This window comes from Falco peregrinus, chromosome 7, assembly GCF_023634155.1.
Source record: "Falco peregrinus isolate bFalPer1 chromosome 7, bFalPer1.pri, whole genome shotgun sequence".
NCBI classification, from domain to species: Eukaryota; Metazoa; Chordata; class Aves; order Falconiformes; family Falconidae; genus Falco; species Falco peregrinus.
In genome coordinates this window covers 10,288,643-10,577,000 of record NC_073727.1, presented here as the reverse complement: position 1 = coordinate 10,577,000, position 288,358 = coordinate 10,288,643, and the positions used below count along the sequence as shown (strand labels likewise).

The window sequence follows — 288,358 nt, the reverse complement described above, 5'->3', positions numbered from 1 at the left end:
ATTTGTTCCTGAGAAATCCATGCTGGCTATTACTCATTTCCTTGTTAACTTCTAAGTACTTACAGGATGTTTATGTGATTATTTGTTACAGCATTTTTCCTCTTGGATTTCAAAAGGAAAACAGTCAGGCACCATGCAGGTAATCAGTAGTAAGGACAGCCTGTCCAGAAGACAAATGATGAGTAAGGGAACACAACATACCTCAGTGGCTTATGTCTATAAGCAACCAAAACTCTTAATAGATCAAAGTGCAGTTGAATAAAAAAAAAAAAAAGAAAAAAAAAAAAAGAAAATAAGAAAAAAAAAAAGAAAAGAAAGGCTTTAAAGTGAGACAAGAAATCCTTTATATTTCTTACTCATCTTTACTCACTGTCAAGGTAGACCCACCAGAACACACTGAAACTTAATAATGATAGCATTAAGCCAGAGCAGCATGATCAGTTATTCAAATCCCTGAACAACTTTGCCTTAACGGGATAACCTAACTTTTACAAAACTACACTAACGAGGCAAGTGGTTCGAGATGCTCTAAAGAGAAGTATTTACATGAGTCAGAATAGAAGCTGCATTTCCATTAAGGAGAAATTGCATTTCTGTGTAGGCTGGAAATGTTACGGTATAGATTTCTCACCATCAGTTCTTAGGAAGAACTTTCCTTCCAGGTATAATGAGGAAGATGACTATCATCATCTGTGAAGCATCAGGCACTGGCTCTTGCTGGCAACTGGAAAACCCAAATGAGAAAGAAATTTAAATGCTTGTGGGGACATAGTAATTGGGCTACGTCAAAAATAACAAACTAAGCAGGGCCAGAGCACAGACCTATGCCCTGGTAAATGAACAACCATGCTGTTTAACAGCCTGCACCTCACCAGCTGGGCTTTAGTTCCACCCAGCAGCCCTGTCCCACATGTACAGGCTTGGTTTTGGGGATCACATGGGCTGGAGGGCAGCTCCCAGGAAGCTGATCAGATAAGACCATCCTTATCTAGAAGAAAAAAGAATGTGATGATACTGAAATGATTACTGCTCTGCCACTTGGCGTTGGCCTGCTGTATTTACTATTATACATGTAGCCTTGGAGACCAGCCTGGAAACAGAAAAAGCTGTGTAAAGAACCTTGCTGAGAATCGGTGACAAACTCAGAGCATGTCTCTACCCGGTCCCTCAGCGCCATCTTGTTGTATTTTTGGCTTAACCTGGAAGCATCTTGCTCCCTGCTCACCATACCAAAAGGTCAGGCTAGGCATCCAATGGTTCATATGGAGAGGGCAGGGAAAAGGACCCAAATCCCTACAAGCCTTGCCCATGGATCCTAGTGCATGTCTGGGCAGAGGAGCACAGCTCCCTTTTTTCCCCATCCAAGAACTGCATCTCTCTCTTCAGCTTATGGCAGATCCCAGTCTGCAATCCAGCAGAGAGAGGTATAAGCCCCTTTTCCCTAAGGAAGGGCATAATGTCAAAGTGATCTTTTCCCCCAAATGACAGGGCTTCTCCAAATCCCAGCTTTTGTGGTAGAGTCTTTAATGTAGGAAGGGCAGAGATATTGCAGGTCTTCACATAAACTTCTAAAATAAAGCAGAAGGTGAAGCCAAAGTGTGCTTTTATGCCTCCACATCCCACTATCTCCAATCTTTACCTCCTGTTTGGACCTGAGACCTCCAGAACTTCTCTTCACTCTACGCAGTAGAACCCATTTACTTAATCATTGCTTTAATCCTCCCTCCACTATTCCCTTCCATTCATGTATCTATCGCTTGAGTACATTTTACATTCCTACCAACATTTAAGCATCCTCTTTTCAAATTGGCGTAAGCTTCTTCTGAATTTTCACAGCTGGACTCAGATTGTATTTCCCCCAAATAAAAAGCTGCAGCATCCTTTCCTCCTTTAATTTTTAATACTGTTTAGATTCAAGGCTGCACTGAGTCACACACTTCATGCGAAAGACAGAAGCTTTGCACAGCTTGTGAGTTTTCCATTCATTTATTTTGACCATTCAGTCAGCACTTTCCTAATAAGTTTTTTTTTTTAAGAAAACGTATTTTCAGTATATTGTTATCTGACAAACTCTTGTGTATTGAGCACCAGTAAGAATAAAGCTGAGTGACAGACAACTTGATCAAAGGCAAAAGTTAAGCTTCATGTCCCAGCAAACACTGCTGGAATCTATAAAATCTAAAGGAAGATTCTCTGGACTGCAAAGAGAGAGTATTTCAAGAATTTTTTTTTTTTACATAATCCCAAATTTAAACAATAATATCATTAGGAAAAGCATATGGCATATCACAGATAGATCAACACTTGCATTTCAGTAAAGGAAGAGAGAAACATAACTGGAGAACAGCTTTAAAAGTTATGAACGTTAAAACCAGGAGCAGAATTTGCAAAGCCAGAACAGAGCTCCAGCATGCCTTCCTTCATTGCTTATGCATGACTCCAGTTTTAGTGTACTTAATAAATCATTCTGAACCTTGTGTTCATACTGGATTTTTAAAAAGATTTATCAAACAGATAGTTCTTCTGTATTTAGAGTTAATTTTGCTCCACAACCAAATGTATTTCAAATACTTAAATCACACTTAAACATGTAATTATCAGATTAGGAACTGCTATTTTTAATATTTAATTTTCCCCACAACCATATTAGTCCATTCACATATTTCACAAGGGAAAAAGACAGTACCACCCATAAACGTACTTTGCATTTTCTGATTCAGTCTGATTTCACTGTTCATGGATAACCATTAGATGTGATACAAGAGCTTAATATCTTAACACTTTCCCTATAGAAAGCTATTCCCCAGCTACTGGGGTAGCACAGAATACATTTGTGTGTTATGCTGTTTTTTGCATGGTCCACGATAGGAAATTGACTTTTGACTCTCAACTTAGTTTCTGTTCTCAAAAGGATGAAATACAGTGAAATAATCTGAAGTGGATTTGCTCAGGTGGTTTGGGATTTCAGTAAAAATTGCTTTAAGCATGGATAAGGGACTTTTAATACAGTTCCTGTTACATTATTCAAGCTTGAATCTATTAGCGAAAAAGTGAATTTGTAACTTGTAAGTAAAAAAGAAAAAAATTCTTTACTAAGTCATATTTCCCAAGAGATTAGACTGGAGGCTTCTTGGCAACAGCAAGCACTTTGCCTTCTGTGTTACTCTTCCTTAGGCAAAAGAGATGAGTTGCATGCTTTTACAGTGTGGAGGTGTATTCATTTGATGTTGATTTTAGCTGGAACCTATCAGATTTAACAATGGAGACAACTTTGAATTCCACAAGTAAAGCCTTACTTAGTGCAAGCAAGGAGGGATGGAGGTACAGATCTCAGCATTACAGATTGGCAACAACATGGAAAATCTGTCATCTTACTATATACATTTAATAAGCATATTTTGAGTCATCTATTCTTAGATTAATTTTCTTTGGATGCACCACATTTAAAGGTGCTAGCCCTCAGAACATAAAAAATCAAGAGTATGAAGCTGTAAATTATGGAACAGATCTCCCTTCAACAGAAGGCAAGCTGGAGAAATTATCACAGAGCCAGGGGACAATAAAGCCCTGTCTTTCAAAGATATGCTGAAAAAAACTTCCCGTTGGGAACTAACCGCTTAGTTAAATAATGATATGCCAAGTTGCCAAGTTTTAGAAGCTGTTCTGTCTACTGTCTAGGACTTTGCAGAGTGGCTGTACTGGGTATAACAAAAGGTCCAGCAGAAAGTATAAGAAAAGGGCACATGTCCAGTAGCCCTTCCTCACTGTATTTCCAGCCTTTGCTGGATGCACTGTCCCAGCAATGCATCTTTGACAACATGCTGGTGATCCCTGCAGTGCTGAAGTAATCATTTCAACCAGCTGCATCCCAGACACCCTTGCTCCATCCTTTTATCCTGTGGGAAAGCACACATGGGACTCTCAGATGCTGATCTGCCTTCCTTTATTTTCTAAGGGCCTATGGCAGAAACATAGCCATTCCTCCAGAGGAGAGATGGAAAACCAAAGGATGATTCACAACCTAGTTACATTTTCAGAAAATAAATCAGATCAGGCTAACTAGATTTGTAACACTGGAGATACTTTTAGTCTGATGTGATGATCAAGATATCTGAGATCAGCTAATAAAGATTATCAATTAAAATCAGGTTCTTTCAAACGATAGTTATTGTTATCAGCAATCTACATATACTGCTAGTCTTTTATTTCCAGTGGCACTGCAGTGAACTTTGGAGCTTGATACCAGCATATGGATGAATGCTGGATGAACACAGTGATAGATTGGAAGCCTGTAAGTAGCATCTCTTTCTGCACTCTTGGCTGATCAAGAACAGCACTCTGTCTCTGGTGTGCCAAAAGCATTTGGTACAGAGTTAGTGTTATTTTTCTAAAAGAGTGATTCTTTTCTTAGGTCCCTGCACTGGCACTGGCAATGATGTACAAGGCAAAAAGGACAGTTGCTTCTCCACAAGCTCCACTGAACGCGCTCTCTTGAAAGCAAGAGGATCTCATTTTATATGTATGAGCCAAGCAAATGAAGAGCTGGAGTCAGTGACAGCATGCTGGAAGAGCTCTGGTTTTAGAACGGCTGCAGGTAACAGGAAGGCTCAGTGATCAGCAGTCTCCATCTCTAGGTACCCACAACGCCCCAACCTACCTGTGAAAGGCTGTGAAATGTTGCAAGACTAACTGAAGGGGAAAACAGATCACTAGGCCTTTGAAATGGTTTCATTTTTCTCTGTCATTTAGCACCGGTTCTACAAATAGGCAGAATATATAGTCTTACCAGGCCCTTCTAGCCCCCTGAGAGTCCCTCAGGCATAAAAAGGAAGACATTTATTTTTCCCTTAGATACCTCAGATTGCAGAAACAATACAGGTTATTCATCAGTGTCAAGTGGTGAGCTTCTTACTCTTCACAATAGGTTTTCAAATAATAAATATTCATTTATTGACCTAGAAAAATCTGACTTCTTTGCAGCCTTTCTCACTCATGGCAACAAAATTAAATACCACATTTTCATTTGGATATTCTCCACCCTCAAATACCCATCCTCCTTTAAAAACACTACAGGTAGCAATATCGATAATACAAAAGTAGTCCCTAAAATAATCCAAACCCTTGTGTAACATCCAATAAATCAAGGCAGAAGGGTTATTGTGGGAAAGGAATTAGACCATGAGGGACCAAAAACAGGGTGATGGGAAAAAATGCCTTTGGGCAAATGCCCCACCTAGTTAATAAGTCACAAGGGTTTCATACTTAATCATAAATTATATATGGAAACCCACAAAGCTTCATAGAGAATGTAGATAAGCAGAATAGACAGAAACCAGACACTTTAATAACTTCTATTCAAATCCAACCCAGCCAAGTAGCAGAGATCAGCTTCAGCCTAACTCCCTTAAGTGTCCTCCAGTTCCCTCAGGACATGGAAATAAATAGCCTAAGATCTACAGAAACATTCACTAACCCTCCAGTCCAGTGGCCCATCGCTCTGCCTTCACTCAAAGCAGTGACTTCTTCCCTGGGCCTTGAATGTCACAACAGGGACAAGCCAGGACGTGGGCTTAGCTCAATAACACAACAGAGAGCTAGAGACCAGCACTGCTGCAGTGTCACTAGAGCAGGGACCGACAGCCCCAAGGGCTGAAACTGGGGCCATGGGCAGGGTGGTCCCAAGTAAGGCTTATTACAGCCGTTAAGGCCTGTGGGTGCCTCCAGGGCCATGACTTCCAAATACCTTTATCCAGTGCAACATAATAGAACCACTGCAGACACAGCTGGTATCAAATTCAGAGCCAAACTTTGGTGTGGGTCTTCCAAAGACCCGCTGCCTTTCAAGATAAGATTGCCAAGGGGGTCTCAGGGCTGTATCCCCATCCACACAGCTCCTCCCAGCATGAGATGCTCTCAGGCATGTGATGAGGAGCAGCTGCGGGTCCTTCTTCCCCATCCAAACCCACCTGTGGCTGCATTCACTCCCGGCCTTTCTGTGCCTGCTCGGGAGAACAGAACCAGCACACAAATCCCCCTTTACTTCTCCCCTGGAGCCCAGGCTGGGGTTTGATGTGGCACACCAACCGCAGGCACTTGTAAACGTACAACAGTGCTGACCCTTGTAATACCTGTCTGCAGATTAACCCTCTCCGGTTTGTCACCACCGCATTTGGCATACTTTATTCAGCACTTACTTTTTCCTTAGCTTCCCACAAACCCCAAGCAGAGGAACAGCAGTGACAGAAGCCATTTGCCATCTAATGGCACAGGGGGGTTTCCTGCAAATAACAGTTTACCTAAATGCCATCTGCTCTCCCATGCAGTCAGGAATGTTTTTCTTGTGTAAGGAGTTATCGTGAATCTAGTTTATGTAACCCTCTGAGGCACGTTAAGCCCAAAGCCTAATTGTTTTCAAGAAGAAGACATATTGTTTAGACAATCGGGGTCTAAAATTATGTATCCTGAAATCTCGTTGTGGTTAATTACCAAAAAAGAAAAAGGACTAAAAAATTCTTTTCTCCTGCCTTCACTTCTGTCCAAACTCCCCCAGTTTGTTTGTGCTAGCTCTCTTGTTTATGGCCAAAGTGGGTCTCACACAGGGTTGTCCCAAGATGCATTAATAATCTCAAAGTACTCTGTTCTTCTGTGTATTCCTCACCCTTGCTACCAGAGCATTATTAATCACATAACAATCCCATATGTCTCCAAACTGAAAAGCCTATCACTCCCTCCAGAAGCATCTTCCCAAAGCCTCACAGATGAGCCTGCCTGTTCTCCCTGCATCTTCCTCCGCTGACCCCACAGTATGTACAAATTGTGCTGACTTTTTAGAAGAAATGACTGCAGGTGCCTAGCTCTTTGTTTATTCTGGCAAGGCTGAAAATAGCAACTGCTAACAAATATTTTGCCCTTCACGAGGCTTCTCACAGGGATGCAGCTGTTATCTCATCTCGTAAAAGTGCCAGCCCTAAGGGGAAAACAGACACTTAATTAGGTTAGGATAAGCTTTAAAAAGGTGACTATCTAAAATTAATACCCATAATGCTGTGTGGGCTCAGATCCTTAAACTGCATCGTCACTTGTTCAGTAGGGAGCAATTATTTCAAGCTTTTTGTTTCCCATACTTGTCTCTCATGGATTGATGGCTCTGTTTAATCATCAAAAGCAGCATGTAAGAGGAAAAAATATGGCTCTGTTGAGGTGGACAGACCCCTGAGCCATAATGTTAAGCTTCTGGAGTATATATCACCCTCTGGATTCCTGAAATTACAAACCTGCCAAGGCGAAGTGCATCCATGGAGAGTCCACTGCAGGTTTTACAGTGAGACCAACATGTTATGCAGAACTTTGGGATCTCTGTTTGCACTCTGTGAAAATCCCCACAACAAACGGTGGAACCTGAGACACCTTTCCCCAGTAAACTTTAGTACCCTGCATGAGAAGCTTCCTGTAATTAGGGATGCAGCAGTTAGTGCCAAATTTGCAAGGAACAAATCCAGGTCAGATTCAATTATTGATACACATTTTCCAAAATATAGTGGGCTTTGGACAAATAGCTTCCAAAGTGAGATAAGAAATTTTGTATTCTGAGCCTGTACCATCCATACCAAAAGGAAAAGTTGTCCAAGCACATTGCCACTTCCATGAAATAGCACTTAAATTAATACTAATACAGAACACAATTTGTTTTGGAAATGGAGCCACATATGAGAGCCTCACCAAGGAATTTCTATCTCACAGACCACTGCAACAGTGCGTACAGGAAAAGCTCTAACAGAGAGACTAAGCAAAAGGTCATACTAGAACATTTATAATGGCTTAGTTTGAAGGACCACAAAGCTCCAGGTACAGTCCATTAATCCATTTTTGCAACACCCCATCATCTCTTTTTATAGATATTCAAGAAAAGAGATATAAATCATGGGCATTCTGACTTCTTTTTTACATTATATCAGCTCTGAAGGCTTGAAGGCTTGCCTCAAAAGTTTATGAGGACAACCAGGGCGGTCTGTCAAGACTATGTTTCCCTACTCACATATCTGAAACTATTTTTGAAATTATGGGGTACTACAGTCTGGTTAAGAGTCAAAAGGGATTAAGCCTGATTTAAAACACTTGAGGCTAAACAGTGTTTGATATTTACACAGAAATACCTTCCTGGGATTTCATATGGGGCATGTCAGTTACATCTATAGTTTCACATAAGCACATAAACACACACTCAATAACTTACTGCAATTAAAAATAAATACGCCGAGTCCTTCCATCAATCCTTGAAAAAGGATGTAAAGGATACTGCAACCAAGAAGTTCTGGGTTGGTAAGATACTATTTTTAACAGTTTACTATTAATGCATAAGTAGAGAGATCAGAAAGCCAAGAACCTGCGTCAAATAAGGAAAGACACCTCAAGGTTCAGCTGCCAGTTTTGACTGTCCTCCTGTTTATCTTCACACTTGCAGACTTCTGTGCCCCACTGTTCCTCAGGCAAATGCTTATTTTAATAAAGATGGAAATATTCCCTTGCTAATGCCCCACACAGTCTAAGGAAGTAAAAGAAACTGCCTTCTTTTCTCTGGATAGATTTCATTTTCTATACTTTTTGATAGTTAAACAGCAATAAACATTCAGATCTATCAATAAAATCGATTGTTAAAATCCCACAGTTTTTCCTCTCTCACCAGGGGAAGAAAAACAGTCTGAAAATAGTCATTGTTATTGAAGATCCCAGGGTAGGATAGGAGCTTCTCATCCAGAGCGTTTTTTGTATGTCCCCCAGGCCATGGCTCTGCATCTTCCACAAAGAGCATGCAATAGAAAATGCATGGATAAGCAACCAGGATCTAGGGCCATGTATTACGGAAGGGTAATGTGCATCACAGCTATCACTTTTGGAACACTACAGCTTAGTCGTCAGCAAGGAAGGCTGGAAGAAGCTGTGGCTCAGAGCCCCCTCAGGCCAAAAGCAACACCTGTGGGCTGCTCTACAAACAGCTTATGCCGGATGATAGCTCATGGATAGGAGCTGTTTAGCCCACCTTCTATTGCTGTTGCAAATGGCAGCCCACAAGTGTTTCAGTTGCTCCAGCTTACTCTCTTTATTTCACTTCACAATGCTGCCATTCATGACTGGATAGTATCCACAGCTCCTACTTGTAAGGCAGTACAAAACAACAAGCAAATCCTGACTGGACTGGCTGCCAGGCACATTGAGCCCACACTAACAATTCCGTTTAAGAGCAACAACAAAACTCCAAGCATGGTCCATGCTGAGCATGCAAGGGAAAATAACCCCACTGCTTCATGAAACTCATACAGCTGCAAAAGGCTTCTGTGCCCAAGGACAGACAGGTCCTGATCTTGTAACTCCTCAGACAGCTAGGCAGGACACGTCTGTTTCAGTTTTCAAGGACAGACCTTGAAGAAGTCATCATGTCACGGAATTTGAGAAATTCAATAGCAAATAATAAGTCAAAAGTACTTATATTTACTTCTGCCAAGGGAGGTGGGAGTGGAAAATAAGTAAAAGGAGAGCCTTAAAATGTTATGCAAAAAAGTAATCACTGCTAGATCTTGTCTGTAAAATATACATTGCTGAGGTCAACTGACAACCTCAGTCACAAACCTTACTGAGCTTTTTCCCAAAGCCGTATCAAATTTCAGAATTCACAGTCAGACCAGCTAAACTCTGCCTGATTTCTAGTTTTTGGCACAACTGTTGGACAGCTTTAGTTATCAGATGCCAAATAATTATTCCTTCAAGATAAGAGGTAACATGGATCATAATCATTCATGTTGCAAAAGTACAGAAGTGGCTGGAGTTACACTGGGGAGCCGTCTGACCCATCGTCTTCCAGCCTTAAATTAATTGCATGAGGAAATCTACCATTTTTATATTTTACTTTTATAGGTCATTAAATACCAATGTAATTGCTGCACTGTTTCATTTCTAGAACATGAATTCTAATTAATAGCATTGCAGTAAGTTAATTTAATATGGTAATAGCTTCAGAATAGCTTAATTGTTGTCATTATAGAGCACCTGCAGATGTTCAGCCAATCAGCTTATTCATTATCTGACCATTCTTGTGTATCCATACATAGAGAAAACTTTGCCTGCAGGAAGGGTAATGAAATGTTTCCAGTGGAAAAAGCTTTACCTTTTCTAAGGCCAAAAGGTCTAAGGGGAAGAAGGTGGTTGTAGCTATATAAGAGAATTCTTTTTGACATCACTGGCATTTTAGGAAATGGGACTATCTCTCAATGTCCGCAGCCAGAATGTGCTGTCCTATACTGCCTTCCACCTGCATGGCTATTGTAATTGTTTAAATTCAGCCTCATGTTGCAAATGCCCACAAGTTCTGTATAAGTCAACACTGGGCTGTTTCTACATCAGTTCAAGCAAATTCTCACATGGACATGGCTGGGAATGGCCACATGGCACTATTCTTGCTCCACTTAATGATCCTTACCTAGATGAAAAAATGAGGTTGTTTCTGGAGACCTCTGGAAGGGGGGGGGCGGGAATTAACAAATATATTTTATCATTTTAATCCCTATCATCAAGAAACACTTTTTTTAAAGTGTTACAGCAGTGTCAGAATATTTGAACTACTGGCCTGCAATTTTTTTAGTCTTTACCTTCCTAAAGACTGGCATTTTCTTTATGACTTGTATACTTCCAAGGGCACCCTTGGAACTAAAAATGGACAATAAAAATGGACAATAAAAATGAAGAACATAAGTTTCATGGAAGTAAAATACTATTTACAATATGAAGGTAGTGCAGTGACTTTCCACAGTCACTTTAGTTAAGAAACAACGTACGTAACAACCTGGAATCTAATCTAACACCCCACTCCCTGCAGTGACACCTTCAAAGTGATAGCAGGTTGCTTAGGGACTTGTCCAGTCAAACTCTGTTTGATATATATATCTCCAGGGGTGATATGTAATACCTCCAGGGGTGGAGACCCTCCTCCTTCCCTGGGCAGTGTGCCCCCGTGCTGCATCCCTCTGGTTGTAATATTTTTGTCCCTGTACAGAGCTGGTGTTTGTCTCATCGCAGTGCGTGACTGATGCCACTGTGTGCCTGTCACTGTGTACCTCTGGGAAGAGCCTGGCTCCATCTCCTCAGCCCCCCTAGCCGGAGGCAGCAATCACATCTCCCTGAGTTTCCTCCAGGCTGAACAGACTTAAGTCCCTCCATCTCACCATGCACTGAAATTGTTTCCATTCAGAAGCGAGTGTGCTTTTATTCTTGGCTAGAGATACACAGATTTGCCTGCCCTTGTTTTCACGTCAGGGCTGGTAGCTTTTCAGGACTGGCATGCAAGACTGTACTTTGCGTTCCTAAATTAGAGACTCCGCGTGCTGGTAGGAAGCCAACAGGAGATGCTTCCTCTTCAGCGAGTAAGACAGTGCCAATCAGCCTAGGAGTAGTACTGGCCCCCTGTGTGAACGACCGGCTCCTAGCAATAGGTCCCAGGGCTCCTCTCATTCCCAAATGCTCTTTCCCAAAATGCTGGAGGACCCAACTCTTTTCTCTGCTTGGAAATCTGCCTGCAGTTAGTGCTGCCTGAGCTGTCTCGGTTATAATGACTCAAATAGATGTAACCTTGTTTCCAAAGCATGCAGCAGTTATGTAAAGCATCAAAGGGCTGTTATCTTATGAAAGGAAATGGGAGTTCTTTACAATTTATTCAGGTTCTCAGTCTGCAGGTTAAAACTTACAATATTAGTAGAGCTCTACCCTGACAGCCTTTAAAAAAGAAGGACAGATGACCTTTGTGGCATGTGCTGTTAAGTTTCTGTAGCAAAAGAAACATTATAGCATCATTTTTAGGACAGAAGAGACAAATTTCTGGCAAAGGAGCAAGACTGAGTAAAACAAACTGAATTTGCCTTGCAACATTCTCTCCTCAGCAGCAGAAATCTGATTTTTCTCATAGATTTGTTCAAATCACTAAAGAAACAGCAGAATTTAGCAAAGGATAGACCCTTAATTCACAGCTAGGTAAATGTGCCCTTTATTCTGCTTCAGTACAGATCATCCTTATCTATGTATTTGACATCCAGGTTCACTAAGTTCAGGGACCATTGTGCTGCAGAACTATAAAAGAACTTTCATTCTGATTTAGTTTTGTAATTAATCTGAGGTCCTTGGATCTAATTCAAGGCCATCTCAGTCTCTAAGCTTTTAGAAGAGTTGTTCCTATTTTATGCCAGCATGTGTTAAAGAAAACATTGGCCTATTTTCCTGGAGCTGGACTTGTGCAATGCTTACATGTAAAAATAATCCCACTGAGACCCCCATAGCTGCTTTGATTGCAAAAAGCCAAATGTTCCTATCTACTACACAGCGAGGAAAGGAGCAAAGGGCTCTGCAAACTGGAAGAAAGGACAAGACAAAAGCACAGATGAGAAGGGAGAGAGCTTTGCCCCATATTCCTGGTGAGTTTGCAGAATCTCTTCCATATTAACATTGCAAAGTTTGGTACCTGCAAAGTTCAGAGGAGCCAGGGAGCAGTCCCTGGAAAGGGCATAACCCTTAATGACCAGCATGTTTTTCATCAAAATAAATGCTGCTTGCAGCAACGTTAGCAGCACCTCAGCACAGCTGCAACTGCCCACTACAGCAGAGAGCAGCAGCAAAGCAGCTCTGGCAGGAGGGATCTCTAAGGGCAGGGTTACTGCATCTTGGGCTGGTGAGCAACAGCAAACCAGTGCCACTGCCACCATGGAAATACCACCCTACTGAGTCTAGCTGGAACAGGGCCCTCGAGCCAAGGACAGCCTGTGCCAGGTGACATGGCTGTGGGGAGGTGAAAGTGAAGTCTCCTGGGCAGTTGCAGTGCACACTGCATACCCCAGCCTTTCATTTCTTGCTGCAGGGAAGTCTCAGATTTGCAGCGTGCACAGGCTATTTGTGGAAGGCTCTCTGTATCTCTCACACTATCACAAACCTCTTCCCTCTCCTGGAAAGTGCTTTGGGTTTATGTCAGTTTGCAGAGCGTTTCAGATAGTTTCTTCTTTCTACCAAAGCAGAAAGGTGGGAGGCATTTCACCAGGATGAGCAGGAACTAGCATAGAAATGGAGAAATGACTCCTCACAGTTTCACAGGTGCTAAAGTCTGACCAGCTTTTGGCTGACAACTAGGAAAAAAAAACCAAACCAAAACAAAAAAACCCAAAACACCAGAGATGTGCTTTCTTTGCCTCCTTTTCCTTTCAGGAAAGATCTTGAAAGATCTAACTTCAATGAGACTGGGACGTTGAAGAAAACAGACAAGGGAGGTAGAAAAAAGATGACCCCAAACTGACTGTTCACTCTTTCCTCTGTGATTTGTTCCAACTCACCCACCTGACCTGCAGACAACCCCTTCCAGGAAGGGGAAAAATATCCCTTTAAGGGACATTTTTCTCTGAATAGAGAATGCTCAGTCACCTACATTTTCCTCCCTCACTGTGTGAGATATTGCAGTCCAGAATGGGAACAGGAGGCCTGTCGTGGCAGGGATGGTGAATAGGCCAAGTATCTGGTACTGAAACCAACAGTGTCTCAAAGTGAAGAAGAAAAAGAAACACACACACACACACACAAAAGGAGAATCTCCCAGATCAGGCATGAACACAAGAGTCATTACTTCTCTGAGAGAAGTTATTTGTGTTCTGTCTGCTATCTCAGTGATGCCTGAACTGTCTCAAAGGGAAAGGAATGTTAGCATACAAACAAGAAAGAGTAAGAACAAAATGGTGAAGCTTTGTGCAACAGAAAGTGGAAACTCAGAGACTTTTGTACCAACACAGAGTAGTGACAGTCCTTTGCGATTGCCCTGTTTGACATCAGTCCCTAGGTGTGGTTTGTCCTGTGTACATTCCGACTAGCTAGCTGGCCATGAAAGGTGTCAGTCTGACAGCCAGAAAGACGTACCTCTGCTGTAGTGGCCTTTGAGGAGGTGGCTGCAGCTGGAAGGAAATGGATGGAAGTGGAACTGATTCTCCTTTTACTTCATACAAAAAAACCTGCCAAAAAACCCGGAGGTGTTTCCCTTCCTCTGCCTTCCCTAGATCTGGAAGGAGAGAAAATTAAAACAAAATCTGGTTCAAAAGGATAACAAATGTTCAGCTCCAGTGAATTATCACTATTATGAATATCATTATTTTTACTTAATGATGCATCTCAAAAAAACTACTAAGTGTGCACATTACTTTGTTATTGCACAGTAGTGCACGTTAGAAAGTAGAAAATAATCTAACCAGTCTTCCTTAAATTTAGAAGTTTTGTATTTAGAAAGCCTTGCAATACTCAGAGCTTAAACATGCAAGCTATAACATTTATTGTACCATACTGTATTTTGCTCCATCGTAACACAGTTCTGCAAAGGTCAGCAAAGAGCCTATTCAGAGATCTTCCCAGTTACAAATTTTCCAAAGGAAATCCATTTTCCAGCGTCATTTTAAAAACATATTATATTCCAAGCTGTTAGAGGACTTTTTTTCTTTGAACTGATTTCACTTTTTGTTCTCCAGCACACAGCCCACTTGCAAAGAGTATTTCCAAGACTCGTTACTCACATGTGAGATCCCAGCAACACTGCAGAACCCACCACTAAAGATGTGTGATACTGAATCAGTTCCCCAGCAGACTGACCTAACCTCTATAAATGTGTCATTAAAGGTAACTACTTCCATCCCCCACCTAGCAATCTGCACATAGAGGGAACATTAATCTTGAAGGCTCTCCATTTTAATCTCCAGGAATATTTCAGCAATTCATTTGCAGCAACATTTAAGTGACTATGGAAAGATGTGAACATAGCTTAAGTAACCACTCAAGTGCTGAGACTACTTTTTTCTCTTTCTGCAGCCAATTCTCAGACCCCTTTAGCTGACGAAAATAAAGTTGTCCTTTGAGATTTAGAATTATACCACATGCTGCAGATTCAGCTAAAAACGCCTTAGCTGCTGGACTACAGTGTCATACAAAGCACATGCCAATAGCCTGAACCACTGTGCAACCCTCAGACAGGCCATTTCTTTTTCTAACCGTGACAACTGACTGTGGGTAGTGAGTGATTCAAGTGGAGAGTAGCAAACACTGTCATGACAGCGAGAAAAGCTAAATCTGTTCATCCCATGGCTGAATTTGTCCCTTTCTGCTATCAGCCAAGGGTGACAGATGCAACATTGTGTTAACCTGATGTAATTAAAAGATAGACCTGGGGGGAAACAGTACAAGTGACAGCTGTCAAAACATAGTTCAGGCACAATATTTAAGCATTTCTTATCAGTGTTTGTTCATTCAGCAGTTGTACTAATAGAGAAGAGCTTGTGTACAGCTGCACATGCATGTCCGTACTTTGGACAAGCAGCCCTTGCAGGCTTCTCGCAGAGCTGTGCAACACTTTAATGCTGATTGTTAGCACACCAGCTCAGTACTTTTTATCTAAGCCTGCTTCTAGACAGTGTTTTATGTTTGCAGTGCTATGCGTCACAGAAGTGGATCTCAGACTTTCCTTGTTCAGTGGTCCTGTTTCTCCATCCCACTGATAGCCAATGGGTTTAAATTGTCCCTTTGGATACCTTCAGCTTAGACAACTTCTGGCTTGACAGTGCTGCCTTTGTGGTTAAAGATAAGTACCACAAATGAAGAATGTTTTGCTAGATTTTACTCTCTGTAGCAGGGATGGTCAAGGAAAATGCTGTCCTGTCTTACAATGGAAGCTTGGCTGATTCCTTGCAGCTTTCAATTGGCAGGATTCATCCCAGTTTCTTCGAGCACAGTTTCTTAAGGAGTACTGCAGGATTCGATCCAAACCGAAAACGAGTCTTCCACACTTCAGTCTGAAGAAAGAAGTTCTAGTGTCTGAGCCATTTGTCTGGCTGTAGTCACAGGGAATGCTTCCAGGCACCCTGTACAGCCAGATACAGGGAAGCTCTACATGATCCACTGCAAACTGCATGGGCTCAGCAACCACAGGTTTGCTATTCCTGTTACAGTACTACTCTGTCACAAAAAAAGCCAGAGGTCATACTTGGATGAAGCTAAATGTCATACTAAGCTGTATAAATAGATTAAAAGAAAGCTGTAAAACTTCTGCTCCGTGAAGTGCTGGTAGGCATGGTCTGGATTACTGCATCCAATTTTGGTAGCCCACTTCAGGGAAGAGATCTAGAGAAAGTGTGCAGCAGGGTATGATCAAAGGGATGGGAGAGATTTAATCTGGAGAAGACAAGGCGGAGGGGAAACTACTGTGAGCTTCATGTCCAGAGAACGCTACTGCAGTGCAGGGAACTGATTCTTCCCAATGCCTGTTGCAATAGGACAGAATTAATGGCTTTGATTGCACAAGGGAGATGCAAATTTGACATTATGAAGGCTTTCTACTGGGAAGGTTAGTTTAGCACTCAAAGATGCCTGGGGAGGATGTGGAATCTCTATCAGTGGAGGTTTTTAGGAGATTAAACAATCATCTGGTCAGAACAGTTAGGGAGAGTGGATTCAAGGAGCTCTCATAGTCTCTTCCGATCCTATTTATACAGTCCTAGATAAGATTTTTTTCATTTGGTTTAGCTGCAACTGTCTCTTCAGATTCCTGCTGGCAAGGATGACATTTGAGAAAACTGGTGGGTAAAACACCTCGAAGTGGATGTTTCTACATTTGCTTTGCACACTACTGTGATCACTGAAACTCCCCAAACTTTAATGTGTTAATCCATCAAAATAGTGCTTTTTTTTTTATTTCAAAACCTGTGAGTCTGTAGTGGAAGAACGGATGGATGTTAGACATAATGAAACCTTAATCCTAGAAGCTTCTGAGTAATTTCCCTTTGATTCTGTGATCACAATAAGGTTTAGATAGACACGCATACACACAAGAATGATACAGAAAGAATTAATGATATACTTTTATAGCACAAAAAGTTCATTTGAGCATGGTTTTCCTCACAAATATCTCAGTTCCATAAGTCTCGCTCATGCAGGTAATCCCCTTAAAACTGAAGGTACAGAACCCATAATGGAAATAGCACAGCTCATCAGAACAGGAGCTAGGACTACAAGATTTTCAAGGCCAAGGCACCATTTCATACCAGTAAGCTACTACTCTTGCATGACATCCTTGTAACTACTGACAGCTGGAAAAAAGATGATGTTGTCTGGAATGAAAATCAGAGATTAGGCAAAATTTATTTTCTTGCTGCCAATGAAAACACCAACACAGGAGGCCAGATTTTTTTTTAAAAAAACATGTGTCAATATGCGGATATGCATGTGTTATCTTTTAACACTGGGTGTTCCCCGCTGCTGTATGTAATTTAAAGATCTGTTGCCATGAATAACTTATGTATCCAGTCTTGCTTGCTCACCATTGTTACATGTTACTATTCCTATTTTCAAGGACAATTTAACATCTTGAATCATATTTTTTTAAGGGAAGCCCCTGCTGTACTTTTCCTGTAGTGTTTTATTTTCTCCTGAACTTTTGACCTAACTATAAACAGCTTTTAGGTTACCATATTTAATGCAACTATCAAGACGAACTCTCATCTGAGCCTTCTTCATCACTGCTTTCCCACACCTCTTCCTCTACACTTCACATTAGATTTCAGGATTTAATTTTTTGTATATGGCAACACAAAGTGAGTCAGTCATTGGAAACTCTTCCTGCAGTGGTATAGGATTTTTAGTGGTAGTGCGATGTGCCTGCACAAAGCATGGACCAGGGGAATCTGGTTTATGATCCCCATTTGCTTGTGCAGCACACATTTCAGTACACATTGAATGCTGAGCAAGGGAACCTCTGAAGTCTTAAAGTATAATTCCCACTTATAGCTGTGGGCATTAAATGAAATTAGTAGATGGCAAGAAGTTCAAAGCAAATGAGAGATTCTTGATGATACAATACATGGTTAAGCTGCAAAACATCTTAGCACATGTAAAAATGCATGTATGTCCAAAAAAGGACAAATTCACAATGAAAAATCTGTTAAGATCTGTTGAATACAAAGATACCACCACTGTCTTAGGGACTCCCTGAGCCAACAATCCCTGGGTCTTGGGAGAGTATTCTAGGGAGGGATAGCTACAGGCTTACTCTGGTCTTACACTCCTCTCCAGGATTCCCCTTTGGGCTACCACTGGCAACAGGATAGTGATTAGGCGAAGAGTCCCATACTTTCTACTTTCACACTGGCAGATGACTCTTAGCTACAAAGTTGACAATATCATGCAGATCCCAGCAAATCTCAGGTACCGAGCACAAGACCTACTCTTTGCTCAGAGCACAGCTTCTCACGTGCTTGCAGCACAGAGCTGCATCTTGCTTGAAGGCGCCCACAGTGCAGCCAGCTAGCCTCAAGGGCAGTGGTAGCGCCGAGTGGCTCCATCTGGCATGGGGGTCCTGGAGCAGCAGGGACACCAGGATGCTGCATTGTAGGATGGGAGGTATCTTGGCAGGGGACACCGCTCAGGAAAGGCACACAGCGGTCAAAGGCACACTCCCAGGTGCAGCCTAGCACATGTCCCCACCTTATCATATAATCCAGTGTGATCATTCTAGTATCCTGAGGTCCAGAATCTGTGCCTCAGTTCCTCCTGAAAGTAATGTAGACACAAATAATCAGTGATATCACCTCTCCAGCTTGATATACTTTCAAAGACACTCAAGAAAACAAACAAAACCCCCTTGTCATAGCAACTACCCTCTTGCTAACCCAAAGCTAAGGCTGCTGAAATCTGTGACCCTGGGTATTTTGCCCTAGTTCTAGAAATGCTGTGATTCATACTGATACCAACAACATCCCTTCATTCAAAGTCATGCACAGACCAAGCATGGTGGGCAGAAAGAACCAACAGTTCTCTGCTAAGGAAACCAACAAACCGTTCCCTCAGTAAGCTGCAATGGGCCTGCCTCACATAGTGTTAACTGCAGACAGACAGACAGTTCTCTCCAGGCCTGTTTAAAACAGTGCAGAGAAAAATCTAGTCCTCTTAATTAGACAGCTGCCTACCCTGCTGGTGCTTGTTTTTTGCTCTCCTGCCTTCTCCTCTCTCTTACACAATGAACACTGTGGAACAAAAAGTGGAGCCAAAGCAAACAACTTAGACCAAGAGTTTCACACAGGAAAGTTGAGACTCCCAAGTTCACAAGCAAACACCTACCAGATTTTCAAAAGTTTGGATGCGTGCTGCCTCAGCCTATAAAAAAGGAACAATCACACACCGTCAGAGTTACAAGCCCAGCCTTGAGATAAGGAACCTCGTCCCCATCATTGGGATACACTACATCACTTCCTCAGGAGACCAGCAGTGGAGAGTAGGCACCCACCTCTTGAGCATCCGTTGGCTCTTCCTAGAGAATATATATGAGCCCCAAATTGTTAACTCCAGAGACGAAAATCAGTGAGAACACTTAATGCAATCCTCTGTTCCGAAGTCTGAGACATAAGTTGCCTTTATCATGTTAGGGGAATTTATTAGTCATAATATTCTGGGGATACTGTGCCAGGCTATGTTCAGTCTTGGAGCCCTCAGCCCTAGTTGAATTATGCTATTTGTAAAAGCCAATTTCAAACCATTTCCTAAAAACCAAACTCTTATTTGTGCATATTTGCCCAAACAGACTTAAAATGAATTCCCAAGTCTTTGCAGACTTCACACAATTCATCAATTTCTCATGATCAGTCTGGGGAGGCGCAGAGGAAGGCTCATGGTACTTTCATGTTTTCTCATTAAAAAACACCCATTGGTACATTAATAAGACAAGAGCATCTCAGCAGGACCTATAGCTATGTGACATTTCAAGGCTTTTGAAGAAAATGCACAAAAAGGAAGTGAACCCCCGCAGCTACAGCCAGCAAGAAAACAAGTAAATGAGCTTTTGGTGTGGAGAACAAAGAGGCAGGGAGCCAGGAATGGATAAAGAAAGTGGAGATATAACAGAAAAGGGGAGATCATTCTGCCTGGGAGCCTCATTAGTATCAACACACTTGAGGAATGAAAGACTTCAGAGGTCAAACTGTTCTGATGTGTCCACCTCACTTAGGCTAAGATAAAGGACACCAAAAAAACACTGTCCCGTTCTTTCCAGTGTATCACACCCTGTACTGAGCCCCATTCTGAAAGGGCTAAACAAACTGGTTACATTTATTGAGTGTATGTATTATACCCTGTTTATTTTTTAAGTTTTTCCTTCAGAGTAACCCTGCAGAGCAGGTCAAAGATGGAGGAAACCATGTCTCATGATAGGACTCTCTGAAGCAGTATGCCTAGATTCAGTTACAGTAGAGCCAGCCTATCTCAGTTTTTTTGCAGACATGCCTCTCTATTTGGGCCTATCCATCTTCCTGTGATTATCCTTTCCTTCTTTCAAACAAACTTCATCTGAGACCATGCACACCATGCATGCCTTCACGGCTATCAGCGGTAAATCCCCTGCTTTGATGCTACTGCCACGTTGATGAGCACTTCTCCACTGGGAGCAGCCGTTAAGCCCTACCAGACTGAGGGAGTGAAAAGCATCTGCAAATACTGGCTACAAGTCTAAACACTGACTCCCCTGCTCTGGAGCATATGCAGCTGCTGGCAGCAAATAAATGTGTGCTTTCCAGAACTATTTACTAGTAGTGAAAAACTGTTTTTAAAAAGTAGAATCAACTGTTCAAGATTGCCTTTCCATGAACATCCATAGTTTGAGGAATACAAGTTTACTGTGTACCTGACCTAATGGATTCCCCACCACAGTGAACATGCTTCACCCCTATTAGAAGGGTATCTCCCTCTACCAGGAGGAAAGCATAAGCCTTTTATTACTCCAGCAGTTTTCACTTATTCCTGTGTGCTTGACAGCCATCCTTCCAAGGGCCTCCATACTTTGTTAACGTACTGAGTGTATTAATCCAATTTTGCAGCTTGCTGAACTCTCTCTATTACTTCACTTTGACCAAGCAACTCAACTTTTATTGTCACAGGTAAAGAAACATCTTAAAATCTTATATTTTCCATCATACGTCCCCAGGCCTTTTAGATATATTTGCATATTCTTTGGCATATAACTTTTTGGGGGAGTTCCCATAAAACACATATTGCTTTTTTTTTTTAACCTTGGGGTTTTTTTTACCATGTAGGAATAAAATACTCTCACAGAGATGCCACGCAGCATAATTAAATCTTCCAATTTATTGTACTGTTTTGGAAATTTTCAGTCAGCAAACCAGACAGTATCTGCTATAGCTGTCCTAGAAATACTGAAGTTTATAAATTTCCAAAACAGTTTCCTCCTGATCTAAAAATGTCCACATTTAGTCTCCAACAAGGGATTGAGTATTTTACTTTCACAACTTGGTCAAATTTCCTTCAGTTTTTTAAAAAATGTTAAGAAAAAAAGCTTCAGTTAAAGGTAAAATGTTAAAAAAAAGCTTCAGTGCTATAACCTTACACAACATACCTCAATAAACAAACTTCAAGATATATGGATACATTTTTTCATATAAAGGAAATAGAAACTGAAGTTGCTTGAACCCACCATATAAAAACAACAACAAAAAAATTAAAGAAACTACCTTAGTAAAAGGTAAAATACAGAACTTTTAATTAAAAGATCTGTTTTTCCCCTTAAAGAAAATCCCTACATAGTTTTGGGACTTGTGACCTTATAGGGTTGTTTGATTTTCATAAAAATCAAGCATTTTCATTTATCAAAATCTTTTCATGATGAAAGTAAGCAATTCCCTGACCAGTTCTTTGAAGCAACTTGGATTATCTATCCATATTTGGCATGTACAAGAAAAGAATAAAAAATATCCCACAGGTGGCTTCTTCCAAACTGACTGTAATATTAGCAGGCAGATGCAAATAATTAATTTATGAGCTGATATTTATTGTCATTTCAAGGTGATTAGTAATGTGTGTGTGAAGTAATGGAACTTAATAGCCTTAAGGAACTGTTTGGCACACCCAATCCAAAGCACAGCACTCTCATCTAGAAATCCCAGAGACAACTAGCATAAAAAAATACCGTGAACGGGAGGCATTCTTAGATTGTATCCCTGTATCTAAGTTAAGTTGAAGGAAAATAAATACTGGCTTTTATTCCTGTATCACATGAAGAAACAAAAGGGGATTTTATTACTAAATAGTTCAAGTTGACCCTTTGGTATTAAACTGCAAACAAACTTTTAAGAACTCCCACAAATCCAGTATTATGTTTGGAACAGAACTGCTGACAGTCATCGGAGCAACAGTTTACAGTTTAGGCTGGTAGACCAGAACTACAGATAGTAAAGTAATCATCTTTCCAGCACAACTATAATCTGTAAAAAGAAGTGTTTAGGTAATATCTAAGCTTGCTTTCCTCAGATGTACAATCAGAAAATACTATTACCTGACCCAGCTTTTAGAGAAAAAGTATTCACATTTTTCTTCCTCAAAGTTATGCTAATAAGAGGATGTTATTATTGATAATGTTCTTCTAACAGGACTTGGATTTGCTGGATTGTCACCAGAAATTGTCTATAGATACCAAACGTGCCACTGGTTTTGATGAATAACCAAACTAAAAAGTTCACAAATTTATTTTCTTTCCATGAAAACAGAAGTGACTTTCATGATAGTTTACGGAAGCTGACAGTCTGTTCCTACCCAACAGGTACAACATGAACAGCCTCCACACCGCCGGTTAGTGGCGATAACCCTGGGAAGTGCTTCTGTTCCTAAGCAGAGAGACTGAATGAAGAAATTGTCTACGAAGGTGCCAGGCTGGGGAGGAACTTCTGGTAGTTTGGACATTTGAGCTTACGCTTCCAAATTGTTTCCCATCTAGCACTAAATAGCATTATTTGGGTAAGAGATTGGAATCCAACCCATACCTATTGTCCTTCCAGTGGTTTGAGCTTTTTTAAATGTCTTGCTTCAGATAACTGAAAGCAGCCATTGCTTCCTGTGAGAAGCCACACCAAATACCCGTTATTCGGTTACCCTTGATTTTCCCTTGTGGCAATTTGAAATGGCTGCAGAAAAAGTCCAGAGCAGAGATATAACGAAGTTGGTTAAAAACAAGGCAGGCAAACACTGCACAATACCACACAACCTGCTCTAGAGAGCAGCACCTCTGGGAGGAACTCCATTATGTCGATGCTACGAGCTGAAGTAAAGTGTATGGTGCTGTCCCAGAGATAACACATCAAACAGCAAGAAGAAAAATTGGGCACAAAAAATATATTGGTCTCAAATGCTGTTTGCTGAGAGTGCTGCCTCCCACTAAACAGCATTTTTCTGAAGAAATGTTTTATGGTTATTTCCCTATCTTTGTTGTTCTTTATTTTTTAACTGTTGACACACAGGAAGTTTGCACTATCCACTGCCAGTTTCAAGAGCCATGTAGTTTATATTTTGAGTCAGGCTTTCTATGTGTTTCTGTTTGTCCTCCACATATCCTTTCAGTGCCTTGGACAATTTAAACAAAATTTGACAGAGATGCTGATAAACAAAAGAAAACAGGCCACTGGGTAAGAGAAGACGACCACCAAGAGTGCAACAACTGAGGGAAAGGAGGAGGGGGGATCTCACGTTAATGGACACCAAGGAAGGCATATGGGAAAGTGAGACATTCCTAGTGCTTCAACCATGGGAAAGTCTTCACTGCTGCGATCACAGTTCAATCACAAGAAACAAATCTAAGGGGCTCCTTTTGGAACCAGACCTCAGTTTATGATCACCGGATCGTCACTGTGCCACGTGTAGAGACTTCAAAGCCATAGAAACACTCTTGCTGGGTCTCCTGATCTCTGCTTGAAGCCTGAAGACAATCTGCCAGTAGGACCAGCAGAAAGTGAGAGCACAAGGTTATGCTGTTATCCCATCCTCCCTGCTTCTGTGCTTTCCCCCTCCCTCCTCCTTATGACATTCCCTGGGAGTCCTTGGGAGGGTCTGTGCTGCCCAAGTTTTAAAACATCCAAAGTCCCTTCTTCTCCCAGGTGTGCTGTTCCACAGTTGCACTACAGTTATACGTAAATGAATATACAATATTTTTTAAGTAATTTTTCATATTAATATTAAATACTAAATATCTGGTCAGTCAGACCCCTTGCAGGCAAAGATTTTAGTACATAGTATTGGGTGTTGCTTCACAGTTCTCTGCTGTCCTACTGAGCTCACGAGTCTGTCAAGGTGGCAAATCCCTGTTAATGAGGGGACCCACAATGGAAAACTGGATGGTCCCATCAGAGAAGAGGAACAGAGGAGCAATTTCACATCCTCTGAGTATGTGAGATGAAAAATGAAAACATCAGATGGGTCCTGTAGTCCCAAAATGAATAGAAATGCTTTTCTTCATTCTCAGAACCTCCATTAAAGGATATTACTGCAATTGTCTCAATATAAAGAAGCAGTACCATGGGCAGCAAAGCTAATCAAACCTATTTTACTATGAGCTGTGTTTTGTAGTTTTTGCTAATATTTAATCAGATGGCAGAGCTGCTTATATAATCTTTTGCCATTAGGGCATTATATTGTTTTTCTTCTATGTGTACTCTCTGGTGTCTAAAATGACACAAATCTGTATGCTTGGTTTTGTTTTTTTTTTTTCTTGTGGAGACACTAATAAGGGTTCTCTCTCCCCTCCTCCTTGGCTTCCTCCTGAAGCTCATAGGATTAATAACACCTCTGAGATCAATGCTGACCTGCCAATCTGCCTGAACCTGTTGGTCCACCTCAAAAGTTGTTCATGGGGCGGGTGGGCATGATCCCCAAAACCTTCTTGACTTACAAAAATGCTGTAAGAAGACAAGATAACTGTGTTTATTTTTGCAGCTTCATTGAGAGGTAGAAGATGGTTTTGTACCTCGTCGCAGTGCACTGAAAGAGATGTACAAAAATCCTTCAGCTCCCTTCACTGAACTTTCTCCTAAATGAAGAGAAGGGAGGAAGTATATGAAAAAGGTACACAGCAGCAGAAACATTTTAAAAACTCATTCTGAGAAAACAGCGTGGCACAGCATTCGTGTTCCCAGATGAGAAAACTCACTGTGGATTTTTCTACAGCCACACCATCAGTGGGATTGTAGTTGTGTTTTGTGGCTGCTGAAATAGGAAGGAGCCAGAACTGGCAAACCAGCTCCATCAACTCAAAAAACCTCACACCCTCCACCATCCCCACTGAAACCACTAGACTTTTACAGCAGGATTGAATTGTTATTTCTCGATTAACTGAACAGGACTTGCAATTTCTGTGATTTGTCTGACTTTTTCCTTGCTATCTACAGGCACCCATCTGTGCTTTTACTTAAACAGTTCCTTCCCTGGCTGAAGAGACAGGAAACATTTCTTTGTAATCTACATCACCCTCTTTTTCAAAAGCTTGCTAGTGTAATAAAAATTGAACTCTAAACAGCCAGTATTGAATGGATTGGAAGAAGGTCTCTATAGTACAGTATAGTAAATCAATATTTACTGTGTGACAGATGCCTCAGAATTGTGGAAAACTCAAAAAGTATTGTATGAACTTTCTGACAGCTGTATGTATAGCCAAGGACTTTTTGTCTACTAAGGTAGAAAAGCAAGCTAAAAATCCACTTCTTTCACAGACTTCAGACAGTGAGAACCAGCTAATGCAAAACCTGTATACCAAAATAGGGAAGATAACAAGTCTTTTTGAAGTTCTACATCCTCACCTCGTAAGAAATAGTGTGGAATATTTTGACTACATTCATAAGCCCATGTTGATAACGCCTACTGGTTTGAGGACAATCAATCTCTTAACGTAAATGATCTCCCAACCAAGCAGAGCTGGCCGTGGGCAGTGTTCTGTGGTGTTGGCCTTTGAAGAGCTTTGGTGAAAGGCTGTTAAACTATGTGTGCTTAAAAGAACAGGGGGTTACTCCTAAACATTTATGTTCTGAAGAGCTAATGATTTGGTTTATGAGTCCTGACAGGTCATGACCAATACTGTTGCTTTAACTTGTGGCTTCTATGACAAAATCAGACCTTTCAAGATAGTCAGGGCACGTGCCCACAATGCACACTGGGAGCAGAGGGCAGAGATGCTGGAGAGAGAGCAGAGACCTCACATGCTCTGTATCCAGATGCAGTGCAAGCACCTCAGCACTGCAAGATACCTTTCTGCCACTTAAAGCCTTGTTGCAATACAAGACTGTGCTGCTTCTCCCTTCCAGAGCTATAACCTGCACACGGACAAGCACAGAGCAGATAATGCTAACGCAGGTCATTTACAGCTTTGGCATCTCCATGCCATACACCATTGCAGTTGTAGAGATGTGTCCTCTGAGAACTGCAGACAGGCTCAGCCTGGCCTTGCACAGCAGGGAGAGAACAGCAGGACTATCCAGCAAGGGAGACATCCTCCTTAGGTTGCAGCTGGGACCACTGAGAAGCCAGAGATGCAAGTAACCTAGAAACTACAACATATATGACTACACCCATGAAAGCGAATGGATGATTTAGTCCTCTCCTGTGTGATTGCTTCAGTCCTGAAACATGATTAAAATATGAACTGAACACTGAAGAGGACTGAATTTAAAAAAAAAAAAAAAGGGAAGAGTCTCTTTGAGACCCTTTCTCTGAACCCACTCATTCAAATGTTCAAAGAGAAAAGGTGGCCTCTTTTGGTTTGTGGGTGGGGTTTTTTTGTTTGTTTGGGTTCTGGTGTGGTTTTTTAAACTGTACCGGTCTCTTGTGGGATTGTGAGCAGCCTGGGGAAGCTATCTTAAACAGTTTTGAGAACTAAGGCATTTCCCTGTGTTGGGGACTTTACCACAAACAATTTCCTCCAAGCCAAACTGACTGAAAAAGCACTGGTTTTATAACACCCAGATAAACAAAAACCTTGCTGTGATGAACCACCAGAAGTTAGTCCAGAAACCACAATATTAAAAAATTTATGATACTATAGTCACTCATAAAAGTAGGAGAGATTACTCTGACAGGAAATAAAGCAGTTAGCTGAAATTGCAGCTAATAAAAATCTTTCCCTTCACAGATAGTTTCATGTGAGATGGAACATATGCAGCTAAACCTGATACAATAATGGATGCTTTGGTATCTTTAGATGAGCGGTTCAGCCAAGATCAGGTTCAGACTGCTTCTGCATCCTACCAGGTCTTCTTCTGTGCCCAGTGAATTGACGGGGTTTTCTTGTGGGTGGCATCTCTTCAGCACAGCAGGCAGAACTGACACAGGCGGGGGGTGGACAAAACTGTAGGCACTATGAGACACATTCCCTCTTGCAAAATTAGAGTTTTTATTTTCCTGGAGCTCCCTCTTGCACTGTTGAGGTATGAGGCAGGTCACTCCTATAAAACACAAGCTATGGGAAGGACACCACAGGATACATTATACTCTTGCACCAGTACAATCCCATGCAAGTAACAAAGGTATCATAAAGCTGAATGTGTCCCACAGACATCTGTCTCTTTTGGGATGACAGGTAATATCATTACTTCCCCTCACCACTGCAAATTATGTGTGCTGAAGTAACTGTACCACTTGTCTTCAGTTTGTTAGAGCCAGCTTCAAAAGAAACATATTTTTACAGTATAGAACAGGAGTGGATTGAAAGCTACAGTCACAGAAGATGGAGTTGAACAACCTCTCCTGAATTAGCAGCACCCTATCCCTCCACAGTTGTACATACAATTTAAGAGGTTTGGATTTGATTTCCCATTCTGTCCCACCAAAAGTACCACGGCAGCATTCAGTGGAATTTACAGGACTCTCCACTAGGGCTAAGCCGTCTAACAGTGCAGGGAACAACCCACTTCGTTAAGTGCTGCTAAAAAATAGTAACAAGAACATAGGGATCCACCGGGTCTCACTGGAGATCCAGTGAGGACATAGGTGATCAGGATGAGCAGAGATCACACTGAAAAAAACTAGTGCTGCCTAAGAGAAAAAACACGGTGAGGGAGAGCATTTCCATTCCTGCTAAGAAAAGTTCCAGTGACCTGTGATTTTAAAGGCAGTTTGTACTTTCAGTGAAATTGAACCTTGAAACCTTCTGCAGACCAAGACTGTACATCAACTACAAGTAAGTTTAAAACAGAAGACACTCATCTAGCCAGAGCAGACACCCTCACCCAGCAGTTCCTGAGTCACTTTAATGAGCTGCAGTCAAAACTAATTGTATGGAGAAGTGCCCAATCAGATTTAAGGTCTTGGAAGTGATGGAAAATCCATCATGATTGCTATGTCCCAGGAGCTAATTACCATCCCATTAGAAAATTTGGCACTCCATTTCCAATATGAGTTGGTCCAATTCCCCTTTTAGACCTCATTAAAACTGCCCTACTACAAATCTTCCTGTTTATATTAAGAACGATTAAGTCACCTCAAGTCACCTGAATGGGTGATTTTGAGAGCCTAATTTTTATTCTGGGAGACTTAATGAGTTTTCTACACGGCTGTTCTCACATCTCTCCCTTCCTAAGAGTATTAACACCAGCACAGGACAAAGCTCAGTAACAGGCGCACTAATGCTGCATAATGGCAGAACGTGCTTCTCCATCCCTGCTCTGGATTCCCTCTGCTACGCTGCCAAGGACTGTGCTAGCTACTCAGCCTCAGCATACAACCAGGAGCAATGTTCAACCAATCACCCCTCGACCCCTGGCCCTTCCCCATCCGTTCTGAAGCTTTCTTTCTCAAGACACAGCCCCCACTGGGCAAGTGGGATCTACATCTTTTTGCTTCCAAAACATGCAGCCTTTCACTTGTCATGCGTAAATGCACCTAGTTCATAACCAGCTGCTCTTCTTAAATGCCCTACCTTGCTCATTTTTTTCATTCCACCAATGTTTACCATCTGCAAACTTCCATGCAATGGCCTTGTATTTTCTTCATGCCACAGATGAAAACTAATTCTCTAGATGATGCATTAATACTTTTTTAGCCTCAAAAAACTGCAAGCAAGACATGTACTTTTCCTGTACAAAAGATGGCCAGCAGTGTAAAGGAAAGCAGTGTTTCTATTGACACAGATGTGTCACAGTTCCACTAAGGTATCAAACACAGTACAAAAGGCTGTTCCTCCATTCACCCTTCATAGCTTGTTTGAAAATATTTTTTTTAAAGAAACAACTCTAGCCTCACAGTTCTTCCTTTGACCAAGGACACAAGTGATGTCTGATGGCTGCAGCCTGCAATAAGCATACAAAATTCACAGCTGATTTTAAGTAAAAAGAGTTTAAGTTTTGGAGCTATGCATTCTCTGGTATTTACTACGACCATAAGATATCTAGGAAACAGGTGAGGGGAGAAAAATTACTATCTCTTTTTTTATGGACTTTGTCCTGAAAAAGCTTTTCTGTAAGTACAGACTTTTCAAAATCACATGACCTTATAAAAAAGGATTGTAACTATTTCTGTTGTGGTTTTGTTGTTACTGGCTTTTGTTTGTTTGTTTTAACATACACTTAGCAAATCCTTTTGGCAGAAAGTTCCACAGAAAAGTCAAAGTTGGTCTTCTACAATCTGTATTTTTATGGTAGGAAAATACAAACAGGTGTATAGAATTTATTGTCTGTCTGGCATTATTTTAAGTGTATCTTGCCACCAGTTGTCTTCTTCAAACTACGTTCCATGACACATGAAAAAGACTGGAGGAGTAGATTGAAATAGACTGATTATCCTTACAAAAAGTTTCACTGATTTGCATTCCCCTCAATTTGTATGTTTCAAGCAAATGATTTTTCTAAGGTAAGGTTTTCTCCAGATAATTATTTCCCTTACTTCACTCTTAAATAACTCTTCTCCAGCGTTAAGGACACGACTCTCTTTTCTAGACAGTTCTAGACATTTTGTTAGCAACTCAGCCACTGTTTTATGGTTCTTCCAGAATCAGACCAATACTGTAGTTTATGGTGACTCGTTGCTTTTTAGTTCTCCTGTGCACTCTAGTATTTATTCTTGTTCAACATATTCATACACTGGTGCAGCTTCAACGAAGAGCAGGAGGCAGCACAACAGTTCAGATGCCCCCTACGGCATGACCCTAAGTGCCCATTGTGTCATACTGGTAATGGCAAGGAGAGACAGAAGTTGGGGTACAACTTGTAGGTCCTCTGCCTGCCAAAACCTGTCCCTCCTTCTCACAGGACAAAGTATACAGAAGAGAGGTTCTTCCAGTTCTCATGAATAAAAGGCAGGGAAGAGAAGAGGATGTTCTGCCATCCTGTCAGAACATGACCCAAACTTTCTGCTCAGTTGCACTCCAGAGGCCACGTTCTGCCTCTTATTTGTCTTTAGTGAGGCTGTAAAGTGCATAGGCTACAACCAGGCATAAAAGAAGGAAACAATTTTTAATCTGACTCTGTGTGAAAGGAAGAAAAATTACACAAACACAAGCGCTTAGGTGTTTTTATAGACCAGAACCCCTGAAGACCTACTCCAGCAGAAGATTAAGGAGCAGAAACAAGGCTGAAAAGGAAATCTGGCACAAAAATAGTTTGTGTGGTTGTTTTCATTTCAGAGTGCATCACTACAAAGACAGAGAGAAGTCAAAGAAACCAACTTTTCACACATCCCATATCTTTGGGGATTCCATATACATCCAGTGCACTGTAAACTGTAATTACTGAATAAATGATAATTCATTGGTTTGTTCATTTCTAAGCACAGGAAATTCTCTCCACTTGTACCCTCTCCCTTGCCTTGCTCCTGCTGTTGGCTGGAACATGTAGTGGAGAAGCAATCGAACACATGAAGCATCAAAGGAATAAGGAATCAGAGTTCAGTGTCTCCTACAAGATAATCAGTGTATCACACTTGCTAGAGACTAAGATCAGAGAATAAAAAAACCCCAAACCCATAGCTTTGAAGTAATAAGTAGTCCAGCAAAAGCTACTCTGTGGAGACTGAAAGCCATTTGGAAAATCATCCTCCTATGAGTCTTACTGCATGTGTTTGGGTTCAGCATCTTACTGAGAATCCTTAATAAGAAGTCAATACCTACAACAAACAGTAAGATACATCTAAAACTTCAGCTACAAAATTAAAGACTGCACTTTCCAGTAAGGAAAATACAGCATTCCAGTAATTTTTTACAGTGCAAGGGGTGAAAGTCTCTTTACATTGAGTGACATTGAGCTGGTGCACAGTTTTTAATCTCTTTAACTGTTTATGTGGAATACTTAGGGATCTATCCTGACAAAACAACAAAAGCCTCAGTAACACCTACAGGTTTTTTTTTTAATTCTTCTTGATGTCCATAAATCTAAATTGAATAGTGAGCGTTGTTGACCACTCTGTGATCTGTACTGGATTCAGACCAATTTATATGTCATCGTGAATTACTGACACATTGTAACACTAATTTTCTGTGTATGATAAAGATAAAACACAGCATGTAATTTTCTGACTCATTCTCAAAAATTGAGTAATCTTCTTAACTACCGTCTGCTTTGGAGAAAAGGTGGTGGAGGGAAGAGAATGTACATCATAATGAGTTTATTAATGCCACCTTTATGAAAAAATGTGGTCAAAATATATTGTCTAACGCACACATCTGCATGAAGGTAGACATGCAGCTATGAAAGTTGACAGGCTAGAGACACCATCACAGGGTTAAAAATTTCTGTAAGTTCAGGGAAATCATCTAGAATCTGCATTGCTGGCTCAATCCTGACATGCAGACCACAGACTGTACACTGAGTGTCTTGGCTGAAAACAAAACTCTTCATTAGAAAATGAACTTTCTTAATACTGACCTGGACAACCAAGAAAGGTTTAAAGGAATTTCTTATCCCAACAGGAAAAAGGAACTGAATTTAATGCCACTTCAGAGAGGTGAGACAAATGGAAGAGTGGTCTATGGGCTTTGCATGCAGTTTGTTCATTGCTTTGAGGATGGGCACCTACATTGTTAACACTAGGAAGTGGGGTAGATGTAAGATGATGCAAGATCTACAGGCCGAGGATTGCTAGCAATATGATATATGGAGTGGAGAGCATTGAAGTAATTTCCATTTTATTTCACCTGATTGTATGATATGACTGTTTGTATTCTTCCCCTTAAACATTCTTTTTCCAGTTCAGCAAAACCCTCCAGCATTCTGAACTGTAATACTCCTAAGCAGATGATTATATTCAGCAAATTATGAAAATTTTCTCCTACTGACAAGATAATCCTCATCAAATCAAGCTGTCCTTATGGATTCCACAAGCCAACTCAGATGTCATATTTAAGTCAGGCTTCTTAAGGGAACAGAAACTTTTCAATCTACCAACACTTCCATCATGCATCATCATAGCAAAGCAATTTGAGCCACACACTGTAAACAAGAATTAAATTAATTTAGGAATTTACTTAAACTGGTAAAGAATATTATTTTAACTGTAAACAGACATCTGTTGTGATACTGACAACCATTCATTAGCCCTGGTGTTTGCCAACATAGTGCAGCAGATGTTATTTTCTTGTTGTGTATTTTCATAAGATGCGGTCATTGTTTAAACTACATTCTAACAAGGACTCAAAATTAAATGGAACCACTTAAATTAAAAATGGAATGTTGTTCTCCAGTGTGAATTAATTACAATGACACACTGAAGTGAGAAGAAATAATTCATGTTCTGTAAATAGCTGAAAATTTGTTGTAATGTTAACATTGGGCTGATTTGTATGCACAAGTGGAAATAAAAGTATACTGGAAATGCTTGTTACTGTGTCTCTGAGCCTTCTTTTATAACACAGATGTGTGCATAAATAACATATATTTGACAGAAGCACATGTATACGTGCACATATAACACAGTCAGGTATTTAAATTCTGAATTTTTGTCCAAGCCAATGTATTTAGTGGGAAATGACAAAATAACTTTAATAAACAGGAAATCTCTCTCTTTTCTCAGTCTCTCGAAACTGAAATGCAGCCCAGTGTGTTAAAGAAACCTCCCAAAGTTCAGGTACTTTACATCCCATTTCTCTTCTGATACAAAGAACAGTGAGATGTAATGATGAAGGTTGTCTTCACACTATTTCAGTTTAACACCAAATGATGGTAAACCTATGCAAGATCACCCTGTATTTGAGTGGTTCATATATGTATCTGGTAACAATCGGAAGTGTTGGATGCTCATTTGGACTGAATTTTAAATCCCTGAAGGTTCATTCATCACCAGCCTGCAGTCTGCAGGAACAAGAATGCTATTTATATTTTGTTTTTCTTATCTTTCTCTTTTTCTGACTTTACTACTTGTGAAAGGACCAAAATTACTGTAACTGGAGACTAGACTGGATAAAAAGATGTTCTCTTCATCACCAGAAAAACTGCCCTACCTTGTCCTCTCAACAAAACTTAAGTCTGAAACTTAAAACCAGCTGCCAGATTCTGACTACTAATGTGTCTTTCATCATTGTGCATTTAATAGAAGCTTTATGGCTCAGTTTGAAACTCCCTGTTCAGCATTCAAGGAACACAGAATACGTAAAGAGTTCTACAGCTAAGGACAAGACAAAGCTTGTAGGTCAATGTAACTTCTTTTTTTAGATGGACAGTTATAGCTTTCAGAAAAACTTGAATAAGCTTTTGGACATGCGATCCCTTCCTGGGGTATGAAACATGTAATAGAAGCAGCCTACTTAAGAACTATGTAACAGAGAAGACTGAGAACCATAACAATTACAACAAAACACAAGACCACTGAAGACACTAAATTTTGCTATTTGAGATTGAGACTACACAAGATAAAGGCAGCAGCCGAGTTAAACATGACATCTCTTTCCTGAGAGATCAGAGACCCTGCGATTAGCCCTACAGTTAAAAGCACATGACTAAAAGCCTGTTCATGTCCCGGGCTGTGTGACTATGCTATTCTGTTACTAGCTGTAAAACTGTAGTATCAGCTTCCTACCTGTTCCACCAGAGCAGGCTCACACCAATTACATTAATCTGTGTAAATTGCATATGGGACTTCAAAGGAAAGAACTGTAAAGTACAAAGAATCATGTAATGAATAATACTTGAAAGAAATGCACAAAGAACATGCAGTGTTAAGCCCAAAATATCCACAATTACCCGACCTTCAGGTTTTGCCTCCAGCTAAAGTTCTGAACAAAACCTTGCAAGGAAACAGTGGAAGCAGAAATCAGGGATGACATAACAGGAATGGACCTGAAGACCATTTCATTTATTGAGATCGGTGGGTCTTGCTGAAAGTATAAGATCTGAGTCAGTGCAGGTGAGAAGGGGAGAGAGCACAGTGGTCTAAGAGCCCCTTCCCTCCCAAGGTCAGCAAGCATATCAGGCTATTTGGAGGACGCAGGGGCTGCTGTCTCTCACACTGATGGGATGTAACTGCAATCACCCTGAGTTTCCAGCCCTTGAGGCAGGCAGCTTGAGCCTGAGATGAAGCCCATCTTTTGTTTTGATTCCAGTTGCCAGAAACGAATGAGTTTCCAGCAGTTTTAGTTACAAGGCAGGAAGCAACAAACCAAAACAACAAAAATTAAAAAAAAAATCAGAAAAGTGCAATAGGAGTGAAGAGACAACATAACAAGCTACTAGAAGGACAATATGCAGGATATATATGTATGTGTATATCTGTGCCCGTGCTGTACTGGTGCTTCCCCTATATGCCAGAACTTGGCTTGCTGTTGATCATGTTAATCTGAGACACCAGTGACTGGTATTCTCAGAAGAGGACATTTAGTATCATTGCTTGCTAGGCATGATGCCTAAATATCATTCCACCCCTTGAGGAATTACACGCCAAACTTAAGTACTTTAAATAGTGGCATATTCTTTGGATGTGGCTTTGACTGATACAGGTTTTATAACAGCTAATAGCACCTACTGGAAAGGCTCTGGGACCTCCTTGAGCAGGAAAAGCACAGAAGAACTAGCACTACCAGCAAGGAAAGAGTGTCAGAAGCATATTTAAGACTCTCCAAGCAGCATTCAGGTTTTTGTAACAGTCTTGATAATGATCTTACACTTACAGAGCATCTTTCATCCAGAAGGACTCATTTATGGGCTGTATGCATACCATGGGAATAACTGTCGTCCCTTCTGCCAGCTTACACAGTGAAATGCTGTTTACACCTCTGGAGGAAAATGTGCTGTGTGAATTGCTACATCACAACCCAAATGGATTAGGACAGGCAGTGCCAAGTGCTACAACAGTCAAATACAAAACATAGTAGGGAATTTGAATGAAACAGAACATAAATAATCAAACCCACATTCTGGTCAGGACACTGAGATTAACAGAGAAACTTCAGAAATTTATCATGGTATTAGTCATCATACTTTTTGCTTTTAAATCATTGGACCTTTTGGCTCTCACTTAGGTTCTCTCAGTGTACATTCATACAGGCTGCTCTCTGAAATGTTAGCAACCAGCCAGCTGAGCCTGACAGAGCTGTTCCCAAAACTTTAAATAGTTATGTTACATATAATATATGGTAATTACTGGCATTTTAATTGTACCCAATGTAAAATAAGAAGGATTTTAAATCAAATTACATGAACGAAAAGCACTTATAGAATAACATTTATATTTTAAATGCATTAGGATAATTCTCAGTAGGTCCAACTACCCTCTTTGATTCAATTTGTTTCTGACTTAGTTCCATCATCCTTACTTACATAAGCTGTTTTTTCTAATAAGGGTTGGAACTGCCCATGGAGATAACGGGAGCAAACTTAGGACTCCTGGAACAGACGAAAGATACCATGAAATTGGTATTGACTGCAACATTGTAATTAAGGCTGGAGTAAATTTGCTCTTGTCAGGGTGCAGTGAGGCTGTGTGGGAATGGATATGGGATGAGGCCAGGGCCTTGAGAGTACATAAAGCAGAGACTGAACTCACTTTGTCACGGGACAACTAACTTCATGCTACAATAAGAAGGAGGCAAAAAGCCCAAACCTGGTCTGAGCTCCTTTAATTCAGTTTCCAGGGGGGAAAGTGTTCCACTTTCACTCAAAAATGGGGAAGCAAAGCCACAACAAGGCTTTTCTGGCCTTGGGTCCAAGCAACTCGGGGTTATATCCTTCCAACCAACCTATCTACCTATAAAAGCTCTGCCCTTAGGTTAGGAAGTCAGAACAAGCACAGAAAGAACCATTCTTGCTATTCTTTCACCACAACACTAGTCTAGAGCACAATCCAGGTAAATAACAACCATTGATGTTTTCATTTAACGGTGTGGGTCAGGAGACTTATGACTGAGGGAAAAGAGAGCATCTCCTGAGCCTTAGCTGTTCCCCTCCACCCCCATGTTTTTTTCCTTTCATGGTTTCCCTAATTAAGAAAGGACTTTTATCACATCACCTCCCACTAGCTTAACAAGTCAGAGCAGTCAGCTCTCTTTATGAAACCAGATTGCTCAGGTGATTTTTAGATGCTATTTTCCAAAAGGTTCTTTCCAACAGTTAAACTTAATTCCAGGTTAACACAGATTTAGACTTTTCCCTCTATGGAACAGGAATAATACTAAATGGGGAAGAGTTTCCTAGTGCAAAAGCAGGTATTTCGAAAGAAACTGGAAGGAAGAAGCCTTCCACCACCCCTAGGAACAGGCCATGACATTGCTGGCCTGTGGACCTATTGTGACAATAACAATGGTAAGACTTAATACAATCCTAAGTGTTTTCAGGGTGATGGCCAATCTCCGACACAAGGTCATAAGGCAGGGATCCATCTTTTATTAAATTTTAAATGTTAAATGTATTGCCTTGCCATGATATTTCTACCCACTTGGTGTTGATCCACTTGCTTCACTCATGAAGGATTTTTACTTGAAAAACACCTAAACTACAAATGGATCCAAATATCAGTCATGCAGACAAAGCACGTATTATGAACAAGTAAATAACAAGCTTTTCTTCTGGGAAGAAAACAAATCCTCAATTCCTGGCAAGGAGGCAAACCACTGTTCCTAGCAACCAAGACTTCAGAACAACAATCTAAACTGATGAATCAGAATTTGTAATGATAGAAACAGAATTATACACAGCCCTCTACAAGGGTTTATAGGAGAAATTAAACATAACTACATTACCAGTAACATGACAAATGTAGCTAAGCTAGAAAACACATGACAAAACCCAGTAACTAAAGCAAATGGTAACCATGAAGATGGTTTTATCATTTAAAAAATGAATTTCATCCATCTGATAGCTCAATTTACTTTTTTTTCCCCAGTAATATTGAGCTGAATTGGCTATTCAGCAATTTCATTACCATTAACTGCTAATGCTGAAATAGGTTTTGTTTTTCACATCAGGCAAAAAATGATTGACAGCCATGCCAGAGTTTGTATAGATTTTAGCACAGGAGAGACTGTTTACTCTCTGTGACTTTCCTCATGGTGGCTGGGCAAAACCACAGGTGGCACTAAGAGGAATTTATTTAGCAGGCAGAATTTCTTTCCTTTGTCCTTTTCTTGGTAGAAAAAGAAGGAATAGAAAAGTAACTACCAGTGACTGAATTTTCTTGGGAAAATGTGTTTGTTCTTATAACAAGAGCATGGGTACAGAATCTCCCTTAAAGTAAAAACTAGGGTGAGGGGGAAGATGTTACAAGAGAAATGCACAGACATTTCTTTGATATTGACACCAATGTAAACACACATCGCATCGGATTAGTAGAACAGCATCCAGTTTCTGTAATTAAACAGACACAGACAGAACAAGATTCACTGGATGAAAACCAAAGCTAAAATAAACTGTACAGGAAAAAACCCACAAATTTTAAATGTAGGTAATTAACTACTGGAATATTTTATTGAAATCTGTTGGTAGATTCCTCAGCATCCCACTTGGATATCTTTCCAAAAGATAAACTCTCAAACAACCATAATGTATTAGGCTTCACACAGACTAAGTGAGTAATATTTCATGGCATGTTATAGCACAGATATGAGTAGATGTGCATAATGGTCTCTGCTGACCCTGAATGATCAGAAGCTTTAACCCAAACAGAATAAACAAAAGAACAAGAAAACAATTTATAGATCCTTCTGCCAACTTCACTTATGCTGATTAGTATCTTACTGGATAATAAAATCTAACTGAAATAATTTCAAGGTATCACTATTGTGAGTAAGGCTGGAAAAATCGGAAACTTTCTGTTTTATGGAAATTTGTAGTTATGCTGTCTCTCCGTTTCTTCAGACTTAATACCTTTTGAAACTAATAACTAATTTAAAAAATAAATGGGACACTAAGTGTCTGAGAAATTAAATTCTTGAAGCTGAGGGGCCAGTTGCATAATTTTCTTTTCCTCTTTGCCAGCAAGAATCAACCTATTGACATACCCATGTCTGCAAACTCGCTGCAAGAATGTGGTGTCTGGTCCTGGCAAGAATCCAGTCATGTTTCACAGAACTCCTGGATTTTGTTGGAGCACATGGAAATAGACAATCCAAATGACAAAGTCCATTTGAGTTTCCAAAATGGGTCTTTGAAAAGGCCATTCACCTAAGGTTTTTGAAGAGCCAAACTGCCTTGGAGTAATCTTATTGTGAATAAATAATGGTATAAAATACAAGAAAGAAAATGTAGGGGTAAATGGATGTTTTTCACAATGATGAAGTTCACTGGATCTACACTAGGGGCTATTTTATTCAACTTCATCACAAATTACATAGAGGAGAGTGTACAGTAAAGTGACAAGGCTTGCTGCTGATGCTAAATTGTTCAGGGTAGAAGAAAACAAAAGCTGAATGTCAAGATTTACAGAAGTACTTCATGATACAGAATGGCTAGCAATAAAATAATAGATGTGGGGGGAAAAACAATGCAATTCACAGCAAACCAGGCTTGGTATAGATTTGCAACCAAACCTGAATGACAGGCAGTGAAGAATCGTACTACCTACAGATCTAGGCAGTGGGGCAGGACATTGAATCCTTTTTCCCATTTATGAAAGATAAAAGTAATTTCACCCAGCAAAAGGTGGGACGGACTGTATTGCCTCCTGAAATGCTTTGTGAGGGCAGAAAACAAGCTTGTCTGCTCACCTCATCGGTTTGGTTGTGATTAAAGGCTTGTCTCCACGCACACCAAGGAGCACAGAGGCACAGTGCCAAACGGGGAATCTGAATAACCTCATCAGAGGCACTTGCTTCAGCTTCTCCAGAGCCAGCACAGGAGGGGGTTAAGCCCACAGCCAGGGTGCAGAGCCCCTCAAGATAAGTCAATGGAAAACCACTCCAGAACACCTTACAGACTGAAGGGAGTTTACTGCCTACAGAGGTATGGGACCCACCATTGGGACTGCACCAGACTTAGGGGATGTTCAGGGGATGAAGCAAAGGTGAGGAAAAGGAGTGGTCAAGGTGGTTTGGGGAAGAACAAGCATGGAAAAATAAGAGGGATAAAAGGAGCTGATTTTATATGAACAGGTTGCTGGTCATCGCTCTTTATCTGTCCGTGCCCTGCACTTGATCAGCACAGTCTTCCCATCTTCTTGCTCACTCCATTTTAAGCTACTTTCTCGGGTGCAGGAACCCTTTATTCTGTATGCCACTGTGTGTCTAATGTCTAAGTGCCAGCAACTGGAGTCAGACCACAGATCATAGAAGCAACTGTAGAGACTGGAAGCAGTGAGGGGTCTAAATGCTAGCATCTGGAGTCATACCATGAATCATAAGGGCCATTGTGTCTGGGATGCCAGCAATAGGATAAATTGGAGCATATTAAGGTGTAATTGCCAGCAACTGGAGTAAGAACCACAGGTCATAGTGACACCTGTGTCTAGGGTGCCAGCAACCACAGAGACCAGAGTATATACATATTTTGTGGGTGCACATGTCAGTGTACAATCATTAGCTGAAGCTGGATTACCAAGCAAGTAGGATAAAGAGGCTTGGGAACTGAGTATCAAAGCAGCCACAAGTCTGGGTCAGATACTGGAAAGACCAGAGGGTCTGAAAATCAGCTACTGGAGCAATCTGGTAGTCCAAACCAGCTCCTGGATACTGTTTGCATTTATGTGTCTGTGCACAAGGCAAACGGAGACAAGAGAGTCCAGGGCCAGCTGCTGGATAGGCTGAATGCCTACAGCCAGTTCCTGGAGGATCCATAGTGTGCCTGTTTATGAGTGAGCACATGTGTGCCTGCATCTGTGTGTGTATACACAAGAGGGTCTGAGTAACAGCAAGTGGAGTGGAGCCACAAGCCTCAGGGGCTTGTACATCCAGCTGCCAGCAACTGGGGAGAGTAAGAAATCCAGGAGCCAGCTACTGGATAGACTGAGTATCTACGGTCAGCTTCTGGACAGAACCTTACTGTATGTATGTGTGTGTGTATATATACGTGTAGATTTTCTATTAAAGGGCTTTCACCCTGATCAGCCAGAGAGAGGAACAGGATGAATCCATTGCTACTGTTTATGCTGTGTTTTCTGTTGATGTTGATCTGCACGGCCAATCACTTATGTATGTATATAGGTACACTGTGTGTGGGCGTGTGTCTATTGGAAATACAATACGTGCTCAGTCTCACTACTGGTTGAATGGGGGAACAAGGAGCAGGAGCAGCCTTTCCTCCCACCAGCTACCAGATTCAGCAACTCCTAACAATTTGCATGATCTCTCTGCATTTGCGCTCTTCTGTGTGAGTGCCAAAGAGACATTAAGGCCTTCCTGGAACACCTTTACACTTGTCCACCAGTATAACGGAGGGCTTATTACTGCATCCCTTATGCATAAAAGCCATTAATCAAAAAAGAAGCATCTCTGAGGAAAATAAATTTGAAAACTATATTCTTTTAAATACATATATATCTACAGCTTGTCAGACTGGCTTAGCTTTTCTTTGTATTCTCTTAACTATTCATGCCTGTTAACTTCAGATTTTTTTTACTGCATTTAAGGAGATTAGGCCCCAGTGGGAGACAATTTGCTTCACTTCCCTGGGATTTTTGTATTCATCCTATAGTTTCTCTGACTGAACTGTCTTACAAGAATTACTGCTTGATGCACTTGTTCCAGTATAGCAGCTTGTACCAAGCACTCAAAATAGTATAGACATTCATTTATGTTCCTGCCTGTGGAAACCAACCATCAAAAGAATGACATTTTCTGGACAAAATTGTTACACCTTAAACAGCAACTGAAAAACTTAGCAATACAATCAAATCTATTCTCTGTTGCAGTTAAGTTCTTCCTCAATTACAGTTTATCCCATTGACTCTAATATAGAGCAGAATTCCGTTGAAATCTGAAATATGCAGGAAAGTATCTATATCAAAATAACAGATTAACAAAATAACAGCAAATTTATTTTTATCATGCCATAACAAACCAAGCTGGATTTTTTTTTTCAGAGTGAATTCTTCTTGTTATTTCTACCAAATATATAAGAACACCATATAAAATGTCATGCAATTTCAAGGAGACTATTTTCTTTTTGAAAAAGTAGGAGGTGGGAGATTACTGAAAAGAGCAAGCAAGCAAGCTGTTTCATGGAGAACAGAAACAATGAAACCTGGTTTCCTACGGATTTATGCTATGGGTTGAGCTCTATGTGGCTTCTCTTCTGCCTAATAAGGATTCTGTTTATGCTTTATAATTCCCCTCAGACTGTTTAAAAGGTCCTCCTCTTATATCCCTCATATCCAGGTGTGTGTTTAAAAAAATGTATAGCAATTTATTAGATTTTTTTACTTCTTTCTTTCTGCCAAACTGGCTGCAATTGCCCAGGAGGTGCAACCATGCTATGCTGGTAGAGAGAGAGGACTACATTCTTTGAAGGTTCGTTGGTCCCTGTTTACAATAGAAAATCCAATTTCACAAATATTCTCCAACTTCCATATAGAGGCTGATATAATTTATTTCTTAAGTGTCTGTTTTCAGGAAATGCTTTCAGGAATTTCCTTCGTTCTGGAGAACACAACCATTGATGGAACATACAGGATTTCTACTGCACACGCCACACAGAAAAGTTCCATAGATAAATCAATGACAGAGGGTGTACCACAGTTTTCATCTAGAGGAGGCCCTGCATGTCACTAATGGCTTATCTCTCTGGGAAGTTTAAAGACTGGCAGGCTGTAGATGCTCAATGTTTAATCTCAGACACCTGCTGTCACCATGATTACTCCACGGGCAAAACAAAGTCAAGTCAGAAATACCATCACTGGTATCATTAGATGGCCAGTGGTATACAGCTAGGAATACAGCTAGGCCCACTATCTGTGAGCAGGAGCATTCTCTGCAAGTGAGAAGATGGACAAAATAAAGAACTCTTTAAAATGAAATCTCTTAAAAACAAAGTGTACTTCCCTACCCTGATGTAAGCAAAACGCTGTACAAACTTGAGGTACCAGGAACCAAAAAGCCATGTTCTGTTGGAGAGCAACTCTCTCCTATGAGGGGGGAACCCCCCCAAAACCTAACACCAAACAAACCAAGGGCTAAAACTGTAACAATGTACTAAGCCTTCCTTGAGGCAGAGTGCTGGAATGTAAACTACTGCCCAATTGAGGGTGCATGTCAGAGGTGGTAGATGACGCTCATTCCTTCCAGCTTCTACTCTAGGGAATACCATAAATATCACAAATGACCTCTTTTCTTAGCCACTGGTCTGGAAACTTGCAGTTAATTAATTTTACCCCATTCAACATAAGTCTAGGACTCTATCCAAGTTTTTTTTAGTGAACATCCAGCAATACATGTAGGCTCCCCCAGGCTTAGCTAACAGTTCGTAACGATGATTGGCAGCTCCTCCCAAGGTGTCTACAGGTCACCCAGAATCACAACCTGTCCTTGGTACTTGAGAGTGGGTCTTTTCCAGGCACCAGACTTTTGTAAACACTTATTTCATGGCCTTGCCTGACCATACAGTTCAATTCAGCTTGACTTGAATTTAACTGACCCTCACCTAACAAAAACACAGTCTAGGTAGTTGGACAGGAAAATATTTTGAGCTGGCAACCTTCTAGGAATAAATGACTACCTATTAAGCTACCCATACTTGAAGGGGAAAAGCTGTGTTTTTCTCCTCTCATCCTAAAAGGAGTAAAACCCATGTTGTGTATTTTCTTTTAGTTAGCTACGCTGCTAGGATATGTCCTGTTTCTACTTACTTCAGCTAAACATATCCAGCCATGAATGCAAAAATCCCATGACCAAGAGAGCACACAGGCAGACTCCAGACTACTGGTTACAGCGTACAGCTACAGCGAAAGCAACTTGCACACTGCACCTCACGCTTCTTGAACAACCTGCATGTTCTATGCAGTCACCAGATTATAGAATAAATATATCAAAGAGAACAACCTTAAATAGTAAACCTTTAACAAAACATACATAAAACTTCCAATTCATTTAGCAAACATAAGGTCTTCTTAACAGCAAAACTACAAAAGCACAACTGGCATAACTACTGCCTGGTTTTGGTGCATTTGAATGACTTCAACCTAGGCAGAGCATCCAGAAGGAGAGAACATTTTATGGTACAAATTACAATGGAAATCAAAGTGGAATGCTAACTAATTTAAGCCCTGAGGCTGCAACTACTTTACTCACACATTTGTTTGCAAGATCAAGATCTTAGCCACACAGCAAAATAACTGTCAGAGTCCTGTATCTAAGAACAGGGTGAAATAGTTCTTAGAATATCGTACTAGAAATCAGAGTTCTGTCAAACTGTAGTGCTAGCCCTAAAATTCTCCAAACACACTTCTGAAAATGAAAGGTTGATTTATAAAACCTAGTAAAACTCTGTATCGAACAAAACAACCTTGTCTGCGTCTCCTTTATGTGGCCTGCCTGGGCGACCAGCCAATAGACTGGAATAGTTTAATATTATATAGAAAACCTACCTGTAAAATCAATCACAGTAAGCTCTGCACAGGAAGTTCAGGGCAAGGGTGAAGTAGCCAGTTATTAAGTGCTGTTCTTGTGTTAATAGTCTAGTAAATATGCAGTTCTTCTCTGTGGTTCTTGCTTTAGATTAAAGATGCCTGGCAAGCGCCCGCAGGAAGCTGTAAGTTAACATCACAATTTCATTGCTCCTGAAAAAAAACACAAAACAAAGTCTGGAATGTAAACTATGAAAATGAAATTTTCATTTTAGATGACATGGGAAGCTTTGTTACCTCTCTACCCTCCTACCCCCCAAGACACATGCCAGAGTTGTTAAGTTTTTTTAATTAAGTATGTAAGCATGAAACATGTTCTACACTACTCCTGTGAAATGAGGAATAAAAGTCATTATGTTTACAAGAAAGATAAATCAACTAAATCTGGTCATTGGTGAAAGCAGAGAAGAGGCAAACAAGAAGTTGGAGTTACGATCTCCCCTCTGAAATGACCTCTGGCCAGATCCAGCAAAGTAGTTAGGCCAAAGAAAGGTACAGATATTCTAAACTATGATACATACAATCCTTGGTCTACTTGGAAGTTAACACTTAAATTTTGCTTCTGATGACTCCCCAAATTTTACATAAAACTGAAGTTGTATATCCAGTGAATAGTAGTATATCCAGTGAGTTGACCATATGTAATATATCCAGTGACTGTACAGCGCTGTTGAGAGCAGAAACTAGGTCTTTCCTCCTCTACATTAACATCTTAACTGTGCTCTGTCTGGCCCAATCAGCTTGAATTTGTGGCTGTACCATGTCTCAGCCTTAATATGAAAAGCCTGTGAATTTGGTTATAGGGGTACTCTCCTGGCAAATGGACAATACAGATTTCAACTCCCTTGAGGCTGCAGTTGAAAAGGATATGTTTCCTACTACCAGAGTAAACGCTAGCCTATTACGTAAAAGAGAAGTGCTTCATCTGCAATTACAGAGCAGCTGTAAAAGGTTCTGGTTTATAAATCCCAGCTAAAGAGAAATATTCTTCTACCATCCTGAACCGCTGTACCAGATTTAGGGGTAGGGAGTGTTTCTAAGCATCCTCCCCACTTTTCCTACTGGCAAGGTTCCTTTCCCTCTGTACTGTCTTGGGGCCCTAGGGATCAGCTCTGGTACTGCATACCACCCAAGGGAACAAATGTGTAATTTATCATCCCCATCCCTTTGTTGCAGTTTCTCCTTCTAAAAGTGGTGATGGCAATTTCTACCTCACAAGAGTGCTGATGAGGAGTGTACCTGGAGCCTGAGAGAGACTTTTCCTTTCCTCAGAAGCCAGAAGTGTGGTGGTAAAAGGTACTCATTATGCAGTGCAATAGCTGATTGCATCCTTCACACTTTTAGATGACCCACCATTCTACACAAATCCTGATCCTAGCTGACCTGAAAGTACTGTGCATACTTTAAGGGTGCAGTATCACTAAACAGAGGGTTGCTCTTCACCCTGCTAAGAATATAAAACCATACAAGAGTGGCCGTATGTGATGTCTGTTGTGATGTACACTCTACCTGCTGACCTACACATCATCTGGCTGACAAGGATACCCATTATCTTTGTGAAAATGATGAATAAGCTGTAAATGCTTGGTAAATTACTGAAACTGAAAGCCAGAGAAAGACGTGCTGAACCTGAAGAGATCCATTCTAGGTGAAGCAATCAACAACAAAGATGTATCCCTTTCATAGCTCGGTATTTCTGGGTAAACATTTTGGTGCTTGTGGCTGGGCAGGGATCAGTATGCCTTGGTAGCAGGGCATCGCCTCAGTCAGATTTCTGCCTGCGCACCGCAGCCCTCCACACAAAAATCTGCCGTTTTACAGCTCCCCATCACCACTGTCTAAACAAATAAGCCACAAAGAAGGAAGCCACATGCATACGGCTTTTAGGGATGCAGACAGATGTCTGTCAGCATCTCTGTTAAACCTGCCAAACCTTTTCACTTGTGACCCAATTTGCCCAGCTCTGTAACAACCCCCTAGCTGTTTATTAACCCCCTGGTTACATCAGTTGTCTGCATCGACATATTAGACAACCCATTTGTCATTTAACTGCCTGGTTTGCTGCATGGTTGGAGGACGTTGTTTACTGAGACGGGTAAAAAGCTCTTGGGAGAGCCTTCTTTACATATTCAGACATTAAACAGATCAAGCTGACTGGATAAAGAAAATGCTGATCCACACTTTGGAAGTCAATCGTATTTTCCCCTCTGCCCTAACCTTTAAATATCGTCCGTCTTCTGGGAAATGCCACGGCAGCGACTCACCCCCGGGCCGCGCCCCCGGGGCCGCCTCAGCCCGGGAAGGGCAGGGCCCGCCGCCCCTCGGCGCCCGAGCCCCCCGGCCCGCACCACCCGCCCGGGCCGGCTTCGCCGCCACCGCCGCCCGGGGGCTCCAGGGCAGCGCCCAGGCTCCCTCAGCAGCTGCCGCGGCTGGCGCGCAACCCCCCGCCAGGCCGCTGGAACCGGCAGATTAAAACCGCGCGTCGGGCGCTGCGAGGCAAAGCGGCCACAGCCGCCACGTCAGGCACCGCCGGCACGGGGCCGGGGGGCGGGCACCGCCCGGGGCGCCGCTATGGAAGGGGGGGACGCGGGGCTCCGCGTAACTGCAGCGCGGCCGCCAGCAAAGCACCGAGCGGCATTTCCCCGCGGGGAGCAGGCGGCGGCGGGGCTGGGCCCGGGGCGGAGCGGAGCGGGGGCGGTGCAGGGCGGTGCTCCCGCCCGCTGGGCCGCGCCGTGCTGGGGAGAGGGCGGAGCGCGGCCTGCGGCCCTCGCCATGGCCAAGCACGTTTTTCTCACCGGACCCCCAGGTAACGGGGGCAGGAGGAGCCTGGGGAGCGGGGCCCGGGGAGGCGGCGCGGGCTGCTGGGGGCTGCCCTGGGGCCCGGCCTGGCGCCCGGCCTGGCCAGCCGCCCTGCGCGGGGCTATGGAGCGCTCAGAGCCAGGGGAAAGCGCCTGCGGCCGGGCCCCCGCCCCGGGTGGTGATGAGCCCCGGGAGCGCCTCCCGCTGCAGCCGGGCCCGGCGGCTGCCTGCGGGGTAACCTGGCCGGGTAGCCCCGGCTGCAGGCCTCTACCTGCCCTCCTCCCCGGCTGCCGCCTGTTGAGGTCAGAGCTGCCGCATTCATTAACTTGTTCCTAATGAAAGTCCACTCTAGCCTCTGCTTTGTCCTTGGTTCCTGCCCTGCAGTTCAATGTTGGGAAAAAAACACCGCTGGACAACTATTCCTGCTTTAACTAAACTGCTGCCTTTAATAATTTCTGAGCACTCGTTTTTTCTGTAACTTAGTTGTAGTGATTTAGCTCTTACAACTTAAGTAATATTCAGTTATAGGTAATAATTGGTATCCCAGGTGGGCAGGCCTTGACTGAAGCGATGGGGTAGTTCATCATGGTGGGGGAATCTGATTATTGAGTGTTAAACTATAAGGTTGATAAATAAACCAGTTACAATGCAGAGCTTTCTTTTGTGGTCTGGAAGTAAAGCAGCAGGCCTCATTCTCCTTCTTTTGAACCTTTTGCAGATGACTGTCTTCTCTGGAATTAATTTAAAATGCTACTGCTAGGCTGAGGAAGCAATACATCCCACCCGCTTCATTCTGTCTGTCTGCTTGAATAAAGGCGGCCCTCTGGGAAATGTGGGGGTTAGGCCTCGCTTAGGCCTTGTCTCTGTTCATGTGACTGAAATTGTATTGTTTTGATTAGCTAAATGTATAACTGTAAGTTTTCTTAAACTTTCGGGTTTGCTTTCCTTGGCAACTTACTGAATGAAGGTAAACAAATTGGAGATAGCGAATCTTAGTCAAATGAGTATAAATTCCCTGATAGAGACAAGGCCTTGGAGAGATGGTAGATACCAACAGTGCCACATTTGTCATTTTATTGTTTAAATGCCAACAATCCCTTTGTCTTCAATTTTGAAAAATTCGCCTAATAGTCTGACTAGGTGTCCTTGCAGCCACAGAATATTTTGCCAATGATACTGACTGTTAAGAAAGTAGTTCCTAAATCTGCTTAAAATCTGAGGGAGGAATTTGGTATGTGCCTGTTGAAATAATTTCTGTTGGTGTCTTTAGGCACCTCACAGTTTGGTCTATGTTCCTTGTCTCTAGGAATTTGGAGGTTTATTCTGAAGGATATTTTTTATCTTTTGATTTTATTTATTTTTTTACGGCAGTGATTAAAAATGAAGTGGTAACACTAAAATTTGTGAGATGCAATAAAGTTGAGTTTAAAAGGAGACTGTCAAGGGATGTACTTGTACAATGGCGAAGAAGAAGAAATAACTCCTTTGTGGGAACTGAGAGGATATCTGGAATGTGGCCAGTGTTCATGGCACAGAAGGTACATCGAACTGTGCTAGGAGAGATCAGGTGGCAAGGGTTTTAAGGATCTGTGTTAGGGTAAGAAAATGGATTATAGGACCACAGGATAAATCAAGTGAGAAGGGACTTTAGGAGGTGTAAAGGAGGGTCAGCTGTGAGACCAGACCAGGTTGCTCAAGGCTTTATCCAGTCAGGTCTTGAGAACCTCAAAGGGTGCGTTAAGACTGCGTGGCCTCTCTGGGCAACTTGTTCCAGGGCTTGATTGTCCCCATGATAAAAAAGCTTTTCCCTGTATCTAGTCAAAACCCCTCTTGCTTCAATTACCTTAGGAAGTGTGTTTCTGTTGTCAGGTCCCACATGGCAAACGAAATTTCCAACGTCTCGGGGCACTGAGTTCTTCCAGTTTCTAGGACATCAACAGCAGTGTGTCCTTTATACCAGTTAGGCTGCTGGTAATAATAGTCAGCTTTGACCTTATGATCTAAAAGGGGCATGAACTCAGCTCTGTTTTTAAAAAGTAGTAAATAGTGGTAGAAAGAGAGATTCATCAGTCAGTCTTGCAGCTGGCTTGGCTATCAGTTGTGTAGCAGTGTGGCTCTCACATATTTAGTTACCTGCCTTGGGGCAGGCTTTGTGGCCTGCCTGTGCACTATCTAAGCTAACAAGTTCAGTGTTAGCCTGGGATGTTTGTACCGTTCTGCTGTAACTTCACTGTAGACATACTTCTTCAAGGCTAATAAAACATTACAGTGTCAGTACAGGATGAACTTTAAAAGGTGCTTCTGTTCTTTCCTTTCCTAGCATCTAAAAAAAAACAATTTGCCAACTTCAAAAGTAATCAGTGTTCCTGCTGAACTGAATCATTATTGTGGTGTTTAGAAATGGGCTTTTAGCATAGAAGATTAATCCTGTGTGCTTTTTGTTTCTTTTTTATTTTTAGGTGTTGGAAAAACTACTTTGATACAGAAAGTCACTCAGGCTCTAAAATCCTCGGGCATTCCCATTGATGGATTTTACACAGAGGAAGTTAGAGAAGGTGGCAGGAGAACAGGATTTGATGTTGTCACTTTATCTGGAAAACGAGGACCTTTATCTAGAGTCAGGTACTGAGGTTTTAATGACTGTAAGTGGCTTACTGTTTCATGCTTCTGCTCCAGTCTGTAGGCATGTTAAATGCTCATCCAGAACGTGATTTCCAGCACACGTATGGCTTTCATAGTCAGGCTCTTTGTTTAGTTCTTGTGTCCTGGCTGATACCTGTATTGTGTGTGGAGACAGTGTCTCTTGCGTAGTGAGCTGTGGAAAATGTGCTTACAGAGGGGTGTCGTCTCTTACTGCCTATTTTACACTAGATAGAGAGGAAGCACTGCTGAGCCTTTTATGGTGAGGCCAAGTTTCTTTGGGATACAGCAAGTAGCTTATTGTAGGCAGGCAGGAAGACTTTTTGTTTCCACCAAATAATTTATGGAGGTGGAAGTGGAAAACAAAAGGGAAATTGCATATAAAGTTGTTTTAAAGAGCCACTGACTGGCCCTCAAAACCCACATGTGAATTTTAAGAAAAAGAGGGTTTCAGAGCCCCACTAAGACGGGGACTTCTGAAGTGCAGAGTGGTTCACAGTCTCTCCTGATTCACTAGACGTAGCTTTTCACACAGTGGAAAACTTAGTGTAGGTCCAGGTACATTCAGACATAGATGATCTGACTAAATAATTTGAATACTGCTGATAAAGGAGATTCACCTAGGATAGTGCAATGCAGCAAATGCAAACTGAGTATTTTTCCAAGATTGTTTAAGGGTTTTGCAGCCCATACTGAGATCTGGGCTACTGCTGTGATGCTGTCTGTAGTGTTGTATTACCAAATTCAAAGATCTGAACTGCAGGCATGTATGTTGATTTCAGTGTAAATATACCTGCTGACTTTTAGATCCCATTGGCTTCTGTACACTGCTCAAATTTGAGTTTACATACTTAGGAAGGTAGCTTATGGTATATTTATTACCTGAGAGTATGTTGTCTGCAGTACGACTTAATGGATGGTTTACGGTGTTTCTTTCATTTTCATGGAAGAATTAAGGGGATTTGACTTGCTACGATAACTTCGCATAAATCCATTTGAAATGACTGCAGTAAATTCTCATTAAGCTCACTACTTGGAATTGTTTCTCTCTCTCTTTTTTTTTTTTTTTTTTTTTTCTCCTCCAAATTCAGTTCTGATTCTTCTACTTCAAGACGTGAATATCGGGTTGGACAGTATGTTGTAGACCTTGTTTCATTTGAGCATTTGGTTCTACCTGTGCTGAGAAATGTGAGTATTCTATGAAAGCTGCTGAAATATGGATGCTTTAGGATAATCAGTTTTATTGAAAGGCCCTTCTAGAGCACTGGTTTTGATATTAATAAATAGCCTGTTTCTTGGGTATCACTGATCCTGATTGACTTCAGGATCAGGAAGCTGGAGGGGCAAATCTGGCTTGTTCTTTTGTGCTTATTGTGGTGGTGGAGAGATTGCAGTTCCCTCTCATTCTTGATCTGACATTGTCCTGTGGGCAGGATCTCCCTGGCCTGAGAGACAGCTAACAGGAAATTTCTTCCTGTGTTGCTGTCTTGCGTATTGGAAAGCAAACAAAATGTACGAGTGGCTTACTACCCAGAACTGTGTAGAGTCAGTGGGTCCAAGAAAAAGGCTTTTGCTGCTGCTGTTCTTTACAGCCTTTTTTTTCCCCTCTTGTTCTGATTCCCATCTTCTTCCAGTTTCTTGAATCCAGTGGTTATTTTTGATTACCACTGTACGAGTACCTGCAGACTGGTAGGTTTTAACTGATAAAGGCAGCCTCATAATTTCAGATTTAGCTTGCTGCACAAGTTATCTGACTGTGACAACTTTCCACAATTTTTCCTATCCTTCTGTTACTGCCTTTTTCCTTCTCCTTCCTCTCACTCCAACCTTTCCCCTTTCCAAAATTAAACAAGAGCAGCTCTGATTTTGGCAGTAACGTATCACAAACAGTGTGCAGCAGCTGCTGAACTGTACTGCTGAAAGAATCCTGTTGTGATTTTTCTACACTGGCAGAGCTCAAGGGGCCAAGGAAGAAGGGACTTAACAAACTTTCAAAGAACAAAAAAACCAAAGCGGTGCAAGGAGCTAAAATGAGATTGAGGATCTGATTCTTCTTTTTGTTAAGGAACATTAAAGTCTGAGAGTACAGAAGCAAGGATGTTGGGGGCAAGGGAGAAAGGAAATGAGTAAAATGGGACAATTTTAAAGTAACTTGATTTACTATGTTAGTAAATAGAAGGATAGTTTAATAAAAAAGTCTTCGTTAAGCCAACAGTGTACTCTGGATCCTTTACTGCTGCATTAATGTGAAGTCCAGAAGACATCTTGCTGGAAGGATGTTAGCAGTGTTGAATTTTTCGGGTGGTTATATAGCTTTCTACAAGTACAAGAGAGTGAAGAGAAGAAGAAAAGGGGCCAGCAGGGTCAGACAGTGCATGACCCTGTTCTCCTTGAAAGCATTCTTAATCAGTTTTGTGGGAATGTGGTCATGCATGTAGGTGACACAAAACGGAAGAGGAGGGAGAGTGAGGAAGATCATAGAACTGAAACAAGAAGAGACGAATGAATGAGGGCAGAAGAGTCACAGATATGGTCTGGTTTGATCAGAGAGCAGAATGGGCCTGTGCCCATTTGGTTTTGAGGACTGTTTCAGCTCTTAAGGCTTGGATCTCTTTCAGTCCAGTGAGAACAGGGGTAGATCCTACAATGGATGATCTCTTTGGCTCTGGAAACTTTACCAGGCAGGACTGAGGATTTTTTCAAAGCACAATGCTCTGTTTCTCAGTGTGTGACCTAGTGACTGGTATTGGCTTTTTAGCTCACTGATCTATGAAAGGGTTTTAGATAAAAACAGCTACTCATCAGGGACTCTAGCCTGAAAAGATTTTAGGATGCATGTGTACGGTTCTTCCACTTTTCCAGAAGCAAATCCTTTGCCTTGACAAGGCAAAACATTTCAATATTTTCTTTTCTTAAGGTTCAGTATAACATGGCTGCTATTGTTATATATTCATGGATCTACAGTGATGTTTTGACTTGGGTTGATTTCCTCCTTACTTCTATAAATAATGGAGTACAGTTCTCAGTTACTTTTACCGAAAGGGTAGGCAGTGCACTTTCTGTTGAATAGTTCATCCATTCTTCCAAAACAGATAATTTTACGAGTTGCCCTTCCCGCAATGACAATCACCCATGTTCCCTCCTGGACTTCCCTGCTGCTCACACCACTCTGCAGCATGGTGCTGTTTGGCAAAGTAGTCACTTCATGAAAAAAAGCAAACAAACCACAAATGTGGTTAATTGTTAGTATGGTGCCTATCCTACAATCCAGGAGGATGGCTAGGGCTATAGAATAAACTGCATCTTGACAAAGAAATGGAAGGTGATTGTTCTGATTTGAGACAGGCTTGGAAATGGCTTGTTTGTTGCCCAGGTAGCTTTGAAGAAAGCTAGTTGTTCTGAAAGAAATGCCAGTTTTGACCCTCCTTTGACCCAACTACAAGAGGAGAAAATTCCAAATCTAGATTTATTGCAAATCTTTTTTTTAATGCTTGTGTTCATATATTCTAAATGCATAATCTGTTGGGAAGAGTGAAGTTTTGAAAAATTGATGTCCCTCAGATTGATTGAGAGCTGCTAGAAAGCAAAGTGCAGTTCTTAATTGTCAAGTAACTCATATGGGACCATTGTGAGAATTCTGCTTTGAAGGAAGACTGATATTATGGCTATTTCCTATTGTAGTTGGTATTTATACTGTATATATATTTTCATCTTTCCAAAAAGCTGTGCCGAAATAGAAATGATAGATTTACAAGTCTGTTATATAAGCAGTTTTGACTCTTTCTTTTTCCCCAGTATTACAATGGAATTTATTTCTTTCAGAGATATTTATTAGCATTAGAAATTATTTCTGCTGCTTGTTCTAAGTTCTGTGTTCTTTACAGTCTCTTGATGTGCTTTTCCACAGGTAAGCCATGGCAGTGATGCAGAGAAAAAAATTTGTGTCATAGATGAGATTGGTAAAATGGAACTCTTCAGCCAGGCTTTTATTCAAGCTGTTCGTCAAATGCTGGCTGGCTCAGGGACCATGGTGCTTGGAACTATTCCAATACCTAAGGGAAAGCCATTGGATCTTGTTGAAGAAATAAGAAGTAGGAAAGATGTGAAAGTGTTCAATGTGAGTAATATTTAATATCCTTAAAAGCCTTCTGTTCTAGGCTGCTGGTTTGTATTTGGCTCTGTTTAAAATCTAATTGTTACTACCAATTGATAGCTGTGGGTAGCACATATGAAATTTTTTATTTTCCATTTTATTCTTAATGGGCAGGTGTTCACCCTATTAAAAAAAAAAATCACATTTGGCATGTACCATAGCAGTCTCACACAGCTGGCTTTGCTTGTGAGAGGCTGTAGAAGTAAAGATATAGTTGTTTTAAAAGGTTTTCTTGCTGTAGTATTATTGCCATATAAGTATTCATTATTCCTAAGAGTTAAATCTTTTAAAGTACAGATTTTCAAACCTTTTTTTTTTTTCCCCAGACTGGCTTGCGGAAGTATTACCAGTAATCATATTCAAGAAAAAAAAAAGGAAACAAAAAAACCCAGCAGTAGTGGAGCTTGCAGAAACGCTTTCTAGGAGAAAGACACTTGTAAATGGAGCGTACTTTCTCTGCAGTCAGTGAACCAATTTTGGGATTCATTATATTATCTTTACAGCCATAATTTTCAGAATACTAGGGCCTCAGAGTGCATTTCTGATCAGATGCGGGGAGATTCTCAAAAACTTAGCACAACAAAACAGCCTGTTCACAGGAATACGTGTAAGTTTTCCTTAACATCTAGGTGTCCTGGATGCTTCGCAAAACCAAGCTAAACACAGCCCCCACTCCTTTGATTTACTTCTCTGCTTGGTGTGTACTACTTGTAGTAGAGAATAAAGTTTTATATTCATCTCTACATCTCTATAAATTTTAAATTCAGTTAAGTGGGACTTACACATCCTGGCTTACTAACAGAGGTGATGTACTGTAAAGCAGTTTACTGTTGCAGCCTGTTCTTTATCAGATGCACATCACAGAGAGAATACTTACTTTGTTTTCATCCAAGTGAATGAGGAAGGAAAAAACATTATTTCAACAACTTTATACTGAACGACCTTAATTACTGCAGGGAAAGCAAAGCCTCCATCTTCTTTTTTCCTCTCAAAGTGAGATTAATAAAACTGCAGTGCTCAGAAAAGTTCTGCAGCTTTCTTTTAGCTGATGGTCCCCATCATCATCTTCAATTTCTGTTTTTTAAATTAAATGTCTGTTTAATGAAGTGCTGAAGCAGTCCTAGGAGCAAAGATGAGAGAAGATTCCTTTCCTTACATAAGCATTCAACTTCTGTTCCTTTCAGAGGTGAAACCTCAGGTTTCACACTGACAAGCTGATGTGTGTTGGTTGTCAGGGTACTGAACAGGGGCGCACATGAATGTGTATTTTCTATGACTTGCTTTACAGTGGTAGGACTGGGGCAGAGGGAATGGAGAATTGCCTCCCCGAAAGTAACAGTAGTTTGGTGCTTAGGCTGCAGTCATTTCAAGACAAGCTTCTGCTGACTTGTTTTTATCAGGTGATGTTCTACGGGCATGTGCCACTTGGCCCTGTGTTGTTAGCTGTATCGGTCTGCTGATAGCTCTTTTTCTTAAGCAGTGACAACAGCCAGCAAAGTCTTCCTGTAAATTTCAGTGGAGCAGTGTTTTTTCTAGCTACAAAAAAACCCCAAAAACCAACAAACAAGAAATGAGCCATCCTGTTTATCCTGCAGAGGTTAGGATGTGCAAGTTTCTTTGTTTAAATAGAGTTATCTGGTGAATCCATTAGCCAAAAGCGTGGGTATGAAATGGTGTGACAGACTGCAATAGCTCCCAGGTGGCAGAGACCTGCTATGCTAAAGTTTTGTGCAGGAGAGCATCTGTCTCACTTGCTCCAGTGACATGCTACATGCTCTTTCCCACCTAGTTAAAACGTGTGCATGAGCAGGAACAGAACCTGCCCCTGGGGAGTCAGAGGTGTTACTAGCTGAAGTAAATACTGGATCACCAGCTGTGTTCTTCAGGGGCTTTGGCATGGGGAGAACCTGGAGTGCCCAAATAGCTTGTGGTCAGTAATTTCTTACTAACTTTTATGGTGCCTGGGAAGTGCAGAAGTAGGTGGCAACCCTCCAAAAAAGTTCTGCCTGCTTTGTCACTTAATATGGGGTTTGGCTGCATTCAAGTACCTCGCAGAGATTTCTCATTCTTCTGTTAGTGTCACAAGGACATTTCTGATGTTTGACGCTAAATGCATTAGAGACAGCTGTTTGGGATTGTACAATCCCTTCTGTCTTGAAAGCGTATTTGTTTGGTGTAAGTGGGCCCAGATGCCCTAAAAGCAATTGAGAGTTTGGTCCCAAATGTTTAATTTATTATGTTTAGAGCACTTAACGATAGGAGCTCTGTTATTTAACACATTTCTTTCCATTGTTGCCCAATTCCATTTTGCTGAGAACTAAACTTTCCAGAGAAACTACAGAGGCTCTTTCTGCACTGCCCAGGTCTGTGTAGTTTTGCAGACAGTGTCATAAATGGATCAGATTATCCTTAGCAGCTGGCACATAATTTTTTTTTTCTCATTTTCCCATCTATTAATTTTGCTTCCATGAAGCCCATTGGTGAAGTTTGGTTGTATATGCCTTTTAAGAAGGAAAAGAAAGAGTTAAATGGATCAGAAGAAGAAAAGGCTCCATTTGACTGTACAAGAGGTGTTTCCTTGACGGTACTTTTAAGGGTTAGGAGGAGAAAACTTTTGTCCTTTACTATTGCCTGCTTGGAGTCTAGGTGGTATTAGGAGTCTAGGTGCAAATTACCTAAATTACTTCGTATAAACAGCATCTAATTTTCAAGTCCCTATCTAAAAATGTATCCATCTGTTTGAACACTCAGTACAGATACTGGGAGATTTGTTCTGTCTGGGAAAGCTGCCTGCACAGAATGTCTCCAGATCTTAAGAGGAGACTTGTATCTATCTAGCAGCCTTTGTAAAACAGTTGTGAAAATTTCCCAACACTTGGCACATTCTCTCTCCTGCTCTCACTGGACTTCTGGCATGTAGGTATGGAAGAGGGATAGATAAAATGTACTATTGTTTTTGTTGGCTGTGAGACAGTGGGAAGAGCTATTAAATGTTCAGAAGGTCCTTTGAAAGTCAGAATATCGGGACACTTGCTGTGAGATTTAGAGTTTGGCTGATCTATGCTCTGTGCCTTGTTTACCTTGGGGTCTCTCAATAGTCTTACTGAAGAGCAATTCCATTCTTTGTTGTCTTGCTCTCTTTGTTATTGTGGGATTTTCTGTTTATATTATAACGGGCTTGGAATTATACTCAATAAAAACAGCAACATTTTCAGGCAGATCATCTCTTTCATTCCCTTTTTTATTTCTTTTATTTTTTTAATGTCACTTTTTCATCTGTCCCATGTTGATCTGCTTTCTTAAATTCAAGTGGTGCAGGTGAGGCCACCATCTCTAGGTTTCACAGTGTTGGTTTTCAGCATTTGGATAGGATGTCTGGGACTCTAAATAGCAGTAGGCTCCCAGAGCCAAATTCTTCAGGTAAGGCTGTCACCTATTTAAAAATAACAACGATAATAATAATACTTTCTCCTGTTCAGTATTGACTGTAGTACTGGAAGGAGTACAACCCCTTGTGCTTATATCTTAAATGCAGCTGCAGGGAATGCAGTGAAACCTTGCTGGTAGAGAGTTTTATGCCATGCACAGTGTGGTGTCTCACCTTCCTCATCAAAGAGCGTTTCTCAAACTTTGTTAAAAATATGAACGCCCTTACTTTTTTTTGGTTCATCTGTCTTTGATTTCTTCCTGCCCTCTCTGCAGGGATCTAAACAGTGGGGAAAATTTCTTAGGCATTTTAAAATGAGGCTTTTACTGACACTTCACAATTGCTTGTTAACCCTTTTACCACCCCAGCTATCTCCCCAGATTTTGCTTGAGTTAGTAGTGCATGGCACTGTGGGACACTGGGCTCTGTATCAGGACCCAGTCTATGAAGAAGGGGTAATTTACACTCCCTCTCCTTCTGACCCCCCACCCCCCACCTCTGTGTTCTGTTGTTGCTGCACCTGGGAGCTGAGCTGACAAGCAATGCTAGCATATGCTTGGCCGTTCACAGTAATTTGCATGTGCTGCGATGCAGATGGGCCCAGCAAAAGACAGGACGCTGGGTTGTATGGATTTTTCACATGTACTGGTCATAAAGCCCAACATTTTCATGGGCTGGCCAACCAAAGGTGTACCTCAGTGTGCTACAAAAGACCCCTGGCTTTCTCAAGTAGTCTTGTTTCAAGGTATTTCTATCCTGCAGTGCTAAGGTTTCTCAGAATAGAGAGTTGTGCTGCTAAGCCTGTTGTAATTTTTTCTCATTGCAGATGTTTTTGACTAGATCTGTCATCCTAATAAATACAACCCTTTAAAGTGCTGAAGACATAAGAACTCCACTTTATAGTCATAAAATTATATTTGGTAATTGGAAAGGATTTCTAGTAATGACGAAAGTACATGCTGGTTCCTCGAGTGATTCCTGTTAGTTATTCAAGCCCTGAATAATACTGCGAAATACCATGGGTAATTAAATCAAATAGATCACTGAATATTCAATTACATATGCAGGTTTGTGAGTTTAGCTTATTGTGTTCTCAGTAGCAGAAGGCGGCAGGTGTTTGACACTCAACATTCCTCCACTGAGAAAGATGCATTTGAATTTCTGCTTTGTTTGTTTTTGAAGTAAACACTGATACAGAGGTTATTCATCAAATTACATCAGTTTTAATTTCTCTTTCTCTAGGTTAGTAAGGAAAACAGAAACAGCATTTTGCAAGACATCTTGGCAGCTGTGGAATCCTGCAGAAAATGAAGACCTTTTCTTGCCTGTAAACGCTAAAGCCTTTATTTCAACAAAACATTACGACATTTTGCGGACGTTTTAGAGTCTGTCCTTCCTCCTTTAGCCCCTGGAGGCTTTACTGGAGCCTTCAGGGTAAGCAAGGTAAAGCTGGTAATACTCGAACATGTGAAAATGAGATAGCAGTATTCTTGTTTATTCAGTTCACAAGGCAATCCATTCAAAAGATTGAACAGATGCATATTTAACATCCAGTTCTAATCTGGGTATTTGGAAGTTAGGTGGCCTGACTCCGATCCTAGTTGCACCATGTAAAAGCAATTAACTGTCAGAACTGTTTGAGATCTTCGTCCTTTCACTGTGCTGAGGACTGTTCTGCCTAAAGAGCAATTCAATATCTGGAACGTAGCCCTGGTGTAACAGAACAGAACCCTGCCCAAAATGTGCTCAGCCTGCTTCATGTAGAAGTATCTTTGCTGTTGGTGACCCAGCTTAGGTGCGTCCAGGTGTGTTTCGCCATGGGTGTTGACAATTCACATGGTACAAGGAATAAGCAGATGCTCTCCCCCTACCCCCAGATACCCCTTCCTCCAGTTGCAGTACAAGAAGGGTTATCTAGAATTTAAAGGAAATTTCTTGTAGTGCCAAGTGACATTTACAGAACTCTGCTTCAGGAGAAAAAAATAACCAACTCTCCTAAGTGGCCCTGACAGTAGTTGGTAAGAGGGCTGCATTCTGGGATTATTTTTAAGTTTCTTATGGCAATCCCGCCTCGCACCCCCTTAAAAAAAATTATATATAAATCTTCAAATCCATAAAGTTCAGTCAAATCTTGAGTTGTGTATTAATTCAGGATCAACTTCATGCTGCATTCGTCTATATGGGTTTTACAGTCCATTATGTTTATTGATACTTTGGTTGGTTGGTTTTTTGTCTTATTCAGTTCTGTACATGGTTAATGGTGAAATAAGTGTTTGAGAGTGTTAGACAATGTGTTTCCCTATGACGTGTGCAAACATGTTCAGGAAAAGTGCTACCACTTAATCAGTTTTGCATGTTGTGAAAACAGAATTCCCTCCCAGGTGCACACTTGTTCATTGTACGATTTATAGTCATCTCTGGCTGTAAAAAGTTATTAAGAATTTGGTCATTTCTTAAGATTTTTTTCTGTGCAGTTCAACAACTGTTAAAATGAGCAAGCTATATAAAAGCATTTTCAAATATGACTTGTATTTATTTCTGTAAAACTGACACCCAAAATTGTAGGAGACTGGATGGGGACAGGCATTTTTACAGGTGCCCTGGGAATTGCTGGGACCATGGAGGGAATGTCATTTTTCTTTCCTGTATTGAGAACGAAGGCCTGGGACAAACATCACCCTAGATGGTAGGAGGTACATGCTATATTAAAGAATGCCATGGCCTTGTTCCCAGATTGGCCTGTTACGCTACTGTTCTGCCCAAATCCGTTTGGATGGCAGTATCATCTTCATCATATTTAGAAAAAAAAGAATTCCTTCTAGGGTCCTGCTCCTTTGACAGTGTACAGCTCCTGGCTGCATTTTGTGCAGTAAGATTGTTTCCTGAATCACTAATCCCTTAATTATTTCAGGCATCTTACTTAGACAAGACAACTTGTTAGAGGGACTTGGGATCAAAGTAAACTTTTTCAGGGCTATGTGCCATAGACATTCAAACAGAAGCCTCTCTGCACTTAAGCGTTGGATGTCCTGCTCTTTCAGCATTGTCTCTGAAGCTGTGAAATATGCTGCAAAAGAATAGTTCTTGCAATTATGAAATAATTACCCAAAGTCTAGCAAGGTTTTAATGGGACTGCAGTTGAGTCTTAAATGAAGACTGACCTTTAAAGCTAAATCAAATGGAGATATTTGACACTTCTCCATAGAGGCTGGACAGGGGAGTTCCTTCAGGAATGATGGCAGAGTTCAATTTTTCAAATTCCAGATGCCTACTGTAGTCCCATCATCTAGCAGACTGGAAAAAAAGAATCAGAACAACAAGTTTGGGGAACTTGGCCAGTGTGCTTATAGTACTGTTAAAGCATTTTAAAACAAAGCAGGGAAGACCTTTTGTAGTGAGGGTAGGTGGTCAACAGGAAAAACTTCCAAAACGGAAGTGGATTTTTCCTTCACTGGAACTGTGAAGTGTCAGATCTTTTAAATCAAAGGGTATTTTTGCTACTAATATTGTCTTCTGTTACCTATGTCAAGATTGGTGAGAGTCTTTAATTTGTTGTCATTTTTTAAGCCCAGCTCTCTGAGATAGAGTTTTTCAAGAGAAATAATGAGAAATGTTGTGGTCTTGTGTTCAGCAGATCCTAGATGACCTTAACAGTCATGTCTGGCCTTTGAATCTGAGACAGTCCTGAAAAAGTGATTTGCCTGTTTCAAATATACATGGAGTGGGTGAGAAAAGTAGTATTTCCAACTAAACTTAGTTTCTATGACACCCTGTGTTTACTTTAGAGGTAAAAATTTATTGTCTGGTCTTGCACTAGTAAAGCATTTGGAAGGCCTTGAGAGCATTGTAACAACAAACAGCATTCACAACTCCCCTGATGGGCTGATTTCACTAAAAGCACACATTTGGTGAAAATAACCTCTGATGTACCAGCAAGATTCCAGATGACAATGTTAGTGCGCCTGCAGGTTTTAATTGGTGCAAAAAAGGGGAGAATATGAGGTACCAATTATTCTCTCGAAGCCTGAGAATCAAGGAGATTTTTGGCAAGGAGGCTTGTAATTCCAACATAAAATTGCACACAGCATGGAATAAATGGGGCCTGCATTATTTATCATGCATTAGGCAATTTTTGACTTGTAAAACTGAGAAGGATGAAAGTGAGAGGTGAATCTTTAACACTGGACCTACTGCAAAGTTAATTACAAGTAATATGTCTGTGTTGCAGATTTAAGGATGTACAAGCACTACTGAAACATTGTGATTAAATACCAGCTCGCAATCCAGGGAGTAAATCTAAATATGGCAATAATTGGGTAGTTAAAAAATATGCATTGATGAGAAGATGATTATTACATGCTAGAGAGTTTCACTGGTAATTCTAATCTTCTAAAATGAGCTGCACAAAATTCATCTAATCTTTAAGTTAAAATTCCCCGGCAAAAGAGCAGTCAGCTGGTGAGTCGGAGCCAAATGCAGGTGACATTTTTTGCTTTATTCTAATAAATAGCTTTTAAAAAAAGCTGCAAATGACATCACAGAGAGTCCTAAGAACATAATGGTTTCAGAATATGATTCATAGATATTGAGAGTATCTGGCCATCTTGTTGAGGGAAAACAACTCGCACTGTTAAGTCCTTTTTGTTAACAGTTGTCTTAAATGCAATGAATGCCAAGACTTTTTGTCTATGGGAATGAGGTGAGACTTTGCAATGAGAACTCCAGTGCCTCACGGGGAAGAAGTTTGTATGACATTTCACAGTGGAGGGAACAGTAGGACCTCCAGCATTTGTATTTTTGGATGAATGGAAGCAGACTTTATACGTTGCACCCATCACTGTTTCCTGCTTGCTTGCTGTGGTGGGAAACAGCTGAGCTGAAGGCCAGGCTGGGGGCTTGTCGGCTTACCTGGTGGATGTGAGCAGTTCAGCAGCTTGTGGTTGGCTTCGGTGAAGTGTTACTAGAAGTCTTTTTACCAGATTTTTGGCCGTGTTTTACCTGTAGGGAACATAGCACCTGGCTTTTACTGTATGATGTAAAGAAGAGCCTATTAGTAAAAGGAAAGTTTAGGAAAACAATGGGAGGGGGTGCGTATACCACATGTAATGCTGAAGTACTGTGTTTGTCCTTGTTTTACCATATACTGGTTATCCTCCCTCCTTTAGCCTGCTGTACTTTCTGTTCCTCTCTGCTCTCTGGTTTCGAGGGACTGCTGAGGGAAAATCACTCCTGATGTTTCTTTTCAGCAGCGGTGATGTTATCTGGGGTTGAGCTGGGGCCAGGGGCAGATAGGGCCTCCATCTGTTCAGCCCTTCTGATGTTTCTGTGAAAGAATCGCATGTACCAAATGCTCTTGTGGATTCAGCACTTGATTTCCTCAAAGGATGCATTCAGCTTGCTAAGCGAGGCTGGAGTGTCGCTGCTTTCAGGTTGTAGAAACAAGAAGGTTCTGGGCTGGCTGAATGAGCATCAGGCAGGCTTCTGCCTTCAGCCCCTGCTGAGTAAGTGGCCTCTGCAGCTCTGGAAAAATTCAAGCATAGCACTTGAATCTTGAAAACTGACCCAAAATGGAACTGCCTATAAAAGATACTTAGGTGGTGGTGGTGGCAGCCACCCTTCCTGCATCACAGCTGTGGTAAGAGATCAGGCATGTAATGTGGGCAAACTGTTCAGCCTGAGCAACTTCAGTGCCAAGTTTTAGCAACAGTGTTAGGCACTTTGAAACCTATCAATCATTAGTGCTGTGGCTGATGTAAAAGCAGTGAAAGTTGCCTTTGTTTTTAATTCAGAGCCCAAAACTGCCCCAAAAGTGGGGTTCCTGAGGTGTCATGGGTACCTCCATGTTGCAGTTCTGAGGCACCTCGTGTGTGAGGTTAGGTATCAAGCTGCTTAGGTCTTGCAGGACTGAAAGTATGGCTTATAGCCTTTGTGTATCTGTAGGTACTGGTGCTGAGAATACCATTCCTATGGGCTCAGGTGCCTTTTGGTGCTATGTGGAGCTTTTCCGAGCAGGTTGCTGTTGAAATTAGGCCTTGTGCAAAGGTTAGGTACCCATTTGTTAGCTTTGTGTGTCTCACAGCCTTAAATGCGTCTTCTGTCACATACAGAGTAATCGGGTCTCTCTACCTCATGCAGACGTGGGGGGAGGTCTAAGATACGCTTAATCAGTACAACCTCGTAGGTAGTTCCAGGTTTTTATTTCTAACCGTCCTGTCTGATTATTCTGTAGGATTGGCACATATTTAAAAACACTGCATATAGTAGTAGTCTTAATAACAGCAGACTATTTCCAAAACTGTGGAGATATATAACCTGGGAGACTTTGTTCTGTCATCTTCTATTTTTTTTGTCTTTGTTACTGTTAGTGGTTGTTCTTGGGAGTTTTTCAACCCACTGTGCTAAAGTAACAGCTTCAAGGCAAAATGAAAACTGTAAGACATGGCTACGAAAAGGAACTGATTTTTGAATCTATCTTTGACTCCTGCTGTGCCCTGCTTGTGCACTGTGCCTCAACAAAAGAGTTAGCACGTGCCTTTTCTGGCAGCCACCCTGTGCAGAGGCTGAGCTGCAGGGCACACTGCTGTCCCCAGGGAGTTTACGCTCCAGGGGCCAGTGGCTTGAACTAAGGCAGGAACTGTGAGGCAGCTGCGTTAACTTAGGGCGAGGACCAGAGGCTGTGGAGACAGCTTTACAGCGTAAGACTTGTAGAGTCTCTTACAAAAGATGTAGTGCTGGGCCTCGGGGCTGCGCTAAGCAGATACAGCAGCTTGCCACTGGAAGGATTTGTGCAGCTGTTTCCCAGTCTGGTTTAGTATGCTTGCGTTGGGTATATAGAATAATTTATGTTAATTGGGACTAGTGGAGTTACTTATTTTTCATGGAAATCAATTCAAGCTAAAGTTAAAGATGTGAAAATTAGAGGCCTAAGTGAGGATAACTGAGTATGGTAAAGTTTTCAGTGTTTTCCAGTCACCTGTTTGCCCTGCCTTCAAGCAAGGCAGGGCTTAGGAGAACAAAGTAGTGATGGTTTGTCTTAGACTGCCATGCAAAAGCCCCCAAGAAAGAAATGGGGCTGGTGGCTGTTAGGAAGAACCTTCCACCTACCTGTATAATCTCCATCCTTTATTTGTAATGAAGCACTTCATGAGGAGGGTGGCGAGAGGAGAGGTACGAAACTAGAAATGATCAGAAGGGAGCTGGATTCAATTTCCTCTTCCACATCACACCTGGGTGCTGGAGGAGACATTAGTAGGACCTAAACTGCACTGATGACCATGTGTCCCAGGGGGCTGTACATGAATATTCTGCTTTTGCCTGTGCAAACGTGAGCAGAATTTTGTTTAGATTGTGCCGAGCTTTACAAATAACCAATTCATCAAGATCTGAAGTGGAAGAAAACCAATAGATTTCTCAATTTCATGAGGCAGAAAGCAAGTGAAAACAATTCAAAATAAAAAAGAAAACCCAAAAACTGCTGCCACACAAAACATACTTGGATCATTTTATTTCCACTAGGTGTTATTTAGTTCTACTACTCAGATCTTAAGTGTGGCACAGTAGGAAGCTCAGAATGCAACTGTGTATTGCCTAGCAGTAATGAGACTTAGCTACAGTATCTCTTGTTAAATCTTTCTTGTTAATTGGGACAAGACAGCCTGGCTGCACATAATCGTGTTGAGAATTAGAAACAATCTATGGTAGTTACAGTAAAGAGGAACAGCAAGACACTGATAGCTGCAATTTTTTTAATTAAAAAAAAAAAAAGCATGTGTGTTAGACAGTAGAGTAGAGAAAGGATTTGTAGCTTTTTGACTTCCAAAGTAGTCATGCATTCCTGTAAATCAGTGTTTTTTCAAACTTTGTGAAAGCATGGCCTCCCTTTTTGCATCATCTGTCTTTATGCAACTATTAAATTGGCAGCAGCTCAGTTTCTCTGGGGGAGGGAGATCAGAATGATCTGTAATTACTGGCCACAGGTGTTTATGGACACTGAGCTGTGTCCAGCAATTAAAGGCATCTACCTGTTCCCTTCCTAATGCAAACACCTTCACGCAATAATTACAGCCTGCTTTGCACTTTCCTGTCCTTGAGGAGCATTCCTCTGGGCCCTTTTGCAGCTCCTAAGGGGCTGTTGCCTGGAATTTGAGAAACACTACTGTAGACCAAACAGGAGCATGAGATAATACCTAAGAGCAGCTGTTTATGCAAAGCTGCTTTCTTTGCAAGTAAGGTGCACCATATGCTTTGAAGGCTTTCCATGCACTGAATACTTTCCTCACACTTGACTTTTGTTAGTCTGTGTAGCATGGCTTGTTCACACAATATTTCAATATGGCTGCATGCAGTATATCAATCTGTGATGCTATGTTGCTATTCAGAATTACCACCTGCATAAACATGTTAAAAGAAAAATATTTGCTGTTGGGAAAAAAAATAAGTCAGATTTAGCTCTAATGTTACGGTACATGTTGTACTATCTTTTTATGTATTCATTGCTTCTGTTCAAAGTTGCCTTTGCTGTATGTTATGTCTCAAATGCCAATTAGTTTGCATGCAATCAGCTGTTTAGTTATGGCAGGAAAGAGATATCTTGTGTGCTTTTCACTGAGTTGTATTAGTATTTCCCACTGTATTCATTTGTGATTCCAACCGTTCCAGGGGAAGGAACGTTAAAACAGGTTGTATTCATTGTTCTTGGATTTACATGAACCTGAGTTGAAGTGGCACCACTGTGTGTCTTTCAGGACATCTTTCAACCCTACTCATGGCAAGGCCTTTAGCTGAAGAACATCTGCCCCATAGTATTCTTGTGTAGAAGTTAGAAAAATAAACATCAGGAGGTTGCTTGTTACATTTGAAAGAACTGAAATCCTCGTGCAGCTCCCTCACCTAACGCTGTCTTTATTAAATTCTAAGAAGCGTGTGGCCCTTGCGCTAGGAATACTCTTTACTGCTCCTCAGACAGGCTTTGCTGAGAAGCAGTGTCTTCCAGGGCCATATCTTCTTGGCTGGCCCTTCTGCACTCCAGGTTCTGACTCATGAATATGGCATGGGCTGGACCTGCCTCTCGCCGTGGTCTGCGTTCTGTAGCATTATCGGTTGCTTCACAGGTCTCGGTGAGTTGCTGGAAAGAAAGAAAAAAAGTCAACTAGTTTAGGAAATTGCCAAGTAACACTTCAGCTATTTTTTTGAAGTGATAGGTGAAAAAAGTTAAGAAATTATTTAAGAGTGTTGTTTGGTGAAACTGCATGAGATTCATAACGTACATTATTCACAAGGGACTTCTGAAGAGAGGTACTTGTCACTCTGTGTAACACACAAATTTGGAGAGAAAACCAGACCAGGAGCAAGAGGTTCAATACCAAAGATGTACATGTATGGAGAGCTGTAAAATAATTTGGACTGAGAAGGACTTCTGGAGGTCATCCAGTCCAAAGCGCTGCTCCAAGTAGGGCGGACTTCTAAGAAGTAAATTGGGTTGCTCTGGGGCTTGCTTTATACACCAGATTTTAAATCCAACTTACAAAGAAACCTTTTCATCCAAACTGGAAAGCAGTTATCAGCCTGAAAATGTCATGCACAGTGTCACCCCATTGTGAGGAGTCCATTAGTATAAAAGCTTTCCAGAACTGTGCTGTGTTAACATTTAAATAAAACATTTTCTCCTTACCACTTTCAATCGAATAGGCACCTGGACTCTGAGCAGTTACTTTGGCCACGGCTTGGCCTCATCTAAATTTAACCATGTAGTCTTAGTGTATCCTCTAAGCTGTCAGTGGCTGACAGAGAGCTATGAGCGTCCCAGGGGAAGATTTCTTCCTGACAGCTATAAGGATGAAGTGGATTGTCCTCTCCCCTGAATACAGAGGCCACACCAACAATCGACTGAGGCTTCACGCCCAGATTTTAGATGGCTTAAAGTTAGGCAAGGTGAATCCTACCGTTAGTGCTCAGTGTTGCAGGCTGGCTGAGTTCTTGCAAATTAGGCTATAAACTGTTGAGAATTGGAATTATGCCTTGTCGTTTGATAGGTTCAGCTGTACATGTAGAAACATTATTAATGCTCATTAGAGTAATAAAGCAGGATTGGACCCCGATGAGTAACGTTCAGTCACTTTCTGTTGAAGTTCATGGCAGAACTCCAGGGAACTGTACCATACATGGTATTTTTGGGTTGAGAGCAAAATACACAGGCTGAGGAGCTCGAACTTTGGAGAATTCTTTCAAAACTAGGGAAGTTATACACAGTTCAGAATGCTAGCAGCAGAAAAGTGTTCTGGACTTTCCATATCCACAGCCTTCCCCTGTTGCCAATTTAGTTTCCACTTTGATAGGCCAAATGTGAAAGTCTGTCTTAATTATGTTGTCAGTCAGCCTCTAATTGCAGTCACCCTTTATCGCCCGTCCATCTTCTCACATTACTGTTCTGTAGTGCTGAGGTGCAAGTTTCAAAATGCAGGACAGCAACTGATGGCAACCCAAGTTAAATAAATATACTTAAGTAGACAGTAAAACAATAACGCTATTATGTGCATTGAATTGTTCAGGGAAGATGGGAATAGAACTGGGAGCCTACTGGGAAGAGGGCTGGAAGTTCTTTGTGTGTACTGTTTTGCTGTTAGAAAATGCTGAATCACAGGGCATGCAGGTTTCCTTTGGGAAGTATTTCCTGCAGACCTCCTTTGACTAGCCCTTTCAGCAACAAGATTTCAGGTCCTGGATTGAATTTCTGGTCAGAGAGAGGGACAGAACAAGTGCGCTGTTCAGTGGGAACCATTCCTCTTTGTACAAATAATTAAGTCCTGTGTAAGCAAGCAAGGAAGGAGCTATTTAGTCTGCTTATGATGGTACTCATCACCTGGGCTGCAAAAGGTGGAGATTTAAGTCCCTTGTCTAAGTGAAGGGAAGAGGGACTTTGCCCCAGTTTGCAGTTTCAGGTGTGTGCTTAACAGCCAACTTGTGTATTACTTACAAATACGTCACTCATCTACACACTATATTTCATTGTGTGTCTTATTTCATTGTGATGCAGCAAAATTCAAAACAGATACCAAACTCTTGCCATTGTTTTGGAAAAGACTATTGCCTGACCAGCGAGAAGGAAGAAACCGAACAGTGGTGAGGACAGTTCAGGAACTGATAGGAAAGCAGGACAGCAGCTCACGCTTAGTACTGCTATTTTGGCTTCATCCTTACCCGAGCTGCTTGACTTGCTGCTCTAGCAGATGGACCCATGGCAATATTCATACTGCTGGACGACTGGGTGTCACTGGTGTTACCTCCATCTGCAGCAGAGAGCCCAGAAATCACCAAAGCACTTGAAAAACTTCTCTTGCCGAACAGCAGGCTGAGAGTTGAGCTGGTGGAAGAGGCCAGACTGGACCTGAGCATTGCTGCAGCTCGGTCCTGCACAGTCAGCTGGCCAGCAACAGGAACAGCAGGGGACTGGGAAAACACAGACGTTGCTGAGTTGTGGAATGACAGCTGACTACTAGAAAGCCTTTGGGCGATTTCATGGGCAGATGTAGATGTTTGGATGAAAGGCTGGCGGCTTTCTACAATTGGTCCAGAGTGACTTGAAGCAGGGGGCCTTTGGTTTGAAGCAGTGTGCGCGTGGACGGACTGACTCCTGGCTTTTCTCCTACCTTTAAAAGAAAGATAAATATATTTAAGTAAGTGGCATCCTGATGAAATACATGCTGTTGACAGTGTCCCATGAGTACATATTACTATTGGCATATTACTACTGGTTTTAGCAGCATAGGAATCCCAAGAATAACAGAAATTACAGATTGCTAAACCTATGAACCTTTTCTGTGTTTTCCACTGCAGGGGTTCTAGCTTTTGGTCACGATAGTTCCAGCGGTTCTGCACTGAGTCAAAAGAGAGGAAAATGAGAAGATACCTCAAGGAAAGTACTATAATCAGAGGCTCACACCTATTCTGCCCCATACATTTTAACCAGCCCAGTGAATGCCTGAGCATAGTGTTGCTGTAACTTTACTGCCCTTTGACAACCACACTAAAGTAGGGGATGTTGAATACCCACCTGAAACTGCTTGGTATAATTAAATGTAAAAGGAAAACCAAAAAACTGATAGTTAAAATGGCACATTAAAAAGAATTATTCCTGCGTGTGGGGAAAGAGAATGAGAATTCAGTCCAGTGGAAGACTACAGCATTCAAGGCACAAGATAGTTTTTAAGACTGATTTTAAACTATATCTGAGTTCCAGGAGTGATATTTACAGTATGCCACAGACTGAAAAGACGTGAACACTTCTAGTTCAGGTAGTCTGTTGCAGGTCTGAAGGAGACCCACGTAGTGCTCTTGCCCCGTTCTGTGAAGCATCTCAATGCAGCCATTGTTGGATACAGAGAACAGATTAGATAAGTAATTCTGACATGCCTAGACAACTTCTGTTTTCCTGTACCTATACACCCCCATTTATAAAATTTATATCAACACCTCATGTTGTTCAAACTAATAATTTCTGTATTTGTTTTGCTTGCATATTTAAATAGGCATAGAATGAAAAATCTGTCACCTTATTGCCCAGTGAACCTACCAGATACCTGCTTGCACCCAGGCACTCCGCAGGTAGCATGCAGCGGGCTGGCATGCGCCACAGGTCCCAAAAGAATTGGCTGTTTCTGCACATAGGCTCTAACCCAGGCTTACGCAACAAATACCCACTCATGCGAGTGCCTCCTTGGCTTTTTTGCTTTCCAGGGAACTCCAAACACTAACACAAGCTGGCATTTTGGTTTTCTCGCTGTAGCTGTGGGGTAGGGCATTGATGCCAGAAAATCTGTTGAGAGCTATCAACACAGAAACAAGTTTTTCTGGCAGGCATGTCCAGGTTGTTGGTAATTTTTTTTTTTTGCTTTGTTTTTTCCCAATACCCAAACTATGCAGGGGAGGGAAGTACTGAAACTCCTCCAGATAATGAAATTTTGCAGGCATAGAGGAATATAAATCTCACACTGTCTTCTAGAAATGCTGACTGCTGAATTCATGAGGGTTCCAGTAACGCAGAATTTCATATCCAAATTTTTTACATTATAGAGCTGAAACATGCTGGTTTATATCCACAGACCTGCTTTCCAGAGGCTGGTATCATTAGCTCCATTTTTGAGATGCCGAAGCAGAAAGCCTTTAGGTAACTTGGCACGGAGTCAGATGGCAGAGCTGGGCCACAACCTGACTGGAGCTCTTTAGTTGGACTAAAACAGAGTTGGTTTGGCAAGCACTAGACACTTTCACACGCCACTTACAATGTTTCTTTAGTTCTACTTTTACACTCCAAACAATAAAAAAAAATAATTTCCTAAGACGGAATGCAAAGCAGCGTTCTTTGTAATAAGAGCCCAAGATCTCTGCTTGAGAGCAATGGGACAGATGCATATGGCTTCTGTGTGCCACGTTGCGAGTGTCTTCTGCACTTCAGACGTGATCAGTGGGGAGGGCACACACTGTGATGGGGGTTCAAGCCTGGCTGTCACCTCGGCACACGTCTGGCCTCCTGGGGATTCAGGTTCTTCAAACTCTGGAGTTTTACTGAAGTGCTTTGGTTTCCGCATCTGATGGTTATTTTAATATGTTACCCTTTTAAAATAAAATGAACGGACTGGAATTAAGAACAGAGGGGCTGTGGTGTGTTAGTTTGTGCAGGGGCTAATGTGGCCAAACATCTGTTTGTGATTTGAATTGCCAAGCTGACCTCTGTCCAAAAGTATTCTATATTCATCCCAAATGCAGTGGGTTAGAGCATTGGACAGGAGACCACCCGCATTTACACATAAATAACTGTCTCTGAAAACACTTAGGAAACAAAAGGTGGTCTATAAACTGCATCATGAAATAAGGACACTTTGGGGGAGAACCCCAGGCATTTCCAATGGTTCTGATTTTGGTCGCACTTTTATATAGGGCTTTAACTGCATTTTGCAGGCTCAGTGACACCAGGCTGCAAAATGAAATACAAAAACATGAAATGCACTTGATTCACAGATTCTGAGTCTAGAAGGGATTGCTGTCATCATCTTAGTCAGCCGTGCTATGTAGCATGGGCCATGGAACTTCCTGGAATTAATTCCTGTATAGTGTTATTAATTACTACTGTGATTTTTAAAAAATGTCTCCACTATCTCCATTCACAGAGAATCCATCAACACTTAGTCACTTGTTTCACTGTTTATTTACTCCTAGTGTGAAAAATGTGTTCTTGATTCCAAATCTGAATTTGTTTAGCTTTGTTATATCCAAGTCTGCTTGAATCAATGGTCTTTGGTCACTATTTGTTGCCTAGGTAAGTACTTACAGACTATGATCAAAGCACCTCTTACAATATAAATTGTTTGAAAGCTCTTAATCTTTCACTACAGGATGTATTTCCCAGATCTTTGATCATTTTTTGGCTCTTCTTTGAACTCCTTCTAAATTAAAAATGTCCTTCTTAAATTAGGGCCCTAGGTCTCTGTGTGGTAGGCCAGCAGCATCCTAAGCCAAAGTCAGATTGACAGACATGCATTACCTAGGTCACCCTATTCATTCTGGTTTTTTAACCACAGACATAGCATAGGTTCTTCCTCAGTCCTCTGGTATTGCCTTAGTGTCCTGATACTGAAGATCAGAGTTCGCTTTTTAACCAGCTTTCTTAAAAACCTTCTTGAATGAGAGTCATTTGGATTTGCTCAATTAAGCATATAGCTTTGATAGCCACTCTTGTATGTTCTTTGTAGCTGTCAGGATGGAAGGAACAGCTTCATGGTCAGATCACAGAAAGAGATCATCTGCATTTTTCCCCAATACAAACCAGACATTTCTTTTTGCTTTTCTACATATTGGCAACTCCGCCCTTCTGTACAGTGATGGATCAAGACCACTGTTAGGGTTTCTTCTGCTTCTAATACTCTTTAAAAATAAACAGCCACAAACCCGCTTTCATCTTTTTGTCCCTAGTGGCACTAGCCAGAAACAACTTCTTTCATTCTCTTTCTCTTATCAGTGGTCTCTTAGGTCTCAATACTGATTTGCATTTGCTGTTTTCCACTTCCTTGCATGTGTTTTGCATTTCTTCATTTTACCTCAAAGCCAGGTTGCTTTTCTTAACCAAGTGTGACCTGTGACCTTTTGTCTTGACTGTGGTTTTCTGGGCACCCAAGATGCTCTTTTAAACAACTCACAATTAACTTTCATTATTCTGTGGCATGCTCAGAATCATTATTTTACAATTAAGCTTGCCATTCTGATTACTGCAATGTCAAGTTAGGAGTATGCACATGGGGATTCTTCTAACGCTAGGCTCAATTAAAAACAGACGTTATTTTATTCTTGCCACATGATTTATATTCAGGGCAAGATTCTCTCCAGTCCTGTCCATTACCTTTAATGATAGGTCAAAATGATGTAACAGGAAACAAACCAGTGTCATACCCCTCTAGTTCTCTGCTTTAATTTATACAGTAATGCCACAACTTGTTCAAAGGTTGAGGTGATTGGCTTTATATTACAAGTCCTGATCCCACAGCGACAGGTCTCACAGTGGCCCACTGCCAAACTTAACATACATTTCAAATATGAAGGCCAGTAGTTCTACCTCGTGAATACGTCTGAAGTACTTTTGAATCCACAGTTTAATATGAGAAGGGCTCAGCTGTTAGTTGACAGAATGATTGGCAACATTTAATTTTCTCTTGGTAACCGCTGTATAGACATGAGAAGTTATCTCCTATTTCTTTGTTCTCCACATGCACTGATGAACAGCCAAACCAATTCCTCAAATAAATCATCATAGTCCTTCCAAGATAATTAAGATTTCTGCATACTTTCACTTCTGCTGTTCCCAGCCAACAATAAGCAGAGGTCCACTGTGGTACGGGCTCCCTGCATCACACATGTAGACTCCCTCCCATCTGCTTTTCTCATTTTGGCATTGTTAGTGGCACCTCCTAGTCCACAAATTACACATAAAGGAGTTTGACAGTGGAACCGCTGGTGAATCACATTTGTCTAATAGGCCTCCTGGTAAATACCTGGCACGGTATCAGCAAGCCATCTCTTGTATGTGCTTGGTCATTAGGAAAGACAAAGCGCTCTCTTATTTTAGAAAGTTATCACTGGATATGAGCACGCCTGAAAAGCATCTGCGTACGCAGCCCCTTCAGAGAAGACTACAGAAAAAGCCAAGTAAATTGTGCGAATACCTGCACGCTGGTGGACCTCTTGAGATGAAGCTTGCAACTGAGGGGTTCCATCTCTGGTAGGCTGCGAGCTGCTGCTCTGGCTTGAATTGCCTGCAGAATTGCTGCTAGAGGAGGATCCCCCTCCACTATCCACCTCTTCAACATTACCCCTCTCATGGTGAGCTGCGTGGCAGTCCTTCCGCATTCTGTTGGCAGGAACACATGCACGGTCAGCCATTTACTGTGCATGAAAATCCGTGCCACCAACATTAGGAACCCCCAAAATGTGTAATTGTACTCTCATACTGCTGCAGGTCTTCTAATGTTTTATGAGACAACAAAGATGATGATGTGGTAAGCTTATTTGGAGTACAACTGTATGTGACACAACCCAAATCTTTCCTTGTCTAAGTGGCTCTGGAGCCCTGCAGGACCTTAGGATTCTTTAGTATCACAGCGATCTCTAAATATCAACTTCTGCATGAGGCAACCAAGTAGCAAACAGGAGGAGCAGGCTGGAGGGAGCTCAGTGGCATTTTATCATGGGGCTAAGCATGCAAGCTGGCTCCCATAGTCTCTCCGTGGTCGCCTGCCTCTCTTCAGCCAAGTGGTGATAGGGCAGGTGGAATGAGACAAGAGTGAGTTATTGCTATATGAAAAAGTGCATGTAGGAATGAGAGATGGAATGTGTCACATACTGATCGTGCATACCTAGGGGAAGTCAGGCAGCTTTGATGGATAGTAAGTACATTTTCAGATATGTTTTGGTCAAGAACAATGACTTGGGAATGGTCATTTATACTGCCAAAGCTTTGGAGCATAACCCACCGACACACTTCTTCATGTTCTGACATGTCACCGAGTTACAGAAAAGATACCCTTATTTACAAGGCATAAGCAGTAAAATTCCCTCAAATAAGGGAAATGTCTGTGTGCTAAATGATTTGATAATGAATCTTGTTGAACATGGAGGAAGCTTTGCTTAAAAGGCGTGAACAAGTTAATGAATTTGCTTTCTGCTGTATCTGTAGGGCCATTTTATGTTATATTTGAGTTATTTGCAATTGATTTTTTACTCATAGATAACAGTACGGAATTACTCTAACAGAAAACACAGTGGAAGTGAGACAGCAAGGACTCTAGCTGCATAGACAAAATTTAACCACCTACCTTAACCATTTGGATCTGAACCACTTTTTAATGTTGTCCAAACTGACAGGTCCCCCCCAAATGTTCCTCAGTTGGCTGTGTGTCCCAAGGTACGAGGTGGTTAAAGGGGAAACGTACATTGGATATCCCAGTGGCTGATCACACGAAGAATTAATTAAGTTCCGCAAGACCTGTTTATTGTTCTGGATGCTTCCTCTCTCCGGGTTACGATTGCGTAAGAAAATAAGCTCCTGCTGCTGCCCAGCCCAAAGCCCTCTGACGCACTCCTTGTTGACCTACAGGTAGGTTAAAAATGCAGATGATGTGAAAACGTTCGCTACTTAAGCTGCAGAACTACACAATTTAGGTAGAATGGCCATAGCTGTGCGGGCAAACGCCTCATGTCTTCGCACCAGCAGGTTTTAGGAACTTTTGCAGCTACTCCCTAGTAAAGTCTGGAATGGCAGTTCAGATACACAAACATATAGGTGCAAAATGGAAGTCAACTGAAGACAGCTCGTTTAGCCTCCAGTCCCTACTCTGTTAAACTCCTTTTGGCCAAATTACCCAGAAATAATATTAGTTACCGCAGCCCTAAATTCCTGCAATATTAGAAAGATGGCGTATGTACCTTGATAACCTTGAAGCTCAGGTAGCTTTTGTGGAGCATGATAACTTTATATTCATCTGCTCCTTCATCTACCACGTGTCTCAGGGTTAGCAGCTCCTCTCTGTTGGAGAGTACAGCGCTGCGCCAGGCCGGGTCCCCTTCGTGACAAATCACCACCTTTTCTTCAAAAGACTGTATTGCTTCATACAAAACTGCTGGGTCCTCGTACTCATCTGGGCAGGTGAACTGGTCCTGGTAGTACAGGAAAAATTATTGAAAATGTCAGGTCTATTTATGAAAACACAAAAACTATTAACAGTAAACAAAATCCTGGTTTTCAAACAGTTGCCAGCTTGCCCGCCCCCCAGGTGACTTGCTATTTGATACAGAGTGTCTTTGTGGAAGTAGAAGAATTAATTTAACAGTCATACAGAAAGGTAACGTTTTTGTCTTACTGTAACCTGTTCTGATCTCATGTTTCCACTGGACAAAGGCACCTAGAGAATGCCAGCTTACCCACTTTCTTTTTGTAAAGTGGGAAGCCACAGGAGGCAGAGCTTTCGGGTTAGCCATGGGAGATCGGAATCACGTGAGGCATTCCACAGTTCTTGTGGAAAACTTTATTTTTATTCACAAAAAACCACCAACAAAAGCACAGACTGGGAATCCATCAGCAGATATCACAATATTGTGTTACTGCTTTAGCTGTCACAGAGCAACATGGCCAGTGATAACATTCATTAAGTTATTGTGTCGAATTCTCAGATATTAATACACAGCAGTTCCACTTCAGTTACATTCAGAGCTATTATAAATAGCATGCATAACAAAAGCGTATTATACTAAATCATAACGTGCCAGAGCAAGAACAAAATCAACTCCAAGCTATACAAGGGTTGACCTGAAGAAATTGGAGCAACTTCAGTGGAGGTGTGCCAGATTTTTACAACTGGAAACAATGGGGTCAGAAACAGCCTGACATCATCAAACAAACAGCTGTGACACTAACCCTTCAAACCCCTCTCCTCTCAGCTGTGTCTTTTAACATATGGAACCATTACATATGTAATTGCCATTCACGAAAGGATTAATAAATTAGCAATGAGATCAGTCTAATCAATGTATTTCTTTTCGATCTAAAAACCATCTTTATAGTGTCCACACAAGTAAAGCATGCCATGACTGTCAGTTTTGTTTTGATGAAAAATGCGGGGTCCCGTTCTGCAATACGAATGCTTTCAAATGGGCAGGAAGGGGGCACAGAAAAGAAGATCAAGTGAATGCATAATAAATAAATGCCAAGTTTTTCCATTTTGGTTAAGGAAATTTCTCACAATAAGGCAACAAATACTCCCATTTCCCTTTCTTTTTTCCTTTGGACAGTTTCTAAGGTTTCCTGTGTTTCCCTAAGAAAACAGATATAATAAACAAGTTAAAAATTAAAAAATGACCCTACCTGGTGTAGTTTCAGAGACATTCGGATTGCCGGGGCAACAACCTTATGCAATAGATCCATGTCTGCGAAGACCCACTCATCTTTTGCTGCTATCCGAAAGTCTCCTTTAAACAATGCATGGAGCCCATAAAGAAAAGAGTCCAAGCTGTAAGAGGAAGGCAGCAGTCACTCGCAGAAATCATCCCCATCTCACCAAGCCAGACCCCTGCCAGCCGCCGACCACGTGCTGAGCCGCAGTGACTGGTGGCCCGCCGGCACAGGGTGAGCTCCTCCCGTGGGTAGAAAACAGAGGGCACGTCGCCTATTTCTAATGGAAAAACATTCCTCGGGGTAGGTTGCTTTCCTTCTGCTTGCGCTGGAAATGACTGGCCGCAAAATGAGTGTGGCACCTGGAATGGAGGATGTCCTAAGGATGGGCGGCTGGGTCAGGGCACGCCTCAGGGCGCTGCTTCTCTGCAGCTGTGCCACAGAGACCAGGTCAAAGAGTGCCAGCTGCTCTGCAATCCCTGCGCAGGTGGCAGCAACTGCCCCCTCGTTTGAAAGTTTATTGTTGGGCCTGTTAGCAGTTCTCCTTGTAAGGTAAAAATTAAAAAAAAACAACCAAAAAACAGCCAACCAAACAAAAAAACCCACAAAAAAACCCCAACAAAAACTGACACCAAAAAAAACCCCACCCAAACCGAAACAAAAAACAGCTGTAACAAATATTTTCAGCAACTCTGAGACTTTTGCCATGAAACTCAAACCCAGACATGAACATTAAAACAGATGGACTGGAAAAAAAACCAAGTTATGTTTCAGGAACTGTTCAGCAAGGCAGGTGAGAACACGAATCACAAGACAGGCATCGCACACTGAAACCATGAGCCCTAAACCAAACGTGATCTGGGTGTCTTCTGTCTAATACAAGAAACTCCATACAACCACTTCTGCCTGACCTTGGATGACAGTTTGCCTGGACCTGAGACTTAAGCAAGAGGTAACAGGTACAAAATCAAGTAGTAGTTAGAAATTAGAAAAAACGGAGGGTTTGTGAAGGGAAACACCCAGCCCTCAGCTCCATCCTGCACCCTGAACCACAAGCTTCCCACAGCACCACAGCCACCTCTATAATGCTTGTAGCCTTATACATTCAGGATGTATATCTGTTATATATCCTATCCATTACAGGACTGCCGTCCTAATGCTGCTCTGAAAAAGCCATCTCAAAATTAAGGCAAACGGGCAGCTCCTGCAAACCTACAGGACATGGTTTCATCTACCTGCCAAGATCCTACTCAGAACAGTTGATTTTTCAGATGGTAAAGGCTCTGAGGAGAAGCTGCATTAAGATGTCAGCGGTCTTCATTACCGCCCAGGCTTTCTCTAGAGAACACACAATCTTTTCACGTAATTGAGCTTTCTTAATTATTTAGGGGGGGAAAAAAAAAAGTTTTATTTTTTTTTTCTCTTCTCCAAAAGAGGGAGAAGAGAAATTGGGAGACTTCCCAGCCTATCTTCATTTCAAACGCATTCTTAGTTTTGCCCTTAGTGGGTAGCACGTTTTAGAAATTAAAAGGGAAAGATATATATGTTGTTACCAGAAAAACAGCTGGATACCGATTTTCTCTGCGAAAGCACGGTGTTAATACAAATCGACTAATCAGTGGGACCAAGGCCAGTCAGGAAGACGGGGCCACTGTCCCTGCTGGGAATGAAGAGTACAGGGACGCGTTTGTGAATTCATAACCGATTTGCACCTATTAGTACTAAGTTACCTATTAATACATGCCTGTGTGAGACAGGCACTTACACTCCGATCTTCAAAACGTGCAGGCACTGATTTCAATGGGAGTTATTATGTGTCTTCAAGAAGCGGGTCCTGATCCCCACTGACATTCAATCAATCGTCTCCACAATTTGGAAAATGATAATATATCCCAATCCTGCTTAATAGCTAGGAAAGCCCTAGAATAAACCAGCTAGGGGAAAAAGAAAGGTGGGTGCAGCCAGTGTGGTGAAATACGTGACTATCATTTCCTTTGAAAAGGCTGGAAACCAGGAAGGGTCCTTTCAACTCGCCCACCCAATAGAAAAAATCCAGCTGAATCCTTGCCTGAAAAATTCCCACTTCGGTATCTAAATATTCTTCCCAGGATGAAACTGAAAAATCTACCCTGAATTCTGCACCTAATGATGATGTGTAGTATAGTTTTTCCCCACATAACACCCCCTGTATTTGCTCTGCAAAGTTGGCTGGGATGATAGGAGAAGTAGGCAGGAGAGCAAGCTGTTTTCTACATCATTAGAGGCTCTCGGAGCCAAATCTGAATACCAGAGCAGACAAAGAGTTTGCGTTCACATCCAAGTGTCTTATAGGCATCAGCACATGCGAAACAGGCTGCTGCAAACAGCAATGTCTGCTGGAAGCAAGGCCAGGACGAGGACAGCTCTGCACGCCACAGCTGAGCATCCGCAGAGGGAACAGGGGGAAGCACCTACAGCTCTCGCTGCACTCACTTAGGGAAGAGTCCTCCACTTCTCATCCCTCTGCGTAATAAGTTCTCTCACCAGCATTTTTAAGAACAGGTATGACTGCTACAAGGAGTAAAGCAACGGTGGCAGTAGCTGGGAGAGGCTGAGAGTCAATTATTTTATAGATCGCGTTTTCCAACAGAGAGGTCTGGAGGAGATCGCTGTATTCACAACACCGTGGACATCTTTTATTCTCCTGCCAATTGTTATGAGGCTTTTGGGGACAGACATTCTGCCTATAATGTGACACTATCTCAAGCCAGTACTGTAACATGCAGCCCTTAATCCACCGAAGATACAGCTGTTGTTATTCTTCCCATTGTTAATGCTCTCTCCTGAAGACTCTAATGAGATTATAAGGAAGCTGTAAAGCCAACAGCTTTGATCTCGGGCCTCACTCAAGGTTGTTGCTGCTTTCTTGGCCCAGTTTTAACATACCTCAGTTAGTAATCTGCTGTAGTTACAGGCTCATTCAATATATTTTAAAAAGTAGTTAAGGTAAATTCACATGCCAAAGAAATGACATTAACCAGGAAGAGATGTAACTACTATTTCTGGCAATGTTTCTAACCCTCTGGGCTAAGATCCCGAAAAGCTGCTGTCACAACTGCGAGCTATTTTAGAACAAGACTAGTAGGTGTGTGGGAACCGTCGGCCCCTTGAATGTGCAGAAAGGAGAGGATTAAGTAGCACCACAAATACCAGAGGGAGGGTAACACAGCCAAAGCAAATACTCCCTCGTCCTGCACTCCTTAACGTTGCTCCAACAGCTGAAACGAAAAGCATTTGATGCAAGCCTGAAAACAGCACGGATGGAGACTAATGAGCTGGCGAATTTTGCACACCAAAACCCATCCCCTGTCCGCAGTTCACAGACCTTTCCCAATATTAACTCTAGATTTATTTAAGGAATAAAGAAACATACGTGCCTGTGAGCTGGTAATGACCTGAATGTCATAGCTCACCTGCATGAAATATTTTCAGTGGTTGCCCTTGTGAATTTGATATTTTAGACCGCAGTGGTTATGAGCTAAGAGTCAAACATTTCTCCCCTGCTTCTGCCCTGCTTGGCTCTGGCAAACATAAAGCTGCCCGGTCTGCCTGAGCTCCCACTAGCAGTGCAGCATCACCAGCAGCACTGTGTCCTGTGCCCTCCACCTCTTTCCCCTCCGACGCTGGGCAATGCAATGTGGTGCCCAGGAGGGAAGGGGCGGGTGGGACCAGCTGCTTCCCTGGGCTTCAGCATGAGCAGCAGTTCCTCCAGGCAGAGGCGTTCCTTGGGAGTGACCCTCTGTCCACACCGAGTGATGACACCCAGAGGGAGCGCAGGGGACCTGAACATCCAGGCTTGGTAGCATTGGAAGTACCTGATAAGAGAAGCTTTATGAAGAGATTTTTATATTTTTCCAAACGCAAAACTTATACTAAACACTTATTTACTAGTAAGTCTAGTGGCTGAATAGGATTATTAAGTATTTTTTTTACAAATACTAAACATATCACTCCTATTTGAATAAATGAATGGTAATGTCATGTCATTCTTCAAATTGCATTTTGTGCAGGATGCCTCCTAATGACAGTTTAAAAGAGCAAGTGATTTGCATAGCAATGTTCTGCCTTCTTAATGAATGCATTTATTGTGTAATCTAGTGTTAATGCTGGGTTTCTACTGACATTTACATGAACAGGTACACTGAATAATTATTTACATACATTATATAAGAGCATTTAAAATCTTGGTTTACAGTGACATTTACTGATTAATAGATTAGACAGAATCATGCGTAAATGAGTGCAAATTGGTAGTTTACATACACAATGTAAACTTGAATCTCAATTCTGTAGTGCGCGGCTCAGTGTAACATTAACTTTGCGTTACTATTTCTGCGCAGCAGTCGGATGGCTGCCTCCTCCCAAGACACAGCAAGGACTAAACTTAATCCAGGAAAGTTCCCTACTGCCTGTGCAGTTACCCCTGAGAACAAAACACGGACTGCAGAGCACAGACTCCTGGCTAGTTTGCTCACGTTGGATGTCTCTGAAACACTTCATAAGAAATAAGTGTGAGGGGGAAGAGGAGGAGGAGGAGACTACAATGCCTATCTGGCCATTACATCTCAAACTTACCACAAAACCTCTAGCGATGTTGTACACAAGATGCTCCATAGCTAGAACTAACAGAAAGTCCTGAGATGAAGTTCAAGGTCATTTCTCAGTGCCTACCAGAGTAACCTAAATAACCTAAACTTTCGCAGTCCAGCATTCAAGTGTGTGAGCACGTTAGGAGCCCCGACCTCTTAGAGTGAGCCAGCTCCCAACAGCCGTATGTGCCGTGCATCCCCCTTACGCACACAGCTGGCTGTGGGGTTGCCTGTTCTGACGCCGCCTCTGCAGAAAACTAAAACACTCTCCAGCAGCAGCAGGTGGTTCCAAAAGGTCCCCAAAATACCATGACATCTTTTCAAGGAAAAGGACTGTGAAGCGTCACCTAAGGAATGATTCCTCCAGCTACTAAGGACCTTAGCTCCTTCTCCCCCACCTGACTGACCTGCACCAGCCTGAAAGCGAGGACCAGCAATAATGCTCTAAACCACCCTCCGTAAAAGCTGCTGTATCTCCATCAAACACAGGGAGAGGGGAGGGAGACCTGCCTTTAGTGCCCATCGTTAATCCTTGGGAACGTCTCCTTCTGGCCTCAGCAGCGTTGCATGTGCTGGACAAAGTCTCCTTCCCCCTGGCATGCCGTGGGATTGTATTCCTGTCGGCGTCTTGCTGCCTGACTCCTTCTTTATGTTTAAATAAGTTGTGAAGATCTGGGTGATGCAGTAAACACCCTAAGCACGGTAAGAACTGCCCTCTGTGCTGACGTGAATGTATTTGGGGGATTTTTGATAAAGGTCTTGATGTCACAGGGTAGCGTACCCACCTTGCTCTTTAGTTAATTTCTACTGAATTGTTTTTGTCAATTAAAATAAATATATAAATTCTCTAAGGCAAGAATAAATGTATTCACCAAGCCAAAGCCATGTTTTGTAGCTGCAGCAATTTATAACTTGAATTGTGCTACTCAGATTCCTTTTTTTCCCCAAAATCTTTCTGACACTTCAAATGTATTAAAGATAATTTAACCAGGTAGGTAAGTGACACAGTTTTTCCATGGTGAAACTTTTATAGGGAAAGCTTTTGTGAAGTAACACTGAAAAAGATAGTGACAGAAGCTTCCACTTAATCCCTTTTATGCCACAAAATATATTTTAAAAATACAATGATTCAATACTGCCCTGGAGCACTTGCTTAATAAAAAGAAAACCAGGGCTGACTTAAAGATACAGGATTATATAGAACAGATTCAGGAAAACAGGGATGGAGCTGTGCACTGCATAGGACTACTGCATTTTTTGCCTTTCTGCAGATCTTTTCTCCCCAAAAACCATATTTTTAAGTATGGAATGTCCAGTCACCAGAAGAAAGGAACTAATCTGCGTCACTGGTAATATTCCAGATTTTAAAAAGACATGGTATAGCTGACTCTTGCAATTATTCTTAAAATCTTTGGTGAAGACTTTGCAAATAATTATCCTTGACCTTCATACTTTCCATGTTAAGCTTTAGAAAGTCTCTGGTAATATTATCTCTTTACATTAGCTACTAACCATGTAAGCCAATACAAATAAGTGACATTGTTATTGTATCTGTACTAGTGCCAAAACACTGTAATGAGGATTTTAAGATCCGGTGGAAAGTACATGCAACGTGATGGCATGTTTAGGAAGCTTTTGTGGTATTTTTAGATGCATTTCTAATATTGCTGTGACATATCTGTTGCAGGCCGAGATCAAAAATCACTTTAATCTTTTCTCAAAAAAAAAAAAATAAATCATAAATGCATATCAACTTTTCTATCACGTCCCCAAACTCTAAAATTTGGATCATCCAAAAAATGGGGTAATTTTAGAAATATCAATTACTTACTAAACATCACACCTGTTTGAGTGCATAGAAATGGAGAGGGAACTCAACCCAACAGAAAAGTACTACAGGAAGGGAATGTGCAAAGACTGGTAGAAATGAGATGACAAAAGCCACTTTAAAAAGCAGAAAGAAGCAATACACCAAGAAATAAGCCATGTGGGCCACAAACATTTTGCACGACTGAAAGAAAAAGACATAACTCAAATGTTACAAGAGTCTCAACCGAGAACAAAGCTAGAATGAATATTTAAAAGATAGTGTTCTATCTTGTAACACAAAATGCATTCAAAATCACATGCGCTGTCTTTGTTTGCTTGTTAGCAAGACAAATCCTCTCTAAGGAGCGCGCTGATGGAGGGCTTGCTAGCTTCCTCCCAGTTTTGTGCCACTGCAGCAAGGTCACTTAGAAACTGTATTGACTCAACTTCCCTACTTTTACTAAACTCCTGTGGAACACAGGGAGTTAAGATACTTCTAATAAAAATCTAAAATGTAGGCGAGTAGTTATACTTTATTACAATAAAAAATATTTCATTAATAAAATGCCTTATTTATAGAACGGTGTAAATGGTAACTTCTAAAACCCAAAAAACTCAGAACTCCCAGTGAAAATGGAAGATTCACTAATGAAAATGTAGGATGAAGAGCATATTCATAAACAATCTTAACCAACCATATTTTAATTAACCAGGCTTTCTAGGAAGAAGTATTCTGAAAGAATGAGTAAGGTAGAGTGAAAACAGACAGAGCCTTGGTCTCAAGAGATGTGAAGTTCTCCCTTCCTCATGCTCCAGAATGTAGCGGCACAATGAACAGCAATACAGCCCTGAGAAATAAAGATTCTTTATCGATTTATTATTATTTAGCTAACTAGATGTTGGATGACTTAGCAGTTTCTTCAGCATTCCAGTAGCCAGGCAGGGTATGAGGGAACGTGGGCAATAACCACAGGTACCCATTCTTTCAACGCAAACTTCTGCTTTGCCCCACGAAATACAGGCTGGTATTAGTTATTTAGCCAACTACCAAAGTAAAAGATGTCCAGGAATGGCAGAAAACAAATTACTTTATGGAGGAAAGAGACTTCACCTTGATCTAATCTTCTGTTAAGATTCCACATTAAAAGACAGGCAGGTCTTTGCTTTTAAGATGAGGAAAAAGGATTCCTAAAAATTACCTGATGGCCATATTGTGAGCTGCAGTTCCCAAAGCTCTTCGACCCAGTATGCACAAAGCAAAGGAAAGCGTCACTAGAGGAGAATCCTCATCGCTGTCCAGGTGCTACAAAGTTTTAAGAGCACATGTTATTCTACATGCAAATACCATCTGTAAAAGCACTGTAATGCTATAAATGGTTAACATTCATAAAATTGCATGTAGCTGGAACTACAAGCAAAAACATTCTTTGCAATTAAACAGAAGAAGAAGGAAGATCATAGACATGAGAGGCTTTCTCAAAATGCAAGCTTATTTTGCCCACTGACTAGAAACAGAACGTTTTAATCTCGGGCAGCAAGATCCCAAGGGAGGGGAGCTTTGTTTGTGGTGGCTTGTTTGGTTTTTTTCAGTTGGGTGTTTTGTGGTGGGTTTTTTTTTTTTTTTTTCCCCCCAGATCTGACATTCTAAAACAGAGCAGATTACTTATTGCTGAGAGACACTGCAACTGGAGGCAGCCAAACCCCTTTTCATGGGACACAGTGCCTACGAAACCTCAGCCACGGATTCCAGAAGAACAATCTATGTGGAAAAGTTTGGAAGAACACACACCTCTAGTGAATAACAATACATATCTGAATTGTATACCATTGATGACACTGACCACACATTTTAACAAGCAGCCAAAACATTTCATTTACTAGCTCAGGAGAGTCTCTTTACTGAAATTTTTGCAATAAAAACTTCGCTATCAAGCTGGAGGAAAAAACCTGAAACAACCCCTCATTAATGTGAACCTTCAGGAGGATACAGACTAATATTTCAGTCCATGCAGCGATTTCTTAGAGCTTCCTTTGACTTTGAAAGTGGAGCCAGTTACAACTGAGAATGTAGCTCCTTCTATAAAATACAACAATTTTCAGGATGATGTATACAGTGAAGGTTTTTTTACATCTTATCTCCTACATGAACTTTACCTCTATATAGTCTGTGATTTACAAAAACAGAGGTCAAAGAAAACGACATAAAAAATAGAAATGTATGTGTCTGTGAACACTAGTGCACGTGTGCGTTTGCCCTTTTAAGCCTTAACTGTTAAGTTCCAAGTCTGTTGGGCGTCCCTGAATCTTACTCTGTTTGAAAGCCTCAGCCACGTAAGAAGTGAAAAAGCATCATTTGACAGCGGCTTTCCCCGCACCACGCAATTCTTGAGGTCAGAACTTGGGAGCTGAGACATGGGAAGAGCTGAGATGGGAAAGAAAAGAGATGAAATATTCCCAGTAGGAGGAGGTGGCGGGGAAGGCTCGCAGGATAATTCAGTGAAAACAGTATCAATGTAATGATAACTGGTGGGGTGGCATTCAGGGTCAGAGACATGAGAAAGAACAGAAGTGGAGAAGAAACACTAAGATGCAGTGATGTTACGCCAGCCACGTTCAGTGGTAGCAAATGGGATGTACACTCAGTGATCCCGAATGAAAAACGCACAAATGCAAGTGCATGGTGGCCAGGAAAGAGACACTTCTCATTTTTTGCCCTTATCAGCAATAATTAAAAAATGAAATCAAGGGAATATGCTGGTGTGAAACTGTATTCTCCCTCTGGGCTATTTTGAGTATTCCGTGGAAATACAGTAACAGTAAGTACTGCATTTCCGACAAATGACTGCTGACCATGAGTAATCTTAGTGCCTCAAAGCACGTAATCGCATAGTTGTAAACCTGCCCTTGACCTTCTAGAGCTGCAAGGTAATTTCACACGATTTTGTGGCATGGTTCACATTCAAATTATGAGCCCTCAGAGGTGACCTATCCTAGCAGTGACTTTGTTACGCACTTCCCTACCATTTGAAGACTGTACCCAGATACAGGCAAATTTGTGGGAAGGATACACAAACCTCACAAATGTTTGGCAAATGTACCCAAACACTGGCAACACTGAAGGAACAGGAATGTTTTTATCCATGCTTTCTAGAGCTGATGAAATTAATGGTGTTGGAAGCGTGGACAATAAGGAATTGGTTCTGTATTTAAAGACTAGCGTTCCTTAAAACTCTAGTTTTGCACAAGAGTAGTGTCCAAAACATGGTTTTTTCCATTCCACAAAACACGTATTTTCCTTTTATGTTAAATCTGACAGCTTAAATGAAATAAATTTTACTGTATTAATCCTGAGCAAGTAAAAGAGTAACCATGAATCATTTAACTCCTATCCCAAGAATTAAAATGACTACTACTGAAAAAAACCCAACAAACAAACAAACAAAAGCAAGCTTACCTCCACCCTTTTTCTAGCACAGAACTGAATCCAGTCCAGATAAACACTGCAGAAACTAGCTCTTGTTATTCCTTGGAGACACGGAACATAATCTTCATCTATGTTAATGTTAAACATTGCAAGGTCACGTTCAATATAATGCCACTTTGCATAAGGCTGCAGTATCTTTTGTATGGATTCATCTTTTATCCAGTCAAGGATTTTGGGAGAACTTGCTGTAAAGTATATTATACTCTGTTGACAAAATGTGCAAACGTTAGTCACTCTATCTCTGATTAAAGCAGATGTATTTTACACAGAAGAGAATAAATCAAATAGGACCACATTAAGTACCCACAATGGTACGTGGTTTTCCTGTTTTTTACTGCTTGGCATCATTGCTTCACAAAACTGTTCAAGTCAGAATGGTAGTAATTGATATCTAAATAGCAGAAAACAGAAAAAGAAGTCATATTTTTAATACACTTCTGCCTTACAGGAAAATTAATTTAAAAAATATACTCTGATAAGAATAAAGATTTCAGCATTTAAATGTTAATTACTATGTATTAGTGGGATTCTAGAGTCTATCACCAAGAAGGTGGTATGGATAAAAATCTAGGCATATTTTGAAAAAAAAAAACCCCAAACCAGCAGTAGAAGCTGACATGCTCAAAACAGGACCCTCTTTCCTCCATGGACTTGCCGTTTCCTGGGGATGAAGCTTTCCTAATCCTTTAACAGAAACAGTTCCACCACAATAAAACCACAAAGGTGAGATCTGACAGATGTGTACAACGTAAGTCTGGAAATCCCTGATTTAAATGCTGTTTTCTTTCAGCATTTAGTAGCATCACTATTTTTGTTATTTGTCAGAGGCCAGTAAAGAACAATGTATTTTTTCTTACATGTTGGGTCAAGAAGCTGATAGCTCATGTAACTGAGTTTGCTTTTAAAGCACTGCAGGAGGAGCAGCATTCAGCAGGAGCTCTTTTACCAAATGCAGAAATACTAGAAAGCAGCAACACTCACATCTCCTGTCTGTGCCTGTTTCTAAGTTTGTGTCTGAAGCCATTACAATAATAATAAATAAAATAAAAGAATAATTAAAAAAAATCTAAACCAAATCTAAAGCATATTTTCAAAGGAACATGAAACTTAAGAAGTTCTATTGCTGCAAAGGAAAGCGGCATCAGCTGGAAAGGCCCATTATAATCTTTTGTGATTACAATATTAATATATCAATTTAGAACTGGATACCAAAGCAAATGAGGGGCAAGTGAACATGACTGAAAATGAGGTAGTTCTACTTTACCCATGCGATGGAAATATTATTAAGCAAATAAATGTATAAAATGAAAATACGATGGATTAGAAAGGGCAGAAGCACTAGCAGCACTTTTAAAAATCCCAGATGCCCTCCACAGTTTATCTTTCAAATTGTACAAAAATACACAAGAGGAAAGTTAAGCTCCAGAGGAAAAGACAAGTCGGACAGATACAGACTGAGGATGGACCCTTAATTTCTTGGCATGTGGAGAACAATACACTCTTTAAAAAAGATTAATGCAGAAGCAATAGGAGCTGAAAACAGCACTTGCTGAATGCAGACTTCTTGAATACTAAAAGACGCTTAGATAAGAATATATTGAGAAGAGATGGAGGAGGCACAAGGGAAAAATATCACAGTAGCTGCGCAGGAAATGATTTCAAAATATATGCAGAAGGACTACAGGAGCTGACCCACTTTATTTGTGGAGAATAGAATTCCTTTCGATAAGAAGAAATGGGCCTTTCTAGGCTGTCGATGAAACTGCAAATGAAATAAATACATTAGGAATAGGACACTTGGTGCAACTCATTGTGTAAAAGGCCAATATGTAATTATTCTTGAAGGATAGGAGAACTGAAACAAAGCATACATTTTCTTTGTCGATCTTCAAGGTAGAATTTACTTTTTTTATTATTCTCACCTGTGTTTACAAAGAAGCAGGTTCAGGTGGGAAACAAATCAGACTCGCAACCAGACACAGAAACAGCAAAAACTTCTGCCACCTAATTAAATTCTGCTCTTAGTAGATCTTCCTAAATATGTTTTGTGAACGAGTACATCCTCAGCTATCTGGCAATTCAGAAATAATACAGTAAATGCTTACAACATTGTAAGCTACAAAGAATAAACTAGAAGCAGTCCGAATGCTCGGTGCAACGGAAGCGCAGTTGCTGCAGAAACTCCAGCTTCAATGTTTGCGGAGTTTGTGATTTATGTGACCTGAATGCGGCACTAACTGGAGTCCTTCTTACAATGTTTCCTATGCCTTTAAAAAGAAAGCATCACGGCTTGAAAATGTTCACAGTGAAGTTGCGAAGGGTCTTTACAGCTCATGATTCCCCCCGTAAGAGTGAGCTGGGGAAGAAATGAATTCTCACCTCTGTTTCTGGTATTGTTTATCTGGAGGTAAGTACTATATGAACAGGATGAAAGCTGCTCTGATACATACGATAATCTTCTCACCTTCCGAGGCTGTACTAAGGATTTTACCCAATCTTAGCAAGGCTGCCTTTTCTGGACGAAACTAATAACTTGAAGAAATACTCCATATAGCGCTGTTTTGGGATGTGTCATTCTAAAGAAGGGATCTTCTGAGCACACTCCCGTGAGCCCCTGCCCAGGCTAATACTGAAGCTGCCAACGGGTTATCATTATCTTCTGTTCATCCTCCCCTGAGAAGGGAAGGAGATGAAAGGACTGACACCTTTCTCAGAACAAAGATCTGTCAGTGCAGTGTTACAGTACTGGCTCAACTACCTCCAACCAAGAGATGCGCTTTTCATGCCTTCAAAGACACAGGTGGTGGACAGGACAAGATCTGCACACAGTGGAGATGGAGCAGCAGCAAGGCAGAGATTGTTTAAGCCACCACCTCAGATCAATTAACCACACCTGTATCATAAGGGATGAAAGTTTGTCTAAGCCATCTTATCTATGTCACCTGCTTCCCAGCTATCTCCAGAACCAGGAGCCCTAACCTACCTTTCAGTGAAGCTTTACTTCCCATGGGATGAGCCCTCCACGAGTCCTCTACACATTAGTTCAATTAAAGGCACTAGAAAAGTTCCAGTTTACAAGCAAGTTCTTCACTGCTTTAAACTAATAAGCTGCTGATTTGATAGCAGCTTAGACTGGGATTTTTTTCCTGTCTCATTCACCATCAAAAGCTGACTCATGTATCAGCTTGCATCAGTTTATGTTCAGGTTATTCAAGTTACCTTGTCGAGGTACAGCAAAGCAGCTGTAGTGACATATTCATTGCAGTTTACAGGTGGTTTTTTGTTTGGTTGGTTGGTTTTTTATTCCATTTAGATAAAATGCTTAAAAGCCATTTCACTTATACCCCAAAATGCACTTCTAAAACGAAAAAATCATGCTCAAACACAATTTTGTTTGTAATTAGTTAATTAAACAAAGCAGGTTCGTTACCAGGCCCTACAGCCTGTAAAATTATTTATGAAATCTCAGTCTGCATTTTACAAAGCAATTGAGTGCATGATCAAAGCAGCTTTGCGAGGCAATGATCTTGTGTTTACTGCATTGGTTCGCTTGCAAAAAAAGGTGATTAATTTATTTACAACAGGTTTCTCTCTAAGGCTGACAGGATATTTTCAATTGCAGAGATGCAAGGAGGAAGGAGATGTCAGGGATGGTTGGGAGCTTTAGTGACTGGCTTCACAGCAGTACCAGTGACACAGGAGGCAGCATTTGGCTCTTGTTGTTTCAGTAGAAGAGGATAAAGCTCAGAGATTTCTTCATTTGCTGGACTGGAAACCATTTGGCAGAAGATGAAGTTGCCTTGATAGACCATAACGTTCAATTATTTTGACGACTTAATAGCTGTGTGGTCATTGTGATCTTAGTGCAAATACAGAAGCAGTGTAAATGAATTGCTGTTTAATCAATGGAATAAAACAATTCGAATACGTTGTTGTATATATGTAAAATGACAGGTAAGAAGGGGAACTGCACCACTAAGAAAGTACATTTGAGAAACAGCTCTTCAGTGCTTTCCCAAGAAGTTTATGCTTGTTAATTTTTTTTCCCCTCCCCCAAGAAAAAGGCCAAGTCAAGAAGAAATAACAAACTGTCAGTGAAGTTTTGCTTTGTAAGAATGCACCCTCTGACTTTATCACTGGAGGATGTTAACTCACCTTCTTGAGTTCTGCCTAAGTGTGCCGGTGCTTTTCTGTACTAACTGTAAATATAAGTGATCGGAATCAAATGTAGCAAAGGGAGCGATGAATTAATTATCTCCATCTAACATCAAGTCAGTCTGACTGCTGGCAGTGCAAATGGATAAATACAGAACCAAAAACTTTGAACTGTCTTTCTTCTATAGACAGCCCCCGTTCTTTTGGTTTGACAAACCTGCCTAGGAATAAAGGACACTTGACCAAAGAGTTTACCTTTATATAGTATCTGATAAGTATCCTCCGGAGGTCAAACACTTGCAGCATCGTTGCAGCGTTGTTATCAATGATGCTATATCCTTCCAGGATGTACTGGGTTCGCGTTATTTCCCATGTCAGCCATCGGAGGTTAAAGGCTGCATTACATGATAACAAGTGAGGCAAGTGCCCAGGCTTGCAGCAGCAGCAGCCTTCATTGTCTTCATCTCCTTCTGTTATAGCTTCCACTTCTCTCTGCTGGCAATATGTCCCTTGGCAGTGAGAAAAAGAGAGTACGCTGCCAGTTATTGGGGGAGGAGGAAACAAAGGACTTCTTCCAAGCCAAAAAGAAGTATGATTGAAGGCTTTATGCACTTAGCAAAAATCTAACAGAAAGAGCTACGACAACAAATCAGATGTGCCAACTGATCCATGCGCAGCAGCAAATAAAGAGCTGTACGTTATTTATTTACTATCACCTATAAAAGCCAAAGGGGCCTGATCTAATGTTCTAGGCGTTCGGTTCTGAGCTGAGTGAAACTACAGACCACAGCTTCTGCCTTAATAAAAACTCCCCAGGAAGCAACACTAAAGAGTCTTGCTCCATCAGGCACATTAAGCAAATTGATCCAAGTCTCAGTCCGCTTCTTCAAAAAACGCACAGGATGCAAACAAAGGTTTTACAGTGTGCCAGAGCACTTGTAAAATCTGGGGTTTAGCAAACTGTACTAGAACGCATGTTCCAAAAATAACATCCACTGGGTTGTTCTTTCTCCCACTGGAGCAAGAGCTACTCTGGATCAAGTATCTCTTAATGAATACTACTAGTGGCAGTATATCTTCAGGACAGAACAGCTTGCTAATTAGCCTGTTACACAGGCTTTAGATCAAAACAGAGTAAATCTTCCTGAAAAAGAGATGTTAAGGCAAAAAGAAGGCATGAGGCAGATGCAGAAACAATAATGTATCTGCTCTGCAGACTGCATTTCTAGCCTATGCTGTTGTGGACACTGGATGGCCAAGCTGAGCCTTCCAGGATTTGAAATGTATGAATGTGGTTTCTAAACCACGTAGCGCACTACAAACGAAAACCCAGGTGGACACCTCAAAATACACAAGTTCTCCAAATGCGCGAGCTCAGTTCCTGATGTATGGATCTTTTTAAAATGTACTCTCTGTGGGCTGTTGCAAAACTTAACTCTCCACTGAATTTGTACATAAACCATCTTTCAAGGCCACCTCCTGCGATGCAAGTTACACGTACGTCTGGCATGGGCCTTCTGCCCAAGGTTCAGTAGCACCCCAGGAGAGAGCCGGCTCCTTCAGCTTCCCAACGGCTTCAACAGGAGCGGAAGGTGCAAGACACCGTGCTGCAGTTCAGCAGCTGTGACCCCCCCTGCCAGGACCGACAGGCCTGTTCCGTTGTGTCACTGGCAATGGGAGAAGAATTTGGCGATGTTCATCATCTGAATGTTGGACCTGGAAAGAATAGTGTCAGCTCCAGTCCCCCAGTGTTTGCCAGCACCTGGAAAGCGAGCCTGGAGCAAGGCAGCGCCCAAAGGCCTTTCTGCGCAGCACCAGGACAGTGTCTATCCCAGCCCCATCCCAACTGCCTGGTCAACAACCTGTGGACTTCAGTTTGTACCGACAGAAGTAGCACCCAAAATATTCCTTTCTCTGCACTAAGAAAAACCTTTCAAAATATAACAAAATATGTGAAAGCATTGGTTATCACCTCTTTTTTTTTTTGCCTGGACACCTCCTAAAATGTATCGAGCATGCAAAAACATCCAAGAAAAAGAAGAACAGAAAGATCAGAAGGAAACGTGTGAGAAATAAAACAGGATTGTAGCCCTACGAGATGGGGGGCAAAAAAGATCACGTATATCCCAGTGTTCTCTGTTCAGTTTTCTGTAAGTAAAAATTTACACGGTGTAGCCAGTGTTGCTCACACACTGATATATGTATTCCTCCCTGGACTACAGAGATACGCAGTACGACAAATTATTAAATGTCTTCAAGCCTCCCAAATATAAACACCTTTCCTCTCAACACTGCCACAGAGTACAAAACATGACCTATTAGCTGACATTTCCAGTTGGACTAGACATGAACTGGACTGCTTCTGCTTCATATTTCACAGATTTCTACATGAATTAACACTTACTGCTCAACAGCAAAAAAAAAGCAACAACCGCTCTGGGCCAGTGGATGCTTTTCCGAAGTCAAGTCACAAGGCATCATACTCAAACTCAAGCAGGGAGGCATATTCCTTTGTACATAGCTCCAAAAGAGTGAAGTAACTACCCCATGCTGGTGCTGTTACTAACGCTGTGATGTTTATTTTTGAAAGTTTAAAGGTCTCTCAGTATTAAACTGAATTAAAGAGAAGATACACCTTCATCCCAGGTGCTAAATTAAGTATTACCAAATGTTTATAACTGATGAATTACACAAGCCTAATCAACAGCTGCCAGGGATCCCCTTACAACTAAGGGACCTAAAGATGGCTTTGCTCAGTCTGTGTAAGTCTGTTCTTAAATATTTTCATTTTTTCTTTTGGTATGGAAAGATCACATTTCATTCCTATGGAACGCTGGCTGTTTCTATGTGATCCCTGTATTATTACTATTAATAAATACCAAATATTATTACCATAGATTTTGTAATTACTACTTTTCTTAAGCCATTTATTTTGTAAAATACAGGGCCTAATGAGGCTGGCAATGCAAATAACAGGCGAATTTCAGAGACCCTCGGTGTCTGAGGGAAGCTGTCACCACGTGCATAACCAACAGAAGATGCCAGAACAAGTATTTGCGTTCTCAGCTAATTCAACAGGTAAAAATGTCTCCGAGTCATCATTGCTCGGTAATTTTAACCAGTTAAAAGTTAAAATTACACTACAGTGGGTGCAATTAATGTTGAACTTGGGGAGTGAGAGACATTCTAACTGAGACTATGTTATTCCAGATGCTCTGGGAACCAACCAGAAGAGCTTACATGGTCATTTGGCAGATTTATTCCAAATAATGAAATCAGGGCTGTGCTCTTCAACATCTGGCAAACGTGCACTTGCTTAACGAAAGCTGTTTGATGGATGTGGGTACTACCACCTTGGGGATTTGTGTCCGGACTGCTCGCGGAGCCACTGGGGTATCCCTGTTAAGTTTAAAGGTGTAACCTGAGCCATGGCCAGCGCTCTGAGACAACACCAAAACCTATTCCTACCATCATGCTGCTGGTCAGTATTTCCAAAAGACGCCTAGCAAAAGGACTCAAGCCTGCAAAGACAAAATGCAGGCTTGATGTCCAAGTACATGGTTCCCTCCCAATTCTTGCAGTCAGTTCTAGAAAGACTGCCAGTAATTTTCTCTCATCTTCAATTGAGCCTTACTTTAATCCATGATGCACTGGCTGGACTTCAATGCCACAGATTTGCACGTTACTGAGAAATTTCATTTTACCAGTGCGTATATCAATCCTTTTTGGTTCATTACTCTAGACACCGGTACTGCAGAGACTAAGAGCACGTGCTCAGCTTTATGCATTGAGCCAAAAGGGACAAGTCACGGCAAATGAAGTTAAGTATTTGTGTACATCTTTTACAGAAGGGTGGCCCTAAACTTTCCTGTGTATGTTAGAAGCTGATGATTTCAATGACAGCTTTTATATTGCTTCTCAAAAAATTACCGAGTTCAAGCAACTCTGAGAGAATTATTCATAAAACCAAAGAGCAGGGAGCAGAACGTGCACTTCAGTTCTGCAATATAATTAAGTGTAGTACCATTAAATATTAAAATACAGGAAAATGTTTTCACTGGTAATTAGTCATTTTAAAATCTGAGGGAAAACATTTTTTTCACATTTCTTTCTGCACTAGGAAGAAAATAAGCTCTCATGCTTCACTCAAGCTTCATCATTCACTGTGACCCTTGCTAGTACAGATGAGACTGATTCATTTGTATGATATCTAACACTGGATGGTTGCCAAAAATCCATCAATGCAAAAACATGCGCCAGCTGAACAAAGCAAGGTCAATCTATGTGAGCTCAGGAGAAAATCAGGGTGGGAACTTGGAGCTCTTTCTTATTTTCCTGACACATCAGGATTTGAGGACTGACTTGTGCTCTGCCAGAATGATCTGACCTAAATGGATATGAGAAAATTGAAACTGAAGACTGTAATCTCGCTTCAAGAGGATACATAAAATACACCTACATTAATGACCACCCAGCCTTCCAGAATTTAAGGGTGAAATCAAAGTGTGCTTTTGAACTCAATTTTGAAAACTCAAGTGAAAAGAACAGTATTTTTCGGTTCTGAAGGGCCAGAAAGACAATCCTGTAACACAATCACATGCTTCCAGAAGCAGTTTGAGTTTCTATAAAGCACTGCAGTTCAACAACACATCTAGAATGAGGACTAATTATTGCAGCTGAAGGAGGCGATAGCTCGAGCACTGGGCACTGCTGACATACAATAAGCAACTAGGGTGCAAATGTATGTAGAAAGGGCTCATAGGGCTCATGCAATAATCCCACCCCACAAACGTTAAGATGATCATAAGTCACTCTCTTACACTAGGCACTTCAAGCTTTAAACTCTGCGACCCCAACAACCAGTTTTGGACTAGGGGATTTAACTAGGTGTTAAGTCTGAGAGATGGAGCTGGATATAGAGATGGCAGCCGTGAAGGTGGACTGAAGCCCAGGGTAACTCCTTCCGTAGGCCATGCAGAGGTGTCTTCACCGATGGATGACTCCACAAAGATGCCTGGCTGCTCACCAGTTCGGCAAAATCATGCACATGATAAATGCATTACAGTGGAAGTCTCTGACTCTACTCCACCCTGCTCTGCAGCAAACCTGAGTATTCACCAAATCTGATGGATAAGGCTCCTTCTCAGGGAACACTTCTCTTCTGCTCAGGATAGCAGCTTAAGAAGCAGCACTTATCACCCAGTAGCTGCACAAAGAGCATAATTACAGCCATTGAAAGGCCATCCTCTCCCAAAACAAACCTCAGATACAGCTCCAGAAACACAGAAAAACAAACACTTCAAAAAGGAGTGAACTGAGCTCCCAAATGGAAACTCATGAACCCCAGAACTGGACACATTCTGGAAACCAGCAACAGTTTTGGCTCTTCCTTGTGGAATTTGGATCAAGAACAGTAATTTATAGGCTCTGATGGTCTCAGGTTGTTTCAAAGAAGTATCTCAAGACTTAAAAACCAATATTAATTATTCAAGCATCAAAGCTGTCAGTTATGAAACTGTGGTTTGGTTTTCAGGTGCTTCAGGTGCTTGCATGCCTGAAAAATAGCCTGGCTTTCAAGCCAGATCAGTTGCTCTGATAGCAGGCATACCATCTCTTCGGAAACCTTTCCTCTTCTTGGTCCACAGAGACACATTACAGAAGGCCAGGTGGAAGAAAGCATTCACTAAAGATGCCGGTTGTTAAACCTGCAGCTGCCAAATACCACAAAAACCTATCATGTCACCTCTTTTGGAGCACAATGCAAGGTGCCACATTTTGTTTCTGGCAAAGCTATTTTCTCAATAAAAAGGTTGCAGTGCATCCAATGACATTTTCCTTCCTTCCAGAAGTCTTCTCCAGTGCACCCACATACACATATAAAGTTGTGGAAGGGAGGAAAGGGAAAAAGGACATCAACTATTCATTCTGGTCTGTGTCACAGAAACTATTCTAAGCCTATTTGAAAATCATAGATGGCTTCCACTGTCGGAGCACTGCTGTACACCTAGAAGGGTTGTACATCATAGATTTCCTGCATTCAACATAAGGCAGGATCTTTAAAAATCCCAACTAAATCACCAAGGTTAAAGAAAGTCCTTTGCATCCTCTCTGTCCATGCCTCTAGTATTTCTGAGCACTGTCTCTGTCAGCCTCTGTTCTTTCCCACAAACAACATACTTTTGGTTTTTAACCTTCTGCCCAAAAAGATGTGTTAAAAATAGCTGCTTTTCTCTGAACTTGTAATCTATCAATACCTTTTGATGGTCTGGTGCATACACTGAACATACCTCAAGTGTGGTCTCAGGAAAGACATGAAGGTGGGCACTTTAATTTCCCAGCAGCAAGAGGTGATTTGTAAAAGTGAAAGTTGCAACCACCCTTTAAACAAAGAATGATTCTTGCTAGCGCTACGGAGCCTTCAGACAGAGAAATCAAACACAAATAAATATTCCTTACACTGGTAATGTACTTGCTGCTGTAATAAAACTATACAGTGTACACATGCACTGCAGAAATTAGTATCTTTTCTTATTTCTTAGACATCGTTACTATGCTTAAGGTGTACACCCTAAACTGGCCGCATTCATACACCATTTTGCGTGGGAAATAAGCTAGCTAACACAGAGAAAGCCCCACAGGCGATCCCATCCTGCTGTCACAGCTGCCTTCCACTACGTACAGTCACATCTGTGTCTGCTCTGCGCTTCCTCCCTTGATTCATCTAATGAAGTTCCAAGCGAAGCATGAATATTGAACATGCAACATGCAGTAACCAAAAAATCATAGCAGAGGTTTAGAAGTCAATTACATGATTGAAGAATCCCAGGCATGGGTTAGAAAATAGCTCCTCAAGATTTCAGCATCACCCTCCATAAGTTATTTCTGCACACGTAACGCCTAACTGGATGTTCTCCAAAAGACACTTTGTAGAGGCACAGACTAAACAGGAAAATATTTTAAGTCTTCCTTATTCTACAGGGAAGTTGCAGGAGCTAGGTATTTTGACATTCATCCTGCTTGTTCCCTGATTGTGGTTTTCCCCTGCCTCTTCCTTTCAAATTAAATGATACATTATGTATTTCCTCTGGCAGGCTGCTTTTAGCATACAGCTCTGGTCTAACACCGACAGCAGAGCTAAGTTAACGAAGGGCTTGATTCCCCAATACCAGTGGGGTCCACCAGTGCAGCTACCTCCAAGTTTTCACCTAGCCTGAGCTCATTACTACCCTCTCTTCGATTTTGGTAAAGGAGGAGTTGGGCATCTCCTCTGAATGCCTGGAGGTATCGAGCCTCCCCCTCCCTTTACACACAGGATCGATGACAGGGAGGCACATCCCCTCTGTCTGTAGAAAGGAAGAGTGAAGGACTAATTCATACAAGGTGCTTAATTTGAACAGGACTAATCCCCGCTTTGATGACTCTCTTCTTTCAGTCTGCTCAGTCTGTAACTTCTTACCCTGCCTGCAGGGGTTTGGTGGTTGGGGTTTTGCGGGTTTTTGTTTTCATTTAAAAGCTGGGCCAAATGCTTCTATTATATACAGTTAGAAGGGCATCTGGATCAGTCATCATTTATAATGGCAACTCTCCATTAGGTTGGACTGCAGACCGGGGGGGCAGTACCTCCTGCCCTCCATACACCTAAGTTCAGAAGACTCGGTGACCCCTTCTTTGGGCACTGCTGTGGCAGTATCGCCAGCACAGCTTTTCAGCTACCACAACAAGAAACACCCATAGGAAAATCCAGAGCTCCGCAACGCAAACATTGCTTTTAGTTTACTCATAAACAGAAAACAGTCACAGACACAGAGAACACTGTTGTCATTCATTCATTTCCAAAGCAAACATCGACTTCTTATTTAAGGAACAGCAGATTTTTAGGGCCCTCAATTAAAATTACTTGTTTGAAATTGAAGTCAAGCAGCCAAAGCTCGGAAATTACAGATTACAAGTTCCTCCTCTGGCCCTTTTTTTCCTCCTTGCGGGAAACCATTCTGTACAATGAAAGGAATCGGGGTCCTATGTGCAAAACAGTGCATGACCAGACAACTAAAAATAGGAATGTAAGATGCCGAAAGCAGAGGAAATGAGCCTAGTGCTTAACAACTGCCTCTTGACTTTGCAAACCACCATGTTCTTCCAGGGCAGCTGCATACACTCTTCCCACTTACGCAGAAAAAAATTCCTACCGTATTCAGTTGTACCCCACAACAGTCATTTGCAAGATTTGAAATGGTGAAGGACATGCTTAGTCTGCAGAAGAGATGGCTCTCGGTGCTGCCTGGGGACAGCTCTGACCTCCTGCCCCTGCAGGCAGTGATCCCGCTCAAAGGAAGCAGCAAAGAAAACCTTCCAAGGAGGAGTTGCAGCTCAGTCCCAGCTTTCACAGAGCTTCCTTGGGATAGCCCTTGGCCCAGCCCCTACAGTTCCTGCCTTCAGGTCAGCCCTTCTGGCTCCTTTTACTCAGACTCAGCGCCCCGGGGTCTGGGCACCCTTGTGTAACCCCTATGGCCCCAGCAGAACAGCCTGGCACCTTGTTGACACAAGGACAAAAACTGTTAGAGAGAGGGCATGGTACCGCAGCACAGCTTACCTGGGGCACAAGCCACCCCCTGGTGTCAGCACACCACCTCAGCGAGTCTCTGCTGGCCACGCAGCAGACTATCTGCCCACGCTTTGGAATTCGTGAAGCTTTTATTAGTGTCTCTGTTGGGCAGATCCATCCTATCTGGCTTGTGCCTGGTTCCCCTCTGTTCCTCCTACTCCGTCCTTAAGGAGGCTTGTAATTCATGTGGTTTCCCTGGCACCCATTCTGCACGGCCCAGTGGGGTTCGACTCTCACAGGGCATGTCAAATGCTACATGTTTGAGCTGTTCTCCCCTCAGGTATGTTCCTTTATTGAATCCTACATGGCTTCTCTGTTCCAAGCCAAACAACATCATAACAACACTCGCACACTCTAGTGTCTCTTCCCATAACACCTTCTCTACCCGGAGAAAATATTCCAAAAGCCGGAGAAACCTTCCTTACACACCATGTCTGCGAGGACACAAACTAACTACACGTTTTCTCTTATTCTTGGAATAGCATCATCCAGTGGGTTCAGAGAAGAGTACGGGGGGAATCCATCTCCCTCCCATTTCCATCCTTTCCCTCTCCTTCTAGTATTGGGTGCTCTCTTCCCCCAGTGACACTCCGAGGGTGAGGAGGAATAGGGGACTGGATCTGTACTGCAGATGAGATAACCTAGGTGAGATTCCCATTCCTGTTTTCCCACTGCTCTCTTCCTCCTCCAGCAACCTGCCTGTGCTTTCCCAGTTCACAGTTCGCTGCTGCTCTGTCTGCCCAGCTCTTTTGAACACCCAGCTAAGGGTGCTGTTTGCAGGCTGCCAGCCTCCTCCTGAGGAGCGTGAGAGAGACTGGGAAAGGGGATATTCTCAATGGGAACTCAGCTGGCTCTAACTGGAAACCCATGAAACACAGGGGAGGCTGCAGGGCTCAGCCCCCGCTGAATGTAAAGACCTGTTGAGCCAGCAGATGTGCTGGATCTACTCACAAAGTGAACCAGGTGCAGTACTAACACTGAACAGCGTTAGGCAATCTGCATGAAAAGGTCAATTTTCAGACGCATTTAGTTACTTAAACTATGATTTTAGGGAATACTGCAGTGCCTTGACAGATAGCACACTGCAATTTTTGAGCTTTGCTTGCTGATCCAAATGCCTGGTAATGAACCATCCTGGCTCAAAGTCAAAGTCTTCCCAAATCGCAATGCAACAAAACTACCCAGTTGTTCACCATTCAACTTCCAGTTCATTAAGCCCATCTGCTAGACCCCTGATCTTTTTATCCAGCTAGCAAATGGTTTGAGGATCCTTTCATATTTTTTTAATCTCTGTTTCCAAGGTTTACTTTTTTTGAACTGAACTGCCCAGGGATGGTGATGATGGAGAGGGACCCAGCAACAGGTGGCAACTGCATAAGGGAAAAAAAACCCACTTGCAAAACTCATGTAATTTAAGCATGAAACTGAGATTTCTTTCTTCTGTTTGCTTCAAATCCTACAGTGAACTATTTTAACACAAAAGGATGATCAGCAAAGATAATTTTCTGAAACTAGAATGCAAGTTAATGGAAACATACATAGTCCTGCTTACTGAAAACCCCAACAAATCTGAACAAAATGTCACCATTGTCCATGATCTATCACTTTAACATATATAAATACCTCCTGGAAGTCACTATTCAGATCTGCAGAAATTGATGAACTATTTTTTTCCTTTACAGAGTTTCCAGAAAGAATTATAACTGTGAGCAATCAAAATGATAGGCTGACTTAAAAAACGACAAAAAACCAATTATCTCAGAGATTTACCAGCCTGTGAAACCAGTGGTACTGTAACGAAAAGATCTGAACTGCCACAGTATTTAACTGTTCTTGCAGAACAACAGAAATCTGCATTTTTCTGGCCTGGATTTGAAAGAAGTAATAGCAAATTCCAAATCCACCCAAAAAACACTTTCCACCTGTGGACTCTATAGGGTGCTTAATGTCAGTACCTATCCCTGACACAGCAGCACCACTGCTTACCTTGGGGGCACACAAGGAGGATGTAATACTCGCACAGATGTCTTTGTAGTTGAAGAAAGCCACACAGCCAAACATACATCAGCATCATGAACAACAAGAAATCACAAGGCTGATAAACAAATTATTTATCTTCTTTCCCAGTTTCTTTTTCTTACAATCACCTTTGTACTGAACAGGTAGCTCTTCAGGTACTACCATACCGAGCTGTTTCAAGTATTTACTGTTTTCTACGTAACTTTTCTTAAGATACAGGAGGGTTATCTTCATCCCCACCACACAGGAGGGGAAGCGAACATCAATCATTTACCACAACCTGTTCACCAGCCTACAGGGCATCTGTCACAGGGCCAAGGCTGGAGCCCACACGTTATTTCCTAGTCTAATCCTCCCACAATGCATTCAAAGAGCCAGTCTGTCTCCTGTTTTCTCATACTCAACCTTGTTGAAAAGTCACCTCGATTATACACTCCTGTTGCCCGTTAGATGCTCAGCCCTTGAGCCCCAGAAGCTGTTTATTGGACCTCCAAAACTCACATCACCTGTAATTGCAAAGTGGTATCTTTGAAAGGTTACAAACCCAAGCAAGTAACCCAGACAGCCAACATGTGTAGCATGAACAAAATTTAAAAGCTGTTTAAAGTTTAGTGGGTTTAATTTCCATTTTTCTTCCTACTTTAGGGACAATGATAGACAAAAGGACAGGAGTGTGACACTACAAGCAACTGGCCTCACAAAAGCGATACCATTGAGGAAGGGGATGCAATTATCATTCCCTGAAGAGGAGTGTCCTGACAAAGGAATATACTGAACAGGCAGAAAGTGAGGTCCCTTCTGCAGCTGGAACCAGCCCTTCCTAAATAAGAGAAATATGAAGCCCTGGTCGACTTGCTTCTCCCTCTGCTGTTCTGCTGTGACAGGGACCACCCAGCTCAGCCCACGATCTGACACAGAGCGTTTTCCTGTGGGAGGAATCTGATCATATTTGTGTTTTTTTTTTCAAAGACAAGTTTTGGGGGTTGAACAATTCTAAGAACAACTTTGGGTGTTCTAAGAACTTTTTGTGGTTATGGAGGGAAAGAAATGCTGAAAACGCAACTAAGCATAAGCTAAAAGAACTGTGAACCAAGCAAGTAACTCAACATGCCTTCTTTCTGAAAGTTTTGTGATACTGTAAACACAACTCCCAATTTCTTACCATCTAAGTTTCAAAACACTGTCATTCAAATAATCACACAAAGAAGTACAGCGATTTTAGACAGACAAATAGCTGTAAAAAGAGACAGAGAAAGGTCCTTAAACTCTATGTCCTGCTATAGAGCTGTGATAGATTAAGAAGCCAAACAGGGTTTGTTGCTGTTTTTGTTGTTATTTAAATCATCAGGGTTCCTTACCTCGAAATTCCAGCCCTCTGAGCTGAAAGGTGACAAGGCCATTTCCAATTTCGATCAAGTGCACAAAGGCATTTAAATAATCCGATGCCAGAATAAAACAGTCTCCTGTGTTGTAGTTTCCCCAGCGGCCCAAAATCAAATCTCCACAAAGAGACTCCTGCAGAGATCTTGTCAAATGCTCATAAAAAATGGAGTTGAGATTATTGTCATCGTTTCCTACAACCAGAGCAGCACACATTCGTAAAGAATAGAATTTATAACACACTAAGCCATTCTGCATAAAATCCCATATTCTTTTTCATTCCTGCATAAAGATTCTTCCCCTCGCTGGATGATATCTTCCTGATACTTTATACAATCTACATTTCCTAGGTGGTTTTTAGCCCTTCAGAGAATCACACCTGAAAATTCTGCTTAATACAACCAATATTGTAAACAGAACATCAAATTAATAATTACACATATTTCAGACTGAATCAAATCATCTCTGTGTTTTACAACAGCAAGAATTTTTTGGCTAACTGAACGTCTCTGCAATGCAAATATCTACATATCGTTCTTAATTTTAGGAAACCAGAAATCATTATTTCAGTACATAAGCTTAAATCTGAATATTGTTTCTGAGATTTTTAAGGAATTAGTTCACACAGCTTCCAATAATTCTGTTGAGATTGTTTTCTTGCAGTCTTCCAGGAATTTGTCAAGGCTTTGTCCATGACTTATCTCTTGGTACTTAAGATGAGGATACATATTTTTAAAGAGGTCTATTAGTATCTTGAGAAACAATGAAACTGCTACCACTTCTTTTAAAATAGTAGCTGTCCAATTACACATTGCTTGGACCAATTGTCCAGGTGAAAAACACCCCATCACAGTCTAGAAGTGTCATCTCATAAAGGTCTATGGCATTTGACTGGATTGAAAGCAGCACTTTATGATGGTGATCTGTGAAAGGGAATGAACCTTTCACAAATGCTAACACAGTGCCACATAATCCAATGTGCTGTTGTCTTGTGTTGTACACTTTTACACAACATATGCCTGACATGAGAACCGCTTTTCTTGCCTATAATGCATCAGCATCTCACCTTCAATACTTCTATGATGCTGGTACATGAATAGACACACATGTACAAACCAGCATCTTGTAGGTGTATTTGTATACAAGAGAGTGTATGTGGATATATATGTACAGGTAGACATGCATATTTATATATGTGCATATTTAGAAGCAGATCTAAAGATCTAACATGGAGAAAAAAAACCCCAGAAGATGACAGGCTGTAGCTTCCCCCACAAATTGTTCCTCCATACAAGAGGAGGAGTGGGCACGTTACTATGCTGCCCGTCATCACCATGCCCATTATGCATCCAGCCCTGGTGTGTATGTACACGCAGGTGTGTATTCATATCCAGACACACTCAGCTATACACCTTCTGAAATTTTTTTGTTCAAAATCTGAGCAAGTCATAAAATGAATCTTTTAAGCACACACACAAAAGGAATGTTTTGCTTGAGCTATGGGGTTTAAATCATAATTAACTTATTAGCATATATAATAATGCTAAAGGTTATTGCTATCAGATGACAGAATGGCTTTGGGAAACATCTTATCCTCCTGCCTTGAAACGATAAATAATGAACGAGCACTATATATGCCCCAAACTGCTAATACCTCCCTCGCCTTCTTAGACACTCTGGATTACAACCATTTCTGCTTAAAGATGTGTATTTAATCGCACTACTGATGTAATGGATAAGGATTTAAAAATTGTGTGTGTGTATGACAGAAATATAATGCAATGATTACAACGTAAACTTAGACCTCCACAATACAAGCCCCTGACACCTCAGTGGCAAAATAAAATCGGCCACAGAAGGCTAAAGTGGAAGGAACCCATATATGAAACCCTGATCTCTGTCAGTGGGACTGGGAATTGGCATGAAACGCTGGTACCGGTTTCCCCTGGGAACGGCTCTGTCCTGCCAGGTGCTGAAGGGCATCAGCCGAGGTACCACACACTCCCTGCATCCACCCACCTGCCCAAAAATGCTCTCACTTTCCAGCCTCACAGGACCAAGAGGTGCTGTAACTGCCATGGACTGGAGCTCATTTAATGCACCGATACCCAGCGGAGAGGCCCACCATCTTTCCTACCGCTTTCTTTTACTTCCTCCTGCAAAATTTCCATGACCCCTTTCTCCCCCTTCTCCAAAAAGGTTTCTCTTTAGCGAAGAGGAGATACCTGTAAGCCCAAACTGCCCAGCAGCAGGGCACTGTTAACCTGCTGCTTTTTCCCAAAACCTTCCCCTGCCCACGGCTGACCTTTGAGTCTAGCCAGGGTGCCTGCTGCGTGCTCCGCACGAACGGCAATCTTACTGGTAACCGAGCGACTCAGCCCAGCAGCCGCCTGCAGCTACACGCAGCTGAAGAGTGAAATTACTTATCAAGTCACAGAATCACAGAATGGTTGGGGTTGGAAGGGGCCTCTGGAGATCACCTAGTCCAACCCCCTGCTAAAGCAGGTTCTCCCAGAGCAGGTTGCACAGAATCACGTCCAGGTGGATTCTGAATGTCTCCAGAGAAGGAGACTCCACAGCCTCTGGGCAGCCTGTGCCAGCACTCTGTCACCCTCAAGGAAAAGAAGTTCTTCCTCATATTTGGAAGGAACTTCTTATGTTTCAGCTCATGCCCATTGCCCCTTGTCCTGTCGTTGGGGTCCACTGAAAGGAGCCTGGGGCCATCCTCGACACCCACCCTCAAGAGATCTTTGTAGACATTGGTAAGATCCCCCTCAGCCTTCTCCTCTCCAGGCTGAACAGGCCCAGCTCCCTCAGCCTCTCCTCATGAGGCAGACGCTCCAGTCCCCTCATCACCTCCGTAGCCCTCCGCCGGACCCTGCCCAGCAGTTCCCAGTCTCCCTTGACCTGGGGAGCCCAGCCCTGGACACAGTTAACTCACACGACTCAAACCAGTGCTCTGCTACATCAGCTTCCCAAGCAAATCCTCAACGGTGCAAATACATCAAATTTTGCAAATCAAGCAAAACACCCAAACTCCCAGGCCATACCTGCATCCTTTTCGATCTGAATTGCCAGTCTGGTGTTGGAATGGTCCGATCTTTTGGTGCTGGAAATAAAGACATGTTGTACAGCCAAACCTTTTTTAAAAAAATAAGATTCTCCCCCAAACACAGTTTTATATTCTTTTTAATATATCTTCTTATTCTGTGTTTCTACCATTACGCTGTTCACACTCTAATCCACTCACCAGTTTACTCCAAGTAGGCACATAAAGTTATTTCAGTTCAGTACTGCCATTGATATCATAGTTTATCACCACACAAAAGTGTCTGTGTCCCCTCCTCTTTCCCCTCCAATTCTTTCTTGCCCATTTTCCTTCTTGTGGGGCACAGTCTGTTCAGAATTTGGCATCTGTGATAATACACAACACTATGTACTTAAATAATTGAACTGGCTCCAGAGGCACATCAGCCAGGTGCCACTGAAACGGCGAATAGAAAGAATATTAAATCAGTCTTTCTTCCCTTCAAAGCCTTAAGGGAAACAGCTGGACGCAAGGGGTTTTCTTTGCGTAAAAATATTTCTGTGGGTGTATTAACATCTACAGAAAAACAACAAAAAAAAAATCACTTAAGTTTCATATTTAGCTAGGCAGCTATGAGAGAGTCCCTGCTCATTCTTGTAACTTGAAAAAGAGAAAAACACAGGGTCTTAGTCCAGACAGACAGTATCCCTGTCTCTGTTATGGATGACACTTTCCCTACTCAGTATTTTCAGTAGGAGTGGAATAGAAATACTGCAGGAAAAATGGTCACAAAACAGAAAGTGACTAAAAAGTAGATTGGATTGAGCTTTTATTCCTACCCCTACCAAAAGACACTAACAAGGTCTGAAAAGAAGGGATGAGCAAATCACTACGGGCAAGCTTGTGTCCAACAGAAGGGAGTGATCATTGTGGTGGCCAGAAATATTCCACACCAGCAGTCCAGAGCATCTCCCAAGCATCCACCTCCCAAGCCTTCAGGGTACAAGTAAAAGCCTGGTTTACAGAAATGCTACAGTAAATTTAGATTTCCCTGAAATACTGCTCTGGCAGTGGTACTTTAGGATTTCAGGACACTTCATTAAGAATACTGCCTTGAAAGTTTTGCCCTCAATCACTAGCTTTAGCAGAAGATCTATCAATCAGATACGTAAATATTATCATTTTGGAAAACGGAGTTAAAGCAGAAAATGGGAAAAGACAAAGCCATTTTCCCTGAATAACACTCAGCATAAGGTTACCTGCGACAACGGTGAGAGTCTCGTCTGTTCAACAGCCAACAAATGCAAAGGAAAAGTGCCTAGGTGCCACCTCTCCCAGCACAGGAACCAAGGGAGACACCCAGGCATGGTCCTCATCGCGTCCCTGGCTGCACTGTGATGAGGGCAGCGTGGCCAGGTGGGACTGGCTAGGGTCTGACTCACTGGGGTGGGGGGCACAGGGCACAGTGAGGACCTTGAAAGGGCTGATGGCTGGCCAGCCAACTTACAAAGCCCGAATTTAGCTACTCACTACGAGAACTTAGCCATGCCCTGAGGAAGACTGTGCCAAAGAGGGTGTAAGTTATATGGGAGGCTTTCAAACAGCTTAAGTGACGCTGAAAAAGGATGGTGTAAACCCTGTAAACCCAAGGTAACGTTGTCTTTGAAGCACAGCAGAGTCTCTCTGGGAGTCTGTCCTCATCTCAGCAGTGACTCCCAGGATTTTGTGTCTCAGTATACCAGTTCTTTAAAAGGCTGGAAGTTTCTGAGCTGAAGCTATCAGCTCATGCTGAAGCCAGCGGGGAGGAGGATGCTGTTGATGCCCCTAATGTTAGAAAGCCTTTTCATCCACGCTCTGCAGCCTCCCGCAAAAAGCTGTGGAAAACTGACCAACAGAAAAATTGCACAGGCTTCCACGGAGTAGACAGAAGAGGAACAAAATTGCTTGACTGTCTCTCCCTACCAGCAACTGATTTTTGCTTTAAAAAGGCACGTTCTTTACTTACAAGAAATACAGTTGGAGAGAATATGAGTCTTAATTAGAATTATTTGTAATTAATATTACTACATTATCTACATAGATTAACATTTTATTTGATGTATTATTTATCTTCTTGCCTCTGGTTGGCTCAGCTTACTGTAACTGCAGTTTTCATTTCCTATGCAACAGAAAATGTCAAGGGGGGAAAGGGCCTTCTGAGCAGTTCAGAATATAAAGAATGATTTTGCTTCAAAAAGATCATCAGAATTCTTCTACCCTGATATACACCCACCTGCAATTGCAGCATATGCCAAAGTAATCAAAAAGATTAGATTATGGAATTCGATCGATTTTCTGTTCTCAGCAGAGAAACACTGCTGATTTCCAAATGTATGTCTTACGATTATGAGATTCCTTATTAACTTTTAGTCCCTCTGAAATCAGCATGGCAGTACAAAGTACAAGTCAATACTATTCTTTACTCCAATCTTCTATGAACCTGTAAAGCATTTCTGTTCTTGAGGCACATTGAGACCCTTACAAATCAAGCAGTACTTCAGAAAATTCTGATCGCTAACAAGCAGGAATCCTTTTGCCCAGAATGCAGCTCTGGCTCCAATTCTCCCCTCCCCCCCATCCTTTTTTTTTTTTTTTTTTTTTTTTCCTTTGAGAGAAAAATGCATGCAACAATCAGTGAAAATCACAAGTGCTGCAAGACACTCAGAGACAGATAATGCAGCCTGATGGGAAGAAAGGATGGAAACAGAACAGCTCTCACAAACAAAACAAAACCAGGCTCCATTGGGGCTTTACCCTCCATTCCAAGCACAGTAACAGTTTAAGCAGCTAAAACGTGGGCCTCAGGACATGAGACAAGAAAGGATTTGCCTTTTCAGACACTACCAGAAAAACGCAAATCTTTATGCAGATACTTGCAAGCAGAATTTTTCATTTTTTCCAAGACTGAGGGTAACATAGTTTGTAAAGCAAACTTCAATCCTGAAATTCAGTTTGGTTGAATACATTTCAGTCAGATAACCCATTTTGGACTTTAAAAACCTTCCACAATTACTAGTAACCAAAGCTATTGGGTTCGTACCTTCTTGAAGGCAACGGGAATGTGCACTGCATGGGACTGTAATAGACTGCGCCTAATGACCGAACCGGTGGCACCTCCACTCCTGGGCTTTCTGCTCTCAACTAGGACCTCTCCAAGTGAACTTTTGGGACCAGTGGGTGATTTGGGCTTTCCTCCAGTGGCCTCTTGCTTAAAATGTGGTTGTTACCACTCATCCAAGATGATAATTAGCTCAGTAATTGGATTTCTTCCTGAATCGCATTATTCTACGCAAACTGAGTGCAGGTCCTTCGGTGCTTGCCCTAGAGAGCAAGTGATTGTGTTTGAACATCTTCAGCAATTTTAAAGTCAACATCCTGCTTAGTTCCTGAAATATCTCTCTCATGCTCTTTTAATCCAGCATTTACACGGGCATGGAGATAATCCACGGGTTTGCATAGCACCGTTCGTGACATTATGACTATCGCTTCCCTTTGAAAAGGATGAAGTCACTTCCTATACTTCCCTTGTCCAAAAATACTGCCTCGTTTTTCAACCTGCAAGGACGTTCTTCTCCCACTTTACTCTCCTGATTTCCTTAGAAAAGTGAAAAAAAGACTTGAGGGGGATTCAGGCAGCCTGGGGAACGTACAGCAGATGGTGAGAATCAGGCAAATTGGGGGGGGGGGGGGGGGGGGGGGGCGGGGAGGGAATCATTGCTGTGTTTATTTCCAGAAGATGAAAATAAAATTGCAGCTGTTCTAGCTGCCTTGCTGTTGCTGGGTTTTGGCCCGTAACAGAAATTCAAGATTTCCAGGATCCCTGCTGCGACAGAGGGGATCTCTGCTCTCAAAGAGAACAAAACAAAGAAAAGCAGTTTCCCCGTGGGGGATGCAAGAGCTGCCTTTCTAGGGTAGATCCAAAGTTTTTCTTTGTCTGTGTCCAATGAATTTTAATCTGCCGTTCCATGACATCTAACAGGCAAATCTAACAGAGAGAAACTTTACCATGCTGCAGCCCTATGATTATTCATGGGAGTCTGGGAAAAAAAAAAATTCCTCATTTCTGTGTAAATGTCTTACGCTGCTGGCACTATAAACGGGAGGCTTAGCATTAAAAACAGTAGTAGTGGTAGGCTACAACTGTGAGGCAGGAGGGAGAATCAGGAGATAGCAGAATAAGCAGGCATCCATGAATATTTGAAGGACACCAGAGGCAAAAACGATGGTACTAATTGGAAGTGTGAGGATGCCCAAACAGTTTTAAATCAATTTCATCTAAAAGGCAGAATGATTTCACTGTGATTATAACAGCAAAGACTGACATTCTCTTAGTGCATAACCATGCTCGGGTTTTCTGGGCAGCTGCATGGAAGATATGCCTTCAGTTTAACTCACGTTAATAAAGAAAGATCTCTTACAAATGAAAGCAACTTCTCCTTCCTGTCCACTCACTCTGGTTTTTATTTTTCATGTTTGCTTCCTCCCCTCCTTCTCTGACTGCTCCAGTGTTTCATCTAACAATAATAAAAAGTGGCTTTGATTGCACAGTGGAAAACTGGGGGAGGGCTAAGGCATAAGAAGTTCCAGTTGTTAAAGACGGGGCTGTCGAAGAATCCTTTTAAAACATAGGAAAATCTTTCCTATCAATCACGTTTCCAGTTCCTAGGGTTTCTTTCTTAAAAATGTTTTTATAATTAATTCTGAGAGCTTCCTGTGTTTGTTTTTGAGTTTTTTTGTGGTTTGTTTGCTGGGTTGTTTTTTTGGGAGAGGTGTGTGTGTGTTTGGTGGTTTTTTTTTTTTTAAGTAGGTGTAAAAATCAGCATTGTGGTCATCTGCTGAGATACCAGTGAGGATGTATGTTTGGCATATTCTGAACCCTTTCCTGAAGATGATATTTCTCTGCTCCTCCAGCAATAGGGATGTAAATGAGAAGTGTGAATCTGAGATCAAAAGCTGAGTGCCCAACATCCATTAAACAACCCAACTAAGTGTTCTGACATTCGAAGATTTAGCCAGGGAATTTACCTCTAATTTGTAAGCCAGGTCATTTAAGCATCTGTGTACTTTTAAATACACTAATACTTTACCAAAATGTCATCGATATCCCTGCTTTTGTCTGCCTTGCTACTTAACTTCTTTCCCCTTGTCTGAGTATGCTTTTTCTTTCGTAAGGCATTCAATCACTAGCTTCAGATATATTATCCTAAGCAATACAAGAAGCTATATAAGTGGAAGGATTATGCCAACTGCACAGAGATGGTTGTGTTCCCTCCTGTGTCAGTGAAGAAAGGCTGGGACCCTGACATCCCTGTCAGGATGGGGCTTAGCACAGGACCCTGCATCACAGCTACACCTCACTGTCACCAATTCATAGAAGTACTCTTCACTTAAAAGCACATGTGTTAATTACACACAAACCCATGCATCTGAAATACTGCGGGTGAGCCAAGGCAAACTACAGGAAAGGTACCGCGCTGTGCCCAGCTCTGGGCGAAGAGCTCTGCAGGACCCATTCGCTTGGGCTCTGCACTGGCTGGTGGGCCCACGAATGAAGTGGCAAAAGCCTGAGAAACTGTAAGGACCTGGAGAGCAGAAAGGGGGTAATGAGAAATGGCCAGGTGAAGTTTTCACCAGGAAAAGAGAACGAGATCAAACAGCAACAAAACATTACCAAAATGTTGGGAGCTGCTTCAGCAAATGAGGACAAGATGTTTACCTCCTTTACTCCACACAGAGAGATGCAAGTTGTTTAAACATCATAAAAAGATGAAAGGACAGCAAGGCATCTCATAATTAATTCTTAATATTCTTTACTGCTAATAACAAAGTACTCTTGTGCTTTTTTGGGTTGCGATATTAAAATAACATATCCTTATGATATTTTAATTGTCCCTTTTAGACTCAAGGTGACTGCTTAACAATAGAATTAGGAGGTAGAGATGGCAACAAAGTATGAGGAGGTACAAGAATAGGACTAAGACTGGTGACTGGTGCCTTACGACGAAAGCCTACATCAGAAGTATTAGTTTAGCTCACTGTAGGGTTTTCCATATACATATTTCTCACCAAAAGATGCAGGGAGGCAAACCAGAAGCTAACCAAGCCATTCCAATACCATAAACCTGAGTGCAGCATGAGTGGCAATACACTAAAGAAGAAGAAAAAAACCCTTATTGCTACCGTGCAGTTGTACAAAATTGAATCTAAACCAACGATAACTTCTAATATATCTGTTTTTTCTTTGCAAAGACTGCTGAGAGTGTTAATCATTTACAGCAGTCACTACGGTAGTCTCTACAGTACTCTTCAGACTGAAAAAATGTCTAGTATTTTAAGAGCGAATGCTGCTAGTCAAAGGATTTAAAAGAAGAAATAAAATCCCTCTAGCATTCATCCAGTATTTACCTAGTCCCAACTTGCACAAAGCTTCAGAGACAATTCTCAGTGGCGATGCTGACATAATTCCGCATTTTGCATTACCTCAGAAAAAGCGAGAGATATTTTACATTTTGCTCTTACAAGTCCTGAGTAAATCTGGCTCCAGTACATACTCTGGTACATCAAGAGACAACGAGGACTTGAGCATGCTGTAGCATGAATTATTCCCTGCTGCTAGCTGTACACAATTTACGTATCACCCCAGTTAGAACAGTTAGACTTGCTGAACATTTCCTCTGTGATCTCAGCTTTTACCATCTTCACGCAAGTTGCTTGGGGAGGCATCTTGTTGAATGGAAGTTTTAAGTTTAGTGCTCCGAACCTCAGCTTGTCCCTGAATATTTGATTCAGTAAAATCTAAAACAGGAGGTGATCTTCATTATCCAAGTGAATGGGATGAACGCTTGCCGAGAACTCTTATTCTTATGAAAATTCAATCCATTTCAACAGGTTTTCAATACTTCACATGACAGAAATTGCATGAGTTTACTTGATCTCATTAGATTTACATAATTTGTATTAGCATTAGATGAACAGCTTATAAAATTTTAGTGTCACTGTGTATCCATGAAAGCCCTTAAAATATTACATGCTTTCTATTTCTGATTTATGAGTCCATTCTCATCTTTCTCTTACGTCCTGTTGCTGCCTTCCTTTCCAAGTATCTGTAAAAGTCCTCATCTATCATGCTTATCATTTCTTTCCCTCTATAGGTCTGCGCTCCTGCTTATCAATGTCTGTTGCATTATCCTCTTAGATTTTTCACTGCATGCCTTTTCCTTTTTTGCCCATCCCTTTCCCTTTTCATTTATCCTGCTTGTGGTTTTGATCTCTGCTTGTGTTCCTGCCTGGCCTCAGCATGCGTTCCCTCTCTGATGCCTCCCTTCTGTCTTTATTCTGTCCTCTTAGAATGATTCAGTGAATTGGAGTTGTGAACGCATCTTTAACTCGGCAGGGAACTGCAGAGCACTGAATCAGAATGCACTCCCAATTAATTATCACACATATGGCTCCTATTCAATTAGCCTCAATTTGTTTTATTGACTGCCAGGGGCAAAATTTAAGAAGAGGAGATGTTACCAGTTAAAGAGATACTACCAAACAGTTAAAATACAACTCTGAATTTTGTATAGTGTCCCTTGAGTGTGAAACTCTTAGCAACCCAGAAAACACTTACTTTAATACCAGATCTATTTGATTAAAGGTGCCTGGTTTTCCTGGCCCATCCTTCCCCAGACAGCCCTCACATTTTCCCAGGTCAGTGTGACTCCACACACGGAGTCAAGTGATGAGGTGAGGGCTGGGTTGGAGAGGAGATGTGCATACCTCCGTGCTACAGCAAGTGGCCAAAGGGACACACGTGCACACAGGGTCACTTACTCCATGGGCGGGTAACAGGTCAAGACACTGAGGGGAACATAATTTCTAGTAGGGTTTCTTTTAGCCTGGGGCTTCACCTGAAGCAACACCTCCCACACCTGAATGTTGTGGCTTTGTCACTCCTCAAAGCCCTACACAGCTGCTGAAAGGGATCGAAGACTCCCAAACCAGGCAAGTGCTGCAGGTACCAGTCCATGGGAAATCCTGGTGGTTTGCAATGTGAAGATGTATGGCAGGTGGGCACTACAGCTGGAAGGAGAGACAGGGAAGGGTCTCGAGAAAACAGTCAGATGAGTAAAGTCTAATGAATAACATGTAACTTCAGAGGGCTCATGAAGAACTAAGGCTGAAGTACGGACAAAGATGTTCTGTTCTTCAAATGTTTTTGGTTTTCTCTATTTTCTGCCCCAATGCCAGAAACATGGCCACACATGTGCCTGGAGAATGGGGCGCAACTTCCCAAAGACTAGTTTATATTCAGCGTTTCAATGGAGGAACATTTTTTCCTGAAAAGAATCATCTTTATTGGGAAATCTACCAGTTATAAGAGAAGAGTAATGATGGAAAAATAGCAGCAACTTGCTAACATTGCAGCATTTGCAACACTGCCAGCGAGGGAGTGCCACCACAGTCAGCAGGAATGCTATGCCCAAGGGCACCCAAGCCAGGCCTAAGCATCTCTCAGTACCAGCCTAGGCTAGATGCTCAAGGATCTAAAGCCCTTTGAAGTCTCCAGAAAGACCCTCACCAAATTCCACGTGCTTTGTGAACAAGACCAGGCAGCCATTCTGATCTGAACACACCAAAAATTCAGACTAAAACCCACTCATTCACTGGTCCTATTTGTTCTAAGTCTCAGGCACCAACAAGCACCCATTTTGGTTTTACCTACGCACTGATAGTTATTTACAGTATTTTGCTGAGTTCTAAATTAACTTAACACTCAATGAAAGCCTGGAGGACCCCTGAGGCCAGCTCAGTGAAGACCTCTCCTAAAGAGCCATCATCATCAGAGGGGCTAGCATTTGTAAAACTGAGTAAAAGCCGATAACAAAGGAACTAGAACCTCAGCACACTCTAAAGTCAAGTCATGCAACTGGAATACTGTGCTTCTTTCTGGTCCGTTCATAAAAACAGTATAGAAATAGAAGCAGCCAGAGAGAAACACAAAAAGTAGCAGAGAAACTGTTCAGAAGAAACTAAACCGATTACAACGAACGGTAAAACTTATGGCTGCAACGCTTCTTTCACGCCAGGTGGCTGGAAGTACTCAGAAAAGTTTGAATCCTAAGCAATTCCAAGAGAGAACAGACAGCGATGGTAGTCAGAACGTCACATTTCTGAAGAGATATTTGAGGAAATAAGGCAAACACTAACTCCTGTCTATTAGGGGGCAAAAGGGTCTCCTGTGCTTAGGTTATGCTGTAATTGTTGACTTCAGAGGTTAATGTACCATTCTTTAAAGTATCCTTTATAAAATCAGTTTCCAAGGAATTACTGAACTATAAACATTTGCTGCAGTTGTTCCTCTGTAAACATCGCCACTATGGAGGTCTAAGAAAATGTGAAAAATCAAACAACATAGCAAGAAAAGACTAAAAAAACAGAAACCCAGCCCCAAGAAGGAGAACTTGAAAGGTCTGAATATGCAGCTCCCAAAGAAGGCCCACGGACAGTTATGGGCGAGTGATGTTTTGTGTTTGGAGCAGGGGTTTAGCAGCTGTAACAGATGAGCAGGCTCACAGGGAAAACAGATGCAGCAAGGGTATGCTAGAAATAAGCATTTGGAAGTGGAAGACCTGTTATTTCACGGGGAAAAAGCAGGGAGCAGACAGGTACTTTTCACAACTCCTTTTCCCACGCACGTGCATGATGTGGGTCAACCCAAATTCTGCCCACATTGGGAAAAGTCTTCCCACTCCACCTGCAGGCTGTCCATGGTGGGCAGGTTAAGTGAGCTGGTAGGAAAAAAGAAAATGCCAGAGCTGAGGCAGGGCAGGTTGTGCTCACCGTCTGTTCCTGGCTTTATTAACCTTACAGGCAGCTATTTTCCAGACCACAATGACTGGAACAATAACATAGTGATAAGCTTCTTAAAAAGATGGAGAAAAGAGAAGCCTGCTCACATATCCTCAAACAAAGAGAGGCGTCCTGTAATGCCGTTCTGAGACAACTGTCATTTTAATCATAACCTCTTTAAAGACCCCTAGCTAATTCAGTTACACCACACTGTAATTCACTCAAGACCCTTCAAAGCAAATGCAAGCTGTGTCTTACCCAAAAATAGGCACCAAACCAGATGAGCGAGAAAGAAAAGCAACGGGAAGGAGCAGGAGAGATGAGCGGCTTGTAGGCAGCGACATCTCCAAATTCCTGGTGGCATTTGCTGTTTGCAGGGACAAGTCACAGCTGCAGCGGAGAACAGTCTGCTTGACGTGATCCAGTGGTTAGACCCACTGGGGAAGGAAAGTAAACTTCCTACTCTGCTCTGCCCATTGCCATATCCAAGATACAAAGCAAGATAAGAGGAAGGGAGAAGGGGGACAGAGTCAGGCTGTAGCGTGACAAAGTATTTTAAGAAAAAAAGCAAAGCAGAGGAATGGAACAACTGCATTTGAACAAACACATTATGCTTTAAAGTGCCTATACATTAAACAAGATTTACTGCTATTTCCTTTTCTCTCTCTGACATCCACAGCCTAATCTTTCCAACAGCTGTGAAAATAAAGACTAAAACAGGACTTTTCAAACTGGGAAGCAGGACCCAGGTTAATGGCTAAGAACAAAGCCAGTGTTCCAACAAACTTTAAAAAAAAAAAAAAAAAAAGAGAAATTAAATTTTTCATCATTGGACTTCATAAGGCAACCAGCCCATAAGCAGCAGGCCATCTTTCTGATTTTACATGCCTCTCTTTTTAAAAACAATGGCAGCAAAAGCTGTAAAAACGTGGCTGCATGAGGAGTTGTTCTTATTCATCTTCCTTATAGCCTGTTTTATTCTTTTTCTTAAAGTCATCCTTCCCTTTCCCGCCCGAAGGATCCCTGACCTCAGTGATGTATTGCTGTGCTAGGCTCGGCACGCAGTGAGTACCAAAGTGCACCCCATAAACAAACAGCATCTGCTGATTGCAGGAAGCACACCCATGCTCTGCGCACACACCGCGAGAGCACAAACAGGCACAGTATGGCTCCTGAATTTTGAAGAGCTTGCTAGGAATTTCACAGTTTGCTTACTGTGAAAATGAATCTTCTTTTTTTTTTAACCCACTTGAGTTCCTCCATCTCCTTGAAAAAACAAACAAACCATCATTTTAATTCTCTTAAGTCTTTCAGCTCCAGCTCGCATCATCCAGAGTGGCAGATGTCCACTCAGAAACATGAGGAATCAAACTCCTCTTTAGCCCACAGAAAAAGTGGGACTAAAAGAAACACTGGAAATGCAAGATAGGCACATGTGCGCTGAGAAAACACCAGGTAGAGACAACCAAGCCGACACCTCAAGGGACAGATGGAGCAGGCTGCTCACTGCTCAGCCTACCTGCCTAATAGCCCAGCTCTATTAATAAACATGGTACTGTCTACTTGCTAATGTCCAAAGCTTCAACTTTGGATCAACTTTACAGAAAATAACTGGATGGCTTCTCCTCATCTGATTTCACACTGCTGGCCCAAATGATAGGCAAAAATAAGCTTTCCTTAAGTGAAACAAAGAAAAGATGAAATTTGCTTGACAACAGTGAAGTGTGCATATACCGATGAACACAAATGACACTCTAAGAACACAATCTCAATTTATGACTTGGAAGAAAAACAAATCCACGATATTTTGATACCTAGATTGCCTGTCAAAATTGTTTTCGGTTAGTCCAACTAAGACATTAAATGATAAAAAAATATAATCATGGAACTGACTACCTCTAATTTCATATAAACGTAAATGAGTTTTTGTGTGTGTAGCTAATATAAATGTGATAATTTAATGTAGTCATCAATACAGCAAGGAAGTTTGAAAATGAGTATGCAAATCAGGAAACACAAAAAAGCTATATAAAGCACATTGAAGGTAGCTTTCCCCTGGGCAAAAGTTCCTGTCAACAAGCAATGAGTATGGAAACGGCAAAAAAATATCTGCCAGAGCTTCTGCTTCATGTAAGCGTATCTCAGACCGCACTGTAGTGAACCTGTAATTTCCCATGAATACCCTGAGATGACCTTGGCAAAGCTGTCAACGCACTCCAGAAAGGAAATCTATACACCAGCTTCCCCATCTGTTTGCTCTGTTTTGTCTTATGGCACCTGAAAACTCACAGTGGCCACGGGGCACTGCAGCCCAAAGCCAGGTCAGTGCAGGAGCCAGAACAACTTTCCACTCCTGCTCAAGTTCCCAATCCTATTAACCTCTGCAGCTATTAAAGAAAGGAGTTATGCCATCCCTTTGAATTTTTAAATGTTGAAGGGTCATCAAGATTTAAAGCAGTGAGGCAAGACCCATCTCGCTTTCATTCAACTATTTAACGTATTTTGTAGAAAATGTCCATAATCTTAATACAAAATTACTCCCTTCCCTTGCCTTTTTCTGTCTTTTCACTGTGTCCCTTAATAAACCAGGAGTTTTTCAGTCCAATGCTCACTCGCTCTGGCCAGTTCTTCATGTGAGCAGTGAAATACTGAAATAAAAGTGAGGCAAAGGAGAATCAGAAGTGCTAGACAGGAGTCATTACATGTGCATACTGTGGGATGCCAAAGGTTCAGGCAAACTTTTATTTCACTTTGATGACTATCTGAATCATCTACAGGGCTGTTTTCTACTTCTGAAAGGTTTTTGAGAGGCAAGGTTGAGTTTTTTATGTTTTAAGTGACAAGATCATAGAGGATCCACTAGAATTTCTAACAAACAACAAAGCTTGATATTTTCACAGAGCATCTAACTCAAGCATTCAAGTTAAAGACAAAGTTGTAGTTACTGCTCATTTTGAAAGGACAAATAGTGGTGGTTTAAAGTATTAAAAGGATTAGGTTTTTTGCACTTGGGGTTTAAAAGTTTATGGATAAAATAATTAGCTCTGCTTTTAAAAATTATTAGCACCAACTTCCTCATGTCCCTTAGTGGGAGTCACAGATGGTCAGTACCAATCAAAACAAGACACCCCTCTTATTTAAATATCAAGCATAACCATCTTTTGAAATTTTCTTTGAACATCTTCTGTTCATCTTGTCCCAAAAGCCTTAGACAAACCAAAAGCAAATGAAAACAGTCCCCTCTATTTCCATCGACAATAACCTACAGATTCTACACTAACCTAGCTGTATGGAAGTGAAATGCCTACAAAAAAAGAAGCCACATGCCTTCAAAAAGCTCTGGTTGAAGTATATATGTCACAGATGTTCTAATCTCCACTTCCTATTAATATTATTCAAAGTTTTCATCCAAAAATGTAAAACTCTGTGGTGTTAGTGGTAGCCTCCTGCCTTTCCATGACTCCCCTCAACTTCACTCCTATGAAAGACTGAACTTTCTGACACCACCCACGCCCCTCCAGGGGAAAAAAAAAAAAAAAAAAGATGCACGAGAGAGAATTTTGTTAAGATCTGGCCCCAGTGTACAAAACTCTGCTCCCCTCAAAAGGTTTTCACAAACATTATCACATTCAGAAATAAATAAAAGCCTTTTTATATGATTTGGCTTTGCCCGAGTAATGTCTTTATAGATGAGTACACATTCACTCACTGTCACAAATCAAAATAAAACCCTTCAAATTGATCAGACCCTTTCCTTTAAAAGATGGAAAAACCAATCACTGTAATCTCTCGCTTTGAATTCTCTTGAGGTGCTCAGGTGCACCAGTGGCACCGGCACAAAACGTGCGGTAAGTGCACAGCACTTCTCACTGCTCCAGCCAAGCCCCGATCTGTCCAATATAATTTTTACTTTGTGCCTCACACCGCTATTCTGCAGCTGCAGTAAGTTACTCCGAGCCTGGTTACATGTTAGTAGGGGGTGAAGAGCTCATGCACTGCCCAGAGTACAGGACTCAAAGGACCCCCCTTAGTCAGTGAATCCAGCCCCTAACATTGCAGACCATTCATTCATTCCTTACAAAGACTACCTCCATCTGGAAAGGGAAGTGTTACCCTGTCTCCAGTACTCTTGATGGGAGTCCATTAGATCCCAGTTACCAAAAGCTTTCAAATCCTACTAGGTAGAAGGAGCAGAAGGTCTTTATTTAATCTTTTCAATATTCTACATTTACATCCTTGTCAAACCAAATGAATGGCAGCTAAAACCTGACACAAGTAACCGATTCTTAAGTCAAACTGCAAGATCAGATGTAGGAAGTAATGACAATGCACACTCATCACTTCACTACGAGAGCTGCCTGCCACATCCCAAACGGTAACATTTAATCAGGCTAGTATAAATTATATTAATGCAGCCTGACTAGTGCCAAAGGCTTCACACATTTAGTTGCTAACAGTAGCTATCAAGACAAAAAAGGCTGAAAACAGGGAGTTTTACTGATTTCTTTTTTTTGCACAGCTTTGTTGTGTCTATACAACGAATGCAAAACGATACCTCATCTATAACATAATAATACTTGTTTAAATACGTTTTCAGAGATAACCAAATAAACATGAAATAGTGAAACACCAGAATCAAGATTCAAAGATTAATCTCTCATGCCCTACAACAGTTTAAGGATTACCTTCACAGAGAAAAGTGCCTCCAGCAATTAAACTAATGAGAGTAAAACCTTTACAAATAACGAGCGTAGAAAAATTCTGAATAGCCTTACTTGTAGTTTTTCTCCCAGAACTTGATCGGTCTTGCATACGATGCGATAAAGATGACGCTACCAAGAAACGGACTCAGTGGTGTAGAAAAGACTGAAGTGGCCAGAGTTTGAAAAAAAAGCATAGCAGAGTCTGAAAATTACAAGTTAAGGTAACACAAATGATTTCATTATACTTTTCAACCACTGTTGAGGCAGCTCTTTGAACAGTTTATCTTTGCTTTTTTGTGCGTTATTTTACCAAAGAGGTGGTATGGAAAGGAAAGGAAGGCAGACGGAATGAAACTGCCAATTACCAGCAAGTATCAGTTGTAAGGGAGGGAATGTGTCTGAATGGAGTATGTTATTAGCAGGGTGACCCTGTCTAAGTGCTGCCTGAGGACAGACCCTGAGCACAGGCAGAGGAGGAAGCACCCTCTTCCAGCTCCCTAGCGTACCTTCTAGAACACAACGTGCCCTTCCAGAGCCTGACACGGCGTTTACAACACCACTTCCTTGAAAATTCTTCATTCTTTGCATTGGACTCTTGCTCCCAATGGTATTCCATTCCGTGTGTCTCTGCTTATTTTGGTATGACCTAGTATGTGGAGAAATATGTATGCCTCTATAATCCAGCCTGCAGGCTTAAAATCATGCTTTCACGTTAATTCTTAGTGACAATTTAGTATTCCATGCTGACTGAAAGGTAAAGAATGTTCAGCATTTCATACTTTTTGAAATATATATAAAACAAGAAGGTGAGGACAGGGGAATAGTAACTATCACATATAAACATCACAACAAATGCCCGAATCCATAGCTTGCTTTAAATGTAAAGTCATATTTCAGATTGCTGGAAAGCAAGTTAGGAGATAGATAAAGACACAGAAAAAGAAGCAAGTTAAAAGGAGCATGATTTAAAAAAAAAAAAAAACCCAAGCAAATTAAATGTTAGGCTTTAACTCTTCATTAATTCATACTACATTCATGAAATCTCAGGAAAAAGGTTTTCCAGTTGGCATAGAGACCAGTTGCCCTTCCCTACAACCCTCTTGGGAGGAAGCTGCTAAGTAAAGAAGCCATGAACTAAGGAGCCACTATCAAAGCAGTGACCAGGTGCATCTCAAACTAAAATTAAGGTCAAATCACCCAATAACCACAGTCTTTTAGCTTAGTCTTTTACAATAATATCCTGTATGTGTGTCCCAAAGTCTCTGAAACTTTACAAAAAACACTTCAACACATGTAGCATCCCTTGTGGTACAATACTTCCATAAAAAGGCTAGCTAGCCATGCTATCAAAGCAATTTGTGAAATCTACAAACAAATATTTGCCGGAAGATCTCTCTCAAATCCCTCCAACTTATTAACAGAGAGTGGTCTGGAATAGTGTCTTTGTGCATTAGAGAGATTAGAAAATGAGCTGCCCTCAGTGTCTAAAGTTCAAAAAGCAACAGAGAGCACAGATCAGGGAGCAGGTGCATCAAAAAAGTTAAACTGTCACATTACACTGCAGTGACAACTGGCATGGCTGTGAAAGATGAACAAGTATTTACAAGTGTCAGATAAGGGAAAGAGGCATGGGAGCTGAGAAGACAAAAAGAGAACAAGCAAGACAGATAAGGACAGCAAGTCAAGTTTTCTAAGGTGAGTTCTAATGTCATCATTGATTTACAAATTCCCACCATCATGAGTTAAGACATTCAAGACTCCACCGTGAACTGTTTCTGTCGAAGACATGACCAGTAGCAACAGTTTTATTTTTGCTAGAAGTCATAATACTCTACTAAATGTACACTGGAAGACATTTCCCACTCGACTTGTGTAAGAGTGATTTTAACTAATTGTTTCATACAGGGAAGAGAGTCATGAGAGCAAGTAACAGCACCTGACTCCCTTACACATGGTTGATGTGTACAGTGGGCAGTTATCTGTCATCAGGGTTATTTTATTTGATGGTATCCAGCCTGCTTTTATTAGGTAATTTTTTTTTATATATATACCAATGCTTTAATTATGCCTAAGTAAAAAATATAACTTAACAGGTGTACTTTCTTACTCTATGTTCCAAGTCAGGTTTCCCGCGTACCACCTTTGTTCAGTGATACTGTGCAGAAGCGGAACTTGTTTCTTTGTGAATAACAGATTTTCTTTTTAGGATAGCCAAAATAAATTTTGAGAAAAAATAACTAAAAACTTTTCAACAAGAAAAAGAACAGTCTTTGAGGATTAATTCTTATAATTTAAACATCTGTTTAAATTCAAATCAGCTCGAAGCAAGTAACTGAAAGACTGACATTTTCAAAATCTTCCACCCCCTTCTTTTAACACAAAACTATGCTGTAAAGCCGGCCCAAATCTTCTGTTTCTCAAAAACCACATTTTTAATTGCAGTTACTATAGACCAGAAATGTCTGGTCAGTTCCAGGCACACGATCACCCAGAGGATGGGAAAACCAGGTGTCACAGGGCTTCCTTTTCTGATGTTAGAGCTGTAACTCTGGAACAACCAAAAGCAGAAACTCTCATAAACAGGATAATCTGAACTAGAAAATCCTTTCTTTTCCAATCTCACTATTCACTTACTGGGTAAAATCCTCCTCTGACTACAAACTACATTGACTTTCTCAGTGCACTGATAATTGCAAACACACAACCTCGTCTTACCCATTTAAACACTGGGAAGTGAAGTGGAAGATCTGTCCTCAAGCCAGAAGCCCATTCTCATTCCTGGTCTTTTGAGGATTTAGGAGGGTTCTTGAGGGGTCACCTAGTCCATCTAGGAGCCACAAGGCAGGATCAGCTAAACCTGTACAACTCCTGGTAGACATCTGTCTAAATTCCTGAAGATTTCTAATGGTGGAGGCTCCATGACCTCTTCCAGGCAAAGCTCCAGCTGTGCTGCCCTGCGCACCAGAATCGAATACATTAAAGCACGCCAAAGTACTCATATCACTGAGCTCTATGGCAAAAGTTCACTGAAGCACTTCAAAATTTAAAAATTTATGTCCCATTTGCAGATGTGATTGAGGCAATTAAGAGCCACAAATAATTAACTCTGCAAAGAACTGGCAGGCTTAGGGCCTCTGCGAATGGCAGCGTGCATTCATCATTACTGTTTGCAGGGTTACAGTAACAACAAATAAAAATCCTGTGCAAAAAGGCAGAGTTATTGTTGTGGGAATAGTCATTTGGACATTTAACCAGTACCTTAATTGCAACACTACCTTAAAACAGATTTGCATTTACAAAGCACACTAAAATATAAATAATAGAAAGCTAGTCTAGATCACTTTAACTGTGTAAATACGCTAAACCCTGCTTATTTAACTACTTTCCATTTTGCAAAGCTTAATTGGTACTTTTATCAAGAGCAAAGTTACCACTACACAAAACACTTGCGACCAAAGGGAAACTCATTGAAATATAATCTCAGTTCTTAAGTGTTTTGCTAAATAACTTTATATACACTTATCCTGCAATTCACACCTACAACAGAGAGGAAATTAATTTTTTGATGTGAAACTCTGGAATAATTTGCTACAAATCAGTCAAGATGCTCAGACAGATTACTGTTTTTATAATGGTTTCCTTTCATAAATAGACAATCTAAAGCTTTCCCTCTGGGAGTTACTCTGCCTGTACTTCCCTCTATCCAAGACTCCCGTTTATTCTTCCCATCTAGAAACATAAGCGCTGTTAATCAACGCTGCATATGATTCAATATATCACAGCAAAGAGCAGAGGGAAGAAATCACTCAAGGGAGGAAAAAAACACTATGGGATAAAAGGGACAAAGATTTAAGTTCATATATCTAATAAACAGTAGAGAGTAAACTCTTCAGTAGGTCTGAACTAAACCCACTTTATCAACTCTTCTTCTACAACTTTGTTGGGAGAGAAAGAAGAAGGGTTAGCTTCTGAAAATGCTTTAAATGCCAATAAAGTTAAAATTTATTCAGTCAAAGTGTTCCATTTCATTTTTTGTCTTTTTCCTGTATTAAATCAAGTTTCCAACTGAATTAGACTTCAAGGTGAAAAATTTTTGTTAAAAAAAAATTAAAAATTTAGTTTTACAGACATCTGGGGTTCATCGAACTCTGTGTTTTACTCTCCATATCCACAAAACCAACATTCACAGCCCTGGAACAGGCACTGAAATTGAACACTGAAACAGACACCAAGTGTTTCCGAAGGACTGCTTTCGTGTCGATGAACATATAGTTACTCATAAAACAGAGTGGAAATGTTAAAAAGGAGAACACTTCTCACACCACACTGAAAATGTACATTGCAATGTTAAAATCCAGCTGCTTCAGAAACGGGGAAAAAAAAGAAAATCTGGACAGTCGCAACAGAAATTGGCCCCCTGAAATGAATTTGTATCTGAGACACCAACTAGAAGCAACTGAAGACAGTAACTTCATAGTTTAGAGCTCTGTCAGCCACATGCCCAGCAATTTACAGAACTAGCTTCTGCACACGTAACAGTTGACCCAAGTCGGAGCTAACGTGTCAGTTACGTTTCTTTCTGGATGCATCGAAAGTGAGTGCTGAGGGCTGTCGGAGCGATCTGCAGAACGTGGCCGGGTGGGAGGTGAGCGGGCATAAACAGACCAGTGGGACTCCGAGTTCAGCTTCCCAGTTTCACATCCCATGCAGCCGAGCAAGAGAGAAAACGGTGTTTCTCAGGAGATGCCCCAAGCTTTTTCACTTTTTAAAGTAAGTTACCTAGGAATTTCACACCTTGTTCAAACACTGTAAATAAGTTACACACATGAAGAGGAATTTAAGAATAAAGAAAAATTTACAAAGGATATGAGGTATTGCAAAGAGCTGAGCGAAAACATGGAACGATGACCCCCAGGCAATCTGCCAGGGAGCAATGTACGTCATGATGAACTGCAACTTCTGCAGTAGGTCCCACAGCTGGAAAAAAAGAAAAGAAAAAGAAAAAAAGAGAAACACGGTGACTTTTTAGGCACTGAGACAGTTTCAATACTAGTATCTGAAAGTAACAATTTTTAGAACTGTGCCCCGGAATGAATGTGAGAGAAATTAGGCTGTATTATTACCTTTCACGGGCATTAAGGCCTTAGTTTAGTAAGGCACAAAGGTATATTCTTCTTTTGAAATTCAAACCTGCAACGGGATATGTTTTTAACCACCACACTGAGGTAGCTCCCAGATTACCCTTCTTCAGAAGTATGTCTGCTTTCATCAAAGTGGGAAAACACGTTCTGATACTCACTGCATGTATCACCCTGCCAGCCAGCCAGTTTCAAGAGAAGAGACTCCAGGAGAGAGTGGATACAGCAAACAGAGGAAGCTCCATGTGCGACATGTGTGGCTTTGCACGTGGAAATCAGACTTATTTCTCAAGAACACAACACTTTCGTTTGTGGAATCAATGAGAGAGGCCATCACTGTGTCAGCATATGCTTGGCATCAACCATGAACTGTGGCTGCATTTTCAAGATCAAAGCATCCTACCATAAAAATGTTGTGTTAATGTGAATTTTTATTGTTGTGCAGCACAAATTGAAGAACACACTGAATTTCCTTTTGCTTCCTGTAAAATACGCTTGGTGCTGCAACTAGTAGTTTCTGATTCAAGAATGATGTTTACTTATTCTCTAGAATATTTTTTTCCCTGTCAGCTCTCTTGGCATCAGGCCAAAACAGATCTTATGTCTTGTCTGCATTGAGCCATGAGATTCATATTGCAGAGAAGGTTCCTGACAAACTGTCAAGGAAAGCTTTGGCCATCAATAGACGTTAGTGCTCAACACACATACAAGTTGACAGTGAAACAGGAATATATGTGATATTTCATGCTTATATAGCAAATATATGTTGAATTTCCTACAAGTAGATTTTTTTTTTTGAGTTAATGAAAAACAAGACATTGACAACATCCTGAAAGACACTGAGGCTATATCAATACTCACATATTAAGTGCTTCCAGGGAATGTTCCCAGGCACTAATATTGCGTACGTTGTTAAATTGTTAGAAAGGTCCCTGGGAAGGTTTTGGTCGGGCCCAACTAGCACTCTTCCAAGCTATCCCCAGGCACCCCCCTTTCGAATGAAAGCCCTCCACGGTCCATTTCCAGGTGGCAGTTCCATACCTCCACCCTGCCTACAGACTAGGAGAGTTTATTAGCGCGGACACAAGCTTCCCCATGAGAGCTGGCCTCAGGGACAGAGCTTCCAGGCACACTTCATGGACTAGCATGTTGGCAGTCACAGAGGACGCACTGGCTAACTCATTTCATCTGTCCTTCATTACCACCCCCAAAGTAACACTTGGCCATCTGTATCCACATCGGCAATGCATTTACAAGATGTTTCACGGAATTTCTCTATGAGTTGTTGTAAATAACGGCAAATGAATTGGGAGGGAGGTAAGAATGACTAACATTAATGCATTTTGGTCCGTGTGCTACCAAAGGAACACAAAGTAGCTGCTAACTCTGGTGATAACCAGTGTCATGCTAACTCTCGTTAAACTGATAAACCTTCCAGCTGAGACCCAAACAGTGCTTCACATGCTTTCTGTGCTTTAGCACAACTCAAATTAGAAGCAATATGCAAAATACTATTTTAACTATGTTAAATATGTTAACTTTGCACAGGCGTACTATTTAAAACCACCAAAGCAAGCAGCTATGATCTCTTCAAGGCATAGCCTGCTTACCCTGTGCTTAGTTGAAGTATGAGAAATTGCTATTCTACCAGCTTTGGTTCCTCTCAAAAATACTACATGTGTACTTGAAAATGACAACATTCGATAAAGTAGGCAAGTAAACCTGAACTGAAACTAGGACTCACTTCTATGTATTTGAACCCTCTTCAGCACACTGCAGGGTTGCTTTGTTTTGCTTAATTTTTATGTATCTGAAATGTCTGAATGAACAGCTGGGAGAAAACTGTATCTGCTAAAAGATTTAAGTGAAGGGCTGAGAAAGCTAATGACTCACATCTGAAACCTCAAAAATTCAAAACTGCAGCACAAACCAGAAAAGTTCTGCCTGTTACAGACTGAAATCACAAAGCCATAAATCACCCCAGCTGCGCTCAAAGCCCAGGGTTCATCAAAAGGTTTTCAAACCTCAAATAAAATTCAGCTTTTGCCTTTGCTAAGAAACCGAATCCACAAGGAGACCCTTCTGGCTTCTTGTTCCATTACATTGTTTTAATAATTTTTTAATATTTACACATTCTTGCAAAACAGGCCATGGAGGCCAAGTTCCCTGTTGCTTCTAACAAGTCCTCCCACTTCTACACCAACCACTGCTTCAGCTTGCTGTTGTTTCTTTCAGCACTTCCCTAACGTTGCTACCAGGCAGGCAACGGAGCTCATTTCCATTCGCAAGAACAAGAAGGTAAGAAGAACGCTCTAGTGAACTTCTCTTCATTTTTGAACCTCTTGAGAGGCTTGGAAATGTGCGATTACCAAGCTACTGCTTTCATTAAGAGTTGTCGAGTGCCTCTGTTACCCCTTAAATCACTGCTTCCAGGGCATGTTCTGTAATACAGCTGAAGAGTAACACACCATTTGCATTCTACCTACGTAACTGTCACTGCTAAAGGTGATGCCACCTGGCAACTGTAATACAGAGATTTAGGAAGGGGGGACTTGCCTTTACATTTTCTCTTTTTCATTGGGTAGAACCAGCTGAAAAAGTATTTCTCCCTGCCATTTTTACCCAATTTACAATATGCTTTCTCCTTTATCTGATAAAGGAACTCCAAGGATTCGGAAAGCGCAATTGCTTTTGTCACGGGAAGAAGATGAAGCTGCTAAAAAACGCCTTCATAAATAGGAGGAAGCTGATCCTCAGAAACAGTCATTCCCTTATTTCAACTATAACTAACTGCATTTCAGTCTTCAATGATCATAAGACACCAGCTAAAGAGGAAACCCATCCACATTTTTTTAAGTAGTCAGAAACAATATAGCATTTGAAAAGGTTCGAACAGCCAAAGCCCCTCTGGAGCTGCATCCAGTGAGGAAATGAAAAGGCAAGAGGAAGGACTTCAGCGGGTACATTGGCAGTAAGAGACAGACTGGGGGGAGAAAACATGGACTGGCTTTTGAACAGGGCAGGGGACCTGGTGACAAAGGGCACGGAGAAGGCCAAGGTACTCAACGCCGGCTTTGCCTTGGTCTTTACTGGCAAGCCTCCAGGAATCACAGGGCCCTGAGACCTGTGGGAAAGCATGGAGAAACGAAGACACCCTAAGTAAGAACGATAAATTAAGGGTACATTTAGACAACCTAGACAAAAACAATTCCATGGGACCTAATGGGACACCTCAGCCCTTCAATGAATCTGTAAAATATGCAATTTATCCTCTGTAAAGGTTTCTTTGAATGAGGGTAATAACTTGCTCCTGAGGGTGTGAGGTATACTTTTTAACAGTGCTAGATACAAAGGGGGAACCTTCCCATATAAATTAGGAAAAAAAAAAAAAAAATCTCTGCTGAGTTTTAACCCTCTCTTCATAATGATTTCCTCAAACATGTATAAAAGAGTAATTTTTCATTAAGACTTCTGCATCCCAGTTTAGGATGATTTATACAAGAATATTTTTATTAAGCCTTCTTAGATCATCTATGTTTTCTACAGTTCACTAAGCAGAAAAATGATATATTATTTAGGGGACAAAAAGTTCTAATATTCCTATATATCTTTACTCATGTGACAGTTTTGCAGAGTAAACAGTTTTTAAATCTTTGATAAAGAGTTTAAATTATCAGTATATTCAGTGCATTTAAACCAGCACATTCCCACTACTTTCAAGTGAAAGTCCAGAACATTCATCCATCTTTCATATTTATTTTATGTGGACACAAACATTTTATTATCTTAATCATCCTTAAGTCTTCTGCGAGTTCTGAAGAGCCTCTACAGACCTCTGGTGCATAAGCTAGTGTTCTATACAACTATAAACAGAGAAAAGGCAAAGAATTATCTTTTCAGGGTTTCTTTTACATCTGTTTATTCTTACCTAACAGAATTTAAGTAACATTACAAACTAGAAGTTAACAGAAATTAGTTAATATACATTAAAGAAAAGATTTTGGGAGTCCGAAACATGAAAACGTGACCTCCTTTTGTCAGTTGGGTAGATTCCAATAAACTGGGCATAGATTAACACCTGAATTTAAATGGCACCGAATGTGAGGTGGAGACACCGCAATGCTTTCAGCTTTTGGCAGCCTTTCTATCTGTTTAGCATCTGTTGGGACTCTGTGTGGGCAGAATCCTTGGCAATACTGGGACTAAATAATGCATAAACATTAACATTTTATTGCTAAGCTTGAATTTTGCTGTGTTTTTTTTTAAAAGTATATGCACAAATTGGTTTTAAACAAAAATAACTGTCATATACATATGGCTATATGCTTTATGTGCAACACAAAATTGAGAGATCAAAAAAGTTAAATGCAGAAAGCAATTATTTCCTGCTTTGAACAGGTATTTCTTTATGTTCCTGTTTAGATCCTGAGAAACCGGGATGGATTTGAACTCTCAGATGCTAGGAGGGTATTTAGTTTTTCATGTTATGCTAATTCTAGTCAATTGGTAGCTCCGAGTCTTGGAAGGAAATTCTAATACCTACTGGTAATCTTTTTCTTCTTTTTTTTTATGTCAATAAAAATTAAAATACATCAAGAGGGAAAAGTTGTAAGCATGTATGTGCTTATGGATATGAAATTAAAATTAGGTGAAATAATTTTATTCTAGTTTATGGCTTTGCTTTACAAATCGTTGACTTTCTGGTTTTTATTTAATGTCATTTAAAACAAACTTCACTTACGAAGTCCTACAAAACAAGACTTGCTGGAAATATTAAAGGTTTGTAATGTTTATGTCTTAAGTCATTGTGACATTCTATTGGCATATTTGAAGAGCACGATGTTTGAATCTGCAACAAACACTTTCTGGGCTGTCTTTATTTGCATCTGCTTACAGACATTTGAAGCCTTTATATTGTGGGATTTCAAGATCATTGTCTAATGCAACATATATAAGAGGATCAAATTATAATCAGTCCTAGGCTCTGATATCAAACCTCAGAGGAATATACTCCTGAAACACAGTGCTCAGCAGTTAACATCGACAGAGTACAAAACAGGCATGTTTTAAACTATTTTGGGTAACAAGCCTCAGAAGCCTTATATTTGAAGTTCAATGTTAACCATCAGGCAGAAGCAAGCATGATGAGGACTATGACAATAAGATGATGATATAACCTAACAGCCCTGGATCTGCTCATGGCAGATGCTGCTTCTTCGTACATTGTCAGATGACAGCAAAAGCCCAGGGAAGGAGCCTGTGGGACTGTAAGAAACCATCTCCCATATCTCCTGAGGTGGGCAAAAAGGACAAAATCAGAGCTAATCAGCTTAATTTGCAAAGGGCCAGACAAGCAAAATAAATCAGCTGGGAGCTGCACTGATCCAGCCTCTTCAGTGAAGCTTTCACAGGCACGGCTCCTGCCAAGACCGCATCATCCCAGAAATCTCCTTCACAAAAAGCAGACGTAAAAAAAGGCACAGAGGAAGTTGTGCGCTGAAGTGCCAGATGCTCTCGATTTCTCGTTCAGTGCCTGCATCACCAGATGCAAAACACACCTCTATCAGCAAGAACGTATATGAACACAGTCCTCAGCGTGCAGCCAGCCAGACTGACCCAGGAAGCGTACACCTCCCTGTGCTCCTGAGTGCGTTTGTCGCGTTCTAAAGGAAAAAACACACAAAAAAAGAGAGAAAATGCTATTTGGAAATAGTGTCAGGAATGAAGTCTGACAAAAAGGTCAGTGACAGAAGGCTGAATGAAAAATCAATTAAACCATTTCTCCAATATTACAAGGAAACATGAACTGTACAGCGCTCAAGAGAGTTAAGGCATCTATGGAAAATGCCACTGGGATTATCCTGTCAAATATCAGGTGTAGCCTTGGGTATTTTACTCAGCAGAAAGTGTCTTAACAGGGTTTATACGCCAGATATCAAAAGTTGAGGAAACAGCTGTGAGGCAAGAGGGCGCAGCTGATTAAGATGTTGGATTTCAGTATGCACGAACAGCAAGAAATGGATTAAAATATGAATTAACGACTTAGTGCCAGAAGCTTTGAAGTGAAACACCAGATTTAGAGAAGGATGAAAAATCACAAGGGGAAAGGAAAAAGGCTTTTGACTTATAAGCAGCACCTAAATCAATCAACAGGACATGCCAACTAACCAAGAGTTTTATTGCCACAAAGGCAATAAAAAGATCCAATAGGTTAATTACTTGACCTCAACCAAGGACCAAGAAGGTCAATGCACTTGGTAGCACTTCCTCATAAAATGAAGGAAAACAAGATGACACGCCTAATTTCTTTCCTGTCCAAAGGACTGTGCTGTGGATGTTGAAAGTTAAGCCTCATCAGCACAGGTCTGGCAGGCTGTTACAAACTGGCTGTCTTAGCTGGAGTTACTTGTGACATAAAGATCCTCTTTCATAAATTGGATCCTATGGCAGAAAGAAGTATACAGGAAGAGAAAGATTCTTATAAAAAAATGCGGATTCCTTATTAGCTGGAAAATGTATTCTGGGAAAGAAGAAAAAAATATCAGACAGGGAAATTGTATTCTTAAGTGAGCTCAGCAGGGGTAAGAGTACTTAGGCAAATGAATTCAGTGTTAATGAAGGCAAATTTAACAAGCTCTGGTTCTTTGATTATTTTGCCTTATGCATGAAGACAAATTCAGAACTCTCAGAGGACTTGACTATAAGAAAATATAAGGTGATTTCATATTTTAGTATTGCTAATTAGTTCATCCACACACACAAATTAAGAGGCCATTAAACTGCCTGCCAGGAACACACAAGACACTGAAAGAGATGCAGAGTTGTGGCCCTATACATTAGACGGCCAGCGACACTGGGTCTTAACATACACATCCAGATCTGTGTAGCAGACGACTGCATAAACTAGGGGTGGCTCTTTCTTTAGGGCTCAAAGGAAGCTACACAGATTTGTCAAAAATACATATTCGAGAGTACAGGTATAATTTCTCAGTTGTGCTCTACAGATGCGAGAGTTGCACGTAGAAGAGCCAGTTCACCACAGTTTGGCACACAGGAATCTCCAACACGCTGCTGGTTGCTAACCGTAGTGAGCAGACTAGCAAAAAAGTTCCACCAGTTTTTTGTAGCAGCCAAGGGCATACTATAGCCAGAAGCCTCCACGTTCACACTACTGAGGTGGGGTTTTTTTTTCTGCTGTCTTTGCTCCTTCAGCTCAATATCAGCAGCACCACCTGAGGTTCCTAAAGCAGTTCAGAGAGACACCATGATCCCTCGCCACAGCAAGATTTAGAGGATGCCCCTGGCACTGGGTAAAATAGAAAGCCATATCTTTAAGAGAGCACAGCTAAAGTGCTGTGGACAAGCCTTGCCCTGAGCATCTTTGTTAACACTCAGCCAGTTCCAAACTGATATCCTTGCTGTTTGAATGATTTGCATGGGTTGTCACTTCACAATACCTCTTCATTCTTGACTTGAACAGTTGTTACTCCAGACATCCTTTAAAAGCAGCTCACACATCTGCCAAGAAGGGCAGTGCTGGGCACCGCATTCCTTTCTGACTTTTTTTTTAATCATACTGAGGAAAGATGGACTAGATGATCTGTAACATGTGACCATGCTCACGCTCTCCCTCTCATACATGTCTTAAACGCATTAAGAGTTTTTCCGCCGTTTAGTATTATGCCAGTAGACATCAGAAAAGTAGAAGGCAGGCCCATGTTTTCATCATTCCCAAACAATTTATTAAACTGGTTAATATTCCCATATTTTTTACCCTATTACAGAAGAAGTCTCAGAGCTTTTCCTACTGTTAGAAGCCTGGGAAGAAATCTCCTAAGTCCTATTATATATTCCACCCTTGCTATGCCTATGAAGAATACATTCTCAGTTATTTGTGGGTTTCCAGTTTCAACTAATATGAACATTCTTATTAACCTTGGCACTGTCATCTTTTAAAAAGTCCAGGGAGACCAACTGGGTCATTTAAAGAGTTTACATGGAGTCATGTAGACCAAGATGTCTGTCTTGATTATCCAGTTTGACATCCTGTAGATGTAGAGTATACATCATAGCACTACACCCATCATTTCTGAATGAGCAACCGCGTATTTTTAAAAGGCTGTTCAGCTCTGATTTAAAGAAGGCGTTTTGGATAAAACATTTGTTTTGACAAAAGGAGTTTTGGACAAAAGAATCCCAGGCTGTAGCCAAGGACACAAATTAGGCTGGCTACATGGAAAGCCTTAGCAGAAGAAAGATGGAGAAGTCCTGTTCCACTTAAATTGAAAGCTGCGATCACTCTTAAAAATAAGTAAGGAAGTCTTTCCTAAAAGTTTTTCTTGCTGCCTTCCCAAGACAATTTGAAAGACAAACCAGCACACTCTGCATACACCTAATCAAATTTTATAGCATTAAGTTTTCACATTCTGCAACTTGTCAAAATGTAAACAGCTAATGATATTTTTAAAAGAAGTTAATTAACTGTGTTGCATTAGTAAGTCCTATGATGTTAAAAAGACAAAAAAATCCATCTTGGTTAAAATATCCTCAGGAATTGAACTGAATAGACTCTTTTGTTCTCTGTGTTACTCAGTGTGGGTGGCTTGGCTATTTGCAAACACAGATAGAAATCTGTGAGCAGCAATTCAGACTTCCATGCCTCAACTTGTTCAGGGAGTAATACGCTCTTTTGGAGCTTCTGATTTGACTAAATTACATTAAATCAACAGCACAATGGGGAAAATGAGGGAAGCACAATCAGTGAGATATTCAGAAATATTCTACCGAACATTATGAGCAAAGTTTTATTCAACATAATCTGCTTCAAGAGTCACTAGTGCAGTTGTGGATGTCTGTTGAATTTAGATGCCTGCTTCCCTGGTGCCTGGCAGAAGAAAATAAATGCTTACTACCACAGTGCTTTGAGAGCATGCAAATATTTTTTTGTGGGGTAACCATGCTTAAAAATTACCATCACTCTGCCTAAAGGCACAGCACTCCTAGTGTTCTCTAATTCAGAAGGTGGTAAGTTGACTTTTTCAATGAATAAGCAGAAACCAGCTATGACTGTGTAGTAAGTTCTGCATAGCGAAAAGTGATGGTAATAGAGACTCTCTCAGGTTTTGGTTTTCTTTTTAAAAATAGTTGCAAACATAAAAATGACTGAACTACAGACAGACAGAATGTGTGAAGACCCATAAACCTTTTAGGAACAGAGGTGGATTGCAGCTTGGTTAGGGCCTATAGTATGGAATATGGAATAAACACACACCATCTTTATCCTCAAGTGCCCATATCTGTTCATAAAGTTCCACAATATTGAACTGATTAAAGCTCAGACTTCAATTGGGCTAAAGAAAAGTTATGCCTTTTATGATTTGCATTAATAAGACTTAAATTGCTATTTTTCAGATTGGCTGTAATGATCATTGTGTAACTGTGCATGTGCTTTTCTAATATAAATAATTCAACCATTTAACATTAGTTTTTTAAAATGGAACAAGGACAAGTCCACTTGATGAACTGATGACCTGCAAAATTTCAGATATTATCACACTGAAGAAGATGGCAGATCAATGCTAAAACTACATTTTCAGAACACGTCTGTCGTACAAACTTTCAGTCTGGTAGAGTAGTAATTATTCTAGCAAACATCTCTGCTTAATTTGATAGGCATCCTTCAGTATCTCATTCTTATTGCTATCACCAGTCGTTCTACTGTAAATAGTAGCTTTAAACTACTCAAGCAAGTCCCCCCAAAAAAAAGCCCATTGAAAAGCTTTTACTTACCTCTCTTCCAAAAACCTGAAATAATCCTATTTTTAGGAATATATAAAAAACACCACTATTGTGTGATACGCTCAGAAGATCAACATTTTCAAAATAATTAATGAATAGTATGACTTTCAATTCTAGGGTGCCAATTTTTTGATCCTGTAAAGAGATTTTTGGAGAATGAATTCTAGGACTAAACAGGTCATTATCCAGACATGGGATGTCCACTGATGCACATCACCGACAATCTTCTTCGGAGACAGAAATTCACCCCTTACTCTAGGGAATACGGTAATGCTGACAACTGAAAACTGCCACAATGCTCTGCATCACTTTCACTGCTCGTCTTTTGCTCCAAGGTAAGAAGCTTAAAAATTTACTTTAACTGTATTTTAGGATCACGGAGCATGGAGCGGGGGTTCTTTTTAAAGCAGGGTTTGTATCAGCTCTTCTCCTCCTTTTCTACTGCCCTCCCTCCCCAAGTCCTGCCTCCTCACCCCCGCAGAGAGAAAGCAGAACAAGGAGTCTGAGGGCTGAAGGCTTGAGGCAGGTGAATCTCCATTAGAGTGTGGTCCAAGAGTTCAGAAAAAAGAAAAAGCCCAAGTTCCCTCACTGACTTATTCCTCCCTTCTCCTCCTCCCTGAGAGCAGCACAGATATGAACCAGGAAAAGCACCGAGTTTCTGCTTCACTTTTTGCCTGAATGACTGGGAGCTCCCAACATAACACTAACGAACTGCGTCTTTCCTTAGGAAGCCTGGAATTTCTAGGTGGGCATGGACAGTGGTCTGAGCTGACACTCCTTGTGTAGAAGGGCTAAATATCTCCACACACATCGTTGGGCATCTCCACAGCACACGCAGCCGTCAATATGGAACCATGTCTTTCTCCTCTCAGAAATTAAGTGGTGTTAGCTGGGTCATATTCACACATATGGTAGGAATATTTTAGAAAATGAAACCAAGCAAACAAGCCTGACCAAAAAATCCCCAACAACAAAACCAAACACCTCACCAGAGCTTCAGAACAAACTGTATCGTACGTTATGGCAGTCAGGGACCAACAAGTTTTAAACCAAAACAAAATACAAAAGAATTGGTAAAAGCATTAGGCAAGTCTTCAATATTTTCTCATATTTTATCAAGTTAAATGCGCTTCTTTCAGTGAACGAGCACAGATAGCAAATCAAGACAGGATCTGATCTGACTGGTGCAGAAAGGTCTTTTTTAAAGTAAATTCAACTACAGCACCCTCCAAGAGTTAACAACGTAAAAGAGAGGAAGGAGCTCTGAGGTTAAGGTTAAGGGCAGCATCACAAGGGTAACAGACTGAAAAAAAGGGAAAAGAAAAATGTTAAGGCTGACATTAGGAAAACATTTATTATCATGAGGATGATTAGATAATGGAATAATTTCCCAAAGGAAGTTGTTGAGTCAAACAGTAGAGGCATTCAAAGGAAACCCAGATAAAAACACCAGGCAATTGATCTGGAGGGCAGCCCTGCACTAATGACTCAAGAGGCTCTTTCCAACTCATTGAGGATTTTCCTCCTCTTGAAAACAACAATTCTGAACTTTCTATAGCAACACGTGAACAAAAAGCAAATGCAAAACATTGCACAAAACCAGAGAAGACATTTAACTGGAACCTTGGTTTCAAGGTTTTTTCCTCTATAGTACCAATAAACTGTCTATATATGCATTCATTACTTCTAAGAAATCCTACCACATATTGATGAGCATGGTGACACTGAGAAGATACATAAAGCTCTGAAAATATATTTACCGAAGTAATGACAGGAGCTATAAAACTTGCCTTATGAAACACGATGGACATCATGAAGAAATCCAGCAAGAAATTTTCTGAAATATCTCTGTAGTCAAATCGGAAGAAGATCACAGTAAAGCTCAAAGTAACAAACTGATTAATAGGATTACAGAACGAGGAGCGGAGGAGTTTCATCCCAGCAACTGTTATCAGGATAATATCACAGCTGTAAGAAAGGCAGAAAGAAAAACCTAATCAAGTCAAAGTCATAAAGCATTAAATTAGGAAGGTCTTAAATACAAGTAGCTGTGCCAGATGTATTTTAGATCACTATATATATCTAAATCTACACATCTTACTGATTTCTGATATTATTCCCATGTTCTTTTAATAATCACATTTATTCTACCCATGTGCAACTTCACATTTTTCCCTTATTACACACTTGTAATCTGTAATAATGAAAGAACTCTGTACTACAAAGAACAGCATTGACTACTACAACCTAAGAATCTAAAAAGGATATTTTTACATTGCTCTTAAAATAAAATTTAAGTTTGTGAAGTATCTTGGCACTTCCATTAATACATTACTATAATTTGTAAAGAAATCTTGAACTCCAGGGTTTTTATTACTAGAAATTTCACATGATGATACAGTTTACAATTATTCTCCTAATTTCATTAGCCACAATGTCAAAATTCTGGATAGAAACACTCATAGATGTAAAGTGATTAAAATTCTTACCATTGTTCTTGATCGGAAGGTCAAGTATTTCTATATAGAAATTCCTTCATCAGATGAAAAGAAATTGTGTGTTGCACCTATGTGCTGTAAAATGTCTGCAATCTGCATTTTACTCTCCCTTCTTATATTCCAGAGAGTGAACTTCAGCTGAGAACTCTAAATAGCAAGTGACCACACAGAAAAACCAAGAAGTCTAACCTTTAAAAATTAAAGTGCTTGCTGCTGTATCTCCAAGAAGGTAACATTCCTCTTTGAACTCTCCAGAAAACAACACAGTTTTCTGTGTAAGAAAATACAATTATGTGAGAAGGAAAGATGGGGGTAATGTGTTGGCACCTCCTGGATTTAAATAACCACTCCAGTTTCTGGATATATATCTAAACTCTTGAGACAAGGGTGTCCACCTTTTTAAATTTTGGTCGTAAGATTATTACAGAATTAGAAAGATGGTCTTGCTTAGACAACAATTTTGATCTCTTGATAATACAGCCCGTTCTGGGGGTTAGATCCTAGAAAGGTCTCAGACACAGATTATTAATTTCTAGATCACCTGGGTAAATTAAAATCCAACCTTGGCTCCTTCTCCAGCATGAGTGCAGAATCAGGCAGCAAGCAGCTGTCTAAAGCCACCCTACGGAAATTCCTCAGGACAGTGACATGTCTGAAAATACTCTCCCGCCTAACTCACCTTGACCTCAGCCTGCAGGTGAGGATCCTTTGTCCCCCTTTTGTCCCCCCCATCCCCTCCAGCACACCTCAGTGCTTCTCACCATTCTTGCAGGGAACTGCGCACAGCTCTTTTCCTTCAAATGAGCAGCCGTGCAGCCAGACTTTTCTGCAGCAGCCTACTGGTTACACGGCTTCCCTGGGAAGGAAGGAACCCAGATCCAATCACTTTCCAGCTCTGGAGGGATTCGGACACACATCTCATCCTGCAAGTTACCATCAACTCCTCCTTCCTTGGCTGAATCTGTGCCAAGAAGAGTTGGAAGGTCTTTTTCAGTCCAAGGCAGAGAAGCACTGATGGGCACTGCCCTGAGATGTGACATGGTACTGGGCTCCAGACCACGAACACTTGCACGATTCTGTATTTTACTCAACAACCACTAAAACCCACAGCAACAGGGTCAGGAGCAGGAATTGAAACACATGATTCCCCACTCCTGTAAGAATTTCCTTACTGCCAAAGCAGGAGGAATCACACGCAAACCTCCTGTGGCCTCTACTTTCCTGGTAAGTGCTTAGCAGTTGGACTGGTTAATGGAAATGGACAACACCACTTTCTCTATCAAGGTTTTTAAAAGGAAGGATATCAAAGCAGAGAACTCAATCTTGATCACATACAGGAGATGCTGCAAAACAGCTCTCAGCTCTAAACTTTTTGGTTTCTGGGTCCTAGTCAGGATAAGAGCGGAGACAAGTGATGTTTTCAGAAAGCTCTGGGCATGCTCAGGCTCAAGCCTCCTAATGAACCATCACATCAAATTTTGGAGTGTTTAGTGATATCAGGTACCCTCAGCGTTTTCTGGAAGTTGAACAAGTATATCTGGATTGCAGTTTTGCATGTTGATGACCAAGAACTGTACTGGATCTATTCCTGAAAAGACAACCCAAACCGAATAGAGATGTACAAGTAAACAGCCCCGTGAACTGAGAGCCAGGTGACTTCTCTTAAGCAAGATGCACTGTCTTTTTGATGCTGATGAAAACAAACAGGGACTTCAATGCATAATGAGTGACAAAGTAGGCCAGGTATCTGCAAGATCCATGGAAGGTTCTTCTCCATCCTGCTGTGAACCAGTATACCTGCTGCCATGACTGACACTTGACAAGCCAGAAAGCTCTCAACAGGTTTTTATCATTCTAGCAAGGCTCCTGCATCTGCACATTTCCAGCTTGATTTTATTTTATGTGGCATTTATTCATTATTGTGTATCTTCTGTAACGCAGACTAACTTTATCTGAGTGCAGGTCATTCTAAAGGATCACCAGGACATCACTGTTGGAATGAAATGCCAAGCTTACCTTATTTCTCACCTTGTCAAAGCTGTTCTTTTCAATTTGCCCCAGATTTCTGAGTGGAAAATCTAGTGACTAAGCTAAATAGATTCTGAAGCAACTAGAAGCCATTCCAGTGTGCCCTGTATAAACCGTTTGGATCTCACATCCTTTGGAAAGAAAAAAAATATCTTTTAACATGGAGGAATTTTCACACGGAAAATTTAAAGTTTCCTCCTTGGATCTGTTAACATGTGGAAAATTTCACCAAAAAAAAAAAAAAAAAAAAAAAGAGAGAGAGAGACATTTTAAAAAATAATGCTCTCAGGGGTAACAGAAGATAATTTGCTCATTATCCCTCTTCTTTAAAGATATTGCCACACAAGATGCTTTTCCTGGGGCCTGAGAGAGAGAAGGGGGGCTTATTTGTGAAGCCTCCGTGGCAGGTAGCACGGGCAGGCACTGCAGCTTGTCAGCGTGGGTCCCATTAATAACCAGCACATCGGGGTCTGGGAAGCTCAAGCAAACTCTTGGCTGCAAAGGAGCTGTTCTGCCTCCTCGGGAAGCAAACTGCCTCAGTCCTTTAAATCACAAAGCAAGATGAAGCTTCTTTAAAAAACGCATGCAAATTGAGAAAAAACTTCAAAAGCAAATCAGGCAAAATGTACCACCTCAGCCACTTTCAGACACGGAGCAGGAGAGTGCGTTCCCTCCTCCGCAGCGTGATGCGGTCTGATCCTTGGGTGAGCAATAACTAAGGAATGTTCCAACAACGGAAACCAACACGTTAACCCTCAGTAATACTGTACACGGAAAGAGCAAGGAGAACCCAGGACTCCTCACAGGCTTGCAGAGTTGAGGAGAAAGAAGTAGGACCCGAAGATGAACGTTTTGTGCGTGGCATTGCCATGGGAGCTGCTGGGGAAGGGTATTAAAGAGGAGTGCCGGAGAAGAAGGGACCCTGGGAGTGCTGTGGATAGACCTCAGTTACAAGAAAAAGAGGAAAACACAGGTTTTAAATCCAAGGTGATCACACCGACACAAGGGGGATGGGGAAGGAAAGGACTGTAGTATTCCCCTACAGGCCAAACAATCAAAGGCTGACAAATGTAATTACTTTCTTTAATCTCAAGATTTCTGGGGGACTGACGCACTACTTCTGAACACTTGAGGGAGGTGACGCTTTAAAGTGCAATCTAGCTTGGAGGAATGACTATGTAAAAATAGCACCTTCCTAACCCTACGTATTTGCTCTGTGCACGTATTCAGTCATGTCTGCTAGTGACAAACGACATTTTGATTACCTTTAGCTCTGCCAGCCTTACAGAACCAAGCAGAGGGATGAGTGTGAACTCAGTTTCACCCTGGACAACACACCTAAGCTCCTGAACCACCTTGGCCTTAGCATCTCCCCCAAGTGCCTGGTTGGAAAAACATCGGTGGGGAACTACACAGGCTATCTCCGAGTGATGGCCGAGAGCCTCTGTGGAGAAGGAGCTGTCTGGGAGGAATATGCAGAAAATCAGATGAACGACCTAGTCCTAGTTTCAGCCCCTAAAAGCAGGGGCCACATTTTCCTTATAGCTGTGCAGTCCCTAAAGCTGCATTGCTCTTCAAAAGACAGGAATAATTAAAACAACATGCAATGTTTACATCAAAGTTCTTTTATTTAATATTTAAAGTTAAGAATCTAAATTATTATTAATACTGAGGAACTCCCCCGCCCTCCAGCAGTTTTTCTTGCTGCTGGAACCTTCCTTCCTGAACACAGGCTGTTTCTTTGTTTTTATCATCTGCATCACTGTCATTCTGATAAAAAGACTGCAGAAACTCTGCTCGCTGGGGATACTGCAGTCACTAAGCCTGCTGAATATCTGCAGTAGGCAAGTCACTGACCAAAATATTTACCATAAAAGGCTGTCTGCAAGGATCACACTGAGACCACGGATCAGCATCACCAGTGCTGCTTAATATCAGGCATCAGACCCTGGAAAAACTTGTATCCCTGCCTTTCTCAAACCACTCTTAATGCAGGACTACCCACCATTCTACACTGTTGAATATTTTATTCAGTCTTGCCTTAGAAGACTTGTGCGGTGAAGCTGCTGATAATTCCTTTGGGAGACTACGTCGTAGTCTTAAAAATCCTCAGCTACGAAACGTTTCCTGATATCCAGCCTAGATTTCTCATTTTCATCTGATTAATTCTAGTTACCCCACTGTGTTTATGCCCATCAAACACCTGCAGCCTGGTATAGTGTGTCTTGCTTTTAATTGACAGTTAGACATTCCATATATATCTATATATAGCTCCTTAATCTTTTAATTTCTTTCTCTCTCACTGGAGTCATGTCTTAGCATGTGCTAAGGTAGTTTTGCTTTTTTCTTTGAGCAAAGCCAATGATTATTGTACACTGAACTAATAATGCACGAAAGCAAAGTCTGACAAGCAAACAGACATTTAAGAAACAATTTCATTTTTCAGTCTTCAGTCTAAAACCAAATATTCTACTAATCACATACTTACTGTGTACCAAGCTTCTTGTATTTACTAATTGAGAAAGCATCAATGGTGAGGGCATTCAGTATTATAGCTGGATACAAAATGTATTTCTCAAAGCACTGAAGCCACACATAGAGCCTTTCAAACCACATCAAATGAGCAGCATCTGAAATAGAAGTTCAGATAATGGATCATTTCATCAAAGAATCAGCATTTTTTGCACTGCAGTACTATAGAAGAAACCAGTTAGCTCACATTAATAAATATAACCAACCAATTCATGAAACAATGGAATTCATAATTCTTTTGCAATAGAGAATCATTTTGCTCTTTTCTGATTTTAGAGAGTATCTGTTTTGCTGCTTATAACTGCACTCATGAGAAGCACTCAGAAACAATAAAAGGTGGTACATGATAGATGGCAGTTTCTACATAATCCAATTACTTAGTCACTATATTAAATAGTGCTTTTAGTGATGCAACGACTGCAGAGGGACCCTCTCCTGCTCTGGCACCGACCTGGTGGATGACCTAGGGAACTTCCTTTGAACTTTGCGCCTCTCCTTCCCCATCTTATAGTGGTGAAACACTGTTCATTAGACTGCAAAGCATCACTGACCTCATTGAAAAATGAAATATCCTTTGAGATCTAAAGGCTGAAGAATTAACAGGAGCTAGAAACTGGCACAGATGTTTCTCAAAACACTTAAAACAGCCACTGTAAAAGTATCTGCCAGGATCACATCATTCACCAGTAAAGAGTATCTTTTTGCGTAGTAGAATCTTCTAACATCACAGTGCTTAATATGAATGTTAAACAAAACCTGAATGCTCTGTGCAATTCAACTGCTATAAGAACTTCAGTGAACTGAGTGCAGAAACACTTGTGTACAGACAAAAATAATGTCTTTATTCTCAACTGACCTCAGCCAGACAAGATTATTGGAAAAAACTGAACACAAAAAGGCAGAACGTGGTATTGACTCAGAAATAACAGTGCTAGCTACTGAACCTCCAATACTCTTCCTTGCAGAAACAATGCATACGGATCCCACACTCCCACATACACCTTTTCAATGACAGGCAAAGACGACGTGCTGAGCCAGCAGATTTGTATGTTCTGCAGGCACAGCTGTGTATTGTATAGGCTCAAAGAGAAAGATCTAAAAGCAATCCTTTCAAATTAGCTTTAAGTCATGTTTTACCAGCATCTTAAGCTAAGGCAATGCTCTTGCAAAAATCTGCCTTCAGAAAATATGATGAACTTCTGTTTCTTGTAATAATGTCAAAATATTTCCTCCTCTTATTATCTGAAGGCCACATCCTAAAAGCTCCTACATGCAGCAAAATGCCCATTTTGGAATCTAGCTGTTTTTCTCCATTCCTCTCCCTTCCTCCTGAACTACAAATTGCTCCCAGAGCTCCACTCAAGAACTTGATCCAACTGCCCAAAGCTGAGCTGTGTGTAAGAGCTCAAGCTTGAATAAAGAGATATGCATATCAAGTAGACCAAAAAGAAGGTAGCTGCAGGAGCAGGGAGAGATGTGTGCAGACAACGCAGACAGAAAAAAAAAAAAAAAGCTTACATTCAGAGGGGGCCCAGGGAAAGATGTGGATGATTTGAAAAAGCTTTACATGAATCTGTGGGGTATAAAACAGCGGTGGGGAGAAGGAGAAAAAAAAATAGTCTCTAGTGTTTCAGGGTTTCTTTCCCACTCAGTCCTGCAGTGGTTTCTACACATCTATTATACCGTAAGTTCACAGATCTTGGCCTCAGCCTTTCTTCCTGCAGTCAGGCAAAACAATGACAAGTAATAAATGAGTTATCTCATAGGGGCATCATGAGAACTGGTCTGATGATTGCTATTCCGTGGAAGGCCTGAGAGTTTGAACAGCTCATTCAGAGTCTATGAAACAAAGCCAGGAATAAACTCATGGAATTGTCAATACCAGCTGCTCGTCTAATTGCAAGCCGCCATTTGTCTCCTCATAGCACTACACTTGTCAAAAATTAGGAACCTGAAAATGAAATTCTATGCAGTAAAAGCTCCTCACAGACATCTTCTTTTGTGTACTTGCCCTTTCATTGTCCACACCTGACAACTACAGGATACTGTCCTTTTCCAAGCTTCTCTTTCTATACAAACAGGGAACCTTTAAGCTCAACTCCCACATTTTTCTTACAGGGTAAAAGAAAGAAGACAGCCTGTCAGACGTATCTATCAAAGGGATTACACAACCTTTTCCTCAGCCTGTCTCATCTCAGAACATGATAAAAAGCCTCTGCAGCAGCCTAAGGGAGTGAAAAAAAAATTATATATATATATATAATTTTCTCTTGTTTTTCTAACACACAACACCAGCTACATTTCAATAATACGTAAGCCCCACAGCGCAGAAATGGGCCACATATAAAACGAGGACTGCAAAAGAAGGAAAAAAGCCTGTTGGCCACAGCAGGCAGCATGGGAAATGCAGCTGGATCTCAAAGCAGAAGGAAACCCATCTGGGGAGATCAGTCTGGCAGATCTCTACCCTCAACCTTTTCAAAAGCTGAGTCATTACATTTAGGAAAACAATGTTTTCTGACAAATGAAGACAGACTTAATCAGGACAAGGGAAAGAAAACTTAGAGTAGTCTTTTATGATTAAGTGATGTAACAGACAATAAAACTCGGTTATTCATCAGAATTACTGATCATCAGGGAGAGGAAGCCCTGAACAGTGTTTTCAGCTGGGCATGATCCTTAGTAAGATTTATATTTCTACTACACTTTCCTTGGCATATTGCAGTAAAAGTTAAAAGGCAATCTTCAATGAAGTCTCTTGGGTACTTTTTTCATACCCAAACCTTGTTTGGAAAGTAATCGTTTCAAAAGGTGTGATTTATTTTTTTTTTTTTTTTTTTTAAAAAAGATTTAAATCCTTAATGCATGGTTTTGCAGAGAGTGATCTGAACTCTTTTGTTGTCTAGCTAAAGAACACTAAAGTCCCTCAGCAGACTGTGTTCTGACAATGCTGTCTTCAAACACCTCAGGAACATATATTGAGAATGATTAAGGCACAGGATCCATCAAGATATGACAAGCAAGCTTTTGGCTGGTAGCAAAAGCAAGATTAGAGCTGGTGTGGAAAAGAAAAAAACGAACACCTGTGCTTCTTGAAGTACACTGGCTGCTTGCAGAAATAGCTTTATCAGAACAGGAAATCAGACCTTGACACACTAAAATATTTACCGATACTAGCATGTATCAGGGCACTACCCACTGAAGCCAGCAAACATTAGCAAGAACAAATCTTCAAGAAAATTTCACAGCTCCTTTCAATTCTAATGTTCCTCTAAGAGTGTTCTGATGGAAATTGGAACTCTCAGTGGCACTACCCTTGCTGTTCAAAGGATATATAGTTATATGCCAGAAAGTAGAAAAATTCTGCCTCAGTTTCATCAATCATTTAAGTTTTTAAATTATATAAAATGCCAATCTATTAAGCATGAACTATAACGTATCAAGCGACACAGCGAGTAACTACTGTAATGTAAAAGCAAAAGGCAGATCAAATGATGGCTCGTGAAAGGCCATTTAGGGCCAGTAAGATGATTAAGGGATAGGTGCATTTGACACAGGAGAAGAAGCTGAGAGAACTGGGATTGCTTAGGCTTCAGAAGACAAGACTCAGGGGTATATTATTAATGCCTGATTGAGGGCATTTTGGCAGTATAAATACTTAATGGGGAGGGTGAAGTGATGGAGCCAGACTGTTCTCAGTCGTGCCCAGTGATGGCACAAAAGAAAGTGGGTACAAACTGAAATTCCATTTCAACACACTTAAGAAAAAAAAAACCAACCCAACCCAACCTTTCTTACTGTAAGGATGATCACATGCTAGAACTTGTTGTCCAGAACAGTTGGGAAGTCTCCATGCTTGAAGATATCCAAAAGTGGACAGAGCTCTGAGCAACCTGCTCTAGCTGACCCTGCTCTGAGCAGGGGCATTGGACTAGACAATCTCCAGAGGTGCCTGCCCAGCCGCAGCCGTTCTCTGCAGTGGTCTCAGGAGACTACTTCTACAGGTCCACAGATGTGCTGATGATGGGGGGGGGGGGGCGGGGGGGGGCAGGAAATGGAAATGATGGGCTATGCATGCTATTCAGAAGAGAGAAATGTAAAGCATAATTTATTCTCCCTACTCTGTTCCTTCTGAATATTATTTTTTTTAAACCAAGACAAGCTGCAAGTCATTGCATCCATTCTTTAGGAAAGATTTTATTACAAACCTCTCACTTCCCGTTGCTGGTGCTCTTTGCTTTTAAGGATGGGGTGGGAAATCCACAGCCAGGGGTGATGCTTGCGAAGCTGAGGCAGTAGGTAATGTGTTACAAATCCCACAGTCCATGCTAAAGCAAACAGGACAATGCTGAGAAACGGCTGGGCCAAAAGAGAAAAAAAAAAAACAGGAACACAGTTATAACTTGCAAACAACATTTTTATATAAAACTTCTTTTTTACATTTTTTTAACACTTCCTATAATTGTAATTTTTGTGCAATTAATTTTTATTCCTATGTTCAAACCCTCTGACTCCATAGGTGGATATGGACTTTGAAATATGTATTTTGCACACACTATTAACCAAATTTTTCCTCCCTAAATGAAAGAAAAAAGGCAAGTGATCAGGCTTATTCATTCTGTCCCTCAGGTTCTGTATTATAAAAGAGCTGTGGACATGCAGAGGTTTAAAGAAAGAGACAGCAAATAAGTAACAATGAAATTAATACAAATATCCATAAACTAACTGCCTTGCACAAAGAATGTTATCATGACTAGTATGTACATTTTCACTCACTTTTCCCACAATCTGTATTCTTTCCAGTTAAAGCACCCTGTGGTTTTGCGTAAGAGATAGTATCTTAGGGGGGAACAAAAATAAAGACAGATACACACCCTTAATGATAGAAACACAGTACTGGCACTGACAGCAAATGACAGAACAGCAGCTGCTGTGCAGACAATGAGATCCGATTTCAAGATTTCTTTCTGTGAAAATAAATATTTTATACAAAATTAGCAAACCAATACTATTTTAACCAAAGTAAATGAGACTGTTCTCAATTATTCACAGTCTGCATTGTGATAAGGCTAATCAGCACTCCCTGATACAAAAGTATTTTCTCCTCTCTGCTTTGGGAAATTATTTCTTCACACTCTAGGTTCATCAAAGTAATCACATTTACATTCATCATGCCTAATTTTAAATTATATTTTTAAATTTTAAATAATGTAGTTTTAGGGTTGAAGAAATGAAAGCAATACATTTTCATACTGAGTCTGATTCTGTTTAAGGAATATAACTTTTATGTTATGACTTTTTTATTTTGGGGAATCAAAATTCTGGTTCCATTTCCTATTTGCAAGCTTTAAAGTTTCTTCAGATTCACTTTCTCTTGCATTACTGAAATGACTCATGCTTCTCTGTAAAGTCTTCAGAGACACAAAGTTAATACATTTATTATGTTCTAAAGTGACATGTCCCATTCTCTGATTTTCTGTATTGGAAGCCAAATTTTGGCAAGATTTTATGGATTTCAGGCAAGGCCTTTTCCTAGTGTCACTGAATGATAATGAAAGGACACGTCTGCCTTTACATAAAGATCTATAACTAGGGTAGGAGTAATTTTGTTTCTAAAGATTGGAAAATATCACTGTCTTCCCAGCCCATTTTTCTTGTGATTAAAATGTCATTCTCAGTAAACAAACAAACAAGATAGCTTGCGATCTGTGCTATCTTCCGAATTGTACTTCGGAGGTCACCCAAGTGTCTTTGTGAGTAAATGAAAAACTTGTCTTAGATTTATGAGAGGGGCATTTGAGTTCAGCACTCAATACTACTGCTAAGTCATCAAATGAGTAACTGTTTGTAGCTTTTGGTTTAGAAACTGACTTACACTTTAATTCAAAGACATCTAGAAAAAAATAGGTGAAATGCAACACTTTTGTTAGAATTAGCTCATCCGATGTCCTGGTGCTGCAATCTAGGTAGTCTTCGTGTATCTCATCAGAGAAAAATTAAAAAAACTAAAATAAAGATAGGATAGCAAAACTACGAGTAACAGAGACAAAAAGAAAGCAGGCAGAACAAGCAAACAACAGAAGGGTTGTGAATTACAGGGGAAGCTGGCAGCAATCACTATATTTAGGCTGCCTATCGCTCCCTGTTATGAAAGAAGCTTCTTAGCAAAAGGTCAGGAGCACCAGCACTTCCACTTACTGCAGCAGCCCTTTGAAATTCAGCAGGACTAAAAAGCCTTCAGGCTCGAGAAGTACTCTTGCTTTGTCCCAGGAAACTCCAGTCTGGCTTAGCTGAATTCTCAACCCATCGCCACTGCTCTTCCCTTTCCCAGGCTGCTCCGGAGCACCTACCTCCAAAAGAAGAGGGCTCCCTCCCCTCTGAGAGCCTTGCCCTCTCCAGGCAGCCCTGTACTCCGCAGGGACTGTAAGTAGGAAGGTGTAGGAGCAGAGTCAGGTCTTCCTAAGCCTTCCTGACCATCTTTTCAAAACACAGCCCTGCTGGTCTTGCTCCTTGCTTCTTGGCCATCATATGCAACAGGAGAAACACAACACGAGGGACCTCTCACAGGAAAGGTCTTCTCTTCCCTTGGTCCCTGCCTCTCCTCACAGGTCCTCTCTGTGCGGTTCAGACCTCCTCTCACTAGCAAGTTGTGTACCCATCTCTAACTCAAGTTGGTTTAGTATGCAGAGCAGTACGCAAAAAACCCGGTCAAAACCCTGATAAAGATGGGTAAGGGAATTACTGCCAATGCATGTAATGTAAGTATTTTTTTAAAAGATGTTGCATACGAAATCTATGTAAAGCAGCAGTTATTTAGCTTTTAAAATTCAGCATCTGAGACAGTTAAGCAGTGCCAGATTTATATGGCACTATTTCAGCCCTTTTGTGAGTACATATTATGAAAAGTCTCGATCAAGTATCATTTTCTGCACAGCTGAATCTAACTACTCAATAATCTAAAACAAGCTTATAGGAACAACAAACACACTCCAATCATATTTTCAAGCTCTTCTGTACAACCAGAAAGGATTACTATTAAAATAACTCATTTCTCTCACAATTGGTTGACTGAAGAAGCTGCCACTTTAAGAACTACATCAAAGTAGCTAGCTGTAAAGTCAGCAGAGGTCATAATAATGGACATTTTGGGGCAGGGCAGCGTCCTAACTTTCCATTCTGTGCCAGGTCACCAAAGAGAATCTTTGCTAAAGATTACGTTCAGAAGAGAATGTATTGCACAGATTATATTGCACAGGACTAGTATTTCCCACCTTTCCCATTTTTGAGTTTGCAAGCATCCTTTTTAGGGTGCTTTCACTGTTTTTGACACATTAACAATCCCATACAGGAAAAGGCCTACGCTTTTAAAGCAGCGGTTATTATTCAGGTATTTAAACCCAAATTTGACAACTGCATTGCAACTCTGGCAACATCTAAAGTATTTAAAGTATCATATACACCCAGGCCTGCCCTTTTACCCTTGCAAAGAACTGCTTCAAAATGTAAATGCACCGCTCAGCTGCTGACTTGCACAATGGCCCCCACAGGAGCTTCTTCTTGATGTGGCAGACACTTTCAAACTTTGCACAAAATTCAGGTTTATTCCTTCCCAAACCTGAGAAGTAGTTGCTTTTGTTTCATGTCATGCCATAGTGGTCACACGCCCCCCCCAGGAAATGACTGACCCTGGGCTGTTATCTCTGGTTGAGGGGGATTCAGAGCCACCTTCCAGGAAAAAAATCTGGGGCATCCACCTGCAGGCTGCTGTGGGTGCATCTGTGGCTGCCACCCTTCCTGCCGAAGGCAGCTAGCTCCTGCAAAGCATGTGTCTACCTTAGACACAACTCTGTTCCCCATCCTGCACTTAGACCCAGCTGTCTAAAAGCAGGATTTTGGACTCTGTTCCCAAGGCCAGGCACTTAACTGAATGCTGAATAGCCCTACAATGTAATTCCCGAGTCCTTCATTGCCATTGCTTCAACATGGAAAAATCTCTGCAGTGAGAGATAATCACTGTTACAGCTTGGACTGAAAGCAGGTGCTCTTTTTCCTCCATTTTACACTCAAGGAAAAAAAGAAACCCCAAAACAGCATTGCTCAAAAACTAGAATAAAGAAATAAGGAACACCTCAGCTAGATGTGTGAACTGGAGCTGCACACCAGGTAACAAACCCACTTATAGGACAACATCACTACCTTTGAAGCCTCAGAGATTTTACAAGCAGAATATACTATAGCGACACTTTTTTTTTTTTCTTAATTATCATAGAATCGTTTAGGTTGGAAAAGACCTTTAAGATCATCAAGTCCAACCGTTATTTTCAATTATGCTTTTGCAGCATTGTACAAATCCTTTTACTAGCTATCTAAATGTTTGTATTAAAGGCCAAGAAGGAAGCTGAGTTTGAATGTAACACATTAGCACCCTCAGGCCACTGGTTAATCTAGTAATCAGCCATGTGGATGCCTACAGAAATTAATTATAATGGTAGGAAGCTCCATTCTCAAAGTTGAATGGTCAATTATCCATCACAGCTGCTTTATAATTCAGGCTTCCAAAGCTGGCAATTCTTACACAGCTATTCAAGCAAAGGAAAACAGTAAAGGTCATGTAACTAAACATTAGAAAGGCTGTATTTATTATTCCTAACATCAATGCAAAGCCACTACAGAATACAACACATTAATTTTCAGTATTAACCTTGTTTGCTTTCAGCTCCTTGAGGAGGTGACTTGGTTCTGTATGCCTCAGGATTTCTGATTAAAACAGGTCCTATTTAAATGGCATGTTACGTAGACCATATGTCTGTATATAGACCAGGGCAAGGCTGTTGTGTTGCATCCTGCCCCTTCTTGCTGCTGACAAGGGGTTAGGAATACTCTCCTCACAAAGGAGCACTCCAAGAGGAAAAAATGACCTACCACCATGGAACCTCCTTCAAATACTGACTTGTCATTTCACCCAGCTTCTGAACTGTTTGAAGATCCTCTTGCAGAAGTTCTGGAAGCTATTTAAAATTTGCTTTTAAGAGTCAGCAGAGTCCTACACCCTAAACATGACTGCTGTTGCTGAAATACGTCAGCAGAGATGAGACTTGATTGTGCTCCTCAAACCTGGGGCACGTGCATTTTCTCCTACCTCCCCAGGTAGTTCTTCCCCACTTGCTCTATTAGCACTGCGCTGAGATAGCAGTGGGAGTCTGCTGGCAAACTGGTGTTTAACTGAGACAGAGGTACCAGATAACACAGGGGTTAGACAAAGAGCCTGCACTAATCAGAAATTGCCCTCTCTTTCTTCAGGACATCTCCCAGTGTGCAAGAATTAGCGCTGCTAATTGATATCGTAAGCAAACAATTTGCTTACAGTTTTTATACAGATTGAGGGTAGCCTGGACAGAGAGCCAAAGAACAAGAAGGCGAAGAACTAGCAGGCTCCAGCAACACTGGAGGAAAACAGTCTCTGTCTAAAAGCAGCAGCAGCAGCAGCATGGAGCATCAAATGTACAGAGCAGAAAAGTACCAGTCTCCCAAACCAGGTATACTCTGGAAAGCAAAAGGTGCCAGGAACCCCACTTAGTTAAATGCAAAAAACACTGGCAAAACAAGACAGGAATGAGGCATGGTGAAGGGAATGGTGTGAAGTGAGGCATGGTGAAGTCCTGTGTCTGGCCAGTCCCACCAGAGTCCTCCCTGTGCTTCTGCATCTTCTGCCCCAGCGGCTCAAGGGCCCAAGTGCAGTTGAACCACTGAGTGACTGTGTTAGTATACTAAGACATCAGAACCCTGTCCACATTCTTGACGTATTTTTATGTCAGTCATCTGCTGTATGACCTCATTTTGAAAATACATCCAAGATCTTAGATGCAAATTTATTTGGTTTTTGGGGTTGTGTTTTCAATATACTGAAGCCTTGCTCAAAGCTTCCCTCTGCACTGTGAAACGGAACCAGTTAAGTGGGCAGCCACAGCAACCGTGCCAGTCCCTCGGCAGCACTCCATCTGCAGAGCAGATGAGATCAGACTCCCCTGCTCCAGGAAGGGCACTATCAGCAAAAGACACAAGTAGGTTACAAATAAGTGGGAACGAGAAGCTTTCCATCCAACCTGCCGTACAGCCCACATATAAGAATGGACTGACAATGAACTGCAGCAATAACCTGCACATCAGAAATACCACAGAGTATAGCAAAACTTTCACAGAAATACTTGGGCTTTTTTGACTCTGTTACTAGCTGAATGCTGAATGTTCATATCGCAGTATGACGCTGTTGCAAACAGTTTAGTTTGCAAGAAACTGTATACAAGCAACAAGCAATGGACATATCGCCTAAACTTACGTGGGCCTTACTACAGTAAACAATTTAAAATAACATTATACATGGTAGAATATATCTATAAATAGCAATAGCAAAGAAAAGTAGGAAACACTGGCAGTGTGAGATCAACTCATGTGCTGAATGTAGGCTGTGTAACACCTTATAAAATGCCCAACAAATGATTCAAGATGTACAGGAGAGATCCATCCCTTTGAAGGGACATCTGGAGACCAGGCCAGCTACCCCACGAGCCACCTGCGCCACTAGGCACCACAGGCTTTCAGGTCATGTCTAAGGGTCAAAAAAAGGCAGTCTGTCTTCCAGGCACTCTCCAAACGCTCCCTGCTTCTGCGAGCATTCAAGAGTTTAGGAATAATTGCAAATACATTGCAAACGCTCAGATGCAGGCGTTAGGGACACGGTCAGGAAGGGCTGTCTGAGAGCCAGGAAGCAGGACAGTTCATGGCTCTAAGAAATGTCAAACACCCCTTCATACTTCTGGAAGCTTGACAATCTTACCACATGAACTCTTTATAAAATCAACTTCCACCGGGTAATAGTGAGGTTATTCAATATAAAAAGACCTGAAAAGGAAGATGGGTCGCTTTGGATGTTTAAGCTGAAGTTACGGGAAATAAGCTGACACAAACCTAGAGCTACGTGGCAGACAGCAGGAAATAAACAGCCTGCCAAGCAAAGAAGAGACAATGAGATGGCAATGCTTGACACCAGGCATGTTCCTCCCTCCCACATACTAGTCAAGCTTCACATCCTTATTCCATCTCCAGGGGACAAGTCTGGTCTGTGCTTTACCTGGTTTGGCTGGGGTGGAGGACATACAGGTCAAGAGTAACTCCTAGCAGAGAAAAAGGCATTCCTGAAAACTAGGTCAACCCCTAGATCTAGAAAAAGGATTAACAGGGGCTGTTTTAAAAACACTTAATTCTGTGGAGCAAATCTTGTCCCCCTCCAATGTAGACAGGGAATTTGGCGGGACCGCTCACCTTTTTGAATGCTTGTTGAACAGTCCAGCCTACCTTGCACACACCAGGTGGCCAGCTTGTAACTCTATGCACAGAACCTGCATTAGCTCCGAGTACCAGGATGAGATGCCCCATTCCCCAAGCTCTAAGGGTCCATTCCCCATCAGCTATATTAAGGAATCTATGTTGCCAAGCCCTTCAAAGGAACTCTTCAGAAAGGAAAATTGCAATATCCCCTTTCTCCCTTCTAGCTTCACTGGAAAGAAGATGTAGAAGAACTTCTCTCGGTTTCCATCTGTGGATTTAAAGGAACAGGGTATATACCCTCCCATTTTCTGTGCTTTTAGTAATTTAAAGATTTGCATTACTAAATGAGAATATTTAAAAGGTCTCTCAGTGGGGAAAATGGATGGGAGAGAGCTTTAAACAGAAAGTAATGGAAGAAAAGGTCTTACCACTGATTCTCTCATCTTTTCTGGGAGTGGATCTGCTGATGAATCTTCAAATCGTTGACGTAGATAGTGAGGGACATATTTGCACTGAATAAGGGACCTGTAAAAAAAAATCCTAGTTAGGATAATTTTGAACATGTCTAACAGATACAAATATTCCTGGGGGGCTGAGGAGGAGGAACAGACCCAGATTTCCTTCCTCGCATATGCAGTAGCTATCTTATCTCTGTATAGCTGAAGATTGACACAAACCAGCTCCACCTGTGATCAGGGCAGAACTTCCTCATCAAAACATTAAGGAGTCCCAGCAGTCCAATCAGTATGACTCAGGCATTTATAGGCATAAGCAGAGAGGGAACCGTTGCATTCATGCCTTTTATTAATGTTTTAGCTAAGCTGAAACCAATATGGGAGCTCTTTAGACCCATGTTAAAAAGGCCAAAGAAGTTATTTCTGTATAAATTGTATATTAATCCTTAGCTCAAGATTTATGTGCTACCTCTTCCTCCATCTTGAAGTTTATGGCACAAGCCATCCCTTAAATACTGCTTCCAAGCTCCTTAACTTCCTTTAATTAAGTTCAGAGCTGTTTAAAAATGATCTTAAAACTTTTTTGTGAAGGATTATTCATTTTTATCATGATTGCACAATAAACAGTTGATGCTGTTTTAACATTAAGATATTTCACAACCATTTCAGCTGCTGAAGCTTTGATTAAGAACATAAAGAAATCAGTAGCTAGCTTTAAAAGTTAAAATGGATTTAATGGTGTAAGAATACTGCCTTAAAAATTTTAAGGAAAGCCAAGTTTCTGTTTTATTAAAGAAATTAATGAACTGGTGTGTCCTTCCTGGGGAGTGGGAGAAAAGAATACATTTAAATTACTTCAAAATTGGAAGAGCTCACACTTCCATGCTGATTTGCAATTTACCTGTGTATATTTTACTCCAAGGCTAAACAAATCTCCCTAATACAGCAAGCAGCTTCACTTCCTTCCATACTGTAATGGTCGATGAACTACACACCACCTACACAAAGCTCGATCCAGGTCTAATTGACATCAGTGCTAGACACAGTAGGCTTTGGGTAAAGTTAATGGCAATAGATATAAGCAGGTCTTGTTGCTTTGCCACATCAGAACCTAGTGATGTATAAATATCAGATTTCCTGAATCTTCTGAATGGTAAAGAAGGAATTTCTCAGCTCTTCATAAGATTTACCAGGATGCCAATTTTCTGCTAATCCTTTCCTTTCTCCTCAGAATTCTTTTCCTTTTCCCAAGTTTCCCTCCTCATCTACAATCTTGAATGACCTAAAAAGCCCTTCACTTTCCCCTTCTCCCTCCTGCATTAGAACTGTGCATCCAGTCACCCTGACTTACCATATGCTTACTACAACCTTCACACACTAAAGAGCCTCACCTCAAGGCACACACAACGCACCTCATGAATCAAAGGAGAGAGCCTGTGGGTCTCCCCACAGCCCCTCTGCACTGGTCTAGGGTAAGACTGAGGTGTCTGTGAAGCAGGATCCCAGATGGCACGGTGACACCAGCTGCGCAAAACCCACTGGCTCGCTTAATCCCAAAGCCACATACTTAGATACCCAACTGCTTGTGGACCACCACAGCTCCCGTAACGGCCATATAGCACGGTTCCCACATGGGAAAACTCACATTTGCCACCCCTGAGCTATGGATCTACGAACTCTCTCATGTCACTGCAACATGCAGATCACAACGTTGGGTCTTCTCCCTGGATCTCCCTTGTTTGCAATGCCAGCTCTTGATATACACTACCTTTCCTCAGCTACTTCTAGCAGACTGTGTCAGAGAAGAAAAGGAAGGAATTAATCTCAAACAGAGAGGCATATCCTGCTGACAGGGACCCTCAGCAAGAGCTGGAATTGAGACATCTCCCCAGTACATCAAATGTCCTTTCTCCTTGCCACAGCGCACATTCTGCAACTCCAGTACCCTGAGCAACCCCTCAAATAAATCACTATTCTCCAACACGGCAAGCACACAATTCCCCAGAGGGTGAAATCTGCTTCAGAGAATTTGGATAGTGTTGTTCAAAGAGCACCAGCCCTACCAGCAATCTGACCGCAGCACTTCATTTATTTCCAGGACTGACACCAACCAGGCAAATGTGGCAAGGAATTTCCACCTCATCACAGTACTTTCAGAAGACAGTCCCCGTGGTTCTGAAACCCAGGCATCACTCTGGTTGAGTGCTGTATGGAGTAATCAGTAAATAACATTTACAGGCAACTTACATCAGTACAGATGGGTCACTGCTTTGTCTGCTGAGGTGATAAGAAAGTGCAACTAGCAGACCACAGAAAGCAGAGAACAGTGCTGGAATGTGTTGTGCATCCCAGGGTTCCTGAACAGAAGGGCAGAAAGCAAAATATTTGTAAGTTAGGAATGCAGAACTTAAATAAAAAAAAAAAAATCAATTAAGTAGGCTAAGCCATACATGCAGTGTTAAATGCAGAGCATCTAAATCCGTACACCATCTACCAAGGATTGAAAATCCTTTTTTCATATCAAAGTCTACTATTGTGAAAAAAGACTGCAATTAGAGGCATGTTTTGTGATCACATTATGTAATTCCTCTATAATCAGCAATTAGCCAGGAGACCAGATGAAAGGCAGGTTTTCTTTCCTCTTTAATGAAACACTAGAGGCAAATTCTCATTAAAATGAGATGCGAGTGAAATGAACTGCACTGTATTTGTCTAAACTCTAAACTGATACTTAGTTACTTGATCTGTGGCCAGACTGCATGCAACAAATGCCAATGTCACCTACATAAGGCACCACGCTACCGTTCTGGCCCCTCACTCTCGAATCTTTCTGCTCCTTTGTACGTTGCATCCAGGCCCTCCTGGATGGCAATTTACACTCGTCAGCACACTCCAGGTGTAACTAAGATGAAAAACTGTCTCTGGGTCACTTAAATACCTAAAATTGGCTAGAAATAATAACAAAAAGAACATGAAGCTTAAGGAACGCTTATCAAGACAAGCTTCATCTGTGGAGTCCTCAGCTACAAATTAGGGATCCTAAGACATACTCGCAAGTCCTGGCTGTAAAAGGACAGAGATTTTGGCTGTGAATGATACAGAAACTTGGTGGATCAGATCCATAGCCATTTCACTTTACTAGACTTGTTGTGCCTCCACACAACTTCTACCTGATGAACTGAACATGAGGTCACCAGATTCTGCCATCAGAGAACTTTTTGGGTAGGTTTTTGAGAAACAGTGCTTGTAGGATCTTTAAGCTAGCACAAACAAGGCATCTTCTGCACCACATCTTTTGCTTGAAAACCTTCACAATTTGTACAGGGCCAATATTTTCACAGAATAAAGTAGGTTTATTAGTCTTATTTTGCCCAGTGCTAAGTGTGTTTTCTTAGCAAAGCTGACTCACATTAAGAAACACTCAATTTCTTTCAGGCGCAATGAATACCTGAGTAAGACAAACTGATTTTCTTTTAAGGGACAAACATCCAACCCACTGCAACATGAGGTTTCTTTGGAACTTAACCCTGAAAATCTCATTATCCTAAGAGCAGTATCACAGAAGTGAAATTTTAATACCAAGAATCACCTTCCCCTCATCATACTGAACACTGCAAAGATGAAAGACGGAAGCGCCTAGTTCTATCAAACAATCCTCCTCAAAACAGTCATTACAAACAAAAGAGAGATTTACACAGTATTACTGGAAGAATCTAGCACCATTTGTTTGACAAGTTAAACTCTGCCATCCAATTCCACACTTCATTTCATTGTTCCCAATTTTGGGGCCAAATAATTTTTGCGTTAGCTTTTCCCACGCTTAGTTTCAGGTCAGAAATGCATATTCTTCAAAACACTCAAGGAAACTAACCGAAGCCAAAATGTTCTGAATATGGCTGAATCACAGCCTACCCAAATATCCGTGGCATTCCCAAGGAAATACAACTGCGTACAGATCCACGCGGCAGCTCCTAGTGCAGGACTGTCCCTTTGCCCTGCAACTTCTTTCAAAAGCAAAATCCTGCAAAGAGCCCAGCAATATCCCTGGTATTGAAATGTGTCAGGAGCCAATCTGAGAAACCATTCTGCCCTCTTTCTACTGTAAAACTACACATGGCCGGTTCCCCACATTAATGTCTCAGGAACTCTTTACTTCCATCTTTTCTATCTATCGTACACAGCTTCTGCGTCTGGCTTGCCCGTGCTCCAGTTCCAAAGTGTCCCTTTCCCCTCAAAGCTCAGCTGTCAAGGAGCCAGCAAGGCCGGCAGGACAGGCATCGATATTTGCTATGTGCCTAGAAAGCAGGATTATCCAGAATAATGCTGCACAATGGTGTACAAAACAGGAGAATGAACAAAGGTGTCATTTCTCCGACATCAGCGTGATATAACCTGCTCCATTTTGTCATTTTCCTCCCCTACTAATGATTCCTGGTAGAGCTTTAAATTAAAAAGATGAAAAAAACAATATAGCTGATAATTGGGCAATGATTCTTCTCAGTGGGAAAACAGGAATGACAGGTTTTAGTCTTGGAAGCTGGTATTATCTGTCATGCTAGACAGGGAGTTTGACTTCCTACTTTACCTCATTTGATTGAGGTGACATGTAGTGCTTTCATATACAGTTTTGACTTTGATGCAGACACTCACGTAGCCATTTTTAAAACAAGTGAAATGGACTTACAGGGTTAAGGATGAAAGTGATGAGTTACAACAGACCCAGTGGTGGGGGGTGTGCGTGTTCCATTCCAACCACAGAATCGCCTAATCCCAAAACAATCCACTAAAAAGGAAGATAAAGGTGACTTTGAACTTACAAGCCTTTTACCACTGGTGGAGGTAGGGAGGCAAATGTATTTTTTAAAAGTGGTGATATTAGTTTTCTGTCTTACATTATTTATGTTTTTCACTTCTTTCTTCCCTTAAAAAAAATACGCGTGTAGCACACTTAGCTTTCAAAGATAGGCTCAAATAAATCATATGTCCTACTCCAGAGACAAACAGTGCTCTGAACAGAGAACCATTTGTGGTAAGTAGAAATTCTTGTTACTTTTTTTTTTCCTTTTCTTTTTTCTTTTCTTTTTTTTTTTCCTTCCTTTCCCCCCCCCCCACCCCCCAGAATACTCCTTGCAACTCAACAAAGACTTTGCAGATTGCTGCAGCATTAGCATCGTCGAAGGTGAAGGCGTTACCATGGTGGCTGGCTTTTTAAATATGGAGACAAACTCCAGTTGTTCTTCACTATGCACACACCCGTGATTTTCCACTCTCTCATGATTTCATCATTATTCATAGAATGGTTGGGGTTGGAAAGGACCCTTAAAAGTCATCTAGGTCACCCCCCTGCAAATCAACCAGTCTTTGGTCTTTCTCCTTAGCTCTACAACCCACCTTTAGCATGGTTCTGTGCTATTGCTCCTATCAAACAATACGCAGGACAGCCGTTGACAGCCAGCCATTCTAAATGCGTGATAGTAAATTGAAAGAAAAACTATCATCCTATTTCTGAACTTATAAAATACTTTCTATTGAGATTGCAAAAGGGAATACTCCCTGTGCCCTCAAAGGCATGAGAAAATGGTGACAATAACTTGTTCTCGACAAAGTTATCTAATAAGCTTAGCTATATTGCCATGGATACTTGTTTTCAGTGAACACTAGCAACCAGGAAATGTGAAGTATTCCAGAGCCTTACGTTACAGTGGTTAGACACAAATTCCAGGGAGAGAAGGCCACCAGCCTTACCTTCCCATCATTCACGGGGGGTGGGGGGGTGGGGGGGGGTGGGGGGAAAGAAGTTACTTTCCCAGGAGAGCTCCAAAAACTTGACAAATTATAAGCTACCAGAATACAGATATCACTGCCCATTCTGAGCAAAGTTTTGTCTGTTTCTCTGCACTCCCAGCTGCTATTCCAGCTGTGACCACATTTTTCAGTGCTGAAATTTAAAATCCCTAAGGCTGGGACTGATGCAGGGGCGAGCACGTGTGTGTGCACAGCACCTTACACAATAAAGTCCTGGTCTGTAACTAGGATTCCTTGTCTGGAGAGTAAGGTGAGCAACAACTTCAGGCAGGGGCATGGATACTCATGGTTCACATTATGCTGAAGTTTATCCTAAACAAGAAGCGCAGATTTCTACATTCCTGTACAGTGACATATTTCTATAAGAGTAACCCTGGACCGTATCAGATTCTGCAGGCATAATTTACTTTTTCTGTTATATCTGGACAACAAGTTCTCATGATACACAGAAAATGAAGAGCCTAACTACTGAAGTTATGTCTAAAGTGTGAGTCTGACTATGGCTGCAAACATCGCTCACTGAAACGCACCATATCTGACAATTCTCTCCAAAATTAATGCTCCTAACAGCCCTTGCTTGAACCTCAGGGGTCTCTAAATTGGAAAGTACATAAAATTAATGAGCCTTGTCTTCAAGACCTCCAACAGGGCTGGAAGCATTTTATGCAGTAGAAACAAAGCTGTCTAATAACCCTGTATCTCTATTTTTGGTCACTTACACATCCGGGAATTCTGTCTATACACATGGGCCTATTCAGTGCTGTTTAGAAATTTATTTGAGCAGTCCTAGCAGACTGAGGGAGATGTATGCTTGCAATTCCTTCCCATTATAAAACCCTAAGACAAATATTTCAAACTTATTAGTACACAGATGAAGCCTGTGTCCTTGAAAACAGGAATCAAGAAGCATTGTTATTCTGACTAATGAGTTTAAAACTCATTAAACAACAAAGCAAACTACATCAATGTGAGCTGAGAATGGTTTAAAATACACACAGGATTTTTAGTAACTGCCCATTGAAGCAATAAGTAAGTTACCAGAAAATACTTTCTTCAGGTATAAGGTAATGGAAACTACACAACTTTAGTTTTAAAAAAAACGTACAGAGCTGGAGGAGGTAGCTCTGCTGCATATGAACACATTCATATCAGTTTAATTTTTCTGATCCAAGTCCAAAATCTGAGATTTTTTCCAGCTGATTAACATAAACCACAATTTCCTTAAGCAGTTTAAAAAAAACAAAACAAAACAAAACAAAACACAACAAATCCCCCCACCAACAACAAAAAAGCTGGATGACAAATAACTAACTGGTTCTGGTTAAGTTTCAAATCCAAACCAGCTGACTGGAACAGAAGGCAGAAGAGAAGGACTGACTGAGTCCAGAAACCTTCAGGGATGTGCTCTTCTGCCCCACAGCAAAACACTGATGTGTTGGAATGCTAAAGACTGATATCAAGATGGCTAAATTCCAGACCGAGTATTTGTGGAAAAAGTAGGAGGGCATACATGACTTTTTTTAAGTATCTGTTAAATATTTGGGCACAGACCACAAAACAGATGGAGCTGGAGACAAAAATCAGCACATCAGGCAATTCCAGTCAAGTGAAAAAGATGGCACAGAAGTTCCTGTGTCTCCAATCTGATGAATGTAGTATCTGAAAATAAAAACACCTCCTCCAGCAAAAAGAGATAACCCTTTCATATATCAAAGCTAAGGTAGCTATTAGAGCTGCCAATTTCTGTTCAAGAGTACAGGACTGAAGCTGAGATCAGAAACAAAGCCAGGCTGAAGTGAACGCAGATAATTTTAAACTAAACTCAGTTACCCAATAGCTTCCAAAAAGTAGCAAGCTGAAAAATCACTGCTATTAGATGTAACAATCCAAGGAATGAGCAAAAGAGGTGATAAAACCATGTTTAGGGTTTAGACTTTTTATTAAACAGAACTAAATTAATGTTCACAGAGGACCTGGAAAGAAGTGAAATAAGGAATGGTGATATCATTAAACAGAGGCCTGGGAGATAAAGAAAATCTCAAAGCAAGCAGGAGAAACTCAGGTCTTTGCACTTTAGAAGCTAAGACATTTATCTTCTGTCTTGTCTGAAATCAGGTTCACAGTATTGTACGTAAGGCTGGATAAGCAGCTGGCGTCATATCACTCATGACAGGGATGTGTCATGGGATAAGATGTATGAAGAGATGCTTTACAGCACCTGAAAGCTGTAGCTAAATTACCTTTGCAACACTGGGATAACATGAGTGTAAAAGAAAAATTTATCCAGGTGACTCCACATTGTCACCACAGGGAATGACTTGTGTTCACCAGCTGTGTCAGACAACGACCCGAACACCTGCTCCGCTCACAATACGCTCCTTTGACTGACAACAGGGACAAACAGTGTCCTGTCCATCAGTCCTCAAGGCCTCAAACACCCAGAAGGAGACCTGGAATTCCAGCTATTTTATGTTTGGGGGTTTTCTGGAGAAATTACCTGTTATAATTTTAGATGCAATAATACTCTGTACTTCCCTACTGTGAGCAATTTGGAGTTTTCTTTTTAATTTTTCGATTGGACAGCTTTAAACAAAAAGAAAACTGATCAGTCCAGCACCAGCACCACCAGAGAAGGTCCCAACAAACCGCAGGTCCACAGCTCCTCCACACAAACATCAAGCAAGGGCAAAGCTGCAGAGAAGCGCTCTGAGGACGGGAGCCACTGGGCCACAGCGGGTGGGACCCCTTTGCTTCTCAGTCACCTCCGAACAACACGCCCCTCGTCTTCCTCCAAGCATCCGAGTCACACACCTTGAACACAGGTCTCCTCATCACACAACGAGTTTGTGCCTGGCCTTGAAACAGAGTTAGCTGTGTGGAAAGCGCATGTTTGGTCACCTGAGAGCCCGTCTCTGCCAGGTGAGCAGCCCCTCCCCAGGACACATCCCACGCTTCTGATCAAGTCCGGTGATGGGACAGGTAAGCAGCTCTGCCACATGATCCAACCTGCGCACTCACTGTTCGCACAAGAGCAGAGATCTGCCATCCTTTTTTAGGCGATACATGCATTTTAGCCACGAGAGAGAAGCATTTCTGGTCATGTGATGGCAAAGATGCTGCAGGGTCATTCAGAAAAAGAGTGGCAGGGCCACGTGAACTTGTTGGGCACGCCAAATTTTGTCTGCAGATCACAGGACGAACTCTCAATCCAAAATACTGTATCATAATTTTCTTCAGGCAACTTATCTGAATAAAAATCAATGACAATCATTAAGTTAAAGTAATGCTACATCTGTACCGCTGCTGTTTTTTCACAGAGACTCTCAGTTGGTTTTGTACAACGTAATCCAACAGCAAAATCAGTCTGGGCAAGGCACAGGATTAAAGCACAGGCATATCTGTCTGTCTCAATGCCCAGAGTTTGTATTTGCATGCTGAAAGTTACCTTGAGTACTTACACTGTTTTGAAACATGCCAGAAACAATTGCTCAATTCTTACTTTCTTTTTAAAAAAAAAAAAATTAGGAGCTCTAGAGCAAAGAATTAATTGCTGTGAATTTGCTATTCTAAAATAATCTCCAAATCTGACTGCAGCTAAATCAAACTATTGTACATACAATTGTTTCTGTTCTAAATATGAATAAGAAAAACTCACTTAACAACACATTATAAAATGAACACCATTTATTTTTTTAAAAAAAGAAAACTATGTGGTACATTAATTATTATTCTAATGAACTTCTTCATGGATAATATCTTTCCTTTTGGAATAATTACCATACATAGAGAAACCAGGCTAGAGTATTTCATCTGGCAAGACGGTAATTAGAACACAAGAACCACTTAAGGAAGGAGAGGCTCAAGCCTGATACCGCTGGAATAGGCCTTCAGCCTGGGCATTTGATGTGAGCAATTGTTCACCAGCAAAAAGCACACAACCACTTAAGAGATCCATTCTCCTCTGCTATTTATTTCAGGAAATAGAACTCTGCTAGTTACACCTGCTGAGCTATAAGATGTTCTGCCAATAAACAGAGTTCACGTTCGAGGATGCTACATTTCAGCCAAGAAATAAGCCTTGCAACCCAGAAATCCTGCACTAGAGTTTATCATGTTTCCCTGCCTTGAACCTTTTTGATTGTGACGATTTTTTCATCTCCATAAATGCTGAAAATTTTGCTCCGTTAGTTTGGCAAACTGACTAAAAGCGAAAAGAGTAAAATAAAATTAAAAAGAATAAAGAATAGCAGTAAAGTACAAGTGTGGAAGAGATGCCACTTCTATCTTAAGGAAAACCATGTACTTAACACCATTGTGCAAACACCTCAATGACATAGACCACAGCATCTGTTCAGTTTTAAGTTAAACTGTGATTTCTAGTGCACCGAAAATCGAAACTTTCCCTTGATTAGGATCAGAAGTTGTTGCTCACTACATATCAAAAAGTCCTAGTTTCTTACAGGGGTATTAGACTGGCTTTCACACTGGTCCCTATTAAGGATCAGATTCTTCTCTTACACTTAAGCCAATTCCTACTCCTTCTCCACCAATCAAAGAATCATTCTTTTGCAATGTTAAAGACAACAGCCCAAAAGGAAAAAAATCTCTGGACTTGACTGAAGAACAAGGAGGGTTAACACAAGTGCTTACTTCATTACTTCTGGAAGAAAAACAATGTATGAAATTTTAAGCACCCCAGTAGACTGAGATTATGAGCTGAAGCAAGTGGAATCATCTTTACATGCTTTAAATTAACCTCCTCAGAAGTGCCTTCACAAGAACAGTGCCATAAAAATTCAAATTAACTGTAATTTCTGTGTGAACAGAAAGTCTGCACTTAATATTGGTAATTTAGAACAGATATCTTGTAAATCTTTCACAGCACTCTACAACTTCAGGGTAGTGTTAAAAGCATATTTCTAAGCAGTTTGAAGTCTAATCCACAAGGAGATTGCTTATCTACAAAGCCACCTGCAAGGTGTAATTTGAAGTATTATGCTGAGACAAGAATCTGTAGAATATTGTAAGAGGCTTTTCTTTAATACTGTTTACAAAACTATTTTCTAAAGTATCCATCACACAACTTCCCTACCCTCAACTAGAGAATCACCCTCTACTAACCTTAGGGGGGGGAAAAAAAAGATAATTTCCCCAGATATTTGCCCATTGAACGCAATTCCTTCCTTCCATACAGCTCCCTCCATTTTTCTCATTGTTTGTGCCCCCATTACAGCTTTTCTCACTCTGCTCATCCTTACAGAGAACCACCTTCTCTACTCCAGATGCCAGTTCCCAAATCATTAATACAGCCGGAAAATGGTAGCAGGAACACTAGCTACCTGAGGAAACTGCATAAGAAGCAGTTAAGCTTTTTTTTAGCATCACATAGCTGGGTCAAGTCAAACCACTATAACTGATACACTGGGTGAGCCTGGCAACATGTTCAAAGGTGTTTAAAGTGTCTTAATGTAGCACCGCACAGCGGCTGAGTTGCCATAATTCATTGTGTATGGGCTCAAAGCCTTCCAGGGGCAAGACGAAATGGTGGCTTAACACATTCTACTTTACTGTTGGGAGTGGTTAAGAACACATGCACAGCCAGCTCTGATCACCTGGGAGACCGTTAAGGCATTATAATCGACCTTTTTTGATTTAAGGCTCCTATTCAAAATTTTAAGTGGAAAATTGTTAAAAGCCATTACAGAAATGCTTATGTTCCTTAAAGAATTCCCCTGAAGAAATGTCTGATCACCCCTCTTATCCGTGTAAATCACCAGACTGGGTGTTCACATGATCCATCCTTGGCTGTTGTAAAATCTCATACTGGGATCTGTGTGGGTGCTATGCGTGCGCAGCACCACAAAGCATCCTCTCACGTATGCCCACAAGGTGTCAAAAGCAGCTTGTAAATCACTGCACGTCCTGGTGCACCCCTGCATGGGCACTGACAGCATCCAGCCTGTAATGAAACACTGTCAAAAGACTGTCCCTTACAGGATCAGTTTTATCACAAGTCTAAGATGAAATTCAGCTCTTGCTGTGGTCACTAGGAATTTTGCAGCAGATTTGAAGGCAGCCAACATTTCATTGCTGTTTTTTAAACAGAACAAAAAAATGCAGAGAATACATACATTAACTGAAAAAAAAATTGAAAAAAAAAAAGATTAAGAAATTTAATAAAGCTTTAGATTGAATATGGCTCAAAATGCAGCATCTGCCAAAAAAAACCCTAAAGTGTGCATCACTGGGAAGGGTACTGAGAATAAGTCAGCAAGTCATTTTCCCAGCTTATGGAGCCGTGGCACACCCACATCCTGAGCACCATACACAATTTACTCTCCATGTCTGAAGGTCATCTGAAAGAGTAAGAGAAGGCACAGAGTAGGATGACTAACGTAGCTACTCCTGAGAAGAGCAGCTGTTTTACAAGGAGACACTAGACAGGCTGGGACTCTTCAGTTTAAAGAGAAGATGGCTGGGGGGGCTTATGCCTGATGCCTACAAAACTGCAAAGGCAGGAGATACAGTGAATGCACAACAGTTCTTCCACAAATCCTGCAATACTAGGCATAGGAACGACTTGGTGAAATCAGCAGAGGTGTCTAAAACCAATGAAGGACAGCACTGCTTTGCACAGAGCACAGCGAACATCTGGCATTAGTTGCACAAAGATGTGGAGAAAGACCGGACCAGCACATTCAGGGACTCACAAATTCATAGACAAGTCCACGATACCAAACGAAATAAGCAGGGACATTGTCTCCAACATCCCTAATCCAACAACTGTGGACACCAGTGGAATATTAGGGAAAAGAGCGGCAGTCACCTGATTTTCATTAAATTCTTAAATTGCATTTCCCTGTGGATGCAGACACATTACTGGATTAGATGGTCCACCGGTCTGCCCATTTAAGTTCTTAGGCACACTGTTAGGAAGCAACAACAAAATCCTTTATTATTTTTTTTTCCTTCAGAAATATGGACCTTATTAGGAATTTCGACCAAATTCAGCCTGGCTTATACAGATCAATAGGAGCTGCACGTTTTTAAGCCAAGGCTGCTCTTAGTCTTTGAAGGGGAAATCCAACAGATCATTTCAGACTGACACATGTAAGAGGCAAACTGTCACCGATATTAGACATAGGTTTACTCCGGAATTTCTACCACAGTTTCAATTTATTTCAGTGTAGCTAACAGACAGAACTTGAAGTATGGCTTGTAAAGCTTATCTTGATAAACAACAATGACAACACAGCACCAAACAATGCTGGTCTCCCCTAGATTATATGAATTTTGAGCTTGAAATTTTGAATTTTTGCAGCGTTGTTTTTCTGGCTTACCTTCACTGCACTGAAGCAGAAAGCATACAGGACAATCAGAACAACAAAGCTTCGGGAAATGCTGTATAGTGCAGATACCAACCCAGCAGCAGCTGAAATAGAGACACTAAATGTCAGTTGATTTCTTCCTAAATGAGAACATGCAACCAAAAGAAAAAAAATTAAACAGCTCTTGCACGAGGAGAGGTACAGAGGTGAAATCAGGGATTGCAAAGCTGGTTGAAGCCCCAGATAAGCTCACAAAACTGTTTACAGCTACGGCTGAAAGCCCAATACCACTGTACTCCATGTGTTCTCCATTGACCTCAGGTCCCACACTATTACTTTTTGTACTGAACACTGCTTTGCCAAAACATCAGTTTGACTCTTCACATTGCTACAAAGGAGGGATGAAGTGATCTACAAAACTGGCAATCTTCTAGTCAAACTCTATGTGGAGTTTTCCTCCTTCCCTTTGCTCCTTAGACACAGGCTCTGGTATCATCCAAAAGCATCCTAACTTGCTTGGTCAACCATGATTTGCACCATATTAAGATACATGAATGAAATCAAAGGGAGACAGAAGGATGCCAGCTGATCTCTTGCTATAACCTCCTTTGAGACCTTCCAGAAGCAGGGTAGGAAAAGCTGTCAGCAAGAATGAGTTCAGCAGTCTCAACAAAGGAGACATAGGAGCTGCAAAACCATACTCTTATTAGGGCTCAACATACACTGGAATCATTATTATTGATAGGACACGTTATTTCCTCCAGGTCTGCTATGGTATTTACGAGACAAAAAGCAAAGAACACACCTATAATCTCTACTAGTTTTAACCACTTGCCAAGGCTACGTCTACAGTAGCAAGCAGAATGATGCACTAAGCGTGAGTCTGTGGAATTAGAAGTGCTGAGGATGTCACAACCATGATATACATGTTTGAGATGCCTTACTGCAGACTATCTCTAGTCTGGTCCCACAGACTGTACGCTCATTAGTGTTTGGAGTGCAAGAGGTGCACCCTTACAGTGCACCTTTCTTCTAAGCTTCATCCAAATGGAATCCAGTTTGCTTATTCTGACATCATTCCATGATGCAAAACAACATGTAGTAAGTGGGAGCAAGGAGGAGGTTTGTTTCTGATTGGAACTAAGATGACAGTGTAGATGCATCCCAGTCTTCTCTGTTACTTAAGCTATAATGAAAAACAAAACCCACCACTACCAACAACAAAGATGCATCATCTCTCGTGGGCCTTGCTTTACCTCTGACTGAAACAACACCAAAAATATCCCACATTCAATATCTTGTGAACATGCTCTACTATAGAACAATGCAAACTTTTTTTATTTTTATTTTTTAAATGGAGTTTTAACTGAATTATATTTTAAGTTTTTCTTTTTTATAAATACAGTAAAGATTCACATCAGACATGCCAAGAAAAAAACGCTTTGATGTCAACAACATCCTGCAGCCTATAGCACAACTTGTTTGGAACTTTTCAAAAGAAAAAAAGAAATCTACTCAAGGGGGTCTTATTAGTATTCACCCCACTGTTATATGAATACCATTAGCTGTTTCAGCTTTAACATGCACTGTGCTTTAAAACATGCAATAATATACTCTAATCCAAGGTTATAAACCCAGAAAGGGATAGCTCAGGCTGCAACTGGCTACTTACCAGAACCGCCAAAAAGCAACATGTCTATTTGCTCCAAAAGATATATACAGAAGGTGTTGATTTGAGGGAAAAGACCAAGAAGAGAAATTGCAGGAAAGCAATATAAAAACACTAAAGAAAAAAAAATAAATGTTAGAACACAGTCATACATCACAATGTATGGAGAACAGAGAAACATGCATCACACCAGCATAAGAAAGTCACTGCAATAAATTCTGAAATTACTCAAGCGAGCATACCTTAAACTTAGCATCAGCAATTACACTCCCCTTCTCATGTATTCAAAATAAATTACGTTATTTTGTGTGTAAGAAATGAAAGCTCAGAGGTTAACTTTAAGCTTTATTTTGGATAAAAGCAGTGGCAGAAAAAAATAGCATTACGTAGCCTCCTTACTGCTTCTCAAATACTTCCAAATTTATATTTGTTCTATTTAAAGTACAGAAAGTTTAACTTTGGAACTTCCTCCTTGAATCTGAGATGGTTCAAGCACAGGTATAACAATTCAATATAAACAAACAAAAAATACTTCAATGGCTAGGATCCTAAGTATCTTGGCTATCACAGCATCCTGCTTCTACCAGCAATCAACAGCAGACACTTAAAGCAGCACGCAAAAATGGGACAAACCTATAGTGAAACTTCCCCAGAATATTTCCCCAGCTTCCAGCAGGAGGGGCCTTGACTTTGCAGTAGTGAAAGAACATTAAAAACAGTAAAGAAACTCGGGGGTAAAACCCAGTCTGAGATCTTTACATTTAGAAATCTTTCTAAATAGAAACGCTAATTTAAATGGCTGCTTTACAGTCAGGGAAAAGCAAGAATCATAATTCAGGTAATGGTGCTGCTAGTCCTATGTTCTGTTTGCCTCCAGCCATTCCTCCTTCCCATCCATTTACTCTTAGCTCCACCCTAGAAAATGCTAAGCACAGCTGTCTAGCAAAGCATCTAAACACACACTTGACCCAACTCTCCAATACTGCCCATTTTCAAGGATACATGCACATGTTTAATCATATTCTTACTGCTTTGTTGTACTAGTACCAGAATGTTCTCATGGTGAAGGAGAGGGATGTGTCAGCCACTCTTCCTCATAAACAAGTATGTATTTGTTAGTTTACATTCTAGGAAGACTGCTGTTTCCTCCTATTCATTTTCATAAAAAGTAAATTAAACAAAACACTAGTACAACTTATTCCCCTTCCCACCCCATCAAATCGTAAGAAGGCAACAATAATGTTGAATGCTATTTTCACATTTTACTCCCAACTCCTCTTACTAATGCATCTTGTGCTAAAATAAAGCAATACACCAAGTTTGATCTGACAGCTTTAACTTCATCGTATTACACGCTACTGCTATCTAATGCTGTACATCTTGTTGCGGAAGCCAAACAGGGGGGAAAAATAACATATCGAAGTGTTAAACACAGACAGAGCTCACTTAAGTATACTGGCATTCACAATGCAGCCTTCATCACGACTTCCTGCCGCTGGCACAAATTATACACGCGTAAGAACATGAGGAAACACTGTCTTCTCTATCTTTTACATGCAAATGCCTTTATTAAGCTCCTCTTCCTTTACTACCCTGCTCTTCTTTTAGATATTCCACCAAACCATACCAAGCCAAGCAAGGACCACTCCTGAAGACAGACAATGGCATGGCAGCAAACTGCCCAGCGGGCCATGTGGACTCACCGTGGGATCAACTATCCCAAAAACTCACTGCTGAAACTCACAGGAGATCTTGTTCCTCCTGCAAAGGACCCACAGATCTGCTAGAATTCATCTTAGCCTACTGACTTACAGTCCAAATGACTGCCTTTGTTGTAGCAACCTCTGAAAAAGCTGAGTAAGAGCAGGGGAGGGAAGGACAAGACCAGATATGTCCTGTCAGGACACCAAAATACATAGGGGTGAATGTAAACAAGGAGAGAAAAGTTGGTTGACTAAAGCAATGTCCTCACCTCACCCTCTCTCCATTAATAACTTGAATAATCCTAACAACTTCTTTAGCTAAGGTAGCTTTGTTTATCTCATCCTCCACAAAGGAGCATGCCAGAGATGAAAATAAACAGTTGTCACTTACAAAAGGATTGAGTTTAGGAGCGGTAGTGTCCCTTGTGGGAAGCAGACAATAAAAGTAATTGATTAATCAGCTGGAATTACATTATGAATTCCAGAGACAATTTGTACACGCATCACGATTTTTCATACAGAACAACAATTTTAAGAGCTGGACCACTATGATATGTTTATGTGAGCTGCTGGCTTTAACGCTGCAGATCAAAGGTTTCCTCTAAATGAGTAGCTACCAGATAAGTGTAGAAAGGAAACACAAATTTTGACTTCGGAAACTTTGGGTCTTTTGAGAAATGTAGAATAGTAACTCAGTGGCAATGTCACTGCAAACCTTTTAGAAGTCTACAGAATTACTATTTAAAAAAAAAAAAAAAAAAAAAAAGGTATCCCTGCATACCAGTCCATTTGTTGTGTAATAATAGATACCTTTTCCACAAGTTAAAAACAAAAGAAGTTTTATTTCAGTGAGAAACAGTATTTTTGTTCTTCCCCTCCTGAACGTAGCAAAGGATAACATTCAGAGAGGCTCTCTTCCCCTGGCGGAAGCTCAGTCGCTGCTGAAAGCAGGCAGAGGACTTGCTATCTCAAAATTTTACCACCACTCGATACTTACTCTTCTGAGACATCCGCCAAATAATTTCACTCACCTGCCTAATGCTTAAATGGTGTCATCACAAAAACTATCATACATTAAGTGTGTAACGACTTTTGTCACTAACCAGAGCTATAGCACATACTGACTGAGGTTGGCTCTGTCTGTGCCCTTGCTTAACACCACGTATGTGAATCTAGCAAAAAAGGTCAATTGAAGTAAGGAATTCAAGATGAAAACCATAGTTAGAATGAATTAAGGCCACGATCCCCCAACTAATATAAATCAATAGCAGAATCACCATCAATTTAAAATAAAATAGAATCAGATCCTAAACAGATTGCTTGCAAAGAAATGGTCCTGTTAAAAAACACATTTCTTAAGTAATTAGGTTATACATCTACACACTTCCATTGATTTTCTTTTATAACCTCGTTTCAAGACTTTTATCATAGTACACTATGCAGCATCACATTAGTTCCTTGGTAAGGGCCTTCTATGATTTCCATCACTTCAGCTTCTTTCCATAGCAAACACCTGAAATAGAAGACTTTTCCTTTCCTTGGTATTTGTAACATACACCAAAAATCCCTTGATTTCCCAACATATCAATTCTGAATACTACAACTAATTTACTCACAATTTTTATTTTTATACAAATCACAAATTGTAGTATTCAGAAATCCAAAAGTCATCGTACGATGACAAACCAATAGACAGGAAAAATACCTAGCAAAACTGCAAAACACTTTATGGGTATGCAGTGGGACCAAATTCCCTCCTGATTTTATTGCCCAGAACAATACAACAGGCACTACACCTTCAGCGCCTAAGGGGATCTATACTCAAAGTGCAGCAAGATGCTGGAGGATGCCGGATTGCCATGGCTTACAGAAGTAGCTGCACTGTGAACACTTGCAAGGATTTACGGCAGCCAGAAGGCGGGACTGTCATAGGGGCAAAGCAAGGAACAGCCAAAGCGCAGCATCAAGCATCGCTTGAACAAATACACCTTGGCAAAATAAGACCAGGGGACAAGCAAAGGGAAATGGTTTCTTCTCCCTGTCTCGTTACAACAGATGCCAGCTGGGGGATGAGCCTGTATCTTCTCTCCCCCCCACCCCCTCCAGGCTGTTCCAAGAACCTGCTCTACCATCTCTTTTGAGGCCAGCCAAAATTAGCACATTCGTAACAACACTTTGTTTTCTTATACTGGTTGCTATAGTTTTTCATTTATCTCTACCCCAAGCGTCATTTAAGATTCTTGTTGAATTATTTATCAGCATTTTTACTGTTCACCTTTGACAGGCAGAGAAAATAAGATGTAAGAAGAAACTTTAATGAGACCAAAGGAAAGTAATGAAAGAAGCTAATGAAAATAAGTGAGATGCAGGTCTTCATTATTCCCCTGTTTCTGATGAGAAGGATGGGGAGTCAATGAACCCATATAAAGGACCAGAAGGCTTTCCTAAAAATAGTGTGCCTTTCGGGCAGTAATAGCCTGACTCCAGTAGAGCAAAAAGCAAGTATAATGGTCACAGGTGAACAAAGACTTTGAAGGTCACACATTGTATCACAAAGTTTCCTCCTCTACTACAGCAGGCTTTCCTGGTTCTGGACTCACAAACCAACAGGTCACCTTTGGTACACTACAACACAGTTCTTGGGAAGTTTTCACAACTTTTACAGTAAACTTCAACTTTCCTGCTTCATATCTAACTGTGTTGCACTACTTGACCTGAGTCCAGCTCAGCACTTGTATCTGTGACACAGCCAGAGCGGCATCACAGTTACGGACTGCAAGTGTGTAACTGGAAGACATTTCCTGACAGAACGGGGTATTCACAGCTATGGTCACTCCAAATTAGTGCCAAAGGACCATCACTGCCGTTTTGGGGCAATATCTGGATGTCCTCAGCCACCTCAGAACATGATTCCAGAAGGAAACAGGTTGAAGAGCTACTGCGGAGTGGCCACTCCAGATTAACTCATCACGTGGACAGCAAGATTAAACTAAACCAAGAAAAAGAGTGTTCTTCACAAACGGAAGAACGTCCATCTGAGGACTCGGCATGGATTACCTTCCAGGCATTAAATTTAAAACTTGGCTTATTCTACAGTAACTGCTCCGCATGGACAAGCCCTTACTAAGATTAACTGCATTTCACAGATGATGTCTTTTGCTAATAACATCAGTGACTGTTAGTTTTCTATAGAGACTTTTCTATGAGCCTCATTTCATTAAGAACTCTTTTTATGTGAGGGAAGGTTGCCAGCTGACCCCCGCCTCCCCCACGCCCGTCTTAAGTCATTCCAAATGTTTCTATCAGTTTGACTTAGAGTTGTGCCTCCATAACATGCGTTTGATTGCCAACACGAGAAAACACAGGCTTCCCCGGCTAACACTTAATTCATTTTTACAGCGCTAAGAAAAAAAATTGACTCACCTATCACATGGTCTCTGGCTGACTGGAGGGATCTAGGCGAAAAGAGCTTCAAGCCATACATTGTATAAACGGGAGGATTTGTGTCTTTAGATCCAGCATCTAGCAGCAAAATAAGGCCACACAGTATACAAAAATATACAGGTCTGCTGTAGGTTATGATTTTATTGTGTCCCTTGGGGGAAAAAAAAACCAAACACAACCACATTTGAATTTTGCATTCATTCTCCTACTGTGTTGCACTGCATTAAACAGGAGAGAAGGTCACAAGTCAGGCAAAATATTTTAATGACTTACACATACTAATTAATAATAAAAATGTTACAAGGTATTTTATCTTCTCCAGAGGAGACTTTCAAAAGGCACAAAAAGCAGTTACAGCTAACTCCAGCAACCACTCACACTTTTGAAAATCTAACCTTTTGGACCTTTCAAAACACACTAATAGCAGAAGTTGTAATTTTCTGTGGAGAAAAAAAATCTCAATCTGTCTGGAACTTTCTTTTCAATACAATTTTTTTTTTCTTTATTACTTTTTATTTTAATGAATGTCAGCTTCTGGTAGTTAGACTTTTTTTTTCTTTTTTACTTTATGAAATGTAAGATTTTTAATTGCATCCTGGGAAGTAAAAAAATCGTAGAGCACCTCCCAGGTACCTTGTTCAGCATGGAGATTGATTTTTTGCAACAATACAATTTTTTCGTTGATTTGAACCGCTTGACAGCAAATCAGTGTCCCTCCTGGAGGGGGTGACACTCAGCAGCCGTTTCTGGTCTCTCTCTCATGCTGCACTTTGAAATGATGATCCAAAGGAATTAATAAGTGGAAGGATTCTTAAGTCTTTTATACACATCTCTCACCTGACTGATTCGCACTAATCCTACAAAACACTGCTGTGGGGCTGTGGGCCAGGGGGAATAACAGATGTTTAAGAAATAACTTAATAGTTCTCCTGGTAGCAAGCTTAAGGGTAAATAAGACATTTTGAACACTGGTGAGTCAAAAGATTCCTTGAGTGTGAAAAGCCAGGAAGAAAAGTGACAAGGATTTGAGTTTGCCTTGCATAAAGTTGCTGTGAAATTGTTCTTATTTGCAAAATGTAATTTGAGTATAATAAAAGATCGTTTCTTTTTTGAGTCTACTTACTGATTTGAAACAGCGGCCGTATTTGTTTGGCCGCCAGCCAGGCTCGTATGTTAGCATTGCTATTAACTGATCTGTAGTGTCTTTTGGGATCAAGCAGTTAACAAGGTGGCAGCTTGCAGGGAACTAGCAGGCTTATATCGTACCTCACATCCATGGAATATGAATCAAGTCAGACTGGCAAACCCTAGCTGTTTAATCACTTTTAATTTTACTACTGCCATTTGTGGTTTGTTGTTTTTGGTTTTGTTGTTTTGTTTTGTTTTTTTTTTTTAAGTAGGACACACCCACGAAACAATCAAAGGAGAACTAGAAAGATAAAATCTGATTTAAAAAAAAATCACTTAAAATATTACTTTCTGCCTGTTTTTAAATGTCAGTTCATTTATCTTAAATACAAGCTGTGCCTTAGGAAAAGAAATCAGTAAATACTGCATCTAAACAACTGCTTAATGATTTATACCCTGATGTGCACTCCAGACCAAGGTCTATTTTATCATGCTGTTATATTCTTCTCTTATCTCTTGAATTACAGAACCCAGGTCGTATCTTTGTGTGGTAATTATTTGAAGGCAGTTGGGCAAGACAGACTTGATGACTAGAAGTCCAGAGGTTCAGCTCCACACACCTTTCAGTTCCAAGCAGAACGCTGACATACCCAATTAGGTTTGCAGTGTATATTCAACTCTTAATTCTAAAGTAGTTCACGGTGCGCTGGGTGAAGAACTGGCTGAAGAGCAGAGCTCAAAGGGTTGTAGTGAATGGGGCTACCTCTGGCTGGTGACCGGCCACCAGTGGTGTTCCTCAGGGCTCAGTTCTGGGGCCAGCCCTGCTCAGTGTATTTATCAGCGACCTGGATGCGGGAGCTGAACGCACCGTTAGCCAGTTTGCTGGTGATACTAAACTGGGAGGTGCTGCTGACTCTCTTGAGGGACAGGAGGCCTTGCAGAAGGGTCCGGACAGACTGGAGCACTGGGCTGTGGCTAACGGGATGAAACTTAACCAGTCGTGGTGCCGGATTCTGCCCCTCCGACGGCGTAACGCCGGGCACAGGTATGAACTGGGCGAGGAGCGGCTGGGAGCAGCCCAGCAGAAGGGCCCTGGGGTGCTGGGCGGCAGCGGGCTCAGCGCGAGCCGGTGCCAGGAGGGCAGCCCGCACCCCGGGGGGCACAGCACGGCTGGGGGCAGGGGGCATTGCCCCACCGCCTTCCGCCCCGCTGAAGCCTCGCCTGGGGCGCTGCGAGCGGTTCTGGGCCGCGCAACTGAAGAAGGACGTGAAAGTCCTTGAGCGTGCCCAGGGGAGGAGAGCAAAGCCGGCGCAGGGGCTGGAAGGCACGTCCTGTGGGGAGCGGCTGGGCACTTGGGGCTTGTCTGGCTGGGGGCGAAGGAGGCTGAGGGGCGACCTCACTGCTCCCACGGCTCCCCGAGGGGGGGCTGGAGAGGGGGGTGCGGAGCTCTCCTCCCTGGTACCCAGCGACAGGACGCGTGGGAACGGTTCGAAGCTGCACCAGGGCAGGTTCGGAGTGGACATCGGGACGTTTGTGTACCGCGAGGGTGGTCAAACACTGGAACGGGCTTCCTAGCGAGGAGGTCGATGCCCCAAGCCTGTCAGCGTTTAAGAGGCATTTGCACGATGCCCTTAACAACCTGCTGTAACTTGGTCAGCTCTGAATGGGTCAGGCAGTTGGACCAGGTGATCGTTGTAGGTCCCTTCCAACTGAAATAGTCTAGTCTAAATAAATCATTCTCACCATGCTAACAACAATGATGCTAGTTAGAACTGAGGAAGCAGCTTTCCATGTCTGTCCGAAGCCTGCAAAATGCGAGCAAGTACTACCTCCACTATTTTTCAGGTGGCGGTGCGGAATGAGACAGAAACCTAAAAGCAAAATCTTGCCAACTACTGGATCACCAGGAGCGAAGCAATGCAGCAGCTATGTGCTCGGAAGGACACCAGCTGCACAGCTGTCACACTGCTCGGGATGCACTCGAGCTGAACGAGCTGCCCAGAGCAGCCCCCACATCTGAGGAACAGGCAACACAAGAAGGAGGAACTGCTGCAAACGTTGGTGCTGTATTTCACTGCCATTTACAGCCTTTGTGCAAGGGGGATTATTCAGGACAGGACTGGTTTCAGGCCAACAGCAGATACCTTCTAGGAAAGAGAGGATTACTGGGACAGCGCGTGAAAGCCACAGCCGGGGGATGGACATTACATTTCCTCTTTTCAAGGCTTTAGGGAGATAAAAAAAAAAAAATAAAAGTGGCAAAGCCCTCTTGTGCCTGCCACTCACAGGCCAAGTTAGGCAGCCCTTCATCAAAACAGGCATAAGGCAGTGCAAGTCATCAACAAGATATTTTAGATATTAAGGGCTCATTTTGTTCTACTAGACAAATTCATAGAATTTTGACACACAAAACTGATTTAAATGTGGTAAAACTACTTCACTCTGCATTCTCCTTCAGAAGAATTTAAATAATGAAGAAGGATTCCTTTTATATTTGACATCTCATTTGCTGAACAATCATTTTTTTTCTCTGCTGATAAAAATGTTGGTGAAACCTCTTCCTTTTCCTAAGTCTGCCAAAAAATGTCACTGACTTTTTCAGGTTCATGTTTCTCATGAATATGTTTCAGAAATATATTCACATCCTACAAACACAGCACTGCTGTATCTCGTATTTTGATAAAAATACTAACATTTTCAACAAAGCTAGAATAATTTCACAATTTAGTAAAATAGCACTTTCGACTGCAAAGCATTTTGATAGGGAAATTTCAGAAAGGTCTAATGATTTTTTTGTTTGTGGGTGCACACATGCAAGAGGAAAAAGAAGACTTTATATAAAAAGAAAAGTATGCGTGCTCAGTTCTACAGAAAAGCATTTAGGGACAAATTAAAAATACTTTCTAAGTGGCTTATGGAATTTATGAAACTGCCTCTGGTAGCTACCCAACTGAGTTAGCTATCTGCTCTGGCAGGTAATGGGACCGAGACAATTAAGTTATGCAAGCAATGCCATAAATCTTATTAAGAGTGTGACTACAATCTTTCCAAGCTCAAATGCCTTTGTAAATTTGAGCTGGATCCTGAGCTACACAGGTGTCGTCTTATGAGTGGCTTACAGACAAGCTCTCATGATCCTTCTTTACAGTCATTTACTACAGACACAGCCTTTATTGCCCAATCTGCTGCTGCCTGACCAATACCGAGAAATTCTGAAAAGCCACTTGTCTAAAACATTGAAATGCACATGACAAGGATCCCTTGGATCTCTGTATTTAATACCTTCCAGTCGCTGGCACCTCCAATATATTCTGCTGTTAATAAACTGATACAACTCACACTTGGGGTGGACTTTATTTTCTTCTCCCCACCACTCCAGTGAGAAGGCTGTGCCTGAATTTCACCATCCCAGAACCACATACTCTTGTGTGAACAGCAACTAAAGGCCACCAACTCCCAGTGGATCAGAACTGGAAAGGCTAAAGCACAGGCTGACAGGAAAATTAGGTACTCATCTTGCAGCCGGCAACAGTACTAAACCTGCAGCTACAATAAACGGCAGTAGCCAGCATTAGCTGTAGAACCTGGAAAGTTCCAATTTAAACACCAAAGTTAATCAAAACAGAACCATTATTACCATTCAATGAGTATAAATGAATATAAAATTCAGAAAATTAGCCGAGTTAGATAGGTTCTTCTCTATGTACTGAAACTCATACCTTACCACAGTGACAGACAACATGCAGTGTCCACCTCAGAGACCCTAGCTGCCACAGCATGGCAGGGGGAGCAAGAAATAATCATATCTCCAATAGAATTGTACCAGACTACCAGACCTTATGGGATTTAGTCAGCCGGCTCTTCCTCAGCACCAGGAAGTGAATACACTGGTGCTCAGAAGGAGTTCAGAACAAAAACTTACGTAACCCTCGACACTGTGTTTTCTGAATTGACTGGATGGTATTTTAAAGCAGAGTCTTTCAAGATGGTATAGGCTAGAGGTGACAAAGTCACATCAAACAGTAACAAAGTCTGCATGTGAGAGACAGGGAAAAAGTTTGGAACCTCCTTGGCAGGTATGGATAACATGAGGCATTAGCGGCTACTCATGAATCCAAAAATAGAAATAAATTCACTGTGCAAATCTGTGGCTCGCAACGGTTTGTTTCACACTGAAAAAATCTCAGCTGCATTTTCATTCATGGACATGGTACTGCTCATTCTTTGATCCCTCCATTCTGCATCCTTACATTAACATCAAGACATGTTATTCTTTTTAATTTTAATGCAGTCACATGAATTATGAAACAGTACATGGGGCATCTTTTCTCACTGCCTTTTCTTATTTTTGTGATGCTTACTACCTCAAGCAAGCTTTTACAAATATCTGTTGTTTTCTAAAAAGATATAATGTAGAAATCGCTAATCTTCTATTTTCACTTCATCTATAATGCCTCCCACCTTTAAAACCCTCTGTGGAAAACCTCTCTAAATTGTACTTCCATTGGAGTTTGTATGGTGCACCAAAAGGTCTGCAAGAAAACATTCCCCATAAAGTTTTAGGAAAGCATATAGAAGATGGGAATATACCTATTGTTAGTTACTTACATTGCTGCATGACTTAACAAAATACAGTATGGTAAATAATACTTGTAACAGTATTGAGGGAGTCTGAAATGCAAACATGGATTCTGCATAAAAAAAATGTTCTGCTTAAACTTCATTAGCTACTTTGTCTTTAATACTATTAAAAAATATGGGCTAGATAGGCTTATAATGAAGTTTTGATTAAACTGCTTGCCACCCCTTTAAACAACTGTACATATTAGTAATGTCTGAGTAAGTGCAAACTATTTGATTACAGTTCACATTACTGTGAATGAGCACGTGCTAGTTGAACTGGCAATTAATATTTTAGTCCCCCAAAATCCCAGCTTCTTACTGAGGTAGGAATATTTCTTTAATGGATTGAAATATTACCTGACAATGTGTAAGCTGCTGTTTATTAGCCTTCCCTACTTTTTATGCAGACAGATATTTCCTGTAAATGCATTATAACCAACAATACTGTAAGTTCACCCCATAATAACTGGCAGGGAAAATAAACTAAGAATCTTCTGAAATTCATCTCCGTGAAATGTGTAACATACACTTGCAAATAACCTCAGTTTCAAGTTCAGCCTGTATTTCTAGCCTCTCAACTGACAAAAATAATTACTCCCTGCCAAAGGGAAATGATCCAGCAGGCCTGTAGTTTTCAACACACCGGGTTTGAACCCTGAGGGAAGAGGGGGCATCTTCAGAAACATTCAAAGAGCTAAGTAAGAAACGTGAGCAACTAAGCAGCCAGTGTAAAAGCAAGCAAGGGACCTCGTGACCACCGAAACATCTTCCAAAATTCACATATCAAAAATGCCTTGACACTGTGACAGGTGGAGATGTCAGGTTGCAGTTGTAGGATGATGCTCCTAAACCAGTCCTATAACAAGGACAGACTTCAGTAAGGAACTGGTTCTTTGCAAGGTGGTTGTCACCATCAGAGTTCAGTTTCTCAGATACACTCAACAGGCAAATAGCAACCAGCAAAGATCCTTACACCCCGCGTTCACCCATAGATTTGACCATTTCTTCAGGACACAAGCACAGAAAATGTGACTGTATTACAACAAAGGGAAAACACTTGTGCTACCTGATGAGCTATTAATAATACTGCTCGGAAATAAATCTGCTACACCAGATTTTTTAAAAAAAATAAAATAAAAAAAATCAATTCCCAATCACACAGACACACCCACCAAAAAAAGATTTAAAACCCCAACTGACCAATGACCAAGCTGCTAATCTGGTACTTCAGCTGTTTTCAGTCACTGTTTCTAAAGGAAAGAAAAGGCTTGACTGATACCACAGGATGGAATTTCAGCAAATCAGTCCAGATGCATTTGGGTTTACTGCATATTTTAGCTTAAAGAAATCGTGCTTTTTTAATAGCTGTGATAAATTCAAATAGCTTAAAATTAATTAAAAAAACAGCAAAAAGTCTCAAAATCACCAACAGTATCTTGCTCATTTTCATAAATCACCTAGAACAATAAACTACTTCTACTTGTGTTTCACTGAACAGCCAACTGTTTCACAGTACAGTAGTGATAATAAAGGAGAAAGACTTGTTCTACTGGCCAAGACTTACATGTATTGGTGAAGCAGGATCGGGCTGAACACTCTAGAAAAAACAGAAAAAAAGAGTTTGCTTACAGGATTTTGCCTTTGTAGAAGTTAGAATTCAGCAATTGGATATGAACACGTGTCCCACCTTTAGGAGAGAATACTGGCAGCTGGCCATCACAAGACAGAACAACAGAACCCAAATGTCTTTACAGAAGCCTTGATTCAGAGTCAGGAATCCAAGAAGTGAAACGAGAACTACTAGAAGGACAGCAAATACATTCTCCTTTATATCTTCTGTCCTATGTGAATAAAAGTGTTAAGAGATGTACAAATATTTATATATTCGTTAGAGCAAGGCAGGTCCATTTACAGCTAGTATGAACTGTCATTGCTGAAGCTATCAGAATTCACAGGATCCAAGGTTTTGCTTCCAAAACTACATTTCCATGTTCAATGGTATTTCACCCCCATGCCAAAGACCTTATCCTCTATGATAGCTAAAATTTATAGAAAAAAAGGCATATGTACTGAAGTCCAGCACCCTCCAATTTCACTGGCCAAATACAATTCCATGGTGGAGCCGATTTGAACGTAGGCAAGTGTATGTTTATTAAAAAAAAACCAAAAAAACCCCAAAAAACCCCAAAAAACAATCCCCCCAAAAACCCAACACCCAAATACTTTTAAATGAGGAAATAAGGCTTTCATTTAATGGAAAATACATGTCTGACAACAAAGAATTCATTAGATGAAACACCAAATTTGACATCTCATGTTTTATTCATTTTTATCTGTTCTATTAAAACACGGAAGCTGAGATAAAAACCAATGCTAACATTCAGCTATAACAAAAGAGTGTATCAGCAGATGCTTTCCATGCAATTCAAACACGGGGATAAGACACCACAGGTAAGTAAGTACCTAATCCGGACCTAAGCTCCCTGACTAAACAACCTGATTTCTGCAGCACATAAAACTGACATCTGGAATTTCTGCTGTGGAGCTCATACAGAGACAGGAGAGCCAGCAGCCATTGGGTATGTAGGCTAACACGTTTGAAGGTCTTAGTAGTCCAGCAGACTACTACATGAGGTCTAAGGGCAAAGGGTACTGCCTGAAGAGCTGATGCCAAATGAGCTGACAGACTAGAAAAAGGAGAGATGCCGAGACAAGCAGTTCTCTCTAAACAAATAAACCTGAACCAGAACAGAAGGAGTAGCTGAAAGATCTCCTCCACAGTATTACTCTATAATTTCTTTTTAAAGATTGGAGTACTTGGTTTACAACACCCTGGGACCCTCCCACTTCTGTATTTTTGCACAAAACCTGGATTTTCTCACCAGAAAGCTCAGAACCATTTGATCCAACAGCTGAGAATGAAATTAAAGACTATTCCACAAGCCTGGTGCTCACATGAATCAAGGTGTCTGCTTGAAGACGAAGGGTAGCAAGAAACACCAAAACCAACTCCAAAGGAAAGCATTTCCTTCAGCTTAAAGCAAACAAGCATCCATCCATCTACTCAACCTGAATATAAGACACTAATACAACGCTCACTTGTTATTTCTCTAGCGGGCTGCATTGCTCTACGGACACGTGGAGCCACCCATCGTAATATTATATAAAGTTGCATTAAAAAAAAGGCTTACCTGTCTAACAATGCCAACAAGGTAAGACGATCATACCAGACTTTAATCCATTTGCCAGGGAATATAATAAATCTGTAAAACTGCCTGTTCAGTTTCCGCTGTGCTGAGGAACAGGAAGAATCCTCAGGGTCCCGGCTGGGTTGCTTTAAAAACAAACAAACCAGAAATACACAAAACTCTTTTCACATTGGCATATGGCTGCCAGCAAAACAGGTGTTTAAAAGGCCAAATTTACATGAGGTTTCAGATTAATTTTGTTTCCCCTAAAAGGGATAGTAGGAGTGTACTTGTTTTCTTCATTTTAAATTAGAAACAAAAATATCACACCTGCTTAATTATTGCAGATGGACAGAAGCTGTATCAATTGTGAAGCTCAACAGTGATAGTATGCTTTAAACATAAATACTAAATACCTATTTAAAAAAATATTTATTTTTTTAGTCCTGACCCACTGCTTGCCTAAAATTTCCTTTTGAAGATTTTTCCATGCGTCAGGCTAATTACAGCACAACACAAAACCACACATGATAGGAAAAATCTGTGGTTTTAATCAAAAAAATAAAGTAAAATTTAAGGCCTAGAGGTGTGACTTAGCAACTCTCCTTCCAGAGCACAGCTTTGTTTATCTTTCCTGAGATGCTTCTAATACCACATCAGGCATGCACCCTCCGCCACAGCAAAAGGAGGGGAAAAAAACTGCAAACAGGCACAAAAAGCATAAACATCACTAGTTTAAGAGTCACTAATCTTTAATCTTACCATCACAACCATAAATTCATCCTTTTGAATACTGCTTTTGTCAGGTTCTAAGGCCTTTTTTTCTTGTCTGTTTGAACTACAGCATTTCAGATCTCAGCCAGCTCTACACCTGCACTCCTTCACCAGCACTTGTGGTGAGGGGAGCTTATCTACAGACCATCAGCCAAGCCTGCAGAGCTAGTCCACAGAATAAAAAAAAAACCCAAAAAAACCTCTGAAAAGTAGCGATTTCTTTCCAAGGTACGCCAATAATTGACTAAGGGGAAGGAATCACTTCTTTTTCTTTCAAGAAGAATTTGAGATTTCTAATTGCTGTCAAGTCTAGTAGTTTTCAACCTCCTTCTAGCCCCCACCCCCCTTGTTAAAGATAATTAATCAACATTAGATAACAAATATACCTATTATGGAACTCTGGGCAATGTTTGCACTAGAATTATTTGTGTTAGATTAACTTCCCTAGGCAGAGAAGGGGATTTCTGTTGAAGTAATTCATCATATTCCTGGATTCTAACTATTAGCAAAATACTTTTTTTTAAAAAAAACAACTGTCCCCCTGCATATAGGAATTGTTAAATTTTCTCTCAGATTATTGGAAAAATTTCTAATCCTCACTTTCCAGGATTTTTACACATAATTTACACGTGAATTAATTTATTGCTGGCACCATCAGCTGGGAACCAACTCACTGATAACCTCAATCTGCTGGCAAACATGAGGTAAAACAGGCTAGCTTAAGCTTCAGAGAAAGAAATTCAATTTTATACATTTTATCTCAACTTTATACATTTTTATCTCATGCCTCCAATTGACTAAAAGCATACAGTCATGTGGTGCCGGGTAGCTCTGAGTGTTCAGACATGCAAAGGGATGCTGGGCTATTCAGCGTTCTTTCACTTAGTAACAATCGCAAGTAACTTAAAAGCTGTGAGACTGATTGCAATCCTTTCACCACGCTGACTTTGAAATCTAAAAGTACTTTAGGTACTCAAAATTTCAATATTTCTATTACCACTTTAAAAAGTCACTTAAGGGAGTTGGGGTATTTTTAAAGAAAAAAAATATATTTTAAAATATTACAGTTGCTAATACTGGCACAGGTTTTTTTCTCTTGGGTCCTATTTCCCAACAGAAAGTTAACACGAAAATCAACCAACCACAATCACTAGCTTCACTCTTGTAATCTAGACTGCTCACTATAACTAAATAAATTAAAAAAAATAAATATCAAAATGATGGCGAAGAGTCCATTAAAAACACCTGAGGATCTGATTGTTTGGTCCTCAGAACAGCTTAACACATATTTAACTGAGTGCATAAGTGAACATTTTGGCTCCTGAGGAACTGTAACATTTGGATGAAGTCCATTACATGAGGTTTGCAGTACGTGGGCTGCAGTCAGATTTTGGAGCTGCATCTTGGAAACTCTCTGACTAGCCCTGAGCAAGTCACTAAGCCTAATTGTGACTCCCGTCAAAAAAGAGCTTATAAATATTCACTTCATAAATTTATACAGTGCCAGAGACAGCCTGAAACCCTAGCTTTACTCACATCAATGACAGAACTTTTCCTGACTTACATGGGCTCAGAATTTCACGTTTAATTTTAAATAAATAAATAAATAAATAAAATCAGAAACCAGGAAGTTCTGAAATTACTGCCTGGCCTTGTTACAAATTATGTGATCTTGAGCAATGCATCTTACTTCTTAATGGTCCAGTTTTCCCAGAAGAGGGGAAAAAAAGAAAAGGACAAAAAAGCATAACTGTTCTCTAATTTACAGACAGTTTATAAGATTATAAATATCTGGAAAATATCTGAGCCTTTATATGAAAGCCTCTTTCCCAATCTAAAATACACAATTCAGGACAATTTCCTGATTTTTAACTTAAAATAGTTCCTTTATACAAGTTGCTTCTAGCTTTAAGTTCCTGTGCAAAATCTAAGGTGAAAGATAATTAACTGGCATTTTAAGGTTATTCATAAATACCAAACCAGAGTTTACCATGGAAGAAAAGAGACGGTTAAAGTTATTATAAAAGGAATTGTAAAACCAGATTACAGACTTAGGCTGTTGGTCACAGACCTGCAAAACTGTAAAGTTCAAGTATGTCCACATATTACCATACAAACTGAACTCTGAGGGCCTTTGTCTTTTACCAGATACAATGAGGAGGTGGCTTTGACATTCTGCGACAGATACCTAGAATTCTGGTTGCCTGATTCAGAAAAGTGAAACCAGACGTGGTTTTATGATAGTAATGACTCTGAAATAAACACTTCATACTAATAAAATCTGGTAGTGTGTCTAAAATCCTACCGGCTGTGCCCTCATTCTTTCAAACGCAGTAAGACTGAAGATAGAAGAGCAACTTTTTAGGTGGTGGAGTCTTTAAGTGCTCCCCTAGGACACTACTCAGTGTCAGCAGACAGCAGCTGAATTGCATCCATCAACATAAAATACAACTTCTCCCGCAAGTAGCACAGAAAAGTAACAGGAACATTCTTGCAGCATTTGTTTATAAAGCAGTTTATCAAAATGCTAGAAACTGAGCTATTACAATATACCCGTGGGCTTTCTGAAAGGGTCCTTCGTGCCACCATCAGTAAGAGCTGCTGCTGAAGCGCACTTGCTGCTTGATCCCCCGAAGATGGTTCCTGGCTCTCTGAAGTGGTGGTACTGGAGGAGCTGAACTGCATTTCACTGTGCAGAGGGGAGAAAGGAAAGAAACTGTTCTAAGCAGCGCTATTTTTCTAGTATTTCTGAAGCATTACAGGAAGAAGCCTGTAATTGCTTTGCTTTTGGCTCACAGGACATGGAGCCTTCCACCTTGACACCTGAAATCTAGTCCAGACCCACAAAGCAGTTCACACCCAAACTTAGATACACATGGTCTACCACATCCACCACAGAGAAACAGATACTTCTGTAGAGTATTTTTTCTCATCTTGAGATGAACACCTACAATGAATCGCACTTCAGAAGCGCCTTGTTCTGTCCACCGAGAACAATTCAGGTCAAGAGCTGCGTATCTACAAAGCAAGACCGCAGGGCAGCTACTGCAGAGATCCTGGATTAGCTTTCAAACAAGCTCACTTAGGTACCAAAGCCAGTCTGGCCTCACCTGCACTGAATTCGGCGGGTACTAATTTCCCCTACCGAGAATTCAGGCTACAAGAACTTCTGCCCTAGCAAGACGACAACGATATCTGAGCTAACTCACATAAGGCCAGCTCAGATATCCGCTGGACTGAGCATAAACTCACCCTGGGAGGGCTCTGAGCAAGATGCTATTTTTATTCCCCTCCCCTCCACGTTTACTGTTTTGATGTTGTAGATACAGCACTTTAAACAGTGTACTTGAGGAAATTTCTGCACTTAGAGCAGTGATACCTGGTGGGCTGCAGAAATGGTGCGCTACCATGACATGACTGACTGGGTCTCAGCAAGAACTATATTGAAATGAAATAATCGTTAATTGGAGAAGAGATCTGTTTTGGATACTTCCGGCTTATTTTCTTCAAATAGGGTTTATACGTCAGGCGCCCTGCTCTGAGCTCATTACCTCCCTGCCTCTGGATCCCTGCCTGGGGCTCTTATTACTTTCATATCTGCATGAGGTGAAAGCACCTCGGTGCTCATGCAAGGTAGTCAATACCTATTGTTCCTGTTTTCCATAAAGGAAAGACAAGCAGGAAAAAACTAGAGCGATCTGTGTACCGTCAGCCAGGAAGCCTGTGGCAGAGCAAAGGATAAACCCCTCATCTTGCATACCCTTACCCTCAAGCCACCCTATTCATTTTAGTTAACTCAACCTTCCTCACCCCTGGGCACCAATTCCTAAAGCTGTTGTGTGACCCTTGTTAAGCCCAACAAAAGGGGCTTTAAAATTGTGGCTGTCCTGCACATAACTGGTTGTTAACTTCAGCTGCAGTGGCTAGCGCTGTGCTGGGATAAGGTTCTGGATTACTTAGAAGTCTGGATTACTTAGAAGCAGGGCTGAAGAGTGACACCAACCGCTTGAAACAAGCCCACTCTCTCCCTCTCCCCTCCAGGGCTTGCTAGCTCTGCCTGGACCAACAACCAGCAGCCTCACCATCCCACCTCTGGTCTCCGAGCCAGGCAGGTACTTTTTTTCAAAGCCTTGATTGCTATCAGGCTTGGATGCCAGACCTGACACTCACCATCTGCCATTCCAGAACTATCAGCTGAACAGAAATGAGAGTACCCCGTGTTCTTGACCATCATGGCTTCCCTTGCACTCCCCACTCCTCCTGCTACAGGCAGATGCACCATCTGCCCCACGGAGTCAGGACAGCTGTCATGTTCCCTTCGCACAGTACTAGGAAATGAGGACTTGGGCCAACACAACCCGCTTGTCCCAACATGTCCCAGCCACAAGGCAACTCTCTGTAAGAACGAATCTCCTTTGCAGGTCTTGTTTAGCACCTCACCAGCAGTCAATAACCAAAGAATACAGAAGAGACGGGAACTGATCCAAAATCCTGGATCTCAACCAAAAATTTAGGCAGGAAGAAAGGGAAGAAAGCCTAGAGGCATGCCTCCCAGAAAGAAGATGCCCACAGATACAGACTATGGAGGACAGACATGCCTTCTGCATATTTTGGAAGTGCCCTACTCAAAGGTGACCTTGTTCAGCTTGAAGAAAAGCAATGGATTTTTTTGATTATTTTTTTTTTCCTCAGGATGAGCTGTCCTATCCCTTGTCATTATGGGTACAGCCCAGGGACTCCCTGTTCACAGCAAGAAAAAAGCAAGCATAGCCCAGGTTATGCAGGACACTACCCTGGGAACTCCTGCCCAACAGGCAACCCAACAAAACAGCAGGGGAATAGAACAGGGACTGCTCATGCCTTCCTAAATGAAGAGTTAATCTCCAGTAACGTTTTGCATCTTTAACTGTCTTTCTACAAAAGTCAAGTGGAGTCAAGAGTATTTCTAGATTGGACTGTGTCTTTTATCCCACATTTACCAAGAATGGAAATGGCAGAGGATGGATAGATAGACAAAGATATTCCCCTGGTACTCTACTCTATCAGTTCTCAGAAATCAAAATTCTTCTACTCCTAAGGCTTCTTCCAAGAATAAACTTAAGAGATCAAATCACTTCCCACCAGTCTTGAAGATAACTGAAAAGCCAAGAGAGCCCAGAGCCCCACCTACCAGTGGCCTAACTGGCAGAAGAGTCCGCAAGCAGCTGGGACACTGACTGTGGGAAAAAAATCGGAAACTTCTTAGGCCTGAAAAGGCAATTAGGGCAGAGAAGTTGGGAAGGCAGAGAGCAAAGCAACAACTCCAGAATCAGAAGCGGTCATCTGGCCTTCATCTGCCATCTATACCTTTTATTCATCAGCCTCATCTCTCTGTATCTGCTTACTCTTTCCTCATCTTCCGTTCCCCTCAGCTCCTGTTTGCTGCTTTTTTCCTACTTATCCCTATCTTCCACACAACCTCCTTCTGACATTCACTTGCTACCCCCTGACGCTGGATCGCTTGCACAGCTACTTAGAAGCTGTCTCATCTGATGACAGTGCTATCACATGAACAACAAATACCAGTAAGAAATGTGATGGTGGTGTTGGTGTTTGTGTTTTTGTAAGCTTATAAACTAGATTCCATAAATTTATTACCATATATAAATAGGAGCAAACACTCTGTAATCATAAAATCATTATAACAGAGCTGATCGCAGTATAACATGGAATCTTGATAAACAGAAAATCTGTTCATTTGCAGAATCAAATTAATGTTATCAAGATCTACTACAGCAAACTGCACTGCTAATGTAAGCAAAGGTATAATTGAACTAAATTTTGAATAATAAATTATTAACTAAAAATATCTTTGAAAAACATACAACTTATGCAGATCAAATGCAAAAGCTACATAGCACCCTCTACTGATAACTGGTTATGAAGTCAGGGATTTTTTTTCTGGCTCACAATTCAGTTTTGTAAGAACACTGATGAGTAAACATAAGCTAGTTGAGCAATCATGTAACACTTGAGAATGTTTAGTATAACCACATAGCACTGGAAAAATCTTCCTTCTCCCTGATTAGTCTGTGACAGTTGCCTTGTACCACTGACAATTTGGCCCAAGCCATTCAAACATAACCCAGCCCAAGCTGTCCCCTTTTTTAAGGATTAGCTAGCCTTGAGTCCGAACACCTCTCAAGGTAAGCTCGTTACACAGGCACACCGCAAAGAATTCCCGGTCAATACAGCTGTTTTGCAGGTCATAGCTAAATTACATTTTAACTTGCACACAGGAGAAAGGACAAGGACCCTTGTAACGAGCATCACAACAGTCACAATAACAAAGCATCTTCCTCTTGCTCCTCACCTGCTTAAGGCAGAAAGATCCCACTGGATTGCTTCAGACAGCTGTGTGGGTCACTACAAAGCTTAAGAGCATGTAATAAATGTCTACAATGATAATAATAATACAGCTGATAGCTAGAAGAAGCCAGAGTGAAGCTGAGAGTTGGGAATCTCCCCTTCTGCACATCCGACCAGCAACCACTTCTGAGGTATTGGTCTGGGGTGTATTCAAAGCACTTGCTGAAGCGAGACCTGAGCGATCGAGTTGCACAAGAGCCAGTTAGTGCTAACGACATAGCAGGAACTCCAAACGCCCTTACATCTGTGCCCTTTTAAAACGGTCAGTTTGTGGTATGGATGTAGGTGTCTGAACTGACACTGAAAGTGCTGGATCAACAGCAGCCCACTGCTCACTGATGGCACCTCCATTTTTCAATGTCATTGCTGGTGTCTTACCACCACGACCACCTCAGCAGCTTTGCTCCTTCTCACCTGAAATGGCCTCCCTGCCATTTCATGTCCCAATCACTCCTACACTTCATCACACAGGCTTCTTGCTACATCTTTACCCCGTTACTCATTAGGTCTCTGCTACAAAGCTGCCAGCACCAACCTGACCAGAGGATCGCACAATTCAGGACTGAGATTAAAGCCACCAGCTGTGGATATTATTTTTTTTTAAGCAGCAGATGATTTGCAGTTCCCAAGTGTACTTCCAAATAACAAGACTTAAAAAGCAACTTCAGGCACGTAAGACAATTGAAATATGCCAAAGTGATAGCCACATTAAGACTGGATAATTATGTGACAAACCCAATCATAGCAAACATGGAAAAAACATGAAGAAGAAGAAGAAGAAGAAGAGGCAGTCTTCACTTTTTTGGTAAGAAAAAAGAATACAATTGATTCAGAATGCATATTTTAATTTTTCTTAGCGGCTACTTCCGAGGGGAGCTCAAGCTAAAGATGAAATCTCTCTTAAATCTTGTTCATGTTTTGCTAGGATTGGGGAGGATTTTGGCATTTGTTTTAACTAGCAATATTAACACCCCCAATGACAGCAAGATAGCACACCTGTGTTTACAGAATGGGAAAGTTGGATATACTGATTTACTGCCATAACAGACGGGAAAGAATAGAAGATCACTGTTAAAAGTTTTGCAAGAGGCTACAAAATGAGCAGTGGTACATATTAAGTTCATTAAGGCAGATCCTACACATGGACAGAAGTGCCTCGGAAAGTGTGTTACCAGCAGCGCTGTGGGCAATACGGAGGCAGGGAGTTAGGAACACCGCCTTGCTCGGGTGTAAGAAAGGGATCCACTAGGTACACTCTTCCTTCTCAGTATTCAGATTTTTTTAGTTTGATCACAAGCACCTGAAGTGATAATTCATAAGCCTATTACATTTGAGAGCAAAGATAAAAGTAGTAAGTTTAAAAGCAAACAGTGTGTACTAATAAACTAGAGGATGCATTTCGAGAAGATGCAGCTTTACGGGGATTAATGCATTAACAGCACTCACGGTTCCATTATCTCCAGAGTATTTTAAAACTGCCCTTTTAGCTCTCCTTCTGAAAGCGTGGGAGGAGGGAAGAGAAACCAGTCCCAAAAGCCGAAGGACCCAGGAAGCTCCGAGCCCTGAGCAGGATTTTGCTGCCATCATGTGGCAGCACAGCCCCCTCCGACCTCCCGGCCTCATCCTGCCCCGCGCCCACAGAGAGGGGCTAAAAACCCCTACAAATACAGGAAAGGACTTGAACCGGCCAAGCTAAGCCAAGCGTTTCCTCCTGTCCCCAGCAAGCCAGCAGGAAAAAGCTACCGAGTTTGCCACGAGTATTTTTCAGAAAAATCAATGGCTTCATTGCAGTTCAAACATTACAATTTTCAGCATGCACACACCACACTCGTCTACCTGTTCAAGCAGCACTAGAGCTCAGGTGACCAGCTCACCTGAAGTCACTGAATCCCAAAAGGAACTATATAATATTTGTCACATCCATCCCAAAACGTGCTCGGCTGCAGAACTGCAGAACCTGCCAAGCAGCTTTAAGAAATATTTAAGACTCAGCAGCCTATTACTAGAGCAGTGGGTGATCTTTGTTATTTGGGTCACCTTGCTGGGAAATAGAAGGATGTTTTAGTGATACACTCTTTTGTCATTCTAAAAGGGCATTTTGAAATGCTAAAAATAATTTAAAAAAATAATAATCTGCTTATAAGTCTACTTTCCCCTATGAGGAATGAACCTCAAAGGTGGGGGCAATTTTCCAACAGTGAACATCCCGAAGCATTAATGAATTCATACAGGAGACATACAGTATCACCAAGGCATTCAGATAGGTAACTTTCATATAGTATAATGCACTCAAGCAGCTTATTCAGGGATGTGAATGCAAATCAACCCCTTGAAGTTCTCTCTTTCGCCCTGATCCAGAAACACTAGCACTCTGCAGCTGTACTGGCAGGTAACTTTAACACTATTTTCTTAGTACTTGCCAGTCACTCTTTTGCTGCAACTACTTCTTTTTGACCTATTGGCCCTGCTGTTGCTGAAAAAAAAATATATATTCTCAAAACAAACAAAAAAAGATTTTTTTTTCTTAATGGAGTTCTCTGCACTGCAAAGGATTTTACACTTAAACTATAACATAGCTTCTTAGAAGCCTAGTTTTAGTGTCAGAGCCTCATCTGAAAAAGTGAGGAGTTTAGAGGACCAAATGCTCGGACAGAAGATGAAAAGTACAACATGAATGCATGAATTGTCCTGGTATGGATGAACCATGCATAATAATGAAACATACATAAATACAATCATATACATACATAACATTAAATATAACTTTAATAATCGCATACATAAATTAAAAAGGTACCTGACCAAGAAAGCAGAAGGCTCAAACTAGAACAATTATTTTTTTAAAGGTGTACAGCAAGTTAGATGTATATATACAATTGATTTCAAGTGAAAGCCCAAGTGTCACTTAGGCAGGCAGGAAAATCTGCAGCTAAGAGGGAAAAATGTTTTTGTTCTCAGGGCTGGGCAATCATTCTTTCATCTGCTGCTGGTTTTGGCTGGGATAGAGTTTGTTTTCTTCATAGCAGCTGGTACAGGACTGCATTTTGGATTTGTGCTGAAAACAGCATTGATAGCACAGGGATGTTTCGGCTGCCGCTGAGCAGGGCTTACCCAGAGCCAAGGGCTCCTCTGCTCCTCACCCCATCCCACCAGCGAGTGGGCTGGGGGGCACAGGGAGCTGGGAGGGGACACAGCCGGGACAGCTGACCCCAGCTGACCCCAGGGGTATCCCCTACCAAATGATGTCACGCTCATCATATAAAGCTGGGGGAAGAAGAAGGAAGGGGGGGGTGTTCAGAGCGATGGTGCTTGTCTTCCCAAGTCATCGTTACACATGAGAGAGCCCGGCTGTCCTGGAGGTGGCTGAACCTGCCTGCTGGTGGGAAGGGGGGAATGAATTCCTTGTTTTGTTTTGCTCGTGTGCGTGGCTTTTGATTTACTTATTAAACCACCTTTTATCTCAGTCTGTGAGTTTTTTCAATTTTACTCTTCTGACACTCTCCCCCATCCCACCTGAGGGACTGAGCAAGCGGCTTTGTGGGTCTTGGTGGCTGGCTGGGGTTAAACCATGACACTGCTCCAGTTCTCAAATCTTTCTGCTGCATGCCATACATCCATTTCTGTGGCCTATCTTACATATTTATTTTAAAATCCAGCTTCTATTACACATATGCAGCATGGTAGCCTCTTGATGCAATTTATGGCTATTGCTGACTGCTGCCAGACACATGAAGTGATAGACTGCAGCAAGAGGTCCAGCACTTAAACCTATATATGCATTTGAATGAATCAAATGCTTTTGCATCACAAAGTTGAACTGCTCTTGGTAAAAACTTGTATTGTTCTGAAGAGACACCAACTCTACCTCTTTAAAATCAACACATGCGGTTGATGGTACCAATGCCATCCCTGCACATAAGTGGCAGTTTCAATATGGTTTTATTCTCAGGAGTTTAACATACAAGAGAAGGAAACAGGCTCAAGAATACAAATAGTATTCTTGTTAATTCCATTCACTACAACCTCAAGTATTTCTTGAAATAAATGTAAGTGGCCAAATGCTTCAACAGCTTCTGTGGGCACAACTCCAGTTGGCTTTAGAAGATGTAACACTTGGTTTGAGAGACAGAATTGGCCTATCCTCAAAAAGTAGCCCTTAGCTTTTTTTCTACTTAAGAAAAAAAACCTCAACAAAACCCATTTTTCCTTGGAGGTACACACACCTCTGTTTTTCAGCTAACACTGAGAACATATGGATATAACCACATCATGATTTTGTGTGGATCTCCTGTATTTTTTGAAACATCACTAACCTTAGCGCACATATGTTTGCACACACACCAAAGAAAGCTTTGTGTTTAAAATCGAAAAAATTGCAAGGATGCAGAGAAAAGTACTCAAACACCCATAAATACTATTGAGTATCTAGCATGACCCTGCACTGACATGCTCTTCAGGGATGCTTATAGATCTTTTCTCATCTCAGATCTGAATACCTCTGAACGTGTCAGAGACAGACTGCAATATACCAGAGCAAAACAGCATGGAAAAAATGCAGAAACTTTTGGGAAATAAACCCAGGTCTTCTTAAAATTAGATTTGTTCACATTACCTAGCAAAATGTGATGCTGAAATAAAAACATGGTGACAGACCAACAGTAAAACTTACGGAGGAAAACACCTGAGTTTCACAGGGCTATCATGCCTCTGAATTGCTTCAGACATATCATGGAAGCTTTGGATAGCTTATTCCTGACTGGCAATATTTACAAAATTGTTTGAATCAGAAAAACAGAAAGAAAAATAATTTGAATGCATAATGATTACAGCATTTCACAGATTATCATGTGAATATAGCCAGTTATTTAACAACTTTATACCTAACAGTATGATTTTTTGATATTGGATGTTGTGTTAGTTTCTCCAAACACTATTCCTTTCATTACTAAGAACAAGATTTTACACACGGCAAAAATTTAGGATATATTTTTGGTAGGAACAAAACTACATCGAAAATATCAAAATAGCAAAGTGTGTTACACTAGTGCCCTCAAGTTTATTGTAAGCTTGTTTTTTCTGTTTTTCGTAACCAAAGTGAAGGAAGCAGAGAAAGACTACGCATGCAGGCAGCACATTATTTTAGTACTCGGTATTTGAGTAAAGAAACTGCAATAGTTTACATTAGTTGAAGAGTTTTTCATAGATGTGAAATCAGGAAGGACAATATACCTATAGATCAACCTTATATTCTAAATTCTAAAAGTGATTTATAAAGACAGAACACCATTTCATACACGTTGAGGACAGCTACCTTTCTGAGAGGTGCCAAATAGTGACAGATTTTTCTTCAGTATCTATGTACACACATGCAGAAGGTGCTCAAAGTTCCAAAAAAGAGCCCCAGTATGCAAAGACAGCACACTTAGAAAAACAGTTAAACATTTTAAAACTACTTAGCCTTGTACAGCAAGTATGCACAGAATATATGATTGCTGTTAAATTTATATATTGGCATAGATATATGCTTTACGTCCCTATTAGCCTCTGTACTGTCAATAGATATGCAACTCATGCAAAAAATCATTAATTCTACCGTTATAATTATGGTAATTTTAGGGGCTTACGCTTTCCCTAATATTTATGAGCCACTTTACATGTAATGCCTAGACAATATGATAGCTCACATTTATCTTTTTGACTGCTTATCAGAACTCAGTTACTTAATTACAAGAGGCATCCAAAGTAATTAAACTCCTGGAAAACATCTGCTTTCTGTTACAGAGGGCAAACAAAAAAAGGTATGTCAGAGTGACACCTTATTTGTAAGACATTTATTAACTCCAACTTGTTTTTCCTGACCACTGAAAACAGCTACCCACCTCTAACAATGCTTTAATATATACATTCTTTCAGCTCACTTTAAGGAGTCTTAAGTGTTCTTGTTAAGGATCATGGGGTTTACTTCGTATCACCAATCTAATGGGAAGAATTTTAACTTGAAATTTTCACCGTTCTATACAGGTAAGATGTAAACCTAGTGGCCATTTGGTGAGAAGTCAAACTAACTACGCAAAAAAGGCAGTTCATGCTTATACCAGGCACCTATCTTAGACAAATGTGAACTTCCTCATCCTTATCTGCCTTCCCAGAAGCCAAGAACATACTCAAAACACACAGCATAGAAACATTAAGGATTCACTGTAAGAGAGACAAAGGCTGGTAAAGAACTTAATGCAATGGGGCAGAAGAATGAATGGTTTTCAGGATGAGAAAGCTATTTCCAATTTCTCACTCCAAAACAGATGCAAATGGTCTTTCTGTAACTAGTTTCTAACATAATTCATGAGCTGAGAATACAGTTTATACTTTGTCTTGTCAAAGTCTGTCACAAAGCAATTTATGGCTAGAGGTGAAGTTGGCAAGGTAACGGGAACATCAAATTTAGAGGCAATTAGCTCAGGAGGGAACCCATTCCACAGGGACTGCTGGCAAGAAGTGTGGCTGGCAAGATTACAGACAGAAGTGGGGTCAGGGTAATTACATGGACAGTAACTGCGGAATTGATTAGCTACCTGCAAATGTTGAAACAACTTACCCAAGTCAGGAACAAGAATCACCTGCCAAAGTGAGGGTTAAGATAGAAAAGGAATTATATTTTTTGGTGATTATTACAACATAAAAACCTCATTTAAATTTACCTTAACTAACTTAAGTTTCTAAATATTTTTAACACTGGACTGCTGGACTGGTGACAGACAAATATGGAGACAATTTGGAACAATTCTAATTCTCAGTAACCTTTGGCAGAATTAAAGAGTCATTTTAGAAATTATTAGCAAGAGACTGTTTACGCCACATTTAAGCAGCTCTGAAAATTTCCAGGATAAGGACTGCAGGTACAAGTAGTGTCTTTCATTAAGACAACTACTACAGTTGAAAATGCAAACAATAAAGCTAAAAAGAAAAAAAAATCTAATCTGGTGGAAAACATATTAACATTGATAAATGGAAGATCATCTCACAACACTGCAGAGCTAAAAAGAGGCGATGGAGTGCTGATACCTGACAAGACAGTGCAATTCCCTCAAATAGCATTGCCTGCAATGTCAAGGGGCCTCTGAAGGAAGAAAGCACAGACTCCTTCAAACTTGGACATCTGCTTTCTCTGGCACATTGTAATCCATTGCTGTCCATCTGCCCTTTACAAGCAAAGGAAGAGCAGGAAACACACAAAAGTGGAGAACAAAAAAACCCACAAAGCCAAACATAATGCAGCATCACTTATGAGACAGAGCAACATTGTTAGGATTTTGCATCACTTGTGAGAAATGGATTTCAGGAGCTGTGCCAAGAAGATAAGATAAAATGTTTACAGGCCACAGAAATACTACTCTAATTTCCATTCCTAGTAATTTGTTGTGAAATGCCAGATCGGTTAAGACTTTACTACTGAAGCAGACAATAGTAGGACTCAATAGACAGAAATAGCAAGTTATAATTTGAATTTAAGATCGTTAAACATTAGTTAGTCAAGGCTTTCTTTAATGGCTTCTTTTGAGTAATATTAAAATACCTTATCCAGTTTGCCTAACTTAGTTAAAAGGTATTTACCTATCACCAATTTCATAAGGCAATTACATTATTTTTGAGAAACCAGACAGAGTTCATACTCTCCCCAGTCAAAATTCCTTCCCCCCTCCCCAGCAGCAATGTTACCCAGAAGCGTCACAACTCTTAGCACACCTGTGCCTCTGATCTGCTGCTTCTCCCAACAGCACACCCAAAGCAAGAAGCCTCTTGCCCCCAGCCAACCTGGGCCAATTCTCCTCACAGAGGAGCACACCAGGGCACGGTCCGTGCACATCCACCTAGTTACTCCACCAGCTCAACTCCATTTGACATTTTCCCTTTAGAAGCCGCCTAATCTTAACACTATATAGCAAACATGATTGGTGAAAAGTGCTTTAAGAGCTTACACACATCTACTGCAGACCTGTCTATTGTCCTCCATCAGCTTATTCTAGATTCTGAAATGGGGGCTCCCTGAGATCAAAACGCTAGCCCTCCTATTCAAGGAGGATGGCACCTCTTAAGTCCAGGCATTAACTTTCTCCTGCATACTTTGACCTCATAAAATCTAATTTGGATGGCTCGTTAATGGATTCAGACCCCAAGCCTAAAGCTGCTGTTTCTGTACCGTCTCAAGTCCTCATGAAGAACTACTGTCAGAGTCATTGTCTTAGTTAACTTTCTGATGGGCTGGGAGATGTACGTCAAGGACATCCCAGAGATGCTTTCCATGTATCTTTTCTAATATCCTTCCATAAGAGCAGCATCTCCTGTTGGTATGGACTACTTGCACAGCGAACATCTCCACCGGAGGAAGGCCCACACTCCAGGGAGTAATTTTTCAGGAGCTCTCCACAGACAGACATACAGAAGAGACTATCTGAAGCGAACGCCTTGTGCTTTATTTTATTCTATTTGCCTTTTTCTTCAGTAATGAAAAGATCATTGGTTATTAGCTGAGATTATTTGGCTTATCTTTAACCACAGATGAGAAACTAACCTAAGTGACACACAAGTCTGCAGCTGAAACTAGAGGAAAAGGGGAAGGAAAGATGCCTCATTAGTGAACTGTCCTTAAAGCAGATTTGCCCCTCTAATTTCTATATGTTGTTAAGTGTTCCACATTCTTTTTTTTTTCAGGTGTTCACCATCAGGTAACCTTGTATTTAGACAAAAAAAAAACCTTCCTTCCTGTGCTATCCTATGCACAGATGGTAGGAACTGCCCATTGAACAAACAGCTCTTAGTAATCTCTCCGGCCTAAACATACTACATACTGCCTTTACAAAAACAAACTTGTGCACACTTCACGCTTCCTTGTTCCCTTTCACTGTTTTTCATGTGAACTTCCGCATCACACTTTCCTTGGTGCTGCTCTGTTCTTGGAAAAGCTCTTGTGTCTGTCTTCCCATCGACTGCCATACTGAAACAGTCGTGGGAACCCACTCGTCTTTGCTGATTTGTTCTGTTCCCCCATCTGAACTGTCACTCCAATATTTCCAGCAAAGGTGCTGATCCTCAGGAATTAAATCTTTAGAAATTAAATGTAAATGGCTTCAAAGAATATCTGAACTTCCTTTCGTTAAAAACATTTTAGCAGATCCCTTAAAAACAATTAGCATCCCTAGAGGTCTGCAAAACACAAAGTAAAAACCAGTACTTAATAAAGTACAGGAAGACAGAGATACCACATAAGCATCTAGCAAAGACAGATTCAGAAGGACTTCTTATGTGAGAAGGAAGACTGTTCTTCTTCTGGTAAAAAAAACAGATTCACTGATAAATGTCAGGGGACAGTAAACTATTTCTGAATTTAGGACAGATTCAAGTTCTCAGTTGTGATGGGGGAGGAGGGGAGTATTCTGTGCAAGGTGAAACAAGGAGAGTTGCAAGAGTTAAACAGCCCTGAAGTAAAATGTTTGATGTTAGGTCAAAACTGAACCCTGCCAGGTTGGATTTGTTTTATTTTGCTAAAGACAGACAGAACATTTCTACTGTAGATGAACTCTTTTTTTTTAATCTTTGCCCACTGACTATTAAAAAGCATTATTCTCATGTCTCTCGTAATAGCATTGTGTATAAAATGCTAACACTGTCTTTAACATAGTCCCCAGCTTTTCAGAAGTCTCCACTGAAAACCAAACACTTGAAAAAATATTTACTATTAATTATGACCCTCTCACCCCTTCACCCAGCTTTTCCAAATGCTGTATAGCAGTAGGAAAAACATAAATTTATTAAATAAAAATACTTATGAACAGTTAAAATTCTTTTTACTGATATACAAACAACAGATCACATGGGAGAGGCTGTGGAAATTACAGTAACGAATACAGGATTCATGTGGATCACTCCAAAGAGACATTTGTAAAAAGAAATTGTTCATACACCTTTTCAGAGTGGCAACCTATCATGGGACATTTCATGTAAGGTGAAAGGCTCTGCTGCTAGAATCCACAGGGAGCAGTGTCACTGGCCGACACTGACACAGCACTAAAAATCTACAATGGACCCAACAGGGATGGGCAGCGAGAAAGACAAGGTTGAGAGAACAGCTACTAACAGTCCCACATACTTTGTTTTAATTACAATCTTAATTATAATCACCACACTTGACTTTGACTATTCCCAGAAAGTAATGAAAGCACACTGGGTAGTTTTAGGTTTTTTTACTTTTCCTTATCAACACTCTTACAAAGCAGTACTGTATTAGCACAAAACAAACAAACAAAAAAAGCATGCTCTGACACCTCTAGAAGAGGTTAGCACATTTATTTTCCAGTGGTCCTCTTCACATGCACTTTAACAGCTACAATTAGTTTCATAGCTTCTTGCAACGAAAACTTCTAAAGTTTCCAAAAATCAGGGCTTACTTACTGAGCATTTGAAATACAATCACAATTTGATAGCTGATGTCGAAAATTTCCTTCCTTCTGACAGCCGGCCTTTAAATAACAGGATCTAATTTCCCCTTTAGAAAATACAGAGGAAAAAAAAAAAAAAACAGTTCAGTGAAATGATCATTTGTTTTACACACAAAGTGTATAAAAAATACATTTTAGGTCAGGCACATTTACACAGTTTTCAGTCTGCGCACTAGGCTTATTTTAGACTTCAGAAAGCAAATTAACATTTGAACAACTAAAAACCTGAGACAAATGAAAACTCCGAAGTTACAGTGAAAATTTAAAAGGCATGTAAAGTAAATGCAAAACCCATCTACCAATCTAAGTTCCTTGTAAAATGTGAAATCATCAAGTATTTTTTTTTCAGTTCACAAAGTTGAGGTCTGGAGGTACAAAGCAGGGGAAAATTCTGTTCAAAGCGTAGCCGCTGCTACTCCCTCCCTGGATACGCAGCAAAAAGTGAAGGTTCACTGCTCGTTGACCCAGAAACCATGCAGACTGCCTGACCCGCAGCTGCTGCTCTTAGACCTAGAGCAAACCAGGAGCTGCAGGGCTGCACGCAGGGCCAGGAGGAATCGGCAGAAAACCACAGCATCTCTGGGGTCACAAGCCCAGCTACCACAAGCACCCATTCCACACTGGTTTTGAAGGCAGCTTTAAGGGAAAGACAGCTTTTGGGACAGCTGCCTGTCAGAGGTATGGGCCAGCACCTCACAGGGCACTACAGGGAGTTCAACCAAGCCACTATCACGTCTATTTATTACAGCTCCAGCCTCCAGGAACAGCTGCAGAGCAGCGGCACAAGAAGCATAGGCATGGGGTAAGACTCATCAATTCTCTTGAAAGGGGGAGCAGACCACAACTCCGAATGACAGCAACCACCACGTTATCAGAGAGTTCAGTCTGAGCCAGCTGAAGAACAAAACAGCAAAAAGCAGGAACATTTTGCCCAGCCAGACCAGTGCAAAACTCCTCACCAGGCAGAAAGCATCAGGGTCCTTCTGCAAAGACAGAAGTAGCTTTCTGGCCTAGCCAGCATTTTTTGAAGGTGATGTTTGGAAGATAAACTTCACATCCTGTGTAAGCTTCAGGTCTCTGATGGTCGCTGGTGGATTTTGAAAACTCTAGTTATTGCTGATCTGACTTTAAATTACTAAGCCCTTTTCTTCCATACACACAATAAAAGATGCAATTGGTAACAGACAAGAGAAATACCCTTCCAGGGCATCTAAAGATTCTACAGAAGTTTCCTCACACATTGTAATTATTCCAAGTACAGAAACTCACCATTTTCATCTATGAACACGTGCATTGCATCCACGGATAGCTCGTCTTGCACAGATGCCTCAGGTCCACTTATTACTTGCAAGACAGAACTGTCTTGCTGAGAAGTTACCCGGTAGATTATCTGCCTTTGCCTGTTGCCCTGGTAACTTGACACAAAAATGTTTCAAAACTACTATGAGGAACTTTTTTCTTGTTCTCAATAAAACAAAAAGAAAGAGAGGTTAATTAAAAGTTTATGTCATTTCTACTCAGTGAAACAAAACAGCTTACATCATATCTTTGAAGTACAAAATTGTAAAGTAAACTGGCCTTACAGTGCTGCAAATTTGGCAGACTCTGGTAGCACCGGACTAGTACTAGCACGATCTTGGCTTTGTACATCTGATCTTTCCTGTTTAGGAAGTTGCTCACAGTGCTTTTCTGTTCCCACCATTTCTTCTTTTCTCTCCGTCATCTGGCTATCTGGAAAACAGGGCAGTGAAGTGGAGCCACTCTCTGCAGATGACTGTCAAGAATTTCATTCATTAACCACGAACACGAGCATCTAAAAGAGAAAAGCTAAAATGCTGCAGTAATTAATGTTTTCCATAAAACTAGTAAAATTACTTAAAACAATGCAATCACAGAAACGTGGACGAGGAGGTACTCTGACTGGAGGAGGCTGTGTGAATGGGTTGGTTTCAAGAACAGGCAGTGTGAAGCAAAGGACAAACAAGAGAGAATTTCTGCTTTGCTTCTCTTGTTGTTTCAGAGGGAAGAAATCTGTCCCTAACCTAGAATGGTAAAAGGCTGCTTCCCTGGGGGCCGTAATTTGTTCCCAAGCTGTGTATACTGGCAGCAGAAAAGCAGGAGCACTGGCCCATTCCCCTTTTACAAAAGGGACAGCAGCACCTTCAAAGGAAACAGAGCTCCAGGATGGGAAAGCAGGTAGCTGCCTAATCCCTCTTGCCACCAGCCACACACTTGATGCAGGACAAGACAAACCGGCTAAACAATTTCACAGTAGGTTTTCCTATGCTTGGAAAATACAAAATAGAATTAAAATATACATGATGGACTCATCCAATTTCTACTAGTCTGAATACCAATTTGAATACCAGTTATATTTCTATTATCTCCCTACACCTGTACATCATTTACTTATATACATGCACAACTTTCAAGCAACATTCTTTTTTAGTAACTAAATATTCATGTTGAATAACAAAACATTTTGCAAATGTGCTTTGACTGTAAACTAAAATAAACTGTATGTTAGGATTTTAAAATGCAGCTAAGACAGTGATTTTATCACCACCATGTGCAGTCACACAATTAAATGCTTTAAATAGAAGAAAAAAAAAAATTGTGGTGCTTGTTGGAGATGTTTCAGTGAGTCCTGTAGCTTCTTGCACTAAGCTAGGTGTATTGAAATGTACTTACCCAGACTTCTTGCAATATTTCCTGTTTAAATGCCTTAAAAATCTAATCATCAAGAAAAAAAAAAACACAACACAGAAATTTGCCCCACAAAGAATACCATTTGTTAAACCACACTTCCTACTAATACAAGTACTATCCTAAACTGCAAGAGTCACCAGTCAAGAACCAGTGGTGTCACAGCTAAGACAGTCTAAGAATAAAACAGATTCAAGGCTTGTAGAGCTGTAATACCTTTTATTAGGCCAACTGATATAATTTGAAAAAAGCAAAGAAGCTTTTGGATATGCAGACCTTTCAGTCTTGTTTTCCTCCAACGGTATCAGTTGATCTAGTAACACGTCACTTCTGCAAACCAACGTACCTTCAAGAGTTAAGACATATCCACACCAGTTTCAATTCACAGGACACACCTCTCTAATGCCCGAAAGCCTCTCACACATAGCCACTTTTCACTGCAGACATTTCACTTACTTTTTTTTTCAGTGGGTCGGGGGAACATGGGACGGGATGTGGGATCCAGAAGCAGAGGAACAACTTTAATTGTACCACCACATCTTGTCCCAGCAGGTCTCAGCCCTTAATGTGAAGCACAACAAGCAGTACCAAGCCTGAAGAGTCTCACTAGGTCCCCAGACACTCACCAGCCAGAATTGGGGTACCAGAAGCGTGTGGGAATGGGCAGTAGAGATAAAGACACCATGTAATTCTCACTTGGAACTTCCTTCAGCTTCCACAAGGAAGAAAAAAAAAAACCAATCTCACTACAACACTGCCGACATTCTGAGCCTGTAGCAGATGATGTCTAATGATCTTGACTTCTTGTGCAATAAATAGAATGAGTATAAGTTTGGTTTAGGGAAATCTTTTGTAACTGTTGTGCATGGAGACAAAATTCAATAGGTTTTCCAGATCTACTTATCTCTACTCAGGAAAAAAAAAATAAAGCAGTGGAGAGGGGAGTGGGCCTTTTTTCCTTTCCTAATTAAAGTTTTAAACTCCATTTTAAGCAGAAATCGTGCCTTATTTAACCGTGGCAATACTGAAGCATCCCCTTAATGATGTAACTGTACCTGAGGGAGGCGACGGAGCCACAGACACCTAATCAAAAGCACCTTCCTAAAGGCTTGGGCTGTTCAAGCTATAAGAATAATTGATAGAGATCAGAAACTGTGGTTTTAATAATCTAATTGGTCCCATATTGCCCAAAACTAGCTCTAGGGCTGGAACAATTAAAAAGATTTTTTAATTTGATTATCTAGTGGTTTTAGAAAATGCCTCTCTTTTCCATTCCAAACCACAAGCCTTGCAGACATCCTGCAGTGGTAAAGAGTCATAATAATAAAAACATAAACATACTGCTTCTTACAGGCTTTATATGCCAATCAGACAACGCCATGGTGCTGAGTACTTCCAGCACTAGAAAGGTGGACCATGATGGGCTTGTCACTGGTTTTCATGATTATTACTAATTTTCTTCTGAATGACTTACACCTTCAGTATTTACATGGAGATAGAGGTGTCTAGACTAGGAGTGTTCTGCCAGAGTACGTAATCAGCTCTGCGTCACCAAACGCTCCTTGCATGGAAATTGTGCTGGCAAAGCTCGAGTTACTAGGAAAAACCCTCTCCAAGAGCAAAAGAGTAAAAAGCCCAACATGGCAGTGTACCTGCACCCTCCCTGTGACCTCCTGCTAGAGCCATCTACCCCAAGGCACTGCTCCACACCTCTGCGGTGTACATCCGTGGCCGGGCTCACAGAAGCCCCAAACTCAGACCCGGGCTCTGCAAGTAACTTTGTAATTTATCCGGAAATTATATGCCACATGATTCATACGTGAGGCGTTAAGTATCAGGATTCAGGCCCAGTCAGGCTTGGGGAAGGGTGATTCAGAAGTGTCCTGCACAAATAGCCAAGTTTTGATCTGTACACCACTTCTGTGCTTTGGTTGTGCACAAGATACGACCTTTAGTAATCCTGGTAAAATCCTGATCAGGATAATCATTTCTTCTATGTCCATATGGGTATAAGATACTGCCTGTAAATGTTTTTATCTGCACTACAGAGTTGTAACAGCATAGCAACATTACTTTAAAATATAACATCCAAATGCTGACAAATGAGTTCCTAATTTAAATGTAGTTACGCTACCAAAATGTCCTTTCCCATATAACTTTTTCACCTGTGGAGCAGATTTTAGGTATCCCACATCCTCTTTGTAGACAAGCCTTTGGTCCACACTGGGAGGTGGCTGAAAACAGTTTACAGCTGAAATGGAGCAGCCTTTGTACGTACAGTAATTGTGATAACCAACTGTCAGTGTATCTCAGCTTTAAAGCTGCCTTATAATTAGGTAATTAGAATGAAATTTCATTGCTCTGGAACTTTTCTCCAGAATAATTTTACTATTTCGTGCCCTCTCTCCAGAGTCTCCCAGATGTTTTCCCACGTTTTACTTGTATATCCCTATCCCAATCTCCACAACTCACCCCTGTAAGCTGAAATGCCACTGTTGTCATAATTTCAAATGCCATCTGGTTTGAAATCTGGTCAGGCAGAATTAAGCTAATTAAGCTTGAGTCTCTTCTGTTCATTAATTGCTCTGCTACAGAATCTACTTCCTTCCACTACACTATGGTCTAAAATAGAAATTTTCACTTTAAAATATTTTTGCTGCCCATCTGGCCGCAGAGATAATTGATTTCAAATGGCTCTATATATATGCTCTTGTTAATACCAGCACGAAACAAAAGCTCTACGAGTTGTGAACTGTCCCATTCCTATCTCTGGCAAATATACCCTAAGGACATTCCCAACCCTTTCTTCACTGACTGCTTTAGCAGAAACATCTAGTTTATGTACTTTATTCTCAAGCCAAATTTGCCTATTATGCCACTACATTAAAGGAAAAATCTAACGTAAAAGCTGGTCACCTGCCAAACAACAGGAGTGCCCAGGGAACCTGACACAGCCCAAGAGTTGCTATTAAAGTTCAGTATGGGCACTGAAGAAGTGCATGGGATTATCCCTTTATCGGGATTACCACATTAATCCTGAAGTGATGGGAAAAACTAGCAACACTCACTGTACCTGTTACAGGACCGAGAGACTTAAGTGACTTGCTCAAAACAATCTCCTGGGCCCGCAGCAGAGCTGGGAATAAAATCAAGGTTTTGAGGTCTCACATAAATAGTCTCATCATTATACCTAACAATTACGACAGAACACAGCCCTCTCAAATAACCTCGCAGTTTCTCTACAGGTATCAGTCTTGTCATCAAACATGGTATTTACCTCTTTGATTAAAGACTGAAATTTTAAAATCTCAACCCGTCAAGCCTTAACACATCAGGTATCAGATTTACAGCACCAAGCTCTGCACCAGATTTCCTCCTCATCCAAAGAGGGCATGAAATGCCACGTGGTTCCCCCTGTGGCGTGAGAGTCAGGGATGGCACACGGCTGCTCCCAGAGAAGAGCCAGCTCCTGGCAGGGCTCTGTGCCCCAGGTGCCACCTGCCTGCTGGCAAACTCCCCTGCTGTTACCTCACACCGTGGCTGTCATCTGGGCTGGTGATTCAATGCACAAGATCCCTCTTCCCCATAATTATATGGCAGGTGATACCCCTCTTTCTCACATGCAGGGGAAAAAAAAAAAAAGAAGAGTCTAAAATTATTCACAGAAGCACACTTCAGTTTTTTATAGGAGAAGGGTAATTGCTTGGGATCCAGAACAACTCACTTGAGGTTGTGGTCTGTGCACTGCCCAGAATGATGAGTACCTTTTCTAAAAAGAGTCTGCAAAACATCTAAATTCAGGCCACACAGCCCTGGTTTAGGTTCTAGCGCGCCAGTCCCCACCTCCCCCATGGCAGGCTTTGGTCCCCAGCTAGTAACAATGCCTGTCCTAGATTACAAGCCAGCTGTGCCAGAGGGGACATACATGAGTTTTTGCTCTGCATAAGTCTGATGCCCAGCTCCAGACACGTCAGAGGGACCCAAAGCAGCCAATAAACCCGATTTCCCTCAAGCTTCTCCAAGACTGAGGAAAATCTGCAGCTGCCCTTCAACAGGCCTTCATTACGTGGGTGGTGCAAGCTTGATTCAAAACTGAAAGGACACTGGCCTGAAAGTCATTTTTAGCAAGTGTCAGTGGTACTTTCTCACGATCTAGAAGAGGTGTGGTGGCAACAGAACAGCTCTTAGACAGTTTTTTTTACATCCTGTGTTTTAACACATTAAATCTGGCATCCTTGGTAGCGTAAAGCAAGGCTTTAATTTTCTTGTACTGCATTTTACTGAGCTGTCTACTGGCAAAGGCTTACATGGTCAGGATGATATCTCTTCTGTTTCCACAGAATTCACAAGTTCTGTGAGGGAGCACCTATAACAAAGACCCATCCATGACATTCACTCACTCGCAAGACTGCTCTGATGAGCACATTTCCCTGCCTTCTCCAAATTATGCTAAGTGTCAGCTTTCTTACACACAGCTCTGAATATTCAGCTTTCCAGGAATTTGCCAAGTTTCTCACATTGCCTAATAAACACCTTTGTGGGGTGCATTTCATTCGGACCAGGCATCTATTATTAGCTTTTGCCAATTAGGCGGTTTGCAAGGTTAAAAGAACAAAAAACAAACACAACCAACCTCCCTCAAAACAACTGCTGCATAGCTTGACTTGCTCTGTATTCCCCCCACACGCTTTTTTTTTTTTGAACCACTTTAATGTGGGAATAATGTTTATTCAGATCTGTTCTAAGATGCTATTTTGTTAGAGCTTATTTGTAATTGCAAGGCTGTAAACAAATTAGAGGCTTTCTCATTCCTAAAATCCAGCCTTACTGTGGGGAAGCTGCCAGTAATGACAGTAATTTATTTTAGCAAACAGCACGTTCTGACTAGGCTGGAAAACAAAGCCTACTTGCTCTTGAGAACAACTGCCTTTGAACTACCTCTCCCCAGTTTAAAGAGTTCAGATTGAATCTCCTTTTTCCCACAGCACTGGTCTGAGGTGCAGGAGATGTCTCACAGCAACAGGAGCCACAGCCACCATCACAGCTCCTGCAGGACACCCCTCCTGCCAGCCTTGCTCCTTTCCTAGGGTGACACTTGCCGGGCCCATGCTGGAGACAAGCAGGGATGCTTAATTATACACGTTTGCAGCTCACCTTCACCGTCTCACAAATGTATGGACTTCAGAAAACTAGGCAATTCAGTCCAGGTCGCTTTAAGTAACAGCTTGGTTTGAAGGAACAGTAGAATCCTTCTGTTTCCTCAGGATCTTGCATTCCAATAAGAAAAATGTCATTTGCCAGATCTAAAGCATAATAACTACATACACATTAATAAAGTTTTGGGGCTTTTTTTTTGGGGGGGGGTCACTGTGGAATCTCAGTCTGATTTATTCTAATCACCCATTGCTTTCTTTTATGTAGCAATCTTCAATCTTCCCCATTCACATTATCTGAGGGTACTTGCCTGAAAGCCCTTTCTAGATTACCAGCGCTCCTCCCTTTATTTAAGCTTACCTCCAAAATTTTTATCATTTCTCTTTTCCAGCTAAGTCACATCACACAGAAGTCAAATTATTTCGTAAATACTCCTTTTAACGGTCAAGGAGTAGCAAAAAATCGCAATCTGCTTGCTGTGACCCTGGTACTGCTGCATGCTGTTGCACTGGGAGGTGACCCCGCACCCCGGGGACCTAGCAGGGCTCTCTGGGCTCAGCTGAGCAGGCTCTGGTCAAAAGCAAGGCTTGTTCAGCACTTGTCTCAGGCAGCCACAGAGCACAGTGTGGAGCCAGCCAGGCAGGCTGATAAACCCGACTGAGCACGACAGAAACTGCTCTTCAGAACAGTCTGAGAAGGCAGGAGAGATGGGTAAGACAGACCAGAAGAGAGGCAGCAAGCCTAGAAGGAGCAACTATAAAATGAAAGAAAAAACAGACACAAACAAAAGATGGAATGAGATAAGGTTCTAATGCATTGGACAGGACAGATAAGAGGAATGACTTAGGAAAGGCAAAGTGAAAGGTAAATGGAATCTACAGCAAAATGACACATTGCGAAGAAATTTTTTTTTTTTAACAAGGTGAAAGTACAAATTTCACATTTGTTTTTCAAAAAGCTGACAAACTTTGAAATCAGCTGTGCATTTTTCATGTAATGGAAGGTTCTTGCAGGAAAGAACTGGGGGAGCAGAGACTCCCTAGAGTCTGTCTATGGACAGGCATACCATTGTAAAACAGGAGTGCCAAGCTGTTCTGCTGAGCACCATTAATTTTCTTACCATTCACGCAAAACAGGTATCGAAACTGCATCCTCTTAGGCTGTCTTAGAACAGCTTATTATAGGATCGAAGGTAAACCAAACATTTTGGAGAAGGGGAAGATATGGGTTGTCTTATTTCACTTTGGCCCAGGCCATCTAAACCGATTGCACCCATCACCTGGCAACTGCACTGTGCCTTGCATCCTCATGAAACAGTCCTGCTAGTTTTGCCTAGAGAGCTGCTAAAGGCACTACAAACAATATTTCCAATATTTCTTCCTAACAGAAAGCGGTCATCGAGTTAGGTGACAGCAATGAGAATGCTGATTAAAACCAGGTATTTCTATGTAAGAGCTATAAATTGGATTGCATATAGGTTTTAAAACTAGCTGATTGAGATTTTTTTAAGTAAAAGCCGTTTTGATTAAATGGAAACTTGCATGGGAAAATACCATTTTTCATTAAAATAACGGGGGCTTTCATTGAAAACCACCACCAAACTTTCCTCCTTAAAACCCAAATATTTTAGTTTTAAGCACTATAAATCAAAACTCTTACCTATTGAGAACAAACCCATTATTATTTTTTCTTTTTTTTTAATTATAAACCAACCCACAACTGTGCAGGAAGTTCAGGAATATGAGTGAATGTGCTAAAAGTTGAACCATCACCAATGACAATTCCAATGACAATTTCTATATACTTACGGGCACAGACACAGACAACTCTTCAACCTGCACCTGGTAAGATGGGCAAAAGCAGGTGTAACGCTATAGCTATACATATTTGTGGTACTCGAACAATCCAGGCCTGCCACATGCATGCTACTCTAGTACTGAATACTAGATACGTACCAGACGCTTCCTGACATTAGCATTATTTTCCCAAAATAATATCTTTAAGAAAATAAAAATATTCAAAGAACTGCAGCTGACACTATCACACTTTCACTGAATCACCTTGTCCCACCAAGCGCAGCCCTTCACTGGCCCTATTAGCAAAACCAGTTTTCCTCTAGGAATTTGCCCTACTGCAGATCTCAGGCTAAGCTGCTATAAATAATGTAACTTAGTCACAACTTCTTTAATTCAAAAGAGTTGCAAACCATGCATTATACCTCCAACAATCCCATTTTCCTTTGTTGTCTCCATTTTGACAGTGGACTGATTTGATGACTTCACCTTTGAGGTATTAATGGATTCCAGGAGGGAGACAAACTCTAGAAAGTTAGATTCGTTGGGCACCTGACCTTCTTTAGCTTCTAGATCCGATTTAGAAGTTGGTAAGATCTTTTCTTTGTCAGATACCTCCACGAAATTCTTACTTAAAAGCACATCTGTCCCACTGTCTACACTCAGCACCCGCATGTGCCTCTTTTCATGAGCAGTTCTACAGGACTGCGGGTCTAGGTTCTGCAGGTCTTCCTTAGAAGTTAAATCCACAGTCTGGACATTTTCAGAAGCATTGTCCTGATTTGGATCTGAACAAGTGTTAGTTTCTAAAGGAGTATTTGCTGGGTTGCTGTGCTCTTTTACTGCATCACCCGATTCATAGCCAGAGCATTGATTGGATGACAGCTCTGCCTTTAAAATTTCTGGAGTTCTTTCACTTTCACTGACTTCTGGGAAAGCCTTACCTTTACTGTCATCGGACAGGTCAAAAGTGATAACAGGGATTCTGAGCTGTTCGTTAGTTTGCTGACTTGGCCAGCCTGCTGTAACTATACCAGACTCGTGGGCTGAGCTCACTCCCTCAGTTCCCGGAGCCTTTAGGTGGACAGAACCCGCTAGGTCACTGAGGGTGGTGTTTGGTGTAGTACTCATTGTGATGACAATTTTAATGGGCTCACATAGCTGGTCTCCAGGAAGAGAGTTGTCCACAACTGCAACAGCAGTCTCACTGTCTGAGCAGTCCAGGTCCTCATGGGTATTACCAATGTTGCAAGAACCTTCCATGTGCTTGGAATCTTTGGTTGCAATGGCATTGCACTGTGGACAGTTACTGGTAAAGCCTATCTGTGGTGATCCATCAGGCAATTTCTCTCTTTTGTAGCTTTTAGGGTTACTCAAATGGTCTGAAATAACTGAATTTTCACTGTCCCATGGCTCTGAAGAAACTCCAGTCCTTAGAACATCACCCTGTGATGAAGAAATATTGGAGAAGTTTTTAGCTACATCTCTGTCCGCAAGAATATCTTGGGATCCATGCTGTCCAAACGGCTGTCCGTTTCCTCCTTTTTCATTTATTCCATTACCAGAAAATGTTTCCATAGCAGCTGGTTTTGTCACTATTGCTGATGTGGTGGCACCTGAAGCGGAGGCTGTAGAAACAGGTAATATCTCTTCTTTGATACAGGGTGAGGTAGATGAAACTGGTGGTGCAGCCTGGTCTTCTAATACCATAACACCTAATAAAAAACACATGGGAGTTAGGTCTCACAAACATGAACACTTTGCATTATTCAAGAATGATCTTTAGCAAGCAAAATCTGATCCAGAGCAAAACAAAAGAAGCTCAGATGATGTAGCTGATTAAAACAGTTCCTAAGCAAGGATCTTTTTTGTTAGCTACATCTGAAATACTATAAAAGCAAGCTGGAATCCTTCCAGGTCAGGATACGTGTAGCAGCATGTCTATTTATTTTAAATTATCAAAATAGCTAAAGAAACAACTAATATCCAAACTAAAATGTTTTACAGAATTATCCTCCCTTAGGGAGAGATGAAAAAAAAAAAAAAAGCCAGTGCAGCAGAAGTTTGTTATATCACTTTGTGTAATTCCTAAATAGTTCCATGGGATAAGGTGATCGACCTTAACAAAAAAGGAGATAAACTAAAATATATTGAGACACCTCAAGCACTGGAACTCTACAGAAAGCAAAGCATGCTGCAGTATACACTGCAGAGCTAAAGGTCAACAATCGAAACAGGAGTCTACAGTCAGAAGATATTCAAGAGCTTTAAGATGTGATCTGAGCACCAACTTCCTGGTTTAATGCTTCAGAGGCACAGAGCTGCTCAAGAACGTGGGGGGAAGGCTCCCTCACCTACCCATGTCAAAATGGGAAGAGCTACTTGCACACTCACCAAAATGCCACATCCCAAACAGTTTGGCTTACAGCTAAGAAAGCTTAGTCTGTTAGCTCAAGAGAATAAAATCTCTAGGGAATTCTTTTCCATTCCGCTCCTAACATGAGGCACAACAGAACCTGCCATGGGGTCCTCTGTGCCATTTTTATTTTTGTGTCAAGCAATGATTAAACAAAGGTTTAAAGGGATTTATAAGGTCAAGATACCTCTGAGATCTTCAATAGTTTCCCGTGTTGGCAGCTCCTAAAAATAAAAAGAAACAGACAAAATTAGCATGGGCATTTATTAAATTCTGTTGGAAAAAACATCTATCAATGTAACATCTATCTAATTAAAGGTTAATTACAGCATTGGCAAGTTGCTTAACATCACTGAAATTTGGACATGTACCTTGCACAAAATGCAAGGGGTGGGTGGGGGAGATGGTTATAGAACAGTCATGCTCCAAATTGCATCATTGCAATTGTGTGTGATGTCTGGGGAGGGGAAAAAAGAAACCCCACAGTAAGATTTAAAAAAAAAAAAAAAACACATTTTGCAGGGCCTAATCCAGATAATTATTTTTTTTTAATCATTAAGGAATAGAATGTGTTTTTGTCTGTTCCAGTTTTCCAGCTACATGTTTCCAAAGCACTAAAATGAAATGTTTGGTCTCCAGTACTTGGTTACAATTTCTCAATGGAAAACTAGAGGACAGAGCCATTATATCATAGATTTATTTAGTTTGCAAGGAAGCTTTGGAGGTCATTTAGTCCAAATCCCCTCTGCCATACACACACACTCAAAGCAGGTACAGTTTGAGCAGGTTGCTCAGGGCCATGTTCAGCAGAGCTCTGAATATCTCCAAAGATGGAGATTTCACAACCTCTCCAGACAATCTCTTCCAGTATTTGACCACCCTCTTGGTAAGGGAAAAAAACCCCAACCAAACACACAAAAAAACCTTATATCTAATTGATCTAATTGTAGCTTTTAATGCCTGCAAGTTGCAGCCACTGTCTCTTATCCTGTCAGTGGGTACCTCTGAGAAAAGAGGAAGCTTTAGGAAGCTGAAGACAGGAGTAAGTAGTTCCTCTAGTCTTACAAAAGGAGTTTTTTTTAGCCTTACAAAGGCTAACACATCCCATCTGCCTGTCCTCATACATCACATACCTCATTCCTCAACCACCTCGGTAGCCTCTGCTGGATTCTCATAAGCAGGTCAATGTCTGAGGAGCTCAAAACTAAACACAATACTCCAGAAGAATACTTCAGGAGCCTAAATTCAACAGCCTAAATACAAAACTAGAAAAAAAAAAGTTTGGGGAAAAATTAACGTGGCACTCTTCTGTCCAACAGGCACCAAAACCAAAAGGAAAATAATTATTATCTCCTAAAATTTCACGGTGGTATCCTGGCAGAAGGAACAGGAAACTAAGTTTGACAAGACCCGACCCAGATGTTCACAAACAGGAGACTTGGACAAGATCCCAAGAAGAAATGGCTTTGCAGAATGGACAAATACCAGAATACTGGGGGCTAGGACAGAAACAAAGTGAAAAATATTTTACCTCATAAAAGAAAACTATTAATGTCTGTGAATCATACAGATGCTACGAAAAGGTAAAAACACTCCAGGAAATGAGGAAATTGTTCCAATTCGGACCAGGATTTGAATAGTTTGCAATAAATAGGGACACAGGGTGGGAGTGGAGGGATATGAAGACACAATGAAGTATCAAATAGCTACTTATTCAAAGATCACTAACCATCCTCTGCACTGACTGAGGCAGGAGTCCTGTAGAAAAAATAGCATGGGATCACATAATTAAAGATTTTATCACAGTATACATGGGGAGTAGCTTAAGATAACAGACAGCATTATTCTGTTTCTTAATTTTTTTAAATACTTAACTCTTCAATCTTCTCATGGGTGTTTCCTTTTTTATTTTCATTAATAACATCTACATACATCCCCTTCATCACTTCATATGCTATTGATTTAGAAAGCATGGCCATTGGCACAGCACACACACGTATTTTTAAGCTCATGTAGGCATTTCCTAGATGTAAATGTTTTTTATGCTTTGTTCAAATACTCAAGATGTGTTGGGTTCACTTTATAAGCATAAGTCTAGTTATGCAAAACCATATTATTAATGCTCCAGTAGCAGATCCCCTTCTGTGGCAATGACAGGCTGCTCTGATTGCATGATTGCACTAGCCTCTTCCTTCTTTCAAAGCAGCCACAAAAACCAGTTGCTCTTGGCGAGATTTAAAAAAGCCATTTGGTATCTATTAGAGCAGACAGACCCACTCCTTAGAAGTGCAGAATTATGTACACTAGTTTCAGCTTTGCAACCCAGACCTTTAGGACAAGGCTGACTGATAACATCGGTATACCTAGTAGATCCATGGAACTGACCCTTCCTCCCCAGGGCAGACCTGTGCTTCAAGTGATCAGTACCTGGCAATACAAAACCCTGTGTGGTTGGACCGCACAAACAGAAGACACTACTACAGAAAACCACATACTAACCATTTCTGGTGAGTTCTGCAAGTGCAGAGCCTGTACCCTTGAACTGTCATTAATTGTTTGGGTAGAGTCATCTTGGTTGGACTCAGTGTTGACACCATTGTCCCCGGTGTTATTGCTGAAAAGGAAGCAAATGAAAAATAAAGCAATGCTTCTTACCACAGAGGATCACAGTGAGTTTTGGGAAGCTGAGGAATAATAAACAGAATAGGAAGAAGTAGCACACCACAATGAAATGACAGCAAGTTTTTCCTCTGCAGTGCTGAAGGCAGAGGGCTGAAAAATACTGTAATAACCCCTATTTGTAGCTTCTTCCTCACCAAGACAACTTGCTGAATAAATAAATAAAAATCCCTCGGTATGAAATGGTACTGGTGTCTTTTCAAGTAGAGCATTGCTATAAGAAATATGACATATCTTCAAACTTCCTATGTGTACGTAACGTCATTTAGCCTGCCTGACACACACACTGATTTATTGGCACAAAAGGATGTTGGGGGCTCCTCATTAGACATAACAGTCAAATGCTGCTCCTTTCACAACTTTTGCTTTTTACCTCTTTCTGTACATATTGCTTATCTAACTGCCTGTTTATTTACAAACATCTCATCAAACAACTGTTTAAAATGCAACACATAATGTGTATTAATATAATCACTAGACTACAAAATAACAGTTGTTCTTTTTGTTTTAGCCAAGGCAAACATACATCCACTATTAATTACACATGCTATAAGACAACTTTTTGATCACTTCCTTTGTAGATGCATCCAACTATCCACCAACTCTTTATGCACCTATTTTCTACCGGCTTTTCCATGGATATAAGCAAGTATTTTCACACAAGGTTTACTAATGAGTGAGAACATGTGTTGGTTTAGCACAACAAAAGTTCAGTTAAAAAAAAAACCACAAAAACAAAACTATAGTGATATGACAAAAAGTACGGGTTTGGGCTTGTTTGTTTGTGAGGTTTGGGGGTTTTTCCTCCAAAAGCCTTATTTTTAAAACACTAGAGCTGTATACAAGCTATAAAGTTATTTACCTCAGGGTCTCAGTCACTTTTCCATCGATTTTTTTGTAGTTAGCTGGCTTCAAAAACTTGCTCAACGAGCCCATCAACTACCAGGGCCTGTTTAAAAACTTCTGTCATCCATCTTGTCAAAATACTAAGTTCTTTATTTTCTGATCAAGTCCTAAATAATGGACTGTGGTGCCTAGGACCTCCTACAAGGCACAGTTATGTCATTTAACATGCAAGTTTTAAGTGAATCTACCTCTACTTCTTAGCCAGAACAAAGGCAGAATAATGAAAGTTTGCAGTCATTTCATCAGCCAGTGAACAGGAAGATAATGAGGTTCTGTTTAAATAAGCCAGGCTAGAACAACTGATGAACCTCTTAAATAACTGTATCAGACATCTGTAAACAGGAAGTAGCTTTGTGGGCTGGTGAAAACTAATGAGAAAGAGCCTGAAAGGCATCACCCAACCTAAAATTAAAACCTTGTATGGTCAGTGATACACATAAGATGCATTTCTCAGAAAAGCCTCAACACGAGCAAACCTTGACACTCCCAGCAATCTCACTGCCAGGAGCATAGCACAGATGTGCATGTGCAAAGGCACAGAAGACCAGGAGGACAGAGGTACACAAATGATCTTGACACTACTTAGCTTGCACAGAGCTAGCAGCAGCTACTGCAAATGCACCGAAAAATACCCCAACTTCTTTTATGCAGAGCTCTCTGTTGAAGCTTGACTGGTAGCCGTAACAAACCTACATGGTTAAAACTTTGTTTGGACATTTTTGTGCAGCCATCACTATTGGATATACCTTATTTCAGCATTTTTCACATCCGTCATAATGCTTGGGAACACTGGAAGCCGCTTGCCAGCTTCATTTGTTGTATGACTTAATCTTGAAAAACCAGCAAGAGAGGTCTCCATTTATTCCAAAAAGTGTACAGTGGAATATTCTACCTATTACATAAATCTGGAAAATGTCAGTACTAGTCTTTATCCCAATACTATTTTTACTTCTAACAGCAGCTCAACCTGGAAGCAGCCTTATTGACTTTGACTGTTTATTTGCAGCAGAGACATAGCACTTGGTTCCTCAGTAGGGAGGCTGTAAATACCTACCAAAAAACCCTGAGAAATACAAGCGGTTCTAGCTTTCCTCATGAATAGGACCACAGAAGCATCATAGGCAGTCACAATAAAACATAAGGGGGAAAAGCAACTTGCACATCTAGGCTGGATTGAGAAGGAGCTTACTACAAACACATAGAGGCAACATGAACTCAGGTTTCAAAACTGTGATATTATAGCATTTTCTTCAGCATCGGGTACATACCACTTCCTTTCCTCTTTCCAGCAGGTAAGCGCAGCAGGAAAAGGAAATAGCAAACACGTACGGCTTCCCCAGAAAACTTCTCCCAGGTTTTCTCCAGGACCTTGTAGCACCTCCCAGACTGGTCTCTCCCTGCTGCCTTCACTGTGCCCAGCTACTCCCCTGACCTCTGACTCAGGTGCAGCTCTGCCTGCTCCACCACAAGCATGTTGCAGCCACCAAAAAGAAAAGCACTAGGCAGTTTTTTAAAAGTGTAATTCCTCACACAACTAACTGTAAGGGGTTTCTGCTATGTAGGACCATGGTGCAAACTCATCCATTTACAGAACATACCAGCAATGTGCAATGAAAACCTTACCTATGATTTGAGGGCTGAACCGTGTTTCCTTTTGGAACCTCTGTATCTTTACATTGTCTTCCATTTTTTCTTGAGAGCTTTTGTTGAATTACTTCTCCTTTATCAAACATAAGGTGCAAGCGGTAACTGATCACCTTTATTACTGTGAAGAACACTGTCACCGAGCTGCAGTACACAAAAACTGTAACTGCATTTGCTGGAAAAGCCTACAGAAGGAAATAATAAAGACATAATCATAACAGTTTATTTTGAGAAGAAACTACTAAAATCTTTAAAGTAATGTTCAAACTCTTTATTCCTTACTGTCTATTATTTGTACCTCTACTGAGTTTTATAACCACAAGTAATATTTCATCCAGTATACTTGAGTTCTGCTCACAAAAAAGGTCTAAGCATTCCTTCAAATTTCAAACCATTTTACAAGATTTATTCTTCTTTTGATTAGCTGTGGATATTATTTATTTTTTAACAAAATCAGTAAAATCTCCCAGTTGACAAACTTCATAAACCCTCTTCAAATACTGCATTCCCAGGATAATGTAGCTGCAGCCTTTCCTAAACTATGAACTTACAAAAATACAGACACAAAATGAAACATTAGTTATCCACAAACAGGAAACCCCTTCTGAAATATTCTGTCATCTTACCCTGCTTCTCAGTTACAATTTAACAGTAAAATCCTGTAGTTTGATCTCCTTTTTCTAATACTTCACATGTTCCCAAGTATCTTTACCGCTGAAGAATTTTAAATAATTAATCAGGACTAGTCAAAGCAAATGACTAAAATGCATTTGGAGAGGCAGCATCTTTGAGTTCTTTTTCTGAAGTTCATAATTGTTAATTTGCAGCTGTTTGTGATGTGTTTGCTGATCTGTGACAAGCACCGTATTTCTTAGTCATTAAAATTAATTACAGTTCAACTATAGTCTGTAAAGTTCTTCCACAGACATAACATACTAACAACATTTTAATATGTAAATACTTCCTTACAGTAAAGGGCAAATCATAGTGATAGACACTTGCAGTTATAATTGAAGGTACAAAGCTTTTACCATTATAGTCATGGAACACCCTTATGTATTGTCACCCAGTTCCAGTCTCCCAGTGAGTTTAACCTCTTCCCAGTTTTTTTGGTTTTTTTAAACAGAGCATTGTTGTAGCTGCACAATTTGTAGCAGCGAACAAAAAAAAAAAAAACAACAAAAAAATCCCAAACAAACAAACAAAAAACCAGGAAGATTGTGAATGCTCAGGATTTGCTAAAAGCCTACCGAAATTTATTTTTAAGAACGGTCTTTACTTTGGCCCTAAAGCTATCATTTTAAGTATCAGCACTGCAGGCCAAGTCTTTTACATTTGGATATGAAAGATCAGAATTCTTTTCAAATTCATAAATAAACGACATTGACCACACAGGTGAAGGGAGAGGAACACAGCATGCTTGCTTCATCTCTAAAACAAGTCACTGCATTTATCTTGGAGTTGAAATGAACATGTTGAATCATTTCTGTGTTTATTACAAGCCAGTGGGTTGCTATTCTGCTGCTGCTTTTGGCTTAGTGAGACTTCATACCTTCAAGATGTACATGTGAAAATTTTCAGGCAAATCCTTTTTTATGACTATTCTGATTCATACACAAAGAATCTCTTGCACAAAAGTGGAGAAGCTATTTATCATGTAGGTACTACTTACTAATGGTCCCTGACAAGAAAGACAGTACTTTCTACAAGTTGAGGCTTAGTCTGTTAAAAGTACTTTGTAATACCATGTATATATTGACACTAAGCATACCCTTCAGGTTTTTAGCAAATCCGGGCCAGACGCAGGATCAGTTTGCAAGGCCACGCTCCCCGGGTATAAGGTTTGATGGATGAGGCTGAAGAATTTGTGGTTTATGACTAATTTATTTGCAAAATACAAGTTAAAAATAGTTTGGTTTCACAAAGAATGATAGCAAATTATCTGTAATGATTTGTTTAATAAAAGATTTGTCCACTTCGCAAGGAATCTCTTCAACTATAAACTAAAAAGCACAGGCTGACCACTTATGAAATAGCAAGTCAGAATGAGTCACTAGAAAAGTGCTCCAGGAGTGATGTTCATAAACCTTAATAAATATTACATGAATAATGTCAAGAGGACACAACAAAAATAGACTTCCACTAGTGCAGTCTATGCGCACAGAGCACGCTACAAGAAAGAATCAAAGGAAGCTCCTAGATTTCTAAGTGGAAAAAGAGGGCCAGTTTTAGCAAGTGCTGAGTGCTGGATGTCCTCATCCCTGCCTTGTGACCAGACCTACCGGAGCCTGCCTGTCACCTCCCTGCCCATCTGCCCAAGTTACACAGTGCTTCCCCCTGTATACATGCCATGCATGCTCACAATCCCAAGCCTGCCTATCTATAAGAAGGCCAGTGCATCCTTAATATTCTGAATCTCACGGCAAGCTTAGTACAAGCCAACAGCTTGTTCCCTGCCCACATGAACAGGAATTAAGAGAAAGATAAAGCTGAGAATGGAAAGCAATTGATTTTCTGAATCAGGCTTCTTGTGCGAGGTCATATGACTGTGGTTGGTGTTCCCAGGCACAGACAGGCGAAAGCTATCAAATCTGCTTGAGCTAAGGAGGAATTAAGTTACAGACCACTAAAGAATTATATGACAGATTCACTTTTGATGCACTATAGTTATAATTAGCCTGGTTTCCTATGGAAACAAGGTTTTATAATTACACCATGTGTCTGTGTATTCATCATCTCTCTCCATCCCCTCTGCTGAGTAACTTTTTAATTCTTTGGCTACTTTCAACTCACTTTGAGAGAATACACCCCACTGGGACAAGGTCACAGCAGCACCCCTCCTGCATTAACGAGAGGAACCCATGCAGCTCTCTGACCTTCTGAATGACAGTAAAATGAATGACAGTAAAAGCTTTGATTGTGCTGACATCTTATTAGAAGCTAGAAAACAACCCATCCACAAATACAAATTCATTAGAAAGCAGGTTTCATGACATCCCACAGGTTTCTGTAGAAGCTGTAACTCTAGCTTTCTTTCCTTTTGCCCAATTAAAAACTCTACCATAACGTACTTTTTGTTTTCCAGTAGCTTCCGTTGTTATACCCTGCACCAGAACAGTGTGGGGTCTCAGGCAGAAATACAGGCTGGTGTGCTGGGGCTTCCACCCGTCCAGAGAACGGCCAAATTCTTCTCCACATGTCTACTAATGTTATTCAACTAGCACAAAGGCAGAGGTGACTAAAGTACATACCTCCTCATACAAAGGTGTGTAACCTCTGAACAAAATACCACACCTTATAAATTGGATTGAATTACTAATGTCAATTAGACCCAGATGTATCCCACCTGATGCATCTAAAGCAAGACAGTGCTGCACCTGGGCCTCACTGTCTTGGGTGCTACAGAACACAAATGAGGAAACCACTAAATAAAACATGCAGCCAGCCACTACCTCAGGGTTGCAGGGGTATGAGTGGGAATTACAATATTAGAGCCAAAGAGAAATATTTTTATGTTAATTTAGGTGAATTAAGAAGAAGGAGTTGTCCATTGCACAGTATAAAACACAGGAAAACAGGCAGCAAACGAAAGTCCAGGTGTACATTCAGTTGTAAGTGTGCATCCTACCACACAATAAATACAGTAAGTACAGTGTAGCTTACCACTCTTTTGTGGAGGTATATCCTTACTTTTACAGAGAGGTTAAGTGTGGCCAAATGGGACAGGAAGCAGTTAACACACTGCAAGTTTTATTACAGTTTACCTGAGTAATTTATGTGCCCACACCCTTATACTGCCACATCATACTTCTATCACAGCATAATTTGAAGTTCTAATGCGTAAGAACTAACAACCCTGTAAGTTCAAGGGCTTTCTATCCAACACAAGGCAGAAGAAACACTCAAGAAGCCACTCTGGGGACCCACCAAAACGTGGATGCACATTCCCTTATGGCTTGTAAAATAAGCTATAGTACAAGCATTCCCAAGGTTGCATCTCTGTGTCACTGGTGTTTCACTGGGGCTGAATTCAGCCCAGTGACTTTGCATAACAATTGCCACTATTTTTGTACACAAAACACCTGGGAACCCTGGACTTTTTGGTGGAATAAGGTAACTTTAATTCTTAACCTATTATGAGAGTTGAAATGGAAAAGTTAGAAGAGATCTCATGAGAATTTTGAAAGTTGATTTTAACACCAGCAATGCTCCAAATAATATCCAATGTATATTTTTAATTGTATATTTACTGTTACACAGGATAAATGAGAAAGAAAAGGAAGACATGGAAATACAGATCTACATTTTCAGAGGTGGAGAAGCTAATAAAGGAACCATTAGTACCAAAGTAAGCTATGCTGACAAAGCTAGAGTGAAATCCTCAATCCACACGACAGACACAACTTGATACTATAAGCTTCCCGACACTACTGTCAGCATGTCTCTGCTGAGCCAGTGTGAAAAAATCTAAAAACAGCTGGATGAGGTTTGCCATTTCATTCAAATCAAACCATTTCAGAGAGGCTGTCTTTGATAAAAGTCTGATTAAGATATCATCCCAAGCAAAGCAAAATTTTAAGTAGTAGCACTCTGACTTGTTTTGACTTTGCCATTTCAAGAAATGTCACTTAGTGCTTTAGCTGAATCCAAAACTATTGGTGTCAAGTGTAACATAAATATCGCCCCAAACATTACTGAATAAAACTGCCCAAAGAAAACCTCCTGTTAAAAAGCAGGTTCGAGTGTCCGAGTGGCAAGAATGCATGTCTTGCACAAAGTTTACAAACCACAACTACTTATAAGCAAGAAAACAAATACTTAAGGACATCATTACTCTCAAGCAGCCAGCATAATAAATGCATTATTCTTATCAAGGATGAAGCATTCCCATAGCAGTATATAGCTCAATAACACAAGTCCTACATTTAACCAGATGATTCATCATAAAGTTGGCCAGTCTGCAGAAAAAGCAAGTCCACCTAGATAGGCAAAGATGAAGCCTGAGAGAGAAACAGAGTTCAGTAGATAAGTTAGGTTTTCTCCCCTTCCCGTTAAATAATGTCTTTTCTTACTGTAGCTGTGGTATAAAACCTTTGTATCCAGTGCTATTTTGTGCAACCCTGCATGCCTTCTTCCATGCTATTAGTACAGAAGTTTCCCACAAGGAAATAAATATTCTTCTAGATGCATGCATCAACTGAAAAAAAAATTAATCTTTACTTTTTTTTTTCTTTTGAATCACAAAAACCACTTTGACAGTAAATCCTACAATGTAAGACTCTTGGTGCTTTGCATAGGAAACAGGCCTTATCAATCAGTTCATTAACTCCATGTTAAGCCATGCTTATAGGCATCCACTACAGCCCACGCCACAAAATACAGTATACCAACTGGTTTTTAAAAATACAAGATTTGCCTTTCACTGGGATTGCAGAGGGATTCATGAATGCTCCTTTGAAAATCAGGCCAATGTCTGACCACGAAGGGTGAAGAGACCTATTCAGAAATTTTACAAAAAAAAAAAATCTACAGAACTTAGTTGAGTCACTGTGAGAACCAAAAGGATGGAATCTTTTTCCAGTGGAAGCAATATTCAGTTATAATCACTAAAGAGCACACCAATGAATAGATGTAATGATCCAGCAAACCACGCTTTTAAGCTCTTCTCACACAGTAGGAAAACACAAAAAAGGAGCAAAAGTTTCAAGTTTTCAAAGACAATAATCTTAAAGTCTGGCAATGAACTCCAGATATTAAAATTATTTATTTGCAACATTTAACTTTCAGCACAAAGAGAGCTGCATATCACGAAGAGCCACGTGACTCACCAGTGACATTCAGCAAGGCATATTAATGATGTGCTATTTGGATTTTTCCATCTATTTACCCTTCTCAGCAGGTAAGGCTGGAGCAGACTTAGGAGAATAAATGTCTCTACAAGAGCTTTTTTCGAACTAACGTCCCCACAGCCGTGCAGCACTTGCAGAGGCCGGCGTTGCACCCCTTCCCAAGGCGCCCCACCAGCTGCCTCAGCAGGATTAAGGGGTCCAGCCCCGGACTAACGCACCCACCGTTAACCTTTAGGGACAAAATCCTTCGGGACAGACCTATCTTTTAACACCCCCACCCCCTGCCCTCAGAAGCCAGGTGCCCCCCCGTGGCGCTCAGGCCCCCGCCGCCCCCAGGCCGGGCCCGCGCCCCCCCGCCCCCCCGCCGCGCCCCGGGCCGGGTCTCACCAGGTGCAGGGCCATGGGCAGCGTCAGCAGGAACAGCCACAGATAGAGGTGGCAGCTGTTGGTGAAGGCGCCCTGCTCCGGGTCGTGGTACCAGCCCCCGGTCAGCGCCGCCCACACGCCCTGCCCCACCAGCCGCGCCGCCGGCGACACCATGGCCGACCCCCGCCGCCACCGCCGCCCCTCAGCCGCCCGCCGCCGCCGCCGCCATGCCGGGCGCCCGCGGATTCTCCCATGGTGCCCCGCGACGCCGAGCATCCCGCCCGCCCCACCCCGAGCGCCGCCGCCGCCGGGAGGCCGCTGCCAACGGGCCGCCCCCCCCCCTCCGCCGGACACAGCGACCCGCGCGTCCCCACCGCGGTGCGGGGGCCGCTGCCCCACCGCCGGGCCGGGGGCCGCGCCCGGTTGCCGGTAGCGGGCGGCAGCGCGGAGAGGGCGCAGGGCGGAGAGGGGCCGGGCCGAGCCGCGCCGCGGCGGGCAGGGGGCGGGGGGGCCGTTCTGGCGCGGAAGCGTCCGTCACCGCGGCGTCCCGCCCCGGGCGGCTCGAGGTGCCTCCGCAGGTGCAAAAAATGCGCGGCCGACGGGCGGCAGCGGCTCTGGCGGCGGAGCTGCGGGCCGCGTCGGTCGGAGCGGCACAGAGTCGTTTAGGTGGGAAAAGCCCTTTGAGCTCACCAGGTCCGGCCGCTACCCCAGCCCTGCCAAGCCCAGCACTAACCCACGGCCCTCAGCACCGCATCCACGCGGGCTCTAAACACCTCCAGGGATGGCGACGGCACCACCTCCCTGGGCAGCCTGTCCCAACGCTTCACCACCCTTCCCGTGAAGAAATTTTCCCAATACCCAACCTAAACCTCCCCTGGCGCAACGTGAGGCCGTTTCCTCTCGTCCTGTCGCTCGTTATCCGGGAGAAGAGACCGACCCCCGCTGCCTACGGCCCCTGTCAGGTGGCTGCGGAGAGCGATCAGGCCCCCCCTGAGCCCCCTCCTCTCCAGGCCAACCCCCCAGGTCCCTCAGCCGCCCCTCACAAGGCTGGTGCCCCAGCCCCCGCCCCAGCCCCCTGCCCGGCTCTGGACACGCTCCAGCCCCTCCACGTCCCCCTGCAGTGGGGGGCCCAAAGCTGAACACAGGGGTCCAGGGGCGGCCTCACCGGTGCCCAGCGCAGGGGGACGGGCACTGCCCTGGTCCTGCTGGCCACGCTGTGTCTGCTACAAGCCAGGATGCTGCTGGCCGCCTTGGCCACCTGGGCACACTGCTGGCTCCTGTTCAGATGTCCATCAACCAGCACCCCCAGGCCCTTTCCCACCAGGCAGCTTCCCAGCCGCTCTGCCCCAGCCTGTAGCGCTGCCTGGGGTTGCTGTGACCCAAGTGCAGGACCCAGCAGTGAGCCTTGTGGAACCTCATACAACTGGCCTCAGCCCATCAGATCCCTCTGCAGGGCCTTCCTGCCCTCAGGCAGACCAACACTCCCACCCAACTCACTGTCATCTGCAAACTTACTGCTGTCACAACCCCCACCATCTTGTTTCATTGCCAGTTACTAATTCTGCTTGATGCATCATGAGTTTCGGATCTTTGCCCAACTTTAGTGTTGACCTTTTTTTGTCATTTTGAGCTGTATGTTGGGCAGGCAGTTGGGCAAATTCCTTAAAAACCATTTGGTTTCTTTTATGAATGAGTTTAAAGTGAAACACAGTCAGTCTGCCTTGCGTTAAAGAATTTCATGGCAGCTGACCTCAAATTAGCAGAGTGAAGAGGTACATCAGGGGCAGGGGAGCCTGGGTGCGGGAAGCAGGGGGAAGTGAAGCTGAATGGGGGATGGAACCAAGTGGAAGCCTTCAGCAGGGGAGGCCAAAGGCAGTGAAGGATGAGACATATGGATAGGGGGCATATCCCTATGGGATACCCCTGAAGGAAGGGGCATCAGGCTAGGCCGTGAACACCAGAGCTGATCATACACAGCACGCACTCCTTACCGTCTACCATCAGAAAATCACTGTGAACTTCAATTGCATGTCTCTCGTCAACACCTTCCAGGGCCTTTTCCACAAGTATAGACTTTTGTTGTAGTCAGTTTTGTGAAGGATGTGTGTACAAAATGGGGGCAGCCAAGCAGCTTGCACATTACTTCACCAAATTTACCCTACTTTCATTGCTCCCGACTGTGGCTACAGCTTCATGGACGAAACATGCTGTTCTGGTGTACTCTGCACGGACCTTTTAGACAAAGGTAAAAGAGACCAAAGATGCTATTAAACAACCGTAGCTGTGAGCTAATGAACCACATCTCAGCTCGCTTCCTGATGTTGCAGGCAATGTGGCCATGTTGGATGCCTGTGTTGGCTTGATGGGAGCGACAATACAGCAGCAGGAATGAGGAGCAGGGGAGGAACAGCACTGTTCCTTTCAGCAGCACTGGTACCCTTCCGATACCTGTGGATCTACAGCCACAAGGCTCGAGTACTTGCTTGGTGTGTCCTCAGTAAGCAGTGAAGTCTCTTGAGCTCTATGAAGGAGGCACAGTCCCAGCAGCGCCTCGTATGCTACTCCTGTAAACACATCTTACTAAAACTGCTCCCTTGTTGAGTGGAAATTTTTATATTTTTTTACCCTTTGCAGATTCTTTTCCAAGATGACAAAGTTGGTTAACACAAATGTAGTGACTGAATCAACTGTAATAGCCAGCTATGAATAATATTTTTGATGTGTAGTAATCAAAAATGTTAATTTTCAAAAACTGTGGAAGTTGTTTTCCACCAGGCGTACTGGCAAATAAAATCAATTACAAGCACAGCTCCAAAAGAGATGAGTAAACAGAGGTGGAAATGGAAAGCTTCTTCAAAACCTCCTCTCTTCTTGAGACTTCTGACTCATGTAGGTTATTATTTGGAAATCCCAGATAACGCAGGCTTCATTGGAGTTGATATAACATTGGGTCTTATTAGGGTGTCTTGTCTGCCTATCGCTCATAGCTTTCAACTCTTCCTTGACTTCGGATAATGTTGACACCAAATGTTTTTTGGTATAATGGTACTCACAGAAATGAAGGGTTCCTGTAATATCCAGCTCAGGACATGCGTTCCAGAGACACGTAGATGCACAGTGCTGTATCTATAGTTGCAAGAGTGCTGAAATGCTACCACTTTTTTCTCAAGAGATGCCAATGACAGACCAAGCCGAAAGCTTTGCCCTGTATGCCACTCTTCTCAGCGGCAACTCCACTAGATGGTGCCACCAGAAAAGCTACAGCTGCGTTAGTGTCCTCTGTAACTTTATTTCCATTATTAGAACTCCTTATACCAAGATCCTAGAGCACTAGGTGCTCAAGAAACACAGCACAAAGAATAACTCAAGTGTAGTAATTGCCAACGGACAGTAGTACTTCAGAGAACAAATTCTGGAGTAATAGCTCTAAATAAACATTTAAACTTTTCACTGTACTGCAACCAATACCTCGTCTGACCCAAAACATTCCACACTTAATTAGCTCCTGCAGATTCTTTTAGATAACAGATAAAGTTCAAGGTGGAATTTGTGTGGCAGAATGCTTGTATTAGAACATGCTTCATGGCTTTTATAATAAGGCAAATATGCAGATAAGGAAAAGGCTTGTAATTATCTCTCTGAATAGCTTCAAGGCAATCTTATATTAAAGGAAATGGGAAAAGAGTCGATAAGACATGCAGGTTTTGCATTCTTTCTTTTTGGTTAACATGGTTCAGTAAGTCCCTTTCTACGTAATTTTATTTTTGCCTCGTGTGTACAACTATAAACACAGTTTAGACAGTGGGATAAACGTGAATTTCTGATTTCTGGGTACCGTAATTTTTTTTTTTTCTAATTACTGCCTTTATGTTGGAACCTTAGCCCTGCGATATCCAGCCGCAAACTCTGTGTTTGTGTAGGGATGCACAGCGCTCCAGCAGTGGGGGGTTGTGCGAGAAGCATTCATTGTGCCAAGCTATTCTACGTGGCAGCGCGGTGTGACACCTTCCCCAGGCCTTTCCCACCCACCCAGGGCCTGGGCTGGCAGCGGCCTTGTCCAGAACCACAGCTCCCGCTGCACGCAGCCATCAGCTCCGAGGATGGCAACACATCTGCTCTGAACCGCAGCGCTGGCGGCCCACACGCTTCCCTCCGTCTGCTGTGGTTTAGGAAGCGATACCATTTTTCCACCTAAAACCAGAAAAATCTTGATCCAGAAGTAGCACGGGCGCAGCAGTTGCTGATTTCCAGGCAACCCCCTAAGGCAGGGGTTGTGCCACTGCGCCAGGCGGAGCCGGGAGCCCCTCGGCCCGTGCGCAGGCGGGTGGAAGAGGAAACACGAGCCGCGGAAGCTCGGTTTCCTCAGGAACTGCCCGGGTTTTATTCCGGGGAAGTCCTCAGCGCGGACATCCACGGAGAGGGGGAGCTGCCGGCGGAGGCGCGAACCCCCGGCCTGCCCCGCCGCCCCCGGGGATACAGCGGGCCGGGGCGGGCGGACCGCGCCGAGACACCGCTTCGCCGGGGCCCACGGGCTCCGCCCGGTGCCGCACCGGGCCTCCCCGTTCGCCGCGGTGCCGTTACGCCGCCCCTGCCCGGACGGGACCGTTGACGACCACCTCAGCCGCGCGCCCCGCCCCCTCCCCGCGGCGGCCGGAGCCTGCCAGTCTGCGCGCGTGGGCGGGCGCGCGCGGGCACCTACCTGCCCGCCCGCTCCCCCGCCCCCAGCCCTCGGCCCCACGTGACGGCCGGCGGCCAATCCCCGGGGGCAGAGCGCGGAGGCGGGAGGGAGGCCGCGGGGCGCCGCCGCTCCCCTTCCCCGCCTTCCCCGCGCGCGCTTGCGCCCTACCTGCCGGAGACCCGCGGCGGCGGCGGCGACCGGGCCGGGCGGCCCCGCCCCTGCCCCAGGCCCCGCCCCTGCCCCTCCCGCGGCTCCCGCTCGGCGGCGGCGGCAGGTGAGGATGCGGCTGGGCGGGCGCCCCCGCGTCGGCGGAGCTGGCGGCCGCCGGGGCTGAGGTCGCTGCCATGGCTCTGCCGGGCGCCGGGGCGGCGGCCGCCGGCGGGGGTTCGTGCCCGCTGTGGACGGCGCTGTACGACTACGAGGCGAGCGGCGAGGACGAGCTGAGCCTGCGGCGGGGGGACGTGGTGGAGGTGCTGTCGCAGGACGCGGCCGTGTCCGGCGACGACGGCTGGTGGGCGGGGAAGATCCGCCACCGTCTCGGCATCTTCCCCGCCAACTACGTGACCCGGCAGCCCCGCGGCGGGGTGGCGGCGGCGAGCGGCGGCGGCGGGCGGGGGGACCCCGCGGGAAGCCTGACGGAGATCGACTTCCAGCACCTGGAGCTGCAGGAGATCATCGGCGTGGGAGGCTTCGGGAAGGTGTACCGGGCCACCTGGCGGGGCCGCGAGGTGGCCGTGAAGGCGGCGCGCCAGGACCCCGACGAGGACATCACGGCCACGGCGGAGAGCGTGCGGCAGGAGGCCAAGCTGTTCTCCATGCTGAGGCACCCCAACATCATCGCCCTGCACGGGGTCTGCCTGCGGGAGCCCAACCTCTGCCTCGTCATGGAGTTCGCCCGCGGCGGCTCCCTCAACCGGGCCCTGGCCGCCGCCGCCGCCCCCGGGGCCGGGGCCGCCCGCGGGGGCCGCCGCATCCCGCCGCACATCCTGGTGAACTGGGCGGTGCAGATCGCCCGCGGCATGCTCTACCTGCACGACCAGGCCATCGTCCCCATCCTGCACCGGGACCTCAAGTCGAGCAACAGTGAGTCCCGGCCGGGGCGGGGGTGGGGGGATACCGGGGTGAGGAGGGGCCCTCGCACCGCCGCGGGCGGCCGAGGGGACGGCGAGGGGCTCCCCGGGCCACGGCGGCGGCGCCCGCCTCAGGCTGCCCGGCGAGCGGGGCCGTGTGGGCCCGCCGTGGCGGCGCGGGGGCGGCTCGCTCGGCGAACGGGCGGCCGGGCCGCGGCCGGGCACGGGCCGGGAGCCTGGCTTCACCGGGCGGCGGGTGTCGCAACATGGGCGGCTCGGGCAGCCCGTGCCAGCAGCTGGGGCTGGCGGCGGGGTGGTTGCCTGGCGGCGGGCTGGCAGCGGAAGGGCGGGGGAAGAGAGCTCACCTGCGGCGCAGGCAGAGCCCCGTCCCGGCAGCTCCCTTGAAGCGGGACAGAACCCCGTGCGCGACCACAGTGCGCATCCAGAAGACTTCTCTTACTGCGCTGTGCGGCCCTAGCTTTTGAAGGTTACAGCAAACCCAGCGCCTTGGGAAGGAAAGGTTTAATAAGGTTTCGCTGCTGAGCGATCGTACGTATTTCTGTTTTTCGTTGTGTGCGTTTAGCGTTGCTGAAATTCACCCGCTTGGCAAACACCAAGACAGAAAAGACGGTGGCTTAAAACCAGTAGAAACTCTTGTGCACTTGCCAGATTTGCTTTCAGCCGTTGGCACAGACAAAGGCACCTGAAAAGAGCGAGGTTGCTGTTCAGTTCATGCTGAATGGATCCTTGGTCCGTCTGTCAGTACGAGAGCATCTAGGATTTTGGCAGTTGTGGTGTTGGAAGGCTGTCTTACTAGAACAGATGTTTATGACTTGCTGTTATAGTTGTGTTTTGAATTGGTGACCCAAAAGGGGAAATCTGTATGCTTCCGTAAATGTCTAAAGCCATTTTAACTCGCTTTCCTTTTTGTTCTGAATGTGCCAAATGTGCAGCAACATGTTACTTCCCTCCCACCCCTGTTAGGAGTCCTTAAATAGTCCAGTAGAAATAAAAAAGCTTCATTCAGCTTTGAAGCACTTTGTTTTAAAAGCCCTTTGCAGCGTGTCTTGAAGGTCATCATGCATGGGTTGTTAAGACAAGGCTCAGTCATGGGACTGTTCCTGAGAATACTTTCACTATTTGTTTGATAAAGAAAGGACCTAGCTCAGCTACCTTTGTGGTTCTGTCTGTAGCACAAGACAATAAACTCTTGGAACATACCTTTCAGGTCGTGGCCAACATCTTAATTTCTAGCAAGTTGTCTGTAGGCAGCTTGTGCCCTCCTAGTCAGCTGCTGTGTTCACTGAGTTGCTGTACCTTAAGTATTAAGTGGCTTTCCTTAGACAAAAGTGGGTTGCTGTATTTTAGCCTCCTAAGGTGACAATGGCAAAGTCCATATCTGAAATGAATTCATAACCCTGTGGTTTAGCGTAGCACCTAGAGCTGAGTCAGTTACTGCTGTGAACTGATTACCGTTATCACCTCTGTGTATGTGGATAATGGCAGCGCATTTTAAAAAAACATGCTTTGGTTATAACTTTGGTATATGTACCTGTTTTGCTGCTTTCATTACTGCTGTTGCACATGTGCTTAGTTAGCTACTTAGTTTTCTCACCCAGATTTTGTATTGAAGTTTGAATACAGTATCGAATATGATAAATAAAATGATGTCTCTTGATCAGCCAGCTGAATGACAACATTGGAAGACAATGGTATGCTAGTGGTGCAATATACTATTGTACGCTATTGTAATTAAGTTCAACATGGAATTTAAAATGACTGCCAATCGTGACAGTATCCCCTGTTCTATTAACCCATCCGTTCATCAGAAGTTTCACTTTATACTTTTACTGTAGTCTTTTCCAGTCTCACACAGTGGGAGTGGAAACCTGCCAGGGTTGACTGATGGACTTGTTTGGTGTGGCTAGTAACAGTTCAGCCGTGGCTATAGCTGCAGACAGGGATCCAGCGGCATGCGTTCCTCGGCTGCTCGCTGCTGCTTTTCATAGACTGCTGGTGGTAGTGGTTCAGTTCTCTCCATTAAGCAGTTCTAGGTAGTTTACAAATGTTTGAGTTTTGTGCTAGCTCAGTTATTTTCATTAAGAAGGAGTTTTTCTTCCGTGTCCAACAAATTAGAAAAATGACTGCCCTTAACATGGTGTAGTAAGGAAAGCTACTCGAGCTACTTCCTTAGCAAACAGGCAGGAACTAATTTTTCCAGTCAGGGGAAGGGAGCCCCTTCCACCAGTATATTTGATCCAGAAAGGATATATGTCTGGGCTTGTGGTTGGCAGGCAATAGGCAAAGCCAGCATCTCAAAGACAAGGGTGTTATTTCTCTCCAAGTAGTTTTATGGAATTGGAATCTGTAGGACAGCGTCTCTGGTGTGGTTTCACTGGTGCCAAATTGACGTGACGGGGGAGAAGGTGCCACAAACAGAAGAGCCATGAGAGCCGCAGCAGGGTTTTAATAACAACAATGACCATCTAAGTTTGTATGCACAAGTTTCCTTGGGCTCCTTTTTTGGGAGGTGGGAAAAGGTTTTTGTTTCTGCCAAAGCAAAAAAAAAAGGGGAAACAAATAGATATGCAAATGTTTCCTATGTTGGGAAGAAAAACTAACAAGCTTGAGGGCTGAACAAGGAAGTAAGGAGCAACTCTTGAGTTCTGTTGGTAGCAGCTTCTTCAATTCTGTAGAATTGTAAAATAAACTTACTATTTAAAGGTCATTCAGAAACAGACAAAGGTGTAAAGAACACTTTTAGCTTTGGGTATGTGTGATAAAATGAAACATAGTATCCATGGCCTCTAATGTTGATTTGCAAACTGTGGGTGCTTTATAAAATCTTGTGCAGGTGGCATGGTGAGAAGTTTCTCTGGAAAAGAACATGGTCTATTTTGAGAATAACGTCCTCATAAGCAGTTCTTATGTTTTTTTATGTTCATAGATACACTTTATAGATTAAGAAGATAACCTAAAATTAAGGATTAGGAGGTGAACTTTACCTATCTAAAGCCTGGAGAAAAAAATTGAAAGAAAGTTTTTCAAACCATCGTGGATAGTCAAGGAGTTTTGAGTTAAACGATATTTTGACTGAAAGGCAGGTGTCTTAAAAATTGCAAAAATACTTGAACATTCTTAACTGTCTCCTGGGTTCAAACTTAAACTTGGTTAAGTGTGTCATTCGATTACGATAAAGTTATGTTTTTCTGAAAATAAAAGACAAGCATTCATCTGCAAGACTGGGCACTAATACTTACATGTCTTTTTAGCACATCTCAGCTGTTTTGCTGACTCTTTGAAAGGGTAACTTTTTTTTTCTCTGGTGGAGTCAAAATGCTTTTTTCTGAGCAAGGGCACTCACCCGATTAGTTATGAGACCAGTGTTTTTTTAAGGGCTTGGTGCAGCTTCTCCTGATTCTTTTTTGGTATTCTGAAGAAGGCTAGTAATATGTTTGGGTAGAGTATGCAAGGTTTTTATTTTCTGAAGTCTAGTGTAGAGAAAGCAGAGGTTTGCAGTTCTGGGATTGATTTCAGACTGTGCACTTAACAGTCACATTTAGACTTTTACCTTAAAAAATAAGCAGTTTATCTCTAGTGCAGCAGCTTTGTGTACTTGTAGGAGAAGTTACAAAAAGTTCAGAATATCTTGCTTACGGCATAGGCCCATCCATGAATGCAAAGTAAAGCACAAAGCTGATTCTGTGCAGATTATGTGTACTAACACAATACTGATAAAGTGGTTTGTTGTAGATGGATATGTGAGTAGGGTTCACTTTGCTATGGCTTTCACCCGCTCTTCTGGCATCCCGGGATCCTTTGCAGCTGTCTGAAGTGTCTTGAGTTTATATTGCTTTTTGAAATGATTAAGGACAGCTTGAGTTTCAAGGATTGTTGAATTTGGACGCGACAGTTCTAATGAGAGCAATACTTGAAATCTGAAGGAATCAAACATACAAGTGAACAGTAAAACTGCAAGAGGACCATCCATTTAAGGTGACATTCTTCAAACTAGTCTCATGAAAAGCAGTCAGAAAATAGAAATCATTTGGTTTTAAAACCTAAAAAGGAGGTGTGATGTGGTTTGACAGAACTGTTGAATCAGTTGCTTTTGGTGTGGGATGGTGTCCTGGAGTTTGAGAAAGGCAAGAACAAATTGTCTTTGGTTCTTTGCTTTTACAGGTTATTTGTAGCAGGGTTGCTCAAGTTATGCCATTAAACACCTTTAAAGTTAAATGGAGATATTTTCAAGAACCTATAAAAACTACTTCCTTTCTAACTTCTCCACCTAGCAACTTATGCTAGCTGGCTGGAGAGAGGAAGAAAAAGAAACTAGAGTTAAGCCTATCTGCCATCTTCTGAACTTTATTCTGAAATCAATAGGGTGCATAATTTGTCTCTTGACTGTGTTTTAAACAGGGAAGACTTGCTCAGAATCATCTAATGTACAGTTACCAAGAAAATTCAAAATTAAATTTTATTAGAATGGTCTTTAGTAGTTTTGAGGAAGAAGAGAGATGGCTTTTCAGCAGATTTGAGCTTCAATCTAACTTTCTTTGGAAAGTTCCAAGAGGTCTCGTAGTGGCAGTGGATCTTGGAGTTGTTTCTGTCAATAACACTGTGCCAGTTACTGCTCGCCTATCATATTGTAACAAAACTAAAAAAACTCATTTTCTGCAGGTATGTATTTTGCGCCTTTTGCGCCTCCCTCTCGTCCTCGTGACATTCTCATTCACAGAACTTCTACTCTCCTGTTTCCTTCCACATCCTCAGTGTCCCCGATGGGCTAAGCCTGGCGGTCCCAGGGTGCGCACCTCCAGTACTGGGTGGCTCCTGCACCTCCTATAGCAGGCCGCGTGTGCTGTAATTGGTTTGAAACTGCTTGTATTGCCTAGCTAACTGTTAAGCTCCTACTGGCTGGTATCTGTGAGGTCTGGAGGGGAATGAACATTTTTTTCTGGAGGACTAACTGGAGTTCCTCTTCCATAAGGAAACTGACCTTCATAAAACCCATAGGAGCCACATCTCTGAGAAAGTGGTATCGCTTTGACTAACGTCAGATAGATAAGATAGTGGGGCCAGAAGTTATTTACCAGTTTAAAATTCTTATGCTGTAGTTTTCCATGCTGTGCTTGTATAGGAAGTCACAGTCATTAAGTGCTTTGCACTATTCTTAATTATTTGAATTGCGTAAAGCTAGAAATTGTTCCAGGTACACCTGCTTCCTGTCTGATCTCTGAGTGGCAGCAGCCCTGCCTTGTGCTTTGCTGTAAAGATAGTACTGCTGCATTACAATATAAGAACTGGTCATACATCCTGAAGCATCTGGAAGTGTATAGCAGGAAAGAGCTCTAGTTTTAATAACCTTGTCCATTTTGTATTCTTAAAAAAACCCAAACACCAACAAACCCCCTCAAACCACCAAAAAACCAAAATCAAACCACCCTTATGCAAACTGTGGCAGGATTGCAGAATTTAATCAACTTGGGAAACAGCATCCCATGATAACAGAAGGCTGTGGTCTGTTAAAAGTTAGCACGTCACTGAATTCTAGTAAGTTTTTCTTTTGAATATAGTTATGTCATATGAAGGTGGTCCATTTTGCTTCATAAAACATTACTTCCAGTAATTTTGTTTCATTATTTGATGTGTGCTCACACTGTGTAGACAGGGATTTTATTTTTTAGAGACCCCGAAGGCTAGCTGGCTTCTGTGGGAGCAGCAAATGCTTAGCAGCCTTGAGCTATGGTGTATCTTCTTCCAGCTCATCAAAGGAAATGTTTTATGTTATGCCCATTTTATATTCAGTTGATATATTTACTTGCTGTATATAAATATGTTGTATATTTTGTGTTCAGAAAGATGCTGGGATTCAAGAAAGAACAGTTTTGAGTCACTGCTGTGATTGTCTCAATCTGCAGTAGAAATAACTAGCACTACAATGTATGTCATAGAGGCTGATTTCCAGTTGAAGGCTATGTTTCAGCATTTAAAATTAGTATTTAGGAACTTAATGATTTTTATACAGTATCTGTCAAATAAAATTTTGTGAACTACTGCTCTGTAGCACAATATCTATTTGTACGGTCTGTAAGCTTCCAGAGGAGGAGTAACATCCAGCAGTTATGTTACTTGTAGTTGAAGACTTAACCGCAATAGTCATTTATTTCACCTTGATCTGTTATCTTCGAAACTTGCTACCGCTTGGTGGTTTTCTGTATCTCAAGTCTGGACATTAACAGGTGGAAAAAAATGCTCATTAATTTAGAACAAATTCCCTCAAAGTAAACAATGTGCAGGTATATTTATATATAGTCCTTAATGCTGGAAACGAGACTCTAGGCTGTAACACTAGCTAAATGTCATATAATTAAAACACCTATGTAAATAACCCCATTTATAACTCATTTTTAATGCAAACTTTCACTTAATGTTTCTCCAGCTATGTCCATCTGACAACTGTAAAGTTGTGCTGTATTTGGTCTTGAGGCTGTTTGCATCTTTAACAGGTAGTATTATTAATTCAAGAGTAATGATACTTTGATCTTTTTCTGGATCTTACTTGGTTCTTCATGTCTTTATCTTCTCCTTGTCTTTCCTCTCTCTCATTGTAAGACACCTAGTGATCAGTTTACAGCTGCTGGAAGGTTTTTTCTCTTTTCCTGCTCCATGTTGGACTCTCTCCTTAGCAGATTTCTGCAAGAGGCTGCTGACCTCTTGATGCCCAGCATGGGGAGTCATGTTCTAGTCTGTATGTCACATTTGCTGACTGTATATTTTGAAAAAAGAGTTCTGTATTGGGGTAACATTATAAATTGAAGTCTAGGACTTTGGATTAGAGTCTTTGCCATATTTGGATACTAAAGAAGAATTCAAGCATTACTTGGCTTGGTGGTTTTGTGTTTGGTTTTTGGTTTGGTTTTTTTTTTAAAGCTGGTATCTAAGGCTGTGGTCACATACTTGCCTCTGAAAACTGCAGTGAGTGAGCAACGTGTTTCCATAGAAGTCAATGGAAAAACAGCAGCTAAACACCTCCCATTAGTTGTAAAAATACTTGCACAGTTTTGTTCGTTCCCCTACACAGTGAGAAATAAGTTTAGCTGCTGACCATAACACTTGTGAAATGAGATATTGTACTTAAATAAACAGATTGCAGAATGGGGTTGGGATTTGGGCATTGATAGTGTAAGCCTAGCATTAGGAAATATTGAAATATAACTGAGTTTTCAGTTACAGATTATTCTCCCCCACCCCACCCCTTGGGACTGCAAGCACAATGCATGCCTTTGGACCCTCTTAACAAAAATTATTATTCTATTAGAGTGTTGTGTTCTGCAACCTCAAAAGAATAGAGAAGTTATACATCATTGAACTGTATTTGGATGTTGAATGCTATCTTGTGGTTTCTTTGACCTTAGAAGAGAATGGCTTTTTGTTTGCAATCTGTAAGCTTCCTTATCACTGAGTATAAACTTTTTTCTAAGCATGCTTCAGTGTTTCAAGTTCTGAAATGTAATGGCCTTGTACAATGCATGTTTGCAAGGAGGGTTTGCAGCATGGGTGACTTTTGTCCTTGAATTTTATTTCTGATGATTTCTTAAAATGTGAAACGGTGAAAGTCATCTCAGTGACGTTCAGTAATAATGCCTCTAAAAAGTGCAGCAATTTTTTTTTGTTATTGGAGCTTTGGCTTGCTGGTTGTGGTTGGTTTGTTTGTTTGTTTTTATTAGAGGCAAAACTATGGCATTAAAGTCAACAAAAATATAGACAATATGCATAGATAGAAATAGATAAAATATATTAAATACCGAATGACTTGGCTGTCTATAGTAGCAGAACCGAAATAACAGCTGGTATCATAAATGTGCATTCCTGGATTGACACTATAAAAATAATTTCACCATTTTTATCTTACTTGACCATGTTACTGAGAGCTTACCTCAGGTCAGTAACTGAAAGTAAGAGGATGTTTAAATTTTGTATCTTAAAGTCATGGGTTATATATGGTAAGGTGGAGAAGTTACTTACTTGTATAGTGTCACCACAGAAGTATTCTTCCTTCTTGGAGCTTCCTGCCAAGTTTAACCTTTTTTTTTTTTTTTTTTTTTGGGGGGGGGGGGCTGTCATAGCTCCAGTTAAATCAGTCCTAGACATGCCAGTGTTGGCTGTATAATCATGCTTTGTTCTCTTCAGAATGACTAAAATCTGTGTTTTGGCAGGTGTGCTATTAACTTGGAGCTGATAAGTTGGCCCTCCCTCTCAAAAATGCAGGAGTAACTGCTTCATTGCTGTGGTTCATTATGGGGCAAATTAAACCTTGGAACTGGTTATATTTTAGCTCTAAATGTTGGGGCACTTTTGTGGTTTTCTTTTCCACTAGGATGAAATGCCACTGTTCTTCCTGAAACTAATTGCATTTGTTTCCTCATGTGTTATGCAAAAAGGGAAAAATGGTACTTTTTAACTCATTACTGAATGTTATGCTAATTATTGAGTCAAAAGAGCAGGTTTTCCCTTCCATTTTCTCCTCCCAAGTGAAAGGTAGTGCTGCCAGTTTTGCAGAGCTCCCATTTCAAAGTAGGTGTTTTGCCTGTGCTATTAAAGAAGATGAGAATTCTTGGAAAAGCATGGTCCTAGGGGTGCTTGTTCCTCAGCCACTGAAGAAACTGCAAGGATGGAAAGCAGGAATCCTTCTATCTCACAGAATAAATTTTGATTATTTATTTATTTTCCACCAGTTTTGTGTTTAAAAAAGTGGGCTCAAAAATTCTGGGTTTCTTTCTGCGTTGTTTTGAAGCAGGTTGGTTGGCAAAATTTTTTTAAAGGAATAAAACTCTCTCAAAGAAACTGACAACCTAAGTCAGGATAGTTTATGGACTGTAACCTATTAAAATTCCTCATAGAAAAGATGTTAAAGGAGTTTCATGTTAACTGATGAAGTTCTAGGGGAACTCAATGACTGAAGTTGACTAAGCATCTACAACCAGAGTTTGTTTGGATTCGTAGTGGTAGGCATCTTAAAAGGGACAGAGAAATTTTTTTTTGTCTTCAGTTTATTCAACTGGTTCTTTTCAATAGTGAATTTCATCAAAGATTATTTTATGATGGAAAAAAGTAGTAAAGCTGGATTCAATTGTTACATGTCTGATTAAAACTAGATGTAAAAGGGGTTAGATCTATTAATTCTGAAACGTTGCTCGACTTCTCACTTAGTACAGCAGGTGATGTGCAGCTTGATGTAGCAGCTAGCTGTGGGAGGAGGCTTCACCCATCTCCAGGCACAGGTTCTCCCCCCTCCCACGTGTCAGCAGAATCTGCTCCTCTGTCTGCATGGCCGGTAGGTCTGGGTTAAATCAGCAGAGGGATCCAGCAGAAAACTATTCTAAGCTGTTTTATTTGCAGGCTTAGTTTTCTGCTGAGCTGTCTGGCTAGTTCAGTAGTCTCCCAAGACTACCTAGCTGCTGGGCTCAGGGCAGGGGAAAAAAAAAAAAAACTTGTGAGGATGAGGGGCTATAACTGGGGAGGAGATTAAGATAAGTATTTTAGTGACAGCAGGCTCTTAAAGTCTTGGCTGTGACATCAGCCTACACCCTTATACTTCAGTTAGTAAGTCACCTTTAAAGGTAGAATGTGTTTTTACTATTTATGTATCTATATATTTATATTCAGCTTTTGTAAATTTGAATTTTGAAGTGACATTTTTTGTGCATTAAATGCTCTAATTTCAACACATGCAATACCCCTTGATATAGACCACAAACTAAAGCAACAAGGAAGTATGTAACTGCTGAGTGTAATACGTTATGATCAGAAAAAGTATGCCAGGTATGTAAATACTTGTGCATATTCAGAAGCTGTGTGTTCTCCTGATTAGCTTGAAATATCAAATTGCATTGTCATGTTCTAATTACTTCAAAAAAACCCAACAAACAAAAAACCCTATAAATTCAAAACAAATTTGAATGAAATATCCCTTTTTCGAGATTTCATTTAAACAAACAAGAATTAGAATAATGATAGGTAAATTAACTTGTTAAGTCTGAAGGAAGGTAATGGCTGTCAGCTCTTGCCCCTGGATGCTGTTTTTGAGATTATAAATGTCAGCTGCACTGCCCTGCTGAATTCTGTATGTTACATGGCATATATGTATTTACTTTGTTTTGAAGGGAATGACAAGATCTTGCACATGGGGTCAGGGAGGCGATTAAGGTGTTTTCTGAATGTTTCTGTTGAAGGAAACTGTACCTGGTGCATTATATTTTGGCTGTGACTCCTTTTGCAGCTTGAATGTAATAGCTTTAGGGTTTTTATGAATAATAAGTTCCTAAAAAAAAAATTAAAAATCACTGTTTCCTAACAACTGTGGTGCTCTCTAAGGAATGGATACACAACCACTTTATTCTGTAGAGTTTGAAACCAGAAGAGTATCTTAGTCAGGAATGACTGTTTCACCGCCTAACTGTTATTGCTTGTTCTATGCACGTCTTTCTGAAATCTGCTTGCATTTTGGTCACTGTTTTTATTGCATAGCTGCCTTTCAAAAAGTTATAGCAAGCAAAGAAGAGTGAGCTTATAAGAAAGTAAGTGTTGTTTCAAATCAGTAGGGAAGTTCCTGGCAGATGCCACATAACATGAATTTTTTGAGTTTTAAAGCTAAGTTTCAGTGTTGACTGATTTCCATGTAATTGTAATATTATGGAGGAATTGCTGTAATGAGGTAACTTTTTCTTAAATGTAGTATTTAAATAGGAGAACTAAGCTTAATATTTTAAATATTTTAAATGGGGAATTTGAGGATTTTTAGTGTTCAGTCTGCTTTTGAATTTTGGCTGATGCAATATCCAAATCCTACATTTTTCAGAATTTACTGAAGATTTACTGTTTAAATGATGATTATTTGAATGTCTAATTATAAATGCTTCTTACCTATGGTACTTCCTTCTACGGCACAATAGAAATTTCTGTTTTGCATTACAGAACTATCTGAACAGCAAGTGAAGCACAAATGGCAGGCAGTAAAGTAACTCACAGTATCTACAGCCGGTGCCAATAACTTGTTTAAACTGCTTCATTCTCTCAAGTTTCCATTTGCCCAAAGATACTTTAATAATGGTTATTAAAGAAATGAAGGGGAAGCAAAAAACGGTGGTGCAAGGTGCGTTGAAGCTGTTGAAATCTTACCCCTTTCTGATCCTTACTCCCTGTCATTCTTACACTTCAGAGGTTTTCCTGTGCCACATGTCCCTCTGTGGGATGTGTTTTTCCTACAGGGTTGGTGTGTATTTGTCAATTTTTGCTGTCAAAGACTTTTTATGTCAAGTCTTGTCTTGTTTTGGCTTTCCAATTGGGAACACTTCATTCAGGATTTTTTTTAATGTATGTTGGCTGCTGTGAAGTAGGACTTTTTTTTTTTTTTTTTTTTTTTTTCCCCTCTAGATGTTTTTAGACAAATACATTTAAGAATAAACTTGCTTTCCATTTAGTTTGAAAGTTAAGAAATGCTTGTATGCCTGCTGTAAAGGGGTGTAGATGATAGAGGAGCACAGTATCCCTGTAACAAAAAGTAGAGAAGTGCCTCCTGCGTATGTAACTAGTGTTTAAAGGATGAAATTCCCTTGCTGATGGTGAGCTCTAAACTTGATCTAGTGAGATAATCACAGTCTGACAGATACTGGCTACAGTTAACAGTTGTTATCCTGAGAACCCATAGGAGGAAACCAAAGTACTTAAGAAGCAGTGCTGTATAGGCCAGTGTATCATTTGTATGTGTTGGAGATGTTCTGATCAGTTAATGTTTTCACTGTGGTAATTAATTTGCAGCTTAAAAACTGAGCATGGCTTCTATAAGCAGTGTTGAATTTTTAATTTCTAATTACAACTGGGACCAAACAACAGCTCCAGATAATGGAGTTGGTCTCAGTATTGATGAGGTATTGTGTTTCCTTAACTGGATATGCAACATCTAATAAGTTTTTCTTTCTGCCTGTTAGTTCACAGGTAAAGATGCAGGGTTGCCCTGCTGGTTTTGTTGCATGTTGATTTAGTGAATTAACAGGAACCAGATTCACTTGCAAACAGTTGGAGAGGGAGCTGGCCAGGTGCGGGGGAGACTGATGACAGTGGCAGCATTGTCTGTGCAATCTCTGTTTACAAGTAGAGGTGTATAGTGTAACATCTTTCTTTCTGCTATTCTCTAAGAATGATTTTATCAGTGGTGGTAAATGTAGTGGGCATGTAGGCGATCTTACCTGTAATCCTAGTAACTTAAATAGCTATGCTATTAAATAGCTTATATTTGCAAAACCCATGATAGCCAGCTATTTAGCAAACTGTAGATAAGGTAGCAAGAAGCCATTGGTGACAATTAACTCGTGAAAATAAGGTTGCTTAATCTTTTTAGTAGTAACAAAGAGAAAATAAAGAGGATAGAGAAGAAAGTATGAAGAGGGTAGGAAGGACAGAAAGGACTTGAGTATTTCAGGATGATTTTTTTTAAGTTTAAGCATGAAAAGGTAGTTTGAATTCAATACGTTTAAACTATTAAAAAGGTGTTCAATCCTTTGACTTGGCTTATCTCAGAATACATTGTTTACTCAATTGGTTTAAATGGCTGGTAACTGAAAATGATCAAATGAAAGTGCTGGAATGCATTATGGAATAAAATTATTTTAACTGCATGAAGTCTTTGGATTTCAGAAACTTTTCAAATGTAGTGTTGGATTAAGTGGGGGCTTTGAGATAGATAAGGTTGGAGAAATACAATCTATATGTATTTAGTAACAAAAAGAGAACCAAGACTGTAGGCCATAACCTGTGTTAAGAGTAGCATTGAAGAGCTTAGTGCTCGGTGGCCGTTTCTTGAGTGTGCTACCAGCTCAAAGGTCTGTCCAGGCTTCCCTTGGGCTTGTAAATACTGCTTCTTAAGCTACATGAATTTTAAAATAAAAAAGGAGCAGCTGAGGTAAGAATGTAAGCCTTTTATTTAAAATTGTGCTTTAAACAAAATACTTTCAATTTAAACGAATGCTCTTCGTTCCTCTCTAAACTTTCAGCATAGTCCTGAAGGTAGCACTGGAGGTGGAGTTCTGGACCTGTCTGAATTTGGTAGAGCAGGCATGTACCCCAGGAATCTGTTTTGTCTAGATGTGCTTTTTTCTATTATTTCTTGACTCGTTACAGCCTATCTGCCTGTATCCAGGCTCTCACTTATTTTTTTTTTTCTTTTCCCCAATAAAATTTCAATCCATGCTCACAAGAAAAGATAATGGAGCAGGGTGGGCAGCTCTTACCCAAATCTGGCCAGACCTGGACTGCCACTTGTTGCATCTCTAACCTGAGCTGCTGCACTGGATCTATTACCTTTTGCTGTCAGTAGTTCAAAGCAAGTGTTAATGCCAGAGGGGAGAGTTTGGAGTTGGAAAGGTGGGAAGGGAATGGCACAGGAAAAGGAGGGGGGACTGGGAGCATTGGCTGGGATTTTGCTGGGACTTCTGCCTCCTTTTCTTTTCAAGCCTAAATTCTGTGCCTTTCCTGACTAAGAAAACCGGTCATATGGGAACAGCAGCGGTTCAGCAGAGAGATGTTGTCGGTTCTATTTTAATTAGAGGAACATGGACTTGGGAAGTACTGGCTGGCTCAGCAGGTCCAGTTCCATTGCAGTCTTGAGCATCTGTGTGATAGATTTTAGTTTTTAACAGTGTGCATCTTACCTGCATGCTGTTACACCGTAAAATACTTGGTGGTGTGCCATATGATTAGTAGAAAGACTCCAGCTGTAACTATGATAATGCAGAAAGCATGGCTGATTAATGGCCTTACTACTTAAGGAACCATTACTTTTTTGACAGGAGTCTATGTTGGATCTTCTGAATTATTTGAGGAGTAAACTGTGCTTTACACTGCAGAGGAGGGCCAAAAGGGGGTGGGAGAAAAGAGGCAGTATCTTGAAATCTGGTATGACTCCCCAACCTGGTAGCTCCAGATCTAGAAGTGAGTTTAATCACAAGTGTGCCTGTAAGATGGATCAGTCAGGGCACCTGGGAGAATATTTTTACTGGTAAGAGCACCAGTGCTCTAGAGTCTGCATCCTGCTTCTATATATGGCTAACATCTGTTCTCATAACTTATTTCAACCTTTGTTTACCCTAGCAAAAAGCACAAGCTCTTCTGATTTTATATAAATTAAAGATGTTACAGTATCCTAACTATTCTACTTCTATTTCCTGCATCTGCTTCAGTTTAAGTTCCTGTCGTTGAATACATATGTGCTTTTTTAGTTGTTCGGTATTTCATGTGAGGTCTTATGCTTGGTACAGTTTTATTGACACTTCCCTGTTTCTACTAAAAAAAGCATTTTTTGTGTCTTTTAGAATTGCATGAGCTACTTGTGCAACTATGTGTAGCTCTGCTTTTCCTTCTGTTAGCCAGAATAGGCCAGCCATTTCTTCGTCCTTCACCTCTGCTTTATAGCTGTAGATTTTATGATTGATCCCTTCCAACTTTGCATGTTTGCTAGTATGATGGTCTGATCTTCCTCAGAGTGGGCAGTATGTAACTCTGTTATCAGTTCTTGAAATGCACCTTGTATTTTTACTCTGATTGTGAATTGGCATGTGAAACAAATGTGCTTCCTAGTAAACACCTAATTATCCTGATAAATTGTCTCCTAGTATTTTCCTTTATACAACTGCTGTACAGAATTCTTTGATTAATCCTTATTCTGTCTGTATGATTAAACTTCCTGAAAAGTACTCGTATGTGCTCAGGCCTGCTACCGTAACTGCTTTCTAAGAACCATCTGTCAGGACAAAATGGAATTAGTGTGTTGTAAGCTACTTGTAATGTAACTCTGCCATAATTTTGCTGTTTTTTCTGTGTCTTGATGTCCTTAATTACTGTCCTTAATTTTCTTCAAAATTTATTTTAAATAATATTTAAGTTAGATTAATGTCGGTAGTTGAGTGAATAGTTCAGTTTTGAATATAGTTTACTTATTTCTGTCAGAGTGCCATAACTTTAGTTACATAAAAATGTTCGATAGTAGCTTTGCAGTTTTTACAGCATTAGCCCTGCTCCAAGGTGGGGGGGTTGACATCTTGAGGTCTGTTCCAACCTAAATTATTTCATAATCTGTTGAGCTACTTCCTTCAGTGAGCTAGGATGAGCAATACTTGGATTTCCAAGTTCTTGTTAGTTATATTAGACAGCTTAGGAGTTTAAGGCTTTTTCCATCTGTGTGGTTAAATAGCAGTATCTTTGTTGCAGATGTTCTTAGAGTGCTCATGTATGCTTGCTGCACTGTTGAAAGTGTCTTGAATTATTAGGACCTTTACAACATCACATCTACCAATTTCCATACCACTTTTACTGCATGGTATTTGTATGTTTTCATTTTTCTGACTTAAGGGCTTTTTTGGGGGTTTTTATCTTCAACTTGCTGATTTATATTTCAAGGAATTATGGAAAGTAACACACAATAACATCTCTTTGTTCTCACACTATAAATGGTTCTGGGCATGTGCTGTCTCTTATATTCAAGCAGTGCCTGGCATATGGCACCCTAACCTCTGCTTCTGTGATGTTAATAAATTTACTTTCCCCTTCATCACATTCCAGAAAGGTAGAGTCACAAAGGGAGGTATGCTAAACTCAGAATTGAGTTGAAAATGGTGTTACCAGTGGGAATCATATGCAGACTTAAAAAATATTTGGTCAAATGCTTATTTCTGGCTGTAGTACATACAGTTTTTGGGTAACAGTCCAAGGTGAAGTTTTACATTAGTTTGATGCGAAGTAGTATTCTCACATCCAACTTAGTCATCTCCTGTTAGATTTTGAATCTAACCATCTAACTGAAGAAACAGTCTCTGGCTTTGCTTGTGTCAAAATAAATGAGGTGGACACAGGATTTTTCTGTACTTCTGCATTCCTAATTAATTCAGGGGTTTTGGTAGGTATGATTTTAAATAGGCTTTGTACTTTGTAAATATTTTTGCGCTGTGTTTGCCAGAAGTAAAGCACTAATCTAAGTATGAATTTTACTCTTTGTGGAAAATAAACCATCTGGAAAATGTTAAAAGTAAACCAAAAAGTGCTAAACTGGCTCTTACCCAACTTAACATTGTAGAGGTATTGGAGCCCAAAAAGGCAATTTAAAGGATTTCGAAAAGAAAAAAGGTGGAGGCTGAGTGAACAGGATAAGCACAAGATTGTAAAGTGACTGCTCACAGGTCAGCAGCCAGCAAGGGCCAGGAAGCTGTGGAAGAGGCAGAAGGATGCTGTAGTAAAGGTTGCTAGGCTACTGTGAAGGACGGAGCACTACTCAGCTATGCCGAGCATTTTTACTACCCAGCTGCTAAGTAATCTGTGTATAGTATTGCTGTTTTCCTGGCTACTGTCCGGAAAGGGAAGTTTGAACTGCTAAGAAACGTTGTCCTTTGTAGGACGAAACTTGGTCCCATGCCAGTTATTACCTTTTGCAAGACCAACTGTTTTTGGTTTCGGTCACATTGACTGACAAGGAATGTCAGGAATTCTGCTGAACATGTTTGAAATGGAATAGCAAACAATAGGTCTTTGATTCAAGTATAAAAGTATAAAAACTCTTGCATGAATTTAACTTGTTCTGGTGGTGCTGACTGGTGAGCTCTTGGTTTGTCTGGACCATTTTGGCCTGCATTTCTCCTACTTTGTGTTAAGAAGCTTACTGAAAATGCAGTGTGGGTTCTCTTTCTTTTAATCTGGATTTGATGTAATTTTTTGAAATATTGGTAAGAATGTAATTAATCTGTACCGGTAAAAAAGATTTCTTGTGATTGCAAATACAAGGTCATCAGTTTTTTCTGTGAGGGAAGGTAGTTCATCTGCTTTTCTTGTATTAATGGGTTCCTTGTACTGTATTTTTGCCATACATACAGTTGGAAAACACATGCATTTATGATTCTTCTTATTTGTAATTTAACCTTTGATCTTTGTCCCAGGAGATAATTTTAACAGAAAGTTAAGCTAAGTTACTCCCACAGACAGTGACAGAGGGACTGGATATGGAACTAAAATTATGCTGTGTTAATGATTCCTTTGCAGCTGTTGTCTCTCTCCTTGGTAACTGTAACAGAATAACCAATTTCTCTTTTCTTTTAACACTATTTTCTGAAGGTGTATTACAACTCTGCCAATGCTGTCATGTTGCAAACAAGTCAGACACTGAATGCATGCTGTAGGGTGGCACAGTGATAAAAGATAATTTACTCTTTAGCATCCATAAAGGTGCAGTGGGTATAACGTAACATGCATTTGATCCAAGTCCAGTGTCTTTTTTTGCCAGCTGGGGACTCCCAAGGCAAGTCGACTCCCCTGGTCTATAGTACCCCAACTTGTACTGACTCGTGCCTAGGGATTTCTTGAACTTATTTTGTGATATAAATGCTCTTTATGAAGTTGTCTTCTGTGAATTTGTATAGGCGCTTTTTAAATCTGTGTAAAATAATAGTATTCACATGCTATGCCAACAATTGCAAAGTTCACCTACCTCTGTGTTGTGTGAATGACTGCCACGTGTTTGATTCTTATCTGCTAATTTTGCTCAATGATGTCCTCTTGTGTTGAGAAACCATGAGCAATTGTTACTTACAGCTTTCTTAAATCCATAGGTGTTGTTCTAGATTATGTTCTCAGGTGTTTCTTTTCCTGGGAAAAGACTCCTTGTCTGTTAACCATTCCTTGTAGCTGGGGACATGCTGTTTTAAGCACCCTGCTTGTATTCTTCTCTATGTCTCTTTCAGTTCTGTTACATACTTTTTGAGATGAATAGGAGCCAGGATTGGGTGCAGTATTAAGCATGGATTTTATACAGTGGGATAATGTGTCCTGCTTTGTTTTCTAAGTATTTTATAAGAATTCTTAGTATTTGTTTTTGGTTTACTACAACTGCTATTTCTATTACTTCAGGAAATCATTCCAGAGTGAATACTTTTTTCACAGCTGGTCATCATCTGTGGGATGCTAGGATTCTGGGCTTTTTTAAACTTACATGCATTACTTTACAGTGGGTATCTTGTGCTAGTTCAATATCTACTCGCACAGTTGCATCAAGAACTCATGACACTAGATATTTCTTGCTTTTATAGCTTAGAATAACCAAAACCCTCTTTCATGTTTATAAAAATTGCAATAATATTTTCACGACATTTAAATTATACAATTATATGTGCAGTACGAGTTGAATGTGAAACTAATAACAAGATGACATTTTGATTCCCATTAATTTAAAAACTCAATCTTTTGCAGTTTTGTTGCTAGAGAAGATGGAACATGATGACATTTGTAATAAAACTCTGAAGATTACAGACTTTGGTCTGGCTAGAGAGTGGCACAGAACAACCAAAATGAGCGCAGCAGGGACTTACGCATGGATGGCTCCAGAAGTTATCAAGTCTTCCATGTTTTCTAAAGGAAGTGATATTTGGAGGTAAGAGGTTTGTCTGCTGAAGACTGTGTTCAGTAGAACTATGTCAAGGTTTTTGAATAAATTTTTATTTGAATTTTTTTTGGTGGTTTCCTTGGTTATCATCTCAACATGGCAAGTATAGCTGCTCTACGAAATATACTTTCACTTCTCAACATCCACTTAATTTGATCTACCTTTATTCACTTACCAACTGGAGGGAGCAGGAGAGAAAACAGGAAAAAAATTCTTTTTTTATAAAGAAAGCAAGATCTCATTAAGAGAAGCTTTTAAAATAGCTGTTGGTTAAGATATCTAATTGTTTTATCTTCAGTCTTAATATTAGTAGCCATATGCTCTTAATACATTTATATATGATTGATCTCATACTGGTATGTTTACATCAGATGTCTGAAAAGTCTCATTCTGTCTAAAGAAATGGGACCCGCCAGTTATTACATGTCTGATAAATAAAAATAAGCTGCAAACCAGAATTCTGCCAAATGCAAACTTAAATTAGTGCTGGGTTTAGGAATCTAGAATATGATCATGTGTAAAAGTGAACATGAGATCTAAGCTTTTACATTTATAGAGTTTGCTTCCAGCAGCTGGAGTGAGAAAAATATATTCAGCACAAATTTGTTTTAACTTGCTCTCTAATTTTAAAGGTGGGGAACTCCCTATATTAAATTTGTGAATTTCTTGTCAAATACATTATTGTGGATCATATAAATAACATGGCTCTCAATACTGATGTTATTTTTGAGTGACGTAGCATGGGATATATCTATTGTAGAAAGGTAACTTTAGCTTTTATTTAATTCTGGCTTGTGAGTGTGGAAAAGCAGTGATTGCACAATAGGCTCTAAAAGCTGCTGTGCCGCATCCTGAAAAGTCTACATTTCTTTTCTGTTGGAAATGTTTTCTCTCTGAAGGATCCAAGATAGGTATTTGGGGAAGGAGGGGAGGACCTTAATCTGTTTTCTCATGCCGCCTTATGCATGTTCTGTGTTGTATAATTCTTAAATAGGGTCCTATTTTGCTTAGATGCTTGATATTCTACAGCATGAAGTAATACTTCTGGTATTCTCTGGATGATTCTGTATCTGCACTACTGTTTTGTGACACTTATTTGTCGTGTCTGGAACCAGTTTTCAGCATTTTGTTTACATCAGTCTGAGTTGATGCCCAGTTAAGAAACATCTTTGGCTTCATTCTTTTTTTTCCATTCTTTTTCTTTTTTCTTTAATTTTTTTTCTTTTGCGGGGTGGAGGTTGGGTGTAGGCGTTTCCCTAATCAGCTGTATTCCATGCTTAATTACAGGTCCTGTCCAGTCTTGTTGCTGTGATTTTAGGTATCTGAGGGGGTATGCTTTGGTGCAATTATTTTATATTCTGCTGCAACATTAGTTTACATTTTTGGAACCTACAGTATTTCTCTTCTTCGCCTTCTCTCCTGCACGCCTCTCTTGTAAAAATGTAAGTATTTAGCTCAATGATGGACATCTAACAGGAGAGGTTTTTTAAGTAGAAAGGCTGTATTGTACAGTATGGTTTAGACCTTCTTGGCTTCTAAAGATTTTCTGCTTACTGCACCTTGATCTGTTCTGTTGCTTATCTTTACTCTTTCTTTAAAAGAAAAGCAAATAAAGAATACCCTGGTTATAGGAGTGTTTTTTGTTTTAAAAAGCATTCAGGTTATAAATTTAAGTATGGGTCTCTCCAAGACAAGAACACAGTATTTTCCGGAAAAGTTCTAAACTTCAGTTACACCTATGGAGTGCTGAGTCTCCAAAAGAAATCTGCAGACCTCTTACTGGGGTGGGGGAGAGCAATTGAGGCTGCTCTTGCAGAATCAGCCCGTGCTCAGAAACGTTGTGGGAGTGTTTTCATGCAGAGCCTTCCAGGCTGCATGTTTGCAGGTGTCATCCTAGATAGCAGAACTGGTACTTTCCAGGCCCTGCGTGTGTATCCTTTTGTTTCCCAAACCAGAGTTGGAACTACTGCTTTTACTACTCTTTGGTATATGCTTCCAAATCCCCAAACAAGAATTCCACTCTCTCAGCCCTTTCCATTGATCATCACGCATTTCTCAGCAGTCTGTTAGTCTCGGTTTTGTGTATGGAGTCTGAAAGTGCGAATATGCCCGCAGATTTCCAGGTGCTGATGGTGTGCTTCAGCAGTGGGCTTTACAGGAACGTGTGCCTCCATTGTGCGAGCTCTTGGCAAAGCTAGGAAGCACGTCCTGTACAGCAGAATTAGCAGCTGCTTTTGCTTGGCACATTCTTACAATTTTCAAGTGATTCATGTAGCATGTTCAGTAACCTGCTTTAGAAGATGGATTGTAGAGCAAAATAAGCTTTGAGAACTTTTTAATTACTTTTGTTTTTACTAGCTTTTAAAATACGTAAAACCAGCAGGTTATTGCTGGAATGAGATATAGTAAGGCTTAAATCACATTTGACAGCAGGAGAATAGTTTTTAATAATGAAAATACTTAAAAGGACATATTTTTGAAAGTGTATTCATTTTGGTGTTTTAAAAATGTATAATTCAAGCATATTATTTCTGTGTTTTTGGCCTTTTGCTGAAGACTGAGAAGGACATTAGCTTTTGCTCTTATAAAAAACCACTCTTTCTTAGAAGCCATGACTGTATATATAGGACAACTGTACGTGGCCTGGTGAAATTTAGTACACAAAATAGCTACTTCTGTAGTTAAGAAAGTTAATAAGTAGTTGTTGTCCTAGGTAATGGTACATTAGTATCTCCCGAAAACTCCAGCCTGGCAGGACTAGAATGTCTTTAGGGTTCCTCCTCACAGTTTTGCGCCCGCAGTGCTGACTCTTGGTGCTTGGTATTAGGATTGCTTTCATTAAAAGAGGTGCTTTCAGGCTATTACTGTGTTGGTCTGCTTAACATTTTACAACCACCTTCTTGGCACTGTTGAAAACTATTTAGGATTATGAGCTTGAATTGCAAGTGTAACTAAAGCTAATAGTGTGACACAACTTTTATAAAAATTATTTTTAGTTTAATTTATTGTTCTGCTTAACTTCAGAGTTTATGCTAAAATATATATAGAATACTCGGAACAAGGGAATTCCTTGAATTAAGAACAGTCTATGCTTGCTGAGATGGCAGACATTATTTCTGTGTTCTCTGTAAGCAAGCAAATGTAGTTCAGTAGAATTCCTCCATCATGCGTAAAATGTGCGTCATGCATATCATGCAGGAAGTGTTGTACTCATTATGGTCAGAAGTATATAATATTCATTTTTTATATAAATACAATATGTTCTATTTATATAAAAATATAAATATTTTTATATTGGAAGAAAATACCACGGATTTAAAACAAAATTGGAATTCATTATTTTATCCTTCTTCAAGTATACAAGCAACTGCAGAGGTTAGACTGGAAAAATCTGGGAGGAAATTAGTAAGAATCCCAAGACTTCCCCTTTTTATTCTGTTTTCTTTTTTTTGGAGGGGGGGAATAGACCGCATTCCTCAGGTTTTGATTAATTGTTAGCACTGTAAATTCATTATTTTTGTAAGATTTTGTGATAGGCAAAGCTTCTTAGATCAACAGAGTGTAGGTAAACAAAACACTGCTGATGTTCATGCTAGTATTGCGTGATTTGCTGTTTTACTATTTATTGAAGTGTTGTTGTAAGGTCTTGTAATAATGCTGAATGACTTTTTCTCATTAAGGGAGGGAGTGATAGAAAAGCTTAACTAGTGTGTGTTCTTCCTGTCACATCTGCTGTAGTTGAGGTGATATTTCTGGTACTAAGGGGTACAATATTAAGTGGTGGGGTACATAGCCCTTCCCTTCCCCGTGCTGTATGTATTTCTCCTCATGTAGGAGAGTTCAATCTGTTCCTGCAAGACCTGCAGGTTGTTTCTTTAACCACTGGAGAGGAGGGGCAAGAGTGATACTTTCTATTCTAATATTTTTTTCCCCTTTGCCTTGCTCACTTTACTATTCAAAAGCAGCAATAGGTTGTCCTTTGTATCCTTGTTCTACAGATAGTGGTTCCCTGGCAGGACTAGCTTACGTTTTAAAAGGAGTAATTTCTGCTTCCACAAAAACGGCAGTGAAAGCTATCCATTTCAGTGGTGGTAGGAGCTCTGGAGCGACAGCAGCGAGCGTGTTGTCCCAGCCCTTTGTAGTGGCTTGGGTCATTCAAGCATGCGAAACGTTGGGCATACAAACCCAAAGAAGGTCAAAGCAACACCCAGCTGCTCTTCTGGTGGAGAGCATAGTAGAAATTCTTCTGATTAATGCTGTTGCAATAGGAATTCCTACGATTCTTGATTTCTGTACCTGACGCTTCAAAAAGATCTCTTCATGCCACCACCTTTCACTGGAAACAATATTGTTTTGTTTGGTGTTTTTTTTTTTTTCTACTATGGAGAAATTAGTAGAGTGTGTGTGTGTAAACATTTCTCAATCTTGTTGCATCTTCTGTGGGAAGCAAAATGTTAACAACCCTTTATATAATACACAAGGGATAAGAAACGCAAACTTGCAAACAAAGCTGGGGGTTTTCTGATGTTTTTTTATTACTGTTAGTTTGTTTTTTTAAAAAACGCATGTGCATCTAGAAAAATTGTGTTATATTTGGAAGAGGGAATGGCCTGAATGCTTTGCTGAGATTTCTTTTTTTGTTTGGTTTTTGGTGGGGAGAAGGTTGCCTGTTTTCCTGTCATTCAGACTTCCAGTTGTGAGTTTTACGTGATACTAACATTTCTATAATATGACCTTAGGCTACATTTTGAGTAGGAGTGTGAGCCAGTCTTAGTTGCATGCAGTTTGGTTAATCACTGCTAGTGCAAAGGTGCAAGATGACTAAAATAGAGCTGTCTCTTAAAGGCATTCACCACTGACATGGGAAATCCTCAGGAATTTCTGTACATGGTTGGACAGATACTTGTTTGTTCTTGAGTAAACGATGTGTCAGTATTCAGCAAATAACTGTTAAAAAAATTACCTTTTGTAGTTATGGCGTGTTGCTGTGGGAACTGCTTACAGGAGAAGTTCCTTACCGTGGCATTGATGGCCTTGCTGTGGCTTATGGAGTTGCTGTCAATAAGCTTACTTTGCCCATTCCATCCACCTGCCCTGAACCATTTGCAAAACTAATGAAAGGTATATGTGTTGTTTCTTCCTACGTATTTAAATAGTTATGTTTTGGGGGGGTATGGATCCTTGCCTGTAATAGTTATGGGGTTGCAAAATAAACACGTCATTTTATAATGTGCTGTGTACAGAGTATTTTGTTTTTCTTTACGCAGCAGTCTGGTGTTATAGACAGTTGAGTGTGTTTCTGAAGAAGTCATACAGCGTTACTGTGTACCACACATGCTCTTCAGTGGTGACAGTATGCTTTTTGCTCTAGTTCTACTGATTTCCTTTTACACTCAAATTAATTTTCGTAAACTAGAGGATATACTGCTGATCAATAGAAGATCAAGATTAAAATCCCAAGGGGAAGAACCGCAAATGCCATTTTTTTTCCTCATTGTTTCTTCCTGATTGTCAAAAATGTTTTGGAAATCCTTTAGAGAGAAATAAGCATGGCTTGCTAATGGCTATTTCCTTGTATTTAATAAATTTCTTTGGTTTATATGTATCCCTTCTGTGCAGTACTGCTAGTTATGCTATTTCAGATCCTAAAGATAAAGGTAAAAAAAGTGACTATTAATACAAAAACAATCCTCTGAGTACACATAGGAAGATGTCACTTTGGTAAATGGAAAAGGAACTAGAGAAGCCTTACAGGTAAAGGGAACGCATTAGAACTTGAAGTACAGTAGCAAGTAACTTGAAATTCATGTAGTTCTTCAAAATGTTCTATGTACTGTTAAAAACTGATGGGATTTTGATAAATTCTAGAATGCTGGGAGCAGGATCCTCATATCCGACCATCGTTTGCCTTAATTCTTGAACAGCTTACTGCCATTGAAGGGGCAGTTATGACTGAAATGCCTCAAGAGTCTTTTCATTCCATGCAAGACGACTGGAAATTGGAAATTCAGCAGATATTCAATGAATTGAGGACCAAGGAAAAAGTAAGTTGATTTTTCCAGTTGCATAGTGGTGGAGGAAGGTTATGTGTGTAGGTGCATTTATGTGATACAGCAGTTTTGAACTTTTGAATTGTGGCTTACCAGTATACTAGAAACCTGATAGCGGAGATACACTTGGCAGGGTAAACTACTTGGAAGAGAGGATTTACTCTCTCATTAAAACATCGTTAATGTAAGTTGCCTGTTCTTGTTGGTAGATATACTATTCTTAAATTCCATTAGTATGTTTTGGACTGTATTTTAAATAATCCTGTAACTGTTTGGCAGCAAGTTTACTTCAGAAAAAAGGTTTGAGTACTGATTTCTCAAATTTTAGACAGTGTTGCTTTCTCCCTTTCTTCCTTAACAAAACCAATAAACAGTTTGGTCTGCTCAAACTACAGATAGAGGTATTTTGGTTGAAGTGAAGCGTTCGGTTTGACCGGAAGCATAATGTTGTTTTAATGAGGCTTATCATATGAATGGCTCATTCAAGAAGTACAGGCAGTTGAAAAAGAAATATATCCACACCTGTCTCCCCAAAGAAAACAGGCTGTAGGTCTGTAAATGTGGCAGGTTGGCTCTTTTTAAAAACTGTTATTTTTCCTTGGATATTTGCATGCATCACTTAACAAACAAGAGTTTATTTACCTCTTAGCTAATCTTATAATCTGCAGATTTTCAGCTGCTGCTGAACATTCTCAGCTGTGGGAATGAAAAGCTTTTCATCCTGTTATATGACTGTATCACATGGCTTCTTTTCCAAAAACGGAATAGTGCTTTTTATCTCCTCTTCCTGGACAGTCTGATAATATTGATCTCTTTCAGTGTTGCAGTTTTGGAAGTATTCCTGCCAGATATTAATAAAATTAAGTCAAACTTGTACTCACGAATCAGCAAATGCGGTTTCTCTTGTCTGTTATCCAGATGCCTGTCACTGTTTTTCTTTCCTTATTCTTACATCATGATATGTTTGTGCTAAATGAATGCCCACTGTTAGTTCTCTTTGCCCTCTCTTTTAGTTACTTTTAACTAGTTTTTAATCGCTCTGAGGTTTATATTTTTCTTTAGACAGCTTCCTAACAGTTGGAATAGGCCAGGTATCCTCTTGAGTCCCTGTTAGAAATGCTTCTATTAGGAACAGATTTGTTCCTTGGTCTTTCTTGCAGTATAGTTACTGCCGAGTATATATTTGTTGTTTTTTGTGATGTGGTAATAGATGAAGAAGAAGAAATCTTTATAAAAAGACGTAGTCACTTTGACAAAAGCAAAAATTGAACTCATCTTGCTACACTGTCAGTAGCTTTATCTCTGGCTTCTCATCAAGCGCCACAGATGGCTGTTTGTTGACTGTTGGCTGGGCATGGGTGCGATCTTACCGATCTACGGTAATATTAGCCTATGTGGTATCAGAATTTAAGACTGCGGTATCATCAGTGATAACCTTATGTTGTTCCTGTCTGCCTTTCCTTGTACCCTCTGCTTTTCCCTCTTCCATTTCAGTTCACGGAACTGGGCAGGCGTTGTCTGTGTAGCCTCCGCTCTGCCTGCAGTGAGCCTATAGGATGCTGGAGCTAAGCTGTGTGCCTCTGTAGCTGTCGGATCTCTGCCTTTCTGGATGGGTTATAGCCCCTCTACAGAAAGTCGAGACTTTCCTTTTTACTTGCTGTGGTGTCACAAGCCACTGCATTTAATTGCCACAGCTTGCCATAGGGCATAACTCTTTTCTGCCTCTCCAGCAACTGCTGAACTAACCATTTTCCCCTTTTTACTCTGGGAGCAATTGTAACAGTCATTCCCATACAGGTTTTTGTTTATTTTTTTTATTATTTTCTGGAGGTATTAGTCTGGTGTGAGATTTCCTATTGAAGAAAAATCTCAAGTTTAGGATAAAGTAAGATGTTGCATAGCTTTGGGAGAAGAGCCATATTTTTGGTGTAAAAGTGAGTTAAGCTTAAATAGGGAGGGGAATAGATAAAATTAATCTCCCTTCTCATACGCCAAAGTAAATGCATCTGCCCTAATTAGGTAAACTTGTTTAAGAATGAAAGCACGTAACTTTGACTTAGAGAAGGTTTTTGTGTGTGTGGGCTTATTTATTTTGGCACGTTATCAATGTTACTGTTCGGTACTTGGGAGAAAGTAATGTCTATGAAGTGTTTATACAAATAATAATAAACCAAAAAACCGTGCATGGGGTCTCATGCCCTGTAAAAGAACTTCTGTAGCTGGAGGAATTTCCTCAAGGGCTTGCTGTAAATGAACGATGGTGAAGCCACCCACTCCAAGTGAAGATCACAATCTTCTTTTGACAAACATTCTTGAGCAACTTAAATATAGGGTTTTTTTCCTAGCTTCCTTACAATGGGTGTTTTAATTGTAGAGTGGTGTAGAAACATTGCATAACTAATTGCAGTAAGTCTGTTTTTAATTAGTTTATTTGGAAAAGAGTAAATACTTAATCTCTCAGTGAGGAAACACTTTTTCTAGACTGTCTACCTTTTCAATATGGACTCTTTAATTTTTGCCTAGTTACTGAGCTTTATGGACCTGGATTTTAAGACAATGAGAGATGGATAATCAACAGTGTCTCCTAATACATCTTAATTACTGTATTGATACAGTTACAAAGATCTTTTCTATTTAAACTCTGAAGTACCTTTATTCTAAATTTGAATTCATGAGGCTTCTGCTTCCAACCCTTGTTTTAGGTTGTCCAGTTTTGACTGGATGGGAGGAGGGAAATGAGAATTTACAGCAATCTCTAAGTTAGGTGGTTAAACATCTTTTTAAAAACAAAACCATAAAAGGAAACAAAACCAAAAAAAGCAAAACCCAAAACCTTACTTGCTGATGTGAAGGCAGGCTCCTTTGAATTTCCAAGAGGTACAGTTGCATTTTGCAAAAGTGTGTATGTTAAGCAGAGCGGACTTTTTAAAAAATAAAATATTTTTTCATATATTGTGTTGAAACAAGCTCACTTAGAATTACCAAACTGTATTAAATTTGTCAATAATTCCGATTAAATTTGAAAATGGTGAAAGTGTGTGTATGCCATAGCTGTAAACTAAAAACAAGTATCTTTCTGAGGAACAGATACTTTTCACTGAAGCAGTTTGCTTCAGTGCTTATCTGTCTTTTGACATGCGTAGTCTTTTTGGAAAAAACAGAGAGATTGGGTGTGGGTTTTTTTACCCTTATTTGAAGACACCAAAATAGTATAGTTCAGGAATGAATTAATTCAAGACAAAGTGGGTGTTAGTAAGAGCAGAAGACCAGGATTTTTTTTTCACAGTATGCGATAAGGAATTGTGCTGGCATACAACATTGCTGGATACTTATGAGCAGAAGTAGGCAGTCTGCTCTGAAAAAAAAAAACCCACCAACAAACCACTACAATTTTAAGATTGTACAGTGACAGAATGAATGAATTTTAAATATGAAGAAATTTCTAGTATATCCAGAACTTTTAGCATAGCATAATTTCAAATGCTGGCTTTCCATTTGAATTGAATTTCAGCTTCTATCCAGGTAGAATTTACACAATCTTAAGTAAAAATGAAAAAAAATCTGTAGTGAGAAACATACAGTATCAGTCACATTGTAGCTTCTTTTCCTGTAGTCTTTTTTGTTAGCAGTATTGACTATAATACTTCTGGGTAAGTCTGTTTCATGTATAATACGCCCCATACTATGAAGGGACATCTACATAAATTTCAGGTATCTTTCAACAGATATTGGAAGCTGAAGTTTAAGATGTTTTTAAGATGGTGGGTTTACAGCTGTTTAGCCTTGGGGATTCATTTACCCTGAAAAATTACCTAACTTCCTTACTGAAGCTTTTCCTTCTCCAAAATAAAAAAAAAATTAAAAAGAGAGGAACTATTCTATGGGATTGATGGTTGGAGAGTCTACATGGTGTAATTCAGTGGTGAGTAGCTGTTTGATGTTATACAGATAACTGCTAGATTTTAATTAAGAAACAGCTGTCTTCTGTCTTATGACTTGGTTTATCCTGTTACACTAATCCTCATTTGGTGTAATGCTGATTGCTTTTCTAGATTGAAAAGTGCTACTTAATACATGGCTGAAAAACAGGAAAGGTTAGAAAATTTAAGATAAAGGCATTCATTTGTCTATTCGTCAGGTCATTTGCTTTATGTTAGTGCATAGGAGCTATGAAAGAGTCTCTAAGAGTCTCTGATGTGAAGTACTTGGAGCACACTTTCTGCTAGGCTATAAGCTGATAATCTTTGATTGGATGTGTTGTCCCCATTGCCAGTGCTTAAGTAAAGCGACTCGGGTTAAATGGTTAAAAAGAAACTGTGCAATGCTTGGTTTGTGTCTGGGTACAGAATCTTGGTTTATGCAGGATGGAGGACTTTCAGAAGGTTGTGTGTGCATATTGTATGTATCTAGTGCATCGTGAAAATAAATCAGAAAATACAACCTACTGTGTGCTTTATATATCCTTTGATACGACCTTCACGTTATTAGTTTTACTTGTGTGACTCTTCAGGAGCTTCGATCACGAGAAGAGGAGTTGACAAGAGCAGCTCTTCAGCAAAAATCTCAAGAGGAATTACTTAAGCGCCGTGAACAACAGTTAGCAGAACGTGAGATAGATGTACTGGAGCGTGAGCTGAACATCATGATATTCCAGTTAAATCAGGAGAAACCCAATGTGAAGAAGAGGAAGGGCAAATTTAAAAGAAGCCGGTTAAAACTTAAAGATGGACACAGAATTAGTTTGCCTTCAGGTTTGTGATTTTTTTTTTTAAAAAAAAAAAGTTCACAATATATGTTACGATCAAGTATGCAGGCTTCAGTTCCATGGGTAATGTTTTCAGAATTGGCTACTATTTTAATTCATCATCCAGTCTTTCTACCCTAATAGTACAAAAGGGTATGGTAAGATTTGTATAGCCCGCCCCGCCCCGCCCCCCCCCCCCTTTTTTTTCCTTTTCTCCGTCCCCTGTCCCAGCCCCCGTGTCCCCTCCAAAAACCACTTTCCTGTATCATATTCTTGTATGTACTAGTCCTGATTTCAGCTGGAAGACTCTTTTACCTAATTCAGCTAGAAGTCCATTGTATCTGGAGGGAAAGGTTACTAGCATGGGAGCCACATGATTTAAGACTGGTTCAAAGTTCAGATTTTTGCTACCTTTTTTTTTTTTTGTACGGATAGAAAAGTACCTTTTTATCACATCCTGGAACATTCTAACATGATCAAATACTAGTGCTGTTTACCTTAAACTTAAAATACCTAGCAGAAAAACAGCACTTTGTAAAGGCTGGAGGTACGTGTGTAGTAAGTCCAAATTACATGCTTATTGCAGCCCCAAATACAACACAGCAGTTACGATCTTTGGTGCTTTACTTCTTGCAAGAAAATGCTGTAATAGCAACAGAAGATATTATTTCAGAATACAAATATGGTATAATTTGAATGTTAGAGCATTTAATTCCACCCGTGAATGTATTAAAACGCCCCCTTTGCAAAGGGGATGTGGTTGTATAGTTGGGGTTTTTTTAGTTTCTGGTTCAGTGGTACCTTTTTAACGTTGCCATGAGATGACGCTATGGAAACTCAAGATTATGCCGATGGTTAGAAAGCCTTCAGCAGTGCTGATGGAAGTGTGGAAGATGGAAGCCTTCAGTGGCTTCCAGGTCAAGTCTGTCAGTTTAGTACTCATACAGTAAGAATCTAGTCACACTGACACAGGTCTGACCAAATCGTACCTGTCTAGTAGTTGGAAAGAGACAGAGGGTAGTAGTATTTAGAATACTATTTCAGCACTAGCAAAATAAATTTATTTTTCTTTTCTTTAGAAGTAATAATAACAGTAAACATAAATCACACTACAGCCTCCCACATAAGCATGTTAGATTGCTTTATGCTGGATCACGAGCTTAAACTAAATATTTGGTCCTTTGTTTCCAGTTCTGATCATATTTAACTTAGTGTTTTTCAGAATATCGCTTACCACTTAGTTCTTTGTTGTCCAGAATCGCCCAGATGAACTTGTCTGTGAAACAGTTCTGTTTTAACAATAGCATACAATGTAATTGCACTGGTGATGGGGATTAGAGGGGCATATTGTCAAATTTTATTTCATAAGGTTTTTCCTTCTTGCCAATACTTGCTGTTCTTTTTTTACTACATTGCTATAAATATTTGAAATTCTGTAGTTTGGTGTCTTATTTTTCTGACATGTTGATAGCTACGGCTTCTTTGTTAACGCTGCTTTTTATGTTGTATATGAATTACGTTGTTAAAAAAATAATTAAGGCAAATCTGATTTCCGTGAATATTGATTGATTGATTTGAGATGAAATACTGAGATTTTTCTTTCCCTCTGTGACAACCAACAAGATTGAATAACAGCTTGTGATGTGGATGTGTCTCAGTTTGGGTCCACTTGGACCTGCCTGCTTTTGGTGATGTTACTGCAAACCTGTCATACAGTGTCTGTGGAGGTGTGAAATCCTGCCTGTTGGACTCAGTGTTTAAATTCTTACATTAAGAGTTAAAGTTTGTCAGCGTTTTTAATAGGAACATCTCCTACACTGCAAAGTCTTAATTCATTATATAGCTTTAATTGTTTTAAGAAGTACAGCATTATAATCACCTGAAGAGTTTTTTATTTAGAACATTAAAACTGATCCGTTTTACTCCCTTATAGATTTCCAGCACAAAATAACAGTGCAGGCATCCCCCAACCTGGATAAGAGGAGGAGTTTGAACAGTAACAGCTCTAGTCCATCAAGTAGCCCCACAATAATTCCTCGACTTCGAGCTATACAGCGTAAGTCTCCACCGTTTCTATTTGTTCATTTGGTCAATAGAGACTGTTTATTCCATATACTCACTGAAATACCCAGAGTGGTATCGGATTCCAGAGAGATTCTGTCTGATTTCTAGGTCCCCTAACTTGTTCTAACATTTGTAACTTGTTCTTTGATGGGAGGGATAATACTGCTAAAATGCTAGCTAATCTTCAGTAATGCAAAATTATTGTGAATGTTTTAAATCATATCTTTCCTTAATCTATTAATCTTCTTGATTAATCACTTTGTAAACTGACAGGGATAAAAGAATGAGGAATCAAAATTTATAGTGTCAATGGGCAAAGCATCACATTTAGAACCCATGCAAGATGGAAAACAAGTTTTTATTAGGTATTGGAATTGATAAAGGAAACCAGTTATGGACTACCAAAGAAAAAAAAAAAGATTCAGAGAATAAGGGTGTCATGTAAGATGGAAAGGCCAGCGAATCAACCAGCAACCCAACTTGCTTATGGCAAGAGAAGCAAGCTTTAAGCAAATATAAACCCAGAAGGAAATGAAGAAGAGAGCTTGCTTTAGTTTTTTTGAGAACAAGAGAAAGACAGAAAAATAAAATTGTCAGTACACGTGTAGATTTACATTATTCTATGTAACCAGATGACAGAAGGAGAGGTGTGTTCATGCTCATGTAGTGGAGGTACCTTGTATGGAAGAGGACTGTGCATATTGTTACAGTGAAGCCTGCATTTATATTTGGGAATGACATATGTAGAGATAAACAGTTCCTACAGGATTCACTGCATATGTACTGTCTGTTCTACTGTGCAAAGCAGATTGTCTAATTATCCATATTCAGCATGGAATGCCTTAAGCTTCTCTATATGAAATCAGTGGAACCTGTTCCAGCTGATTGCTTGTGGATGGTGTCTGTCTTCTCTTGCAAGGATAGTCGCCTCTGAGGGAAATTACTTCAGAATCTGACTTTATCAGATGTAAATAAGGAGGAGGGGAAACCAAAATGCATGGGGATTTTCTTTTCTGCATACTGTTCTGTAGCTAGTATATGAAGTTTTATTTATTATTGACCAGCCCGAAACTTTCTTTAGAAGTTTGGATAGAAACCAGATCACTCATCTCCTTTGGAATACCTCTGCCTTATGAAATCCTTTTCATTATTCATGTCTAAAGGAGAAGTGGTCTTTTCTGGCAGTAACTTTATTTTTTGTTTGAACTGTAACTGACACAGTTCCGTGGGCGAAGACCATTACTATCCATGTGTTACAAATAAAGGAGAGAGGTGGACAAACCCTTTCTTAATGAAAATTTAAGATGGAAGGAAAATTACATAAATCATTTTTCAGAAGTTAGCTGACAAAGTATCTGTGTTGATAATGGTTTCCTGACTTCAAACCATGTGGTGGGTTTTTTGGTTGGTGGGGTCTTTTTACTGCAGAAAGGTAAGAAATGTTTTTCTTAGTAAAATGTCATAATTACATATAAACAGGACTGTCTCATTTTACCTTTGATTTTCCTTGCTCTGTATGGAAATGCTTGGAAATGAAGCAAATTTCAAAATCATGCCAATACATGACAACTTAAGGGTGTTTTTTGGTGGTTGTTTTATTTATTTATTATTTTTTTTTAAAGCATAGCCATATGTAAGCTATAGCAGTACCACTCCTTGCATATGTGCTAAGTGTCACTTGGGATTTTTCTTTTTTTTCTTTTTCTTTTTTTTTCTTTTTTTTTTTTTTTCATTTGAGCAGGCATTTCTGTTTGTAGGACTAGAACATACAAAACAAGATAAAGGCTCTCCTTTAAAAGTACACTTCTGTTTCTGAGTTTGGATCCCTAGACTTTACCTAAAAGCTTATCAGATCTCTCAGGAGTATCTACCTGAAACAATTTAGCTTCCACACCCATCTGCACCTGTGCAAAATAAAGTCTCTTTCCCACAATAATGTTTTATCTTGATTTAACTTCAAAGTGTCTTTGTTTCAAGAAGACTTGCTCAAATACAGGTGATTTGAAGAGGCATATCTAAAAATTGGTTACTTGATTGCTTCACTTTGTTGTGACTCTAGCTTCCAATTCTAGAAGCTTTTTAAAATTAAAATAAATATCTAGTTAATTGTAAATCTTGTTATTAAAACAAATTTCAACTGACTTTGAAAGGTGTTTTAAAGGAAGGAGGAAAACCAGTAAGATACATATTCCATAGGTCCTGGAATGTGGTTGAAAATGGGAGTGTAAAGAAGGTAAGTAGAGTGCCATACTACAGGGAAAGCTGTGCTGGCAAGGTGCTGTACGGTGAGGCAGGAGGAGAATCCTGTGCAGTGCAGGAGCAGCAGAACCACAGGCATGTACATGAAAATCTACTTGCCCGGGTTTGGTCCTAGAAAGAGGATCCTCTAAACCCTACAGTAAAAACCTGCTATCAAAAGATGCTTAATGCCTTTGTAGGTTTGGGCTTTGTGACCCGAAGATAAGAATATATGGGAAACAGTTCCATTTCTGAAATCAGCTTGACTAAGTTCTCTACTACATTCTCTTAATTTTTCCTCAGTGATTCCCAAAACAGATACACACACAACTAATGGCCGAAGAAACAGTGTATATGTGTACCAGCAGGATGTAGATATCACAAGTGAATATGAACTTCCCAGTGGGGTTATGAAAAAAGGCAAGATTTCATTATGTTTCAAAGGTGCTGGTTCTGTTTAACTTAACAGTTGAGACAGTGACAGACTAAGCATTTAATGAAGGTTAGACACTTTCATAGTATAATTAATTTTGGCTTAGTGAGAAAGAAAACATTCATCATTGTCACAATTGGAATATTCTGTTTCATTTGATACCAGTTGTTCCACAGCATATATTTTCTTCATTGGAATTTAAGTGCTCAGTCTAATTCACTTGTCTGAATTACCTACATATAAGGTTCTCAGTTAAAGAGAGCATGGAAAATATGATTGTTTTGCTGCTTTATCTTTAATTGGGGTCTCTTGTCAGCTCATAAATTATTTTTCTTGCTTGCTCATCTTTTTGCATCAGTGCAGTTTGTGTGGTGGTTTTTGTAAAATAAAATCTCAAATTTTGTCTACACTTCATTGTGTAACTGTGTCAAAATGGTTTTGCAGTGGAGAAAATAATCTGTTCTGTCAAAATATTTTGATTTTAAAAATACTATTTATTTGTGTGTTTTTTTGTTTGTGCTTTTAAATCCAAACTCTAGTAACTTCAGATGAAAGCAACAGAACTTGGGGAAGGAGCACAACTTATCACCAAGAAGAGTTTGAAGATGTGAAGAGAAGTTTCAAAAAGAGAGGTTGTACATGGGGACCAAGTTCAGTTCAAACAAAGGATCGTGCAGATTGTAAGGACAAGTATGTGTACTACATCTTGTTTGTTTGATAATACTAAGCGTTCTTGGTAACTGAATCACTAACATAAGTAGTAAGTGAGAGAAGTTCTGCAGTCTCTAGTTACAGCTAAAGCTCAGTCCTAACTTGCAATTAATTTAGGAGTTATGTTAATGGTGGATGGCTCCCCCACATAGACTTAAGGATAAAAACTTATCTTAAAGTTTTAGTGGCGCTTATCTATTACCCTTTGTCTCTGGTTTTTGAGATTTGGAACGTACTGGGAGGCTGAGCTGCTAATGCACACCAGGCATTTATGGCCTGTCTGTCTGTCTTGCCCCTCCTCACATTTACTTGAGGAGCTGCAGGCATGGCCTCCAGTGGGCACTTCCAGTGCCACTAAATAAAACTGACTCACTTTGCATACGTGAAACACAATTCACACCAGCAACATCATTTACACTGATAAAGGTAGGGTGAAAGGGTTCTGAAAAGCAGCTGGACACATTCACTTTCAGATTATTTTTTCTGATTGCTCAAAACTGGAGGTTATCGTTTTTTCTGGAGCAAGAGATCCTTTTCCTTGTCTCTTCTAGTATATATAATTACTTATAGTGCCTTTTTCTTTTTTCTTGGTGGAGACCTCTACTCATTTACCTGTGGCAGTAGTCGGTTCCAGATCATCTGTTAAAACCGGCTTTAGGATATTTTTGTTTAGTCACAATGCTTAATAAATTTCCAATATTTGCGTCATTCCTTTGACACAGTGAAACTATTTTCAAGGTTTCCACCAACTTTTGTTCTTCAGTAGGTAGTCAAGGCCTATTTTTTTCATTGTCTTTCTTTTGTGGCCTGAAATTTTTATGTTATAAGGAATAGCTGATGTAGCACATGTATCAATTTATAATCATACGACTCTGTGCTATCACATATATATAACTTTTGCTACCTGTGGAAAGCTTTACTGTTTTCAAGTTCTGTTACTGCATGTTTATAGTTTAAAAAGAAAGATATTTGAGTAATTTTCTGTAAAAGCGTATATAAATATAGTATCCTCTGTAATATCAAAATAACTATTGTTATTTCAGAATAAGACCCCTTTCAGATGGCAGCAACCCTTGGTCAACTGTTTTAATGAAAAATCAGAAGGGTGTTCCCCTAGCTTCCCTATTTGTGGACCAAGGTAAGAGCTATTTTTGAAAAAAATGGAAGTTGCCATATCGTGACATTAGGTCTATCGTGGCATTAGATGTTAAAATGGTATTGCTCGAATTCCTCAAGAATTATGCAGACTATTAGAAGAGTAGTCATGCTACAAAAAAAATACGGTAAAAAAATGCAAGTGTTAACATCTTTACATTTCCATCATTAGCAACTAAGAAATATATATAGTGTGTGAGCAGTACCACATAGGGATTTTTGCCCCTGTACATTTTTTAGTTGCCCGTTGATCTGTATATGAGGTCTGCAGTCATCAGGTTTTAGTTTCATCTAAAACCAAACATCTAAATCAATAATTATCTTGTCATTAACGATCATTTAAATGTCTTTAATTGTTAGTGGGCTCTGCACAGTTATTTAAAAAAAATGCTACTCTCTAAGTTTTCAAGAAAAAAATACGTAGATTTCAAACCTTAGTTGTTTAGGCAGGATTCTGGGATTTACAGGTAAATCACAAGTAAAAACATACTTAATCCTCTTAGGATCAGGAACCTAATAGACTATAATTTTCAAATCTACACAGTTTCTACTATGCTACAGATTCTCTTATCTGAGAAAATTAAGTTACCAGTGTCAGGAGAAAAACTGTGATATAACTTGGTGTCATACCAGCAGCTAGATTTATGCCAGCTGGAAGAGGAAATGGTAAGGTGCTTGGGCACTGCTCCCGGCCACACACACCCCCCCTGCAGGCCCCCAGGAAAGAGGCATTTTCATCTTTGTATATACTGGCAGGGGTATAAATCAAGGCTACCATTAGCTTACTCTAAACCCCTGTATACAGACATTTGGAGATTATAATATACTTTTACATATTTGCATTTCAAATACTTATTCTGTAGCATTCAGTAGTTTACAGTAGAATAACACATGTAAGTCCAATTATACCTTCCATTTTATTTGTCATGAGGTGTGAGATGTCAAATTTATTTTTACTCCAGACAACCATGGCCTAGTGAATTGGAAAATTTTCTAGTAACTCACTGGATTTTGGAGCACAGCTTAATTGAAAGTGTTGCAAAGAATGTGTTCCAGATCTTACCTGGCAGTTTGTGTATAGTACATTACTTCACTGTGGTCCATACACAGAAATATTTTCTGTGTTATTTGAAAAGCACTACCAAAGTCTTGTAAATCCTCAAATATCACAGACAATGCAAAGACAATACCTGTTCTTGAACTGTGTTGGGTGTGTAAAGACTGGAAGATACGTTATGCCCCTCTTAAAATAAAGGTAAGTCTTTCAGATGTGGAAAACATAGTTTGTTCACAGTTAACTTATGCTCAGGAAGGCAAGCTGCTTCTAATAGTTTGCTTTTGACTTGCTAAAAAGGTGAAATTGTAGCAAATGGTACTTCTGCTACTTTAAAGGCTATCAAGAGAACATGAAGATGTTTAGGCTTAGGATACATTTCTGAATCTTACAGTGTGAGTCTCTGAGCTTCTAACTACTTTCTGAAGGGGACATACAGTATACCTCAAGATTAATACTTGTGCAAGTGAAAGGAAATAACGATGTACATATGCAGACATGCAATAGCAAAATAGCTGAATTGCAATCTTAACATATACTGTAATGTTTTATAGGTGTCTGTACTGATAAGAAACTTCTCCCTGAAGGTTTGGACAGTAAAAGACCAAAGCCAATTAAGTTGCCGAATCAGGCCTATATTAATCTACCTCTTTGGAAAGATGATCAGGGAGAGAATACAGTAGAACATGAGAGCTTTGAAGAAGGAACCTCTGCTAGTTCTACAAGTAGTACTCCTCAAATGACACCTACGAACAGTCTGAGCAGGACGCCCCAGAAAAAGAAGACTGATTCAGTTCTGTATGGGTGTGCTGTCCTCCTCGCATCTGTCGCGCTGGGCTTAGATATCAGAGAGCTGAACAAATCACAGGGTCCAGATGAACTCTTGCCTAAAGATGAGAAGAAGAAGCGTGATGGAATATTTCAGCGTGCTTCAAAATTTCGCAGGAGTGCCAGCCCTACACGACTGCAGTCCAAGAAAGAGGAAGCAAATACTCCATCCCTAAATCCAGCTGCAAATACTGTGAATCTTCTGTCTATGCCCTCCATTTCCACAAAATGCCTACTTCAGTCTGACAGTGAAGATGCGTTTGTAAGCACTGTGCTTGGTGATTGTGGCCCATCTAGTGCCATTGATGACTTTTCATCTGAAACCTCTGAAAGTAAGAGAGAGCAGAGGATACACCTGGCTCCTAAAACAGTTTCTACACGATTAAAAAAACAGCCTTTTAATCTTTGTCTGAAACACGAATCTCAAAATGTGCCAAATGATTCCTTTACAAAGTTAAGTGTGTTGGGTCACAGGCGAACCTTATCAGATGGGAACAATTTTCAGACCACAGGTGAGTAATTAAGAACTTAGTGTAAAGGATTTTTAAACACAGAAACAGAAAATGTAGGGAAACTAACCATTTACTAGTGAGTTGCTAAGATTTTTGTTACAGTTACGCGTTAGCTGAGCCACCGTAACAGCGTGTGGGTAAGCCCTCTGTGTCTGAACCCTGAATAAACTAGTTGCGCTTGGAATAGTGTCCTGTTAGGAGTGTTGGTATGGAGATTTAAGGGAAAGAGATGGTTCATTTCAAGGCGATTATCTGTTTTTCTCAGGTGTTGCAAAAATAGGTTTCCCTGGTCTTTTCGTGTTGTCAAGAACCTCCTTTCTGAGAAATGTACAATACCAGCATTGTGGCTGAAATAAACTGAGAGTGTCAGGTGCATGCATTGAGTAGTTGTGGACTTCCTGAGACTGAGAATATGCTTGTTTAATTTTAATATAGTTTCACAGTCCACATAGGTGAGTGATTAAGCATCATTTTAGTACTGCACATTTTATTAACTTCAAGAAAAACAAGTCTGGTAAGTTTTGATTTGCCTGCTTGACCTAGAAGCTATGTCACATGTTCCATAAATCCTTAAGATAAGCTGTTGATAAAAACGGTCTTTAAATCTGGTTTCCATGTAAATGGATAAGTTCATGATTAATGAGGTTTTGAAAAGAAGTTCTAAATTTCAATACTGGCATTCTGTGGTGTGTTAAATGTAATATTCTTCACGGTACTCTATGCATATGTAATTACTTATAATAACTGGACAAAATTATGGGGCTTTATTCCAGTATTAATATTCATCCAGTTACTGGGTGGTTAATGCTTTATCTCTTTCTTTTGTATCAATAAAAAATAAACTATTGTGGCCTCGAGCAGAGAGTATAGATACAAAAATGTTACTTGAGCACAGCTGGTCCTCTCTTAGGAGGTTCCCCATGGATGTACAAGCCCCTTAATTTTTCAGGTGGGGGGGAAGAAGCCACTAGTGATTATGGCAGCTCAGTTTTACAAATAGCAAAGAAGTCACATGGTTTAAATTGGCTCATTTTGTTTGGCCTTTCCTTTCCCCTAGCTAACGGATTTGCTTCAACCGATGATGTCTCCACATTACCAGTTCTGTCAGTTACTGGAACTCTGCACTCTCCGTCTGTTCAACAAAGAAGCAATCACGGTGGTGGTTCAACTGAAAAGCAGAGCGCTGTCAATAGTATAGCAAGGCCTCGACCTTCTTCTCTAAGAAGTAAAATTGATGCATGGCAGATTATTCCACGTATTATTAAATCAAACTCTAAAGACTCTGAATATTTAGAGGGCAATGTAGATCCAGATGTTAACTTGTTGCCAGATACTGAGGAAAGAACTAACTGCCACATGCCCTCATTACTTGATATTGATGTGGAAGGTCAAAACAGAGACTGTACTGTGCCTTTATGTAGAGTGAAGAGCAAAACTTGTCGGCCATCTATATATGAACTGGAGAGAGAGTTTCTGTCATGAGTGCCTTTCATTTTAAAAATGTTTGCTTTTTAAAGGGGAACAAATGCAAAATTCTTGTCCATCTAATGCTTTGTGCTGCTGTTTTCTGATGTACTGTGACAAATAGTACCAAAATTATTAAATTGGGCAGCTAATTAGGAAAATGTAGTGGATGCCTTTTTCGAATGTTCCTTGGAATCCCAGCTAATAACTCTAAAAGCACAATGCTGCAAAATGGTATTCTAGATTAACTTTATAAATATATTTTGAATGACTAAAAGAACATATCCACCTCCTCCTGCAGTGTCACGGAAGTTTTCTTTAGGTTTGAGGGGTTTTGCTAGATATTTAACTTCTGCACATTGAAAAAATGAATGACATAACAGTAAGGTTGTATTCTGTCAAGAAGAGTTTTGCCGAAGAAGTGGCTGTCTGCACCTTGCCTCTGTGGCCTGTAGAATTAGGGAGTGGGGCAGGGGATTTAAGGTGCTGGTGCGGGAAGCTCTGTTCACTCCTCGTTAAGTAGCTGGTTACTTTTCAGCATTTGATACTGAAATTGGCTAAGGACCAGCAGCTGAGTTTGCAGTCTTTGCCCTTGCTTTTTGTGAGAGCTTTCAACTGTGTGCATTAGTTTCTCCAGAAAGTTACACCACTTGTATAAACACCTAGGTTTCAGCCACCGTACTGATTTGAGAGGGTAAACCAGTATTGCGATTGGATTAAAGGTATTTGACATACTTTATAATGTGAAACAACATTCCTTGTTAGGTAAGGATACACTGGAACATAAATATTTGTACTCTTAAGCTTTTGAAGACTACAGTGTTTGCACTGAAAACAATATTCTTGGTTCGGGATTTTTTGTTTGTGGTGGAGGGGTTTGCCCCCATTCTTGTTTTTTAAACTCTGCTGCACCTTGTATTGAGGAAAGATGATGGGTTTTAAGGATGATTGGGCTTGATTTTAAGTGAGCCAACAGTGCATTTTACTGCACTCAAATTTTAAAACTGCAATAATTTAATATTACATCTTTCAGTATGATTTCTGTAGCTTTTCTTCCTAAAGTTACTACTGAGTGCTCAGTCGTTCATATTTAGGAATTAAAGGACAGAAACAGATATTCTTGACTGGTTTTCAGTGATAGAAGGGTTCCAGAAAATTGCAGATAGTTAATTGGGGGGGGAGGAACATTTAACCCGATGACACTGACAGTTTGGGTTTTTTTACAGTATCACTAAGTGATTAAATAAAACCAACTGTATAGTTTACTTTCCCTGCTGAAAGCATTTCTAGAATTAAAGGAATATCCCTCATATTCCAGTATTTGAAGTCTTTAATTTTACATATCACTTGATATTTAAATAGTCTTCACAAATAAAAATAGATAATGTTAGAATAAAACTACGATATTGCCACCAGAACACTGTTTTGTTGAGACCTTTGTTTTACACGTTTTCTTCTCCTTTACTCTGGGGTCTGGGAGTTCAGTTGTTCAATAAAATACACAATTGCTTAAAGCTTCGAAACCAAGGGATCAAAAAAGAAAGTGTCTGGCATGCTGTACAGTGGCTACCTTGAGGGTGGCAGATAAATACATACAAAATCATGAAGTCTTAATAGCACAGAGCAGAACACAGAAAATGCAACTTCCCAGCTCTCAAAGTGAATATAGAAAAGGATTTCCTTAAAGTATTAGTTTACCAAAAGTAAAGACAAAACCACTAGTTGTCTGTAAAACTAAATGCTTGCATAGCAGATTAAGTTATTACATTTTGTTCAAACCTGTTTCTGTTCCAGTATTCTTTGTCAACGTGATTCAAGTTGCGTACTGTTCTTTGCCCTTTCTTTAAACTTTAATTTCATCAGAACACTTTAATAGATGAAGTCTTAATATGAATTGTTTTCATAAAATAAAGTCAGGTAATGCACATGGATCAAATTTTAAGTATAGCTTGATAGCAGATTTATCTTCAAGGCTTAATTAGAATTTTGGAGCATTATGTGTATTTCAACTCTTTCTTTATCAATTATTCCTGTGTAATACTGAGAGAAAAGGAGTTGATTGTATTACATGTTTCTGAAGAAAGTATCTCTGTTTGGCTTTCTACAGGAAAATCTCAGGTGCTGAAATATTTTTACTTGTAAACTTCTGTTAAGTTCTGTACTTGTAAGGCTTATATAATGTTAAATATTAAATTTTTCACCCAGTGTTTTGTAATCAGTAGTATGAGCATAAAAAGCCCTTTGAGTTGTATTGTTTTCAGTTATCAGTGACTTATCTCTCTTTTAATTAAACAAAGATTTCTATTCCTGTTCAGTGGGTAATTTCCCATAGGAGTGGGACATGTGATATGACCAGCCCAGTGCGTTGTAGGTAATTTAGCAGTTTGTATTCCACCTCTTATTCTAAGACTGTTTAGGTAAGCCATCTCAAATATTTCTCTTACGTGATGCAGGGTTTTTTAAAGCTGTAGCTGTAACGCTTTATAATTGTTTTTATAGTTTAAAATTATAGGCCAGTCTTCACTGAAATTAAAAAGAGAAAAAGAAAAAAATACTGCAATCATGGTTTCACAGTCTGTATTTCACTTGTCACCAGAGAAACTTTCTATAAAGGTATGGGATTCTGGTATGCCTTAGGTGATCTGTCTTGGTTAAAAGTATATTTATTTCAATGTAGTTTAATACCCTGACCAAATAATAATTTATGTTGACTGTTTTAGCATAAAACTGAAGGTGCTTACACTACAAAGATTAAGATAAACACTTGACGTGCTGTTTTACAAAACCTGATGATTTAAATGTTTTTATTTAAAAAAATAAATATTTTGTAGCTCCTGTATTGCCAAGTGACCTGAATTTTCTTGAAAAATATATTTTAATGCTTTCTTAACAAGTATAAAGGAGTTCTCTGGTGAATAACCAGGAACTATAGACTATGGGCCACCCAGTTCTTGAAACATTAGAATGTAATTGTTACTTTAATTATCCAGTACAGTAACGTGAACGTTCCTGTAATTTCGTGCAATTAATGTGGGCAGAAATATACGGTGTAAGCTTGTTCTTTCTTTCATGTGACTATAGTATGTCTTTTGATGCTTTTACAATGTTGGCTGGGTAGCGATAGAGCAGTGGATAGAAATACATTCTGCGTCTGATTTAGCATCAAGAATACAGGTAAGGAATAACATACTTCTGTTGTGGGGTTTTGGCGGGGAGAGTTTGTTTTTTTTTATTTTGAGGGGGGCATGATACTTAGTTTTATTTGGAGTTGGTTTTAGGCAAACGAAACCAGTATTTTCCTTGGAATATTTTTTTTTTTAACACCTTCATTTGTGAACTTTCCTCTTCTTTTCCCCCTTTGTGCCACGTAGCCCATCTTTCAGCAAGGAGAAGAGGAAGTATCCATGTGTATGGTGGCAACAGGCGAGGTGCAGCAAAGCCTCTAGCGGTGCAGTGAAATTCAAAGCTCTACACTCAATCTTACAAAGACATGTCTGCCTAGAGCTTTCGGGAAGGCTGGCTAGATAACAAATTACGTGGCCTGTGAGTGTCAGTGTCGAGCCCAAATCATAAGCCAAGCTGCACGGGCAGTTAATTTTATACATAATTTTATAATGGTAATATTAAGATCTGCATACAAGTGTGTGGTAATGGGAAAGAACCCACTCTCCCTAGCCACCTCCCTTTTTAATACAACCAGTCAGATCGCTACAGTGCATGCATTATGAGGAGCTAACAAAACACTGTTATCTGGTACTTCTTTTTTTTTTTTTTTTTTATAAGTTGAGGGCGTGTGAGATGGCAGTATCGGGTATTTTAAATTAAGGCCAGAGTCCTTGCAAGTGTGTAATGGATTTCTCCCTGAATGTAAGTGAAAATGAGCAAACCAAATATGAATTGGTCATTCCAGTACTGTTAAAAAATCCAGTATCCGCGATGATCTAGCTAGTTTGATAAAATAGGGGGGTTTAACCTAAAGAAAGGCTTTTTGTTATAATAGGTGGAAGAATGGATTTACTTTTCTATTTCACAGAATCATGGGATCATTTATGTTGGAAGAAACCTCTGGAGCTGAAACAGTCCAGCGCGCTCTGCTAGAGCAGGTTGCCCAAGACCATGTCCAGTCAAGTTTTGAGTATCTCCACAGATGGAGACTGCACAGCTGCTCTCCGCAATCTGTTCCGGCGTTTGACCACCCTCACAGGAAAAACACTTTCTTGTGTTTAGATCAAACCTCCTGGTTTTTTAGTTTGTGGCCATTGTCTCTTGTTCTGTCACTGCACAGTGGCTTCCTCTTCATTTCCCCTTTTCAGGTTTATAAACAATAAGAAGATCCTCCTGGAACCTTCTCTTCTCCAGGAAGAGAGAATAACAGTCCCAGCTCTCTCAGCCTTTCCGCATATGAAAGATGCTTCAGTCCATTAATTGTCTTTATGACCCTGCACTGAATTTGTTCTAGCAAGTCCATGTCTATCTTGTACTGGGGAGCCCAGAACTGTACCCAGGACTCTAGGTGTGAGCTCACCAGCACAGAGCAGTGGAGAAGGGTAAGCTCCCTCAACCCGCTGGCAACACTCCTCATGCAGAATGCCATTGGCCACATAGCGAACTTACGTTCAGCTTGTTGTCCACCAGGATCCTTGGGTTGTTTTCTGCAAAGCTGCTTTCCAGGTGGTTGGCCCCCAGTGTGTACTGGTGCGTGGGGTTGTTCTTTCCCAAATTAATTTCCACTTGACGAGATTCCTCTAAGCCAAATTTTCCAGCCTGTCCAGGTCTCTCTGAATGGCAGCGCAGCTATATCTGGTGTATCAGCCACTCCTTACAATTTTACATCATCAGCAAACTTGCTGAGAATACACCCTGTCCCAGCACCCAGGTCGGTAATCAGCAGGACCGGCCCTAGTATCAACCCCTGGGGTACTCCACTGCTGACTTGCTGAGATTTAAGCAAGTTGTAGTTAATACCATCTCATATTTTATTCATGTCATGTAAAATATTTTTCCTAAGTGGTCTAGGTAATTGCTATTTTTCAATTACATTCAGAGGCTTTTTTTTTTTGTATCCGTTTGGAAAATAAAGGCATAGAGACTGTTCTCACGACTAGGCTTTAGTAAATTGCGTCCAATAGTTGAGATCCAACATCAGGGTGGCCAAGGTCAATGCTTCTTAAGGTAACAGCTTGTGTCTCTTCCAAATCTTTAGTTTGCTTTAAAAGCAGAGTCATCACTTCAGCCAGGGTGACTTCAGTCAAATGTCAAATTTGGTGGTACTCGCTTGAGTGATCACTGATACGGAGTCTTGTGCTCTGCCGCACTGCTAAATTGCTTAATTTAAGGAAAACATTTGCGTTATATCCGAGAACATCTGTCTTCCCTCCCACTACACCAACGCATGCAGTTACGGGGTCTAACAGCTTGAATCTCTTGTGGCTGCTGAAGACATTGGTGGCTGCCGTGGTCTCCAAAGAGGAGACAGAGAGGGCACAGCAGTGAACACCTCGGCAGAAAGCTGCTTCTTAGCACTTCTCCAAAGAAAAAAGGTGCCCGATGCAGCCCTGCCTACTGTAGCTGCTGGATTCTTTGCGTGCCAGAGAGCTTAGACAAATGCTACCTCCTGCGCCTCTGCCAAGAGTTCAAATATACCTAGCTGAGATCTTCGTTGCGGTAGTCGCTATGAATAGTCTAGTCATCGGAGGGCTTGCCAATCGTTACGGAAGCAGGTGGGAGTCTGCAGATTTGGGGCCCAGGAGAAAACGGAAAGAATAGGGCTATTCATTCCCCTCACTGTTCTGCAAATCACTTGAATAATTCAGAAGTTTCTGAACTCCCTTTAGTGGCAGGCAGGATTAGGCAATAATATTTTACAAAGCCTTTTACTTTCTGCTGCCTCCCGGACTGAAAGTGATGTTTGTTCCTTGTGTTAGATGCCACTTGCTCTGCCTGATAAATGTTACCAACAGTCAGAGGGATCCAAGATTCCTTTCCAAGCCTGATGGAGGGAGGTAGTTGTGCTAGAAAGCGGGTGGATCAAACATCAGGTGTATCTGCCAGTAGTCTAGGTAAACCCAAGATGTACACTAGGTGATACATCATCCAGTGATTTAAGCTGTTTTGCGTGGATGGTTCCTGACAGTGCTGGGTAATCTCTTGCAGGCTGTTTCCAGGGGCAGGGTATTCATCCAAAGGGAATCCACTTCGGCTCCACAGGTGGCCTGCACATGATCAGATGCCTTCTCGACTGTTGTTAGGGAATGGGTACGCATCTCCTCCAGTGCCCGCGCCGCCTGAAATGTGTAAGGCAGAAGTGGTAATGGGATTCTGCCACCTGTTGTATTCTCATCAAAACAGTTCTCTCACTCTAGAACCCCTGAAATTATTCACACGGGTGACTCCACTCTCAGTAGCACAAATTTTCCATCACCAAGGGCCTGATTCCTCTGTGTTCATGATGCAGCTACTTGATGGCTGGATTTGGGGCTAAGAGAGACAGACCCTGGTTTACCCACAAGAAATACTTACTAGACAGATGTTTGTGGGCAAGGGAATACCCTTGTCTTTATATTTATTTTATTTTTTTTTATTGTACCTTAGCCAATTTAGACCCACTGAAAGCACATCTCTTGGGTGCTTTGTCAGGTTGGTTGGTTTGTGGTTTTTTGTTTGGTTTGGGTTTTTTTGGTTGGTTTGTGTTTTTTTTTTTTTTTTTTTTTTTTTACCCTGGCGGTTCTTTTCTGGTTAAGCCAGTTCTGTTGGTTTATAGAACCAGACCATTAAGGAGAAAACCTGTACTGTCATTACCTATAGCTAGAAGATGTAAAGAACAGATACTGTCTATGGTGACACCACATTGGATAACTACGGTAAGGCATTTTAAGAGTGTCAGAGCGTTGGGGTGATCACTTTAGCAGCTTTGGGGAACTCTACAGAATACATTCTTCTCTCAGGCCTGCACAGCTGCCATGGGGTACTGATTCCATAGTTGTACTAAGCATTGCAGAGTATATTTAGAAGAAGAGTGTGCTTGAGGCACCTTTTTGGGGTTTTTTTTAGACAGTTCTGAATTACTTCCAGAAAGTCAGGGGTGCTCTTTGTGTTTGCACATTATGTGGCTGTAGATACTAAAAGCAAAGAGAGATTCTCTTGTAGCTGTAAATATGCTTCTGGAGTATTTTTATCTCCTTTACCTTAAAACTTTTTAACGCTTTCAGAGTTTTGGAAAGGGATGAGCAGTGCTCCCGCTTTTTAGCTGAATATGAGCCAAATAGAGGGGTCTGGCTTATATGGACCCCAACAGATATTGCTGAAGGTAGTTCTCTGATGAAAAGCGCTGTGTAAATGTCTATGTAGTATGTGTATATATAAAGTGAATGCTTTTTTAAAAAAAGATAATTAATTCAACTTTTGTGTGCAATGATTGTAGTGCTTGTTTTGATTTTTTTTTTTTTTTTGATACCTGATGAGTTTTTCTGAATACCTGTGGTAGTCAGGATAGGATGAGGCTGGGTTACAGTTGAAAAGAAGCCAAAGTAGGAAAGTTTTGTCTCCATTTTCTCCTTTTCTATATAGTCCAATTTATCTTGCTGCAAATTTATCTTGCTGCTAGTGGTGAAAACACCATGAGATCCTGTAATTCACAAAAGCCTTCATTGTAAAAGAAAGTACACTAAAAATAGCAGTTTGAGGCAGAGCGTGAGAAGCAATGAGATTAAAGAGATACACATACTGAATATGGAAATTTATCAATATCTAAATCTTGTAATGCAAGCCAATTAGCTTTTCTCTGTGAAAAGGAACTTAAAGAATAAAAACTGGAAATATTGGTTTACCAGGTATACAGAAGACCAATCATATTATAGTTCAGAGACCGGTTATTTATCACCCTTTTCCATTTGCTGTTACAATATGGTTGAACCTTGATTTTGCATTTGGGCAATACCAAAAGACCTCCTGCAGATTTCTCCTGATGCTGTTCAGGGTGTGTGCACCAGTTGTTACAGAGGCAGGAAAATGCGTTCTGTCCCTGGCCGTTGCTGCAGTGAGCATAGGCAAAGCGTCACGCTGCTCGGATCTGTTCTTTCTTGCAAGTGTGGCTGTGCTTCCTGGGTCTTTTTTCTTCACCTGTTTCTGTGAAGCCTGTTTGTTTCTGGAACTGTGCCCAGGGACTTGGTTCAGGACTTTTTAGGATGGATTGGTCCCATAGATCAGTCAGTTTTTCTTTTAACTGCTCTGTTTCGGTGGTAGGAGGCACCACCGAGGTGTTTGCTCATTTTTTCTTTCTAACAGTGACCTCCTAGTGTGAAAACACCCCGATGTGCAGCAGGTCTCCGCTGTTTACAGGTGTGGGTAAGCATCAGGAAAAAAAAAAATATCACTTTTGTGGTCTGCTGCTCCACCAGTTCTCGTAACAGCAATTCAGTGGCTGGTGCAATGATGTGGTATTTTCCAGTATTAGATGTGCTGGTGGGCTCAGAAAAGAGGTGTAAGTTAATTGTTCTGAGGAAAGTTAAAGAATGATTTCAATAGAGATGGCTATTCTGTATCCCAGGGGCTTCATTTTGTCGATCCTTCTAGAGTAACCAGTGTCTTCTATCAGTAACCAGTAACTTCTAGAGTAACCAGTGTCATTCCCTTACCCCAGTCCACTCACAGGCAGGTTGCTTGACTTGTTGACGCTTGTCTGTTAAGGAATGAAAAGCTGATCCTGTAGAATACACTGCAGGAGAATTTTACAGCTGCCAAACACGGCTAAGTGGAAGTTTTTTGACTATGTTGTAAGCAGAGTTTTTTACAGCACCAGCTTGGCTGATGCTCCAAGAGCACGGCTCATCCATGAGAAAAGCACTGAAGTGCACAGGCAAGGGAACAGATTGTTTCTGTCCTTATTGCTGACAGTTTCTAGATTTATCATGTTCCACCTCATTTTTTTCTTTACCAGGGTAAACCATACAATTCCTTCAATGTTTCCTCCTGAATAACTTCCTAGAAATTGGATCACTCTCTGGGCGCTCTGTTGCATTCACAATTTGGGAGGGAAGCAAAACAGTGTCCAAAAATCTCCAGCTGAGATCATTTGCATATCTGTGACAATGTTAAAAGCCTTGTTGTGGTCAAAATTCACCTGCTACTTCTCCCATTGCCAGAAGGCTTGTTATCCTGTCTTAAAAAGAAATGGGGTTAATTTGTCAAGTCTTGCTGAACACATAGTAGCTGTTACTTGTCATCTTTGAGATGCTTTCAAAGGGTCCTGATTGTCTTTTCAAACATTTGAAGGAAATTTGAAGGTGAGCTGGCTAGTTCAAGATGTACCATTTTCATAGCTCTCCCCTGCCCCCCCAAAATTAAACAAATAAATCACACCACCACCATCTGTTCTTTCCAGTCTTTTGCTTTCCTGTGCTGCTTAGAAATGACTACTCTAATCAGATCGGCTTCAGAACAAAGTTCATCAAGCCCAGCTAATTAGTAATGTTTTGGTTTTCCACTTTCTAAACTTTCTCTAGACTGCTTTTCCTACTTAAGTCTTACTTTTACTTGTTGGTCTTAATTGTGCTAGTAACTGTTTAACAAGTGACCTTTTTGCAAAAGATTGATGTGAATGGGATAATACAATTTCTTGGCATCACCTAATGATGTGATGGCTTTGCCTGCCTGCTGGGAATTGTATCACCACTTGCGGGGCTTTGTTTACTTGGTTTTATTACTATTGTATTTATAATATGACTTATTTTGAGATTTTCCTTCCAATTTTACCTCATTTTGTCTCCATGTACTCTTGCCTTTTTTAAAACTTTTTGGTTTTTTCTACAGACTTTTGCCTTGTCTTCGGTATCAATAAATAATTCATAATTCACCCAGGTAATTTGTCTTCTGTATTTTCATTTCTCTCTCGCTGAAATAGTTTGAAGCCATGCCCTTGATACAAAGTTTCTAACTTATTTTTCCCTTCTATTTTTTCAGCCTATCCTCAAGTCCTTCAGGTATCAAAATTCAGTTTTGTCAGTCTGGGGAAGGGAGAATAAGGAATCTCCCCTTTTGAAATAAGTTCAAAGAGATTTTCTTCAGCACCTGTAGTTCTTCCTATGTTTTGGGCTACTGGGCAAGCATATGAATCTGTGACAAGAAAAGCAACATTTCTGTCCTCCACTTTTTAATAAGCTTTGTCGTTGATGATTTGTATTCTGGTCATGATAACTTCTCATAAATTATATTAATTGACTCATTGTTCATTGTATTAAGACTTTCAGCTCTTCCTGATCCTTCCTGTGGTTTTCTACAACCATCTAAGACTATTTTCATTCACTTCTCTCTCTCCTTGCTTTACTGTGATCATATTTATAAATCAGTGTGCGTTTTCTCATTTTTAGGCCCGTATCCACGTTGCCTTATTTTCCTGTCTGCCTTTGTCAACTGCCCCGTTCGATCCTTATTTAAAACCTTCCTCACTAGGTTAAGAAATCAGTGTGCTGGATGGAGTCTTTGTCTGACAGCTAGTCTAGGTAGGCTTTTCCCCAGAGGTGTCCAATATCAAAGAGTTAAAGCCACTATATCGAAGTGTTATCAGTGCAGTGACCTCTCCCATGCCACTTTCAACAATAATTAACCATGCTGTTTCAAGGAAGATTTAAAAAATGTGCCTGTGTAATTGTACTGGATCGATCCAGCCAGGTTAGTTTGCATTTGCGGTTATAAAATACAAGTACTTGAGGATCTCTGGAATTTCCTTTAAAAGGTCAATTGGACCTAAGCTTCTGAAAACTCACATTTGATTAAAATAAATGCTGTCTTTTTACTTTGGGACATGTTTAATGTTTTTTCTTGGAAATGTGACATTGTATGGTGTCTTCTAAAGTAACTTTTATGCCGTTTTCAGTGTCATGAATTCAGCCAAAAAGTTGTAGCTACCGGCGGCACAAACTGGAGGCCTGACCCTGGTTCCCGGGCACGCCTGGCATTTAATCATGGGCGAGTCACTTCTTTGTAGTTTACCCTGCAGCTCTGGTCTGTAAGATGAGCACAACTGTTTCATCCTTTGCTGTAAGCCACTCGGAGAGCTGCAATCAAAGGCACCACGTTTCGGTGGTAAACAGCAGCTAGAGCAGAGTTAAGGCATTAACTTCACACACAAAGAGGAGCTCTGGCTCTGGGAACAGAGTGCGCTGCAGCTGTGCATACTTCTCTTTCAAAGCACAGGTTCCTTGCAAGTTAAACTTTAACTTTAGTAAGCAATAATTCCAGTAACAACTGGCTGCAACGATTTAGCCAGTGATTGCCACATTAGGGAGATAATTAGACAAAGTTTCATGTGGGTGGTGTGGTTTGTTTTTTTTTTTTTTTTTCCCCAAGGTTCTAATGATTGGTCAAAGCTATTAAAACTTCACATTGATTTCCTGCTTCTTACAACAAATGCTGTTACGTTTTCTCCCCCCCCCCTAAATTTATCAGGATACTAGGTATTTTCTTTTGTCTGAATAAAAGGACTCTATATTTCAGCCACTGCTGCTTAATCCTAGTCTCGTAAAGCTGCGTTACCTGATTGCTCCCCACGTCTGGAGGGGGCAGTGAATAGGCTTTATTTGCATAAAGAATAACGATTTTACAGCTTGTTGAATGTCAGGAAAAATTCTTCATGTTGTTCTTCACAGCAGCATTCTGCCTTGGAACTGTTCCATCTTTACGCTGGAGATAGGATTTAATAAATTAACGTGAAACATCGGGATGAGGGAGAAGAGTTACTCCATCATGCGGATTTAGGCATCTGGCTCTATACAGAAAGAAGTACTTGCTGTAAAACGGAGTAAGAGCGAGCTCTGAATGGGTCTCTGGAGATTCAGTCGATGGTATAGAAAGCCTTGGCTCATAACTGAGCTACAGTAATTGGGTGCCTAAAGCTATACCATAAATCTTATCTCCCTAAAATACAGATTGTGCAGTAGTCCACTGAAGAGCTAGAGGAACGGTTCATTACTACCAGCATTCACCACCACAGTATCTGCATGCTTTAAGGGTATGAATGTAAGACATGAGAAGTAAATAAGGTTGAAAGCACATGTGGTTTAAAGCCTCCGGCTTCAAATTCCAAGGGAAAGCAGTTGATGGAAGAGCTGCACAGCAGCACCACATGATGCCAAGAGTCAGTTCTTTAAAGAAGCCAAAATGCAGTTCTCTGCCTTTCAAGCTAACCGCCACAGAGAGCTGAGGAGGTGTTTTCTATGAAGTCTCTACTGATTAATAGTTGCCTTTTTGTTATCTTCACTTTTGGGCAGGCAGCCTTCAGGGTCGCTGTGGCTGTAACCTGCCTGCTGTGTCTGTGCACAGACGTGGGATGTTCGCAGGCAGCCAGGGGCCTCTAGCAAACCCCAGTCAGTCCCTTTTGTTTCAACAATACGTTGCTTTTAGTGACTTCTAGAATTGGAGCAAGTTGGGACTCTTCAATAATGCTTCTTTGGACAAAAGGAAAGCAAAACTGTCCAAGCAAAAACTTTTTCAAAAGTGTGGTTTTGATATCCAGTGTATTCTCGGTTTATCTCTGGGATCCCAAAGATTTCCCATCACAGAGAAATTATAAGCCTCTTCATTAATTTAGAGGTGTCGTAACGGGACACCTTGCATTTACTTGAGCTTCGTGTATCACCTTGGATTTCTTACATTACAAATTAATTTCCTATTAATGGACTGTTTTGAAGAGAAGTTTATCACACAAAAGCTTGAAATGGATAGATGCCAAAAGTTCGGAGTCTTTTTCACACAAGACAGAATAATTCCTAGGAGGAATCTTCTGCTTCGGGAGAACATATTTTGGATAAGATGCTAAAAACCAATGTCTTAACCTCTTTTTTCTGAAGGGGAGAAACACAGCAGTCATGCTGGCCAGATTCCAGCATACTTTTAGTTCCCTACTCGTCACAAAAACAGATTCTACTCTTCTTACTCTGAACTACTGCAGAGAGTTGATAGCTGAACAATTGTATTGCAAGGTACAACAGACTGCATTTCAGCAATAACCGTTGCTACTCTGTGCCCTCAGCCTTGTACATTTGTCTTAGGATTTTAAACAATGTTATAAATGCCTTTTGGAAGGTGAACGGAAGTCTAAGGTTTTCTGGATTTAATGATGCTTCAGTTGCTCGCTCACTCACTGGTATGCCAGATGTGCTCATTTTGATGGACAAGTTTGCTGGTTTTCTTAAGATCTACTATAATCAACTTTCTGATGTAATTTGAGTCATGCAATGAGTGGATGAGAAATAGTAAATGAAAAGTGGTGTCTTGTAAACTCATGGACTTTAAACCAGTTAGCAGAGATTAAGTATTCCCAGTGGCACTTTATGGAGTAGGTTAACTAAAGAAGAAATCAAGATTAATCTGCTTTCCTTGGTGAACCTTGGAGACTGTCAAAATTACAACAGCTGTAGCTGCTGGGATGTAGAAAGGCTGGGGCTTTGCTGTGGGGTGGGGGAAAACCCCAAACCAAACAAACACAGAAACCCCATCCTTCAGCATAGTTTCTGTCTTGTAGGCCTGTGGACAAAGGCGAATGGAAGATGCCTGTATTTCCATAGAGAATAACCAATAAGGGCAAGCACGTTCTCTCTGTGGCAAGTAACTTGCTGACAAAGGAAACATTGACTGCAAAGCATGGATGAGAAGGATTGCCAACCAACCTAAGTGTGTCTCCAGAGTCGCTGGGTGGGGAAAACTGGAAGGTGTAGCTTGCCCCCAGCATCACTGGAACCTCCACTGCGACAGGGGCCAAAATCAGTCTCAGAAATCTTGATCACATTCTTACTCTGCTCATCAGCTGTGCCCTTTTGAATAATTGATAGGTCTTTTGAACAACTTAAAGATATAAGAACAGCATGTGCTCTGCTCCTGCAGAGTTAGGGTGTGCATCTGCTTCTCTTAACCGAGAACTGAAGACCAAAAGAAATCCTTTCCCTTCAACAGCTTTTTATGATGGCTTTTCAAAATGCTGTCATCTTTTGGTACCCAAAGCAGCAAATGGGTAAATGCTGCCTCCTCTTCCCCCTGCCCCATACTGGTAGTGAGTACAGCAACAGAACAGAGCTGTTTTCTATTCAAATATAAACATTCAACACCTGATTGTCCCTGCTGATTAGCAGGGAAAACTGAACTTTAACCCATTCAATTAAACTCCTTATTTCCTCCAGTAATCATGAGTATATGCGCAATGCCAAATTCCTCTGCTGCTTACAGTGATGAAGTTGGAAAAAGCGACAAGTCCTGAGGAAAAGGGGTTGCCTTTGCACTTGGAGATTTAAAGATCATCTTGCAGGTTAGTTTGTGTAGAACATTGAACTTTATGCTCCAGGTAATTAACTCTTCAAGCATTTAATGGGAAGGTAGGAACCCTGATGAGAAAGTAATCTATTAAGAGTTGTGTACAATGATGTAGCAAAACCTAAAGCAGTTAAAGAAAATCAGAATTCCTTTGCCCAATGTGGTTAACAGGTATGATGATGTGTATGCAGCAATGCAACAGGATTATTAAAAAAGCCACCTTTGAAAGTGGGATAATTAAGCAAGCTAGGATTGCATTAGAAGCATAGTAGAATTAATTGTCTTTTAAAAATTTTTTTTCATGTGTTGTTCAAAGCTCATAGGGGTGTCTTCCTGCTCCTGCAGTGTGGTATCGTGTGGTTATCTGGGGGTAATTACATCTGAGCTTCCTTAATGCTTCCTTCACCACAATCACAGCTGGCTGAACCAGTGCCCTTGTGGTTCGAGGGGAGGCTGTGGGATGACTGGAGAGGAGAAATTCCACGGCGTTAGTTCAGGCTGTCTTCCCTGGGATTGTACGGAGCGGGAGTGCATGGCAAACATTCGCTGGGCAAGAAATGAAGGTTGACTGGATGCAGTTCCCAGATGAGGGGGTGAAGCCCTAACAATACATGCCAGAAGCTGAAAGAGCACCTGCTGACTATAGAACGGGATGGCTGTAGGGGTACTGCTGCTGCAGGGGACCCAGGGCCTGGCTCTGGAGCGGTGGGAAACAGGAGCCACACGTGGCTCTGGGTGAAGGCTCCAGCTTCTTTCCCTGGACCGTGGCCAAGGCAAACGGTGCTGTGTCAGCATGGTGGATATACAATACCACTGCCCTTGTTTTGAACAGTGTGTTTGAAGCTACAAAGAAGGAAGAGAGGCCCAGTTTTTCTGTCTTGCTGCTTTAATTCCCTTTTTAAAACTTTTTTCAAAGTGCCGCTGTACAAATAATCCTCTGAGAAGTTCACCGAAATGTAAGGCACCAGTCCCCAAACGCATGTTGCATAAATCGTTCTAGGGATAAATTAGTGTGCAAATTCTCGGTTTAAAATAAATTTATGCAATCATCTCAGTGAATTAAAGATTCTTTTTTCTAAAATAATAAAGAATGTCTAGAAGAAGCATAAATCTGCTACAAATGTAGCCTTGCCACTCCAAAAAGTTCCGGAAAGTGCCTTTAAGCACCGTTTGTAGCTGCATAAAGGTCTGGAGCTTCCTTGAAACTTCAGTCCTGTGCTTGAGCTCTGGGAATTCAAGACTAATAATTAAGGTGAAAAGTTTGGCAGTCTTGGTAGCGCTGTGTAGATGTAAAAGAAGCTGGGACTTGAATCCTGAGAAGTGATATAAGCCATTTGCTCTTCCCACCTTTCACCTCTCTTGTCCAAGCTAAGTGAGCCGATTTTCCCTGCAGCATCTGTCTATTCCATTTCAATCTGCCAGTTTGGTTGGAAAGCCCCCTCCTCTCCAAAAGGAGGCAGGAAGGGAGAGGCTGCAAGACAGCAGCCAAAGCTGGGGAGGCAGCCCCCCTGACAGAGAAATTGCCCTGGGTCCTTGCCACCAGGATGGCTCCTCTACAGCTACTTCATCGCTTACACAAAAAATAATGGACTAGCAGAGCAAATAAACTGTGCAGCTTCCTTTGTCAGATGTTAAGTCAAAATACTTGCAAAAACCTGTCCCCTTGGACAAGCACCCAGTCAAATGATGAGCTTAATTGCTTACAGTTATTATTTCTCATCCAAAGAGGCTTGGACCACTTGAATCCACTTCTACGGGCAGAAGGTGAAGGTACCAGCAAGTAGCGTAACTTCACAGCAAAAAAATTAATGCTTTTTGATGATGTGGCAGACTACTTTTCTTCTCAAAAAGCCTGTTATTTTAAAAACACTTTTGATATAGTAGATTGCTTGTACTTTTAAAAGACCACCAGGAGGACTTGCCAGCAACAAGTCCTGGTGTGAAAAAGGAGAGGAAGCAAGGAATAGATGGCCGTCTCTGGAACATTGTCTGATATCTAGAGGAGCTTGACACTGTAAGGTGTTAGGTTTGGGTTCAGATTTGCGATATTTGATGTCATGCCAATGCCAAAATCAAGATCAAGGGACTGAAGGCAAAATTTTATAGAAAAAGCGTAAGTCAAAAATTATTTTCGTGTGCTTCATCACGCAGAAGCCAGCTTGACTGTTAAGTTTCGTGTGCCCACTAGATGTCACCAATGTATGCAGCTACTCATAAACAACTTCCATCGCTGCTTGAAACACTCGGATTAGCTGGAAGTTCTGTTAAAATTTGTGGTGGTACAAGGATTTATTAATTAATGGGCAGGTAGTAGATGGAATCATGGCAGGCAGAGGGCAGCTGCATGGAATAAAAGGGAATATGTATGTTTTGAGTGAAGAAGTGACCCTTCTCCTTTCCACGTGCTTTGTAAAGCCTTCCTCCTCTTCCCTAATTCTTCCCCCTGACATTCAGCAATTAACATAATGCGAAGTGTGATGTCCTGCAAAATCCCGGTCATCTAGAACGGGCTGGGGCAGCATATGGACAGGCTGAAAAAGCATCCACACAGTTCACAGTTAGTGACTTTTGCCGTTGCTATATGCAGGTTTGGGTAACGATGTTAACTAGTTGCAGCAGTGACGGGGAGCAAGCTTCCAAGTTTAAGCAGAGAAGCACGCCATACAGTCTCCCTCCATGCATGGACCTCCTAAAGAGCAAAGCTCTGGTCTTGGGCAAGTTCCTTTACCCTTAGCTGTGTCCTCCAGAGATAAAGAATGGCTTCAGGAGATGCGGTGAGATTTAATTATCTCAATTTTTCCAATTAGTTTCCCTTTGATTTAAAGAGAACCAGTATTATGCCTAAGGGTAGTAAAGGGCTTTTAAATATGGATAGGAATATTAAATACTAAGTATTTTTATTTGAAGAACCAAAAAGAAAGAGGAAAATGGCAGAATTACCCTCTTTCACATAAATTTCTTTTGGTGAAGACATTCTCTTACTTTTTCTTTAGAGATGAAGGAAGAGGTCATCTTGCCGAAGCCCTGGTCTGCAATATGGGAGATGTGGGTTTACCTCAACTTCTTCTATATGACTTTGGGAGCAAGGTTCAAGGAAGAGACTTTAAATAAAGTTTATAGGGGAGAAGAACTTAGCAAGGATCTGTTTGATGATACCGAGTGCTCAGACCACTTCCTTTCTCTCAATGCCTTCGTCTCCTGACCTAACAAGTTCAGACCAGGTCTGTCCACTAATCTTTGGCTCCTCTTGAAGCAACCATACCTATTCTTTACTCTTTTTCCTTTCTACATACAGAAAATCATCTAAAGTTAGTGTTGTGTTGCAAAACTCACCCAGCTGTACAGGCTGCTTATTGATGCTCATTGCACTTTGCAGGAGTTCTGGATGTCCTGGCTCCTCTCAAAGAGGCATATTTTTCTCTCTCTTGGTTAATTTTCCTTCTCACTCCATTGAGGGTTTCTACAAGGCTTTCAGGTTTGCTTCCTTTTGTGGAGATATTCAAGAAAATGGATTCTTCTTCCATATCCTTATTTCTAGAAGGAAGAACACGCAGGTACTACTGTTAGACCACGGCCCTACCCCATCATATTTTTTCCTATACTGAAGTTTTACATGGGTTGACAGAGAAAACCGAGTACTGGCCAGGATAGTAGATCACATGATTTCTCTTTTGTTTTGTGTACCTCTGTGACCTCCTTGTGTCCTTAGAAGCGGGTCAGGCTGTAGTGCCTCTGGCAGCACTTTTCTCGTGCCCATAAATAGCAAGCCAGCAATTACAGAAAGCCATTGTAAATTGAATTGGTAATAGGGGCTTGGTATGTAATTCCGCAGCCACCCAAGAGAATAAGCTTTAATGACTTTCTGCAACTATCTCATCTCTTGTTATCACTTCTGTAAATACATTCTGCATTGTTTCTGTGATTAGTTAATTCTTCTGCATGGAAGTTGCATGCCTTGTGTCATTTTTCATATGGTTCTCAAGAGCGGATTGATCAGGTGCTCTTAGAGGCACATCTTCCATCAGCAGCTCACGTTGCACTACAGAGTCCTGACAAGTCATACACTAACGGTTGTCAAAGGCTGGTTTTCTCAAGGTGTAATTCTCCTCTACACACGATGTATAGTCACTGCCAATTTTTGCCAGAACTGTTCTCCACTGCATACACCTCTGTGCCTCTGTGCAGTAACACCCCCGGTATTCTGGGGGCATATGTCACTCACACCCAAATTCATCATATTCTTGCACACACACTGTGCCTTATGTTGCCTTTTGAAGTGTCTGTAGAAAACTTGCTCTGTCTTTTGGTGTAAAAAGCATACAAGGATGATAGCTTCATTTGAAGCCTTTTTAAAGCAGAGAAGTCCCTTCTGAGGAGGGCATTTCAGCTCCTTGTCTCTGTACAAGGGCATGGAGATGAACAGTATGAATGTTCCTCCAGAGTTCATGATGCCTGCACGCCTCTGCACGAGTTGTATCTTATTTTCAGTCTTTCTCTTAGTGACACTGTGTATGTGACCTTCAAGTTATCTCTCAAATTTCAGTTCTGCTCCTTAAGTCCCACCGAACGCTTTCTGCAGCCTTTCATTCTGACCCGTTCTTGTCCTTTCAGGACACTGTCGATAGATACTTTGCCCTGTATTCCTTCAGGAAACTGTGATACTATCTAATAGGGAAAAAAAGTACTAGGAACAGATTTTAAACCACAGAGCAGTCTGTAACAGTATTTTCTCTCATATGGCATATTAGAAGTGCATATTGAACTCTCCCTAT

The 288,358-nt window shown here is 41.0% G+C and overlaps 3 protein-coding genes across 7 annotated transcripts; 2 read left to right on the top strand and 1 right to left on the bottom strand.

The window, feature by feature from the left end:
* The first annotated feature begins 46,488 nt into the window (after positions 1–46,488).
* NTPCR (nucleoside-triphosphatase, cancer-related) lies at positions 46,489–59,371 on the top strand. Of its 3 annotated transcripts, XR_008748049.1 has the most exons (6): positions 46,489–46,633; positions 49,086–49,248; positions 50,358–50,454; positions 53,174–53,383; positions 53,746–54,026; positions 58,089–59,371. XR_008748049.1 is itself a non-coding variant. In XM_055809944.1 (5 exons), the coding sequence occupies exons 1-5, from the start codon at positions 46,600–46,602 to the stop codon at positions 58,155–58,157; spliced, it is 573 nt and encodes a 190-aa protein (XP_055665919.1). In that variant the 5' UTR covers positions 46,489–46,599; the 3' UTR covers positions 58,158–59,371. The 3 variants fall into 3 exon arrangements, 2 of the variants coding, with proteins under 2 accessions (XP_055665919.1, XP_055665920.1); XM_055809944.1 differs by lacking the exon at positions 53,746–54,026; XM_055809945.1 differs by lacking the exons at positions 53,174–53,383; positions 53,746–54,026.
* Positions 59,372–64,335: 4,964 nt separating this feature from the next.
* PCNX2 (pecanex 2) lies at positions 64,336–224,070 on the bottom strand. Its single transcript, XM_055809946.1, has 34 exons — positions 223,831–224,070; positions 217,574–217,779; positions 214,865–214,979; positions 212,553–212,589; positions 210,375–211,664; positions 201,880–202,027; positions 201,566–201,711; positions 200,250–200,343; positions 185,949–186,084; positions 182,625–182,767; positions 181,121–181,274; positions 180,998–181,030; positions 173,662–173,833; positions 168,539–168,649; positions 166,879–166,970; positions 155,981–156,090; positions 153,707–153,803; positions 146,828–146,920; positions 146,162–146,312; positions 141,910–142,051; positions 136,686–136,863; positions 124,826–124,936; positions 120,032–120,159; positions 105,403–105,461; positions 102,331–102,546; positions 90,607–90,860; positions 86,167–86,400; positions 83,912–84,015; positions 76,249–76,393; positions 74,814–75,044; positions 74,204–74,478; positions 73,055–73,239; positions 68,043–68,491; positions 64,336–65,970 (listed from the first exon to the last, which is right to left on the bottom strand). The coding sequence occupies exons 1-34, from the start codon at positions 223,981–223,983 to the stop codon at positions 65,794–65,796; spliced, it is 6,369 nt and encodes a 2,122-aa protein (XP_055665921.1). The 5' UTR covers positions 223,984–224,070; the 3' UTR covers positions 64,336–65,793.
* A 4,592-nt stretch (positions 224,071–228,662) lies between these two features.
* Positions 228,663–272,127, top strand: MAP3K21 (mitogen-activated protein kinase kinase kinase 21). Of its 3 annotated transcripts, none has more exons than XM_055810592.1 (11): positions 228,663–229,570; positions 247,843–248,023; positions 253,008–253,156; positions 253,904–254,079; positions 258,596–258,836; positions 260,763–260,885; positions 263,435–263,575; positions 264,104–264,254; positions 265,319–265,413; positions 267,039–267,824; positions 268,882–272,127. In XM_055810592.1, exons 1-11 carry the CDS (start codon positions 228,832–228,834, stop codon positions 269,304–269,306), a joined length of 3,207 nt encoding a protein of 1,068 aa, XP_055666567.1. In that variant the 5' UTR covers positions 228,663–228,831; the 3' UTR covers positions 269,307–272,127. The 3 variants fall into 3 exon arrangements, with proteins under 3 accessions (XP_055666567.1, XP_055666568.1, XP_055666569.1); XM_055810593.1 differs by having other exon boundaries at positions 228,664–229,570; positions 263,435–263,551; XM_055810594.1 differs by lacking the exon at positions 263,435–263,575 and having other exon boundaries at positions 228,666–229,570.
* Positions 272,128–288,358: the final 16,231 nt, after the last annotated feature.

Bases quoted from the DNA above. Each gene is read 5' to 3' on its own strand.
- NTPCR (XM_055809944.1), top strand. From the start codon at position 46,600: ATGGCCAAGCACGTTTTTCTCACCGGACCCCCAG. The intron at 46,634-49,085 runs GTAACGGGGGCA...TTTTATTTTTAG, and splicing joins TTTTCTCACCGGACCCCCAG to GTGTTGGAAAAACTACTTTG. The intron at 53,384-58,088 runs GTGAGTAATATT...CTCTTTCTCTAG, and splicing joins AAGATGTGAAAGTGTTCAAT to GTTAGTAAGGAAAACAGAAA.
- PCNX2 (XM_055809946.1), bottom strand. From the start codon at position 223,983: ATGGTGTCGCCGGCGGCGCGGCTGGTGGGGCAGGGCGTGTGGGCGGCG. The intron at 124,937-136,685 runs GCAAGTTTTATA...CTTTTTTTCCAG, and splicing joins TGTCCATCGTGTTTCATAAG to CTGTGGGACCTACTGCAGAA. The intron at 84,016-86,166 runs GTAAGCTTGCTT...AAAACTTTGTAG, and splicing joins GTGCTAGAAAAAGGGTGGAG to CACCTGGACAGCGATGAGGA.
- MAP3K21 (XM_055810592.1), top strand. From the start codon at position 228,832: ATGGCTCTGCCGGGCGCCGGGGCGGCGGCCGCCGGCGGGGGTTCGTGC. The intron at 260,886-263,434 runs GTAAGTCTCCAC...ATTTTTCCTCAG, and splicing joins TCGACTTCGAGCTATACAGC to TGATTCCCAAAACAGATACA. The intron at 267,825-268,881 runs GTGAGTAATTAA...CCTTTCCCCTAG, and splicing joins GAACAATTTTCAGACCACAG to CTAACGGATTTGCTTCAACC.